Source organism: Manis pentadactyla, chromosome 3, assembly GCF_030020395.1.
Source record: "Manis pentadactyla isolate mManPen7 chromosome 3, mManPen7.hap1, whole genome shotgun sequence".
NCBI lineage: Eukaryota > Metazoa > Chordata > Mammalia > Pholidota > Manidae > Manis > Manis pentadactyla.
Window position 1 is genome coordinate 17,616,098 of NC_080021.1, and position 288,358 is coordinate 17,904,455.

Here is a 288,358-nt window from a genome sequence, read left to right on the forward strand (position 1 = left end):
GGTGGAGGTGACGGATAGGAATGCCCCTTAAGTCTTCTCTCTGGGCGGTGATAGATCATCTTTACTGGTTTCCTAAAGCTAAATGGTGAATGGACCCGTCATGTAGGTAAGAAGCATCTAGTGGATGCATCCAGAAGGAAGATGGGGAGGAGGCTCACAGAATCCGCGTTACAGCCACACAAAGGAAGTGGTAAAATCCCTAAGCACTTGTTTGGAAATGTCACATCTTTTTGCCCATGGATGTGCCTCCTAGTGGAGATACCTGGTAATACAAATACACTGGGAAAGCCTTTCTAAAACGTCCTAGGCTTTTAAACAGCACCTCAAACCCAAAGAGCTCTAAACTATGTATCTATGCATTTTATTTATAAATTTTAGAAAAGAGTTACAGTACTAATATGTACTTCACTATGTAAATGCAGATAAGGAAATTAAAGATGAGATACAAAAATATGAATTGAAAGAAGGAAAATTTAATATTTCCCCTTCTTAACCGTTGGGACCATCTTGCATGCTCATAGGGTGTGCTGCATTATTTTGGAGATCTCTGAAAGCCAATCTTGTCAAATTGAGCTTGAGGTACTGGTTAAGAATGTAGACTTTGGGGTCGGCTGGTCTGGATGTGAACTCTGTCTCTACCACTTCCTAGCTGGGTGACAACCTTAACATCCTTGACTTCAGAACCCAAATAATAATAGTACATACCTCACAGATTTCTTAGAAAAGTTAATTATATAAAACATTGAAATCAGTGCCTAGTACATGGTATGTACTTGATAAATGTTAATTATTTTCCTCAGTGCCACTATTAAAAATAATTTAAAATCTTTTTCTTTACACTGTCCAAAACAAACAAAAAGTCCAGATGGAAGGAAAAGGAAAGAAGCCTGGAAGGACTTCCTGCAAAAGACAGTCCCTAGTCTGAATTCGAATTTTCAAAAATATGTAAGAGTCTGCTGGGCAAAGGCAAGAGTCACCTCAGCCCTTTTGTACCTAAAATATATTACTAAATCTTTTTCATAGATGCTGTTCTTTGCTGTTCAGTCTCCTCTTTCTTTCATCTAAACATATCTCTAGAGTCTCTTTGTTCCAAGGCCTTTTTTTGCCATGTCACTTAATGGCTGATATTTGCTCATCCTCATGTGTCCTCAATTATCCACATAATCAGAAAGTAAAACCAACCCACTTCCCAGTCTCCCAGCCTCAGGGGTGGCCATGGGACCCCCTTCTATCCCAGAGGGTAGATGGAAGTCATGACTGGGCACTTTGTATTTCACTTTGCCCTATTCTTCCTGCCTGAATTTGCTCACAGAGCCTAGAAGTGTAGGGCCATCTTGCACATTCCAGGATGAAAGGGTCTTGTGAAGGCTGAGAAGGAGCCTGGTTACCGAGGCTTTCCCTGAACAGCTACACCAACCCTAGTCTTTTTGTTAAAAAATATATACCTCCCCACAAATTGTTGAGCTGCTGTTTGTTGGAGTTTTTACCATTTGCTACCAAACACACTCACGCATCTGGATTAACCATTGCAGTAAGGGATGTCTAATAGAGATGAATGAAGAAGGGCCCAAGAAGAATGGTAGGGCCTGTGAGGAGCCCTGGACATCTAAACCATCCAAGAAACCCAAGAACTTCCCTAAAAGGCTTCACCTGGTTTGGTGCTGATTATTGCTGCCATCTAGTGGCAATGCTTTGGAATAACTTGGAATGACTGGTAAAACTGGCTCCATGAACCGTTTTTCCTACAGGTTTTTCTTCTTTTCCTCTGTCATTCATTCATTGATCGTGCGTTCATTCTATAAATATCTTATGAGGATGTACTATGCGTTGCCTTGGTACTCATAAATAGGGAAATATAATAATGAGGTGGGGGGAATCCAGCTCCTTGCCCCTTGGAACCTACATACTTGAGGGAAGATAGCCATTAGTCAAATCAAAAAATGAAAAAGTATGCCTTGGAAAAGGCTGTAAGAACATGGTCCTATGGATATCACTGACAGGGATTTGACTTATTGGGGAGATAGGTAGGAGGCCAGAAAAGGTTTTCCTGAAGATGTTCTGAGTGGCCTGAGAACTCCAGAATAGCCAGGTGAGTGGGGCATGTTCTGGGCAGTGAGAGCATTCATGAGAGTGAGCTGCCACAAAGGGAGGGAGTGTGTTGAGTGCATGAAACATTCTCCAGGATAGACCACATGCTAGGTCATAAAACAAACCTCCATAAACTTAAAAAGATTAAAAACATACAAAGCATGTTCTCTGACCACAGTGGGATGAAATTAGAAATCAATAATGAGGAAATCTGGGAAATTCCAAGTACACAGAAAATAAACAGCACACTCCTAAATGACCAATGGGTCAAATAAGAAATGTTATAGATGGCCTGAGTCTTCAGGCCTGAGCAGAAGAAGGACTGCCCCAGTGGCAATAGGGCAAAATAAAGATGCTTTCTGGTTACAACTTATGAGTTTTGAGTATTTGTTTTACTGTTTACATTTTAAAACACTACAAGTCAATAAGTAAAAAGACAAACATCACCATATAAAAATAACTCATACTGGGATTTTATTGTAAAATGTTAAATTTCAGTAAAACTGATGAATTAGAGAACTTTTCATGTATTTTACTAAAACTTGCTATTTTTAAGTTTTTGTAAATTTAAATATTACAAAGTCTCAAGCTCTCAGTATAATATGAATTATTCAAAGCCAATGTACAATAACAGAATTTTTAATTATTGAATTATGCTTACTAATGTGACAATGTAGCTTTTTATATAACAATACTAATAAGGACAATTCTTTACCATCTTGGTTTTTACTTCAAATACACTGACATAAAATACAGAGAGCAAAATAACAGTATGCTATCAGTGAAAAACACAGAGGTGGGAAGTCCACTTGGGAAGCTTAGAGACAAGGTCCTGGGCACTGTCACTGGGATGGAGAGAAGGGGATTCTCTGGGAAACTATGCAACAGGTAGAGTCCATTAAAAATTCAGATGGATTTGTCGTGAGCACCGAGGGCAAGGGAGAGGCATGAGTAAAATAAAAGTCCCAGGTTTCTGACATGAGAGAGTAGGAGACTGGCAGGGACATTTCCCAAGCTAAAGAGGAGTGTGGAGAACACAATCTGAGTTCAATTTTGGAAGTGCTGAGTTTGAGGTGCCTGGGAAAAATCAAATGGGGGAAATGGTAGACAGGTATACCCATCAGAAGCAGCATCCAGTGAGGTAGGATGAAGAGCAACAAAATGTGCTCTTCAGAATGGAAGAGAGGGATGCCTTGATCTCTTCTCCATGCTCAAAAAGCATCTGGAATTGCAACTCCAATAGCACTTAACTAATGGCATTAAAGTTATTTGTGAGCATAACTACAACTCAAATTAGGTTCCACGAAGGCAAGAACTGCATCTTATTTAATTCTCTATGCCTTCATGAGCTTAGTACTGGGGAAGTTAGCAAATAGTGGTGTTCAAAAAGTGCAGTAGCGATGCTAAAATGAATGAACAAATGAAGAGGCACCCAGTGGAAGAAAAAGGCATTCCAAGTGCAGCAAGCAGAGTGAAGAAAGGGAGGAAGAGAAAAATAAGAAAGCAAAAACAATTATTCCCCTTCATTTCCAGGCTCCAGGTTCTTTCAAGCCATGGAGGAAAGCTCTTGTGTATGCAGCCAGCCCACCACAGTTCAGAACCTTCCTACATGAAAGCTGACAGATTACAGGAGAGAAAAGAACTTAACAGAACTGAATATAGCCTCTCTTGTGAGGGGCTGGTGGATGGTCCCTTAGTCTTCAGTGTGCTGGCATCTCAGCGGGAAGAGGTGGTAACAGGAACTCATCTGTAGCTGGGGTTTCCCTGACTGAGATTCACATGAAATGAAATTCTGGCCATTTTAGGAGAGCCAATTTGGGAAAAAGGTTGCCCAACCTCCTCCTTCCTCCCAGTTAATTTTTCCTAATCTACTTCTCCTTTACTGACTAATTATCCTCTTCTGCAATTGAACTCATAGTTGCCCACAAGGTTGTTTATTGTTGTCATTGCTGGCTGCTTTTGCTTTGTTGTGATTTTAATGAGTTTAAGGGATGGAAATGGTGGGAAAAGTGAGATATGTGCTTGAGTGATGGTGGATCAAGATGGCCATCTACAAGTGAGGCTCATCTGTAAATCTACATTTTTTAAAAGGACCATTTTCAACTCTTAAACTAAGTTAGCTTTCAAATTGTATCCTCTAATATTTTATTTATCCCATATTAAAAATAAGATGTGTCTGGGTCAAAGTCCATACTACATTATTTTCATTACTGTTGCAAGGTGTCAGACTGACTTTGGAACAGAAGTAAACTTAGAGGAAAAACACTCTGTAAGATATGACATCTCTCATCTCCCACTACAAATAAAACTAAAAGGAGTTTCCATTTGTATGGGACCCAGAAAACAATTTATTTACTGTATCATAGATTTTCTAAAGATTTTTCTAAGATATAAATATAACATTTGTTCATCATATATACTTTGTAACTAGAGAAAAATGTACAAAAGAAAATTGAATCACCTATAATTGCATCACCGCTGTTCACATTTTAGAGCTTGCCCTAATAAACTTGTTTAAATGTGTTACGAATGTTATGTAGAAAGACAGACATGAGCAGCCAGAGAAAGGGAAGGTAAAGCTCAAAGAAGAAGCCACACAGATAAGGGTCAAAGAAAAAGCCAGGCAAACTCTTCCCAGGTAGAGGGTCCCCTTGTGGAGACAATAAAGGCTTTGCAGGGAGATAACTTCCTCCCCAACCACATCACAATTGAATGGAACTAAGAACTGCACAGACCACATCTCAGCATGGGGAAAGGACATGCTCACTAAGACAGATGACTATATAGAAAGACCTGCAAATCAAAGAAACTCCACCTTGTCAGTCAAAGAGCTGCCTCCCAACCAGAATGCAAAATATACACTTCCCGCCTAACAGATTAACGCCTTGGTCTACCTTGACCCTGGGCCACTCTTCCCTTGGAGTGTATTCAAATAAAACTTTCCCTCTTCTTCACTATTGTGTCTCTGCCTTTCAATTCTTTGTTGCAGTGGGGACAAGGACTGAGGAGAATGAACTCAATCCATAACAAATGCATAAAAAATAAGCCACCGTCTAAGGCATAATTGTATATTTTTCAGCTTAACACTGCATAAGGAATAACATCCCATGTCACTAAAGTTTCTCTGGTCATCATAATAATTATAATATTTCCATATAAAGGATGTACCATAATTCATTTGACCCTTCATCACATAACGTTAAGTATATTTAGAACTCTTAGTTTATCAGTCTTTGAATTTCTGACCATTTCCACATTCATGAATGGACTACTGTTTGAATGTGAATGAAAAGATTCAAGTTTCTTGTGCTAAAAAAAATCATTTTCTTAATAACTACGGTATTTGCCAAGCAATGACTCATGACTAGGTGTTACACAAGATGCTGGGGATATAGCAGTAAACAGCAAAGGAGCATTTTTGTTTTATGAGATTATTTGCTGCTATGAGAAAGACATTTAAGAGTAAACAAACAAATAGCAAACAAGGGCTAAATACAAAATTAACAGTGTTAAATAGATGTAACAGTGGAGGTAACAGAGTGACACTTCAGAGAGTACTGAATGAAGGCCCACAAAAAGATGACATTCAGACAAATTCCCAGCCATTGCATCATCTAAGGGAAGGGCATTTCAGAAAGGGGTCACAGCAAATACAAATATAGTCAAAGGGGACCCCCACCATCCACAGGGGGGTTTCTGGGTATCTCCCCACCATCTCTACGGGCAACCCACCCAAGCATTGCACCCATGAAGACAGATTTTGGTTTCAGAGCTCCTGCTGACTATGTCAGCTGTAACTCCAGGAGGAACACATGTTCCCAGACCAGTGCCAATAACCACAAATCACTGAAACAGAAATCAGTTGAGAGAAAAACTAGATGGGGAGAAGGCCTTTCACTGATTACAAGAATCCTGGCTCTGTCTGTCTACTCCCGCTTACCCCTTTCTCCAGCTGCGGCTCTTGCTCCTTTTGTTTCTCAGAAGTTTCAGCTGGGGAGGCCCCAAAACCCTCTGCTGTCTTGATACATGCTTGCCTCTCCCACCACCCCTTGTAAATACCTAGTGATAGGGAAATAGACTAAGGAGAGAGTAACTTCTCTGCACCACTTGTAAACATTTATTGATATGAAGATAGACTAAGGCCAGGTGAGAGATTCTGGAAATATTGCAATTTTACCCACACTGGCCTGCCTTGGACACAGGCTTAGTCAATTATGGTAAGCAGAGAAAGTCATCAGGCAAAGACTACTAAAATCTTTCAGTTAGAGGCCACTGGGTTGACATATACAGGAATGGTGAGTCCCAAAGGTATATGGGGCCCCAAGCAGATCTTCTACTCTGTCCTGATTGATGTCTTCTTCATGGAATCTTAATCTGTGTTAAACATAGAGATGAGACTGAAAACAACTACTCTGATACTGAATAAGTGTCAAGAAACAAAGTGTTTTAGACATAGCCTTCAGCCTTCCACACAGGCCTGAACTGGGGTCTTCAATTAATGTTAATCTCTCTGGGTCTCAATACCATCATCTGTAGAATGGTGGAAGGTAAAGATACAGGATAGGGCTTCTTTACAATTCTTATTTTTAATTATTTATCTGTAGGGGAATTACCCTTTGTCCTTATTAGATTTATCAAAGCAATTCAACAGGCATTTAATATTTGCCATCTAGCCAATTCATCTTGTTACATTATGTATTTGATATCTATTCTTTACTAGTTACCATTAAAAACATTTTACATATTTCTAATCACTATAGCAGTCATCTGAGGAAGTTAATGGAAGTCCCATTTTTCAGGTGAAAAAGATTCTGGTTCTGAGCGGTGATAAAATTTACCTGAATTCAGACCCTTTTAACTTTCAAACACTTGTTTTTTATATTGCAGAACAGCAAGACGGTGCTGACTATCTTTGCAAGGGAATCGACTTCACTCAGAAAATAGTGTCTGCTCATGCTGACCTGAGAGCAACATGAGACAATGGAAGCCTCTCTCCAAATTCTCCAGTTGCAGGCTGATTTGCTCCAGTTTCACTTCTCTCTTTGGATTTGTAAGCAGCATTGAAGAGAGTACATGAGGGGTCTGGAGGATACCTATAACCTTTTCTACTAATTTCCGGTTAGGCTTAGGCAAGGAAGGGTAGACCACAATAAAGATGGCAGTAGCGGCTTCGCCATGGCAAACAGGACGCCTTCCGTCAACAAGCGCAGCAATATTATCCAAGTTCCGGCCCGTCCGTTTACCGTCACTTCTGTCCCTGGCGCAGCGGTGTACGGCGCCTCTCTCCCCACTTCCGCCGCGGACATCCAGAGGTTGGAAGTGGATTCAGGAAAGCGAGTCTCAGGAAATCCGATAAACTGTGGGGCCAGCGGCATGAAAAGGGAAGATGGGAAGCCCGCGGCTGTAGTCGCAGTTGTGACTGAGCCTCGGTTTACCCAGCGTTACAGGGAATATCTCGAGAAGCAGAAACTCTTGGATAGACAGCACCGTGTGGAAAAGTTGCCGGATGGCACCGTGGCATTACCTGTGCTGCGAGAGGCCGTCCCTGAGCTGCACCTGCAGGAGCTGAGGAATCGTGTGGCTCCAGGCAGCACCTGTATGCTAACGCAGCTCCAGAGTGCTGTGCCTTCAAAGAGGGCCCAGGGCTGCTCACCTGCCCAAAGGCTGTGTCTTGAGGTGAGGCGCTGGGTAGAGGCCCGAGGAGTGCCGTGGTCAGCTCAGTTGGAGGCTGATTTGCCCCGGTCTTGGCAACGACATGGCAACCTCTTGTTGCTGAGTGAGGATTGTTTCCAAGCCAAGCAGTGGAAAGGCCTGGAACCAGCACTCTGGGAGACTGTGGCCTCAGCACTTAGCGTCCAGCGTTTGGCCAAACGAGGGCGGGTCTCACCGGATGGCACTCGAACTCCAGCAGTGACTCTCCTGCTGGGTGACCATGGCTGGGTAGAGCATGTGGATAATGGGATCCGATATAAGTTTGACGTTACCCAGTGCATGTTCTCCTTTGGAAACATCACTGAGAAGCTTCGGGTGGCATCGCTGCCCTGTGCTGGGGAAGTGCTGGTGGATCTCTATGCAGGGATTGGTTATTTCACATTGCCCTTCCTAGTTCATGCTGGTGCTGCCTTCGTCCATGCCTGTGAGTGGAACTCCCATGCTGTAGCTGCTCTGAGAAGTAACCTTGAGATAAATGGGGTAGCAGATCGGTGCCAAATACACTTTGGGGATAACAGAAAACTGAAGCTCTCAAATATTGCAGACAGGGTGAACCTGGGGTTGATTCCCAGCTCTGAAGAAGGCTGGCCCATTGCCTGCCAAGTGCTTCGACAGGATGCTGGGGGCATTTTGCATATCCACCAAAATGTGGAATCTTCCCCAGGGAAGAATCTTCAGCCTCCTGGAAGTGGTGAAATGGAAAAGGAGCATTCACCTTATTCTCAGCAAATTATCACCAACCAATGGAAGAATAGAGCTACCAGGGATTCTAGGAGAAAAATGCTGTCAGCAGCCACTAAGCGAGAGTGGCAACAGTGGGCGGAATCTGCAGAAACTCGTATTGCCACTCTTCTTCAGCAGGTGCATGGGAAACCGTGGAAGACACAAATCCTGCACATCCAACCAGTGAAATCCTATGCTCCCCATGTGGACCACATAGTCCTGGATCTGGAATGCCATCCCTGTCCTCTAGTTGGCTAGTGAAGGTGGATCCTGAGACATGAGAATCTATGTGTGAGTGGCCTTTAAATGCATCAGCTCAGGCTGGGTTCTCACCTACTTGTCTCCTGGTTATCTAATATCTTGTAGCCCTGAAAGCAGGCTCTAGACTAATCCAGATCACTGCATTTGTATCCAATAACACACTGAGAATGAGCTATATATGTGGGAGAAGCAGTGTGGCTCTTTGAAATGAGGCCCATCTGTGCACTCATGAATTCTGGATTCTGATTTCAGTTCTGTCTAACCCTGGGTACATGGCTCCAATATTCTTTTGGCCTTGAATATACTCATTTCACAAACTGAGGGTTTCTTTGCATGATCTCATGTGGCTGTTATGTGAGGGCATTGGTTATTTTAGAGTGAAAGACACAGTGCTGTTTCCAGAATCACTCCAGCTACAATATGGAAAATTGATAGGAGTGGGGCCAGGATGGAAGCAGGGAGACTAGTGAGGAAGTTTCTGTGGTTGTTCAGGCATGAGGTGATGGTGGTTTGGACTAGGGTGGTAGCAGTGGGAGGTGGATGGATGAATTTGAGAAATAAAATTGATGGGACTAAGCAATGGAGTACAAATGAAGGCTTTAAGTGATGCAGCTTTGTTATTATGATTGACTAAATTAGGGAGGGAAAAAGAGAAAAATTACTCTGGTGTATTAACTACATTGCCCTAGATTATCATTCCTAAATGAGTTGGGGTGGGTGGGGGAATGTTTTTATATTAGGTTTATTGTGGTAGAAGAAAGGTTAAGAATGACTGCTTTAAATCATAGAGAAAACTAGATTTCCAGCCTTAAGCTTGTGCAATAGTGCCAGTTGCTAGCTGTCTCAAAAGTTCGAATTAAAATCTTGGGTTTTTACAGGCCTCAGACTCCCTTTTCATCTTGCTTCCCTGGCCAGCAACATCAGGGCCAACATCAGCTATAGAGAATGTGAGCTATTCTGCAGTTTTTTTCAAGCCTCACCTTATTCTGTGCCTGTCTGCCATGACTTGTTTACTGTTGGAATGACAAGTTATAGAGAATCACTCTGTTTACTTTGGTGTTGATTAATTGCTGAGAATCACTTTTCAGGGCTTTTTATAGTGTACTTTGAAGCCATCTGGGCTTGTTTGCCTGATGAAAAAAGGATGGAAAAGTATGGCTTTATCAGGATTATGACTGTACCTGGCATTTGGCTGGCTGGGGATGGGCTGAACTGCTTGTCTTTATCATGCAGCAGTGGCAGTAAGGACAGGATTGGTGCTGTTTGTGTTATTCTGCAACTAAGTGCCTACTGTATATATGAGCCTCAGGAAATAAAAAAATACAGTCCCCCTCTCCAAGGAGCTCACAACCTAGCAGCAGAAATACAACCTAGCAGATAAAAATACTCTTAAGAATTGGAATACAACAAGCTGCCAGATGAGTGATAGCCTACTGTAGGAGTGCAGAGGTGGGGGAGAGAAGTTCTGAGAATTGATTGGGGAGTCTTCAGAAAGGCGGTGTTTGAATTAGCTCTTAAAAACTGGGAAAGATTTTGATAAGTGGAGTCAGGGTAGCAACATGCTAGTTGAAGAAAATTTTACAGGTGCAAAAGCTTGCTCAAAAAATGTATGGAGAAATTGTCAGGATTCTTTTTTTTTAATTGCAGCCAAAAGTTACTCTACCTGATATTCTGAATAGTAAATTAACCAGATCAATGACATTATATAATAGAGTTGAATAAAGAAAAACCAGGGGCAGAATGGGAATGTTCACAGACCTTTCACCACCCAAAATGGCATTTTAAAATCAAAGTTCTTTTTCAGAGGCATCAACTTTCATTAATGCTGCCAGTTCATGGAGGTGCTGTGGGAATAAAAACTCAGCCTTGAACTACATTATCCTTGACTCAGTATACCTTTATTCTTTCTGTCCTTTTTACCCTCCCCATCTTTCCTCTCTTACTTTCACAAATGTATTTGAGCCTCTGCTGTTCTGTGCCAGACATAATGGTAGCCATTAGAAATGAAACAACAAGACCAGACCTGATCTCAGACCCCATGGGCCTTATTCTCTAATGAGGGGGGTAGGCATTAAGTAATCACACACTGCATATAACACTTCATGTAACAACTCACATTCTAGTAAATGTCAGAAGGAGTGGTTCTTGGTGTAGGAGGAATTTGTAATAGGGCTCACCTTGTCAAGAAGATTGGGGTAGGCCTCCCCAGGAATGTGATGACTGAGCTGAAAGCTGAAAGGCAAGTAAGAATTCATGAGTGACCAGCACAGGGGAGTGCTTTCCAGGCCATAAGGACAGTGTGTGCAAGTGCCCTGTGGAGTTGTTTGAGGGGATAAAACCAAACCAGGATGGATGGAGTGGAAAGCCTAAGAAGTGAAGGAGTGTTAATGTTGACGCAGAGGTAAGTGGAAATCAGATCATGCAGGGGGCAGTGCAGGCTATATTAAGAACATTATCCCAACAGCAGTGGGACATCACGGAAGGGTCTTCAGCAAAGATGTGATGTGATTAAATATGGGGGGTTTTATAAATGCATATTTTATCAGAATCCTCGTGTTTTGGTATCATTTTAAAGTATACTCTCAACACATACACAGAAACCCCTAATATTCCTTTCTCCTAATCTGTCCACCCTCATTTCTAGCAATCATGGTGACATGAAACTATACAAGGAGTTAGTCTTGTACATACAGTTCATAGTCAAACATTTTTGCATCTATCTTCATGGGAAAAAATTCTGGCCTCATAGAATGATTTGACCCAGTTGGGACATATTCCCAATTGTGTAGAATTGTTACTACTTCTTCCTTGGTGTGGTAGAGTCGCTGAGTGAAGCCATCTGGGCTTGGAGTTGTCTTTGTGGGAAAATACATAAATACAAATTCAGTGTCTTTAAAAAGATAGGGTTTTCTGGAGTACCTTTCTTCTTGAATGAGCTTTGGTAGTTTGTGTCTTTCAAGGAATTTATCCATTTCATCTAATTTGCCAAATACATTGATTTACAGATCTCTGATTTACAATGGGGTTACTACCTGATAAGTCCATCATAAGAGGAAAATATCAAGTCAAAAATGCTTTTAATATACCTAACCTACCAAACATTATAGCTTAGCCTAGCCTACCTTAAACATCCTCAGAATACTTACATTAGCCTACAGTTGGGCAAAATCATCCAACAAAAAGCATATTTTATAATAAAATGTTGAATATCTCATGCAGTTTATTTGATACTATCCTATAAGTGAAAAGCAGGTTGCTTGTAAGTCTGTTGGTTGTCCCCCCTTGTGATTCTGTGACTGGCTGAGAACTGCAGTTCACTGCTACTGTCCAGAGTGCCATACTGCATACTGCTAGCCCCAGAAAAGATCAAAATTCACAATTTGAAAGTATGAGTTCAACCAATGCTATTGCTTTTGCACCATCACGTCAAAAAATCTTATGTTGAACCATTAAGTTGGAGACTGTATTTCCTTTCTGTACTTTTAATAACTGTAGGATCTGTAGTGTTATTACCATTCTTATTGCTTATATTGATAATTTGTATCTTTGTTTTTTTCTGATTATTCTGGCTGGAGGTATATCAAACTTAGTGACCTCTAAAAACTATCTTTTGGTTTCATTGATTTCTTCTATATCTATTTTTTCTTCTAATCTTGGTACTCATATTTATTTTTCTGCTTGCTTTGGAATTTTACTTTTTTCCCCCTTGTTTTGTAAGGGAAAAGCTAAAGTGATTGATTTTAAGTCCTTACGGTAGGTATTTATTGTGATAAATTTCTCTGAAAATACTATTTGGAGTCCTTCATGGGCTCTATTTACACACACACTTGAAGTTGAACACACTATGATGCTGTGTTCATTTTGGTTGTTATGGGGGAATTGTTTTTTCCTGAGGCTGGTAGAGGAGTGTGTCTTCTTTCTCTTTGTCCTTTTGGGGAGTTTCTATTGCTATGTTTTCAAGTTCACTAATCTTTTTTTCTGCAATGTCTAATCTGCCATTAAACCCATCCAATCTGCAATTTATCTCAGAAAGTAGATCTATGTATGAAATATATTTCATTTCTAGAAGTTTGAGTCTTTTTAAATCTTAGGTCTCTACTTAACATGTTCCACCTTTTCTCTGCTATCTTGAACATATGGAATACAATTATGACAACTGTTTTTATGTTCTTGTCTACTAATCCTATCATTTGTAATTTCTGGGTCAGTTTTTATCAAATGTTTTACATTTCTCTTTGTAGGTTGGATTTTTTCTGTTTGTTTTTGTGGGCGTTTTTTCATATACAATAATAGTATATTATACTGCAGTAATAGTACTGTAACTCCTTTCAGGTTCCCAGATCTGATTCCCACCACCAAACAATTCTCAAACACCAGCAGGCTATCCAAGAACTCAAATCTGATACTATTTGCATGGAGACAGCACCAGATTCCCCAGATTAAGGGTTCAGTCCTACAAAACCACCCTCCACCCTCCACTCCAGATGCCGGTCACAAGCCCCAGGCAGTTACTTGTGCTTCTGGCCTACCAGCTACAGATTGGAGGTTCCTATGACCTCCCCCTTAGGTTAAGTTAATTTGCTAGAACAGCTCACAGAACTCAGGAAAACACTTATGTTTACCAGTTGAATAAAGGATATCATAAAGGATACACACTATGAGGCAGATGAAGAGATACCTAGGGCAAGGTCCCAAATAAAGTTGCTTTTATCCTCATGGAACTTAGGGCATTCTGGTTCCCCAAGCACAGAAGCTCTCTTCCACAGAGAAGCAGGATCCAAGAGAGTGATAAGCAATTAGGGGTTTTTGTGCAGGCCTCAGTACATAGTCATGATTGACTAAATTATTGGTCATTGGCTGATTCAATGTCCAGCCCCTGCCCTTGACTGGGGGTTCAGGTCTCTCATTAACAGGACAAGACACCCATTTCACCTTTAAGACTGCAATGTTTTCAGGAACTGGATGAAGACCAGATATACTTGGGAAATATGTATTTGGTCATTTCAAACTGCAATTTCCACGCCGGGTTATTTTTTATTTGATGCCAGTCATTGTGAATTTTACCTTATAGCATAGGCTATTTTCATATTCATTGAAAAATGTACTTGAGAGGATGGAAAATAATACTAAAGTCCAGCAACCTGTTAACATTTGGTAAAATTTTTAGGGTCCACTGGTCTACCTAAATGTCATGATATCTCAGAGTGAAGAACAAAGTTTGTATCTCACCCACTTATTTTATCAATATTATTGTGCCACCAAGGAAGCACACCACACTCTGCAGGCCTGAGGAAATTCAGAACTTGGGAATACTGTGCTGACTCATATACTGGGTGACACAGAAGTCTGCCAGTTCTAAGTGGGATCTGGAGCATGTAAAGGCTCTGTGGTAGGTACAGACTGCAGTGTAATTAGCTTTATTACATGGCCATTTAATCCAGGAGAGTATGATACAAGAGTGTCTTTGATAAGCAAAGCAGCCCTGAGAATTTATGAAAAGCTCCAATAGAAGAATCACAAGGTAGCAGAGAACCACATAGCATCCAAAAATGGCTCCTTCCATCCTTACAGGCCTTAATGGAAACTGAACATATTATGGGACATCAAGTGACCCTATAGCCAGAGTTGCCCACCATGAGCTGGGTTTTGTCAGACCCACCAAGTCAATCTGTCATAAGTTGGAAGTGCTACATCCAGGATTGATGACAAGCAGGGCCAGAGGAAACAAACAGGTGCACAGGCAGGTGGCCCAGACTCCTGTGTCATATTTATAACTGATGTCCCTCTCCCTCCCTCAGTTCACAATTATGGCCATTTGAGAGGCTCTTAAGTCATACTAATGGAGGACAAAAAAGCTCAAGGTAAATTCATTGATGAGTTTTATTGGAATTTAAGTTCAAAACAAAAATAGACTGCTGCTGCCTTACAGCCAGAGGTTTTAAAAGACAGCTGTGAGAGGAATCCTCCCAAAAGACAGAATTTGGGGCAGTAATCCTCGTCAGCTTCTTTATGTGGAAAGAAGTGACCTGAAATAAGAACATACCTTCATGGCCAGTGGCAAATAGGTTGGCTAACTGATCAGGGGCCTGGAACAGGAATAATCGGAGGATCAGGGACAAGGAAGCCTGGAGAAGCAGTGGAGAAATCTTTGGGATTGGACACATGAGTAAAGATCTTTGTGTTGCATACCAATGCCTACTAGAAACATCCACCATAGAAGAAGCACTAAACAGCCAAGTAAAAAAAACACTTGGCCAGTTAACTTCAGCAGCTGCAGTCATCAGCTACACCAGTACTGGCACAATGGGCTTATCAACAAAGTGGTCATGTTGTAGGGATGCAAGTTAGCGAGAAGCCAACAGCATGGCTTTTGCTCACCAAGTAGCCATTCCCTAATGTTCAACACTGAGCCCTTAAAACAACTCATCCCCCAAGGGAAAGAGCAGCTTTGTGACAGCAAGCTGATGTCATTGGACTTCTATCCTGGCAGGGCATGGATTCACCTTGACAGAAATCTTTCCATTTCCCTGTATGAGTTTGCCTTACCTGCCATGACATGTTGGCCAGCACTACTATCCAAAGGTTTACTTAATATGTGTGCTGCATAATACTGTCTTTGACCTAGGGACCGACTTTACAGTAAAAGAGGTGTTTCGTGGACACATGATCATGGGATTCACTGATCCTATTACATACTATACAACTTAGAAAATGCTGATCTAATGAAGTGGTGGAAAAACTGTTGAAACTGAAGGAAAAGTTTGGAGATAATGCCCAATGAAGATGGGATGCCATCCACCAGGATACAGTATATACTGTAAATCAACACCTATTATATATTGCCATGTGCCATGTAGATGGAAAACGCGTGTTTGGGAATGAAAGGGTAGAAATAGAATTTATGCTGTGGCTAAGTATGTCCATGTCCTAGTACCTGGAACCTGTTATTTACATGGTAAAAGGGACTTTGCAAATATGATTAAAGGCCTCAAGATGGGGAGAATATCCTGGATTATCCAGGTGAGCCCAATATAATCTCATAGGTTCTTGTAAGAGGGAGGCAGGAGCAAGTAGTAGGAGATATGAGAATTGAAGCAGGAGGATGGGTCAAGTGAGGAAGGAGCCAAAGCCAAAGAATGCAGGCAGCCAGGCAGCCTCTAAACCTGAAAAAGACAAGGGAATGGATTCGACCCTGAAGCCTTTGGGAGGAACACAGCCTTGCTGACATCTTGATTTTAGGCTTCTGTCCTCCAGAACCGTATGAGAATAAATTTGTGTTGCTTTAAACCACTAAGTTTGTGGTAATTTGTTGTAGTAGCAATAGGAAATTAATATATCACACTTACCATCTGCATTTACCGTGTGGGGAATTTGTGTTTTCCATTTGCACAACTTTGTGAGTCTAGAGGGCTGGTTCCTAACAAGGAACTCTCTTATCAGGAGATACAATAATAGAGCCTTTAGACTTTAACCTACTGACTTTTCACAATTGTTTTAGGCTTCTTGTGCAAGGAAGGATCACTCTCCTGGCTGGGGTATTCAAATCTGGTCATCAGGGAGAAGTAGGTCTATTGTCACACAACGAGGGCAGGAAGGAATATATTTCACAGTCACTTCATCCACTAGGGCATCATTTAATACTTTCCTACCCAATATCAGAAGTAAAGTAGATGACTTACAAAATGTTAGAATATGGACCTCTGAAAACGGGCACCTCCATAAAAGCAATGAGAACACAGGCAAAAATTGTCAAAATCAGCTTTTTCAGAACTCTAGAATGTAACTAATGCTTGCAACAGTCCAAGGATTGCTACAATCCAATCATCTATTCAAGAATAACAGCTGAGTCTTGGTTAGAAAGGGAAGCATCTAGCATTCCATCTTGCCCTATTCCCACCCTCTACCTCTTAAACAAAGTTAAATTGTTCCTAAGTGTAAAGAGAATGCTTCCAGTGTGTTTCACCATTAAGTCCTTTGGTTCATTTGCTGTCCTTTGTTAGGTGGTATCTATAGACTCATATTCTATTGCATTTTTAAAAATCATCCTTTTCCCACTGTACCCACTCTATCTGGGGCTGTTTCTAGACTTTCTCTTTTGTCCCATGAGTCGCTTTTTCTATCCATGTACCAATACCATCTTGTCTAAATTATTATAGCTTTAAATTAGGTCCTGATATACTGTAAAATCCTCCAACTTTGTTAAGATTGCCTTAGTTATTTTTATCTTTCACATTTTTTAATGAATTTAAAATCAGCTTGTCAATTTTTGGGAAAAAGAACCTGCTGAGATTTTTATTTACTGTGATTATATTGAGCCTATAGGGTAAAACTGACGTCTTTACAATAATGAATCTAACGTCTGGAAGCTTTTATTCTGTTCAGTTGTGTGCAGTTCTGAAATGAGAAGCGATTATCAGAAGCCTGGATTCCATGTAGGGTAAAGGGTCCTGTCCTTCCCATTTCTCAGTGGGGTCCTATATCCATATCTGGGCTCCCTGCCTTAACAGATGGTTTTAATTTCATATTACTTGTACTCTTCCTCACAGCAGTATTTTAGCCCTCAAATTATTCTTGACCATCACCCTAGATGGTTAACATCTTTGAACTTATTTATTTATATTCTAATATAAGTACTATGAATGATTATCACATATAACAAACTAAAGTATCTTCACAGTATTCCTGAGCCATAAGTGAAGCCATTGCAGTGTTGTTATATAGTATCATAAGGATCTAATGAGTATTTCTAAAATTTGTTTACACCATACTAAGTACTTAAAATATATTGTTTTAAGTTGTGTAGCAAGCATAAGAAATTACTTGCAGAGGTTCGAGTCTTAGGCTCCGGAGTCAGAAAAACATGAGTTAGAAACCTGTTTCTGCCACTTGTGTCTTTGGACAAGTTTGTTGAGGATTAAAGTGGATAATGCATGTTATGTATTTCATATCTTACCTGGGAATATTAGCCTTTTTTCCTAAATGAGGAGACTGAAGATTAGGTTCTAGAGACAGAACTAGTAAGAGGCAGAAGTGAGCAAGCATACAGAAAGTTATTTGGTTGTCTGTTGAATGAATGAATGAACCAAATCAGTCAGTATATACTCAACACTGACTTCCAATGCCACTATATTCTCTGTTTGTTAACTAAACAACAGACACCTATTCATTTGGCATTTGCAAAACCAGCAAATTCAAATAAGTGAGTTTTGATGGGCATATCTGAAGTTTACTTTAATGAGAATAGAAAAACTATAAACTAATTGAGGATCAGAAATTATTTTTTAAGTAATTCCCAAGATCTGAGATAGTTATAGTATGTATATATCCCTTCTTGGGCTATCAGTCCCTACCCTTCCTGCCAGTATCCCTATCTTTCATTTGAAGGAAATACGTAATACATTGGTGGCCAGGAGTGGGGTGGGTAATTCTAAGTGCTTGTTTCCTATTGTTTTGTCCCACTAAGGAAGCGCTTGTACCTGCACTCTGTACAGCTAGAGCATAGATACATGGTCCAGTAAGTCCAACCAATTAAATGGTCACTCTTAAAATCTTGGAACTTGAAACTTTGAAGAATAATGAAAGTTACCCTCTAATAAATTCCCTTTTTGCCTAAGAGCCCAGAATCAGTTTCTGTTGCTTGTAACAAAGACTTGGCTGATGGAAAAGTCAACAGGAAATTCAAACTAGTTTTTACACATCCAAATCTAAAGGCTTTTTAGAGCTGCTAGAAGGCTTTTCAACCATTAAAACCAAATGAACAGATTGTTATTTTTGAATGTGAGTAATTTGTAAAGTTCGTGTGTTTGTATAAACATACACATACACATCCCCCACACTGTTCTGGGTGAACTCTATAAAGGTATATCTGAGTTGTGCGCATTCAAATCAATGTAGAAACTAAGCGAAGATTAGAATCAATGAGTGGCAGCTGTTTCTTTGAAAAGTTTTCTTTTTAAAATGTGATGGGGTCTATGGATGTATTATATTAGGAATTTAGTTTTTCTTGGGAAGATGACTAATACAGATACTTCCTGAATGAAACTGAAAAAAACTTATGACAAAGCTAAGTAAACATAGCCAGTAAGTTCCTTTTGTAAAGAAACTATTCTGAGATTTTCTCCATTGTTCATCTGTTCTAACCATAGCATCTAGTCAGTGGTGTGGAAGTCATTAACTTTTTGGTAGTAAAGGATATGTTTTTTTAGTGGTAGAGGAAGGGCATCACTTCATCTTTATTTGCAGGTGATTAGTTCTCCTAACTTAATTAGACCCATGGAATGTACGTAGGCAACTGGAGAAGCTCAGACACTATGAAACTGAATTTAGAATACAGACTTGAGAGACGCTAGGGCTTTAGAAGCAGACAGTGCATTCCTAACATGGCGAAAAAATTTTTGAAAGCTTACCTTTTTTCTGAAAAATCCCTAAGTATTCTAAAAACTACTTCATTAATACAATTTAGTTTGAGGTGGTATTTTTAAGTACTTGCTGAGATCTTATTGAAACCTTTATTTTAGAAATGGGGAAAATGAGACCTAGAGACTTCTTTGAAGTCATATGTAAGAGGAAAATAACTATGGTGCCACTCCTGGAAGTTCTTGGCCCAAGATAGAATTTAGTGTGAATTAGCAATTATTATAGTAATAAAATCTGTGCATCACATTAAGATTAGAAGCTGTTGAAACATTTCTAAAAACATAAACATTTGTAAAAAAGAGCTGAGGCATTTTAAAAAGCTTTTTAATATTTACTATATTTAATTTTTTAAATAAAAATTAGAGGAAAGCCCATGAACTATTTTATTCTCCATTTTGCCTGATCACAATACATTGATACTCACCTCTTGTCTTTTCTGCCACACTCGTTTTAGATTAGTCTTTGTGGACCTTTTTCTCCACAACAGCTTCTTTTTGCTTTAAATTGCAAATGGGGCAGAATAACAGATGGGTTGAGTAGCTTACATCTCTGAGGTTCTCTACATAAATCTTCATAGTCCTCTCATCTTACCAAGTTTGCTTTCCTTTGGGAATTTTGTCAAAACCACAAGGTTATTCCCCAGAGGTTCAGTTTACAAAAATTAATGTGGCAGAAATAAACAGACTGGGTTAGAAAAAGTGGCAGTCATAATGAGGATATTGCAAAAAATCAGGCAAGCTACAATAGAATCTTGCATTAGCCTACTACTGCCTGTGACAGTAGAAAGGAGACCGGTACAAGAACATGTGAATTAAAAAATGGATATGATTTGATTATGGCTGGCTGTAGGTAAAAAGAGGAAGGAATTAGAGATGCCTAAAATTCTAAGCTTCAGGTAGCCCTGGGTTCAAATCCTAGGATTGACTTACTGTGGCCATGCTAGCCACTTACTATTTGCATACTTACTTTGTGATCTTGATAATTTACCTAAGCCTCAGTTTCCTCCTCTCTAAAACAGGTAAGAATACCTACCAAGATAAGGCTGAGGCAAAAAGATTTGTAAAATGTAAAACCATTAGCACAATGCCTAGTACACAGTAAGCACTAGATAGATGGCAGTCATTTGTGGGGGTGTTGCTGGGCAGCTGCATCTGGGAGGTCTCTCCCTGTGCACCACGTGAAACCTCAACTTGGACAGGGGAGAGTTTCTGACTTTGAATAAGAAAAAGTTCTTGAGTAGGTTGGGCGAGTGTAAGTATGGAAGGAATTCATTAAAGTGAGAATAGTAAGAAATGACAGCTGCCTGCAATGAGAGCAGTAAGTGCAGAGGGAGGGAGTGGAAAGCTCTCTGAACTCCTACTAGGCATAGGGAAGTCTCCCTCCCCAACTCCTAAAGCCAGAGTCACCTTGGCATCTGTGTCCTCTTGGATCTGCATGGCGTGGGACTAGCAACTACCACCCCAGGATTCAGGGGAACCATGGAGCACGGATTTATGTTCTGAGAACTTCCCAAAGAAAGATTTTCAGGCAGGCTACTAAAAGAGATCATGTAGCTGCAGTTCTGTCAGGGTCATCCAGGTGACAGGAACTTGCAGACCCAAATCAGAGCTCTCAGCAGCCCCTCCTTACTTAATAGGAGTAACGTGGAAAAAGAGTTACGATTTGGAAATAGAATGAAATAGCAAAGAGACAAAGATGCTTACCACTGGAAGATCACAAAGACAAAACACAGTAAGTTGAACAGTGAGAAAGCTTTATTTAAAAGTATTCACTTAAAGGGGAGTGCGGGCAACCTAGAGAGAAGGCGCACTAAAAGGCTGGGGATTCTGTCTTAAGGATTTTCAGGAATATGATAAAGGGACAGGGGTATAGACTTGTAAAGTGGTCTCAAGATGCTTATCTCTGGTGAGAGAAATTATGTTTCCTCTCCTCTATTATCCCTCCTCCAGGTAATTCTGCAAATGAACACAAGAAATTGATTAGTTCCTCTCTAGGATACCTGGTTCCCTCTGGGAAGGTATCAGTCAAAACTGTTGGCCTTGCTTTTAAGGTGGGCTGAGTTACTGTCTTTTTACCAAAGAATATGTTAGGAATCTTATCTCCTAACTTCCTGGTTTTTAAAATGGAATATTAGCCTTAAAATGGAATCCCTCCTGTTCTTACTGTACTGTTTATATCTTGGCTTTTTTCATCATAGGCAGGAAAAGTTAATATGATGCCTGTCCCAGGTCCCTGCCCTACACCAGGGGATAACAATAGAAGGTTAAAAACATGAGACTGGAGTAAGGAGTTTGGGTGTGAGTTCAATCACCCTATCACACATACCTCCACCCAGAGAATGGGGTCTTGGAGGAGTTCTATAATCCTCCGGAGAGTTGATTGATAGAGGATAATCGCCCATATAGAGTCCTGAAATAGGACTGCAGAGTGCAGTTTCGGCTAGAAGCCCAAGTGAGCCAGGCTTCCTATTTTATTTCCCTTGACCTAAAATGGCTGGTTCTACAATGCAGACTCTAACCTATTTAATTTGCTGGTGAAAGAAGGAGGATGAGGATGTCCAGATTCTATTAATTACATGGATAGGTAGAAAAGTGTAGGGGAGGTAAAAAACCTTTTCCTTCACTGTCCTATGTCCTGTGGTTGGGGCTCTACAAACTAAACCGACAAGATCTTGAGATTAACAGGAGAAAAAGTTTATTAACTCTTGAGGTGCACATACAAGTGGGAGAAGCTCAGTGATGAATGACCCAAAGGGGAGTCTACACTTGGGGCTTGTATAGCATCTTAACAAAAGAGCAGTAAGTCTGTAGAGAATCAACACGGAGGTCAGGCTGTCAGAGGTGGCAAACTCCGGGGAGATAGGGATAGTATAATAAGGTTTGTGGGTGAGTAGATGTCCTCATCTTTGCAAGGGAAAAAGAGACACCTTTACAAATGGAAATTTGTGCCCTGCTTTTTAGGCAAACATCACGGGGGACGGGGCAGAGAACTTTTTTTTTTTGCTTCTTCTGTTTACTAATTTTCTTCAGCTCAAAATAATCCCTACGTAAAAGAGAGATGTTTTGGAGTGGCATATCCTGATCCCCTACAAAAACGTAAGTATGGCCTCCGCCCTGAAGAGGAAAGAAGGGTGTGCTTACCTCAGAGACGAAAGAGAGGCTTCGGTTCTTGCCCTTAAATCACAGTGGCCCTTGACTTTGTAAAATGTGGCCTATGAGTGTCCCCAGTTCTGTCCAGTTAGGTGGGAGGTAGGAAGAGGGACGTGCAGAGATGCGAGGGTCGCTGTTTTCGCCAGCGCCTCCAGCAGGCCAAGGCCACGCAGGGCGGCCGCTGCCTGAAACGCACGCTGCGCCGCCTCCAGCAGGACCCCTGGACGGTCGGCCTTCTCGGACCCGGCCTCCAGGTGGGGTGGAGTCAGTCGGCCGGCGGCAGCCTTTGGCTTTCCTCCTCCCAAGCACCTCTGAACCATGTTTATGGGACGTTTCGTGGGAGCTAGTAAGTAGCTATTAAATTTCCGCCGGCGGAGCACGGAGTTCCTCAAAGAGCAGACGCCGAGGCGGAGCAGGAGACCTCTCGGGGTCGGGTGGCCACGGCTATCGAAGAGCGTCTGCGCCACAGGGTGGTGCCAAAGCCGCGAAGGTGGCCCGGGCCGCAACCATGGTAACGTTTTGAGTCCTTCGCTACGCCGTGCGTGATGACGCTATGGCACGCGTCCCTGGCCCTGGCTCATGACGGAAACAGGCGCGGACGCAGCCTCCTGACCTCGAAACAGCGGCAACTGCTGAGGCGGGCAGACGAGGTCAAGATGGTGGTTCCGCGGGTGGCGAAGGCGGGGGAGGGAGGAGTCAGGCCGTAGCCTGCCGGAAACACCGACACCCAGAGGCCTCCCGGGAGCCGCCGCCGCCTGCTCCAGCTCGAGACGCGAGCGGGCGGCGGGGCGGGTCTTGAGAGACTGGAGAGGAGGGAGGGCTGGGGCGGAGCCGCCCGCCTAAACCCCCGCCCCCGGCCGCGGTCCCGGGCCCTGCCCCGCGCGGCCCTGCCCGGCTCGCCCAGCCCTGGTGTGGCGGCGGCTCATGGCGGCGGTGGGGCCTCCGCAGCAGCAGGTGCGGATGGCCCAGCAGCAAGTCTGGGCGGCGCTCGAAGTAGCGCTCCGGGTGCCTTGCCTCTACATCATCGACGCCATCTTCAACTCCTATTACGATTCCAGCCAAAGCCGGCTCTGCATCGGGCTCCAGATCTTACTCCGGCTCCTTGGTAAGGGCGACAAGGCAGCCCGCGGGCCGAGACGTGCTGCAGGGAGCGGGCAGCCGCGCGTAGGCAGTGGGTCATGTGTGTGCGTGTTTGGGAACCAGTTTCCTCCCCCACAGGGACGACTTTGCAGGCTGGGAGGGAAGAGATGACACTTGTCTCCATAGTTGACAGCGGAGCGTTCCCTTGCAACGAGTCAGCCCCTTGTTCATTTTTGCACCTGCGTGAGGGCGGGGAGAAAGCATGGATGTGTGAGCATGCGGCTCTTTGCCCGCTGTTTCTCTTGGGGACTGAGTGCTGGTGCGTCCTATGCGACAGTATTGGAAAAAGCTACTCTGCCCGGATCTCTACCGTGTGTGTGACCTTGGACTTACCGTGCCAAGCTCTGGGCCTCAGTTTCCTCCCTTTCCAAGATGGAGAGTGTTCGTATTACATTGTGACTTCTGTATCCACGGGGTACACATGATTTTGAAGTGTCTGCGGTAAATGACATCCAAACGAAAGAGACAGGGTCTCGAATGTCAGACCTTGAAACCATTACCAAAAATCTTCATGAAGAAGGCGCTACTTATGAGTCCTAAAATTTTCCGTGAGTAGAGAAGAAGGTATTGAAAATGGTTATGAAAACGTGGCTAGAAAGTGATGGGACTTTTCCAAGAGACTTCTGAAAATCAGTGTCTTTGTTGAATATGAATGTAGTGTTAAGAACATCTTATATTTCACCCTCTGTCTTCACTTGCATCAGCAGAGTGAGAAGCATTTATGTGTAAAATAATTTTTTTTTAGTAATCGAAACTTGGCAAATTTTGTTGATGAGGTAATTCTTGTTACAAATTTTTAGTAGGCTTCTGTTTTTGAACAGTTGCTGAGGGAGGGTGATGGTGAGATCCTTACCAGGCTTTTCTGTATTAGCCATCTGTTGCTGCTTTATTCCTACCAAAAGAGAGTGGTAATGTTGAGGTTGTTATTTTCAGTAAATGACATTTTACATTTGTTTGGTACTTCACTTCTGCAAAACATTTTTACCAGTATTATCTAACCTAACCTTCAGCATCCCTCAGAGGTGGTTGGTGGTATTCTCATTTTACAATGAGGAAATTGAGGGTCTTAGAAGTTAAGTGTTTTGCTTTGAAAACAAGTGAGTGGTTGCCAGACCCTAGGCTTAAAAATCTTCTGACATCAAGGGTGATTCACTTCAGTACAGCTGCGATCCAGATACAGAATGGTGTAGTAATGATCATAGCTGGATCTTAAAAACTAACAGATGTGAACATGATGTTCATTAGCGTAAGGCTGCTCTGTATAACCCACCAGCTTCTTAATCCCAGTAGTTCCTACTTAGAATGCCCTCATTATCTGTGATAAAAATGTGTGATTTCAAAATGTATACAAATAGTAATGTGTACAAATACTGAATTTTTACGTTGTACACAAACTAATATAGTGTTATATCAGTTACACCTTAATTTTTTAAAATATTAGCTAGTTTTAGTGTTTCATTCTTCCATATTTGTTTAATTCTGATAGTCTTCTGAGGTTAGTTAATATTAAACAAATTATTAACAATGGGGACTTATTGGGAGGGCATTTCTTTTTCCTGCCAGTTAGAAGTCATTCATCATGTTATATATTAACAGGTGGTTATTTGTCTCATTATAGAAAGGTGGCCCCAGCTGAGCGTTATACACTGCCAGCCCTCTGCCCTACAATCCTAACCCACATTGGTTGATGACACACATTCAGACAAGATCTGTGCCGATTCCTAGGTTAGAGAGACTGAGAAATGAAGAAAACTGATCATTTCTATTCCTCAACCTTACAGGGTAAGAGAGACCTTTCTAGACAAAGAGCAAAAGTAGAAGACTTTGAGGGAACTCTTATCAAATTTGGGATAACCAAGTGCTGCTTTGGAAACTAAACAACCAACTGTAACATGGAATTGAGGGTGGGAGGGGCAGCTTTCCCCACTTCTGCTTTGAGAAGAGGCCATGTTGGAAGAGCACAAAAAACAAAAAACACTGAGATGTGTTTGAGAAGATTACTGTATTCATTCCCCAAATAGTGTACCTGCTGCAGTGATGTTACTGTGGCATGTAGCTGCAGAATCCTCTTGGGACCAGATGCTTTAATGCAGTGTTCTCAGAGTTGAGTGTTAGGCTAGGGAGCTTTAAGGAAAAGGAACATTTTCTTTTATTAAATAATTTGTAATTTAAGAACATTGAACAAAGTAAGGTGGTATTTCCTTATATTCTATCCATGCTTATTTTTGTAGTAAATCACAGAAGTTTTTATTTGACAAGTTAAAGAAGAATTTGATCTCAGGCGAGTTACTAAACAGCTCTGGGCCTCTCTTCTCTTATTTTTATCTTTTTAAAGGTGGACGATAATGGTATCTCTCTCATAGGGTGCTGGGGACAATAAACAAGTTAGGATGTTAAGCTCTTAGAACAGGACCTTGGACCTAGTAAGGGCTTTTTAGGTGTTAGTTATTAATAAGTTTGATAGGTTTTTCAAAAAATATTTTAATATTTCAGTTAAGACCACACTGTTACAGATATTTCGGTCTTTTGAAGGCATCAGCAAAACATTGGTGCTGTTTATTTGAAAATTTTGATCTCAGAATATTTTCTGGGTCAGACTTTATGAGAAATCAAAATATTTTCCACATCTATCAACTGATTGTTCCTTACATTATGCCAGTGTAGTTATGTTAATCTTTCACATCTGTAAAATGAAGTAATTTTAAAAATTTGTTTTGGTGCTAAAAAGTTCACCCTGAAAAAAACAAATATCTTAAATATTTGAGGCCTATTCAGTTTGTTTTTTTTTCCCAAAACAGCTTTTTAAAATGTTTTTATTTCAAGAACTTTGTTTACTGGTATTTCAAAAAAAGGGTCAAAATACAAAAAAAAAAGGTCAGTTGAATAATAGCATAGGTTTAGAAATCACAGCAGCAGAAGCAATGTACAGATGCACAGACGAAGCAATCCAACAAATACAGTTCTGCTCGGGTCTATTCAATGAGGCATCTTAGGTTGTTATTGAAAGTGACAGGTTTGTGTGTAAAAGATATCCAGAAGATAGTTGAAATTAATTGCTCTGCCTGGTTAGTTTATAATTGTAGATCTCTCAGTACTATTGTATATAAATCTCAAAACTTGTCAATCTCATCTTTTTGTTTAAAATGGAATTATAAATAGAAATCTATTCCCTAAGTAAAAAGCCTATCAATTTCATATGTAGTCTCTGAAGAATTTACTGTCCTCCCTCTACAAAAAAGTATTGTAACTGTACTTTAATTTGGTATCAAACTAAGGATATAAAAGCATATCATTTTGGAAATTCAAATAAAATCATATCACAACATATAGAATATTTAAGAAGATTAAGCTGTTCATATGGGGTGTTAAATGCTAAATGAAATGCAACCCAGTGCAGCATAATGCTGAATTAGCAAGTCTAAATCCAAGGCAGAAAATGCAAGCAAAGGAGTTTAATAGTACTACTCATATAATGATAATTTATTAAATGGAAAGGCCTTTCTAAACATAAAAGAAAACCCAGAAATCACAAGGGAAAATTTGATAAATTTGAGTACATAAAAATGGAAAACTTTATGACAAAACTCATTTTTTAAAAATCCTTAAAAATGAAAGACTGAGGGGAAAATATTTGCATCATATGATTCATTCTAGTAAAAGTTTTACTCAGTTAATAAGAAAAACTTAAGCTCCCAGAGAAAAATGAGCCCAGGATATGGAGTTCACAATAAATGAAATGCATATAGTTGATAAGCAAAAGAAAAACTACTTAGCCTTATAATTAAAGAAATGCAATCAAAACAAAATTTCACTAATCAGATTGGTGAAGAGTTCAAAGATTGAATAAAAGATAGTTTTGCAAAGTTATCGGGAAATAGGTAAAGTTATACAATTTTGGTAGACTGTCACTTCTATGTAAAGTCATTTGGTGTTAACAACTGAAATTCATCATACACCTTTTGGCTCACACTTCCAGTTCTAAGAATTTGGCCCAAAGATACAGTTGTGTAGAGACTGTGGACAAGAATATTCATTGTGGCATTGTTACTAACAACAGAACAACAAATTGTTAATCTAAATGCCTATGAAAAGGCAATCTGTTAATTGTATTAGGTTTGGCCTTACAATAAAGTTGTTGAAAAGAATGAAATAGTTATTTTTGGTGCTGTAGAAAACTCAGAAAACCTGTGAAGTGAAAAAAACGAAGTAAAGCAGTAGTAATTGTGACTGCATTAAATTAAGGATTGTCAACAGCAGCACGATTGACACTTTGGACTGGCTAGTTCTGTCGGGTGGGGGTGGGGTTGCTGTTGTGTGAATTGTAGGATTTTTAGCAGCATCCCGGTCTCCATTAGATACCAGTAGCACCCTCCTTCCCCTCAAGTTCTGACTGCCAAAAATGTCTCTAGATTTTGTCAAATGACCTGGGGGGTTGGGGGCAGGGGGTAATGGCAAAATTCTATCCTGGTTGAGAACCTCTGAGATGGACACATAGACCACTAGCACAGAATAGAAAGCCCAGAAACAGACCACTTGTATACGGAAAGAAGGAAAGAAAAAACCACCCATATATAGAAAAAGTATATAAAGAAACTCAATGTGTTTCAGGGGTAGAATTGAAGTACACTGAGGTAAATATAGACAAGTCTTTTAGTTATTCATATGGAAAAAATTACATTGGATCCTTACCACACGTCAAGATATAAACAGTCCAAGTGGATTAATAAAAACAGTCCAAGGTGGAAAGTAGAACTTAAGAATTTTTAGAAGAAAATATAGGATAATACATTTTTTTAACCTTAGAGGGAAAAGTTCTTTAAAAATCTATTTAAAAATATTATGAAATATTGATAAAATTCAGTGATATTAAAGTTAAAAACCTGTTAATCAAAAGGCAGCATTAAAAAAGTGAAAAGACCAGCCACACACCTGGAGAGGATACTTGATTATAACTAACTGACAAAGAATTTGTCAGAATATTTTTTAAATGTCTACAATTCAATAAGGAAAACAACTCTATAGACAAATAGGCAAAAGGTAAACTGGCAATTAACAGAGGAAGAAACATGAATGGTCAATAGATTGGAAGATCCCTCCTTGATAAGTAACAAACACAATTTTTTTTTAAAAGGTAGCAAAAAATCCATTATTATAATTGAGATCCCCTTTGGGTAAGCAAAAAAGAGTGTATTTATGCATAAATGTGTTTAATTATGCAAAATTGCTTTTCATTTGGGTTTGACTTTACAAGCAAAATTTTGGTTTTTATCTTATTGAAAATGGTAGAATACCCTTTTTAAACCTAAAATAAGAGTACAGTAGAAAAAATTTTGTGCTATATTTAATAAGTACACCAACAGGTTAACATTTCTAGATACTTTGTCCTATTTTTTTATTTGCCTTGGGCTCCTTTGGGAGTAAGGGAGTCATAATATTTCTTTGCTGTTGCATCTTTATTCTGTCAGGCCTCAAATGTTTTTCCACAGCTTCAGATTATGTTTGAAAGGTATTTAAGGTACCTGGATAGATGTGGGTGTTGTGTCTTATTTCCTTCTACTTTTTAGTCATAAATTTGTACAAAGGTTGAGTATATGAATGGACTTTACACGTAAAAGAGTTAAATGCTTTGTTGTGTAATGTGTATTCCTGATATTGGGTTATTCATACCATCCCCATGAGCAGCTCTATCCCTAGGCTTAATTTTCTTCCGTGTGCATGGTAAATACCAAGAATATTATGGCTCAGGTTGGGAAGACGCAAGGAAACTGGTATTATTGACAGCACTCCTTAAAGGCCAAAAGAGGGATGTTACTTTAAAGACTTGTTAGTTAGGAAGTTGACTTTTTCTGTGAAATGAGAGTTGATTCTTCTTACATTCCATACATAGGAACATGAGTACAGAAGAAAAATTTAAGAATCCCACGTACAGGCAGACTACAAGTAGGAATTAAAAGTTTTACACTATTTTTGATATGTTTGGTCATTATTACATCTTGGCGGGTATAATTTTAATGAAAAGTAGGATCAGTTGTTACTTGCTGGGATGCATCCAAACTTTTGAGGTTGTAGTCTCACTACATTATTTGTCATATCTTACTTCCCTGTTTTTCCTTCGGTTCATTTGCCTAAAGCAAAATGGCACTTTTTCTCCAGAAGTATTTTTAAAACCCAAATCATTCCTTCACTACTGTGTAAAAAAAGCTTCAAGGAAAAAAGCTGTTGGAGTAAAAAGGACTGGTATAAATTACAGCAAAATACATGAATATTTGCAGTTAAAGATTACTACTTTGTGCGTAGCAAGTTGACAAAAAAAATTTACAGTCCCTGCTTGACTCTCCCTTTTAAGTGGCATATAAAACAGAACTGCAAAGTAGTGATTCTATAGCATCTTACTATACTGATGGACAGTGACTAATGGGGTATGTGTTGGGGACTTGATGATGGGGGGAGTGCAGTAACCATAATGTTGCTCATGTAATTGTAGATTAATGATACAAAAAAAACCAAAACAGAACTGCAGTTATTTTGGTTTTGTTTTGACTTGGTTTAGATTCGCTTAAGTGACTCAGGAAAAATACTTTCATTTTTCTATATAGAGGAAGTAAGATTACATATGGCATAGAGTGGTTGAGTTAATTCCATTTCCTATTACCTTCCATGGAAAAGGTTTCTAATCCTACTCAAAAAGTCCATTTTCTATTAAAAAGCCCAACTGTTAACTCTTTGGGAGGTTATTAGTGGTTGATCAGAGAATCAGGTGGTTCTTATGCAGGGGTTTATGTATCTTCCAGGTGATGGTGTCCTTCTGTCCTTTTCACAATGACCTGATGTGTTGGCACAGCGTTAAGTTTCAAGTCCATGGGCAAAGTCACCATTTAGAGGAACTAACACTTGCTTTTAAATGCAGTGGATTGTGTAATGCCTCCATTGTTATATGCAGCGTCTTCCTTGATTGCATGCTGAAAGAAGGTGGCTAGGTGGGTGTTGCATTTGGAGTTCGTCACTTTTTCTGTACTCCAGGCTCTGGTTTCTCAGCTGTCTTACCTTTTATAGGTTTCATTTTCCAAGTGGGCTTGGAATTTTGTGGTTGCCTTTAAAAATAAAATCCAGAATTCAACAGAAACATTTCCCCACTGAATACTAATTGTATTTATTTTCTACAGAACATTTTGGCGTCCACAGATTTATGTGGTAGGATCCTTGCTTGATATCAAGGGCACATTATATAACAGGTACTGTGACACCTAACTTAGATAACTAGAAACTACATTATCAAGTAGCATATGCTAATTAGACATTTCACCAGGCTCTGTAGGTATGCTGAAGGAACAGTCATTAATCAGAGAAAGTGGGTCCATTAGATGGGTAGGATTTGAACAGTCAGGGATCTTGGAAGTTAGTGGGGCAGTGGTGCCAAGCAAAGACAATAAATGTAAACAGCTGCAATTACAGCAGAGAAGGGCTATATGTTAGGGAAAAGCTGTCTGGTGTATTGGTGTGTGTGTTGGGAGGACTATTACTCTAGAGCAAATTGGACCCTTGAATGTTTGGACAAGGGATGTAGGTTTTAGCTGATAGTAATTTCAGAGCCACTGCAGTATTTTGAGCAAAGAATTGAAGAAAGGCAATTTGGTGATAGCTTGTAGGTGAATTTGGAAAAATTAGTTTTTAGAAACTAATATGTTGGTGTCACTGAGAAAAGGGACATAATAGGTTTTAGTAGAATTGACACCTTAAGTTTGAAGGTACAAGGCTAGAGGTACCTTTAAGAGAGTAATGGTACCTTTTAACTGAAATTGGAAATAGCAAGGAAGAGCTGTTTGAGGTGAGTTAAATTTTAGAAATTTTAGGTGTTGGAGTTGTAATGTAGAAGTGGAACTAGGTGAATATTTGGATGTTGTTTACATAGTTGAAACCTTGGATAATAAATGTCTCTTGTAATCTCACTTGAATCGTTTGTCAGAGCACAAATAAAGATAGTGCTGAATATATACCAGACTATACATTGGTTACATGTGGAGTGTGGAAGGGCTTATTATCATCTTTTAAACATATTTTGTTTTTCTGAATGTTACTTTTGTAATTTAAAGAATAAAAAGGGTTGACTGAGGAAAAAGATTCAGTGAAGTACAGGAAAAAGGGAACTTTGAGGACATTTCTGAAATCCACAGAAAGGTATGTAGAGAAAAAAATAACAACTGCATTTTGTGCCCTTGAGAGAATGGTCAAATTTAAGGAGCAGGAAATAAAAGAGCCAGCTGTTCACAAAATTGAGGCAGGGAAGTATAAAACTTAACATGATTTTATAAAGAACACTTTTAAGAAAAGTCTAAGATTTAACAGGAACAAATTTCCATTTTGGTTATTTTAAATTAACTTTTTGAAAAGGGATTACTTAAAACATTTTTAATGATTATGACATTATAAAGGACATGTTCTTTCAAGATTTTAAAACTTGTTAAAATGTATGTATCACTACAAATTCATCTGGAAGATAATTTTGTGATTTGGTGTTCGGACATACATAGTGCTATCTGGATTACTTTGGAAATTAGAAGACAAGGAATAAGATTTTTTAAAATAATGTTTGGTCTGTCCTGTGGAACTGTGTGCTTTACAAAATCTCTACTGGCCTTTAAGCCTGAATTGTCTCTAGGCTTAATGTTCATAACTTTGCAAATATTTGTATTTTCTCATTAAGGGAAAACTATTGTAACTGTTAGCAGAAGAATATTCTTTAAAATGTTTCATTCAAATGACCTTCCTTTCTTTTTTCTAGGTATATTTGTATCCAGTGTTGTTCTGATCTTGTCACAGCGATCACTTTTCAAGTTTTACATGTACAGCTCAGCCTTTCTGTTAGCTGCAACTTCAGTGTTGGTAAATTATTATGCTGCTTTGCACATTGACTTCTATGGTGCCTACAACACATCAGCTTTTGGGATTGAGCTGCTTCCTCGAAAAGGACCCTCGCTTTGGATGGCACTCATCGTTCTTCAGCTAACGCTAGGAATTGGATACATTACACTACTCCAAATTCATTCCATCTATTCACAATTGATTATTTTGGATCTCTTGGTTCCTATAATAGGCTTAATCACAGAGCTGCCATTACACATCCGAGAAACTTTAGTTTTCACTTCTTCCTTGATTCTTACATTAAATACAGTGCTTGTCTTGGCAGTGAAACTTAAGTGGTTTTATTATTCTACGCGATATGTTTATCTTTTAGTGAGGCACATGTATCGAATTTATGGATTGCAGTTATTAATGGAGGACACATGGAAGAGGATTCGTTTCCCAGATATACTGAGAGTCTTTTGGCTAACGAGGATTACAGCTCAGGCTACAGTATTAATATACATTTTAAGGATGGCAGATGAAACTGATTCTTTCTTCATTTCTTGGGATGATTTCTGGGACCTCACTTGCAATCTTATAATTAGTGGATGTGACTCTACACTAACTGTCCTGGGCATGAGTGCTGTCATTTCCTCAGTAGCCCATTATTTGGGCCTTGGAATATTGGCCTTTATCGGATCAACTGAAGAAGATGACAGAAGGCTTGGCTTTGTAGCACCTGTTTTATTTTTTATTTTGGCTCTTCAGACTGGTTTAAGTGGATTAAGACCAGAAGAGAGACTTATTCGCTTAAGTAGAAACATGTGCCTTTTGTTAACTGCAGTCCTGCATTTCATCCATGGAATGACAGACCCTGTATTAATGTCTCTCAGTGCCTCTCATGTGTCATCTTTTCGTAGACATTTTCCTGTGCTCTTTGTTTCTGCTTGCCTGTTTATTCTTCCTGTTGTACTTAGTTATGTTCTTTGGCATCACTATGCACTAAATACATGGTTGTTTGCAGTTACAGCCTTTTGTGTGGAACTCTGCTTAAAAGTAATTGTTTCTCTCACTGTTTATACATTATTCATGATTGATGGTTACTATAATGTCCTCTGGGAAAAGCTTGATGATTATGTCTACTATGTTCGTTCAACAGGCAATATTATTGAATTTATATTTGGAGTAGTAATGTTTGGAAATGGGGCTTATACTATGATGTTTGAGTCAGGGAGTAAAATTCGGGCTTGTATGATGTGTCTACATGCATACTTTAACATCTACTTACAAGCAAAAAATGGCTGGAAGACATTCATGAATCGTAGGACGGCTGTTAAGAAAATTAATTCACTTCCTGAAATAAAAGGGAGCCGTTTACGAGAAATAGATGATGTGTGTGCAATCTGCTATCATGAGTTTACAACATCAGCTCGTATCACACCATGTAATCATTATTTCCATGCACTTTGCCTTCGGAAATGGTTGTACATTCAAGATACTTGTCCGATGTGCCATCAAAAAGTATACATTGAAGATGAGATCAAGGATAATTCAAATATATCTAATAACAATGGATTCATCGCACCCAATAGAAATCCAGAGGAAGCTGTAAGAGAAGCTGCTGCTGAATCTGACAGGGAAGTGAACGAAGATGACAGTACAGATTGTGATGATGATGCTCAAAGAGAAAGAAATGGAATGATTCAGCACACAGATGCTGCAGCTGAAGAATTTATTAATGATGATACTGAGACTGATTAAAATCGCATTTACTAATTATTGAGGTATTTGTTTAAAATTCAGTTCATCCAAAATGGAGTAATATGTTTCACTCCAATGTGTAACTAAGCACAAAAACAGTATGAATGTTGAATCTGTGAATGGTTTTCCGTTTACTGTCATGTGCTACTGTAAATATACCCCTTTAATTACTTCTGGTCTCTTTGGTGACCTATTTAAATTTGTGTACATTATTGTACATAGAATAAAATGTTTTCATGTTTTTTTGACAAAATTTGAACAAATAGCTTTTTAATAGACGTAATAATACGGTGCGTCAGCTGTGCCAAAGATTCCTCAATGAAAACATAACACACCTAGCTCTGGACCCTAGTTTTTCTTTAAAATGGGTGGGAGAATGCAAGTGCAAGTCAGAGGAAACCACAATCAAGGAAATGATTTGGACTCTAGGATAAAGGCTGTATGTAGAGTATTTTAAAATTAAGGGGAAAATAGGCTACTAGAAGTGACTGAGACACTTTTTTGAAATTTGAGTAGCATTAGGTAGGGTTGAGCTGGGTTCGAAAACCATGATTCAGAGATTGTGTAAGAGGAAATAGGCTTAAATCAACTAAACTTTGATAAAGACCAGATGTGCTGTTTGATTTTGATGTAAAAATAAGTATATTTGTTAGCCGTTGTGTGTCTGCAGCACTGACAAAATTGTCCTTTCAGGCTTTTGAAGAGATTACAAAAGGAAATACTTGGTCTTCATTGTTTTAAACAAAGACATTAGTGACATAAAAGTGAAAATCCTGACTTAATGGATTAAAAATGAGGGGGATGATGTACAGTGATATATAATACCTCTTTAGACAATTTCCAGAGAATCCCTTTATTGAAACTTTAAGTTTTGCCATGAAATTTTACATACATGATGGAAAATGGAGGATGCACACCAATTACATGTTAGGAAAAAATAATTTAATGGTGTTGTTATATAGCGTATTGGCTAATTCCAGTGGATCCTCCTCTCTTACTGCTGACATTATCTCCAGTATTTGACTAAAACAAAACAAAAATGGATAGTTAAATTTCCAAGTACATGCTCTGTTTTAAAGGCATTTAATTGTATTTTTTCCATGTAAAGGAAGATATTATTGTCTTTAACATAGTAAATAAGTTTAACAGGCCAGTATTATGGTTTTCAGCAATATCAACAGCAAAGTTTAACTGTTAGGATATTTAAAATGGAGTAATCGGAGATGCATTTCTGGGGCAGTCTTGCATATAACTAGAGCCAAGAACCAAGTTCAAATAAATTACAAAAGCAGCCCATATTACGTGTACCACAATTTTGCAATTAAAACTCAGTGGACATAAAGAGTTCTTATAAACTGTAGGTCATTATATATTCATTAGTGGGTCAGGATATGTTTTACAAAATTGAAAGTACAGTGCACTTGGAAAGTACTGTTTCATTTTTGTTTCCATTTTATTTATGTATGTATGTGTGTACTAAGTCACAGTGTAGGTCTTAACTATGGGGACAGCAGTTTGAAAAACACTGCTTAGAGAACTAACTAGTCCTAAAAGTCAGCAAGAAATTGCTGCATGATCACTAGCACAATGACAGCAAAAAGAAGTTATCTACTTGGAACAACGTATGGTTATTGGGGAGAGTGGGGGGGCACTTTCTCTTCCTGTGCTTTGTCTGCCTAGAATAATCATCATCAATAGTACTGTCTAGCAATATTAAATACAGAATATTTTAAAAACATTAATTAGAAAGTTCTAAAGTCAAAATTAAATATCTAAATACTACTTGTCGTAAGCTTTTTGTTTTCTTTATAGGTTTTAAACATGAACACTTACGGGAAAATTAGGGAGATTAGAAATTAAGTGGAACTTTTCTATAATGATAGTAACACAAAACCTTGCTTAATGATTATACTAAATGACTAAATTTGTGTTCTCTGACCATCACAACATGCTAAAAGCAAATCTATTAACATTTAAGTTGACACTAAAAACCCAGTTTTCTTAGTGAACTACAGAATTCTTCCTGTTTACTACTCGGAATCGGAAGTTACATGCATAATACTTGTGAAATCAATATGATGATTCCTGTCACCTATCTCCTTTCCAGTCCCTTCTCCACACTGATGCTGGTTAACACCTTTTAAGAACTGCCACTTTTCTGCTTAAAATCCTTTGGGTCCTAATAAAATCTAAACTTCTAAAGTTGGCATACAAAAGTACTCACAGTCTGGCCTCACTGTACCTTCAGACTTAACACTTACAATGCAGCCTACTTTATGTCTCACTAAACTCGTTGTTCCCCTTGCATCCTACTTTCTGTGACACTAAACTCAACGCCAAGTCCTTCTGCAGTCTGCCTTTGCTCAAGGTATTGTTTTGGTCTGGCATAACTCCTGGTTATACTTAGTAAACAGGTGAAATACCAGCTTAGGTAAGCTTTCTCCCCTCAAGGCAGGCAGTTGCCATGTTTTATGGTCCTAGTCATATGTTCATACCTCTATAACTGCATTAGCATTTTGGATTATACTTTTTATCTGCTTATTCCAGGAGGGCAGGGGTCCTTGTCTGACTTGTTTAATCCTTTATCTGAAGTGTCTGGTACAATGTACCTACTCCTCTGGTAAAGGGATGAGGGCAGGGCCTGACTTGATTCTTCTGTATAGCTTTGGTAACTCGTACCTTTCCTGACATATGGCAAGAGCTCCAAAATGTGTTTCATACAATTTATAGTCTAAAAGAAAGGAAAGATCTGTATACAAATAATTAAAATGTAAAACTGACCAGATGGAGTAAAAATGATTTGTAAGTAGGAATTAACTAGTTAATTAGTAATTATCATTAGACGAAAGGTATAGTTTGCCAATAATTATTTTCCCAAGCTTTACTCTACTCAGAACTTGTATTTCTTCTTGGTTCTTAATAGTTTGCATTCAGAAACAGCTTAAAATTTTGTCTTGCAAATGTGTAGCTATAACTTCATAAGAATATGGCAGTTATAGAAAACCGATTTGGATACTTTCTCTAAGCTGGCTGCTGGAAAAATACCAGTTTTTTGTCTGGAGTGCCCTTTCATGTCTCCTAAGAATTAATCCGAAATATTGTCTCCTTTATTTCATAAAAATTACAAGTGGTTCTTTACTAACCAGAACTTAAGTATATTCCACACCCTATGGGTTTTAAAACATTGAGTTTTAAAGTCTTTGCCAACACCAGCACTTGCATAAAGCGAAATCTTCTCAATATATTTTTACAGAAAAATTCTTTACTTTTTTGTCTGCTGATTTTAGATGTGGCTTACCTAATACTTTACTTGTTAAAAACTAGTTTTAAAAAAACATGGTGCATGTGGAAGGAATTATTATAATCTAAAAGTAGCAGTTCAATATTAATTTTTATGAATGTGTTATAAATATGTCCAGTTGCCTGAACTGGTAAAACATACTAGATTGATAGTCTAGATTTAAATTACCTGCTTGTGCAAACCAAAGAAATTGGATGATATGCCTATTAAAATGATGTAACAAAGTTTTCCTATAAGTTACAGTATGTTCTACACCTACTTGACAGTTAGATGGGTAACAGCTCTTCTTTTCAAAATGTGATTACATGTTACAATCAAAAAATGATTCTGAATTAATTTTTTAATTCTGTAAAGTTTGCCTTTTTTTTTTTTTGGTTGGAAAAAGTAAATCCTCTATAAAATTTCTCCTTTGCTGCAGAAGCTTAAAGAAACATGTTATTTCTTATATTTATTCTGGTTGTCAAATCATTTAAAATACAATACCAATAAAAAGGTCTCCTACTGGGTAAGACTGCATTTTTATTGCTAGTCATCAGGGAAGCTGTATGAGACTAAAATTTAAACCTGGTAAGGTAATTCTACCTATCTATAGCTTTAACATCTTTTCCCTCTCAAAATTATGAGCAAAATCACATGAAGTTCCCACTGATGTAATAAGACCACTTTCCATTGAAAGAAATGAAAAGATAAGCTGATATACAGCAATTCAGGTGCAAATTTCTCCAAATGACTGTATTAAAATGGTGGTCTTTGAACTGAACTTCATTTGGATTTCACCCAACTTTAATTCTGTCCCTTGAGTTCATTTTATAAATGGCATTTGGTGGCTGACTTCAATGTTTTGAAGACTATGAAAACAAAATACTTACATTATATGGCAGGGTTCATTTCTGTCTTTCAAACAGTGCCCTTTTTCCCACTTTTTTTTGGTAGGAAATGAAGTTTTTATATATTTTGATCCAGCATGTGTACTTTTGACTCCACACCAAGGTGCATCTAGAGTTAAGAGAAGTCTCTAATGAGGTTTACCTTAAAAATATTTTTTTGATGAACATTATCAAATATAGAATGTCAAATATAAGCCAAGATTCAGCTTAAAAAAATGGTAAAAAGCAGCAACAAAACAGTTCTAAGAAAAACAAGGTAAAATCTTGAATTGTACAAATTTCTTTTAATGCTTTTTAAGACTAATCTCCTTTCCCCCCACTAACATTACTGTGTATGACATGCTTTAAAAAAGAGCCTTAGACTAAAAGAAATACAATTGTAACATGAAAACATTCAAATTTAAACAAACTTCTATATGCCTCTACTGAATGTGAAAAAGGGGCTTGGAATACTGGGATTATTCACTTACCTATTTCTTTATAAAGAATTAAAATAGCTTACACATTTTACAAGCATTGTACTTTTAATAAAACCATTTCATTCATTTTCATGACTCCCCAAGGAAATACACGTAATTTCAGAATGGCTCAGTTTGACTTTACTAAAAAACTACATCAGTATAAGGAGAACCTTGAGTTCAGAGTTTAGGTAAAATTTTTAGCTTCCAAACTTGTTTTAAAAGGCAACAGACTGACTTCTAAATTCTTTGACTAAACCTATTTAAATTTTTGCACTTTTTAAATTAAAAAGTGTTGTAGAATTAAGCCATTTCCAAAGAGGATATTGTGTAAAAAACCATTCAGTGTAGTTTTTGAAACCCTGAGTTGAAATGCTTAGGTAAGACCCCTTATATAATAGAATATTCATACCTACAAACTCATTAGTTACATTTGACATCCCCTTTTTAAGTGCTTTAGTCAAACTTCTAAAATTAAAATGGCTTGCATAAATAGTTCTATCAATTGATACCCCAAAGGTTTTCTGAAGAGTTTAATTGCTGAGGTTGAGCATGCTGTTTTAAAATACTTATTCCCTTTTCTCTTTTTTTTGGGTAATGGTTTAATATAAAATAAAAGTTCTAAAAACTTACCAGTCTCAATCATTATCTTTTCACTAGGTATTGACTTCAAAACTTCCAAATTAGCCTCAGTTTTCAGTGAGCTTAAAAAAAAATGATATATAACGTAAGTGCATTTAATGAGTAAATTTTTTCTTATTATAAACTTGTCTAAAAAGAGTAAAAAACGACCCCAAGTCCTGAAGCAAAACTGGTTGGCTATAATGGCACAATACTTTAGGAAGTATTGGCACATTCCTCTCCTTACAAAATCCAGATTAAGATATATTCCAACCAGATCCTGCCTTTACGGGAATGCAATTTTTTTCTATCAGTTGACTAATAACTTTCTGTATCAGTCTAAGTGAAAGAACTTTTTGAAAATATTCTTTGCTTCTCTGGGTAATTTGCAAAATTCAGAGGGGCTCATAGTGCTGAATTTCTGTGCTTATTTTGAAGGTATGGCCAAAAATACAGGGATTCATTGGTATGAAGTAATTAGTATCAGATACTCAAAGTTCATGTTTGACCAATCAGAAATATAAACCACAAAGGATAAAAATCACAATAACTGTTAAGACTATTTAACAAAGTATGAAACTGAAAAGCAGGTTAAGAGATGCCAGTTTGATTCTCATTCCCCTGCATCTGGAAACTTAAGATCATCCATTGCTCCTGACATTCTGAAACTGGATGTTTTCTGTGAAAAATACTACTGGTACTCTGCTAAGGATTACACTAAATCTGTAGACTGCTTCAGGTACTATGGACATTTAAAAAATATTCTTTCAATCCATGAGCATTGTATACCTTTCCATTTATTTGTGTTGCCTTCAATTTCTTTCACTGCTGTCTTAACAGTTTTCAGAGTACAGGTCTTTCACCTTGGTTAAATTTATTCCTAGGTATTTTTACACTTGGTGCAACTGTAAATGCAATTGTTTTAATTTCTTTTCCTAGTTCATTTTTAATATATAGAGTGGACTTCTGTATATTGATTCTGTATCCTACAACTTTAATGAACTCATTTATTCTAATAGGTTTTTGTTGAGTCTATGGTTTTCTATATATAGAATCAAGGCACACCAAAGTGACAATGTGACTACTTCCTTACCAGTTTGGATGCCTTTTGTTTCCCTTTTCTGACTGCTGCAGCTGACATCCAGTACTATGTTAAATAATAGTGAGAGGGCATCCTTACCTAATCCTTGATTTCAGAGGGAAAGATTCCAGCTTTTGCCACTGAGTATGATGTTAGCTGTGGGTCTGTCGTATATGGCTGCTATTATGTTGATCTGTACCCATATTGTTAAAAAAGTTTTTACAATGAATAGATGGTGAATTTTGTCAAATGCTTTTTCTCCATCTATCGAGGTAATCATATGGTTTTTATTATTGCTAATACAGTGTATTACACTGATTTGCAGGTGTCGAACCATGCTTGCATCCCTGGAATAAATTCCACCTGATCACAGTGAATGTTCCTTTTAATGTATTTTTAAATTTGGTTTGCTAATATTTTGTTGAGGATTTTTGCATCTATGTTTATCAGGGATATTGGTCTGTGATTTTTTTTTTTCTTTTGGTAGTGTCTGCATGATTTTGGTTTTAGGTTTGGATAATGCTGACCTCATAGAAAGAGTTTGGAAAACAGTCCCTCTTCTATTTTTTTGAATAGTTTTGAGGAGAGTTATTAGCTTCCTTTAAATGTTTGGTAGAATTCACCTGTGAAGCCTTCTGGTCTCGGACAAAATTTCGTTTTGGGGAGTAGTTTTTTGATTACTGCTTCAATTTCCTTACTAGTAATAAGTTGGTGCATATTTTCTATTTCTTCTGATTCAGTTGTGGAAGACTGTATGTTTCTAAAAATTTACCCAGTTCTAAGTTGTCCAATTTGACATAATTTTTGGTAGAATTTTCTTATAAGTTTTTGAATGTCTATGGTGCCCCTTATTATTAAAAATAGTAAGTTTTAACTTCTTTTCTGATTTTGAATTTTTTCCTTGATGAGTCTAGCTAAAAGGCTTATCAATTTTGTTTATCTTTTTAAAGAACCAGCTCTTAGTTTGTTTTGTTTACTTAGTCTCTATTTCTGCTCTGATCTGTATTATTATGTCTCTCCTGCTAACTTTGGGCTTGATTTGTTCTTTTTCTGGGTCCTTTAGTTCTAAAGTTAGATTATTAGAGATTATTCTTCTTGAGGCCCCTATTGCTATAAAATTCGCTTTTAGAAATGCTTTTGTTGTGTCCCAGATTTTGATACACTGTGTTTTCATTTGTCTCTATTTATTTTCTGATTTGTTCTTTTGTTCATTGGTCCATTGGTTGTTTAGTAGCATGTTGTTTAGCCTCCATGCATTTGGTTCCTTTCCAATTTTTTCTTGTGATTTCTAGTTTTATACCATTGTCAGAAAAGATGCATGGTAGGGTTTTAATCATCTTAAATTTTTTTTTGTATTAGCATTACCTGTGCTTTTTTATTTATTGGAAAAAATGTAAAATGGGAAGTATTCTGCCTCAAGTAATAATTCAAAGAATAGGGGTAGAGTCCATCTCCCTAGATGCCCTTTATGATTCAGAGAATACAGACTTCAAGAATAATTTCTGGTCATATGGCCCTTTTTAGATGAGGACTTTCCTCTTTGTCCTGTTCTTTTAGTTGGTGTATCAATATACAATCTTATACTGGCTTCAAATATACAACACAGTGGTTCAGCAGTTACCCAAATTATTAAATCCTCACCAACTAGTGCAGTTACTATCTACCAACATAGGAAGATGTTACAGAATAATTGGCTATATTTTCCTGCTGTATTGATATCTCTCTGACCCACTTATGACTGAGACTTTTTTGTGCCCCTTTATCCCCCTCCTCCTCCCCTCCCCCATGGTAACCACCAGTCACTTCTCAGGGTCTTATTAGTCTACTGCTGTTTTGTTCATTTGTTTTCTTTTTATATTCCACAAATAAGTGAAATTATATGGTATTTTTCTCTATTTGGCTTATTTCACTGAGTATAATACCCTCTAGAAGAACCCATGTTGTTGCAAATGGCAGAATTTCCTTTTTATGGCTGAATAATATTCCATTGCATCTTGTACCACATCTTCTTCATCTATTGATGGACACTTAGGTTGCTTATATATTTTGACTGTTGTAAATAATGCAGTGATAAACATAGGAGTGCATGTATCTTTTCAAATCAGGGATTTTGTTTTCTTTGGGCAAATTTCTGTAAGTGGAATTATTGGGTTGAATGGTATTTCTATTTTTAGTTTTTTGAGAAACCTCCATACTGATTTCTACAGTGGCTGCACAAATTTACATTCCAACCAGCTGTGCAGGAGGGTTCCCATTTCCCCATATCCTTGCCAACACTTGTTCTCGTCTTTTAGATGGGGCCATTCTGACTAGTGTGAGGTTATATCTCATTGTGTTTTTGATTTGCATTTCCCTGATGATTAATGATATGAAGCATCTTTTCATGTGCCTATTGGCCATTTGTGTTTCTTCTTTGGAGAAATGTCTGCTCAGGTCCTCCACCCATTTTTTAATTGGGTTACTTGGTTTTCTGGTGTTGAGACATATGAGTTCTTTATATATTTGGGATGTTAACCCCTTATTGGATAACTTGTTTACAAATATATTCTTCCATACTGTAGGTTACCTTTTGTTCTGCTGATGGTGTTCTTTGCTGTACAGAAGATTTTGGTTTGACGTAGTCCCAGTTGTTCATTTTTCATCTTATTTCCCTTGCCTGGAGAGATGTGTCAAGGAAAAAATTGTTCATGCTTATGTTCAAGAAATTTTGCCTATGTTTTCTTCTAAGAGTTTTAATGGTTTCATGTCTTACAGTCAGGTCTTTGATCAATTTTGAATTTAGTTTTGTGCATGGAGTTAGACAGTAATTCTCTTGCATGTAGCTATCCAGACTGAATAGACTTTTTTTCCATTGTATATTCATAGCTACTTTATCATATATTAATTAACTATAGCTGTATGGGTTTATATCTGGACTCTCTATCTGTTCCATTGATCTATGGGTTTGTTCTTGTGCCACTACCAAATTGTTTTGATTTTTGTGGCTTTGTAGTAGAGCTTGAAGTCAGGGAGCATAATCTCCCTGGCTTTGTTGTTCTTTCTCAGGATTGCTTTGGCTATTCAGGGTCCTTTGTGGTTCCATATGATTTTAGAACTGTTCATTGAAAAATGCTGTTGGTATTTTGATAGGGATTGCACTGAATCTGTAGATTGCTTTAGAAAGGATGACCATTTTGACAATATTGATTCTTCCTATCCATGAGCATGGGATAGATTACCATTTATTTGTGTCTTTCTCTCAGGAATGTCTTACGAAGTTTTTAGGGTACAGGTGTTTCATCTCCTTGGTTAGGTTTATTCCTAGGTATTTTACTCTTTTTGATGCAGTTGTAAATGGAATTGTTTTCCTGATTTCTCTTTCTGCTAGTTCATTGTTAGTATATAGGGATGCAACAGATTTCTCCATGTTAATTTTGTATCCTACAAATTTGTTGAATCCAGTTATTCTAATAGTTTCTCTGGTAGCTTCTTTAGGGTTTTCTATGTATATCTTATCATCTACAAATAGTGACTTTAACTTCTTTACCAATTTGGATGCCTTTTATCTCTGTCTTGTCTGTTTTCCATCACTAGGTCCTCCAGTAAAAGTGGCGAGAGTGGACATCTTTGTCTTGCTCCTAATCTTAGAAAAAAAGCTTTCAGCTTTTCACCATTCAGTATGATGTTAGTTGTGGGTTTGCCACATATGGCCTGCTATATTGAGGTACATACTATCTATAACCATTTTGTTGAGTTTTTATCATGAATGGATGTGAATTTTGTCAAATGCTTTTTCAACATCTATTGAGATGGTCATATGGTTTTTATCCTTTTTGTTAATGTGGTGTGTGATACTGATTTATGAATATTATACTGTCCTTGCATCCTTGGAATAAATCCCAGTTGGTCATGATGGATAATCCTTTTGATGTACTTTTGAATTTGGTTTGCTAATATTTTGTTGAGGATTTTTGAATCTATGTTCATCAGGGATATTGGTCTACAATTTTCTTTTTTTGTAGTGTCTTTGTCTGGTTTTGGTATCAGAGTGAGACTGGCCTCATAGAATGTGTTTGGAAGTATTCCCTCCCCTTCTATGTTTTAGAATACTTCATCAATCTTAAATTTATTGAGACTTCTTTTGTGGCCTGATGTGATCTATTCTGAAGAATGTCCCATGTGCACTTGCTCTGTATATATCTGTTAAGTTCATCAGGTGTAATGTGTTGTCCAGTGCTACTATTTCCTTATTGATTCTCTGTCTGATCTGTCTGTTCATGTAAGTGGAGTATTTAAGTCCTCTGTTATTATTGCATTACTGTCAATATTTCCCTTTACGTCTGTTAATATTTGCTTTCTGTATCAAGTGCTTCTACATTGGTTGCATAGATGTTTACAATTGTTATGTTCTCTTGATGGACTGATCCCTTTATCATTATATAATGGCCATAGCCATGTCTCTCATTACATTCTTTGTTTGAAATCTATTTTGTTTGATATATAAGTATTGCTACTCCAGTTTTGTTTTGTTTTTTTTTTTTGCATTTGCATGGAATATCTTTTCACATCCCTCAGTTTGTCTGTCTGTGTCTTTAGGTCTTAAGTGAGTCTTTTGTAGGCAACATATAGATGGTCTTGTTTATTTTAAATCTATTTAGTTACCCTATGCCTTGATTAAAGCATTTAGTCCATTTACCTTTAAAATAATTATTGATTGGTATGTATTTATTTCCATTTTGTTAAATGTTTTCTGGTTGTCTTCTTCTTTGATGCTTTCTTCTTTTCTTGCTCTCTTCCCTTGTGATTTCATCACTTTCTTTAGCGTTATGCTTAGATTCCTTTCTCTCTATTTGTTAGCTATTACAGGTTTTTGGTTTGTGGTTACCATTAAGTTCATATACAGTATCCTATATATATAGTGGTCTGTAGTAGTGATTGATCTGTTAATATTATTTTTACCAGTGAAATTTTTTTTCCTTTCCTAATTTTCTTACTCCCAGTTATGACATTTTCTTTTACGCTTAAATAAGTCCCTTTAACATTTCTTGTAAGGCCAGTTTAGTGGTGATAAACTCCTTTAACTTTTGTTTATATGGGAAACTATCTCTCCTTCAATTCTGAATGATAATCTTCTTTGGTAGACTATTCTTGACTTGAAGTTTTTTCCTTTCAGCATATTGAATGTATCATCCCACTCTCTTCTGGACTATAAAGTTTCTGCTGAAAAATCAGCTGATAAGTCTTATGGGATTTCCCTCGTATGTAACTTCACTTTTCTCTTGCTGCTTTTAAGATTCTCTTTATGCTTAAACTTTGCCATTTTAATTAGTATTATCTTGGTGTAGATCTCCTTGGGTTCATCTTGTTTGTGGCTTTTTGTGTTCCCGGACCTGGATGGCTATTTCCTTCTCCAGGTTAGGAAGGCTTTTCAGCTATTATTTCTTAAGATACGTTTTCTGCCCCTTTTTCTGTCCTTCTCCTTCTGATACTCCTATACTGAGAATGCTGTATGCTTGATATTATCCCAAAGGTCTCAATCTATCCTCATTTTTAAAACATTTGTTTTTCTTTTCCAGCTTGGATGATTTTCCACTACATTTTCCTCCAGCTCACTGATCCATCTTGTTGAGTCCCTTTAGTTTTTTACTACAGTTATTGTATTGTTAGGTCTGACTGGTTTTTTTTTTTTTCCTGGATAATTATTTTTTATTGAGGGGTAGTTGACACACAGTATTACATTAGTTTCAGGTGTACAACACAGTGATTCAACATTTATATACATGATAATTCTAGGTACCAGCTATCACCATACCAAGTTGTTACAATATTTTGACTATATTCCTTATGCTATACATTACATCCCGGTTACTTATTTATTTTATAATTGGAAGTGTGTTTATATATACATATATATATATATGTATATATATATATATTTGTGTGTGTGTGTGTGAGGGCATCTCTCATATTTATTGATCAAATGGTTGTTAACAACAATAAAATTCTGTATAGGGGGGGTCAATGCTCAATGCACAATCATTAATCCACCCCAAGCCTAATTTTCGTCAGTCTCCAATCTTCTGATGCATAACGAACAAGTTCTTACATGGAGTACAAATTCTTACATAGCGAATAAGTTACATGGTGAACATTACAAGGGCAGTCATCACAGAAGCTTTCGGTTTTGTTCATGCATTATGAACTATAAACAGTCAGTTCAAATATGAATATTCATTTGATTTTTATACTTGATTTATATGTGGATACCACATTTCTCTCTTTATTATTATTTTTAATAAAATGCTGAAGTGGTAGGTAGATACGAGGTAAAGGTAGAAAACATAGTTTAGTGTTGTAAGAGAGCAAATGTAGATGATCAGGTGTGTGCCTGTAGACTATGTGTTAATCCAAGCTAGACCAGGGCAATAAAACATCCACGTATACAGAAGATTTCTCTCAGAACAGGAGGGGGGAGGTTCTAAGCCTCACCTCTGTTGATCCCCATTTTCTCACCTGATGGCCCCCCTGCGACTGTGCCTGTCTTAGGTTGTTCCTCCCTTGAGGAATCTTACCCGTCTCTGGCTAACCAGTCATCTTCCGGGGCCATACAGGGAAATGTTAAGTTGGTAAGTGAGAGAGAAGCCTTACTGTTTGAAAAGGTTATTAGCTTTTTACTTCTTTGCATATTTATGCCCTGTGGCTTCTATGCCCAGCATTTGTCTTGAGGTGTCTTTACCACTTGGAAGAATTATGATACTCGGTAAATTCGATATGTGGCACGAATTCTATTTAAGGGTTGTAATTAGGTAGGAAGAAGAAAAGCTATAGAAGTAGCAGGCGGAAGAAAACCTGGGAAGATTGATTATTTCTTTGACATATCTTCTTGTAGAGTAACTTCAGCATGGATAGGTTTTAAACTACTAATTAAATTGTGCACACACATTAACATAATAGGAGTACAGTTATGTAACCAAAGCATACCTGTAATTACCAGTCATCTCCAGTGAAACCAAGAAAACCAGTTAGGCACCTTAGGCATTTGTGAAAACTTATCTATGATATGGTGGATATTGTCCAACTGAACTTGAACAGTCTGAGAGAATTCAGATAAATTAAAACAACCCATTCCTGGGGACTGTTCACATCCCATATGTTCTTTTAACAGTAAATAGTCTGTGGTTGTAAGATTTTGGAGTGCTACAATTTGCACTTCTCCTAATTCTTGGTTGAGTTCCAACAGTATAGATCCAGTCCAATTTGTTGTTTTACTGTATGCACAGGCCAGCTTAGATATCTCCTTCATCATTCCCATGGCAAGTCCAGGAATTGGTGGGATGAGTGCATCTACACCTGTGGCAGTGTGTGGATCTTTGTTGGGGTTTTTTTTGCTGATCATCTTCTGGCATGAGTCTTCCCGAGAGTGCTGATGTTGGAAGTTCTTTTTCATATCGTATCTTAGTTCATTTTCGGGGTAGCCAAATCAGGCTTTGATCCTCTGTATAAACACAAACAGTAGGTCTGACTGGTTTTTATATTTTCTCTTTCTTGAAGTCCTTCCTGAGTTCATCCACTCTTCTCTCCAGTCCAGTAAGCCCCCTATGACCATACTTTGAATTCTCTATCAGGTAGATTGCTATCTGTTTGGTTTTCTTTTTTTCCTGAGGTTTTATTTCATTCATTCATTTGGAACACATTCCTCTGTCTCCACTTTTTGTCTGACTGTGTTTGTTTCTATGTACTAAGTAGGTTAGCTGTGTTTCCTGGCTTTGCTAGTAGCTTTTTCTAGAAGGCATCCTGTGGGGCCCAGCAGTGCTATCCCTACTGGCCACCAGATCCAGGCGCTCCAGAAGTAACCCTCCTGTTGTGGTGGCCCATAATTGCTGTGGGCTTGCTGATGCTCAGGGCTATCCGCCAGCCTGGCTGGCTGCAATGACCAGCCATGACTGCTGTGGGTGCACTGGTGGGCAGAGGTGGCCCTGGCACAGTTGGCCCTGCAACTGTTAATGAGCAAGGCTTGGCCCTCCCCTCCCTGGGGCTGTCTGCTGGGTGTGGCAGGTCAGATGTGGTGGGTCCACAGGGGATCTCTGGGGCAGTGTGTGTGGTGCTTTCAAGGCACTGGGTGTCAGAAGTGGCCTCCATCAGCATCACACCAGTAAGGCTGAAGAAGAAAAACAGCACCTGCCAGCATTTGTTCCAGGAGAAAGTTCCTATGAATCCCTGCCCTGCAGCACATGCCCTAATACTAGTTAACAAACCTCTTTAACATATTATAATCCAGGCACTTTTCAAACTGCTGTCTATGTTACTGGGTCTCCAAGTGAGTGATACAATGTACTGGCCCTTTAAGAGTGTCAACTCAGTTTCCTATAGCTCTCTGGCTCTCCTGGGGTTAAGCCCTGATGATGGTCAGAGCCAGACGATACAGGAACTAGTCTCCCAGATGCAGATCCCCAAGGCAGGGGATACCTAATGCAGGGCTTGAGCCTTCGCCAAACCGACCTAAAATCACTAATCGCTTATTCTTCTGTGAGCCATATAGCACTTGCAATTGCCGCAATTCTAATTCAAACTCCATGAAGTTATATAGGAGCCACAGCTCTTATAATTGCTCACGGTCTCTCCTTGGTCCTCAGGGAGGACCTCTGCACCTGTCACACCCCTCCTGCTTATGGGTTGCAGCACCAAGGTTTGGTTCCCAACTATGTATCTGCCCTTCGTACCCTTCTTGACATGGCTTTTTCTTTGTATCTTTAGCTGTAGAAGAGCTGTCTTGCTAGTCTTCAGTGTTTTCAGAGTGAGTTGCAATATATTTAGTTGCAGACTTGATGTGTAAGAAGGAGGTGAGCTAGGGATCCCCCTACTTCACACCATCTTTCCTGGTCATCTCAACATTAAGTCTGTCCTCTGTTATCTTTTATAGGCTTATTTGGTTTATTTTTGTGATATAAGGCAGCCACGGATACCCATGCCTAGACCAATTAGTTCACCACAAGTTAACAAAATGTTGATATAATTCTAGCAGCCCTTTGTTAGCTAGAATATGTGTATAAAGAGAAAATTCCTCTGTCTACTAATATGTCCCAGTGGGAGTCTGTAGAGGGAAAGAATATGCATCTTTCTGTTGAATGTGTTGATTCCCCAGCTTCCTCCAATGGTGGTTTTAATACATTCATTTTTAATCTTTATGGAACTCTTATTCTTTTATGTTCTTTCTCTCATAGCATTCTGCTCATATTGTATGGATGTAACATCTGAACTCTATGTCAGGTGACTTTTACAGTCCTTTTACCTATATTAAGTGTTTACTCTGGTGTTAATATTTCTTTGTATCTTGATCTTTTTCTTGCTGCTGGTTTACCTCATTTCTCTGGTGGTCCTTGGTAATCAATTTATATTTAAGGAAGCTTGGGTTGCCAGTGTTGTGTCTCTGCTTTTGTGTTAACACGATTGTTTTACTCCCAGTTCTCTGAGTGGGGATTCTTCCTGGAATCTCCTTGTGGGACAGGCCAAGACTGGGCATACTGATTTCCAACTTCATCTAAGGGTAAGAAGCTAATTGTTAGGCTGTTGGTTCTTTAAATATTTCCCTCTGGAATCATCATAAGCATCCCAAGTCTTGGCCAGTCCCCACTCCCACACCCCCTCCACGCCCCTGGCAGAAATGCTTACTGCTTTTGTACTCTATGCATGGGAGTGGATATGGGGAGTAATATCTTTCTCTATACAGGCTCTCAATCACCTTATTTTGGTTCTATTTCTCACTAATTCTAAGCCTAAAGCCACTCTGAGACTGTCTGCTAAATTTGCTCCCATCTCCTGAGGCCCTTTAGTGGCATAATTTTAAGATTTTTCCTCCAGTTTCACCTGTCTTCCAGAAATATATTGTCTCCATTAGCAAAACTCTGGCCTAGTTTTTATTTTTTTGCTTTTATAGGTTTTCTGCTTTGAATATCTACAATTTTAATTTTAGTAGGCTTTTAGGAAGAGTGGGAGAGAAATGTAATCTAGATTGCCGTAAGAACCAACCTTTTCATTAGTGTTCATTAGAAAAAGCAAAATTCTTGTTTCAGCCAGCTTAATACTTGATCAATATGAATTATTTTCTTAAGAATATTGATGGATATGCTTGATATGGGTACCAAATTTAAAACTTCAAATTATGAAACTGTTTGCTTATTTTTAATCTCATGAAGTCTTTTCCTAACGTGTATTTCATGCTTGTAAAAACTTATCTAAATACAGAAATATAGTACCAGAAGAAATTAAATCAAAACCAATATCTCTATTTAATATAATTTTCCATTTAAGGATGAGCAACTATCATGATTCTACAGTCAAATTTGAAACTTTTCCACTTTCTTGGCAAAAGAGTTCTAATTTAACCTTTAGAAACTAAACATTTTGTATCATAAATAACATGTTAAATTACCATACCTCAGAAATTTAGATTAAGACTACAATAAATTGAATTTCAAAACAAGAATAGAGATACTGACTTTGATTAAACAACTAATATTAATTCTGAGTTAATATATAAGAAAAACTCATCTTAAAACTGTCTTTATAAACTCAAGATAATTTAGAAACCTCTAAGACAGACTAATGGTTCAAGAAGGTAAAATAAAGGCCTTCTACATCCTTCTCTTGAAAATTATCCCAAAATAAGAAAAAAATAGCATTTTTTTATCAAACTAGGAGCTACTTCTAGCCACTAATAAATCACAAACTTTTAAAAACTTTTATATTTTAAGAAAGCATAAAGTATATTGAGAAATGATAAATTACCTATGTTTATGTGCTGAGTGACTTAAGTGCTGTGGCCTGCAGAGATACTGAAGATAAGTAAGCCAATTCACCCAAGAAATTTCTAAGAACTGGAAGAACTAGGTACCTAGAAAGGCTGGGATAGGCAGGGGATTGAAGCAAGGATTGTTTGAAATGTGGAGGTAAAGAGAAGATGGGGCTCTCAGATTACTTTCCAGTGAACTGGTGCAGAGATGACTATTTCTGCTCCACACCCCTGGCGCAGGCAAGGGAGTGAGAGTGATATGTGTGTACAGTCTCTGCAGAACTTAAATCAGAGACTGGACTGGAAGACAGGCACAGACGAGTATAGGCGGAGACCTGGGACTGAAAATGAAGACTGACTGTGTACTGACCAGTGAAACCGTCTCCAGCCCCACCCTGCTCCCCAACACAGGGCCATTTATGAATCCCTGGTGAGAAAGTCAATTGGCTGTCTGTGGGCCTGCCAGAGGATGGGCTATCTCCCCACAGAGCTTCCACAGTTTTTTTTTTTAACTTTAAAAATATACAGTAAAGAACTGCTTAACATTTGAAGAAAGCCTCTATCATGACAGAGACCAAAACAAAGAGGAAAAAGTAACAGAGGAAATAAAGCACACATATGGCAAACAGAAAATAACTTTAAAAAACTAATTCATATCTCTAGAGAGATGAGAAGGTACAGCATCTGCCAAACAAGTTTATGGTAGAAAAAAGAGACAGCTTTCAGAGACTGAAAACAAAAGCTGAAGTTTGTTTGTTTGTTTGTTTTTTTAAAGCTCCAAACATGAGGCACCTTTTTGAGAGTAGGAAAAAGATAAAAATGGTAGAATTAAAAAAAAAAATGAGATCAGAGTGTCAGCCTGAGAGGTCCAAAGAGAGAATTGGGGCGGGGGGGAATCAAGAAAATTTCCTAGGACTGACAAAGATGTACTTCTGTACTAGATGGAAGGTGCTAGCAGAGAGCACACAAATTCTGAATGACAAAAAAGCACATTAAACATCTTTGAGAAATTTGGTAATACCAGAAATAAAGAACTAAAATATTCCTCAGAGAAAAATATAGGTCACAGAGAAAGGACTGGGAATCAGAATAACAACTGATTTATCAACATTGGAATCCAGCAAGGGAACACTGTAAATTCTCAGTGAAAATTAATTCTAATCCAAAATTTTATGCCTAGATAAAAATAATCAAGTGCAAGTGTTTTTGCTTTTCTTTCATTAAGTATCCAAGTGAACTTTCAAGAAGAAGAATACATTTCCAAATGTGTCCCATCAAAACAAAACAAAACAGAATACACGGGATCTAAAAGTAGGAGTTTTATCACAGAAAGACACACTAGTCCAAACTGAAACACAAAGGTGGAACGGTCAGGAACTAATGGAATTATCTAGATTATTTAAGCAGGTTTCCTCACGTGAAAAAGTAAATAAAAGGCATTCTACAGAGCTATCATAAAGTGTGAAAAGGCTTTAAATTTAAAGGAGGCCAAGTAAATAAAAATATGAGGAAAGTTACTCCAGGAAATGTAAAAAGTAGTATACTATATGGTTCAGCAATCAACAATATTTGCATAGACATAATAGTAACAACACTGAATATTCATATAACCAAAAATGCTGAAATAACTACATTGATTGGATTATGGAGGAAATAACAGAGGTGGAAAGGTCAGTATTGAACGAAGAAAATGCTAGTAAACCTTAATGTAAACAAAGGAAGTGAATTAACAGAGAACAACATATGCATAATATTTAGATATAGGGAGATAAAGAGCAAAGTGGTTGTATCTTAAAAAGTTGACTTAGAAGTAGAGGGCATGAAGTTTTTAAATACTACTTCACCTTTCACTCCATTATGAATGTATTCTTTTCCATAGTGATTTATAAATTAATTTGGAATACGGAAAAAGCATCTAAGATGTTTAAGTAAGTCTGAATTCTGTAGCAAATCATTTTATGATCCTAGTTTTCTAAGTAGATTTTAGTATAAAACAATATAATCAGAAAAGTGCTAATTTGAAGGGAATGAAACACTGAAGAGGGAAAGCAAGTCTTACTATCTACAGTTCATTTAATGAGCTAAAATGACACTGGCAGAAGCTCATCAAATGATTTGGAAGAAAATGAGCCCAGGGACCCAGATGTGTTAGCTGACGGTACTGGGTGTATGAGGTTTAGTGGGGTGTAACAGTAGGTCACCAAGGGAGGAGCCAGGGGACACTGGGTCTTGCGCTTTGAGTTACTTTTTTTTTTCTTAATTTCTCAAAGTTTCAGTTTCTTGGCTTACAGAGACATACACAATGATGATGTCACAGTGTGACCTTTTCCCCATGGTCAGATATCACTTGTGTTTCAATATACAATGCTGTGAACATGTATGTTTTAAAGGAATAAAATGACCTGGTAACAAACTACATTGCTAGAGAAAGCTAGTTGCTGAGCTTAACACAAAATTGTTTTCTATTATTGGAACACAGGGCAGTAGTTTATAACTTCAACATTTAATTTGTAATAGCAGTGTACTGCTTAATCTCTTACATAATTGCTGAAATGTGCAGGCCAATAACAATGCAAAATGCACGCTAACTTTAATAAAAATAAATTTAAGTTTAAATCTTTATCGGCAATTCACTGTAAAACACTTTAAGGCATCTGCTTAATATAAAAGTTAAAGAACAAACAAACAAACGACTTAAGAACGTACCAACCATTAAATCCTAGGTACAGATCCAAATCAATCAAAGCAGCTGCTGCTTCCTTGGTACCATCAAATGAATGTACCTAAGGATACATAGGTATAATTTTATTACTACAATGATTATTTTCTTTAAAATTCTAAGTAACATTAATAAGACCTTCTAAGCAAAAATACAGCTGCATTAGGACTTTCTGGACCACAGGGTTTCAAATGTCATGGCCCGTAGAATTTTTATTTTCAAATCAAACTCACAAGTATAACCTATCTTCATCTCCAAAGGCATGAGGCAAGAAGGGGCTGCCTAGGATTTCTCTCTGTGGCTGTGTGGATGTCTCTGCACCAGCATTACTGCTGTACCTCCAGGAAAGGGGCCTGGAGTCAGGAGCCACATTCGTGGGCAAACACATGAGAAAAAGTGAGAAATGTTATAAACCTATTTAAAAAATATTTTTAAATGTTTAATTTTTCCATTAAAGGAGACTTTCCATATGAGAAATGATCTGGGACCTGTTTTAAGAGGCTCTATGAAAGATAACATCATGAAAATAGGTAAATAATTATATAGTCAATAATATCAGCTCAGCATGCAAACAAGAATGAAGTGGTGTTTTTCCCCTTCAAAGAAAGATATAGGGGTTAAAGCAGTCTGTCACACTTTGGATGTATTTATGTAATCTAAAAAGTAAGTAACAACACTCCTTTAAACACACCTAACAAGTGATGTCACCTTAATACAGTACCCAGAGTCTGATTACACACTATGAATACCCTGTTTCTCAAAAATAAAGAAAACTGTGTTACAGTTACCCAAAAGGAGTTTATTCTTCCTCTCAGCATTTGTAGCTGACTAAAAAGCACAGACTTCATTAATATCAAAATAATTTAAAATATGACTCTTCACAATCATCTCAGAAAATTATTTGGCAATCCTTTTTTTTTAAATAAAAGTCAAACATTTAGGTTGGATTTGTTGCTGCCATTAATTTTTAAGAACGATTATAAAATCATCCAAGTAAATTCTTATTTAGAAATGAACTGAGAGGTAGAGGCTAAAGGTCTTAAGTGCCACCAGTAATCTCAGGGCATTAAGGAAACGTTCTCTTGATTCCCAAGTACAGTCCCTAAAAGTATAGATCACAGGGATAAATATGTACACAGTAATATGAACATCATGCAGAAGGCATACATATAACTAGTAGTAGGAAACATGAAGCACGGGCTAAAAACTTGATGGAAAACCTATGAAACTATCAAAGCCACCATACAATGTGAATATACAATAAGGGCTCTGCCATTTCCTTTTTCCTTAGTTAGCTTAGTATAAATGTCATTTTACATACCTGGGTAACTTTTTTGCTAGAGACCAGTGAGTAACTCCTAAAATTATGTGAAAATGTATACATCTGAGATTTTTTCTGAGACAGACTTTCAAAGGCATCCATGATTCAAAAAAGATTAAAAATCACTGCTATGAATACCTAAGCTAAGTGGTGGGCAGACAGTATTTATGAGAATTGTCTCAAGACTAATAGTGAGTGAAATGACCACATAATCATGTTTAGAGTAGAGGCAAATTATAGGAGAATGAGACTCTAATCAGAGTGATAATAGTAAATGAACACAACTGACAAGAAATTAAGATGGCAAACCTGAAATTAATGTTAAAATATTTAAAAATATTAAGATATTATTTTGCATAAAATTGAAGTTGAAGAACATTAAAGAATAGCTGATGGAAGAGGCAGAGAAAAAGGATGTTACCCACACTGTTAAAAAGTGTAGAAGTAAATTCACGGGGTTTTCTTATGAACAGAATTCTGTACTCATTCTTGCACTTTAAACAAAGTAACAGTAATTAAATCAGTATGATTTGTTTGTGCCGCACCTAGCCTACAGATTCAACAGTAAATCTGTATGTCCTTCAAATAAGAGAAAAGAACCTTAATAACTTTATTGCTGATATCTGGATTACTTCCGACGCCAACCTTAACAACCAAGACACTTTTGAGCATCTAGTATCAAAAACAACTCTTTTTATACTTACTACTCCACCTACACACCGATCTCTGTTTCTTTTCATTATGTCTGTGAAAATCAGAAACAACTTTCAGCAAATAGCTTATCTGATTTCTGTAAAATTCTTAAAGTCTAAATGAGATTTTAGCTTTAACTCACCCAAAAATGCATCATGCGAGTTCCGACAGTGAAGAAACATTGGTAATTTTGTTTGTTCTGACAGTTCAAACTGTTTTTCAAAATATCTGCATAATGCAAAATTTCCTTGTTGAAAATTTTATTTTAGCATGAGAAAAATAGTTATGTCATATTTTTTCTTTTTTTTTAGCTAAGGGACTTTTATTCTCTAGAAATTATAGATCAGAAACTGAAGTTAGACATTTAAAACACGTTAGGCTTAGTGAAAAACTTTTATAACACACAACTTCCTGAAAAGAGGTATTTCATTTTCTAGAGTTACAAAATTATTTTCAGAAATGTTTGCCAGTATTTGCATTATACCTGCCAGGTTAATTAGCACTTTACTATTGATTGCTGGAAGCAAAGAGCTATAATGTTTAAGTTTACAGTGACGGGGCTAGGCTGTTCCACCAAACAAGCATTTCGGCCAAATCCCAGTAAATGAAGTAGACACCCCCCCCATCACCTGTGGGTTCCCTTCCCTGCATCATGTGTTGGCGGTGGAAAATATACCACCTACCCTGAGCCCCCAGAGCTGGCTGAGTAGCATCAGTGGGAATCAAATCACTCCTGTGAGAAGCCAGGAAATGTTTCATACTCGGTGTTCTATGTGCTATTATACAAGAAAGTACTGCCACTGAACAAAAAATGAAGATTCCCTTTAAAACAACCTGTAAGGATTTGTTAAATAGCACAAAAACTAAAATACTCTGTTTTTCAGAAAAACAAAATTACAGGATAAAATGGCAGCCCTGAATATTTTAGACTACTTTACAAAAAGGTTTTTCAAGTGCCACAAACCAGTTTTATTTGATCCTCAAAACAACCCGAGGATAGGAGTAGTGTCAGAGTGGGGCAGGACTTTTTCCAAGAGGACAACACAATGTGGCAAAGTTGGACCAGAACTTCAGCAGTTCTAATTCTGAGTCTCAGCCAAAACAATAAAAAGTTGTGGCATTTCGAAGAAGCCTCTCCTTTCTTCCAGAGTACAATGACAGTATCCAGATATAATGGGGGGTGGGGGGCAGCAGGGGCATTCTGTATGTTTGCCATTTCAGCCCAGTGCTCCCTCTTGTTCTTGTCCTAATGGCCATGTAGTTTAAGTAAAACCAGGAATTACAGCCAATAGGCTTCTTATTTTCCTAAAAGGTTTACCTCTTCTAGGCCCCTTAATTTTGGGGGACAATTTCTCTATGTTTAACTTGTCTCCTTGAAGTGCAGGACAACTGTTTTCCTGGAAGACCCCTTGTACTCTTGAAAATGCTAAATTTTAAAATTAGATATAGAAATGTACTTCCTAAGGAAACAGTCTTCTTAAAGTTAGTAGTCTATGTCTTCATTACCCAATGTTAAGATTTTTAAATCAACCTTTTCAGATTCTGCTTGGCTAGAACAAGCAGAAATATTTTTAGTTAACAAAGTGCTGAAATTTCAGTGTAGGAAATACAAACAAAGCCTTGGAAGAAAATAAGACGTTAATAATTACTTCTAACCACTGTTTCCATTAACCTATAAAGTAATTTAATGTCAACAATTAAGTGTGCTCTGGTAGTTAGCAAACGATCTACACTGATCATTTTTCTCATACACAAGTCTATGTACAAAGCCGTACAACCAAACCACAGATTTACGGAACCTAATAATCAGCCTGGAAATAAGCCTTTCTATCACAGAGCAGACAAAGTACAATTTCTGAAAATAACGGATGCCTGCCTAAGCAATGTGCCTACAGAATTTTGCATAATTTGAGAAAAGAAAAAGATCCATGTGGTCAAGCTAGCTACGTATCCATAAGGAAGAAACCATGTGGGAAAAGTATTCCTGATGATATAAATTGAGGATAACTGGTACTTAACATCAAGTGACAATATACTGTCTTTAAAGAAAAAACAAAATAAACCCCCCACGGTAATTAATAATAAGAATATAAGTTAAAGGGCAGGAACTGGCATCTCTTAACAGACTACTCTGCTTCCTTATGATTTTATTTTTAGTTCACAAATGAAAATCATTCTTTACTTGAGTTAGATTTGCTCATTTTAGTGAAACTACAATTTGCTTCTGATTGCATTTCTGCTTCTTACATTTTAGGGTCAACAATAACTAAGGACAAGGCTGGAGAAGTTCAACTTATTAACTATATCAGAGGCAAACCAAAACAGCCAATGCATACACCAGCATACTTTGGCCCATGGTGGTAATCCTCTTCTAAACTGGCTGAGGGCAAGGATAGCCTCAATCTCTCATTTCTGAGGTCACCTAGGTCCCAAAATGATTATTTTGACATCTTGTCTGATGTCTGATTTTTTTTAAGACCTGTACAGTATTAACATTATAAACTCCCAAGAAAAATGCCCAAAGGAAATTTCCTACTCAAGTGAACAGAACTCTAACTTGCAACAGGGAAAGGAGTATGTACAGGGCAGAGAAACTGAAAATACAAGGACCTTTCCATCTTACTTTGATTTTCTTTTGGCTCTTTAAAATCAACTTTTCAAAAACCCCAAACAGAAACCATGGCTAATATTTTCCTTTAGGATGGCAATATTTCTAGTAATAATAATACAATAGTCACAATTTATTGAGCACAGAACTCTGAGCACAGCACTCTGGGCTTCACATACCAAATGTTAAGGAAGGTAGGCAGTTCCATCCCCGTTTTAAAGATGAGGGATTTCAAAGGAATATACAGCCACCACACAGCAGTTACAATTCAAATACAGAACTGTTGACCTCAAAGATCTTACTTTTACCACTGTTATATACTGCCTTACTTACCATTATTTTCCAGACACTATGTCTACAGCACATTAATTTTTTTTGTCCGGCCTCCTAGTCCATTACACTAATTTGCTTTCTATTTTTCTCTTCTCGTACACCTTTCTCCTGACCTTTTTTTACTTAAAAAAAAAGAAAGAAACAAAAACAGTAGATCATACATTGATTGTTTCTGATGGTATAAAAGCATAAGCGAAAATCTAAATTCTTCCAAGAACAGACCCAATGGGAAAAGCTGAATTACAAGCTCTTTATCTATGGTGCTCTACAGGAATCAACAAGATCCTTAACTCCTTATTAAAAATTCAACATTTACTGAGTACCTACCATGTGCTAAGAGTACTGTGGCTGCTGCTATGGGACTATGAAACAAGTAAGGTATGGTATGTGCCTTTGAAGAACTCAGACATGCTAGTTTGTTGTGGGAGGGGGAAGGGGTAACAAACATACTTTCAGAACATGTGAGAAAGGCTGAAACAAGTAAAGTGCTGTGCTGAGAGAACAAGGACTGCATGCTGTGAGGACATGCTGGGGAAGGGGAGGGAGCCAACGTATAAGGCACGAGTGTGCACTTCTTTAACAACAATCCAAATGTAATTACTACTGGTGTGTCATTTTCTAAGTCATTTGATGTTTTATACTTTTTAAAAATCTCAAACTGAACTGCCCACCTTTTTAGAATTTCTACCTTCAGTTTGTTCTTAGTTTCACCTCTCTGGAAGAGGCCCAGCACAGCCTTCCCTAACTCCCCAAAAAGTCAGTCCTTCCCTGCGCTGTCCACACACATTTTTGATAGCATTTTCCAAACCATTTTAATTATTTATGCCCTCTTTTGTCTATAAAAGTCATGAGAAACGTTTTATTCTTCTTTGCATCATACTGAGAAGGGGGTTGGTAACCAATTACTGAATGAATGGAGTTCAAACTCTCTAGTACAGATTAACACCTGGACATTTGGCATGTGTGTTAAACCATAAACCATACCTGCTATGCTTATTGTTTAATGTTCTGATTTTAAAACAATAGTGAAGTATCCCCAGAGCAGTAAAACAGAACTGATACTATCAATTTCATTTAACACCAAAAAATCGAATTTGAAGTATTCAGGTTACATTTTAGATTAAGTTTTAACTCATTCTCAATGAAGAGTCATATGGACAAGAAGCCTTGGGGGCTTCTGCCTTTGCCCTTGACTGTCACACCACAGTCTGTTGGCTTCAGAAGGTTCATCTTGAATGAAAACAGACACTAAAGTGGAGGAATTATGATCTGTAGCCTTAACCTAAGAAACTATTACAGACAACTGCTTTTCTATTTCAATATGAATACGTGAACTTTAAAGGTTAAATGACCTGACCTATATGACATTCAAGAGAGGTGCAGAGATTTAGTAATCCTGCCAATGTTGCTGAAAACTACAGCATAATATGCCACTAACTGAACAGTTCTGAAAGATTATGTAAATGAGAGGCCTGAAAGAAAGAGTCCATAGAACATTACTCTAGTCCGCCCTGTATCACTTGGTTATGGACCTTCACACTCTAGGAATTCTGGAGCTTGAGGTCTAGGGTGTGGCAGACTCATTATAATGTCAATCTGCTCCTCACTTCTAAGCATTTTCAACTGGACTGGACATACTTGGATTTCATGTGTGGTAGAGCAGGGGAAGGATGTGGAGGAAGTACACTTATGCCATGAATAATCTGAAAAACCCCTTAGGCCATCAAGGGCTTAATCAAGATCATATGCAAAAATATAATTATTAAATATTTTGACAGAGCTAGACAGTTTCTTAAGAGAATTTGACTCAGACTCCTCCTTCATGTATAAGAAACTAAGCAGGATGGAGGGCTGTTGATTCTTAAATGGCTCCACAGACAGATATTATACCTTATTCATGTTTTTGTATACTAAGCTCCTAGCAGTTTCTGGAACATATTACTGTATAAATACTTGCTGAATGGATGAATAACTAAATTAATCTCCTTTAGAAGTTTATTCTAATGTTTTATCTTCTTGACAATACATTGTTTTTGACATACAAGTAAATGCTCATGTCTTAAACTAAACCTATGACCTAATTTTTCTTTCCAGACTATTAACACAACCCACTGGTATAATGCCAGAAGCTCCAACGACATGGACAATGAGTTGTAGGAAGTTTCCAAGGCTTGTGAGCTATGGAGTTTTCTCAGAAGCCACTACTCTCAACATGGCTTCCAAGAAACGATTTTCTCTTTTCACACTGACGATATCCAAGGCTCAGCAAAAGTAAAATATGCTTTTCTAGCTCTAGTGATTGATCCTATATTCTCCTTTCAATATAACTTGTTCTTAAATCACAACCCCCAGAACTGAATTTAATTCATTTAATTGGAATGGTCCATGTATAAATGCATTTATGAAATAAAACTTATCCCTTATTTCTACTGTTAAAATCAAATTAGATGGTTACTCAATTAAGGAACTATATGCTTCCATCCTTATGAATTCCATGCAAGTATGCATGGAATTTCTTTTACTTAACTTTTGGTATATAAAAGGAAAAATGAAAAACCCTGACACTTAATCCAACTACATTCTGAACTGATAAAAAGCTATTAAAAATCATTCTTTAAGATTTTACAATAATTTCTAATGTCAACAAATTTCCTTACTTGAGCTGAGTATCTCTTGAACAAAACTGTAGTCGATCAAAGTCTTTAAAGATAAAAAAGAATCAATCAGTCCTCATGACTTACACAGAACAAATTATTTTCAAACAAAGGCACTCTAACAGGGCTAGGTTGGCACTTACCGAGTCCACATTCCCCTATTGCTACAACTTTCCCTTTATTGTTTTCAGCAAGATTTAGCAACTCTGCTAAGTAGTGATCAGGGCTATTCTTTTCAAATTCATTGCATCTTGTGGGATGGCATCCAACTGTACTGAAAAACATAGCTAGCACAAAGTAATGTCATAGGATTATTTTCAAAATATCTTCTTTATACTTAATATGCAAAGATAGTGTATCAAAGAATTTCAACTGATTAACTTTTAACAATAGCCATAAACTATTCAAACTATCAAAATTACATCAGGTTAATCATATGAGAATTTTTGGAATACCTCAAAGTAGGGAATGAAAATTGCCTTAATCTATTAGTAAAAAAAAAATTAATTAAGCTCCTTCCAAAGCTTTGTATTTACTAAGCCTTGCAGAATGGAAAACAAATCAGTTTCTTGCAGAATGAAACAAAACCTAATTTTATCTTTTATACTCATGATTCATGTGACAGTTGTGTTTTCATCTATTTAATGTAACAATTAAAATGCATTCCTTTCCCTTAAAAGGGGTGACGTAAATAGGTGGAAAGGAGATCTGTTTTTCTAAAAAAAATTAAGCTCACTTATTTGGAGGCCATACTTTGATAGTTTTAATTGTACGGAACACAAATGTGAAGTCAAAAGGAGCTTCTGAGTGGCGTAAGGTACCTGCTTAAGTGGAATCTCCCTCATGCATATGTTTATATATAAAAAGAAGCCGAACTTATATAGCAGTGAGGACACAGGTACATGGAGAAGAGCGGAGGAGAGATGAAAATGGAGATCTGAGAATGGTTTAAAGCCTATCTGGAGATAAAAAGTATGGGAGAAAACATTCTTATTTCAAAAGCTTCTGTGAAAACGATTTTATTTTTATGACCTTAATCACTAAGAAAAGGTGTCAGTGGGTTCTGAAGTATGCATTTTAAAAGATTTCCAAAAAAAACAGTTTTTAACAAGTATTTACTTTAAAAAATGGTGGGATACCTAATTCTTCAGTATCTAGTACATGAAACATGCCCCCCCAAACCCCAGAACATAAAGTAAATAAATGCCAGATAAAGGGGGTGTTTTATGTAACCAGGATTCTTTTAGGAACCAATCCCAAAACTTTACAGGTATTAAATGAATGCAAAATATATGAACATAAAGTAAGGACATGAGGGATTATACATTATTACTTGCATTCCTTCAGCCTTGCCCAGTGGTCTGCATGATAATAAATGATCTTTCACAGCTTAAGTTTAAAAAGTACAAATAAAAAGCAACTCATATCTTAAACATATTCCAACATACAAACAAAATTTCTACATCAGGAATAGTTGAGGTTAAATTATATACCTAGTCAACTTAATTCTCATTAAGTGGAATCTTAATAATCCTCACTTAAAACCCAGTAAAATGAGGATTTATCAAGCATCTGATATACCAATGGGCACTTTGAATTTCTTCATCTTGATCATGTCCCACTGCAATCAGTCTATTTTCCTGTCTTTTCTACAGTCATGATCCATTGGATTGTACCTGAGGTAGTTCTCAGAAAGACTTCTTCAAAATAATTTAATTCATATATTTTTTTGTAAAAGTAATATAGGGATACCATTTGTTTGTGCCAAATGCAGTGCTTCTTTACTGTCTTGTAGATTTCCACCTGTAATTATAAACTGAAACAGAAAGAAATAAATAAGCCCTATTTAGCAGGAGTATCAACAACAGTTTCCTAAACATGCCTTTCTGTTTTTTCCAGAATGCTTCTCTGACTGTTCCCTAGCTACCCTTCCATTAAAATTCAGCTGAAAGATTACCTCCTATGAAGAGTGGTCTTTGACTACCCCCACTCTCCACACCCATATATACATGCACACATACAAAACACACAGAACTCATCACTCCTTCCTATTAAAATGTACTCACGTTTGTCTTTCCTACTAGGCCATGTGTTCTTTGAGGACAGAGATCATGTTATAAAACACTGAATAACTAAAGACCTCTGGATTTAGAATTCTGTTCATCTAAATTAGAGATTCAATAGCACTGATTAATTCAACAGTTCTCCAAGTGTGGTCTGGGAACCACCAGGGGATATGTAAGGTCAAAACTATTTTCAAAATACCACTAAGATGCTATTTGCCTTTTTCACTTTCACTCTGTCAGGAACATATGATGAGGTATTCCAGAGGCTACAGGATATATGACAGACTGCTGAAATAGATATGAAAATTCAACTGTCATCTATTAAGCCAGACATAAGAGATGTAAAACAATATAGAACAAGTGGATCAGATTAAAGATGGTGGAATAGGAAGGCAAGAAAGAAGAAAATACAGCAAATGCAACTAGACCTGAAAACGACCTGAAGACTGCAGAACAGACCCCTACACCTGAGGAAAAAGAGAGGACCACACAGAAAAGGGTGAAGCAGCAAAGCTGAGATCGAGCAGGACCCAAGCCCTCCCCCCACACCAGCCTACAGGTGGGAGAAAGAGGAATGGAGCAGGGAGTAGGTAGGAGCCCAGAAGAGCTGCACACCTCGCCCTGGAGATCTGCTCAGTACGAGCCCACATTACATTGGGTCCTGGTGATTGTTGGGGCTGGACACCAGGGGCAGGCGGAACACTCTGGGAGACTGAGACTCCAGCCAGTGTGGAGGGAAGGCATGCTCCACCAGTCCTGAGACCCAAAGCAGAGGCGGCAGTTTGAAAGACTTACCAGTGGGAGGGGTACCAGAGATGACAAGAGGTGGACGGAACTCTCTCCTCAGGAGAAAGGGAAGGTGGAGGATACCTCCCCAGTCCTTCCTTGGCCCAACAGATTGGGAACTCTCAGGAGCTCCAGATGCTCCATCCCTCTTGCTGGCAACGCAGCCCCAAGGCACCTCCCTGCATGTCGCCAGGAACCACCCCACTCGGCCCAGCAGCAGCATCGACTTTGCTGCCTGACACGCAGAGGGAGACTTTCCCAGCTTGCTTGGCTCCATTTCAGCCCAACCAGGGAGATGCCTGCAGGAGCCAGCCCCTAAAGCTTCCTTCCTCCCTGCTGCTGTCCAAACCTGGTGCTGTGCGTCCAGCTGGGCCACATCAGTCCACTGTTGTTATATAGGAATGCTGATAACTAGAGTAATCAGCAATTTAAGATAGACTATTATATAGTAAAGAAGTCATCCTTGAACCTTTGGTAACCACAAAACTAAAGCCTACAATAAATACATGCACAAAAAAATAATAATAAATTTTAAAGAGAGAAATCCAATTATAACACTAAAGAAAACCATCAATAATGAGAAGAATGTAAGAGGAAGAAGAAGAAAGAAACAAAGAGGAGATACAAAAAATAGCAGAAAACAATTACTAAAATGGCAATAAGTACATATCTATCAATAATTACCTGAAATGTAAATGGACTGAATGCACCAATCAAAAGACACAGAGTAGCAGAATGGATAAGGAAAAAAAACCCTATATGCTGCCTACAAGAGACTCATTTCAGACCCAAAGACATACACAGACTAAAAGTGAAGGGATGTAAAAAGATATTACATGCAAATAATAGGGAGAAAAAAGCAGGAGTAGCAGTACTTATATCAGACAAAACTGATTTCAAAACAAAGAAAGTAACAAGAGACAAAGAAGGACGTTACATAATGATAAAGGGGTCAGTCCAACAAGAGGATATAACCATTATAAATACCTATACACTCAGCATAGGAGCACCTAAATATGTAAAACAAATACTAACAGAATTAAAGGAGGAAATAGATTGCAACACATTCATTTTAGGAGACTTTAACATACCACTCACATCAATAGATAAGTCAACCAGACAGAAAATAAGGAAACAGAGGCACTGAACAATACATAAGATCAAACGGACTTAACAGATATCTGCAGAACACTCCAGCCAAAAGCAGCAGGATACACATTTTTCTCAAGTGTACATGAAATATTCTCCAGAACAGATCACATACTAGGCCATAAGAAGAGCCTCAATAAATTTAAAAAGATTGAAATTGTATCAAGTCCACAATGGTATGAAACTAGAAATAAAGCACACAAAGAAAACAAAAAGAACAAACTCATGGAAGCTAAACAACATGCTTTTAAACAATCAATGGATCAATGAACAAATTAAAACAAATCAAGCAATACAGGGAGACAAATGAAATTAAAAACACAACAGCCTCAAATCTGTGGAAGCAACAAAGGCAGTTCTAGGAGTAAAGTACATAGCAATACAGGCTTACCACAAGAAACAAGAACAATCCCAAATAAACAGTCTAAAATCACAATTAAAGAGACTAGAAAAAGAAGAACAAATGAAACCCAAAGTTGGTAGAAGGAGGGACATAATAAAGATCAGAGCAGAAATAAATAAAATAGAGAAGAATAAAACAATAGAAAAAAAATGAATGAAACCAAGAGCTGGTTCCTTGAGAAAATAAACAAAATAGATAAATCCTTAGCCAGGCTTATCAAGAAAAAAAGAGTATGTTATGTACACACATAAACAGAATCAGAAACAAAGAAGAAATAATCACAATGGATACCATAGAAATTAAAAAATTACAAGAGAATATTATGAAAAATTATATGTCAATAAATTGGACACCTTAGAAGACATGGACAACTTCCTAGAAAAATACAACCTTCCAAGACTGACCCAAGGAAGAAAGAGAAAATCTGACCAAGGAAGAAAGAGAAAATCTGAACAGACCAATTACAAACAATGAAATCAAATTGGTAATTAAAAAAAACCCAAAAACAAAACTCCACATCCAGATAGCTTCACAGCCAAATTTTACCAAACATTTAAAGAAGAGCAAGTACCCACCCTTCTTAAAGCACTCCAAAAAGTAGAAGAGGATAGAATACTTCCAAACTCATTCTATGAGACCAGCATCACTCTGATACCAAACCAGACAAAAACACCACAAAAAATGAAAATTACAGACCAATATCCCTGATGAACATAGATGCAAAAATCCTCAACAAAATATTACCAAACCAAATTTAAAAAACACATCAAAAAGATCATCATGACCAAGTGGGATTTATTTCAGGGATGCAAGGACTTACAATATTCAATAATCCATCAATATCATACACCACATCAACAAAAAGGACAAAAACCACATGATCATCTCCATAGATGCTGAAAAAGCATTTGACAAAATTCAACATCCATTCATGATAAAAACTCCCAACAAAATGAGCATAGAGAGCAAGTACCTCAACATAATAAAGGCTATATACCACAAACCCATAGCTAACATCATACTTAACAGCAAAAAGCTGAAAGCTTTTCTTCTAAGATCAGGAACAAGACAAGGATTAAGGATGCTCACTCTCACCACTTTATTCAACATAGTACTGGAGCTCCTAGCCACAACAATCAGACAACACAAATAAATAATAGGAATCCAAATTGGTAAGGAAGAAGTTAAACTCTATTTACAGATGACATGATATTATACATAGAAACTCTAAAGAATCCACCAAAAAACTACTAGAACTAATATCTGAATTCAGCAAAATTGCCGGTTACAAAATCTGTTGCATTCCTATATACTAACAATGAACCAGCAGAAAGAAAAATCAGGAAAACAACTCCATTTACAATTTCATCAGAAAGAATAAAATACCTAGGAATAAATCTAATCAGGGAGATGAAAGACCCATACTCTGAAAACTACAAGACACTCCTGAGAGAAATTAAAGATACTAATAAATGGGAAATCTATCCTATGCTCACGGATAGAAGAATTAATATTGATAAAATGGCCATCCTGCCCAATGTAATCCCTATCAAAATACCAACAGCATTCTTCAATGAACTAGAACAAATAGTCCTAAAATTCATACAGAACCACGAAAGACCCTGAATAGCCAAAGCAATACTGAGAAAGAAGAACAAAGCTGAGGGGATTATGCTCCCTGACTTCAAGCTCTACTACAAAGCCACAATAATCAAAACAATTTGGTACTGGCACAAGAACAGACCCATAGATCAATGGAATAGAATAGAGCACTCAGATATAAATCCATGCATCTATGGTCAATTAATATATATGAAAAAGGAGCCATGAATATACAATGGAGAAAAGACAGTGTGGGTAAAACTGCAACATTTCCAAAATCTCTTGCCTGGCTTTAGTCCATCAAACCATAAAGCTTCTGTACAGCAAAGGACACCATTAGCAGAAAAAAAAGGCATCCTACCATATGGGAGAATATATTCATAAATGACTCATCTGATAAGGGGTTAACATCCAAAATATATAAAGAACTCATATGCCTCAACACCCAAAAAAACAACCTGATAAAAAAAAGGGCAGAAGACCTGAATAGACATTTCTCCAAAGAAGAAATACAAATAGCCAACAGGCACATGAGAAGATGCTCCACATCACTAATCATCAGGGAAATGCAAATTAAAACCACAACAAGATACCAGTCAGAATGGCTACTATTCAAAAGACAAGAAATAATAGGTGCTGGCTAGGGTGCAGAAAAACAGGAACCCTTCTACACTGCTGGTGGGACTACAAATTGGTGCAACCTCTGTGGAAAACAATATGGAGGTTCCTCAAAAAATCAAAAATAGAAATACCATTTGACCCAGTAATTCCACTCCTAGGAATTTACTAGAAGAAAACAAAATCCCTGTAAAGACATATGCACCCCTATGTTTATTGCTACACTGTTTGCAGTAGCCAAGATATGGAAGCAACCTAAGTGTCCATCAATAGATGACTGGATAAAGAAGATGTGGTACATATACACAACGGAATATTATTCAGCCACAAAAAGAAAAGAAATCCTATTTGCAACAAAGTGGATGGATCTAGAGGGTATTATGCTCAGTGAAATAAGCCAAGTGGAGAAAGATAAATACCATATGGTTTCACTTATTTGTGGAATATAAAAACAAAGCAAAACAGAAGGAATGAAACAGCATTAGACTCAAGACACTGAGAAGTGACTAGTGGTTACCAATGGGAAGGGGAGTGGGCAGGGGTGGGGGGATGGACTGTTGGAACCACTGTGATGTACATTTGATTAAAAAAACAAACAATTCCACTCATGTCACTAGTTTCTTTGTTTGGAAAATACATATTTTTCATAAAAATATGCTATTTATGTTATATATGGCTTACTATTAATAAATTATTTAAAAAATATTCTCAGCTTCAATTTCTAATACAGTATATACCAATAGCTAAAACCCCCTAATACATAAAAGCTCTTTGTAGTCCTCAATATTGTTGTAGAATGTGAAGGGAAGGGGTTTTGACACCAAAAGTTTGAGAATCACTGGGTTAATGTATTCCCTGCAAGGAAATTCATGGCTATTGGCAAAGCAGAATACTTCTTCCGAGACAGCCAGAGTCCACTAGCAGTTAGAAAAATGATAATGACGAGGTTGGGTTGGCAGCTTCCACCATAAGCACGATACAATAAAAGTTTACTTTATGCCAGGTACAATACCCAAGGCTTTACATTCCATATTTTATTTTAACTCTCACAGCAACTCTACTAATTAGGTGCTATTACCATTCTCATTTTACACATGAGAAAACTAAAGTCTACAGAGATGAAGCACCCAAGGTTACAAACATCTAAAGAATGAAGCTGGGGCTGGAACCCAGGTTTGTGATGCCAAAACTGTGCTTTTAATCCCTACTCTGTAACTGCAAGGTACTGAATTAAATTTCAATTTGGAATTATGTCTGAGAAAATTTCATTTCAGTTCCGTCATTCCTAAATTCATGCCTGCACATGTGTATTTACAAATGTTAGGATTACACTACTCATGGCTGACAGACATTTAGGAGCTTGGAATTTCAGAATTTGCAGAAAAGCAACTTCATGAAGTAGATTACCAAGCATAGAATGACCATGTAATAAGAAAATATTCCTGTAGCTTTAATTATTCACAAATTATAAGGATAACATAAAATTTTAGAGTTGGCAACTGCAGACCTTGCTTTGTCAGCAGTGTCACTTTTTAGAAGTGAGGTTATTCAACCTAGAAGCAGTAGCTACCAAGTGTCCTGACACTGTGTGCATGTGTAGGCTAGCTTATTATTTTAAAAAACATTAATTAAAAACAAATATCTATTCAAAGAATTTGACATTGAGCTTATACTTATTAGTTTAGAACTCTCTAAAAAGTAGTAGGACTTTTCCTGACAATTAAACTATTACTGTAAAAATTAAAGTGCCCTTAAACTTGGTGGCAGATACATGTCTTTTTAGTAATTGCTTAATTCTAACAAATGCTAAATTAATATTATAAAATTTTTAAAAAGTGGCCTCTTCAGAAGCCTTGGTAATTTAGATAGGTTTAAAAAACTTTTTTTAAAGAGACTGCTACTTGCTGTATTTCTGATCACATGGAAAAACTACCCATGAGGTTTATGTCAGTTAAATTACTGTGAACAGAATATTTTAATATTTTATTTCAGTAACTTGCTAATATTACATGTTGACAATACATGTCACAAATGCCAAATGTGGTATTAGCTCTGTTCTGCAGTGTGTTAGCCAACATTTGGTTTTAAAAAAAAATCTCAAAAGTAACAAAAACAAAATGTTACCTTTTTAACACCAATCTGGATAGCTCTCTCTATTACATCCTGTAAATCATCTGTAAAAAATGAAGCACACATTAAGAAAACCTGGTTAAAAAAATTCAATGAGCTATAATTTAATTATCTCAGTAATTTTTTAAAAAAGAGGGACACAGAAAGAAGCATGCTTACTAAATCAGTCAAATCAATACCTTTGATGAGTATACTTATAAAAACACAAATAGTGATAACCTTAAAAAAAAAAGAGACCCATATAAGGCAACCTAGATGAAGAGTTACCCATTTAATTGTATTTTTATTTTGTTGATCAAGAACTATTTTACTGACAAAAATCGGGAGGTTCAAACTGAAGATGAATTTGCTCACTACAATTTAGGCACTTGCCTTCAATTTGAAACTTTGTTATTATATTTTTAAAAAATAAAACTAGGGCTTTTGAAGTACATTTGCAATGTCTCACAAAACATGATATAACAGCTCTTTGTAAATTTCAGTTAATGCTATATATTTATAATTACCATCCCCATTAAGGAGGGTTAATTTTTTATTTCCCCTGACAGTTGTTTTTTGCTTTTTCCCAAAATTCACTGTTAAGTAACAAACATTTCTGAGGAGATAAATAGTAATTACTAAGCTTGAGAGGCCTCAGTATTTACCTTTTTTAAAAAAATGGACATCAAAATTAAACAAGTGTATCCTAAAAATGCATTTAGTAATATCATATTTAAGTATCACAGTAAATATGATTAGAATTCAATTACTTTTACTTATAGAGTAGCAATAAAATTACTTTCAGACAATATCAACTTAGTGAAATTATAATTAGTAGGGCAACCAGTTTTGCTAAATATTATAACCTATAGTAATTCTAAAATTGATCAGAGTAAAACTTCATAAGGACACATATACAACCATATATGCAGTCACAAAGCATGAAACCTATGAAGTGTTACAAAAGCAACAGAAGCAGAATGTAACTTAATCAATAGTCTATAATACTTAAGTAATATTTCTTAAGCATAAAACATAAAAACTTCATCTAAACTTCTAATGAAGTAGAAAAGGTAAGGTTTGAGGTAAGGTTTATGAAAGCTAACATTTACCTTTCTTGGATATCAAGTGACATCTAACAGTCCCTATATTTAGAGAAGCTTTTGCATAGTATCACCTAGAAGCATAATAAGATTAGCTTCTGATTTAGATTGTCGAAATGTGCAACTCCACAACATCCAAAACTAAACTTTCCTGTTGTCATTTACATAACAAGTAGTTAATTTTATGAGGCAATATTTTATGAGGCAATAATATACAAGATTAGAGAAATTCTGCTTTCAAAAACTTGTCACCATCATTTCCTGTTTAGTCATCTCAGCTGACAAAATATGCCTTTTAAGTGAACTTGGTGAGATAAATATAAGCCATTTTGCTTTTAGCTAAGCTTTGCGTCAGTCTTTGAGGTTCCATTCCCACATCCATTGTAGGACTTTAAGATACAGTAGGACTTAGATGCAAAGGGGGAAAGGCAAGACACCAAAGATGGCCAGCAGTGCACCTCCTCCTCAATCTCATTACCACTCTATCACACAGCTGAAAATGTTTCCGAAAAACTAGCTATTACACTGATGTTCAACTGTGATTTTTGAATCATGTGCCCTACTGTTCAACTATTTAAAAGACTAACTAAACAATCGACTATTGTTTGACTTTTATGCATATGGTTATTTAATCTATATTCAAAACTTCACATAAGGGCTTGATAAGTTTGTTATAACAGGTACTTTATAAATGCTTAAGATCATTGCTTACCAGTATAGTTGATACGTGCTTCACTTTGTTTATGGTTATACCCAAGAAGCATAAAGGCCATTAATATTTCAATTATAAATGTGAATTATGATTTTCATGATCTCCTTGAGGCAGAAATTTGTCTTCACAGAGAAACTATTTACTTTTATTTAATAAAAGAAACATTTTTACCTTGATGCTTTTGAACCCCTCTATAAACTCCTCTGAACATAGGATCTGTCAAGTTGATACCAATATCTATGGAAAGCAAAAGTAAAATAAATGATCGGTAAGACCTTGTGGGTAAAATTGCAGTATTTCTAGAATCTCTCGCCTGGCTTTAGTATATCTCCATATCAATAGGTGTTTCCAAGGGGTGGAGAGAAGTAGTTATCTACGTATCAATAGGTAATTACAAGGGCCAGCAAGGGACTGGAGAGATAAGATGGAGTTTTTTAACTCTGCTGGAGAAGCCCAGTCGAGAGGGATGAGGGACAACTGCTTCTAAGGAATAAACGGGTTTCTTAAACTTTATTTCTCCCTTTGACTGATTTCGGTGTATTTTGCTCCAGGATTTCCCCTCCCTGGAGTTACATCTGGCAGTAGTCAGCAAGACCTCTGAACCGGAAATCTGTCTACATGTGTGCAAGCCTTGGGTGGGCTGCCCCAGAGATCGTGGGAAGATGCACGGAACCCCCTGTGGATAGTGGGGAGTTCCCAGGGCTGCAGCAGTAGAGGATGCAGCTTTACGCAGGAAGCCCCTACCTCTGCGGCTTCCAATTGAGGAGCCTTAGTGGGAAATTGGTCTGGATAAACTACCTCCTAGAGGGGTGGGGCCTTCCCCACAATTGGGGAAGGGTGGAGACACAGGAAGCTGTGGAATTAGCCCTCCGTGAGGCAGAAGACTGCTTAGAGGCCCTGAGTGGCCATGTAGCAGCTGGCATTGTAGGGTATTTCTTCGTCAAGACAGTGGAAAGGATCATCAAGGAGACAGATAGACGCTGGCATAGCTTGGTGCCTTCGGCCCCAGGGATGGAAGAGGATGGTGGGGGAGGTGGCGGGGCGGGGGGGCGGTGAGGATGCGGGGCCAGGGGCCAATCTGCTGCTGAGGCCACTACCTGAGGTACCAGCCCCACCTGGCAGTAATTAAAAAAATAAAAACAAAACCGCAGGCTCCTCAGGAGAGGAGCCGCCTCCTCCCCAGGTTGTGGAGCACTCCATGCTCCATCCCTGTACTCAGGATGAGCTGGTGGACATGAGCATCCGTATAGGCAGAAGCCACTGGAATCTCCGCCTACACGGCTTTACGTCTTTGGGATATGGGGGTGGAAAACATTGTTATTGTTATGTTGGATCCTGAAATGAGTAGATTGGCTTCCCTGAGGACTCACCCTTCCCTCTAGCAGTGGTTGCAAAGTGCCCATCATGCCTCAGGGAATCAGACTCTTTTGGATTGGCTGACAGCTGCCATCAGGGGAGTTTGGCCTAATCAGGGTGATATACCATACTTACCCACCAGCTAGAAAATGTATGTAGAGCTCCAACATGTGTTGTGGGAATTGGATATGAAAAATATCATCTATAACACAGACCCCCAGGGCCCTGATGAGTTGTTCATGGTAGGAATGAGAAATCTGGTGCTGCATACAGCTCCCCCATCCCTCTTTGGGTCCCTAGTGACCGCTCTTGCCTCCCACATAGGGCAACCCATAAGTGGGGCTACTCGTACTTTAGCAGATCTGGGGGAGGTTGAAACAATAAGGGCACGGAAGGAAGTATGGGCTATGACTGAAAGGAGAGGTGCAAAAGGCCCTGTGAAGGTCTTGAGAACCCAGATGTGGATTTGATAAAGGCTAGGGTAGTGAAAGAAAAACTTGATGGGCAGTCCAACAGGATCTTGTTAGAACTGTGGCACCAATTAAAGCCAGAGCAGCAGTTCCAGCCGCTCAGGTCCAGGACACTGAAGCTAGAGTCAAAGCCTCATGTCTGGCCTGTGTCCCTGCAAAACTTCCTCGGGAACAGTACTCAGGATTTGCCTGGGCCCTCACCCCCACCAGAGGGCAACTGGGCATCGTGGTTCAACTGGGGGTGGGAGGGTCAAGGTCCCCACCTTGGGGGACCATGGTGGGGACTGGAGGCTACATGTAGAATTAGCAATTCATTGGTCCTCTGTAAATGCACGTGTCCTGGCGCTGGTGGACACAGGAGCTGAGTGTTCTCTGATTTATGGCAACACTGAGTGTTTTCCTGGGACCCCTGCTGTGATAGATGGCTATGGGGGTAAGGCAATTAAGAGTGAGGAAAGCCCAAATTCCATTGGGAACAGGGCGTTTACCTACAAAGGAGTATACTGTGTACATTTCTCCCATCCCTGAATACATTTTCTGGGTAGATATCCTGCAGGGTCTGTGGTTACAGACCACTGCAGGTGAGTTCAAACTGAGGGTACATGTGGTTAAAGGCAGTTCTGAGGGGACATGCTAAGCACCCACCTGTAGCTCTCCCTGTACCTCAGCGGGTGACAAATACTAAGCAGTATAAATTGTCGGGGGGTGGGGGAGGAACACAGGAGATTGGAGAAACTCTATAGGAGTTGGAGAAGGTGGGCATCATAAAGCCCACTCATAGTCCTTTTAATTCCTCAGTGTGGCCAATGAAAAAGCCAGACGGCTCCTGGTGTATGACCACAGACTACAGGAAATTGAATAAAGTCACACTCCCTTTGCATGCTGCTGTCCCTTCTATAGCAGCCCATATGGTCACACTCAGTCATGAACTGGGGACGTATCATTATGTTGTAGACCTTGCTAATGCTTTCTTTTCTATTGACATAGCACAGGAAAGTCACGAACAGTTTGCCTTCACGTGGGAAGGCCAGCAGTAGACATTCACTGTCCTTCCCACAGGGATACCTCCACCATTTGTCACGGACTTGTAGCCCAGGACTTAGCCACATGGAAGAAACCACAAACGGTGTGGCTGTATCACTACATTGATGATATTATGCTCATGTCTGATTCTCTTTGAGAGTTAGAAGGGGCAGTTCTTAGACTGCTGCAACATCTACAGGAGAAAGGATGGGCTGTGAACAGCACCATAGTTCAGGGAACTGGTTTGTCTGTAAAATTCTTGGAGATTGTCTGGTCAGGTAAAACTAAAGTTATTCCTGAAGCAGTCATAGACAAGGTCCAGGCTTTCCCTATCCCAACCACTGTGGCAGTATTACAAGAATTTTTGGGTCTTTTGGGCTACTGGAGAGTGTTTATTCTGCACTTGGCACAAATTCTGAAGTTGGTACAAAAGGGCAGCAGGTGGGACTGGGATGAAATATCTGCAGCTGCTTTTATTGCTGCTAAGAGAGCAGCCAAGGCTGTACAGACCTGAGTGTAATGGGCTCATCAAGGCCCTGTGAGCTGGATGTTCATGTAACCGAAGATGGTTATGGATGAGTTCCTTGGCAGTGGCTTGAACAGACACTCCAACCTATTGGATTCTGGCCACAACTATGGAAAGGAGCAGAGGTCTGGTACAACCTGATAGAGAAGCAACTGGCTGCTGTGTATCCTGCCTTGGTGGCTACGGAGCCCATCACCGGAAAAGCTCCAACCAACGCAATAACCACCTATCCCATTGTAGGGTGGGTGAGAGACTGAACCCAAAGGCCACAGAGTGGGGTGGCACAGATGCCTACATTGGCCAAATCGGGTGCATATTTACAGCAGTGCAGTACTCTCTCTACTAGCCCCTTAAATGGAGAACTCCAATGCTTATTGGGGCCAGTGACATATTTAGGTGGAAAGCAGGAAGAACTTGCTTTTGAGCCATTGGTAGCGGAGAGTCCTTATCAGGAGGGAAAAGCCCCTATACCTGAAGATGCTTGGTATACAGACAGCTCCAGTTGTGGGCAGCTCCCAAAGTGGAGTGCTGTGGCTTTCCATCCTAAGACTGAGACAATATGGATGGAGGAGGGAGAGGGGAAGAGCAGCCAATGGGCTGAGTTGAGGGTAGTATGGCCCATGATCACCCAGGAGCCTTCCCCCATAGTTGTCTGCACTGACAGCTGGACTGTCTATCGGGGCTTGACCTTGTGGCTACCGACATGGTACCATGCCAGCTGGATGGTTGGTCACCTGCACCTTTGGGAGCAAGAGCTGTGGCAAGACCTATGGGCCTCTGGTCAGACTGAGACTGTTACTGTATATCATGTGACTGGCCATTTGCTTTTGGCATCCCCAGAGAATGATGAAGCAGACAGAATGGCCCAGATGTACTGGTTAGAAGGAAAGTCTGCCTCTGATGTAGCACAACGGTTACATCAGCATTTGTTGCATGTGGGGCAAGACAATGTGGGCTGTAGCCCATCAGTGGGGCTTGCCATTGACCACTGAAGAATTCAGCAGAGCCTGGAAGGAGTGCCTTGTGTGCTCTAAGAGGGACTAAACACTGAGTCCTGCAGCAACATGGGACAATAGTAAAGGAGCCAATACCCCTTGTCAGGTGGCAGATAGACTATATTGGGCCTCTGCCTTTATCAGAAGGATATCAGTATGCTATGACTTGTGTGGACACAGCTACTGGATTATTGGTTGCTTTTCCTGCACATTGTACAGATCAGCAAACCACCAAGAGGGGCCTAGAGCATCTCTCTGCAGCCTATGGCCGGCCGCAGGTGATTGAAAGTGATCAAGGCACCCACTTTACTGGACATGCGTTACAAGGATGGGTACAGCAATTAGGAATAAAGTGGAAGTTTCATGTACCATATAACCCTACCAAGGCAGGCATGAAAGAGAGGTACAACAGTTTGTTGAAATCTGGCCTTAAGTCGGACACCAGTAGTCTATGAGGCTGGTCAGTTCACTTATGGACAGTGCTACGGCATTTGAATGAGAAGCCCCAAAAAGGAGACTTTAGCCCTATAGATGTGCTGACACACGTTGCTGCCTCTCCTATATAACTGTACATGCAAAGCAAAGATGAGTTACTGAAGCCAGGATATGCCCAGCAGAGCAACATCCTGCTGCCAGCCCCTCCTGAATTAAAACCCTGGAGACACTGTTGAACGGACGTGGCCCTGGACATTTCGATTCATGGAACAGCAATGGCTGCCCCTTCTGGCACCTTGGGGAAAAGGCCTGGAAGCGGGCCTCCTGCGTATTCCTGGAGTAACAGCAGAGTGGCCCCCAAAGACCACAGTAGTGTACCCAAAACATCCAGGAGTTAAGAGCATCTTACAGGGAAGCTTTGTTTTATCTTTACGGCCAGTGCATGAACCTCCCGTAGCCCTACATATTGACCCATCTGTAAGTCCCAAAAGGAGCAGGATGAAAGTCTGGTATATTAGACCAGGACGAGATCCCATTCCTGCCACTGTCCTATCACAGGACCACTCTCTCGAATGTGCCGTACCTGATGGACAAGATTTGCCTATGCTGGTGTCATTAAAACATGTATCTTATCACCCTTAAGGATGTTTTCTTCTACAGTCCTTGTGGCCTGGATGCACCCCCTGGCTGCAGCTGCCATGGGATGATTGCTCTGAACTCTCTACCTCTTCAGCTACTGCCTGCTGGAATAGGCAAGCTATGGATTTAATCTGCATAGGATTTTGAACCTGGCTGAATCCTCTGGTTTAAGGATTATCATGATTTTATTCCTGTTGTTATTCTATGTCATTAGTCTGGTCACAATGCTCCAAGTTTTCTCACCCAGGGACCATTGTGGAAGAGGGGGAATGAGTAGATTGTAAAGTGAGATTTCTGGAGGGGTGGCCTGTGGGTAAAACTGTAATATTTTCAGAATCTCTTGCCTGGCTTTAGTTCATCTCCATATCAACAGGTGTTCCTAAGAGGTGGAGAGAAGTAGTTCATCTCCATATCAATGGGTAATTACCTGGGCAACTGGGGGCTTATCTGAACCTGAGTTTTGGGGGAGGTTTCATTTGCTTCTGCTGGAGCAGGAGACAGCTGGCCCCCAGACCACAGTTTGTAAGTGATAAATGGGTTTTAAACTTTACCTCTTCCTTTGACTGATTTCGGTTTTAGATGTATTTTGCCCTGGGATTTCCCCTCCCCGGAGTTACAGGGTCTTATGTACAGGGACTCTAGGAGCGGTTGGTTGGATAAGGTTGTGCTCTGCCATTGTGGACAGGAGGGAATTGATAATGACTACACGAGTGCCAGGGGAGAGGGGAAAAGGACTGTGTGCTTTGCTAGGAAGGATCATTCTTGTGCGACAGGAACTCCAGGGAACAAAACCTTGGTCAGTGAAGTGTGCCTCCCAATAAGATGTTTCCTGGTTTTGGCCAGCCCTGGGCTGTCAACATAGCACATACTTAGCATACTGCTGGGAGGAAGCCATGTGAACACACAGTTATTCTGAAACAAAAGGTTACACAACAGCAGCGTTTGTCCCTAGAAGAGTACGTGGGAAGAAGGGGAATAACAAGATGTGAAGTCTGATGGTGATGGCTATGGGCAATAAAACGTCTTCCTTATTGAAAATGTACACCCTTTAGCTTTAACATGAGGAGAATCTCCAAACTCGTGGTGATGGGTGGCCACTGCCTTCCAATAGACCCCTACATTGTTTCTGCTGAGTTTCAGCTTCTTCTTAGTATATTCTCTGATTTCTGTCTAGCTTGCTCTCAGTGAGCTGTGCTGCTTCAACAATCAGAAAAGCCTTGAAAGATAAATGGGAGTTTGGATAATTCAAGAGATGGTAGGGAGAGTACTCCAGGCATTTGAAAATGCAGAAGAAAGGCACAATGCAGAAAATTTAAGACATTTGGGCAACAGCATATATATCAATATCAAGTGGGAGATGAATTTACACTTGGTACCTTTTAAAGGACTACTAACAAACAAACATCATACTGTTAAGTAAAATACAGGGGTTAGGTGGAATGGCTCCTGGTCACAAGAAATCAACATCTACTTTCTTTTCAAGTAAGGGAAGGAAATTAGCGAAGAGGACAGGCTGAGAAAGGAAACCCAGGGAAAAGGAGAAAGACCTTGATGCCTAGAACAATCATTCAAAGGAGTCAGTGTACAGTCACACCCATATGCTTATGATTACATCATCTGTGCTATGGAGAGTCATAGATAATCATCAGCACAGAAACAGCCTGTATCTCTTCTAGGTCATTTCTTCTCTGTGCAGATTAGAATTTTTCCAAAGCAACCTCTCACTAGAAAACAAAGTGAAAAACAAAATGAAACTGAAAAGCAATCATATATACTAAGTAAACTTTATGACACTAATTTGAAAAGTGAATTGAACATCAGTTTATAGGCTCAGTTTATGAAGCCTCTCCTCACCTAACTGATAAATTGTTCTTCAATGCTTATCCTGAAGCAAACATTCACTGAGGCCAATTCCAAGGTGAAACCACTTCCTTTTGGAACCTACATCTTCCTGATGTGGGCCAGTCCTTCTTTCCGGTGCAAAGTTACAAGGTACTTCAAAGATCTATATTCAGTCTTAGGCTTTGGGATATCCTGCACTGACTCTGCCACTGATTTCATCTCCTTTTGCAAGAATCTCCTGTGACTCACAGACCTTAGCCCTTTTCCTTCCAAAGTATGGTTTGAATCAATTGTATTCCTCAGCCAGTTACTAGAGCTGCTTTCTATATCCTTTGATAGACTGTTTCACCTTAAGACTTGGTGAAGAGGCTCATAACATGCCACCTCAAAATGACACTTTGGCATATTGGTTATTTTGAGCTGAAAGCACTTGAGAAACAGTAGATGCAGCAAAGGCTCTCTGATCTCCCCCTCTCTACCTAAAAGCAGGTCATAAAGCCTCCCACGAGAAAGGTACCCTCCCAGTACCAGGAAGAGAAGAACATGCTTATGAGACTGGGGGTCAAAGTCAAAATGGATCTGCACAAACAAACCCAAAGTAACCTTTATCTTCCACTAGTTTCCCTATGTATTTTCTCTCCTTAAGTGAACTTCGGTGGGTGAGTTTTAGACTGCTGATGAGCCAGCTTTGAAAAGGGGAGGTTCCACTGCATCCCAAGTCCCATTACTTTGCAACTATTAAGTATAGATTCTTACTGCTATTCAGATTGATATAAACACCTGGGTTATGATCATCAGATAAAGTCATAGAAATTAGTTTCAAGTATAACCTAGGACACAATGTTGAAGTATCCTCCAGGAGGGTGTAGTGTTTCCCATGAAACACAAATAGTTCTGCTTCCTGCTTCTTTCCCCATTAGAATCACTGGGTGTAGTTTTAAGGGACAGCCACTTATTCTGCAGTTAGTGAAGAGGGGAATGCAGGAGAATCACAACCTGGTGATAGTCACTTGTCCTCAATCAAAATCTAAGGCTGCTTTTATAACACTGATTTAATTTTTCATGCAATTTATTCCATGTAAAGCTTGTTCACATATCAATCTTTCCATGGGACTAACATGGTGTTTTCCAAAGTATTGTTCACAACTCATTGCAGGCAGAGAAATCATTGTAGTGGGTCGGTAATAGGCAGAATTTTTTACATGACAGAGAATAAAACATTATCAGAGGAAGTCACATTTGTGTTATTTAAAAAATCTGATGTTTGTTTTTATGATTTGGTATTAAACTAAAAGATAGGGAAGGATATACTTCAAACTTTTAATAATGGTTACCTCAGAAGAGTGGAAAGGAAGGTGATCACACACAAAAAAATTTATTCCAATTAAACCAAACTTCTTCAAAAAGTCTTTTCTAGCTTATCTAATTTGGATTCCTTTATCAATTTTCTTACCACCTTAGTACTAAAACTACACATTTTTATACCCACCCATTCATACTTCCATTAAACAGCCACTGAGCTGTGCCCCTGGGGAACAAACATAATCACTATGGATTATCTGCCTTAAGAGTGTGGTCTAGTGGGAAAGGCAGATAAATATCTTTTTTGAGTGTTTCATGGCTTTTATTCCATCTCCCCTATCAATTATATCATAGATTGGAGGGGAATGGTTGAGAGACACAACTAGAAAGAGTCTACAATCTTTGAGGACTTATCCCCTAACCCCACCCCAGGCTCTCCCTAGAATTTTTTAAATGGCTTTTGTGGCAATTAACACATTCTCTCCTGCATTTGCTTTGACTGTACATAAGCCTGATTGTACATATCTATCCAGTCTGAAAACTAACTGTACTACCAGATTTTTTTTTCATAGTTCTACATATGTAGATGTCTCTGGGGAAGGAAAGCTCTTAAAATAACTCAGAACTAAGTTTATAATACTAACCTCTCTCTCCTGAGAGTCAGACTACAATTCCAATTGCTCAGCAAATGTCTCCACCTGGATGACCTTTAAGAATCTCAAACTTAACCGAATTCACATGCATCTTGCTACCTCTCTCACTCACTACTCAAGTAATCTCGCTTCCGTTTCACATTTAGGTTTTCATGCCAACCCTGAGTCATATTTACTCTCCCTTACCTGTCATTAATACGGCACCAAGAGCTGCACATGTACGTTTCTTCTATTTGGCTTTCCCTTTTCTACTGCCCTAGCTCAAGCTCTAAAATGCTTCCCTGCTTCGCCCTCTACCCCCACCAACCTACACAATAGCTCTCAGGATCACTTCAGTAAAGCAAAGATGTGATCACTGTCATTTCCCACCTTTAAGAAGCTGGCAACTCCACGAGGGCAAGGATCATGCCCAGCTTTACCCACTGTTTACCATAGCCCAAGGTTCTTGGTGTATAACTGGCACTCGGTGGCATTCGTCAGTAGCCTCTGTGAAGTTCCACGCTACACAAAACTAAACTCGGCAAGACATTCGAGTGCCAAGTTACCCTTCCAATCCCAGCTCTCACAATGCCCTCCAGGGTTTCCTAAGTGCCTGGCAGTAAATATTCTTACCCTTGGTTCCTGTCGCATTCCCGTTCTTTTGTTCTACATATGCTGAGTGGATTATTTTATTTGCCGAATAACGGAACTTGTTCTTTCCACTATTTGTGTACTCTAGTTTCTCCACCCGATTACGATGCCAGCAGAGCAGGGAACGGGTCTTTGGGCCCTGTCCTCTAGGCTAGTGCCTAGCCCTACCCGCACTCGGTAACTGAAGTGGATGCACGAATTGGCGAGTGCACGGGTCTCTCGAAGCCGTCATCGTCTCTGCCACGGAGAGAGAGAACGGGCAGGAGATGCACATGGGACTGAAGAGAACATAGTGACTGGCTGCTAAGACGAGTCTTTGTAGTTTTGCTTTTTTATTTTTATCGAATACAACGCTGTTGAAAACAGCATAAATCACAACTGAACCGCTCGTGAATTTCATAAACAAGCATCCGTGCAACTAGCACCTAGACCGACAACTGGAACACTACCCGCACCCAGAGGCCTCCCCGCACCGTCTTCCACTGAGTGCCCTTTCCACGTTCAAAAGGCCGAAGAGTCCAAGCGCTGAGCCCTCAGGCCACGATGAGCGACGCCCGGGGGTAGTCAGAGGGCCCCAGAACCGAGATAAAACTCACCCACAAACTTGAAACGACTCATGACCGTACGGCAGGATCCAGCGCGGCGGAAGCGGAAGTGGCCGCTGCGCGTCCCGCCCTTCCGGCAGCTCCGTTCCACCCCCGAACCACCGGCCGCGGATTTCCCGGGAGCCCCCGCGGCCGCTGGAGGTGAGCGGGCCGCAATGGCGTTTTCCGCTTCGGCCGCCTACTTGACCCACCAGCAGAAGGTGTTGCGGCTTTATAAGCGGGCGCTGCGCCACCTGGAGTCGTGGTGCATCCACAGGTGGGAGAGGGGGACCCAGGGCGTGGGGAGGTGACCCCAGGGGCCGCCATGGAGGCTGCGAGGCCCCGGGGACCGAGCGCGGCTCAAGGACTTCGGGGACAGATTGGGGAGGCGGCCCATAGACCGGGTTCGATCGCAGCCTTCGTCGTCCATAGCTACGGGATCTTGGAGATCCCGTTTATCTGACCCAGGCCTCAGGTTTCTTTTCTGGAAAACGGACTTAGGACCCGGCGCACAGGGTTGCATAACGATTACATGAAATAAAGGAAAGTGACTACAACTCTGATTATAATGCGTTCAGCGCTACTGAATAATAGCTTTCTTCATGAACTTCTCGATCCTAATATTAGCAGTAATTAATATGGGCGTTGTTTAGTCCTCACAACTCTAGTTGTTCGTGATCATTTCGCCTTATTTTATAGAGGAGGAAATAGAGGCATAGAGAGGGACTTGACAAGGCCCTACAGCTGGTCAGGATTTTAAAAAAAACCTCAGGTGTCTAACTCGGAAGCATCGTCATTCTCCAGCCCCTCCCATCAGCGTTCCTTTTGTTAGTGTCATGCAGTCCTTTTCACTACCTTCGCATCCTACATAATTGTTTACCTCATACACAACCCTCTTCTTTCCTCTCTAACCATCAGAGACTAGTCTTAGAACTTAGTCTTAAAACATAGATTTTCATGACCTAGATGCAGTGCATGGTGAGTGGCAAACCAAGACGTGTGACCTCTACTCCCTTTTCAGAATCCTAAAACCTAGTTCTAGGAGAAGGGCTTCTGGAAGAATCTCTAAATGATGGGATACTGAGCAGGTTTGGAAGAGTTGTGGAGGGTATGCTTGAAGCCCAGGTTACATATCTGTGGTTATTGTAAAGTCATAGGTACTTCTCGGCTAAGCGGGAGGATGGCCTGGCTTGGTGGTGTAGGATTGTTAGTTTCTTCCCTGCTTTTTCCTTATTAATTAATCCGACAGAATTTGCAGTTCAGGTTTTATGTTGGATGCTGAGTAAATAAAAGAACTTGGCAACTCGGATAAACGGGGAAGATGGTCATGTAAACAAGTAGATACCTCAGAAAATTACCAATCTTTTTAAAGATGAAGTCAAGCCATCAAGAATTCAGGTAATGCTGAACTACAGCTGGAAATAGTAAAGCCATAGTCGTGGAGGAAAGAAGTATCTACTATAATAACATTGACTCCGCATTTTAAAAGATCTCACTGACCTCCTTTCTCATACTTGCTTTATTTTTCTCCCTCCATTTGCCCTCCTAGTGCTATTTGTTCCCCATGGTTCCATCCTTGGCTGTCTGTTACTATTGTATATACTTGGGGCAGCCTCATCTAATGCTTGGACTTGAATTGTCTTATGCCTATGCTCATTTGTCCCTAGAGCTGTATTTCCAACTATTTGATAGATCAGCTAGTTCTCTGAAACTCAACTTGTCTAAATTCTTTAAAACCAAACTCATTTTTTCACTATCCCATTCTGATTGTCTTCCCAGGTTCCCTGCCTCAGTTAGTGGCATTACTAGTAATTCATTTACTCAGTCTTAGAATTGTTCTCAAGTACTTCATTTACCCCTCTGCCAGTGATATACATACTTATATGCCGTGTATAATTGGGCACTGATTTTTGTAAATTCTCTCCCCAGTGTAATATTTATCACTGATATTGAGCATTAAGGAGGTAGGTACCAGGCCCTGTTTGAAGCATGTTTATGTTTTTTAGCTCTTTGAATCTTTAGGATAACCTTAAAATATAGATACTGTTATTAATACTTTTATAGAGGAGGAACCCATGGCTTAAAGACATTAGAAACTTAACCCATAAACACAATTTTATAGTCTAAATGTTTCTCTACTGTCTCCTGTCTGTTCCCATCACTGTTGCCTACTTCAGGCCCTTCTCATCTGTGGCGTGGATTATTGTCAATGCCTCCTAATGATCTCTGCCCAGTTTCTTCTAAAACCTGACCTAAGATCGTGCAGCTGGCATCAGAGTCAGGATTCAAATCCAGGTCTGTGATTGAAACAATATTTCAATCACATGGTTTTCACCATGTAACACCTCCCTTACTCATCTTTGTATCTCCAGAATTTAACACAGGGTCTAGTACAGGGTAGGAGAAAATTCGGTAAGTTGGCACTCAGTGAATGTTGAATCATCTACAGAGGCTACAGCTAGTTTTTCTCTTTTGCTAATTAGCTTTTTCCTTTTTTGTTTAAGTCATCAGTCCTTTGTTGGAGGAGAGAGGTGGGAAGTGGCTAGGCTGTATTTGACATTTTTTTGTTGCTGGTGTTGGGGGGCTGCTGTGAAAGCCGTCATAGTGATGTGGCTGTTCCATCAGCAGGGTCTGGGGAGGTGCCAGGAAATTACACTGCTCATCCAGAAGGCGTTGGTGGAAGTACAGCCTCTTGTCAGACAGTAATCCTGCCCAGTTGAGTAGATAACATTTGTGATACCAAAAACCATTTTGGTTTAAGGGACAAATACCGGTACTTCGCTTGTTTGCTGAGAGCCCGGTTTGAAGAACATAGGAATGAAAAGGATATGGTGAAAGCCACTCAGCTGCTTAGGGAGGCGGAGGAAGAATTCTGGCACAGTCAGCATCCGCAGCCGTACATCTTCCCTGACTCTCCCGGGGGCACCTCCTATGAGAGATACGAGTGTTACAAGGTAGGTGAGGACTGCCTCCTGAGAGGCGATTTTGTTTCTCTAATCCCAAGAAACCTCAGCCTTAGAAACTACTTGCCCTTTTCAGGGTAACTAGGAGATTACTTCCCTGACAGTTGTAGATACTTTTCTTCAGGTGTCAGTATTCTCCCAGATGACATTAAGACTTTTCTTTCTAAATTAGGCTTCACGGTCTTGTAGTATCTCTTTGGCAAATCAGAGTGCTAACATCCTTGGTAAATAACTCATTTTTGGACCTTAAAGTTAACCTGTTTGGGCTGGGGCTTAGTATTTTTGAGAAAATCTAGGTGATAACTTCCGGATAACAAGCCCGCTCTGGAGGTGTAGAGAATGCAGATGGGGAGGAAGTATACCAGCCCTTTCAACTGCCCTTGCCATTTTTCAGCCCTTGGCTATTTCATCTAAGGCATTCTCTTATGTTGGTTCCTGCTTTCCCCTGCTGTTCACTGTTTAGTGTCGGCAATAGTCTGGCACTTGTAATGCTTATGAAAATTCACCATGTCTCCTGAGCAGGTCCTGTCAGTGGCAATATAAATGCCTCCTGTGGAGTGATGCCATGATTTCCTCTCCTGACAGGTTCCTGAGTGGTGCTTAGATGACTGGCACCCTTCTGAGAAGGCAATGTACCCTGATTACTTTGCCAAGAGAGAGCAGTGGAAGAAACTGCGGAGGGAAAGCTGGGAGCGAGAGGTGAGTCTTCCCTACATTTTACCGGAAAGCTTGGCTCATGTGGTCACCTGAAAGGTGCTCTGGTTTTGCTCCCCCCGTGCAGAGATCGGTTCCAGCCAGGACAGTCGCTCTGGCCCCTTGCTTCTCAGCTAGACATACTTTCCTTTCTAAGGGTGTGAAATGCACCACATACAACCGTCTTACAAATAGGTTGCAATGTGTTTGCCAGTCTTTTGGGTTTTCTGTTCTCTAATTTCGCTTCTCCCCTCCTCAGTCCTTCGCCATACCCTGCTGTCCCTTATCTTTCCCCTCCACAGTGCTTTGGACATTGTTTACTCACCTTACGATGTCTTGTCTGATACACATTTTTAAAGGCTCAGTCTTGCTGTAGTTGTGAAGAATATATTGGAAAGGGCAAGGGGAGAAGAGAGACGAATATGGGGTCATTGTAGTTCAGTCAGAAGGTTATAGCAATCAGCGCTCAGGTGGATGCAGTGGATATGGAAGGGCACAGATTCAGGGTAACATTTGGAGGGGTATGGGGATTGACTGGGTGTGGGGGATGCCCAGGGGACATGGAGGAATCAAGAATGGCTTCCAGGGCTTAAGCTTTAACTTAAAATATGGAGTTTGGTGATGGTCTTTATTGAGACAGGGAAGATGGGGAAAACAGGTGTCAGAGGGATGATGAAGTGTTCAGTTTTAAGTTTGTTAAATTTAAGAATGTTAAATTTGAGAATACTGTGAGACATCAAGTGCAGGTGTCAGAAGACAACTTTGGATGTAGTAATCTGGAACTCAAAGGAGAAAACAGAAATTTGTGAGTTATCAGTTGTCATTAAAAGCCGTGAAAATATTTGAGATCCTTGAGAGAGAGGAGTCATAGGAGCTCCTACCTACAAAGGTCGGGAAAAGGAGACCAAGGCGCATCCAGCAAGGGAGGGGGCCATCGGGGGTGTGACAGGAGAATCAAGAGGGTGTCACGGATGTGGCCAGGGCAGGGTCACCTTCGCTGATAGTTGCTAAAAGGTGGAATCGAGTGAGGATTGGAAATTATGTCCAGAGATTTCGGCTACAGGAAAGGCAGTAATGGCCTTTTCTGGAGGGTGGAATCACATTGATGAAAGTGAGCTGAAGGCGAGGAAGAGAAGGCATCAGGAGAAGTAATTCTCAAAGTTTTGCTGAGTACAGTGACTGGAGGGCAAGGATTGTTTTAAGATAAGAAATAAGGATGCATATTGCTGATTAGATTTGGAGCAAGGAAGAAATTGGTGACATTGAACAGAAATGAATAGGTAGAGGAGGAAAGTTTTTGAGAAGTAGGACCCCAAGCATGTATGGAGGCCTTTAAGAGAAAAGGGGTTCTTCCTCCATTATAATTGTGCAGAAGATGTAAATACACCTGGCTTAGAAGTTTTGATGATAGAAAAATGATGGACTTTGATGTGATGGCTTCTGTAGCGGGCACAGCATGTTGGGGAATGAGGGAAAGATGTATCATGGGGAAATTATGAGCTTGCTGGGGAATAGTTGTAAGATGGCCGTGTGGGGGTGAAGCTGGGAATGATTAGTGTATTGTAACATGAATTTGTTTCAGTATTTGCTTCTCTTTAGCATTATATACTAAATGGGTGCAGGCTTGAAGGTAGATGGTGCGGTTTGTCACTGTTGAGAGTGACAAGGGACTTGAGGTTATTTCAAGGGGACCTGATTACATGATGGAATCTCATCTAGCTGGATACAGAAGGGAAGTAAAGATGGAAGGTGATGCAGGAGAGAGGGGCAGTCTGGCTGGCTGGATCTGTGAACTGGCTATGTTGTGAGTTCTGAGAATTATTTTCAAGGAGCATTTTAGCACATGAGCTGAAAAGGGACACTAGTTGGATAGTGGAATATTTGAATTGATGATTTTGAAAGGTTCTGGTGATAAGGTCTAGGATGCTGACTGTTGGAAGTCCTTGGCCAAGGTAGAGAATAAAGCCTTTATGATGGAGGAGGGCAGTTTTCTAAGACATGTCTCATTGAAAACAAGGTGCATTTATTCCTGGAGACCAGCAGGTCCTTCTGCAGTTGCTCACTGTGACAGTCTCCTTCTCTCCACAAACACATTCCTCCTTTACCTGTTTGTCTCATCAACATCATTAAACAGCACGTGTGCCTAAGGCTCAGGTTAACCACAATCTAGAACTGATTTTTCCGCAAGAAATTTTAGAAAAACATTGCTCTAGAGTTAGGTCTCCTCTGTTAAGACAGTGGTTTTGGAGGTTGCCAGAACTGGGTACTTGGGCAATAGCAGGCAAAACTGAGCACATTTTTATCTGCGATTTCATATTATTTCTTGTCCTGTTTGCTACTTGGGGGGCTTTAAAGTTAACATCCCTAATATATATGAATTGAGTTTTCTCAATGGTGTTTTTAGAGAGCACGTAGCTGGAACACAAAAAAATGTTTTTCTGGAGGGGGAACAGGTGGGAGACTTTGAAGTGGAACTGGAATAGTAATTGTAATAGTTTTGCTTAATGAGTAAGGGGTGGGGTAGGAAATTGTTCTCAGCTTCGCTGTTTTAAGAATGGAAATACTTTATAGAAAGGAGAAAAGGTTTTGAGTTAAAGTGTGGGCATAAGAATATCGGTACATACAAAAAAACACTTCCCAGCGGCGAGGATCAGGAAGCATGTAATGTGACACACAGTAAAAACAAAGCTGACACTTCACTGCAGCCGACTTTACAGTTGTCAGTTTGACTCCTTTTCTAATTGTTCCTTACTCCTTCTAGATTAAGCAGCTGCAGGAGGAAACCCCGCTTGGTGGTCCTAAAACAGAAGCTTTGCCTCCAGCCCGAAAGGAAGGTGATTTACCCCCACTGTGGTGGCATATTGTGACCAGGCCCCGGGAGCGGCCCATGTAGAGAAGACGACACCTCACCAATCATGCTTGCAAGTGAAAGAAGTTATAGAATACACACACACTTGCCTTAATAAAAATAGCATGCTATGTCTGATGTGTTCTGGGGGTTAACATGCCAGCTGATTGTGCCACTGTTGTTTTCTTACCACTTGTGCATATAAAGAAAAGTACGTGCAATGTAGTCAAATGTCTTTTCTCCCCCATGAAGCCATATTGATAGCACATGTTAGCAGTAAGGGAAAACTGCAGAACCAGACAGAAAACGTACACTGAAGATTGACTTGAACAAACTATAGTTGAAGGTTTAATTAGCTATAGTGACTGGAAGCAATATGAAACCAAAAAGAGAAGTGCTAATATTGAGAACTTAAGATAACTTTTTAGTTTTCTTAAAGATTTCACTAATGTAATTTTAGTTTTGATTAAAAGGACAAACAGCTCTCCCTAAGCACACACTCCACAAATAAGCATGGAGTTTATGGGGTTCTCTCAGGACTGGAGGTTTGGAGGTTGGGATTAATGGATCCAGTGTGGGTTGAACCTTTTTTTGTGACGAGGCAGTTTTCCAGCTTCGCTTTCTCTACTGTAGCTTGGATTAGCTGCAGGCTCAAAGGTAAGAGCATAGAACTCTTTAAATATTTGAAGAAGGTACTTTAAAAGGTAAAGCCATTTCTAAGACTGTCACACACTCCTGATTTTAGTTCTTGATAGCTCACTGGAACTGTGTTGAAATTACTAGTTCAGGCACCTGGTGTTCTTAGGGCTCGAACGATCACAAAAATTGTTTTCCTAAAGCTCAATCTGAGTCTCAGTCCATCTTCTAACATTTGACCAAGCCTTCCAACTGAAATTTTAATAAGTCTTGAAATACAGGATTTTTTTTCTAGTGGTTCTTTATTTATAATGTAGGCTGAAGCAATTGTTACAGGGTAGAAAGGAGACAAGTTACACAACTGTTGTATTTTTTACAAGTTTAGAACAAAAAACTGCACAGGGAGAGGTCAACTCTTAGTACAAACTAGCAACTAAATCACAATAATTTACCTTTAGAAACTATTTTTCGCTGTGACACTGCTTTTACAATATGCAAAAACACAAACAGAACTACCCAAGGTGTTTGTCACATTCTTTCTACATTGAATTTGGCAACATTTTATATTATATTTATTCAGATTATTCTAACGTTTAAAAACTAAACAAGTGAAAAGCTGTACCAAGGTACAGTTACATCCATTTATTTCAAAGGTTTAAAATACCACTTTTATCTATTGTACTTACTTTGCAGTGATTTCTGCTTTTGCAAAAACCATCTCAAGCATCATATGCACAATGCATCAGCTACTCTTAGTCATAAAGATTGGTGGGCTAAACCACAGGCACTACTGTTGCTTATATTCTGTAAAAGGAGCTTGTTTTTCAAAGAAGAAAAGCTTAGTTTCTAATAATCATGCCTTTGCTTTAAAGCCATAACATAAGAAGCCCTTGAGCAATCAATCAATCACAGCAGTGTTAAATGTTAATATATAGAAGAATGGCTATACAGGTATGTTACATCCAATGCAGTTATGTATTAAAGCATAAGATTATGTAATTGAAGATTACAGCCAACAGAAATCTGCAGGGTCTGTGGGACCCACCAAGCTCCTACTCAAGAGGTTCCATCACAAAGGAGTCCTTTAAACTAACCCGAATAGTGAGGGGCTTGCTTGCTTGCTCTTTCAGACACTCTTCTCCATACATGATCCCATTAAATCTACAAGTCTCTGTTGGCTTTAGGGGACAGGCATTAGAACAAATTGAACAGAAAAAAACATAAATCCATTCCAAAAAACATTACCTAGAGAACAAAAAAAGGAACAGTATAGTGGTGGAACAGATTCCCAGTGACAACAAATCTCTCTTCAATGTTTAGTATGAAGCCAATTAACTGCCATTGATTTAAAAAGAAGGTAAGAAAAACAAGCCCCCAGATTGGTAAACACATTGGCAAGTTGCTAGACTCCAAAGTTGGTTACCCTTGTTAAATTTGCTCAAGTTTTTTCAAAATATTTGGGCTTTTCAATGTGCCCAGCCTGCTGGGCAGTTAAGTAAAAGGCATTTGCTGTATCTAAGAAGTCCCTGCTATTACTTAAAATGTCCTCACATTTTTAAAACTGCCTTACCCTTTTGGATGTATTTGGATTAGATGAAAGTGGGTTCAACAGACGAGTAACTGAAGTGGGGGATTCTATGTCTACCTGGTGGCAGCAGCATGCTGGGATTGGAGGGGTGGTGTGTGCAGTCAAGAGGAATTGTGGGAGAAAGGAATTCCTTAAACACCCTACAGAAACAAACACTGCAGTCCAGTATGGCTTATTCAGATGCATTTACCATGAAGCTACTAGAAATTCAACCTACAAGGCTACTCTTAAATGTAACAGGATTGGCTATGTTGACAATGTGCCCCTCCCACGGCCCTCCCCCCAATCCCAACAGTCTACCATTTCCAGACTTACTTCACTCTGAATATTGCTCAATTGTTACTCCTGCTTTTCTCATACAGAACATAGTATATTTAAATGAAGATTTTACACCCCTTATACATTGTACATTAAAATAACTTGAATTTGCTTCTAAGCCAGACTACTACAATACATCTACAAAAGTTGCAGAATAATAGAGAAAAGAAAAAGCTAAATACATAAACTTTTTTCTGAAATTAACTACTTCGTGGTTCCCCTGCCCCTACCACTCCCACCCCCCACCCCACTTAGGCATTTAAAATTTTACAAAGACTTGTAAAAAAGTTAAATGGGATTTGGCACCTTGAGAAAAAATCAAAAGGGAACTAAGATTAAAATGTGAAGAAAGAAAATTGTCAGTATTTACAAATTAAAAGATCAAGGTATGTCACTTACATGTTGCTTTTAATTCTTATCTAAAGGTGTTGAGTACTTTGAAAAGAGCTGTATTCTGAGTTGCCTACAAAATCTTTTGTTTGATTACAGATTGGAATGGATCAAGACAAATTAGGTTTTATTAATTAACCAGTTCATTCCCCACTGGCAGCACTTCTTGTGGGCCTAAGAGCTTAAGAGAAGCGAGGGGCTGAGCGGTCATTTGTCATGGTCTTCTTCAGTTTCACACCCCTGCGGATGGCGTTCAGCATGTCTTCTCCTTGCACAGGATCTCTTGGGCTCAGGTCTGCAGGGTCGCTCTCTGGAATCTGGCTTGGGGAGGCAGTGGCACTTGAGGGATCCCTTTCCTGGTCTTCAGCCTCACTTTCTGGAATCGCCTGTCTGTGCTCCTCAGGGATACTTGGCTTTGGGCCTGGAAGAGGAGGGTTGACGGAGGCTTGGCCACTCCACATTGAGGAGGGCATGCTGGTGACACCCTGGGGGCCCTCACCCACAGAGGGTGACTCGGGGCTGTTCTCAGCCCGGTCCTCTGGCCCATCTGGAGGGGTTGGCAATACCCCAGGGAGGTCTGGGACAGTTGGGGTCTTGACAGGGACCACAGGCGTCTTGATGGGGATGGGACCACCTCCGATGGTCCCCCGGCGGACAGAAGGCTTGGTGGAAGGGGTCCGTCGAATGGTTGCAACCCCTGGGGTGACCATAGCAGGACCAAGGGTAGTAGGGAGGCCAGCCGTTGAGGCCGGGCGCTTGGCTTGGAACATCCGTCGGTAGGACTGGCTGATGTCACTGTTTCTTGGAATGGTGGAGGATTTGTCAAATTCCTGCTGATCTGCCTCCTGGTCGCCGCTTACAGAGAAATAATCATAATCTGAAACTGATTATAGGACTTGATTAGACATCTCCAAGGCAGCAACTTTGCTTTTTGATTCTCTAGTGTTGGGGGGAACAGAAGGTGCAAGAGGCAGGTACTTCCTCAGCCACAGTCTTATCCCAGTCCCCCCACCCCACTGACCCCCACAGCGCCGCCCGGGTCTGTGCCATCCTTAAAAGCCCTCATTGCTTAACTCCCTGGAAGAGGTCTTCGCTTTGTTATGATGTAACCCTGAGCACCCAGGACCATGCTGGACATAGTAGGAACCCACCCGGGTGAGGCTGAGCAGTGAAGAACGAAATGGCCAGGCTGCAGCAAAGCTGCCTCTGGGCATTTCTGAGAGGAATAAGTTGGGGGAAAGAGGATATAAATTCTACGAATCCTCCAGGCCAGAATTCAACATGAGAAGCAAACTTCCAAAGGACCATCACAGACCTTAGTATCTCCCTCATTTAATGTCATTAGATTAGAGCTAGGAAAAGAATGAAGCTACTGGCAATAAGCCCAAGGACGGGTAGATTCCGTTTGTGAGGCAGGCACACTTCCTCTCTAAGACTGGGGTCACACGGGACAGGAAGGCTCACAATTTCAACGTCTTAGAGCAGGTTTCTGACCAATGACATTTTGGGCCAGATAAATCCTTTCTCGTAGTAGGGCGGGGAGCTATGCTGTGTATTAAAGGATGCAGAGCAGCATCCCTGGCCACCTACTAGACGCCAGTACACCCCCCTCCAGCTGTGACGACCCAAAACGTTCCCAGACATTGCCAAGTGTCCTCTGGCAGCAGAATGGCCCCCCATCGACTCCTACTTAATCGTAGAGGCTTTGGCTAAAGCACCACAAATAGGTGGGATCAACCACTGTGGATCTGTTCTAGCTGGACTGCCATCTTGCTGGCTTGTGTGCACGGTGGGGGAGGCAGGCAGGGTTGGCAGGGGATTTGGATAGACTAAGTGAAGAGCTTGGGCTTCAGACTCTAAAAGACCTCATGTTCAAATGCCAGCCCTGCTTATTAGTTCAATCAGTTTGAGCAAATTACTGAGCCTCAGTTTCCACATAGGTAAAATGGGGATAAAAAAATACTACACAAGTGGTTGTAAAGACTGAATAGGAAAACAGTGTTTAGCACAAAGTGCTGAAACACAAATGATGTTATCATTCACAGCATCTGTTTGAGATAGGGAACAATCCTGTATCCCGATGGTGAGACACAAGAGAAGGTGCAACAGTCCAGCCGCTTCCTTATATGGCGGTGCCCTGACAGTTACAGATCAGCTCTCCAAAGCACTCCGAGATGATGACAATGCCTCTGAAGCTGGGCGGCTTGCCAGGACTTCCGCTGTGGTTAACAGGACTCTCTGCTTGCTCTCTGCCTCCCCCAGCTGGAGAACCACCCCTTCTCCTCACCTGGCACTGTGCAGGCAGCCCAGCCAGAACCCCAGGCACCATGTACCTTGGGAGGGGATGGTGTCCTCGGAGCAGCACGGGGTGGTAGTCTGCGTGCTGTAGCCGCTAGAGCACTGAAGTGAGTCCCGGCTGCTCCTCTGGGTGTCAAGCTGGAGGCCCCGGGACAGGGCCAGTGCCAGTTCCTCACAAGCCTCCATCTCTTCACCAGGCTGAAGGTTAGAAGAGAAAAATACACAAATAAGCCACGAATCCCATCTGATGTCCCAGAGCCTTTGCACACACCTCTTCAAGTGGGGGCCTCACTATTACTCCTATTCTGCTCCCATGAATACCATCTGTCTGTGGGCCCTGGGCTATTGGCTTGCTTGGGTCCTACCGAGACTAGAAGTTCTGTGCATCTGATTCCCATAAGAGGCTTTCCCTGGGAGCCTTCTAAATGCTACCGAGCAGGGAGCTGGGGATAGAGGCCTTGGGTGCCCCCAGCTGCAAGGCTGACCAGGCCCCCAGCTGCTGGCTAGCATATGGCCACCAACCAGGTCCAGAAGTGCCCAACCAACTGAAGAACAAGAGCATCACCCTGGCGGGAGCTGACACAGTCATGCTCCGTGGTCTCTGAGCTTCCTCGCCAGTGGCAGGTGCACCGCCCGCAGCAGCGGGTCCTCCTCCGCTGGGGTCCGGCTCCCGCTTCTCCTTGCGGCGCTGCAGGGTGTTCACCAGAGGCTGATCGTAAGGTCCTGGCTTGGCCCAGTCCTAAGTAGAACAAGTGTGGTCAGGCACCTGGGCCTCTGCCTCCATTTGAAGGACTGCAGAACCCTCCAGACAACTGCCCACAGAAAGCAGCTGATCCCCAGAGGGAGAGCTCAGGCGGGAGAGACCAGCAGGCCCTTTATATGCCCTTGCCCGGCTCTAAAAGAAGGGAGTGGAAAATCCTTTGGGGGCCTCCTGGGTACCTCCCCTTTCTCATATCTGCCCGAAGATTAAAAACCCTCAAGAACCAGGCAGGTAGGGAGACTCTTAGTTAACAGCCACCTAGCACCTGACTGTCTGTCTAAGGTGTCTGCAGGCACCAGCCGGTCGTGCACATCCCCAGGGACCAGGCCTCCCTTCTGATGTCTGAAGGAACCCTCTCTCTTCTGGCAGCTTAATGACGTCACTTGAGTGGAGTGGCCACAAGGGGGCACTAAAGGAACTCCAGCACCCTCCCCGAGGCCAAGCCGGCGCTTCAGAACGCGCCCCGAGGTCCTCACAGAGGAAGGGAAGTCAGTAGGAAGACTTTGAGGCGCCTGAAGGGCCCACAAGGAGAGGGGTGAAGTCAAGACCTGCTCAAAATGCTGGCAGCCTAGGAGCCCACTATTCAACTGGGGGAAACCCCTCTCAGAACAGAGTAGAATTCCCTCCTGCCATCAACTGGATGTGCTACGAAGTAATTCTACAACTTTGTTTTATATTAAGGCTAACATGTTTTAATATAAAACAACTGAGACTAAAAATAAAGTCTGCGTGTACTTTTAAGATAAAACATGTCAAGCCAAAACCTATTTTGGGTTATGGTTCTGTTACCATGGCCCAAAAGGGACTCAGCTGGAAAGTTGGGGTGACCTGGTGGAGGGCGGCCCCTCCCAGCCCCTGAAACAGGCGCCCTCAGGTGGCCCCCCGGAGGGCAGAACTGGGGCTTCCGCTCCGGAACTGGCACCCCTGCAAGGCCACATCTGAGGCTGCGCTCTAACGGGCTAACTGCCAAGTCCTCAAGGGAGCCTCTCGCAGCTCAGCAACGTGTGGACACTTGTGCCTGGGAGCTGCCTGCTGCTCTCGGGTTCTCCCGGGGTAGTACTCAGGGAGGGAGAGGTGTTACGGGGAAGAGGGCAGAGTGTGGAGGGGAGGGGGTGAAGGGGAACCAGGGTGGGGGTCACGGGACAGAGGAGGAGTGAGCACAGAGGTGGGAGAGGGGAGGAGAGACACAAACCTTCCAGCTAGGGATCTGAGATGACGGGAACATGCCGGGCCCAATGGTGTAATAATGAGCGTAGTCTGGAAGGTGGACAGAGGTGACCCGAGGGAGCAGGCGGGAGGCAGGCAGGCAATGAGGGGAAAGGCTTGCCCCCACGGGCCCCACACGGGACTCACTTGATAAACTATAGTGAGAAAACCCGTTAGACAACTGGAAACAAAACAAACAAACAAAGAGGGGAAAAGGAAAAAAAAATTAATATAACAGGATGAGTGTGGAGATACAAGATGGCACTGACTTTCGGGAAGTGGGGGAGACTTGTATATTTATAAATAAAGCACCAGGGCTCTGCTGCTCATGAACGATCCATGAAGCGAGAGAAAAGAGCCGAGGTGTAGAGAACACGCATTTACCCGACACCACGTAAGTATTCAGTCAAGGATGTATTTCATCCACATTTGTGAACAGTTTGGACACTGATCAGTGTCCTTAATTGTGTCGTGGTTTTTGATGGTTTTTTGATTATTTTACGAAGTCTAATTTCTTGGTGATAGTGATTTGCTCATCTTATTATGCAAATTTAAACCTCCTAAAGCATCAATTGAATCTGTTCATTCTTGATTTCTGAAATCATCACTGTTCAGGAGCAGATTCCAAAATGGGGTGAAGGGATGGGGGTTTGCAAACTAAAAGGCAGAAAAGCACACAGCCTTTGACGAAGTGAAATGTCACATCCAATGGTATGGTGACAAGGAGGCCACGGTAGGTGGGGTGCTTGGGAGGGGAGGGGGGACACTGATGAGCATACAACACTGTCCTGGGAAGAGACCTTCACACCTCCAGGTTCCCCACACCCCTTCCTTGGCCCTGGGATGACTGCTTCGGAGCCAGGCACCCTCTCAGAGTAAAAGCCCTTGCCTCGTCCCTCCCTCTGTCCCCAACAGGGGCCACTCTTGGCATAGCGTTTGTTTCCAGGTTCCTGGAGAGCAGCAGGCAGGGGAGGGGAGGGGGAAGGCGAGTCACCTTCTCTGCGGAAGCCCAGGCGCCCATGGTGGAGCCTGAGCTGACCGAGGTGGGTGAGCTGCACTCGCTCACTGACTGGCAGGTTTCGGAGGCTTCAGAAGAGGCCGAGCTGGATGAGTTCTGCAGCGGGGGTGGGGTGGGGGGTGCCACATGAGGGGACCGACAGAAACCGGATCACACGCCACCAAAAGGACAGTAATAAAAAATAAAAGCAGGGCAGGGGAAGGGCACGCACAGAAAGGGAGACAGACATATACACAGGAGAGAGAAGGATGAGAGAAGCAGAGGGTTAGGGTTATTTCTCCCCCATAGCTGCACCCACACAGAGGCTTTCAAGCCCTTGAAAAGCAGCATGAGACCCTGCGAGGCTCAGACCTGCCAGACTATATGCCCCAGGACTGCAATCTGTCAGGCACGGCTGTGCGCCTGGCCCAGGAGAGTGTGGGCAGGGCACTGCGACTCCCTGTGTTCTCTCCAGTGACTCTTCCTGGGCCCCAAGCCCGCTCCCGCGGAGGCCCCGCCTCTTACATCACAGGCATTAATTCTTTACTGCATGAGGACTGACCCCCAGCTTGGGCTTTGCACCACGTCTGCCCAGAATGGCCCCAATTCCTGGCCTTTCCCTTTGTCACATGCAGCTTCTGCATCCCCGAGGGTGTTTGCAGCCACGAAGCTGCATCTTTACATCACACGTTTTTAGGTTTCTCTGCCTGGGGAGTGACAGAGGTTTGGGGCAGTGATGGCACATGGTCAGCGCGATGTTTCTGCTGGCCAGCCCGGAGGGAGGAGCCTCTGCTGAGATCTGGGACCTTAAGAAAAGGGGTCTAACTTAGGAAAACATCTCCTTGCGCCCATCTTTAGTAAAGCACCAGTCTCAGCCAGCTTCCCGGGCAGCAGGGCATGTGCTCCCGGCTCAGCCTCCTGGCACTTGACTAAGGCAGGGACTGTGCCAGTTAGCTCACCATTACACCTCAGCTTCCCAGTCCTGTCCTGGCACATGGCAGGTGCTCAAAATTACTGAACGGATGAGTGACTTTGACCATCTCTTCCATGTAAACTGGGACACCTGGAGTAGTATACTTTGGGCCCACCCAGGTATTTAATCTTTCTCATTACTAATGGCAATCTCTGGCTCACCCGTTTGTTTAAGAAACCCAGTCCTTTGGGATCTAGTAATATGTTCCTGTATGAACCGTCAAGGAGGCCAGATTCATGTTTCTGTCCACCCCTTGTACCCGCCAAAGACAGAAAGGTTCCTGCCAAGAGACAGAGCTTAGCTTTCCCATCATGCAAGGGCAAGGATCCCAGAAGACACTCGGCCATGCGTGGGGCTCCCCGGAGCCTAAGCCAGGAGAGGCTACACAGTGGACGCCCTGGCTGCTTCCCAGGCACAGTGGTTGGTTAGCAACCCAGGATCTGAAGTTTGAAGGTGTGGATTTAAGTTACGTTTCTGCCACTTTTAGGTTGAGGAGCTGTGGGCTTAAATCTCTGAAACTCAATCATCTTTAGAACAGGGATCAAAAAGATCTAAACACATGAAGACAAAATGAGACTTTCTATGTATGTGCATGTCTATGTCTGCAGTGCTTAATAAAGTGTAAATAAAACTCAGTTTCCCCACAATTCATCAGGACTGTTTATTTTGGTTCCTCTAACGCAAGCACAACTGGAAAAGAGAACCATCAAACCACCCCAGGACTAGAGCTTTGTATTTCTTTTGACTTTAGCTCATGTTTTCTAAAGAACCTCTTGCCTTGACGGAATGAGCTGTTCTAAGATGAGACCCTCACTGTTAACACGGTCCCACTCCTGGGCATATGTGGGCTAAGGCACAATTTAGAAAGACCAGAGTGGAGGAAAATGGGAGAATGACAGAATATGTCACTTGGTATTCACTGTATACATGTAACTGAGGGAGAAATAAATGAGGGGATCTTGCCCCTTATAGATGTGTGTTCTCTTCCTTTTACCCTGAAGAAAGGTAATATTACTGCCTTTAAGAGATCGCTTCTTCCGCCCTAAGTGGCTTATGCAATTTCCTTAGATTTCCCGTCTACCTTATAATTATATGCAGCTGTAATGCCTTTATGTATAAATAGATTCTGCAACATCCCCAAGCTTATTAAAACTACCCTAGATTTGCCAGCCAAGCATATCTTGGGCATTGGCTTTCAGATTTAAGTAAATCCCAACACATCACCTTCTGCTTCCCTCAACACTATTGGAGACAAAAACACATGTTTCAGCCTGATCCACACATGCAGTCTTTGACAGGAAGGCTGGAGCACGCTGTCTGTTTTTTTTTTTTTAGAAAGGAGCGTCAGTACACAATACTATGTTAATCTGTCAGTTGATTAAAAACACACACAGAATTATGCTGCGCCTTTGAGGAGTTGCAAATTCCTGCTTTCCTTTCAACCATTCATATTCTGCTTACAAGACACACAGATGTAGTTTAGTGCTACAAACAGCAGGGGACACATGGAGATAGGCGGGTGACACTTTAGAAGACCATGCCAAAGCACCCAAGCTGGGACAAGCACATTAGAACTTAAAGCCTCGACTACTGGCTGAGTGTCTCCATTTGAAATTGAATCTCTATCCCAGGAAGACAGGCCACAGCCTCCAGGTGCAGCTGAAAAATGCCAAAGGGAGAACTACCCTGAGAGTAACCTTCATGACATACCACCCCCTCTCCCCCAAACACTCTCCCAGGGGGTCCTTATGGCTGAGGTGGAGCAGAAAGGGTTCTGGACCCACTGCCAAGAGCCCTTGTTCCAGGTCCCTGGTCCAAAGGTCACATAATTGTGCAACTTGGACGAGTAACATCTGAGACACCATTTCCACAACAAAATAGTGGTAACTGCTGTATGTAGCAGCTGGAGGGACTAAACAGATAACATATACAGGAGGTACTAGGACGAGGCCCAGGAGATATTCAGTGACTGCTGGATAAATTGGGTACCTAGATAAATAAGACAAGCACGTGACCCTGGAGGTCCCAAGGATCTTGGAACAAAGTCTTGGTCAGCCTCAAAATGTACACATGGGCTTGAAGCCACCAAGCTCCCCAGCAGGAGGTAATGTGGGGCACCTAGGATGTTCTTGTTTCCTGGTGCCTGCATGTTATGCCTCTTACTTAAAAAGTGAAAGGCCAGTCCCCTGGCACAGCGGCAGAGAGGACAGAGGGGGGAGCAGGTGCAGGGGTCCCCATGCCCTGCCCAGCTCCTGCCTTTTGCTCCAGCCAGAAGCACTGAGCTGGGCTGGGTCAAGCGCCACCTAACCCAGTTGTGGAAAGAGATGCAACACCTCCCCTGCTCTTAGTAGCAAAATGATGACAGAGCTCCCAGCACAGGCTCTGATGATTCATGCCCATTCTGGACAGAGACTCATAAAAGGAACCTGAGAGTGTCAAGGAAGGGTTCCAAGGTGCTGTTCAATGTCAGGCTCTCCATCGTTCAGAGACCAGAAATAGGGCTGGAGGTGTGACATCAAGCAATGCCCATTAATCACAGCATTGTGCTAAGCCAGCCACAGAAAGGGACGCCAGAGAGTGGCAAGCCTCTTTGAGTCCATCTACTTACATGTGAGGGCTCCCCAGATCAATGTGGTGACTCACCATCACCACCAGGGAGACAGGCTTCAAACCCAATTTCCCAAGTTCTCTCCTGTTTGCAGAGCAACACATCTGATGATGAGAAATTGAACCAGGGGTTTCTTGACAGTGGCCTGTCCAAGCCAACGTCTCTCTGCGGCCCCAGCCATCGATGGCAGCTGGCACCAAGTATGATAGCTGCTCTTTGAGCCAAGGGCACCCTTACCTGGCTGGGAGCCTCTGGCGGCATGGGGGACGGTGACTTGGACTGGAAGGCGTCCTGGGATATGAATCCCGAGTCATGGGAGGACACGCTGGACAGCCGCACGGGTGCCTGCTGGGTCAGGTTGGAGCTGCGGCAGCGGTAATGTGAGCTGGGAGAATGAGAGTGGGAGCCGCTGGACCGTGAGTCGCTGCTGTTGACGCTGTTCAGGCTGCTGTGGGGGGAAAGCAAGGGGGAGGTGGGCATGGCGATGAGGAAGGAGAGGTAAAGGGAAGGAGGGGAACAGAAAACAAGGGGGCAGAGGAGGGAGGAGAACGTAATCAGTTCTCCTCCCAGAGAGAAGCAGTGTGAATGGTAAGACATGCTTTCAATACACCAGATCACGAAGCTAGCAAACAAGAGGTTTTTCCATGTGGGCAAAGGGGCAAAAACTCGCCGCCAGGATGCACCTCTCCAATGGTGCAATGAAGCGTCCTGAGCATGGAGGCCTGTGACGCTACCAAGTCGAGCACTACACAACTCTGCCATGTCACCTGCCACCAAAGGTAGGGAATCTAATGCCTGGGCATGAAGAGATGAGGCTAACTTCCTCTGCTCATCTCCTTGAGGAAATCAGGACACTGTAGCAGAAAGCACTAAGGCTTCTATGGGCCCTGGTTAGAATATGCCAAGTGTCTATCTCAGACAGACTATCCAGGTCCAGGAGACTGAGGCCAACCCAGCCAACCAGGGCTTCCAGAGCGCAGGTGCCAATGGACTTCTCAAGGTGCTTGCACCCTACATGAGTCTGCTTCAAAACCGCCATAAAGAACAGCAGCAAATCAACTCAGTGCATTTCTGTCAAGGTGTTTTACCATTTACCACTAAAGTTAGTACTTTGATGAGTGGCTTTACTCTGATTACAGATGTTTCTCTGTTACAGTATCCATGAGCCTGGTGTTAACAGCACACCTGGCAAGAGGCAGGCAGCTTTCAGTGATGATGGGCAATCAACGCTAAACTGTTTGTTTCTGAGATGGAACAGTATACAGGATGTTGGAAAATGACACACACTCTCAGGGGGTTCTGTCTGCATTCTACATTCTGTACAGTAATTCAGATTATGAAAACCAGAGAATGGAACAAAGCCCTCTCTGGTCCAAATGAGCAGAGCTGATGTATAAAGGGCAGCTGCAGAAGCATGGAAAGGGATGAAAAAAACAACCTGGTCTGGGATTAGAAAGTCTGTGGTCACTGCTCCTAATCTGTCAAACGGGAAGCCAATAAGACAGTCAAGGGTCATGTTCTACATGACAATTACTTGATGCAAATGTTCCGAGAGACACTGGGGAGTGTGCTGGAGGAAATCACTGCTGCTGGGCATGATCATTATGCCTTCTGCTCTCCCAGACATCAGTCAGCCAAAAGAGGGCACCTGGGACTGACAGGGAGCTCAGCGCAGCTCCACCCCAGGAGCTCACAGCTGATGCTGTCAGGGCAACATCATCTTCCACAGAAACTAAAGGATACTCATGCAGCTTTGTTTTATGTTGAGATAAAGTTTTTAGTTATCAAAAAACAACAGATTTGTCATACATGCACAGCCCACAAAAGATCACAGGAAACCAACCAACTCTTTCAGGATGCAGAATGTCAGGATGTAGCATCTTACGTCTGAACTTGCTGCTCAAGAGTATATGTACAAGCTCAAATATGCAATGAAACACACACAACTTTGTACACAGAAATAACCATACACAGATTCAGCAGATCCATCCAGCTGTTTACTTTCAATCCTATTTCATGGGAAGTGGAAATTCATTTGGCTTTGAGAAGTCAAAGAAAGAGATATGCTGGTCCAGTGTACCAAGAAAGAGAAATGATGTATGATAAAGTTTCTATCCTTCAACAAGAGAATAAACTTTGCAGTCAGCAAGCCAAGAATGGCCTTCTAACAGAAAACTGTTAGCAAACAGTTTTGCAGCTGAATGAATTATTCCAATCGACTCTGTGTCGGTAGGTAACAGTAGTGGTTAACAGCACGATGGTGATGATGATAGTGGTGGTGGTAAATACAGCAAGAATTCCATTTACTTTATGAAACCCTGAGACAAAAATCTGGGAGGAACTAAGGGCATAAGCCATTGTTATTTCCTTCATTATTCTGGTGATGACAAGATTGGTCTGTGTAAGAAAAGGAAAATCAAAAGTGAATTCATAAAATGGGACAAATCCCAACAATGTGCAAATGAGAGAGAAAGCTATGCCCACCAGTCTAAGGTAACTGGGGGCTTTCCTTCTGATCCAAAACTAACCCAGAGACGAAAAAGTAAGACCAAAATCATTAGGGAATTCTTTCAGTTCGTCATATCACCATTTCCTGCTTAAAACAGACCATTCTAAGAAGTAAAGACTGGCTCTCTTATGTACATTAGAATGAAGAACATACCGTGTCCCGAAAGCTGTAGCAGAGCCTGACTTCACTTACCTGCAGACACTTGACTTTCGGGACATGGTGGTACTGGGGGAAGAGGGTGGTGTCTGGTACGACCAACTGTAATCAGAACCTTTCAAGTCCAAAATCACCTAAGGGGACAGAGCCGGTGAAGAAGAGAGGTGCTGAGAAGGGAAACATTATCTGTCAAATCTTAAAACCTGTAACATCAAATTTCTACCTTCACTGAGGGGTGAGCACTAAAGCAGAAAATGTTTTGAACTATACTACCAATTCATTAATGTCAAAATCCTTTTGTTAAGAAAAAATATGACTAATCTGGGGGTCAAAGGGGACCCATGAAATATCAGTCAAAAAAAAAAAGATTTATAGTGACAGATTAACAATTTATAAGACCCAAGTTTGGAATTTACAGGATTTTCATCTTGTAGTATCTCAAAGATTATAATGGTTTCAGGATTTGTTGATCTTTTATTGTTAGCCACTTAATATTCAATGGTCACTTGTACCCTATCTGACCAGGACTTGGTATTTTACAACTTGACAGAATCAAAAAAACAAAAGCAATTCTTTCTCAGTTATTTCTATTTGTCTCTCTTGCTTGACAAAGAACAACTTGAGTGTGGCGTCAACCTCCCATTTGTATAGTAGATGCTCAGTAAATGTCTATTTATTGACTGAATGCATGCATGCTATGGTCTAATAAAAGCAACTGATAGAATAGGAAAGTATAAGTTCGCAGAGTTTATCTTCTGAGTTGGCTCTCCAAGGAGGTGGTAAGGATTTTATACAAAGGGAAAAAGCCAGCATGTGATTCATCAGCTCCTCCCCCAAGTCTCTTCCCACTTAATATAGTGTTAATATCACATGAACCAAATGAATGAGCATAAAAAGTCATCTTTTTCATAGGCAAGATCTTCATGCATTACTTAGTTAGAATAGGAGGAATTCATTGAGAACAGTTCACAAATGAAGACCAGACACCACCGTCACGTTCCTATGAGAATTTATGTCTAGAGGGTAGTTGAACATGGTGGTTAAGACCACCAGCTCTAGGCTGCTTGGTGCAAAGCCCAGTTCTTCCATTAACTAACTAGGTGAACCTGGTTAAGTAACTTTATCTCCCAGTGCCTCAGCACCTATAGAATGGGGATAACAGGATTAGCTGAGGACATCTATGCAAAGAGCTTAGAACAGTATTTTAATTTGAAACAGGGATGTGATTTTAAATGGGACAATGCCGAGAGGAACCTTCAGGACCTCAGACCTTTATCTCTTTGGTGTGCTCTCCTGGGTGCTTAACTTACTACTCCTACCTGTTCACTTGAAGAGGGCAGTTTGTGAGGGTCCATGGTCAGGCTCTTCAGATCCTCTGATATGGTCTGAAGGTGAGTTATTTCCCCTAGCATTGAGATTTCTTCTTCCTGAAGGAAAGTAATTCATAACATGTTATCATCATGAGTGAGTTATTTCATTGTCGTGATCCAACTGTTCTCCTTAGAGTCACTGCTTAATCCTTCCAACTTTTCAGAAGAGGCACCCCAAGACTAGTACACCTTTACTACTAGCGTTTTCTTTTGGGAAAAAGAAGTCTACCATAATCATGAAGTGACCTGTGCACCCTATACAGTGGGAGCAAGTCCAGGTGACCATGTGGGCCTCCCTTGCAGGGTCTGGGGCTAGAAGGCTTGCTCAGATGGTCTGCTCAGGATTCTCAGGGGTTCCTGCAGCACAGCCACCTCCACAGGCTGAGGCCCTTCTCAGAAGTCACTCAGCTTCAACAGATGACATGATTTGGATTTTTGGTCCAGACTGGACAGCAAATCTTTCTGACAGCATGTGTATGCTCAAAAGAACTTAACTGCCCTCCTCCCTTCCTGTTTTTATCCACCACCTTAATAAATGGCAAGACAGACAGGAACAAGGGAATATGGAAGAAACAGTCATTCACTTTACCAAAGTACCAGGCTGGGACTGTGGGCCTAAGCAAGAATGACCATGGGGAAATTCTATGTTCAGAGGAACAACTCACATTTGGGCACTTTGCTAGGGCTGAGGGAAGTGAGCTGGTGTCTTCTTGGCTTCAACAGAAGTTCTCAGAGTTCTCAATTATGGCATGCAAGTGGTTAACTCACAATGTAAGCCTGAACTGAGTCACTGAGGCTTCTTCCTACTGACCCTACGATCCCTGGTCAGTAGTCAGGTTGGCCAGTGGGTCTGAAAATCACCTCAAGGTTGGGTGAGGTCCTCAGTCCCTGAGTTTTGGCTTTAGTAGATCTGGGTTGGGCTCAAGAACCTGCATTTCTAACCAGTCCCCAAGAGATGCTGCTGGCCTGTGAACCATACTTTGAGAACCACTCTACTAGGCTTTCTTGACTTAAGGAAAGTCAGTGGAACAGCCAGTGCTAAGAACTGTGAACAGGAGTGGGCCATGCAGCCATCAGCAGCTGGCAAAGAATCACTGGTTTACAGAGGGATTCCCCATCATGATTCCTGACACACGGCAGACTGCCAATGACTCAATGATAGATAAATAAAGAAGGAGTGTCCCCTCCAAACTGGCAATTTAAGCTTCCAAACTCTCCACTAGCTTACAATCACGGGTCGCAGCATAGAGATGAAGGTGCAGAAGCGGCCCCGTTCTTCAATCAAAGCCTTCCGGACTGCCTGCTTTTCTGTTTCTTCCAACAGGAGATACTTATCGTTGACATCTTGGAGGGCGCTGTCCAGCTGAGGCTGGATATCACCTCTCCCTGTAAAGAAAACGAAGCCCCAGGTGTGGCTTGCTGAGACACCAACTTGTGGAACAAATGCCCCTCCTCCCTTGCATCCTCGCTGGAGTAGAAACCACAATTTTCTAGGACATAAGAAAATTATTCATACTCAGAAAAGATGTAAGGCCAGGTTTTTCTAGCCATTTCCAATTTTCAATGCCCAAAGGGCACATTTATCTTGGCTTACTCAGGACAAAGAAAATTTCCTGGGGTGACCCCTCCTGACTTGTCCTCTTGCCTTGTGCAAGTCCACAGAACCTGCGACCGACAAAACCCTAGGACATGGCAGCCAACCTGGATTCTTTCCTTTCAGAACATTCTGAGGAGCCTAAGGGATGGTGAGGGCCTGTGGATGCTTCCAAAAATGGGCACAAGCTGGCTTTGTTGGGTCAACCTCAATCAAAGAGCCTCTGTTGGACAGAAGTTTCTGTCCCTGATGACAAAGATGGCAAGCATCAGCTCTGCCAGTTCTGGGGGGCCCCTGGGAATCCTTGGCAGTCAGTTTAACTTCCCAGAGGAGAGTCCTGAATGCTCTTCTTGTAAAACAAACCCAGTAACAAAAAGACCTACAGTCAGGTCTCTGCGGGTGAAAAATTGAAGGTGGAGTTGGTGCTGAGCCTGGTAGTCAGTGAAGGAAACCGTTTCTAGGGCTTAAGACAGGATGTTCACCTTTTAAACAACTCTAGAATTCAGACAGCAAACTATCTTTTATAAATAAAGTTTTATTAGAACACAGCCAGGCCCACTTCTTTACATACTGTTCACACCTGCTCTCACTACAGCTGCAGAGCATGCTAGAAGGTAAATACGGGCAGACAGACACTGTGTCAGAGGGAGGGACTGTGCGTATCTGATCTGCAGGTGGGGACAAGAGGGAGACCACCCAGGAGACCAGCTTGCAAGCTTCCACACGAGGCTCCTCAAGCAGAAGCTTCACCTGTCACCAAGCCAGAGAAACAATGTCCAAACTCCTTCAGGGCAGGAATGTGGACTCTCCCAGCCCAGCCCCCAGTATGCTGCCATGTGTGTATATGGCAACTGCTCAATAAATGTTTAACCATTTTAAACACAGAATGTTAGCGACGGAGGGGGCCACAGGGATTACCCGACCTGCTTGTGTTTCAGTGGAGGCCAAAGCCCAGAAGAGGGAAAGAACTCATGCAGGGTCTTTCAGGGAAAGGTGGGACCAGGACAGAGCCCACCCAGCCCGACCCCTCTCCAGTGGAGGCATTCTTCCCTGCCCTACTGCCTCAAGCCGAATGAATGAATCCCACCTGCCTCCTGTGCAAGAGGCCTACCCAGTCACCATTTACCCTTCTGCTTAAGAGTGATGTAGAGAAAATGCCAATGCGTTATTTGATTTGAAAAAGGGCCACGGAAAACTGCCTTGAATGTAGGAACGTATTCTATATTTCCTCTCCTAAACAGATGAGAAAGCTTAATCTGAAGCAAGAGGTGGTCGGGCTTCAAGAATATCCCAACAGAAAAGATTGTTGAATTTTAATAAGGAAAGTCTTTTCTTAGGCAGGAATTAAATTCTAAGTTGGCATATAAAAGGAAAATCGTATGCAGTCAACGGTCACCTTTGAAAACATGTTAGATGGCGAGGAAAGTACAGTGAACACTGGGTACATGTAAGTCGTGTTAGTCAAATGAGTGCAGATGCATGAGAGGCACAATATTATGTAAGAATCTACTGTCTGTGAAGTTTCAGCATATTTTCAAGGTTTATCCACTCTCCCATTCCTCCATTTAGTCAGCATCTACTGCTCAGGATAATTCTATTAGTTCCTCTTCCACCAGGCTGCCGGGTGAGTGGTCCCACACCTTAACCTGGCCATTGGAGCTTAGGTTTCACACATTCCCAGCGGACAGGAAACCTGTAAAAGCTTTCTCCCATTCTCTCTGGAAAGTGTGGGGGGAGGGTACGGGTACCTCCCGTCCTTGGACACAGCGCCAGGAGGGAAGACTGGGGCATCACCGGCCCTGAGAACACTGTGGGCTTTCCCTTCCTCTACTTTGGAATCTGGCGTGTGCAGGTGAATCCACTTCCCCCGAGTGTACACACGATACAGCCCTCTGGTAGTGAAGCTCCAGAATGCTGTCAATGCTGTTTCTCTGCAACCTGCAAACAGCGTGGACAGTCTCTGGCCCCACTGGGGGAGGCGGGGTGGTTTCGGGCCTAGAGGCCTGCTTCAAATCTCGCCATCTCCATGATTTTCTAGTCAAATATGGAGGGCTGTCAAGATGTTCTTAACTTCAGTGGAGGAGGGTGAAGGGGGGCTGGGAGAGCTACATTAAAACGTGCACTGCTTGAACAAACCCACTGGGATGTGCCTTCATTATGGCAGCGATTTCTTTCAATATCAGTCTGTAATTAAAAGAAATTGGAAAAATGTATCTCTTCCTTTCAAAAGTTATAAGGCCACATGACTACTTACAATTAATAACACTGACTTTTTAAAATATACCTACATAGAAAAGCAAAATGACTAGAACCAAGTGTTATCTAATCTGGTAAATATAAATTTAAATTATTCTGTAATTATGGCAAAGTTACTTTAAATATGTATTATGTTATAATTAAAGGACTTTCAAATTGTAGCATTCTAAAATAAGTATAATCTGTAAAGATTGCTATAATTATAGTCATAGGGAGTACATTTCCATTCAGGATACATCATAACCTAAAAAACACAATATTTAGTCCCTAAAGTCACTAACACAACATATCATTATATTTAAACAAAAACAACTCTGTAAGAAATCATTCCATGTCCCAGTTTGATGCACTGGCTTTAAGATACAGTAATCTTTTTAGGTCCACAAATTCAGTTATATTAGCACTGATTTAATATACAAAAGCCAGTTCATTTCCCTCCCATTAGGAACAGGAGGACAGCCATCCCTGACTCCGTCAGCAAGGTCCTGGCTACTCCAGCTCCCACATGGACTTGACTGCACCCTCATGGGGCTACCTTGATCTTTCATTGGGAAAGCTTCAACAGCCCCTAATAGGTCACCCCCATCGCATTTGGACCAGCTTACCAAGAGCAGCCCCAAATTACTTTCAAAATGTAAATATCATTGCTTATTTTTAAGAGCACCCATTGCTGTCAAGAAAAGCCCAATGTCCTTAACATGGCCTGCCCTGCAAGGCAAGCGTGGGTCAGCCCACCCAGCTGCACCCTCATGCTTCTTAGACCTCTACCTCCCTCTCCTCTCCTCTCCACTCCACTCCAGAGGTCCTTCCCTGGGGTCTGGCTCCCCCCTCACCACTGCCTAGTGCCTGTTCATCCTGCAGATGCGATCCTTCAGGAAAGCCCTTGGTGAAGTCTCACCAGATTAGGGTTCTCTTACTTGATCTTAGAAGTTCCTTACATGTGTCCTTCATGACACTCCTCCCAGTTCTAATTTCATCTTTATTTCTCCAGTTCTTCCACTGATGTCAGTCTCCCCTACTGATCTGGAAGTCCCTTGAATGTTTCTGCTCAGCACTGTATCTTCCCACTCAGCATAGAAGACAGGTACTCAAAGGTCTACAAATACATTAGGCGCTGACATAACATGACCTGAGTGGATCCACTGGCCTCAACTGTCGTGCCTTCAGACAGCCTGACACTGTAACACTAGCAAATTCCAGGACCACCAGGCAGCCGAAAGAAGGGAGGGGTGCCTTAAATGGGCTTTCTAGGCAAAATTCCCCAGCAAAGAAAATGCTTGTGACTTTTTATGTGAAATCTAAGTCACCTCCATCTTGAGAATTTTCTTTCACCACCAGTTTCCAGGTCTTGGTTCTATTCATGCTGAATAATTTTAAGAAGTAAAGCAAGGAGACTTTTCTCCCCCAGGAGAAATATAATCATTCTCTTTGCAGAAAATGTTCTGGGGGCAAAGCACTATGAATGTGCATCATATCACAGCCACACCCCTAAAGAGAAAAGATTTGATTCTTTTTAATCAGGGAGAGTTTACCAGGCTTTCTGGAAAGAAATGAAGATCTATCTTCCAAACATTTACATTTATTTTCTTTAGTCTTTACATAAACGTTCAAGGCAGGAATTAATATCTCCTTTTGACAGAGGAGGAAACTGAGACTAAGGGAGGCCAATGGCTTGCACAGGGCCACTACGCTAGGAATGGGTCCAGCCAGACTCCATCAGGTTGTTCTTGTTCAGAAGCCCACATTCTCTGTACCTCATGCTCACAGCAAACCTACACCCTGAGAACAAGCTGCCCAGAGTTAAACATTCTACGTCTGTGACAGCCCAACTAAACAGCCAGTCAAGCGTGAATAGCACTATCTGGAACCTCTCAGCCTCTCCATCCACACACAAGGCAACCCAACCTGAGCCTCGTGGCTGAACCCAGCCAGGTGCCATTCACAGGCAAAGGACTTTCCCACCAGGAAGAGCAAACGCACAACACCCTGGAAATCACCCAAAGTCATCTCTTTTTCCTGAGACAGACACATGGGGAAGCCACTGGAATCCTGCAAAGTGACTTTCACATGCTCCGATGCACATAAATACCAAATTTCATTCTAAGATGCCTGTTTTTTTTCACATTTTTATACACAGCGAATCAGGGGATGTCTAATAATCAATGGTGTGTGTCCTAGTGTAAATAGATGTTTTTTTTTCTTTTTTTGTGGTCCAGAAAACAAGTGCATCTTACAATAGATGGCATCCTAGAACCAATGAAATATGGGCTTTAAATACTGAAGTATGGGATATAAACACAGAAATGGACATGCAAGGAGAGACAGGAAATTAGAATTTGGAATAAAAAATTTCCTTCTCCCACCAAACAGCAGCTGCCCTTGTTATCCCTGTGTAAGTCCTCTACCCTAACAACTTGCAGCAGCTTTTGACTGACTCCTAGAAGTGAATGCCACCAGAAATTAAAAGATAAATAGATTTTATGAGGTAAGAAAGATTAGAGGCTTTTGGACTTAAGATTCTTCAAACAAACTCAGTTTCTGTTAATTCTTTCAATGAGCTATGCCGGTTTCCACTCATCTGTGACATTCAGCAACAGCACCAAGCTCACAAGGCTGTGTGAGACCCAGTGAATTCATTCACATGAAGCACTGAGAGCACCATGCCTGGCCCGTTGTGGGCACTTGGTTAAGTGTATGCACTATTAGTATCCACACGGCACCTCTGAAGCTGTCCTTCTAACAATGGACACCTCAGCAGGGGACAGTAAGCAGGGCAGTGGGTTTTTTTTTAATAATAAGCTTTCCGTTCAAGGCCCTCTTTGATGAACAGAAATACAGAACCCCATAATCCTTTCCCCAAAGGTAGGAGTCTCATCAGGATTCACTGGTCCCTGAGCAATCAGCTTGCTTAACAAAGCAAACAGTAAGAAGAGACAGCTCAGAGAACAACCAGGAACCTTCCATGCCAACCTGTGGCTCAGAGAACCCTCATGTCACCAGGATGGGGGGTGGGTGCCTTTCAAAAACCACAGAATGAAGGGTTCAATTTTCAGCCCCAACTCCTACCTCCAAGGAGGGAAAGGGGCTGGGGTTTGAGTTCTATCAACAGTGGCCAACAATTTGATCAATCATGCCTGCATAGTGAAGCCTGGGTAAAAATTCTTGAACAGCAAGCTTCAGGAAGCTTCCTGGTTGGTGAGTACACTGAGGCGATGGCAGGGCAGTACGCCCTGGGGAGGACATGGAAGCTCTGCACCCACCCCAGCCCACCTTGCCGCTCTATGTAGCTCTTCACCTGGGTGTTCATTTGTATAATAAACTGGTGATTCTAAGTATAGTGCTTTCCTCAATTCTGTGAGTCGTCCTAAGAAATTATCAAACCTGAGAGGAATTCACAGGAAGCCCTGAATCTGAGGCTGGCCAGGCAGAAGTGTGGGTAGCTCAGGACCCCACTGCGGCTAGCGACTGCAGCAGGCAGGGGCAGTGCTATGGCACTGAGTCCTTAGCCTGTGGGGGTGACGCTAACTCTGGGTAGTAGTGTCAGAACTGGATTGAACGGTAGGACACCCAGCTGGCGTGAGAATGGGCCTTAGAACACAAATGCCTCTGCCATCCTGGGGACAACTGGAGGGCAGAGGCCTACTTTTGCTTCCAACAGTGTCTAGCACAGGAGAGGCACTTCATCCGTGCTTCCTGAATGAAGAAGACATGCTCTCTGGGAACAGCCAGGGCTCATGGGCAGAAGTCATGGAGAATGTGAATGAAATGTGAAGCAATGAGCCCTCTGAAAACTGTCAAGGGCTTGAAACTTGAGAGGCAGGATGACCACCCCAGTCTGCCAGCCAGTCACATGCTGAAGCATCCATTTAGTGCTCCTAGGTAGGCAGAAACCATACTATGCAAGGAATCTGTATTTCAAACAACTTGTCCTTTAAATACTCTGCCTTTTGGTATGTGGTCAAAACTAACACTGAGAAAAGTCCTGGGGTGCTTCCCCTCCCCATCCACCTGTTACTGTAAATACCTCTCCCGGGGCTTCCAAATGCAGCTACAGGAAGCCCGGCCTCCACACCTTGACGACAGTCTCACTGTGCACAGGGACATTTCAGGGCATTTGTTTTCGGTCCTGCACTCAGCTCTTTGCAACCAGAGTTGCGAGCAGGGTGCACACTGGGCTGTGCCGAGGTGAGGACTTCCCGGGCACCAGCTCTGCCAAGGAAGGGGCTGGGTCTCTGGTGCATCTGTTTGGCCTGTTTTTACCTAGGACTCTCAGTTGTATGGTCAATGGACCCCCCAGCCTCCAAGGACTACATACTTTCCTCTCAAAGGGAGCAGCCCTTTTTTGCAGGAGCTTCCTGGGTTAAATTCCATGAATCTACTGATTTCCACCAGGAACAGCTTTCTGAATCCTTTTTAGACACAAGGTCTAAAAAGTAAAATCCTGCCACTCCTGCTCTCACCAAGGCAGAAAGAGTAGGGCTGCCTCCTCATGGTGCGTCTCCCCTCGTCCTGCCAGCACGGGGTGGCGCTGCAGGGCTGGCTGGCTGGCACCGGGCTGCCCGGTTCCTCCCCCCTTGCTCGGCAGATGGCTCTATCTGGTGTTTCCTGGGTCACGACATGTCAGGTTGCGGTTCTCTCATGCTGACTCATCATTAAAACGTCCTTCCTTGACCATTTCACAGGTTTTCCCAGTAAGCAGGATTTGCACCCCATTCAGTTATTTCCTGCATAATTAAATGTGTGTGCTCCCACGATGCCTTTCCCATGCCTGGAATGAAGCAGTGACTCAACAGTCTTCTCTGCTGTGTCACAGCTGTATCTAAACACCCAGAAAGATCACAAGACTGCAAGTGACCCAGCAACCTCTCAAGCCTGAAGCCATTGCCTATCCGCATTTAGAGCCTCCCCCGGACTTCAGAACGACCAGTTACAGCTCTAGTTTCAACAGAGAACAATCCGCCCTTTAGGCCCAACGTGCACTTCTACCACTCGCACTGGTGTGGCAGTCAGTCCCCTGCAGGGACCCCCACAGGAGTGGGCACAGCATGGCGATGAAGCAGCCTGGAGGCACTGGCCGGCTCTCCTGCCACCTCACGGCAGTATTTAGGAAAGAACATTACTTTAGTATTTGCTTTGCAAACAGCAAACGCACCAGTGGGGAGGTGACTGTGGAAAGTATTCAGAGATTTCTAGGAGCTGCCACCTTCCTTCCAAGGCCTGGTCTTGAAACCTGGATCACCAGAAGCAATACAGGGAGGGCCACTCTCAGCTCCGTCCTGACTCCAGTGGCCCAAGAAGTCCTAAGGGGATGGCAAGTTCTGATACCTTCCCGGAGGTGCACCCATGGCAGGAGCTGGTCTCCCTGCACTGGCCACACAGGCATCTGAGCAGTCTGTCTGTCTCTTCCAGCCTCTCCTACTCACAGCAGGAACAAAGTGAAGAAGCCTCTGCCTCGTGCCAGGCAAGAAAGCCAGGCAGCCCTGTAGCAGATGACTGACTTTAGAATTTTCAGATAGGAAGTCCCTCTGGGAAAGTGGTTGGAGGGGACTCAGACGCACTCAGTCCTGACCACCGAGATCAGGGAGAATCAGCCACCTACTGAACTCAGGTTTTGGGGGCATTCTGAGAGTAGGCCAGTTTTGTAAGCAGAGAAGCAGCGCATGCAGAAATGTGAGCACACATGTGATGTGACCAGAGAACACATAAACCAACTAGAAAGAATTCCCCACTGCACACGCGTTTCCTTTATGGACACGTAAGGAAAGAAGGGTGATGGGGGAGTTTAGTCCAATTTGAGATCTGAGCATTAATGAGGCCCAGAGATAGAACCATCTGCAGACAGGTTAGGGCTGCCAGGGAGCTGAGGCTAAATAGTGGGGGTCCCTGAGGTTTTCATATGGCACAGTCCCCCTGTAGTGGACTGGTAGCTCCCCAAAGGGCTGACTCAGGGTGTCATACACACTTGCCTTCAGGGCACTGCTCTGAGACACAGTCACCCTTTATGACGGGTTCTGGTGCTCCCGTTTGGTGACAGCCATATCTTGGTGCACACTGTCCCCTCTACCTTGAGCATCTCTCCCACAGCTGGCCCTTGCTGATCTCCCTCATATCTACTCCCACCCCAGGCTTAGCCAGGCTCCTTTCTCTTTGCCCCACTGCTGTAACTTCCGCTAATACTCATTACAGCACTGAGCACACCAGACTAAACCAGTTCATTTGCTTCCACTGAGCCTCAGTTCCTCAAGGGAGTGGTACATCCCTGGCTGAATACATTCTGAGTTGTAAATTCCTTCCCTCGTGGAGGCCCCCAGCCAATAATACTAATGCAGAGACACAGGGTTCAAGGTAAAAACTTCTAACTAGACCAAAGGAGAATCCCATATATGTACATGTGTACATACACACGTTTTTTCTTATTATACCAGAACATTTTAACTACAAGGAAACTTCGTTAAAATATCGATGTCCAGGTTCAAATATGATTTAAAACTTGCAAAGAAAAATTTATGAGGGTTTTAAGCTATATGGCTTTCTCACACCTTTATGCCCAAGTTTACCACTGTGATTATATGTCATCACGGCTTAGCCCTGCAAACAGGCCCCTGCGAGACAGGGCTTGAGGGAGCTGTGGAGACTTTTCCTCAGATGAGCATAATCTAAGTTATGCAGCCAAAAGGCTGTGCAGTTTCTTTACTCATCCTAACCATGATGCCCATTATTTAAAACAAATAAAATGCCCAGTTTATGCCACAGGCCGACTCACGCCAGCCTCTCAGCAAAGGTTCCAGTAAAACTCTGTCCTCAAAAGGCCACATATTATATAATTCCCTTTATATGCAATGTCTAGAATAGGCACACCATGGAGAGGAAGCAAAGCAGTGCCTGTCAGGGGGTTGGGGGAGGGATAATGGGCAGTGACTGCTCCAAAGGCATCCAGTGTGTTTTGGGGGTGATGTGTTTTAGGGTGATGGTCACCCAACACTGTGAATACTAAAATCCACTGAAATGTTCAATTTAAAACAGTGGGTTTTATGTTCTATGAATTTTATCAGTAAGTAGAAACGTGGCTGTCTTACCTTCCTTCCAAAGGTGCACTAAAACCTGTTCAAGCTTGTTTCATAATCACAACACTGAGGAAGGGAAAAGATCATTTTTCCAGCTGGGGAACCATCAGCCCACTGTCACCATGAGGGGAGTTGAGGCAGAACTGTGCTCCCCCGACAGCAGGCCGTCCTGGCCCTGCCTGCCACAGAGACCTGCGTGGTTTGGGTTGGTCACAGATGACAGAGTCCAATTCCAAAACCTCCTTGAAGCTGTTAGTAAAAACGTTCTCAGAGAACACTCAGGCACAGTCAGGCAGGATAAACCACATGGACACCTCACAGACAGACCTTTCCGAAACAGAGGGACAGTCACAGACTCCAAAAGCGACTTGAAGTTTTAGTAGCAAAATCACCCACAGAATGAGGTTCAACAATAAGTCAAGAAGATCATTTTGATTATTGAATCTGAAGATCTGATACCTTTGAAATGAGACATTTCACAAACTCTGCTGAAATAAGAAATACTTCTATTTTGATTTTTTTTTTTTCTTAAATGAATTACAGTTTTAGAAAGAACTATATGGCCCTGGGGCGACAAAGTTAAAGATATTTTGCAAGCTTACTACAAGCAAATCTGATTTGGGAATCATTTTGAGTTATTTAATGCACCTCTACATGTTTTGTGATATAAATACACACATACATATATACTTAGATAGATATGTATGTTTAAGTGTATTTATTTTCTGTAGAAAAGAGGGCCAAAGTCATTTGGTATTTCTTTTTTCCATGAGTCTAGTAATGAATTGCAACGATGCAAAGGCTTTAGAATGTTGTGTTAACCCATTAAAGGGCCAAACATTGAAGAAAGAAAATGATTGAGACATACACACACACACAATTTTCTTAGAGTTATGGAAAATTAAGTAGGCACAATTGATTGTTCTGAGCTGGTTGGAAAACTCGGGCAGTTAGCATAGTCTGGACAACCATGGAAAGCCCACAGCAAGGACCACACCGTGACCAGCCACCAGAGATTTCGGATGGTAGACTTACCGAGAGCGTCCACTGGCAGGGGGGGCGCACGGTGAGAAAGTGCAGGATACACAATTGACACAAAAAGGAAAATAATAAAGTCAAACTGGTATTCGAGCAGCAATCTTCCCATTGTTGTGTGTTAAACAGTCCACGGCTTGCCACTGAATATTATATTAGGATGATTAAACCCACGTCCAAAAGCTGCACATCCAAGTTGCCTTCCCTGACTTGCTAATATCCCTTCCTTTTCATCTGAACAGAAATCTTCTTAGTTAGAAACCATCACCCCTGGAGAATACAGCAAGGTTTTTAAAACAAGATGAAGAATTTAATTCCATAAGGAGCCAATATGATGCTTTACCAAGAGAGCCTTTCAAGTGTGACCTATCATAACTTGAGAAGTAGCTACAGAAACCTAGGAAATGAAGTTTAAACGGGGGTGAGAACTTTTTAAAAACTAAAGAACTAAAAATGTTAGTGCGATAACAAAAAAGATGCCAAGTGTGTGAGTCTCTTTACTAGGTGTATCATGTTAGCCTTGCAGCCTCTGGTGAAAAGCAATAGACTGAACTATTTGAATGTCAGACTCAAGGGTTATTACATTAAAATGTTCCTGTTCTCTCATAGACGGTTCCTGATAAACTTGTAGTAGAAATTGAAACAGAAAGCTTCACCATAGCTTTTACATTTAAATTAATAGTAATATGGAAGTTAATTAAACGAGAAGCTCCTGACTTTGTACAGTAAGGAGGTCAAAGAAGGAAATAACAAAAACTGCTTGCCACATCTAATCCTTACTTCCCAGCTGGGGTATGGCTAAGCCCAGGACCCCAGAGGCCATGAGCTGGCATCAAGGGCTTGATGAAGACTCAAGACGTGCCATTCGGAGCTTAGGGCTTTTGAATCAGCCCCACACCGCTGCCCCATGTTCCTCTGCTGTCTTTGTCTTGCTCTCCTCTCCTGTCAACAGGCTGGCTCGGCCTCGTGCCCCTGACCCCAGGCACTAGCCTGGGACTTCTCAGAAGACAGGCACCACCTCTGCAGCTCCCTCATCGGCCTAGTGTTTAACTCCTAGTAGGTCTTCAATAAGCCTGCCTTTCACAAAAATGGATGCATTTACTCTCTGCTGGATCATATGCCAAGTTGTTTTAAAATGGTTCTGAGATAAAATCTAACCAATCCCCCAAAAAACCATCATGAGCTTTCTTGATGATAATATTTCAATACCTTTAGATTACAAATTACCACTCTCTATATTATAGCAAAAGAGTTAAATAAAGAACATGACAAAGGCCTATATCTACGGAATGAAAATATAGGTAAATTAGCCAAACTCACACAAATTGCACCCCATATGTGCCTTCCTGAGTCAAGGGCAATGCTAAAACCACGTTTAAATGTCATGTCAAAGGTATCTGAAATTTTGGAAAGTGAAGTCAGAAGAATTTTAGATCAAAGATCATGGTTTTTGAAAAAGGCATAGCAGAAAGCTGCTTGGTAATGTCCCGGAGGCACATTAGAAAGGAAGGGACTTGTTTGGCTCTAAAGACCAGATTGAGTTCTAGCAGGACAAAGAAAAATACCCAACACATTCATCCGTCCCGACACATCATGTAAATCTCAGAAGAAACAACACTTTTTAAGCCAAGAGCCTAGAAAGTCTCCACTTCAAGGACATGAAGCAGATGTTTTAGCAGAAAGGGAAAAAAACTTCAGCTCACCAGACCCAAAAATAACTGGAAGATTCAAATGACCAGATTTCTTCTGGCCCTTGTCTATTTCTAGTCCCTTCTTGGGCTTATGCATCTTCTAAGAGAGCACTGCTTAACAAACATGCAGTCAGAATGTCTGCATGACTCTGGTACTGCCTAGAAGGTTCCAGCCACTCTAGAAATATACATATGTGAGCACTTGGTCAAAAAAAAAAATTACTCATTTATATATTTTAGTAAAAAAAATTATAAAGGAAAGAAAGAAAAACTGTTTTCTGGTTGTAACCTGGAATAACTAGAAAAACATATGGCCTTCCAAGCCACTCCTCTGACTTGGCTTGTAGACATAATAAATACACGATTGTGGCCAACCTGTCTGGAAAGATATGGTGCCTGAGACCACCATATGGTGGGGCCAAAGAGACAAGATGTTTCAGAAACCCCTGCTCACAGCCTCCATTCTCTCAGCCTTCAGGCCCCAGTGGCCCCAAGGAACCTCAAAACCAAATGCCAAGTTATTCCTGAATCCCAAGATGAGAAGCATCTCTTCATGTTATGTAGTCCAACCCTTGTGCATTCTCTCTCCACCTGGCACCTTGGTGGGAAACTCATTTTCCACTACAGGCAGCCTGAGCCAGGACTGGCCAAGTCTAATTGCCACAAACTCCCTTTTGACTGTGCTGCAATCAAACCATGGGCTTCTCCCTGGGTCTGAATTCTGCTAACTGGACAATACCAGTGACTTTGAGTGGCAGACAGGGATTGTTTCAGCCTCTATGCACAATTAAGATAAAAGGATTTTCACTGTAGCCAAGACCGTAAGAACTCTAAAAAGAGAACTCTGAAACAGCTAAGGGCAAATTGCTACTTTTCCTTACCTTGTCCTCACACCAAATTCCCAAGCCTTTTCCAAGCTATATGCCGGAAGTGCCCTCCAAATCTCTCCTACCTTAAAGCTGCCAAGTTGCCAGTTTACATGGAGGTCACTTCCAAATTTTCACCAGCCTGTTCTTCCACAGCACCAGAGAGTCTATGCAATATGGTGGCAGTTTTATTTATAAACATTTACCTCTAAACTTGCTAAAATGTTACTGACCAAAAACCCTGTTCCTTGTTAAACGTTAACTTCCAGGTGACCTAGTTAGATAGAACATAAACTGGAGAAACACTAAGAGCAGGAACTCACATCTAAAACAAACAAAGGAGGCCAATACTAACAGAAAATCTGATCATGGGTGAAATTTCTGCTGCCTTTATCTTGAAATGGCCTCATGGTTTTTAAAAGAACCGGGGGACATTTTTAAGAAATGTTCAAATGTAAAAACTTTGTCTTGTCCTCACTGCACTTCCAACCAAATCATCCCATCTCCCCAAATGTATTTTCTTTTAATTCCAAATGAAAAGTGCTTGTTTAGGTAAGAGGAAACTCAGTTTTGGAGGTTTCTATCTAAATGGTCATTGTCCCAAACAAACACCAAACACAGGGCAAGCTAATGGGGGAGAAAAGCCCATTTTATCAGTTGGGATGCAACAAATTAAAAATACTCGGTATCAAGAAAAGACTGGAAGGAATGTCACCTTCTCAAGTTTGAGTCCCTACATTTTAGTAAAATGTTACAAATGCTTGCAAAGTGGATGTAGCTAGATTTTTCTCTTTAAACTCCTAGTCCATGCTGGCAGAGGAGAGCTGGGTCCCGGATCTGACAGTGACCACCTGGCTTGTGAAGGACGGTAAGCGGGGAGAGGTGGAGGCCCAGCGCACCAGTCTGCTTTTCCTCATGGAGCTCCTGCCCCCATGCATGTCATGAAAAAGCCCCTACACAGTAGTGACTCCCAGCCCCACTGCAGTCATTTCTAACATTCTCACGAGACTTAATAAAGGGTTGGGGAGATTATAGGCTGTGAAAGATGGAGGAGAAAAATGACATAATTTCTGTAATAACTACCATAGAACATTTGCATGAAGGCTTTTCTGTACTATTCCAAGGCTTCCAAGAAATTTATATGTTTCATTATAATGCACAATAGGCATGGAAACTGTCAGATTTTGGAGACAAAGGTGGAGGGAGGGAACAAGTCAAGGACAACTCCACAAGGGTCAAATGAATAGATATTTTGCACTTGAGAACTTTAATTCAGGTAGATTCTATTTGCTCCTGTTCTCCAGGGCTGTCACAGGTAAGGAAATCTGAACTGAACAGTTTCTGCTTCAAAGACAAATCAAGCACACGCTTGTTTTCCCAAAGTAATATTATTAAAAAGAAGAATTTGTAGAGTTACCTTTTTTTGCTTTCTTCTGCAGTTTTAGTGTATCTGAGGACTTCTTTTTTATCTCTTGGCGAGCTTTTTTATACTCTAAGAGAAAAACGAGAATATTGAGTAATTTTACCACTTTGCAAGACAGAAAATATTTTAGCAACAGCCATTACTTTCACCACGGAAAGCTTAAACTATGACATGCAATAAACTGTTATCAGCATATAGTATGATAAAAATCTCATGAAGACATTTTATAGCAAAGGGGCTATTAACATGAAAACAACAGAATGCACTCTAATCTTTCCCTTATAATATTGACTCACACCAGCTTTGAGGAAAGACGTCACTTGGAAATATGTTACTCAAAATGAAAAATTCACAATTTCTCAACTCAAGTACGCAAGTATCAGGAAATAGTTTCAGTATTATCTTTTCCAAATCCATAGGGTTTCACTCAAAAAAGAACCCAGGTGGCAAGATGCTGGCCAGATGTTGTAATTCAGGAAAGATCACCTCTAATGACAGCAGGAGAAACCAGACCATTTTAGGAAAAAATTTGGTAAGGCCCAGCTGCATGACTTTCATATTAATACTGAGGCCGGACACAGTGGACACCACAGAGCGGCAGCCCACACATACACACATTCCCCAGGAACCACCTCCTCTCTCCTCCCCAGTCAACACCCATTCCTGGATCTTCCATTCCTGTTGCTGCCTCTTCATCACCCTGACTTGGACATTTGAGATGACAGTCACCTCTGATATCTCTCTCCTTTGCTGCCCTCGTATTCAATTAATTGCCGATTCAACCAGTTCACTGGCAGCCATCCCCGATGTTTCCCTCCCACCAGCCCAAAGCCAGTCAGAGCTTTGTTTCATATGAAAAACAACAGTGCTCAGTCCTGCAATGGAATCACTTTTGACACTTTATCTGCCATTTCTGAATAGCCTACAGAAGTGGGGACAGAGTGGGCCCTTAGAGTGACACAATACATCCAGCAGAGGCACCAGGCAGCGGCCAGCAATGCCCAGCACTCATCTCAGAGCAGTAGCGCATGCTGACAGCTGGCCCGTACCTTTTGCGTGGTCTTTATCCAGCTGGTTCGCTACTTTCTTCCATTCTTCCATCTGTTCTTGCAGTGGGTTTATCAGACAGTCAATCAGAGCACTTTTATCAAAGGAGAAAAGGAGAAATTCAACAGATACATTCTGTTGTCAACATTTGCACTTGTCAAAATGTACCTAGATCACAATTACTTGAGGCAAGTCAAGGCAGCATACTAAGGCTAAGTTCACATCGAAATCCCCCTATTTTGTAACAGCCTTGTTCTCCAAATGCTTTCCGATGACTGTTTAGCTGTAAACATGACTGGATGGAATGACCCCTCTTTTCATTTCCCATTTATATTCCAACTCTCGTTTTAACAAGCAAGGCTGGAGACCGGTGGGGTCACCCTTTGGTTACACAGCAGAAGCACCTGGAGAGCTTTAAAAAGGGAAAGACACCAGGGCCTCACCCCACACCTAATATCTGATAGAAGCTTTGAGGGTGGGATCCCGGCATTACTGTCTTTTAAAAAGACCCACATGATTCTGATATGCATAGGATTATAAGACATGAACACAGACTAGCAGTGATCAGCCTAGAGAAAGAGAAGCTGACTGCCAGCTTCCCCATCAGAGGGGCAAAGGTACATCCCTTTGGTTTAGCCTCCGGATCAGACCACATGTGGACATATGGAAGCGTGCTCCCCACACAGAGGAACTGTACAAGTCACGGAACCCAAGAGTTTCTGTGCAAATGAAGAAAAATGGGCCCATTCCTACATCGCAGAGATATTGTAGAAAAATCAGAAAATGCCCATAAATTGCATGAATTGCTTTTTGATTCTGGGCCTCCTGAAAATCTCCAGGTTCTTGGTACAAGTCCCCTCTTTTGCTTTCAGGGTCTACTTACAGCTCCCTCACCCACACACACTTCCTGCAGCCATCAACACAGCCCACTCCCTTACTTTGTCCGGGTCTCTGTTCAGATCTTTCTTCTGAATGAGTCAGTCCCTCACCACCCAGTGTCAGACAGCAGCCACCTGTCCCCTATCCCATGTATTTTACCTTGCGGCATTTCTCACAATTAGGTTTATTTAGTGTCTAGAGCAAGCATGCCCTGAGAACAGGACACAGGCTATCCATTGCTCTATCCCATTCCCCTAAGACAGTGCCTGGTACATTGTAGGCACTCAGTAAACAGGAGCTATTGAATTGGTGTCTCTTTGTCCCTAAGACAGGGTGAGGTGCCACAGGGCTGGCCAGGAATAAAACAAGGCAGCAGGTGTGTGAGAGGGGGCACTGTGTGACCTGGGGAGCATGACCCAGGAGCCAGGAGGAGGGATGGAAGCTGGATTTCATCACCTGCTACACCGGGTGCTTTCTGCTGTGAACGTATGGACAGTTCATTCATTTTCACAAGAACCCTTTACAGATTATCATCCCCATTTTACACAGGCTAAGATCCTAGCCAAGATTACAGCATATAAACAGCCAGGCCTGGCTGTCTCTAAGACAAGGTGCTTGCCCTATGTTCTGCAGCCTTCTGCACTGGCCCGGCCAAGAGAGGCATTTCACTTTGGCAACCACTTACACAACTTGCGAGCCATAAAACAGAACAGCGTGAAACTGCTGAGCTGTGCTGATCTGCTTGGAAGAAGGTCCCTGCTCATCTGAACACCAGGGACTCCAAATCCCCATGGCAGCCAATGCTGGTTCCACCCATTCTGGATGCTGGGTAGACAAGCAAGAGCGTGGAGAGCTCTGGAACTACTGCTGCCCCCGTGCAGGCCTGGAGGGAGCACTCGGGGAGCAGGACAGCAGTGTGCACCTTGCTCTCCAGTACCATGGCTCCTCTCCCCGAGGCTCCTGCGGGTTTGTCGGGCTCAGCAGGAGGCCCCGCTCCTCACACTGAGGGGGATGAGGGAGGCACACAGGAGCAGAGAAGGTCCCACAGGGGCGGGTGCAGCCTTCATGAGGGCGGGTGCCCAGGCAGGCTGGTTGTCTGCCATACCACTGGCATCCAGGCTAGTGCCTGGCACTTCGCAGACACCCAACACACACTCGGCTCAGGGAGTGAGCAGAGTGATGGGCTGTGGGAATTTAAATGCTCTGGGGAAACCAGGGCTGCGTAAGGCAGGTTACACTATGTGTCACCGCTTCCTTAACCCGAAATCAGCAAGGAGGCTGGAGAGCTGCATGAACCATTCTCCTCACCTCGAAAACTGCCGCAGCTTGGTTTCTATGCTTCTATGCCTCATGCACATCCGGGTCAGGGCAGAGCCAATCTCTCTGGTACCACCTAAAAAAGCAACAGAGGCAAAGTTGAAGATGGGAGACAAGTCAGAGTCACCAAGCTCTTTTAAAAGAGTACAAAACAAGCCAGCTCTCACCATGTTGTAAAACCTAAGCCACTGCCTCTCAGACTTCTCATGCACATGTGTGTAGGCATGCACATGTAAGTATTCTGGTGACATACTTTCATATAATCACCAAAACAAAACTGACCTTTGCTATATGTCCGATACCCTTTAATAGCTTCTATTTTTTCTGATTTTTAAAAAATGCTGATTGTGACCCAGAAATTGATTTTACAACCCTCTAACAGGTCTTGACCTAAGGTCTGAAAAATACTTCCCAAGGAGGATGATCAAAATAGTACCTGATGTTTATGGAAAAGTTGTTGTTTTGTGGGCTTTTCCCCCCACTTCCGGCAAAAATAATCCTCTTGGCATTATTTAGAGCAGCTAATGAGGCTGCTCTAGTTAATTGTTTCAAGACACGTATTCTAGAATACAGGTAATTCAGAGAAGAGCAAGGCTAAAGCAAGATGAAATGATGGAGTATCTTCTAATAAGTTTGGGTAACAGCAGTGAAAGGCTGGCCATCCAACTCAGCCAACCTCAAAGTTAGCCACAAAAAGGTTAGATCTTCCCAGAATTCTTGTCATACTTTTCCCTTCATGCACACCCTTTCCTAAGATTAGTTTTGAAGTTCCCCTTCCTCCCTGTCTTGGAAACAATGCCTGAATCAGCATTTACTTGGCTGAGGAGGAGGGGAGGGAGGAACAAATTCTAACTGTAGATGGTAATTCTGTACAGGGCACTGGAAAGCACAATTATAAATATTATAAAAACGCCGGGGCTCATAAAATCAGGGGGTAAGTGTCAAATAAAACACTATTTTTAACAGACAAGGCCTTCAAGGAAAAGCCACAGGAATCTACAGCAGGCTTAACCAAGTCAAGGCAGCAGAAAAACTTCCCTCCTTTATTAGTACTCGTGACATTATTTTCCCCCGTCTGACTTCTCTTCTGGAAATGCCAATGTGCTGTTTCAGTTCCACCTATTTTCCATGTTATCTGCAAAACGAACAGGTTTACAAAACCAAAAAAAATCAATAGTAGTGATACATATATATATATATAATATTTTTGTATTTGTTTTATTCTGTAAAGAGAAGCCTTCTAGAGCAATACTTCCATTCTTTTAAAACAGGGTTTCTCAACCTTCACACTATTGACTTGTGGGCTGGGTGATTGTCCGGGAGGCTGTCCTGTGTACCGTAGGATGGTTTTCAGCATCCTTGGCCTCGACCCACCTGAAGTCAGTAGCAGCCCCCCAGTTTGCGACAACCAAAAATGTCTCCAGGCAGTACCAAGCCTTCCCTGGAGAGCAAAACCTCCTCCAAGTTCAGAAGCACTGATGTAAGAGGACCTGAGCAAGAAGTAACAGTCACCTGAGGCCAGAAGTCTTTGTAAAATGCTGCCCTTTGGCTCCTGGCACCTGCAGCTGCTCCCAGGAGTTAGTGATCACCTGGGCAGGCCAACTACCGCAACTCACACGGCTCCACCACGGGAACCCAGTAGAGGGCGCTGTTTTCACACGAGCCACTCCCATTCTGGGCTCTTTACAGGTTCTCTGAAGCTTTTGTTGCTTATAAGCAAGGACGAGGAACACTTTATCCCCAGGGAAATATCTCCTATTTTTCCTGGGCCTTCATTTGATTAAAAGTTAATAACCTGGCCATGCAAGGAAACTGGAGCACTCATTCACTGCTGGGAGGAGTTATAAACTAGTACTTTTCTGGAGGAAAACTGAGCAACCTCTATAAAGAAAAGCCTTGAAAAAACAAGTTCCTTCTTTGACCCAGCAATTCTACTTCTGGAAATTTAACTGGAGCACACAATTAAGGATGAGAACAAATCCTTACCTATGAAGAACATCATGGAAATGTTGACTACAACCAAAGAAACTAGAAACAAAATCCCATTTTAGGGAATAGGTTAAATAAACCATAGAACAGCCACACAATGGAATAGCACGTAGTTATCTCAAGTGCTGGACAGTAACTTTAAGGTCACAGAAACTGTGTCATTGGTATAGAGCTTAGGATGCGCTGAGCTCTGGGATAAATGCTTCGCACACATGAGCTCCTTGGAAATCCTCTCAACAGTCCCATTTTATAGACAGGAAAGATGTCTTTTACAGTATGTCTAAGATCACACTGCTGGTTAAGTGGATTCCAACCCAGGCTGAATCTCCAGAGCCTATGCACTTAACCGGCACATGGCCCTCATTACAGACAAAGAGGCAGAGCAGAGGGCCTAGGGCATTCCTAAATTCACACCATTGTGGCTGTTAGGGATTTACAGCCCAGCTCTCAAATTTTGGTTCCTGAGCTGAGAACTGTTGGAGTGTTACTAGAGGATTGAGCTCCAATTCCTGCTAGGCTCTGGCAGCAAGAGAAGTGGTGGAGAACTGCTTCACTGACAACCCATGCCCTTTGTCTCCTCCAGACGGAAGTCTCTGGCTATAAAAGATCACCTGAAAGGTCGGTTCCCTCACCCCATGTCTCTGTTGTACTATTTGTTACCTTCCCAGATATTTCTCCATAGAAGGCCACTGGCCATGTACTGTCCCCAGGACAAGGCTTCTCATCAAGAGCTGAGCTATGGTCCTATAACAAGCAGTTTCTGAGCACGCTACATGGGTGCCACCCCCAGGCTTCTGCAGCACAGGAAATGCTGAGGGGGGAGGAAAGAAAGAACCGTAAGAAAAACTTCCAAAGAGCAGTGTCTCTGTCCAGCTGGCATGTGGGCAGGAGACAGGCGGATGACATCCTCCACGAACCCAGGGACCCTCCGTTAGAGTGACTGCTGATCTCAGCAACATGGGCACCCTAAAAATAGTTCTATCTGTGGATGTACTTAACAATGTCTTATGCTCTTCCTGACCCTTGGTAAAATTGAAAAAAAAGAAAATCAGCAGGTTTGAAAAAGCTACAGAGGAAACTGGCTTTAGCTACAAAGACAGAACAGACATCTGGAAGAGCTCCGGTTTGACAGTGAGAATATTTATGGAATCAGATGGCTGGCTCAGACACACCAGCAGCCTGTCAGCAAGGACAAGATCTCACTTGTTTCTGTTTTCCCTGCACCCAACCCTGTATTGAATGAAGGAAGCAACATTTACCAGTTTGAGAGTAAACCATAAGGGTGCCTATACCTGGAAGCAGGACCATGAATGGGGTTTGCCTTTTGTTTAATCCTGAAATATTTCTCTATCTCCTATGTGAACACTACAGAAGATTTAAAACAAATCCCAGATTATTATTGTCTTAGAAATGGTCTCTGTTGACTCAAGGTCAGCCTACAGAAACAATGGTGGATTCATTTTCTACTGCTTTCGTAATACATTACTACAACCTTACTGGCTTGGAGCAACAGACATACAGTATCTCACACTTCTGGAAGTCAGAAGTCCAAAATCAGCCTCACTGAGCTAAAACCATGGTGTCCCTCCTGAGAGTTGCGTTCCTTGTGGAGGCTCTAGGAGAGAATCTGCTTCCCTGCCTTTTCCAGCTTCAAGAGGCCCCCTGCATTCCTTGGCTTGTGGCCCCTTCCCCCATCTTCAAAGCCAGCAGTCCAGCATCTTTTCTCTGGCTCCTATCCTCCCACCATCTTCTTGCAAGAGCCCTTATGAGTGTATCAGGCCCATCTTGATAGACCAGGACCATCTCATCTCAAGGTCCTTAACTGAACTACATCTGCAAAGGCCCTTTTGCCAGGCACGATGGTAACATGTTCACGGGTCTGGGGATGAGGATGTGGACATCTTTGGGGGCCATCATTCTGCCTACCAAAGAAGCATAAGAGTTGCTAATTTGGAGAGTGTGGAGAGGCACTGTGGTTGTCTCTCCAGAGTCCATTCCTCCTCAGCTGGCGAGACCCGGCCAACGACCTAATCCCACCTCCTTTGGCAGCGACCCACAGGGGACGGGACAAAGACGGAGAGAAGGCTGTCAGAGAGGCCTCTGAGGAAAACCTCCCTGATTGTAAGGCCAACACACGCAGAACATGAACAGGAAGCAGGCTGCCCAGTTCCGCAGCCAGCTGTCTTTCAGGCCATGGGCCACCTGCTGTAGCATGAGGCCTGTCCTGTGGATAGAAGAGAGGAGGACCCTGAGTCCCCAGTGACCTCCCTGAGCCACCAAATTAACATACTTCGGGCCTGTTTTCCCTCCAGATCCGTGGTTCCTGCAAGAGCACACATTTCCATGTTTTAAAAGCCACTTTCATTTGATTGTGTTTCTTCCCAGCTGAGGACAAGAAGGAAGAGATCAGTGGCCTCCCGCGCTTCCCCCCAGCACTGGGAATCAACCCTCATGCCCAAAGAAATTGCTAGGAGATACGTAAGTCTGCCACTCGCTGCTGAGGGATGCAAATGTACTTTACAGCAAAAATTTTAATTCTTTTCAATGTAGCGTACATGTAAGAACTTTCTCCCGTAACAAGCAAAGGTAAACTAGATGACGTGCAGGGAGACAGTGGCAAGAAGGCAGCACAAAGTCCAGAGGCCAGACCATTGGAGTGCGAATGCTGGGGCCGAATGGCGGGAGTGCTGCACACAAAGACGCTTACAGGTTCCACAAACGTACACTGAGCACTGGATCAGTCTCCTAGGGCTGCGGTAAAGCAAGGTACCCTGAACCAGCTGGCTTAAAACAACCACAGTTTATTGTTCCATGGTTTGGGAGGTCAGAAGTCTGAGATCAAGGTGTCAGCAGGGCCACGTTCCCTCCAGACCTGCAGGAAAGAATCCTTCCCTGCCTCTCCCCAGCTTCTGCTGGTTACCAGCAATCCTTGGTTTGTAGAGGCATCCGCCTCCCTCTTCAAGTGGCCATCTCCAGGTGTGTACCCATCTTCCCAGGACACCTATGTGAAGGCATTCTTCTCTCTGCACATGTCTTGTCCAAATTTCTCCTTCTTATAAAGGCACCTGTCTTACTGGGCTAGGGCCCACCCTAACAACCTCACCTGAACTTGGTGACACCTACAGAGACCTCATGTCCAAATTAGGTCACATTCACAGGTACATTCACAGAGTTAGGATGTCAACACAGGATGTGTCTTTAGGGGGCCATGATGTACCCCATAGTAAATATCTACCGTGCAGCACGGATTAAAGTGATTCCAAGTATGATGACAACAAGGGCCTGGAAGACTGCTTGGAGGCTCCCTGTGACATGATGCAGAGAAGGCAGTCTTTGCAGCAGCCCTGTGAGGGAGGTGTTTCCATCCCCGTTTTATAAATGGTGTGGGTTAACTGCTTGCTGAGCACCACAGGACTGCTAAGTGGGAGGGCTAAGGTCCTGCTTTTACTGACACCAAAAGGCTCCTTTCCATTATGACAAGCTGGAGATGTTCCCTAGTGCGGACAAAGAGGCACATTAAAGTCACAAACAGAATACAAACTGTTTAATGCCTGTTTGGGGGAAGATGAGGGGGAAATGAGCCACGAAGCCAATGACCCCCCCAGCCCTGCCCCGCCAAGTCCAACATGGCTACACCCTTCTGGCTGCCACTTGCCACAGTAGCTCTGCAGGAAGGCGGGACAATGGCATCCGTCAAGTGGCACTGTCCCATCCCTCCATGCAGCCTCATTTGCAGGTGGCTTCTGTCTCCCCACACAGCAGGGGGCTAACGGGCAAGCCGTGGCAGGGTCTACAGTGTGCAGGTGGTGAGCAAGGACTGAAAGGCCGCTCTGTCAGGCTCACTTCTGTGGCGGAAGGGGGAACAGCTGGAGGAAGCACGGCTTAAGAAGTGCCTGGGTGGAAGCGCATGGCTAGTCAGTCACTGTGCGACTCGGCACCCATCTGAGCTTCTGATACTGTCAGAAGGCTAATTAGGAAGCAGAATATCTGGACAGGAAAATAAGCTCTGCAACCTCTGTAGGAGAGTTCAAAGGGAAGACACAGGACGGTTTCCCCACGGCACGGTCTCTCCACTTTGGCCCTGCTGACAGCTTGCACCGCACCATTCTTGCCATGGGGGCTGTCCTACGCACCAGAGGGTCTGAGGCAGCATCCCTGGCCTCTACCACCTGGATGCCAGTAGCACACACCAAGCCGTGGTGTCCAAGACTGTCACCAGACATTGCCAACTGTCCCTTGGGGGCAAAACCAGCTTGGAGGAACATGTGTCCTTCCACAAAAGGGGGTCACCGGGCCTCAGGAAACCACAACTGACAGACTGAGCTGGAAGAGCAGCAGGCCCCCAAACACCATCACAGGCACTAAGAGAAGCAATTAAGCTCACTGCCTGCCCCCCACTCCGAGCTTCATAAGCACAGAGGTGATGGGTGACTCCTGTTGTGTAATGAAGAAAATATCCCACTTGCCATTAAAGAAACATTAAGTTCAAAACACACAACTGGCATTCCCTACAAAGTCAACAAGCACTAACGCCCTCCCCCACAGCCTCAGGGACACAGCTAACCAGAAGCAGTTTATGTTCAAGTCTAAAACATCTGAAATACCCAAACAGCTATGAAACGGAGCTCGAGAGGCCTACACTAGGCAGGATCCTAGGCACAGAAGAGCCACCGTCTGTGTAGTTCAAAAAACCTCCTTTGAGAGACCAGCCTAGAGCTTAGAGAAAAAGGGGCAGTGGAAGAAAAAAGCCAGCTCTGGACACCGGCCAGTAATACACTGTCAGCCCCAAAGTGTCTGAAGACTTGTGATGCAGGACATAAAACAGACACATGCAAGCCTTACCCTGGCAGGCTCTGTCCCCACTGCAGGCAGATGTGTGGAGCTGCTTACTGTACCCACGTGGTTGCAGTTTAAAAGATCTAGGAGAGGTGGCATGTGTGGTTCCCAGGCATGTAACTATCACACATACCAAATATACCAAACATATCAAATATGACTGTAGGGTGCCCTATGATACAGTTTTTATCAGGAATCTTCTAAAACATCGGCTTTATCCATACCAAATCTTTCCTGTTCAGGTAAGTGACTCCCTTTGCTTCCCACTGACCTCCAAGAGTCCAGGGGGGTCCTCAGCAGCTATATCCCATACTCTCTCTCATGGCCACATACTCAGGTGATAAGCAGACCCAAGCAGCTTGCAAGCCACAAGTTTCCATGGCAGCAGTATTCCCCCCATGGTGAATCAGGAGTCCTGGCACAAAGTTCCTTGCCATCTCCTGAATAGTATAAGGATTAGAAGGAAAAGCAGTACAGCCAAAGGGCTAAGAGCTCAGCTCTGAAGTCACATAACACTGATTCAAAGCCCAGCACCGCCATTCACCAGCTGTATGACCTCAGAAGGGTCCGACTTGCTTAGACTCAAACATTAATGGTTGTGCTCTAAAAAAATGGTTATTCTGACTAGTGTTTTGTGTAGTATTTGCTGCATTTATCACATCCTCAACACATCATCATCTATGATTTGCAGTTTGGACTTCTTGTGAAACAATCCAGACAGCCTTTTTTTTTTTTATAATTGTTGTCCCCAATTGTGCACAATTGTCTCATCCACACTTAATTTGATGGCTATACTTCTTAAAGGCAATTTGCTTCTATCTTACCTTCCCACACATCCCACTTATTTTGTAGAAATAACCAATCTTTATTTTCACACTCATACTCCAAAGATTTGTATACCTTATAATTCAACGACTTAATGATGGCCCTTACAACTGGAATATGCAGGTTGGGGCATACACACAACTTAACTCCTGGTTGAGCCCACAACACAGGTGGAAGAGTATGTGGATACACAGAGAATAAACCTACTAGCCATGAGCTTACGGAAGGCAGGGGTTGGTACCCTTTAGTGAGAAAATAAGCAGTGGTTACACCTGTGGGCCAATTAAGTAGGGCTTTGACGTAGCAATAATTAGCCAAGTCCTACAGGAAGGCAGAGACCAGAGCAATTAACTTTGGCCTGGCTGCCGCATCTGCCCACATCAATGTGTTAGCCACCGTATAACAGCCCTCACTCTACCACAGCTAATATCACCTTCTCCAAGGAGCTGGCTAATGAGTACATGGAAAGCAAGTTAACAGAGTGGCTTCTGAGAAAGCCAGAATTATCCCTTCTTCCCAAACACCTCAGAAGACCACAGGCCAAGGAGTGGTCCTACGGCTCTGCCCGTGAAGGTTCTGCTCATATTTAGCAACTTATGTATCAACAAAGTGGTCATTTGATGCAACTCAAAGCTGCAGCACAGAGATTCATGGTTAACTGACTGCGGGGAGCCTGGATCTCTCGGTGCCCATGCCTTCAACACAGGCAGCTGCTCTGGGCTAACCAGATTTTAAAGGTGGCCCCAGCCCTAGGTCTCTCGCCATTTTTTTTTTTTTTATATCACAAAGCTCAAGACAGTTGAGTCACCAGCTCCTTCCAGGATATGGGGAGGAAAGCTCCTATGGAATCCATCGCCTGGTACCATCATAAGCCACTCAGGGCCACTTGTGCAATGGCTTGTGGCAGGTTGTAATACTGCAGGCCCAATACACAAGGAAGGGGTGTCTCTCCTCAAAAGTCCCGCTCAGCACAGAAATCCCGTGGTGTCAGGTGTCTGTCTGCCTCGATGGCCGGCGGGAGGACTGCCGGAGCATAGCTGCACAGAAGCTGCCTCAGCAGGCATCAGCTGCCACACCATCTGCCGCCCCGGGGACACCTGGAGGTGGCACCCGTCACAGCCAACACGGCTCCACACACATGTGTCACACTTGAGGACGAAGCTGGCATGTACTTCTGCAATCTCGCTGGTGTGTTTCAGGATTCCGTGTAACAACTTTAAGTGATAGTCCATGGACATCAAAAGGGAGACAAAAAATGTCTCCAAATGGCACCTGAGTGTGTGCCTGAATTCTAATAAGAAAGGACAGAGCTCAATATGCCTGGAAAAGCACAACCATAAAGCCTTAGCTAACAAAAACCATGCTGCACCCAAATATTCAGTCCAAGAGGCCAAGTTCAAAAGGCTGTTATGTGGACCTCTGCAACCAGACCAACATAATGCACCAGCAGGAAGCCCTGGGTATGCCAGGAACGGGACCAGCTGGACATCAGCTGGAGGTGGGCACACCTGCTTGAGGCTCTATAAAGGGGATCTTCCAAGTGACCGCCAGGCTGGATCTCTTCCCCTTTAAGAGAAATCTAATGGCAGCCAGGATGCTGGAGAAGGGCTGCATTTCTATATTTAAAAAATACTGAGGAAATGCTACTGTGGCCCCATTACCGTGCTATGAATGGAGGAGACCACCCTTGCCCTTGTGGACCATACATTTCATCCCAACTTGTAAGCTATGGACTTTAGGGAACTTGGAGCTGGAGGGTGCCTTAGAAAACGCACAAGGCAACAAGCCAGTGTTTCCTTGTTACTCCACCTTGCACGTGCTGGCCTTCAACTAGCAGGGGAGCTCCGTTTCTTACTGTCGTTTCTCTTGGTCAGAGAATCGCAACTGCATTCTCCCCTGTGCATGTGTGAGGCAGCTGGTTTCCATCAGGGGTACCACGATTTTCACTAAAGGTCAAAGAACATGCTCAGGATATTTAGAACATCAACAAACTATGTTTCTTCTGGTTTCATCAGCATTTTATTTTTATTCTTGGGCACAGAGAGATGGACAACTGGGAGAAGGTGCAATCATTTGATGCCCTACATTTGTTTAACTACAGGGAGGGGAGGAAAAGAGGAGAGAAAGGGGAACAACCAACTACTGGTATTCTGAGTTACCCTACAGACCATTTACATCAGCTCTGTAAACACACTCCACACAGTGGATACACTAGTCATACTTAAATCACTGGCAACGTCCAGATACCGTACGTTAGCACTGAAGAGGGTGTCACAACTACCCAGACGTTTTGTATGTGCCAGTGAGATCACCTACATGTTCTTGCAACAAATACACAATTTGACTTCAAGGAAACTAATGGATGAGAAACACTGAGTTGTATTTTAAGCAGTGGGAAGATCTGTCCCTTCATCCTCATGGGTTCCTTAGGACAATGCAAAGCAACTTAAAAAAGATTTTCAAAAATAAACCTTTAGGCTCCCCAGCAAAGGAAGCGTTAACTTCCCTTTTGCTACAATGCAAATCCTAACAACCCACTTGATCTTCAAGGAAGAGGAGAACATGTGGCATTTCCTGTTCAAAAACTGTATTATTCAGCTACTGTATGTGGCTGAGATGTAATGGACAACCCAGCTGGTGTTTACAGGACAGCTAATATCACTCTGTGCAGAGAGAATGCTGTAGAGGGTCAGTGACACATTTCGGAAAGACACCCTTGTGCCCACACTTGGGGTGGGAGACACTGCAACTGTTATGAGCTCAATCTTCCAGCCAATCTCACACTCCCCAGCCTCTCCCACTTCACGACTTTTCAAAAAGCAGAGGAAACAAAACCACACACAGTCCTATTACCATCTGGCAGCTTCGGCAAGCGTGAGGTTCTGGCATGCATGGTACTGGCAGCCACAAAGACCAATATTCCTCTTTCTTTGTTGCCATTTTAAAAGCAAAGCGAGAATGGCAATATGGAAACACAAAAACACGGACACGCTCACACTCCGGGAAAACCACAGTAGCAGCAAAAGCATTCCGACAGGGATTCCTCCCTGCCTTCATCGCCTATGGCATGGCACCTGGTTCAAAAGCACTGCAGGAGTGTCACCTGGGAAATGCTACCAGCTCCCTGACATCTGCCACCCGGAACTGCCAGGGTCTGCCACACGGGTGCAAAGTGATGCTCCCACTGGAGCCATGCACGTGACTTGAGGACGCCAATTCAGCCAGCAAAGCAGATGTGGCTGATACACAAAGCCACACGATGTTTTCTCAGCTCATGAAATTGAACTGTTGGATAGATAAGATGCTCACAGCAGCTGATCTGGGCATTAGGTCTCAAGCAGCCTTCACAGGAAGGCCAGATAATTAAGAAGGTGGCCTGATGAAGAATGTGAAGCAGAACAGAGCAACTGTTTTAGGGATCAAAGAAAGAACCTAATGCATCCATCTCCCCCAAAAGGGTGAACCCCCGAGAGTGAGATCTTAATGCTGCCTCTTCAGCTGCTTCTGCTGGTGACCAGACCTCCTTGTGACAAACTGCTTATCCTTAAAACCTCTAGCATCTAGACCATTCATTTAGGGGCTCTGTACATCCCTAACTATGCCAGAATACGTTGACTATCATCTCTCAGGAAGCAGTCATGCTTTCCAAATTACCAAGAATAGCTACCATTTACTGAGTGCTTGCGATTCTAATAGGCACTTGCACATTGTGTTCAGTTTAAAAAAAATCTTAATATGTTCCTCATAGCTGTATCGTTATAAGATAAGTGGTATTATCCACATTTTACAGATAAGGACAAGGAGGCCCAGAGAAGTTAAATAATTTGCCCAAGGTCACACAGTAGAATTCCAGTTTTGCAACCAGGGCTTAGTCTAGTTAGAACTTTAACCATTTGTCGGGGCTGCTCACTGTCACCATTATATACCATAATATTTGGTGGATGAGAAATTAGGTTTCTGTCTCCCATCCCATCGTATAATTGAAGGAAAATAAAAGCCCCCCACCCAAACATCTGTTAGCAACTAGCCTTAAACCACACTGTTGCCACTTCCTGTGGGACTGTACGGGCTGGCTGGTCTGCATGTGAGGCCCTGGGATCCCAGTAGGCAAGCACTGTCTCAGCATGCAGCACCTCCTGCCAGGTTCCTCTGGCATCGAGTGCTGTTCACTCATGCAGAGGACCCTTCTCTACTTGCTAGAAAAATCTCCCAAAATTGCCCTTTCAGCTCCTGACCCATCCCAGAAAGGACGACTGCGGTAGTTTCCTAGGAATGGCCATTTGTGCTTAGTCAAACTGAGGATCTCTTTGTTTTCTAGAAACACTGACATTTCATAAAACAGCACGAAATGGGATGTGTGCCCATCTTTGGACATGGTAGGTTCTCAACAAACCTGAATTAAGTAAGTGGGACCTGGTGGACACGCCAAGCTTTGCATTCTACTCTTGTAACACTCGCTCTTCCCAATTCTCTCAGTACCTTACTCCCCAACCCCCCAGTTTTCTCCATCCCTACTGCAAACACTACCTACCACTGCAATAAGGAACTAATGAAGAGAAGCTGAGATTTAAGATTCTATAGGAAAAGTGGATGCAAATTAGGCCAAGACTCCATCAATAGCCCTTGGGAAATGCAGTCAGGGCGTTCCATTTTGTACCTAATTTCCTAGCCAAATTCACCTCAGATCATTTAAGTGAACTCATCTACTATCTTCTTCTCTTCTCTTCAATTTCTATCTCAAGTCACACCTTTCCTAAATGGCTTCTGAAGGAACATTTGGATGGTTTCTGATTTAAAAGTAATTGAAATTTTAACCCTGGAACAGCAAATAGAAGGCTAGCTCTTATAACCAAAGAAAGAAGGTGTAAGGCTCAGGCAAGTAGAAAACAACTCCATGACCCAACCAACATGCCCTTAGAACGAGGCCAGCCCATCCTCCATCTGTTTAATGCAACAGCATACATGGGTTTTACTTTCCAGCTCTCCACCTGAGTCTCAAAGTCAAGCAGTAGTAACGCAGATGCAAAAACTATCAGAAGTCTCTTTACTGCTCAGGCTAACTCAGCCACCCACAGTCCTTTGCTTTCTCCTGGGATTGTATTAAATCAGGGAAAATGATCTCAGACTCACATTTCTCTAAAGAAAGGGGGAGGGGCCTAAACATTACTTTAAAATGTTGTTTGTTCAGTACGTAAGATCTTATAAGCTTGAGGTAGGTCCACAGGTGTCAGAAAAATGCAAGGGGTCCTCAGTGGTTCAAAGCTACTGGGAGTAGAAGATAAATGTGCACACCAAAACATTTTCCTAGTCCTACCCAATTTCCACAAAACAGGACATAATTCTACTATCTTGATGACCTTTCGAGGTTAAAGTAAACTGGCCCCATGAGATGCCCCTGAGAGCTGGTCACAGGATATGATGTGAACTTTTTACAATATGATCAGGGCTACCCTTGTTCCTCTCCCTGCTCTCATTTCTCCCACATCCTTCTCCTTCCTGTTCTTTTAACAGAACACAAACACTTTCCTAAGGAAAACCACCACCCATGAGTGATTTAAACCTGCTGTTCAGCCATCAGACAGAAGTGGCCACAGAAAGTTGCAAGAAAGCACTGGGACCTGGGGGACGCAGGGCTGGCCCCATGTCCTTCGATGGAGTAAAGGAATCAGGGTAACAGAGTTGCTTTCTCTGCTCTGACAAGCTCACTGCGCCTGACCCCAGAGGAACAGTTCGTCTGACTTATTGCCACTGCACTGTGTATGTTCCAGCTGCCAACAGCTGTTCATTCAGTGGGTCCTTGTGTTTCCTCTCTGTCCTGGGAAATGGTTAGGGGCATAATTCTCAAATCTTAAACTAAGGTCTAGGCAAAAAGCTATTTCCTTGTTAAGATGAGGTCTTCACAAAGGCAGTGATGGCAAATGGGTTTTCTCTCCTGGGCTAATTCTGATTGGGTGACAATGGATGCTTGGACCATTGTGTTGAGGATTCTGAGACTAGATTTGGACTTGATGGAGAACAGATTGCCTGGATCAGCTAGCAACGTCTGCCACGAATGCAGGAGGAGCAGAGGGATGCATGCCTTTTATGTGCTACCCTGAAGTCTCAAGAACTACAGCAGCATCTTATCAAACTTTAACGTGTATAGCGATCACCTAGGGATTATGCTAAAATGCAGATTCTGGAGCAGCCTGAGACTCAGCACTTCTAATAAGCTCCTAGGTGATGCTGACTAGCTGCTAGACTACCAACCACACTTTGAGTTGAAGTGGCTAGAGTATTTCGTCACCAACACACCTTCCCCAGTTCACTGAGATATTCACCACCACAGAGACCTGCCAGACGAAATCTAGGTGGACCACATGTCTTAGACTTGGGGGAGAGCCATGGGGAAGGTGACTGCTCACCACTGGGTCTGCTGCTGGGGAAGCTTCCCACTCCTCACTGGAAGTTCCCCTGCCAACAAGTGAAGCTGCAACTCTGGATCCAGAGAAAAAGAGTAAGCTGGGGAGCAGCACACAATGTCTGGGGGCAAAGTGGCCTGGCACAGACCCAGTGTGGGTCACAAAGCGGCCCGTGGTTCCGATGACCTCTGTCTTTCCCCATGCCTGGGACGTCAAGTGGGCTTCAGAGTGACTCAGTATAAAAAGGTGAACATGCAGCAAGCTTTCTCTCTTGCCTTGTGGAGGGTTAGCAGCTCACAGGCCTCCAGCACTTCCAATTAAGGATGGAATAATGGAAGAAGGGAGTGAAGGAGAGATTAAGGGGACCAGACGGTGGCTAGCTCACCCCCTTCCCATACATGCAGTGCTACACTTGTAATGCTGTCCAGGGCTTACTACTGCCCTGGGCCTGTGTCCTCCATTAACCAGCAACCTCTTTGTGGACAGTGACAAAATTCAAGCATCCCTGAATTCCCAGTGTCTGGCAAGATGGGTGACCCAGAATAAAGGCTGAAGGGTATTTTCAGACGAAGGAAACCAAAACTGAAAAAGAAATGTTTTAATCTGACCACAGCCCATTCCGCAGAGCAGGTAACTCCTCGCATGTGGCAGGTGGGTTAAATGTGAGCTCCCAAGAGAGGGTGATGTGAAGTTCTTTATCAGTATTAGCTCACTCATGATTCTTCTCTGCTCCACTGTGTGAATACAAAAGACACGGGAGTTCTGGACCTAGAGCTGAGAGCTCCGGGAGGCCTGCCCGGTTTGAGGTTCAAGATCATCTAGGAAGATAGCCTACCTAAATGCTAATCTAATAAAGAATGTTGAGATCAATCTTAACTGTTTTGCCTGCCTTTCAAATAAAATTATCTGTGAACCTACTATGGGCAAGGCATTATGTAGCAACAGAATTATTTTCTTCCACAGAAGAATGTGCACAAAAGGAAAAAAATGAAGGAAGTCTTTTTGTTTTAAGATACGGGACTGATACAGAACTAAAAAGTCCCCATCAGGATGGAGCAAGGCCCATTAAAATGTTCACAATATTCAGAACATAATTTTTTTTTAGAAGATAATTATTAACATTCTCAGGAAGCTTCGGATCCCCTTGCATGCTATTAGAAAAGCCTTTGCAGGAGCAGCTCTGTTGCCATGACAACCATCACTCGACTGAGTTATAAAGAAGGACAAGGGAACAACCAAATGATATTCTCAACAGTAAGCCCTGAGATTTCTTAAAGCACTTTCTAAGGAACCTTCGGCACCTAGGAGTTATAGAATGGACAAGACGAAGGAGACCTAGGGTAACCTAGGTTCAGCATGTTGCCACAGCTTTTTCTTTCTCATCTTTGCCAAATGGTCACCCAGATGCAAGTGAAAGACGTCCAGGGCCAGAGAACTTAGACTGCTCCACTCTGGGAAGAAGAGGGCAGGGAGCTTTCCTCTGTGATCCCTGGAGTGAGGTGAGCACAGGTTTAGGTTTAGGAAGAGCAGGAGTTCTTATGTGAAGAACCTTTCCCTTTCCCTTTCCGAGCGCTGGTTTGAGTGTGGCATGCTGGCCTCTCTGGCAACACCCGCCATTAGCTCAAGGAGGCTGAACAAACAAAAACAGCCACAGAAACTGACTTCTCCTAAGTCTTAAGTACAGAGCTGGTTGCTCATTCCAGCCATTAAACCCCACTTGGAATTCGTGACTGTCACTTTTTCACTGTTACCCTAAAGAGAAACAGCACCAAGGACCCTGGCGGTATTCAGTGGGCCACTTGGGAAACTGTCCATGGCGAAACTGTAACTGCATGCCTCTCACCCACGTGCTGTCCAAACAGGTCACTCATGTACATGCACAATGGCACAAACCCACCACAGAAACCCATCAGGACGTGCCTCTTAAGTCACCTTTATGGAGCATCACCCAGGACATCTTTGAGAGGAATGCATGCGGATTCTTAGGTAAGTCCCAGGGGAACACATTTCTGTAAATGTGTTCATTTACAGAACTGTAATTGATTGGAAGAAGGATGAGCTGCGGGCACTGCTGGGTATAATCTGCATCACAAAGTGGGTGCAAGCCTTGCTGAAGGGGAACCCCACACTCGCCCACATCTGGAGCGGCACGGCCGTGGTGGAGCCTTTCCATCCCGCCCAACTCAACAGCTGACTCCAATGGTCTCCTGACCCAATCCCATCACAGTGAGGTTCCAAGACAACAGGTGCCCAGGTTGCTCTCCTGGGTGCCTGTTTCCATCCTGCCGTGGATGGAGTGGCCCAGAACCCTTGGCTCCCTCACTTTACCGTGTCCCTTAACTCACCATTTTCCAGACACCATCGGCATCTTTCAGTTGATATGCATGGCCCAGGTGCTCTTACTGGTATCAGGCACTGAAGTGGGCTTATGTTCACAGAAACAGATTTGCTATGAAGGCAGCACCAGTGAGCAGGATGTCCTGCAACACTGCGGTGCGGCCCCCCGGCTTTCCCACTAGTGTTCCCAGTCAGGAACCCAGCACTCACGGGGAGAAACCCAGCAGACCACCTTACCAGTACTTAGCAAACTTACTCAAGTTTGAGGCAGAGACTCGCTCCTGCCAGAATTAGTACCAACCTGGTGAGACTCCTACAGAGATGACAGGACATCCCTTTCAATAAACAGTGACAACTGGGGGGACACAGGTGCCCAGAGGCAGAGGACAGTGGGTGGAGGGACTGGCAGATGCGGGCACGCTCCCATGATGGAAGCAGCAGCTGGCCCTCCCCCACCCTGGGGCAGGAAGCTAGGCTGCCAGGTGACTGCACGTTCCACAGGTGCCACAGGAAATGGCACAGGCAGGCAGCCGTTAGGTGAGAATGGCTCTGCATCCAGATGCCTATGAAGACAAGCTTATAGCCCTTGAGATGCTGGTTTACTTTAGGAGACAATTACCCAGTTATCACAAAGCTGAAACCGACCTTTCGGGTAGAAACCATGGCATCGGGGTTCATCTTGTCCCAAGCAAGAAAACAGGAAAAGCAACGATGCTAAGTGACTTCAGTAGTGCGTGCGTTTGTGTGTACGTGTGAGACAGACAGACAGACGCAAGTGAGCCCAAGGGCAGGGACAGACTGACCAGCAAAACTGGGCCACTAGGTTAACAGTGACTTGTATTCAGCCCACAGACAAGCATTCAAAAGCAGATTAACAACCGCTGGAAGATGAGACTAAGTAAACCAAATTTTCTAATTTTCTAAATTCAAAAGACTGAGGTGCCCACCAAGTGGATTAAGTAAACCCATGACAACCATCCAGCCATGAATGCCCCACCACAGAAGCAAACAAATCCATATACAGCCTATTTCCCCCACTCACATTCATTCCTCAGAAAGCAGGGCTTGGTGCTAGTATGAGAGGAGAGTCCTAGAGAGTGTTTCTTGGGTCCTGGAAGAACGGCCTGATTCCTGAGTGCCCAAGATGGCCACGACATGCCCAAGTCCTGCTGGTTATGCGTCTACACGCAGGCCCTTGGCTACGCCACTTCTCCGTCAACTCTGGCAACCCAGCTGAGCAGCTATGCTCCATGAGGTGCAGATTCGGGTTCTGGAGTTTCATCCCTAGTCCCTGTTGCAGCTCTCCCTCCAACCAACAGTGTAACCTTGGGCAGTATCCACTCTGAAACTCAGTCTCCTCCCCCGACAGCACCTCTCCCACAGAACCATCAAGGACTGAGATAATCCAAACAGGAGCACTAGGCTCTGCACAGACCGATTAAGTACTCAATAGATACTTGCATTATCACGCTATTAACATTCAAAACCACAGCTGTCTCACTCCAGACCTCTTCGCTGCCTTTATGTGAACAGCTTCACACAACAACAGTCTAGCAACTTAATCTGGTTTTAGATTTACATCCCACCTCATTCCTAAATGCATTTGAGTTTTCTCTTCAATACATCAACTGCAGCAGGAATGTATGGAGGAGGAGGAGGTCACTGCCTTCAAAGAGAGCCCCAGACAGGCCTTTCAAGCCTCTTGGGGTTGCTGTATACCGCTGCACAGGTTGTGCACTGCACAACCCTAGGGGACACTGTCTGGCCAATGGGTTCAGCCCCAGGCAGGTTTGCTATGGATTCAGTGTAACCAAAGAAAATGACAGTAAAATGTTCTCGGGGTGAAAGGGTTATACCCAACTTTATTCTCACAGGTGGCAGGTCAGTCACTAAAATCCCATTCACTCAGAGCGAGTCTGCATGCAGCAAGCCAGTCTCTGCCTCTGGGCCTCTCAGCCCACACAGCTGTCCTCTGGGCCTCTCTGCACAGTCATCCCACACAGCCGTCCTCTGGGCCTCTGTCCTCTGCTTTGCTCTCCTGCAGCCTTGCAGCCCTGCCACCATGTCGCACCCAGAGCACTGGGCAGAGCTCTTTTTATAAAGTCAACAGCCATGTATTGCCCACAGGTGTGCAGTGAGCTAGTCAACCACAGCCAGGTGAGAATCCTGGCCACAGGAACTCTCATTTTATCCACAGACACCCATAGACAATGAGTTGTAGGCATCCTGAAGTATGTTTTCAACCCCATTCAGAACAGGAATGAAGTCTGAGTGGCATTTGAGCCATGGTACTGCCAGCTCTGCTGCCCCCCACCCTCTTCATTCCTTTCATTTTGTCTGTTGGCAAACTTTAGGATAGTTCCCTCTCAGTAAAGACACAGCTTCTAGCCCAGACAGACAGACGAAAGAACAGGATGATTATCTGCTACTGACACCTTGTTTAAATGGAGGCCAGGTGCTAATACAGAAGGCCCACCACATTTGTAAGAAATCATACATTAAATTCTCAGGAATTACTCAACTAAGAATGAGGTTGAAACACCATTTTCCTCCCCTTTCTGGGTGGACGGGTAGATTTCTTTTTCTGATACAGGAAGGACCACTCAACCTTTGTCCTCACTGAGGAGATGGAAAATCATCTCTGATTTCCAAACCACTGGCAGTCACCAGCAGACCTCAACACACCGAAGAGGTGCATGTTCCAGAACTTTACACTTCAGCTGCTTTGAAAAAGAACATTCCCCCCTCCCAAAGAAACAAGGCCATGAATGGTAGGTAAGTTCTCAAGCTAGCCCACAAACTTTACCCACTATATGCCTGAACCAAGGTACAACATACTACTGAACCTGACCATGTCCTACCTCAGTGTTTCCATGGAAAAAAAAGCAGTCAATTCCAACTTGAGACTTGGATTTCAGTGACAAAGAGAAAGGACGACACTTTTCATGTGTTTAATAAACGTTCCATACCACTAACATGTACAGATATTACAGTTAATCAATAAAATAGTCTTTCCTCTAAAATAAAGCTCATGGGCCTATGGTACAAAATGACAAGTAAATAGGAATGGATGACATAAGGTGATACTTTTCCAGTTTGGGGGAGGTCAGGAAGAGCTTGTCCAAGCTGAGATGGAAAGATCCAGAAGGTGGGGATGAAAGAGCATTCCAGATGGAGACGAGCACATGCACAAGCAGAGCAGTGAGAGGGAACAGAGCACGTCTTTGTTCTACTCCTCTAGGAGTGCAAAGTGGCCAGAGCATCATAGATGTGGGGGTGGCAAGATGCAAGATGAGAAATTTCTGGAGATTGGTTACACAGCAATGTAAACATACTTAATACTACTGAACTGTACACTTAAAAATGATTAAGATGGTAAATATTAAGTGTATTTTACCACCAGTAAAAATTGAAAATTTTTAAATTCAGAGGATCTCAATGATCTCATTTCACCTTTGGGTTTTGCTCTGGGACTGGTTTTGGAGGAGGAACAAATGCAAGAAAGTGACTCCTTCCCCAATCAGATCAGCTTGGTGGCCTTAGAATGAGTCCTTTGGAATCAGAGGACAGACTGCTGAGCTCCCACCCTTCTCTGGTCAGCTTCTTAGATGTTATGGCAGCCTAGGCCCCAGGGCCCTTGCCCTGGGGTACTCCCATCCCTCCCCAACATCACTTTCCTCTTTGCCACTGTGAGAGGTGACAGCACCTCAGGTCATCACAGCTCTGGGCCACAGCTGCCCCTAAACCAGGAATGTAATTTCATGTCTCCCAATGCAGGGCACAGACGAAGCTGGCCAAATAGGAAGGCACTCCACAGGAATATGCGAACAGTGCGGGCCTCAGGAGGCTCTACCCTAACCCAGGCTTGAGTATGCAACAGATAAGATACCACTGCAAAGAACTGCAAAGCAGAGCCTGCGTGCCTTTGTGTGCGGGTTGCCTGGGAGGCCGAGCACAGGCTCTAGCACCTTCTCTGGATGGATGTTGGTGTTGCCACCCCTGCAAGTGTGTCTGCTTCAGGCAGTGAAGCTCCCCACGGGCAGCGCTTTGTTACGTGAGCTCCAACACCCTGCCTGTAGCTAGAAGACTGACTCAACCCCCACGTGCCAGCATTGAGTACGGGGTATACAACAAAGCCCACCATCCCTGCTGTCAAAAGTCTGTGGTCCTATGGAAGAGTTAGATATGTGAGCAAATGGGCACCCTGCATGTCACAGGTATTAGGAGAGAGTGGGGGACACAAAAAGGATGAAGGGGGAAAAAGGTCCTGGGGGCCCCCAAAATCCTCTAACAAATTCCTTTTCTGAGTCTGAAGTGGTTTCTGCTGCTACAGTGCAGACCCTTGACTGATACATCTGGAGAGAATTAAACCTTCTCATTCACCCCTTTAGCAATGAGGCACTTAGCTGCTGAAATCTTGATTGCTTTTTCATTCCAAATTTTGAGCTCCTTTCGTAAAATAGGGCTTGTTTAGCAAACAATCAGATTAGCAGAAATCCACACCTACAGACTAGCATTTCATCTGCCCTCCAGCCTGAAACAAATCCTAATGTTTTTCCAATCATGATTATGTAAGCAGGAGCCCACAGCTGGAAATGCCCTCTGCTCTGGGAATGAGGGCAGGGTGTCTGCCTCTAGCACACAGAGTGGGTTGGACTAAAAAGTCCGTACCTAATGTTCTTTCCAGGATTCATTCCCAGAACACCGGTGGCAAGATGATTTTCAGGCAGGCTAGGCATCCAGTGAGGGCTGCCGCCCAGCTGGGAGGAGGGTGATATGACTACCAGGCAGCCCAGAGTCATCAAGAAACCAGCAGCTGCTTCTCTCTTCCATTTCCAGGAGAACAAGTAGCCCCCAAAGGGCCATGAGGGTGGCAGAGGGTTCCCCTTTGAATTGGGAGCAGACTTTCTCACCCCAAAGGCTATTAACTCCTTTAATCCATTTACCCGAATTTTCCTGGCCCATCAAGCATAAAAGACCAAAAATTTCGTTCTTTTACTTCTTATGAAAGTGGAACTGGGACGGTCCTTGAAAAATCATCTGGTACCTCACAATTTTTTAAGCAGCAAAACCCTATTTTGATTGAAGATGTCTCACAGAGAAAAGAGGTCCAGCTCTGGCCAGAGGTGGGTGGTGGAGAGGAGTGCAGGGGCTCTTCAGACTCCTCTCCACCCCAAGCCCCTGGGCACCCCCCAGAGCTCCCCCATCAGACAATGCCACTTAAAGTCAGAGCATACCCTATTTTAGGACCTCAGATCCAAGAAAGTCAGTTGGAAAAACTTACACCACATTTTACACTCCTCTCTGGAGGCAGCAACCCTGTGCTAGGCAACGCATATACTTTATTTCTAATATTGACAGCTTTGCATTACTATTCCCACTATGGATGAGGAAAATGAGGCTCAGATATTAGTAATTCCAAGTGGCCTGGCATTTTAGCCCTCACCTGCCCCAACTCTATTTTTGTAAGGGGGATTCTTTATGCATGTCTTCTCAGTCTTAGGTAAAGTATTATGTAGAAGTACTCCTTCCAGACTACCAGCTGAACATTTCTTTTAACAGTATTTTCAAGCTACCTGTGAACAGAGAGGGTAAGTAAGCTGTCATAGGTCACACAGCCAACATGCAAGGAAGCTGGGCTTTCAACCAGGTTGTATGCTTCCAAAGTCCATATACCTTCCCCCAGGCTCCACTGCTTCTCTAACCTAAATCCCTCGGCTGCCTAGGCCTCAGAGGAAGCGGTGGAGAACAGGCCAGCACCCTCCATGCACCGAATGTCTCACAAGCAAATGGACAATCCCCCAGACACACTGCACTCTTCCACTTCACATCATCTCTGGCCTCCATTCATGTAAAGAGGTAGCAGCTGTTGTATCGTTGCACATTTCCACCAGACAGATCTCCAAAGATGATGTCAGGGTGCAGTGTGTGGGGAAGTTGGGGTTCCTGTGGCCAGGATCCTCACTGAACTTAAACCACTTGATGATGTAACTGGCCTGTTACTAGGCTACCACTTCCACACCCGTAGGCAAGAAGCTATTATTGAACTATATAGAGAGCTTGGCCCAGTGCTCTGGACAAAGGCAGAGATGCTAGTGCTCCACCTACTGCCAGGAGAACAAGCAGGGTAATAAACCCTTTCACCCCAAGAACCTTCTACTGTCATTTCTTTGGTCACACTGAATCCATAGTGAACTTGCCCAGGGCTGAAACCCACTGGCAAGACAAGTCTGTGTGCAAAGGTTTTGTTTTTGACCTGCAGTTGGCAAAACAAATGCTTGGACAGCAGGCGAAGCAGACTTGATGGCCCTGCTACTAAAACCACACTTGCTTTTTAATGCATTGTGACAAGGTTGCAGAACAGGAGTCGGTGACCACTCCTTTCATTCCAGTGGGACACCAAGTACCCAGTCTCCTGCACATGCCTCCTCCAAAGCAGCCGAGATGACTGGCACCCAGCAGCTGCCACAACACAGGGGCCTGCTGATCTGCCTCACCACAGCCCTGGGGCAAGAAGAGGAGCCTTCCGCAGACACAGAAGAATAAAGCGGCAACAGCAGTGACTAGCAAACACGCTGAGCTACCGTTCTAACAAACAAAGGGGAACAAACGTGACAGTCTCAGACTTAATGACTTGCATGCCCTCAAAATCATTCCACGGTAAGATTTGTAACACTTTGAGGTGTGATGGCTAGGAAATATAAGGATAAAGTGCTTTGCTCTGAATGATTTGGACAAATGCTTGCTAAGGTTGTTTACCTCAAATTTTCTTCTTAACGGGCAGTAATTAGTATTCATAGGATAAGTATTTTACCTGAATTTCACAGCATTGACATCTACTAAAGTTAACAGACAAAAAGGCAGGGCTGTGAATGTTCTTTTAAACTGGCACCTGAGAATTTTCGTGGAAAACAAAATCAGCACAAATTGCCGACACATGCACTCCAGGAACAGGCGTCCTGGCAGCTCCCAAATGCCCTGTCCTCCCTTCCATTTGTCTCTCAGCTTCTGTACATGCTGTTCCCTCTGCCGGGACGTTGCCCTTCTTGCTGGCTTCTGTGCACTCTCATGACCCTGCCTGGGTGTCACCCAGACTAAGCAGCACTCCTGGGGCTCTGCCTCTACAGGGCCTTCTCCACTTCATCTCTGCACCCATCAGAGCCTGTCACACTGACCTACCACTGTTTTTTTACTGTCTCTTGCACCAAGACTCTTGCAGGTGTGATTCCTGTCCATTGCACAGTTCCTGGCATGGGCGGCACTCAAAAAGTACTTGCTGAATGATGGAAAATGGGTAAGAAGAGATCATTGGGAAAGATGGGGGGATGACATTAAAGCCAATGGGAATGCAAGCAAATTCACACAAAATAGATCTAGTTTATCTTTTCAGACTTGTTAACAACATCAAAAGCTTTTTGGAAATCTCTAGCTGGCTAAATATAAATATCACAGAATTGAGACTCAAAGAAGTGGAAGGGATCCTGGGTCACATGGCCCAATATCTGTATAATGCAGGAAACATGTGTCTGCTTTGCACCAAGTAAAATACATTGCTGATGCTCTGTTATCCTGGAAGACATTTCTCCCTGAAGAGCCATAAGCTGCAGTCCTGTTTTCCTGCTGTAGAAGAACAGTACACAAATAACCACATTTTTTCTTTATACTGTTTCAACTTTCTCCTATTCATCATCTCCAAGAGATGCAAGGAAACTTAGAGGACTTAAGGCTTCGTACCCAAAGTTGGGCATCTTTGTCCCTGGGAAAATGGAACGTAGCAGTCTTCTAAAATGGGTAGCGTTTCCTCCTCCTTCCTAGATAAGGCATTCATGGAGGGCACTGGACTCCGTAACTCCCAAGGGTCTACATACAGCAGATACTCAAAATTCTCCACAGTTGTCTTTTACCAACATAAACCCAAAGTTAGCTACATGCCTTCATTTTTGAGGCCCTCCATTCCTTCCCCCTGAAATTCCTGTCGGATGAAACAGGGCAAATCGCTTCTGGGGAGTTCCCTAAAAAGCTAATAATTAAGTCAATTTTATTACTAGAGCAATAAAGCAAGGATCCAGCCATTGTGTGAGGACAGCCCCTGCAGAGGCAAGAATGGCTACCCTGTGCATTTAGTAATACCACTCTGAGGAAGGAGAAAAGACCCAAGGGAATTTCCAAACATCTTTTCTTCATCCTGCATGAAAAATTATATTAAAGAGGAGAAAAATGGAATTTTGGTGCCTCACCAAGCTCTGATAGTGCAAATGAAACCCTATCTTGAATGACTGGACAAGGAGCATGCCTTCTCCCATTGAGCACAGTTGTCTAGTTGTTCAAAGGCTGTCCGCACCCACATTCCAGCCCCTTCCCGGCATCCCTCTGGAGAATCAAGGGAAGGCCAAGAAATGGGACTACCCTTATCACCTGGAATCTCTTCACCCATAAAGGCAACTTCTAACAGACTATCCCCTCCCCACACACCCCCTTCCTTCCCTTTCCCCACCCAAACCCACGAGGAAGGAGCAATTACGCCGCTGTGATCAGCACCACTCTGACCTTTAAATGTTTAACCAGGATCTATTTTTTTAAGGGACAGATAAAAAGGCAGGTGATTAGTTTTCAACATGAGTCACAATATCCCTACAGTGAAATAACTCAATTAAATATTTAATGCCCTTAGGTCTTGTTGAAGGCCCTGTTTACAGCCGGGCCCTGGCAGCCCTGGCCATGCTCTCCTGGGTGAGGAAGGCGTCGGCTCCCTGGGGAGGGAGAGGCGCTCAGGGCAGGCAGCCCTTGGCCAGGGCTGGAGAGCCAGGGCTGGGGCAGCAGGCGGGCGGGGTGTCTGCCTTCCGGCATGGTGGCACTGTCTTTCACATCACCAGAAGCAGAGGCCGTGACCTCTCACAGACTCCCCCCATCATCCCTCCCGGAGAAACCCTTCTGAGCCCTTGGCAAGTCGCAGAGATTCTCATGTGAGCTCTTGGCACTGAACTGTAGGTTCCAGATTCTGGTGAGGATTTGCTTCTCTCAGGCGATATGCTACCATGTGCTGGCTTTCCTCTCTGTTCAGAAGCCCCTCTTCGAGTAACATCACAAGAAAATAAGGGGAGGGGGTCAAGGGCAAGGTCAGAGTGCCAATGACCCCACCTCTGTACATGAGTGAGAACAATTCAACCTATTTGCCTCAACCAGTCGTTCCAGGAGCTCAGGTCACAGGGCCACACTGAAGTATTCAGGTGCCATCTAACCCTTAGGACCGTTCCATCTGCAAGAGTCCAGTGACAGGAGATTCCCACACACTACTCGGTTTAGCTGTTTCAGGATACGATTAACCTACTGCAAATGTCTAGCTTTACTTGTGGTCATCTGAACTCACATAAATGTTTACCCTTCTTACAGAGATCAAGGGGAACTAACTGCATGCATTCGTGTTCACACGTATGAACAAGACTTGTCTTAGTTCCCCGGTACTGCCCACTAAGGGACCGATCAGTCATTCTGTGGGTGGCAACACTGCAAAGGCGTGAGCCATTGCAAAGGGTGGCAACGAGGCTCCATTCTGTGAACACATTTTCCTTTTACCAAACATAAATAAATCCGGCACCCAAATAGTTTGGTGTCTGACCCTCTCCCAAAACAACTCTTTTGCAAAATGAACTCTTGTCGTATTAACAAATTGACCCAAAAGAGAGAAATTTATAAAATTAACCATCTGGTTTAAGCATGTGGCTTAAAAAAAACACAAAAAAAAACAGAGCACCTAAAACATGGAAGCACCTTCTGAAATACATTGCCATCCTGCTCTTCCCTGGAGAGAGAGGAAAACTGCCTCCTTTCTCGTCAGCTCATCAAAGCTATTGACCATTGCTTCCCCTGGGGGAACTGCTAAAATGCTGGTTAAACCAGCTTCAAACAAAGGAGGGGGGGTTTACTTGCGATCTCTGAGAAGGCTTGCCACTACAGAGACCTGTACAGAGGCGTAAGACATGTTCTCCAGGGCAGGACCAGAGCAGGCGAGAAACACACATGAGCTATGAAAGTGCTCCAAACCAACAGCACTGTGCGCAGACAGCAAGGGAATGCCATCTTTTTGAGCAGGGCAGAACCATTACTAGAAGATGCTCTGCCAGGCTGTCAAAGGAAAATGGTGGGAGGCATACGCGGAAGTTCAAAAAGGAGGTGACCAAAAACATTTCAGCTTCAGGCAGTGGTGTGATGGAGGAAAATAAAAGGAAGGGATGGGTAGAGGAGAGCTGCAGGGAGCAGTTACCTATTCAAGTACTGAACAAGGGAGGACTAGGAATCATAGGTAAGTCTGATACTTGAGGCCCTTGGAGCACAACGGGTCCCATGAACAAACATGGAAATCAAGAGAAGGCAGCTGTGTTTGGCCGAGTCTCAGGTGCCACTGGGAGGACCAAATATCCCTGTACTGTGCCAGGTATGTGATGGCACAGAAATACACATCTGTCCAGATGAATGGAGACCATTCAGCAGATGGCTGGAGGGGACTGAAGCTGACCCACAGAGGTGGATTTGCCCAGAGTAGGGAGGTGTGGGCAAGGGAATGAATGAGGCTTATACACAGAGCTGTTTGCCGCCCTCCACGTTACAAATGGCAGATGTCTGGAAAGTGCCTGGAGATTTCCTGATGCTCAGCTCATTGTACTTGCTTCATAGATCAATGCTATAAACAACATGCCCACATTTCCCCAGCTACAGACCTCGGCGGCTCTAACAGCACGTGGCTCCAAATCTGTCAGGGCCTGGGTGTGTGGATTTTGATCCAAATATGCAAATCATCCCTTTTCAGGGAAATGGTTCTCTGGGCAGGGCTTTGGGCTTGGGAGCCAGAAAGGAGAGCAAATGAGAAGGCACTGTGTAAATGGCTGATATCCTTGTTGGGCAGTACCAGACTCACGTCCCGACTCTGCCTGGCATTGACAGATTCTAGTTAAGGAATATTTGAGATAAATCACAGGAGAATACACTACAAAATGTAAAGCCCTCCATAAGAGCAAGGGTTCCTTGGCAAGCAGCAGAATCCTGTTAATCTGCACACTGAAGATATCACAGTGATTCTGACTTGTTCTTTCAGGCAGAATTCCGGTCCAGAGAAATGCATGCACAGTTGAGAACTTAAGCAAAACAAAAGCTGAAACTTTAGACAGGCAGCACTTTCGGACACAGACCTTCAGTTCTCCAACACAGGCAGCTTTCATGGCCACGTTCAGCTGGTACAGACCATCTGCTTGGGAGGCAACTCTACCCCCAGAGGCAGCCGAGTCCTGGCTCTGAGAGAGAAGGCCAGTTAAGGCACCCCACACACAGAAACTGCAGCTTTGAGAAGTGATGTGGAAGGGGCTTCAATGCTCCAGCTGCAAGTGCAGCTACACACATCCAGCTCCTTCTATTTCTTGGTGAGCAGGCTCCCAGGAAGCCTACACATCCACTTTCATGTTCAAAGCCTCCTCACTGCAAGGTTTCCATCCAAGAAATCCAGAAGACAGGATCACATCCCTGCGATGTCCCCATTGCCTCCCTGCACCTCCCAGTTGGCTTACAGGATCAGTTTTCCACAGTCTGTGCCTTCAGTTTAAGCAAAACAAGCACTTACTCTGTGCAGAGCCTGATGACAACAGGAAGGGAGAGGCTGACAGTCAAGCCTAAGTATGGCTGGGGCTAGTCTAAGGATGAGCAGCACAGAGCCAGGCTGACAAGGAGGAGGAGGAGGAGGAGGAGCATGAATGGACCCAACAAAAGCAGGACCACAGCAAATGCGAAGGGTGTGGGAGAGGAGGCTGTGGGTATGTGGGGCTTCCAAGGGTAGAATTACTTCTCACCACACAGAGCCATTCTAATGTTCCATGTTCTTTGGGGGAACATTCTACATGCACACTGCTGGGCTCATCAGCCCACTGACAGGTTTTCAGCTGCCTTTACTGCCAGGATGTGTTAGCTAAAATTATTCCATAATCAAGGTAGACCCAGTAAAAAGGACCTTAAGAAGCATTATGTCCAGAAATTAGCAATCTCGGCCACAGAGCGGCGGTGGGTGGGGGCTGCAATTTCCATCTGAGAAATCTGGTTGCAGTTTCTTCCTCTGGGTATGACCCCAGCCTCTCCTCCAGTAGATAGGAGAGAAAGGAAGCAAGGATCGCGTCTCTACGGTGATCGTTGAGGGTCTAATGCACGCGGCCCTGGTGCTAAGAAGGTCTCCTGAAGTATCTCCAGGTCACTGTGGCTGATAAGCCGGCAGTTTGCCCCCCCCCCGCCCCTGCCCAGCCTGTGCAAACAGTTGGAAGTGAGCCTGTCACAGATACTGCTTTGTGGCTGGTGCCCTTTGCACATTCCCATTTACCGAGAAGCAGCTGTGCAGCCCAGGTCAAAGCTGCAGAGAAAACCTTCCAGGGACTCAAGAGGCTGCCACCCAGTTCTCAAAAGAGAAAGTGAGGCTCTGCTTACACTCTCCAGTTCCCTGCACCTCCCCCTCTGATCTTGTGTCTTCATGCTGCCTTGGAGCTGTCTGAAGACCTATAGTGATCTATACCTAAAACTGGTTCACTTAAGTTACTCAGTTGACACTTGAAGGATGAGGGCTGGCTATTGGAGAGAAACTGGGGCATAATCACACTAGCTAATACTGAGTGCCACTGCATACATTAGGCACTTGACACTTCTCTTCTTCACAACCCTTCAAGCAGGCACCTCTACTTTATAAAGGAGGAGACTGAGGCTCAGAGGTTAAGTCACTTGTCCAAGGTCACAGAATGAGCATGTGTGGAGGCCAGGATTCAAACCAGGACTATTAGGCTCCAAATCCCCCTTAACCCCTTCTCCAAAACACAGAGCCACAGCCAAGGAGGAGAGGTGACATGGGAGCAGGAAAACAGGAGGAGGCCAGGAAGAAGTCACAGAGAGGGCAGGATGGGATCCAAGTCCAGCAGCGCTGTGTGCTTCTCAGGCACTGCCAAGGGGGTCGGCTGGGAAGGTGAAAGGCCCCAGGTGCCAGCCTGAGGTGCCTGAACTTCCACAAGCAATCGGGAGCCAGGGAAAGAAGCAGAGAGAAGACATGGCTGTTTCCTCTGGACAGAACACTAGCTACGATGCAAAGCACAGAACAGGTCACTCAAGGGAGCTAGAAGCCTGGCAGCAGTAGGAGGGGTGCTCCTGTCAGCCAACAAGTCTGAGTCTGTCAGTCTAGCTGCTCCTGGTCTCGCTCTCCAATATTTCCCAACACACAGCACCAATTATCTCTTCCAATTAAACCACCGCCACAGGATACTAAGTCCAGTGACACAAACCAGCAGTAGGACGCTCAGCCAGCCCCGGGCTGGTATTTATGACCCTGATTAGTGGGAAGGCTCCGTCTCCTGCTCCCCACAGCTTGCCTGAGGAATCTGGCACTGCAGGTGAGCCTAGCAGGACCCTCTCTCCGTCCTCCACAGGCCCCCACAGCAGGGGCTCTGGAAAAGGACAAGATGACACAGATGGCAGAACCCAGAGAAGCCAGGGCTCGCTCACCTCCAAGTCCACTGTCCTGGATAGTGAGGCTTTTAGGATGCCAAGGCCAGTGGCATCGACCCCAAAGGGGGTTCTCTCCCCACTGATGAGAGAAATTCACACAACACCCACGTTACAGGCTCTCTGTTAGCTGACTAATAGATTCCTATAATTGGGTGCCTACAATGGGCCAGAAACTGTGAGAAGCACTTGACATAATTTCATTTAATCTTCATGGCAACCCTCTGAGGCAAGTGCTATATTACCCACCGCCATTTTAAAGATGGGGAAACAGGCTAAGAGAAAGTTGCCATAAGTGGGAAAACCTAGGCGTCAAAACCAGATGGTAGCAAGTTCCAAAGTCTGAACTCAAGTCCCTTTACAGCATCGCACATGCTAAAAACAACATGCTTTAAGCTTATGTAATCCTAGACTCTCTGCAGTTAAATTTAATTCACCACAAGGGCCCATGGGGCAAAGGAGGGCAATGAGCTAGTAATGAAAGTGTACTGAGCACTCATGAGCCACACCCAGACCTAAACCCTGGACACACATCAGTTCATTTTAATTTTTTCAACATATTATTATGATCCCCATTTTATAGATGAGGAAACTGAGACTTGGGGAGATTGAGTCACTTAAAGGTACAAAACTAAGAAATGCCAGAGCTGAGTACTTAGCTCTACGGGTGCATGACTCTGACCACTGAACTACATACAGTTAGACTGTGCGTAAGCCCCTCCCTAAATCGCACCAAGCACAAGTTCCTACATTCCCAGGCACTGAGACAGCCAAGTGCCTCCAACGTAAGTGGAGGTGACAATGTAGTTGGAGCAGGAGCTGAGGGAAGTAGCTAGAAGAGGAGGAGGAAAGAGGATGAGAAAGGCCACTGGTGTTTTTCCTAATTCTTACTCCCAAAGATATCCCATTTATGGTCGGATTTGTCATAGCAATACTAAGGAAGAAGGAACAAACGGTAATTGACCTCCTTGGTTCGCAAATATTACAAGTGAGATTCAAAGAAATCAAGCCATAGGCCAGGCGGTGTAGACTCTTGTTCACCGTGGGACCACAGAGCAGCAGCAAGGCCTGGGAACCCCCGCTCCAGACCTCCTACCTCACAGCCTGCATTTCAACAAGATCCCAGGCGATTCACAGGCACTTCAAAGCTTGAGAAGTGCTGGTACTAGGCTTTGGGGTCAGGAAAATCTAGGTTCCAGTTCCAGCAACACTACTTCCTTGCTATGTGACCTGGAGTATGCTATGTAGCCCAACAGGCCTGTCCTCTCTCATCTGCACAGCAGTACTTACTTCCACACAGTAGTTGAAAGAAAGAAACAAAATAATACATGTAAAGCACTTAGCACAAAATCTGCTACAAAAAAACAATTCAGCACTTGGCTCTGCTATCAACACTCACAGACAGAACCCAAGCCACCAGACCTCCCCTCTCATTACTTTCATCATTCAGGCACTCCAGACCCCGCCCCATATGTTGCAAGGTTCTGCCACCCACCAGTGTGTTCTTAAATACACAATTTAACACAGCATCATCACTGAGATAAAACTGCCAACCACACCTGGAGCCAAAGATACACTTGTATAAGACAAGGAAAATAATGACTAATGGTGGAACTTAAACATTTTGTCAGCCAGCACCCCAAGGCTTCCCCCTTGAAATAAAGCACCTCCTGTACACCAGGCGCTGAAGTCCGAAGCAAGGGAGCCTGGAGATGGGGACAGGCTGGCTCTTCTGGACTCTGGTTCCAGGCAAGTTGCCACAGCTGGGGGCCTTGAGGACAGTGCAGACCAGAGCTCATTACCTTGACCCAAGAATCTCCCCAATGATACAAAATGTCCTTTACTTCCAGAGCCAGCAAACACAACACAGTGATTTCCTAACAGGTGAGCACTTCCACTGAGGCACATACACGTACAAAGTAAAGGCAGGATCTACATGACAGCATCCTTAACACCTCTGCACAGGTCAGATCCTGTCCTGGCCTCCTGTCTCACCTCGTACCTGGCCTCAAGTCCTCGTCAGCTCTTGCCTGTCCTTTGCTCACCCCAAGGCTCGCCATCTCTGTCCTAAGATGTCTCTGGCCTCATACTGTCCACTTCACTCCCAAAGCCACCTTTTGGGTTCTGATCATTTACACCCTCAGTCTGCTGGCTTCTGTCTCTCCAAGGCACAAACCATAGGCAGCCTGAAACCTTAGTCGACCTCCTACAGCAGATCCAACCCCACTGTGCCCTTGGCTGACACATGTCCTCCAGGGTGGGGGGTGGGCAGCAAGCTAAGTCTTCTGTGGCGGTCCCCTGAGTAACCGAGAGCTGGAGTTTGCTGTTAACTGCTGTTGTCTGTCTAGTTTGGTTTTAACAGAAAGCAAACAGAACACAGAGAAAGATAAGGAACATGACCCTCCACGCTGCCTTTTATTAGCATATGCACATCACAAACCAAAGGCAGTACAAATAAGATGGACCTTGCTACAAACTGGAAAATTTTCCACCCAAACGGCTGTCGTCTTAGGAGCCAACGCTTTAATAAACCCATTGTTGCTAGAAACCTTTTGGGAGCTCATATTTAAGAACGGCATTCAGAATTAGGTTTATAAGTAACTGAAGAAAAATATTCCTCCTACTCAAATGTTTTTTCTGAAAATAAATAGTACTAACAGCTTTGTCACCCACCCTGGCCCAAGACTTGGCTCTGACTCCTACTTCTAAAAGGAAAAATGAGGTCCAAAAATTTTCTATAATAAATGGTTTTTAAAATAATATTTGTCGATTCTGATTTGATATTATGTAAAGTTCTGATAGTGGTTCTAAAAGAGGTTCCCCAAAAGATCTGAGCAACAGCCACACTGATGGAAGGGGAATTAGCTTCCCAAAGTAATTAACTAAGTACTCCTCTCATACTTTAAGCTGTGAACCAGATCTCAAGTTATGTATGAAAGCACAAATCAGTCAAAATGACAAAAGAACAATGACCTTCTCTAAGTAACTAGTTCCCTTGGAGACCAGTAAGAGGGTAATATATAGACCAGTCCCTGTTTAAGAGGAGAGAGATAAAAAGTTCTAATTCCCACTGTTTCTTCATGCTTTTCTTCTTCATCCTCTCAAACCACACTGTATAAATATTTACAAATATTAAGAGATCTCACTCTGTCACTAAGGACCTACCCCTCAACAAAGGAGTTACCACAAATGGAAAATGAAGGTCACCAGCCTGATTTTTGTGATCAACTGACTAGAGCAACAAATTTCCTTTATCTACACCCCTCTTCTCCTGTTGCCAAAACAGCCACTAGCAGATAGACGGCCCACACCCTTGGTATGGATCTGCACCATCAACATCAGCCAGGAGCTTGACAGAAATGCATTTCCAGCCCCACCCCACACTTGCTGAATCAGACGCTGAATTTTACCAGATCCCAGAGGATTCCTCTGCACACTGCCGTTTGGGAACAGCTATTCACTGCAATAACCTTAAAACACAGCAAATGGGTTTTTTTAAGTCCTAATGAACTTGTTTTTACAAAATAATGAATTCTCCTCTGACTCTTATTTCCTCATTTACTAAAAGAGAACACTGTAAATGCTGAATGCCCAGCTTGGAGCCTAGAACACAGGATGCTCAAATCTCCACTTACTACCCACCAGAAGTCACTTCCCTCCTTTCTCCTTCTTCCCATATTGGGGCTAAAAAAAAAAGGTAAGAGGAAGAAGAAAGAGACAAAGGCAGAGAACAAGTCACAGGACACAGCCACTCGAGGGCACCTCAGGAAATAAACCCGTAAGGGGAAAGGATGCACAGAGAAGCTGCTGGGCGTGGTCTCCAGTCCTATGAGCATGGCTGCGGTCCCCGAAGTTTTAGGAACCTTGGGACTTACTTGCTGCGAAGCTCAGCTGTAAATGCACATGTAATCAGAGAAATTTGTAATGCCTGACAGGTCCCAGCCAAATGCCCCCAAACCTCTGTCCTACCCCATGGCCACCCCTGCACCCGCATCCAGAGCACATGAAAATCCTCATCACAGTCCTATCACCCTCGGCCACTCTAACTATCCGCTTTCAGGTTATCTCCCATCTGCCCCGCTAAGTTGCTCAAGGATAAGGAGAGTGGCTTATTCACGTTTACACCTTCCATAGCACCGCAAGATCTGCTAGAGGGTGGGTGCTCAATCACTGCTATTGCATGGGTATGTTGAGCTGTTACACTATCTTTGAACTGCTCTGTTTCTAGGTGGAATCAATTTATGGCTCCCTGATTTCTATTTCATGAGACTGCTATGTTTTCCATCTGGTTGCTAACAAAACAATGACAAAGGTTATGACTTTGTCTCAATATTCACACCTAGGCCAAATGAAACACCCCGTCACATACACTGAGTATCTGAATGAGTCTCTGAGGAAGTTCTCGAACACGCAGCTCTCTAAGGTGAAAAGGCACATGGAGAGAAGCTCTGTTTGCCAGGGTCCTGGGCTACGAGCACAGCCAAAGCAGCCTCGGCAGAGGGTCCTGGCTTCAATCGCAGCTACTGTCAGGTTTCTTTCTCTCTTCTTTATTAAATATGTTTTGAGACTCCAAATATGAGGCAGATGTAACAAAGGTTATTAACTAGGGAGCTTACCTCCAAACAGTTTTCCGAAGGGCAGCCAATGTGACCCGATCATTCTGACAGCTGTGACAAATGGGCTTTATTTGCCTGAGGGCCCGCCCTGCTCATTCAGCCGCGATCTCTCGCTGAGGAAACGCACCCAGCTGTCCCCTCAGCCTCCTGGTCTCCGGACATTCCTGTGCAGCTGACTGCACACACTGTCACCACCGCAGAGGCCCCCTTGAAAGGGGGCTGCATCACACCTGGCACACAGGGCTCTTTGCCCCACTGTGACCTTGCCCCACGGCCTCCCCAGGGTAACCAGCGGTGGGCTCTACGACTTCACAGTCTTTCAGAGCTTAAGTTTTATTATTTAAAATTAAAAGGTATACAACTCCAAACTAGCATGAGACTTTCCTCTGGTGTCCATGGAGATGGTGAAGGAAGGGATTATGCTTTAATCTGCTGCTGTGTTCCTCTGTACTTTCCATGGTCCCCCAAACACATATCACAATAACCCAGCAACTTAGACTGGTACCCTTCAGAAGGAGCAGAGATCGCAGCCCTGAGGCCACAGAAGCACCCCAGCCCCAGGAATGTCTACTCCAAAGCAAGGGTGCCTCTCTCTGCTTTTCTAAAGCATAGTTCTGCTTCCCCCAAAGAGTCTGCACTAAGATGGCTAGACTTTAAAATAAAATAAATTATTAAACCAATCCCTCCCAAGGATATATTCTGTGAAAGGTAGCAAAAGAATGGGGGTGGTAACTAGGAAGGGAAACAGAATTATGGGTGGTTTTGGAGAGAGCCTCAGACAATCCCAAGTGAGAGATGTATGGGGTGAGTGCCTGAGTAGGTTGGGGTGGGGGATGCAACTCCCAGGAGGCCCTTCTCCCCAGGAAGGGGGAAGCAGAGCATAAGGTGGGCTTGGTATGGGAAGAAGAGTGCTAAACACTTGCAAAAATGCAGAAGGGAGGGGTTTGATCCTTTGCAAACCCTTGGCCTTGGCCCAGCTGCTGTTTCATGCTGGGGCCTGCAGGAAACAGGTGGTCATCTCCATTCACATCCTGGCAACAATGGAATTTGTGTCACTTTTGGGTCAGAATCTTCACCCAAAACAGCATTCTTCTGATGGGTCTTTAAGTGAAGGGTAGATCTGCCCCTAAAAGTGAAAGGGCTGGTTTTCATAGCCACATTCTGGACGTTATGCACTTGCTCATTTGTTCATTTTATGGCAACGTTTACTGAACCCAGGTGTGAAGCTTGCTATGGAAACATGAAAACAAATCAGGCTGAACTTTCCCTCAAAGAAAATCCACTGTCAGAGAAGACTTACACACAGGTGAGATAAATGAGGGAGGTAGATTAACTGCAGATGGGAGCAGGCCGGTACATCCCAACTCCGCTGTGCATGGTAAGAATCACCTGAGCAACTTTCCCTATAGGGGCTCTTCCTTTTCATAAAATTCTAAGATCCCTGAATCTTTTCATGGCAGAAGATACTGGCTTCCTTTATGGCATTATCTTTTAAGTAGGAGAATGTAGCCTTCGACAATAATAAAGATGTTAATTGTAATTCTTTCTCCTCATCACAAAGATCCAAGGAAATTTCTAAATGTCAAGACTATAAGAGGTTTAAAATTTGAACACTGCTATCCAACTTTAAGGGTCTTTCTCATCCCTCAATGAAGAAGATACTGTTAAGAACATATACACAAGTGTTTGTGATCAAATCTACTGCCCCAAACCGGCCCCCACCCCAGAATTTAATAAAGCTGCTGAGTAGAGCTTCAAAGGGAGCCCAAATCATCCCCAAATACACTTGGAATGAGAAAAGTCCCATCTGAAACAGGAAAAGGGATGATCACACTTGGACATTCCATTTTCAAAGTTCCTTCCCTGGCGGAGATCCGTGCCCTTTGGAAGACTGTCAGGAAACTTTAGGTTCCACAACGGAATTGGCGGACACCTGCTCTCCTCACATCCTTAGAGCGCTTCTGGTGTCCTGAGCTCAGGAGAATTAGAAAGGGCCACAGAGCTAATTACCACCACTCAAGCATGAAGCAGAAATATCCCTTTTAATAACCTAGGAGTCTTCAGATTAACCCCCATCGCAGATGTATTTCCTGCCGCTTTGGTCAGGACACAAGAGACTGACAAGGACCCTGAAGCCACGAAAGAATGGGTAACAGGAAGATGCTTTTCTTCACTAGTAACTATGGCTAAATGTTACAAGCAAACAAATGATAAATATCATTTTGGAAATACAGAAAGCCCCCACACGAGGTAAAGAATTTTAATTACCTGGGGAGGCCAATCTGAACTGACAAGTATTAACTACACATTTTAACAGCAAAGAAAGGACTTCTATTTTTCAAATGCACATACTGCAATGAGCTAGGTTAAAAAGGTGTTGGCAAGCAGAAGTCCTAGAAGGCCTGCTTTGATGAAGATGTAAAATTCTCTCAAAAGCATGTAAACAAGCTCCCCTAAAGTGCTAGAACAGCATATACCAATATACAATCTTTCTGGTAGTATTACCTTGCTTAGAGTTCTCTTCACATAGGCTTAAGACCATTACTGTATAAATGTTTTGTAAACTTGGGATCTGGGAAATCTAATCAAATAACATTTCTGCTAAACTTCTCACCCCAGTAACTAACAATCATAATAATGAATAAGACAAACAGTATACAAACCAGTATAATGAGCCTATCACATTCAGATAATATTTAATGGGCACCTACTGTGTGAAAGATGCTTTCATATATACTTAGTTGGATGCTCCAACTGCAGTGCAGGACAGGAGCCATCAATTCCATTTTACAGATGAGGAAACTGAGTGGCTCCCCTTCAGTCTCATGACTGGTAGGTGGGTTCAGCTGGGATAAGAACCCAACTCTCGACTCCCAGCCCATTCACTGTTCTTTTACCTCCTCGCCTATTTCCCACCAAGCAACAGGAAGTGATGCTAAGAAATGCAGTCGATCCGATTCAGCAGAAAGACTATCCCTGTCTCATGTGATGTTTGATTATTTTAAGAAGTCAGAACAGGAAAGGGCTCAAAACTGAAATACACACACACCTTAAACAATTTACTTTAACTCAAAACATGCATTCCTCAATCTTGTGGTGAAGGGCCAAGGCCTTCTGAGTATGGATCTGCTAACTGGAGTTCCGTGGTCTTTCTAACAAAAACCACTCCCTTGCAATGTCCAATTTCAGGCTCTCTCAAGTTTCACTGCTTGCAATGAGAGACTCCTTCTAGATTTTAACCACCACTGCCACTCATCTTTATTTAAACTGATGCATCTCAACCACACCTAAAAGGACAAGAATTTTAGTATGCTGTTTTTCAAGTCTTTCCAAAACATACAACATAGTTTTCAGAAAAACAACTTCTCTCTTCAATCAGTCTATATAATGTTTCATTCAATTACGTAATTACAAAAAGCAAGCACAAGTGGCAAAAACAAGTTGGGGCTGGGGACAACTGACTGTAAGCACAGCACTCATCTGGGGACAGATGTGGTAGGGGACAGGTGGCAGTGCCATCCCCACCTTGAGGATAGAGAACAGCAGTCACTGGCCAGCAGGCCTACTGGAGGCCAGTTGAGAGAACTTCTGTCCACACAGCTGTAAGCACCTCGGGGAAAACAGTGTTTCCATCAGAAAGCAGAGCAGTGCTAGAGTTGCAGAAAAGGGGAGACCCAACAAACATGGACTCAAATAACCATGACCTTTGGCAAGTTCCAGGATCTCTCTGAGCCTCATTTCCTGTAATGTATCGTTAAAACAGTGTCTCTCATGCAGCTGCTGCAAAAATTAAGATTATATAGAAAGCACTCAGCCTTTGGAACACAGAACTGCTCAGTAAATGTGAGTTCCTTCTCAGCCTTGTGTACCTTCTCCCACAATGCCTAGCAACATGCTTCAATGTAAAAAGTTCTGAAGATGGATGGACAGATGGACCGACAAACAGATAAAGTCCTGGTGGCAGGACTTTAAAAACCCTTCAGTTTAGTAACTTGCTTGGCTCCAATGGCCCAGATAAATGAATCAAGAAGCTGTCTCCTGAATCAGAGCGTTCCCCACCCAAAGATGAATGAATTCTAATTTTACCAACAAGCATGGAAATAACAGAGTAGGGATAAAAGAGAGAGAAGCAGAAGAGATTATGGAAGTATCAGTCCCGGATGTTAAACAAAAGAACTGATTCACTGGTAGATAAATCTTTTTCTCTCTTCCTTCCAATTGTCATTACTGAGAATGAGGATACATTAGCATGAGTATGAATTTTTTTTAAGGCACAAAGAAATGTATAGACATCTAGTTCCAGCAAAAAGGTTAATTATTAACCTTTGGTTTTCAAAAAATAGCAAATCTCCAAAGTTGGAAGGCAAACAGTTCCAGAAGGACAATCATTTGTGTAGCTTCAAGTATTTCATAAAATGCAGTTAACTGGAAAGATGTTTAAACTCTGAAATGAAGGTGTTTCATACACGCTTTTAATGGTGGAAGAGATATGAATGGAAAGCAGGAAGAAATGGAAAGCTCTAAGCTCAGCACATCTTAAGACTTATTTTTTATAAATGAACCAGTCACGGTAGATAAAGCTTTCACTCACCTTCTAGATTTTTTGTTTACAAATGCTCAAAGCGCTTAAGACGACACACCCAAAACCTTGTTCCGGGTGTTATACTCCAGAAAGAAGAACATCTCAATTTTAAATAGCAGCCCAAAGTCAACTTACCCTTCTCAGTTTCAGCTAGCTCTCATTTTCCTTCCAACAACCCATCTTCAGGGGGCCCAACTAAGCTTTAAAACTACTAGGTCTCCAGGCATCTCCTCAGCTAGGAACATAAGCAGTAACTCCCCTGATTTGGAAATATGAGTCTTTTAAGACCACCTCACTTTTCTCATGTGTTCTTTAAAGACAATCTGAGAACAACCAATGGCCTCTGTGTCTCTAAACCTGTTTTCTCATCTATGAAATGGGATAGAGTGGAACCCCTTTCAGTCAGCTCTTGTGAGAACCAAAGACACACAATAGGATGCACTAAGGCCCTAACAGACAGCACATCCTGTACAGCAGCTCCTCAATCCCAGGGAACTGCTGTCATTCTTCCATCCTATATGATTAACAAAAACTGCAACCAAATGTAAGCATCTATGATCATCAGTAAGACTGACAGAGTGGGAAAAAAAATGGTAACATCTAGTGTTAATGAGACACCTCACCACCTGGTTGGAGGTTAACTGGCCAAATCTCTCCAAAATAAGCACAGGGCAATATACAGCCAAAGCTTTAAAAATGCTAGTGCCCTTGACTCACTGACTCCACCTTGGCACTCTAGGAAAATAAGATATGCAAAAAGATGCATGGGAGTGTTTGCTGCAGCATCATTTATAATACTGGAGCAAAGGTATAACCAATAGTGAGTTAGTTTCTGCAGCCATGAAAAATAAAAATTAAAAATTAAAATCTGTACCCAAACCTTGGAGACTTTATATGAACACGTTTAAAATACTGTGCATTCACACAGTTTAATTATATACCTAAAGGTACATGTGGGTGTTTTCTAATACATGTATTTACAGATATATGGAAAAATATTAAAAGTACAAACTATTATGTTAGGTATTTCCAGTTGGTGAAATTACAGGTAATTTTTATACATTACAACAGGATAGCTGTTCTGCTTTGAAAATTTTGCACTAAGAATTTGGTTATTTTAAAAATCAGGAAAATAAGTTATGAAAAGTTTGGGGGGGGGGTGACAGAGAGGAAATACACTGAAGAGGTGATCCACAGCCGACGTCCACAAAAACCAATTGGAAGTAGACCATTAACAGCTGATGCTTGAACACACAGAAAGAAGAGACAGAATATGAATATGATCACCTTATGCCCACAGTTTGAGCTACATTAAGCCTGAGGTCATTCCTTTAAGTTCTAGGCACATGGGCATTGCTCATTTCCATGAACTATCATTTGGGGGTTGGGCTAGGGGGACTCCCAAACTTCAAACCACATTTAAATGCATGGACGGCACATGATTGTGCAGCATTCCGGTGGTTTCCCTGGCAACCTTATCTCTGTCTTCTTTGATCTCAGCTACAGATGAAATGGTCTTGGTCCTCCAAAGTCCCTACCAGCTCAAGAGTAGCAGACTGTGGCAGAAACGCTCATTTGCTAAGAAAGAAGTCCTAATTAATGAATTTGTTCACGCCAATTTCATACCACAACAGATTCTGAAGAACAGAATCTTGGTACGTTCACCATTTGAGTTCCAAACCAACTGATTTTCACATTATCAAAATTTAATTTAAGCATCATATAAACACAATTAATCTTTTTCACTAAGTGCAAAGAAAAAGGAAATTGTGTTTAGGTCCCAACTTTGCTAAACAGTACTGATGTCTAAATATTTACCTGAAATTTCCATCTTGGGTCTCTTGAGCAAGTTGGGGACAGGGGATGGTTCCAGACCTAATTCTAACAGGTGAGCATCAAACTGGGAAAAAAACCCTCCTGCAGCTGTGAGCAAAACTTCAGCCATCTGAACACTGTAGGGAGAATATCATGAAGAAATCAGTAGATAAGTTTCCTCCTGCCACTTTGGAATTAAGTCATCTATCTATGATTCAGTAATTATAAGAGGACTTAAAACATTTTACAGAAATTGTGTCTGCCCATTAAGTCATTTTTCTAAGAAAATGTCTGGCTGGGTAAAGTGGATAAAGTTAGGTCTGCCACGCACAGACTCATTCAACCATACAGACTTACCGGGGCCCACTGTTAACTTGGCATTGTGACAGGTTTCAGGCATGCAAAGGTAAAATGGGACTCGGGATCCAGAGACCCTCTCAGGTGAGGGGGTGAAAAGGCATATTTCAGTGCACAGAATGCAACAGGGAAGCTCCCACATGCACTAGGGAGTTAGTGGAACAGTTATTCCCCACAAGAACCGAAATGATACCCATCTGAGTGCAACTACAATGCTGTGTGCACACCGTGAGTTCAGGGGCCCAAAGCTCACCAGTTTAGCAGATTGGGGTTTCCCCCCAGGGGTCTCATTTTCTCCATTAAAGCTCAGCATGATTTCCCATTTTAAACCCAAATCTTCAACTTAAACTCTTTAACATGAGTGCACAGAAATAAAAATGACCATGTGCATCTTACTGCGTTGAGCACTCGAAGCTTTCAATGAAAGCCTTTGCCCAGCCTCCTCCTCCGCCCTCAGCCCAAGTGGTGACACAAGGACCTTTGCTCCTTCATGGTAGAAAGGTCACTGGCTCTCAGCCTAATTCAGAGAATGTGGTATTATCAGGAGCTGCTAATGCAAACAAGTTTCACAGCTCCTGCTGTATTTCTCCCCTTGGTTCCACTGTAAACCTATCTATTTAGGAAAAAAAAAATGATGAAGTATTTAAAATACTTTTAATGGATAGTGAGGTTTAAAAAAAAATTGTATATAACTCCTTTCTTAAAAGCAATCCTGGGCCATGTTAAAATCTCAACTTGTTTAGGTTCCTCCAGGAAACCAGGATTCAATTTCCTTTCATTTTTTTCCCTTCCTCTCAGTAATACTGTCAAGGCTCAGCTCACAAGCTTTAGTCCGTTACCTCAACTGGCTGGACCATCTCATCTTAAGTCAATTTCATATTAAACAGTTTATGATCTGGAAACTGTGTCAATAATGAATATAGCTGACAGCTAACCAGCACTTCTTGGTAAATAAATGCAATAAATGACCAGATTCTAGGAAACCATTCCACTGTTAAGTCCATACTTCCATAATTTAGACAACCTCCAATCCAATGGCAAGATCCCTCAAAACTTAAGCTATTACTGAGAAAACAGTATGTGATCTTTGGATGTAAAGAAAACAAGGCTTCTTGAGTGCTTCAAAAAGACTAAATGCCCCTGAATTTTAAGCCTTCCATACAGAATAGAGCTGTTAGAAAGCTATCATCCAGTACCCTGAAGGAAAATTTGAATCCCCTATTTTCACTAAATAAACATGTTGTATAACTGGCTGGATCACCACTAAATGGTATCTTTCACATGGTAAAAAAAAAAAAAAAAAAGGAAAAAAATCTGCACCATCACATATGCCTTCTTTAAGGAGAAGGAATTTATCTACATTTTCAAGAACTACCTCGAACTACAATTTCTTACTATTTATGTTTTGCATGTATGTTACACAATTCACATCTGGATATACCCAGAATTAGGCTCTTTTGTATACCAATTTTTTGGGGGGGCTTTCATTACATATCAAAGTTTCTGGGTTTAAGAGTTTTTATCCTCAACAAAGTAGGTTCTAATAGATCAAAACAAGGTGGGTATGTGGGTTGAAGAGTTACTATTCCTCCTGTCCCCATTATTATGTTTTTGCTAATATCAAAAATACTAAGATACATAGTTCCTTTCTTCTTCATACTGTTAAAGCTGATATTATTATAGCAACCCACACCCTCATCTCAGGCTTAGGGTACAGGAAGCAAAAACGACTCTTACCTCAAAGAGCAGCCACTCCTGGCTCCTGACAAGGGGACAGTTGGTGGAACACAATGTACGAGAGATAAAGACTCCAAGGCTACAGGGGCTGCAGTTAAATGGACATCAGACACAGCTATGGGTTTGCCATGATCTATCCAACATCCTTGGGGTCCATGTGTTCATTCACCAAGTACCAACAGGGTACACACAAGCCTCACCTCAAGGAGCTTCTACAATATCCAGCTCTCTAAGCAAGAATGAATCATGACTTAATCTTCTCCAACAAATAAATTACCCTTTCTATTTTTGGTGAGATACCTTCCATCGCTCTTCAACAAGTTTCAGAAAATAAGAGTAATCATATTCTCCATTCAGACTAAACCCTAAATCAGGAGTTGACAAACTATGGCCAGCAGGCCAACTTGGGCCCACTGCCCATTTTTAAAACAAAGTTTTATTAAAACATAGCCAGGCCCATCCATTTACCTATTTTCTATGGTTGCTTCACTCTACAATGGCAGAGTTGAGTAGTTGCAATAAAGATGCTATATCTCTCAAAGTATAAAACATTTATTCTATGGCCTTGACAGAAAAAGGATTGTCCTAAATGGTACAAAGCCCATTGTATGGGTTAAAACCTGCAAGAAGCACATAACACTATAGACAGGAAGAAACCCTTACTGAAACAATGCCCTGATGTGGTGCAGTGGACAGAGGGGGCAGGGGCTCTGAGGCAGGGGCTGTGTGCTTCTTACCAGCTTTCATGACAACCACATGACACTGGCAGGCCTCAGAGCCTATGGCTACACAATTAGGGCCTCAATACTCACTTCACAAGGTTGTCATGAGGATCAGACATGATGGCATCAATAAAAAGCCCTAAGCACCAGGCTGGGTATTCCTCAAGATGCTCCATTAATGCCAGTGACCCACCACCCACCCTTCACAAACCATGGTTACCCCAGTAAGAATGCAATACTAAGTGTGAATCACTGAGATACTCATCTTCAGGCATTAAGGCCCTCATCACTGTGATGTTGAAAGCAGCACGGACTCGGAGCACTACAATCCAAAGGAAGGATGCAAGGCTCTCTCCATTGAGTCATAGAAAGTTAAAGGCTCAGGATTTCATACGGTTGGGGGAAAACTCTATGGACCATTTCAGGATGGCATCTTTCAATATCGAATCTAAAGCTACCTCTGGGTTATGGACAAGACCCAGAGCTTACCCACCCAGAATCTGTCTTTGAACACTGTGTGCCTGTTAACCTTACTGACAGATGGCAGGTGGAATGGGATATCCGCCAACAGCGAGCCAGCCACATCACAGACCAGCCAGAGCTGTGAAGACAGAGTGTTTTAAAGGGCCATGAATTCATGCCCCTGTTGCTTCATGCTGACAGGAGGTGTGACTCCAGCCAGAGCACACAGCAAGGACAAGGAACCAATCACCAAAGTAGGGTGCACGGAGGGCACCCAGCATGACCAAACCATGACCATGCCCAAGGCCAGGGGCAGCCCGGTCTCCTCGCCCCTTTCTCCCATCCTCCTGTCTCTAGCTCTCTGCCCTAACGTTAGCAAACCAAAGCCACGCACAGCCTTCAGTCCCCCGTGGCATCCGCATACATCCACACTGCATTTCCCTACCTCAGGGCAACGGACCTCAGTTTGGCAGTTGGGGAAACTGAGGCTCAGAATGGAGGTGTGGCCTGGCAGCAAGGTCAAACTGTCTGACTTATCCACCACTCCGCATCCATCCCCAGGGCCCATCAAGTCCTTGGTAGTGAAGCAGGTGCCCCAGTTGACAACTGTTTAGGGTCTAGATTCAAATGCCAGCTCTTCCATCTACTAGCTGTTAACCTTCACTCATTTGTACAATGGAAAAATAGTAACCGACCACACTGGGTTGTTATGAGGCCAAAATGACTTAATACATGTGAAGCGCTTACAACAGCACATGACACAACATGAGCCCCCATTACATGCTGGCTACTGTTAATTGCTGAAGCAAATCAACCTAATAAAACTCAAATCTTTGGCTCATTTTTTGCCTTCTTATTCACACCATCACTCCCCAAACATGCATATAGCAATTTTTAAAAATTATAACCCTAGAAGGCCACCTCCTAGGATGTCAGTAGTAAAGAATCAGGCAACAAGAGCCTTTTTTCAAAAGGACATCTGGCTTAAAGTGATAACATGACTCAAAGTAAGCCAACAGCACCAGCTGGTCACGTGCAGAAGTCTAAAATGAGAACTTGATCACAGCATACCCATTCAAAGAGCATGTCTTTAGCACACTCACATAAATCACCCGGACCTGCGCTACCTGCTGCTCGCTACCGCGCATGGTCCCCAGAGCCATCTTCTGCCACACCCGACTACAGCTGAGAACATGTTACATTATAAAAACACATTTTTTTAGAGCTCTGCCCTCTAAATAAAGGCTGCTGATGCTTCCTGTCTGCAGAAGGGCTCTCCCCTGAAACCACAGACCAGATACAGAACAATGTGAAAGTCTTCACAAGAAAAGCAGTTATTTCAGCTGTTGTGGGACGTGGGTCTCCACCAGGTCACACAGTCCCAACCAACACCCAGCAGGAAAAAACCCCACTCAGGAAGAACCTGCCAAGTCACCCCAGGGGCTCAGTGACAGGAAAGTGCACTGAGCCTGGGTCACCCTGATCCCCGAATTCGGGGGCCCAGTGACTTCCTGTTTGCTGGCTTCACCCTTTCCTATCTCGGAGCTGCCACACACTCTGCCCTGGAGGGAGAGCTGCCTCTGTGGCTCTCCCAAAGCCCTCCTCCTCAGGGGGAGGGGTGGCCATTCCCTGCTTGTCAGAGAGCCTGATTCTGCCCATTTTAGTTTCCTTAAAGGATCTTAACTCCCCGAACTTCAAAACATGGTTCAGAGGCCACCTCCCCTGCGCCCTTCCCAGGCTAGTTTCAGCCACTTCAAGCACCCAGGGTCCCTCCCTTCCCCTCATCCTCCCTCCCCAACCCTGCAGAGCCACAAACTCTAGTAACTGGAGGGACCCAGACAACATCTGTGCCAACTTCCTACCCAGTACAGGAATTTCTTCTGCACGTTACCACTGTCCAAGAGAAATATAATGTAAGCCACGTAATTTTAAAATTCCTAGGGGCCACATGAAAAGGAATAGAAATTAATTTTGATATTTTATTTAACCCAATATATCTACAATATTGTCATTTTAACATGAAGCCCCCGTACAAATCACTGAGATACTTTAATTTTTTTTCAGTCTACATTTTTAGAATCCAGTGTGTATTTCCTGCTGGAAAATATATCTTAATCTAGACCAGTAATATTTCAGGTGTTCAATTGCTATATGTGGCCGGTAGCTACAGCATGGGGTGGTTCTATGCCACTGCCTGTTGGAATTCTTGCAGTGCAACAACTGTGTTCCTTCAAACAATATACAGGAAAAACACAGTTCCTTCCTACAAAGACAGTACATTGGTTTATCAGTTAGCAAAGGCTACCGCCACTGAGAAACACAAGGAGTATGCAGGAGACGTACTATTAATTCACTAGAGTGGGAAGGGACTTTAGAGATTTCATGGTCCAACTTAACAGATCAGGAGCTAAGACACAGAAAGCTTTAAGGCCTTTGAGACATATCCACCCCATCCTTCCATCTCCAGTAGACAATTTAAGAGACTGAACCTTTGTACATTACAAAAATGGAGAGTAACCTGTAATACCTGCCATCAAAAGGACTTCTCAAGAGTAATCACATTGAGTTTGCTTTACTGACTATCCACCTAAATCTCTGAAGTTTGTACCCAACACCTGTAGTAGGTTAACTATCATCTCTGCAATCTTATCACCCTGACCTGACTATAGAAAATTCTCTGCTTTACCTTGACCACCTGTATTCTGAATTATCTAGCCATGTGGGGACACCTGTCAAAAGCAATCAACTGACTTAAACTCAAGACACATTCGGTTCTGTGCCCGGACACACGGGGCTGGCCTATATCTGGAATGCCCAGATGGGGCACAGGCACTAGGCAGATGGGAGAGAGCTGGAGCGGGAGTGCAGGAAGGTGGATCTGACAGGGAAACCCCGATCAATTACTGTGCCAACACGAGGGTAACCACAGCAGTCCTCCGCGGGCTGGAGGTTGCTCGGAGCCATACAGAAAGGCATCAGCTCAAATTATGCCTAAGGGCCATGTGAGGCTTGGCAAAATCTTTAAACAAAATGGTTGGCCAGTAACTTTCCATATAACATTAAAAACACACCCATTTTCCTTCTAGGAGATGCAACATGTATGACTTCTGTGAAGATGCTGTGGAAGGTCTACAGTCAACAGACCCACTAGAAGTAACTCACACTCAGAGAATGCTGAAAACTGAAATCTTAATTCGCAGATCCCCCGAGTGTCGGTCAGCAGGCAGTTGCATGCCCTGGGTGCAGGAAAAGGCTTCTCTCCCGAACAGACTCCCAGGCTGGTTATCATAACATGTCTCGGGTTATTTACATTCCAGAGCTCCTACTGCTGGGTGGATGCTTCTCGAAACATCTTACTGATACCCCACACGAGGGTAATGAGGTGTGTGATCGCCACTGACCTGCCAGCTCACAGAGGAGCCTCTACTCTGAAGAGAGGAAGGACAGGCCTGAGGCATTCTTGAGGACAGTTGCCAGTGAAAATCCTGCAGATGAGAATTTTTGCCAGTTGAATTATTAACCTGTTTTCAAATGTTTGACCCTCTTCTTCCATCCAGTTTAACTTAAAGAAATGCATGATTAGCAAAGAAAAATTCACCGTTCTGCGAAGCATAACAGAAGCAAATGTTCCCGTCTACTCTCTCACAGTGTTTGCCACTTTTCATGATAGTAACAGTGCCTGTAAACATAAGGCACATTAAAGAATTATAAAGCAGAAAAGTCCTTCCCTCCCCATAGATCAGAAGAATGACAAATCAAAATTCTGGAGAATTCTAAGACAGGAGTTTCATAAAGTATGAACATTCAAAGGTTCACACTAAACAACACAAAATATATTCTTACGCCAAGTACAACAGGAATTAAGAACCTACTAACAAGGTGATCTTAGTCAACTGGGTACCCTGCTGCATCTCAATTATCTTCCTAACAAAGGGAAGGCAGAATTCCTACTGTTCTGTACTAAGCATAATGTGACTTATCTATTGGCAAACCATGATAACCAATGTGAACAGTCCTTTACAGTTTATTTGCAGTTCTCATCAACCTTAGGACATATCTTCTGCCCATTTTAGACAAGAACAAGTTGAAGCTCAAATAGCTTTAACAACTTGCTCAAGGCCACAAAATTAGAAAGTAACAGAACAAGGTGTTGGACTTCAGTTGGCAGATGTCAAAACTTCTAACAGTCTAATAACAATGCTTAAAGATCAATTTATGAACCCTTTTCCAAGTGTCACACTTCTCCACCCTCTCCTCTGCGGCCTAGCAGAAATGTGGGCCAGAGATGATGTGATCGTGTGTTGTGATAACCACAGCTTCCCTGCAGCTCTAACTGCCACAGGCTCAGCCCAGGCTTAGCCACCTGCCAGGGGGCCTGTGCGGCCCTGCCTGTGTACAAACCAAGTCCGCTGACCCTTTCCAGTGAAGCAAAACCAAGTTCACAGCCCCCTTCTAGAGAAGCACGTATTCCCAAAGCCACTGCCAATGGTTCCAAGAGGCAACATGTTAGGCCAGCTCTGCTGCAACAACCAGCTGGACAAAGAGAATGACCCTCCTAGGTGTCCTGGGCTTTTGACTGCCCCCAGCTGGACCCAGAAGCCCATGGGATTCCCCAGGATACAGTCATCTCAGCAGAACAGGGAGAAGTCTCCACAGTGGCCTAACCTAGGGCTCCAAATGGAGTCCGTGGAACTCCACAAATATTCATCTTACACCACGTTCCAGAGCATGGACTTGCTTTGTGTAAGTCAAAGATGAACACTAATGCTTTCTGCCTTCAAAGAATTTACCAGTGAACTGAGAGAGAAAGAAAGAAACAGAGAGAGAGAGACAGAGACAGAGAAACAGAGAGAAAGTCCTACAACCATCCATAATACAATTTGGAAAGGGGTATGAGCTATGATAGTGGCACAAATAAAGCTTTAGAGGACCAGTGAAACCCAATCCATACACTACTAACCAGGGAAGGGAGGGACAGGAGGACCCTGGAGAAAGGTTAGCATCTCAGCTGGGCCTTGAAGCATGGGAAAGAAATCAGAGGGAACAGCATTTAAAGAGAGAAACATGGGAAGAACAATACTGAAATGAGTAGTGACTTTGGGGGACAGTGCTTAGAATCAAGGTGCACACGCAGAAGCTGGAAAGGTGTGTCTGTGATAAATGTTGAGAAGTTCAGAAAAACCCATTTAGGACGATGAATGTCATTCTGTAGGCAGAAGAGAATCAAATCTTTACAGTGGAAATAATGGGGTCAAATGAAAAAATGAACGTGTCTTGGGTACTGAATGTGGCTGTGTTAATAAGCCCTTTTCCTACATTATCTAATTGCCTCATCTCAGTTACCTTAAGAAACAAATTCTGATTTTCTAGGAGAGAAAACTAGAACTAAGAGAGGCAGACTAACTTGCCCAAAGTTACACAACGTAAGTGACAGAACTGTGATTTGAACCCAAAACCGACTCTTTCCTTTAGAAGAGAAAAACAGCTATGGGATAAAGTCTGGACTGGCAAGGAGGAGAAGCTCAAAGCTAGGGCGATTAGCTTGCAAAATACATCTAAGTGATCTAAATGAGTTTTAATTCATTCATAGGAAGAGAACACGTATATGCAAGTGTCAAGGCATTTGAGTAAATATATGAATCCTAAAGAAGCTGCTCTGAATCTCTCTGAATTGCTACCCAAAGTCAAAGAACAACAAGTCCGGGGTTTTTTGCGATGAAATGCAACTGCTAATTCAGAACCAGGCCTGAAGACTTCTAAAGGCAGGAAGGCAACATGGGGAAAGAGGGACTTGTTATATGTCACCATCAGGATACATCCAGCCAAATCCAGAACACACAAAATTCTACAGGACAACTGATCGCGTTTTTCAATAGCAAATGGCATTTCAAGAAAGAAGAAGGGGCTGTTATATATAGACTAGATTACATTATAAGAGATTTAAGCACAAAGCAACCAAGTATAAAATACTTTGTATTTTGATTCAAACCAAAGTAAAAGACATTGAGTCAGTTGGGGAAAATGAATATGGCCTAATGACATTAAGAAATGACTGTTAATTTTGTTAGAAGTGATAAGAGTTTTGTGGTTATGGGTTGTTGTTCCTTAAACCCTGTTAGCTATTCCTGTATAAAGTGTACATGGGTAAAATGATAGAATGCCTGCATTTTGTTTGAAGATACAGCAGCACGCGAAAAAGGAGGGGTGTGCATGCCGGGAAGGTATAGGAGAGACTGATGGTTGTTGGCCTGGGTAATGGGTAAACGGGAGCTCATCAGAACATTGTCTCCTTTTGCGTGTGTGTTTAAAATTTCCACACTAAAAAGGTTTAAAACATGAAGCCACAAAAGTTGCAACAGAAAGATGTTTTTCATTCCTCTTGACACATGTGTCATTAAAGGCAGAGTCAGCTTTAAAAAAAGAGAGGAAGGACACTTAGTCACAGATGGACTGGGTGTGAACAGAGGGGCAGTTCCCTCTGTGCTGAGCAAAAACAGAGCTCTAAGACACAAGGGCTCAGCAGTAGCTCTGCACCAAAGAGGTGCGAGGTCAGCTCCAAGCAACTACACACACACTGCAGACGAAACAGGTAAAACACAGCCCTGTCCCCAGTCCAAATTTAACCAGGAGATAAGGGCCTTCTGATGACGCATAGGACCCCCAGGTGCCAACCTCTCTACAAGAAGCACAAGACCCTCAGCTCACCCACCTATCCCACAGGGGAGTTTTAAACCACCTGGTAATATCACTATTGACCTATTTCAAGTTGTCAAATCACAATAAGCATCATGAAACGAAGGCCCTCTCCATATTATGGACTGAATGTTTGTGTCCCCCACCCCCACTCCAAATTCATATATTCAAGCCCTAATCCCCAGGTGTGATGGTATTTGGAGGTATGACCTTTGGGAGGTAATTATTTGGTCATAAGGGTGGAGCCCTCACAAATGGAATTAGTGCCCTTATAAGAAGAAACACAAGCAATATGGTCTTTCTCTGCCATGTGAGGACACAGCAAGAAGGCTCGATCTGCAGATCAGGAAGGGAGCCCTCACAACGAACCAAATTGGCTGGTATCTTGGTCTTGGACTTCCAACTTCCAGAAGTATGAGAAATAAGTTTCTGTTGTTTAACCCACCCACTCTGTGATATTTTTGTTATAGCAGCTCAAACTAAGATGCCACCTTTGCATTATTTCAAATGAATCAAAACAAACCCCGGCAATTCTGAACTTTGTCATATATGCTAACACGCTACCAACTTAACTCTGATAATTCCTTTACAAGAACACTAGTTAAGAAACTGATATAACTGGAATTGCGGACAGAGATGACATAGACAATTTGCTGAAATTATTTTTCTGCCCTGTTGAGAACAGTGATTTTTAACATCAGAGTAACTTTAATACTAGCCAACGGTATGAACTACCACACTGATTTAAGAGCTCCAAGCTTATTACCAAAAAGCTACCTAAAAATCACATGCAGATGCTCAACTCATTTCTCAGGAAATTAAAGGCTAAGAATTATGATTTGATTCCAGAAGCAAACAGCCAACATGCTTTAAACAATTTGTTCCCACTGGTTAAATGATAAAGTTCAAAGAAATTCTTGGAAGGAAACAGACAAGGTGCAATTGTCATGGAATCGAAGGGGACCATGTGAAAGTACCTGGTCAGCTTCTGGATTCTCTCCCTAGGCACACTGATGGGGCAACAGTCAGGCCACTCCACCCCCACGCAGGTACCCTCCTTCCCTCTTACAGATGCCTCTCCCAAACCCTCGATCACCCTTTTCCCTGGGACTCATTTCCCAAGGCTACGTCCACTGAGCCCAAGGCCTTGAAGGAAAGGACTAGGAGTCACATTTCCAAACCAGCAGCACCTAGCACATAGCTGGCACTCAAATGCCTGGTCAGCAAACAGAAGGCAGATGGATGGATGAGTGGAGAACCCATAGTCCTGAGGAATGAATGAAATATACAGGAGAAACAGAATATACTAAAGCGCCGTGAAGGTGAAGGAAGGGATATTTATGTGAGGAACAATTATTACACCAACTTCAGGCAGTGAGAGCTGTCTTGAATATGGAATTAAGTGAGAGTCCAAATAAAATAACTAAATAGAAATAAAGAAAGAAAAACACGGACATATCATTGTAAGGAATAATCCCTTCCCTGTCTGTCTCTTACTATTAAAACCAGACCTTGTGATCCATTTCCCATGGAACTTGAAGAAAAGCCGCAGACCATTAGAAAGAGTCTCTATTTTCACAGGCTCAAAAGTACCATCCTCAAAAAATGTGGCAGGCGGGATGGGCATTCTAACCAGGTAGTTCTCAAAACCACACAACTGTCCCAATGACATCCTTGGACTTCAAGACAGTCTACATACGTATACTGCAGAAAAGAACTTTAAAAAGCCCTGCTCTGGTTCTGGCTGCAACTGTGGGAGAGGGAAAGGCACCCAGCAGCCTAGAGTTAGGTTTCAAAAATGCACGATCATTTGAATGATTTGGACTAGGCTGTGCCACAGAAACCCGAGCCCTAGAACGAAGCAGCATTTTAACCAAAAGAAAGTCAACAGGGAAAGGAGGGGGCTGGGAACCAATGACAGTTTATAATTAGAAGGTATATTTTAGTATTTAGAAAGAAGTAGATGCACACACAAACGGGAGAGGGGAGACAAGATCAAGGCAATAAATCAGCCACGCCTCCCCCACAGCAGCACAGATGGCCACCCAACTCCTCCTGCAGAAAAGGAACTTCCTGGGTTATGGCTTAACTCCCTCCCACTCGCCTGAGCTCAGATGCCTCCCACTGTACGCCAAAAATGAGGCTCTAACTTAGTCAGGGAATCCACACAGCCCCAATATCTCTATGAGGCATGTTCCAAGTGCACATGGTTATGAGTGATTCTGAAATTCTGAATGTGGTGCCTTCCGCTAGCTCCATACGGGGAGCCCCCAAACTCCTGCATTCCTCTCCCCGCCCCCGGGCCCTCCCACACCCCCATGATATGCTGGCTCTCCCCACTGTGAAGGGGCTTGTTCTAGCATCCTCCCCACCAGGGCAAAAGGGAGAGGGCGTGAAGGATGTCCCAAAAAGCAGTCAGAACTCACACACATGCATACACATTCACAGTTAATTTGATCATATTCTCTCCTCCGAAAGTAGTCACCTCTGAGCCCTGAGGGGGTTTTCAATCTACAGAGACAAAAGGGGACAGGAGGCAACAATCAGTGAACAGTAAAAAACAGAAGCAGCTACGTGGCACAGCAAGATGCCGGAGGCAGGGGATGAGTTTGGTCATTAGGAAGTTTATCACTTAGAACCTTCATCCTTTTAGCAAAGAGTTTCAGTAAGGAAAACTCACTAACACATCAATGTTTTAAAAAATAAAGTTGACGGGGTTTGATCCAAAATGAAAGTTATACTAAAAGGTAAAAAGCCTGGCAAAATGTCACCCACAAAACCCATCACCCAGAAACAACTCCAAAATTATATATGTCAGTTATGTCCTTCTGGGCTTTTTTTTTTTTCCTGTCCTGTGAACAGATGGATATTTGCAAACAGTGCATGCCTGCACAAGCCAGTTATTACAGCGTCTAAACAAAGAGCACGCTGCATGACCCATGGTTCCCCAGGCCCCAAAGCACTCACTCTCAGACACAGAAGCTACGACCATCCCAGGCTCGTTCAAAGGGGACCCTGCAGTTGGGAATCTACAGGGTCACCCACGAAAATGGGACAGGCCAAATGGTCAGGCAGTGGGATCACAGCAAAGCCACAGGTAGGAACACTGCTGGGAGGGAGCACAAACAGGAGCCCTCTAGCCTGGGTCAGGGCGGCCAGGCCTCCTTCCTGGGCCGGCCTCTCCCTACAAATGCCACCCTGCAAAGATGGTGCTGGGGAGGAACACGGGCAATCAGATCTGCCTCATAAAGGGTTTCTCTATTCCCCCAAACCAGCTGCTGTTCACAGTTTACTCAACACACATTCAGAACCTGCTATACTTTTTTGCATAAATGTGTTTGAGTATCAGTCTCCCCGCTTAGACGAATCCTTAGGGTTTAGGCCGTGCTTCATTCATTCATCTCCGTGTCCTCTATGGCTAGCTAGTAGGTGCTCAAGGAATGTTTGCTGAGTGGATGGGCCAGCCCACCTGAGCGAGGAGTGAATGTAAGCAGCAAGGCTCTGCAGTGGAAGAGGTGGCCAACTTGCACTTCTTTTTGTATTAGAGAGAAAAAAAGGGAAAAGACCCACCCCAGTCCTGTCTGCAGGATCTGCTCTCCAGTCTCAAAGTTCCCAGGAAGGGCAGGGGTGGCTTTTTAGATCTATTTACCCCATTTGCTAACACCAACAATACGGTAGGGATCCATTTGTGGCGAGCCGGGTTCACCGTAGGAAGGAGGGTAACATCAGTGCTGTTGACACTAGGTACCTCCTCAGAGGCACTGCGAGGACTCAGAAAAAGAATCCAGTGCTGCCTGAGAGAGAGGAGGGGCCAGTCTCCACATTTTCTTACCATTAAACACAAACAGTGGCTCTGAGGGTACCAATGAGAGTGAGGCTCACCGCTGTGCCCCAGGGCCTGGCCCATAGCAGGGGTTTGGGTAAGGAGCACTGCATGCCAGGTACAGCAGGGGACACCAACATATACAGGACTTAGTCTCTGACACTAAGAAGCTTTTCCATCTAATGCAAGAGGCTCTTGATTAGGGCGCCCACAGCAATCACCTGGAGAGGGGGTGCCTTTCCAGCTGGTCAGGAGCCACGCCGCGCCCCAGACCTCCCAGTCAGCTCGGAAGAGAGTCTCACACATGCACTTTGCAAACAGCTACCCAAGTGATTCCGACATACACAGTTGAGAACCTTTGCTCCAGAGAGTAAAGCTACTGTTCTATTTATAAATATGCGGGGTAGACAAGGGGAGAGGAGTGAAGCAGGTAATTTTTTTATTTGTAAACATCAACATTTCCCTCAGTTTTCCTAAACCTGACAGTACTCTGCAGTAAGACAAAGCAGACAGAAATCAAGGGCAACTCCCTAAGGGTCCAAGTGACTGAGGGATGTGGCCGAGCCATTTCTGATTTAAAGGCAAGCCGCTGTCCTTTAGCCACATGATACACTGGGTGTCAGGGCTCCATCCCTACCAGATACCCCGACTCAGGGCTCGTGTCAGGAGCTGCCTGGATGGTCTCAGCACAGAAGCATGCAGCCTATGCCGACCTGCACCCTGCAGCCTGCAAGCAGGTCTCTTCAGAAGAGAGGGCGCATATGCAGCCCACCCAGAAGCTCCCATTACACACTGTGCTTGTAAGTTTCTCCTTGGCCATTTGCTAAACCTCATACCAAATGAACACACACATCTATTGAGAAAGTTGTAGCCCCATGGAGGCCCCAAGAGCCTCTTGCCATTGCTGGTAAGAGGCCTTGGCAAAGAGCTACAAGTGAAGCTAAGAACACTTACCCCCTGGAGGGTAGGAAAATCCCCAGAGTTCTGTGCTTACTGGCACATCCATAGTCCCCCAGTCCCCTAAGTCTCCGATAGGAGGGCTGTGGTACCTGGGAGGCTTATAGGAAACCAGGCTCACATGCACACAGTTAGCCCCAACCCATACTCTGTCAAGGTTAAGAGCAGGACTGTCTGCACCTCCTCTGTCCCCCAGTCTTTAATGCAATGGATTTTGTGAATTCTTTTCCCATTCTTGACTACCCTGCCTATGCGACCCATTATCATCTGCACACAAAGGCTGCCCTCCTGTTCCTCCTCCTCAAAGGATCCTCAGAATATCACCTTTGCTATTTTGGCTTCGTTTGATCCAGTACCCTTCTGTAAAAGTCCTACTATGTGTAAAGCACAGTAGATTCAAAGATAAATACGATGCAGCCCATTCTTCCAGGAGAGCAAAAACACATAGAACAGAAAATTATGATAGAAAACGCAGTGCAAGAGGCAAGCCAGGGGACAAGTACAGACCACACAAGACTTCTCAGGGCACAGTGCCCAGCTTGGGTCTAGAAACCAAGGATGAGTGGGTGTAAGCCAAGTGGTGTTTGAAGACAAAGGAGAGACCACTAGCACAGTATAGAGGAAACCTTGTGCCCAGGATGGTAGGAAGAAACTATAGAAAGGTGAGTGTGGCAAGCAGATGGGCCATGGCAGGGGAGCACCCAGACTGGTGGGCAGAGGCCAGCGCCTAGGGATCACCCCCCTGAGTCCTCGGGGTGCCACCCACAGTTTTGCTAGGTTTTTCCCAGAAGTGGTTTCATGACTCAGAACCAACCACAGGCCTCAGTTCAGCCTGTCATCATAGGGCAACCAAGTCACCGGCCCTAATTAAAGTGGCCTGAGATGCAGGCGTGGCCATCTCCTTCCGGCAAGGCCTGTCTCCAGATAAAGGCTTCTCTACCACAAGCACCGAGGCCAGTTCTCCAAGCAGATTCCCACTGGCCTTTAATTTGGTAGCACCCAGGCATTCTAACCTGAACCTGATCATTTAAGGTTACAAAATGCCTCTCTAATGGTTGGGAATGTGTACATCAGAGTTTAGATTAGAAGCCACACTCTGAAATTGAGCGGTCTGTTTCCCCTCACATTTGGAAAAGGCAGATGACCACTGGGCTCTTTGTACCTAAAGGCATACATACTCCCAACCTTTAACAATGTGACATTATAGGCAGAAGGGCTCTCGCCTGTCAGGAGACCGAGCTAGCCTAGCATCTGCAAAACCTGCCATGAGGGCACTTTCCCAACGGCTTGGCTGCCATCAAGTCATTAGTCACTTCAGCCTCCAGGCCTGCTTCTGCCTCTGTGTAAACACCGTGGCCACCATGCATTGGCACCTCATGACTAATTATGTGTCCAGCGCTGTCCACATAACTCCATGAAGCAAGCTACCATATTTCATGGATTCTAGGACTAATCTTAGACTCAATTTCTAACATCAGTCTTTTTCTCCCCACAGTTTAACATCTCTGAAAAGCCTGTCATAGTTTAAGTGACGGGATTTTTTTCTTAGTGGTATCACAATAAAGGTGCAGCTTAATGTACAGTATCTGGAGCTTGAGGAAGTATCTATTTTTAGGCTGCTCTTAACTGATACCTACACTGAACATGGTGAGGGCGAATAACTCGCCCTCATGCAAATGTTCGTATGAGGTCATCTGTTGAGTGCCTTTCAGTGCTTAAATTATTTGAACGTGTATAGATCCAAAGCAGCACTGCCTTCCAACACTGAAAACAGAAATTAGTCCTGCAGGGTCTACAACATTTCTCTCTCTGGAGTTCTTTAAAGATTCCCTTGCTTAATTCAACATTCCACTCAGCAGCCAATTCTATTATTCCTATCAATGTGTTCAATAAACATTGCCTTCCTCACTTTTCCTATCTCGACAGCCCTCAGTTCATAAAATTGCATACGAAGTTCATTGACTCACTCTGGGCCTTTGCTCACTTTGCGTCACCCCCATTCTGCACCCTCCTCCAGGAAGCCTTCAGTATTTCCCTCCTGGCTCCTCTCTCTCCTCTCCTCTCTCCTATCGTTCCTGGGCTGGCCAGGCTGATCTTTGAGAGCCCAACAATAAAACATCTGGCCCTGGGACATAAGACTGCAGAGCTGAAGTCCTATTTTTACCACTGGCGAGCCTCATGATTTGAAGTAACTTACTTAACCTATCTATTCCTCTGTTAGGTAAAAACATTTTACAGATAAACTATCTCACAGAGCTGTTGTGAGAATTCAGAGATGGCACATACAGTGTGCTCATCAGCATGTAGTATATAGTAAGTGCTCAATGAGCATTAACTATTATTACTACAGTCCCACTGCATTGTATCAACCTATCTAGCTGTAGATGTTCTCCATTAAGCTGACCTCACTGGGGTGGGCAGTGTATCATCTTCCCTAGCACATCCTCAGGGCCCAGCACTGTGGTTAGCTTGGAAGAGCTCAAAAAACGTGTTGAATACACGAATGCAAGTCTGTGTGCGCAACACACGCAAGGCAGCCCTCAAACCATCAACTCTGATACAACTGCTAAATCTGTGTTCTAGTAAGGTGCTATGCACGTAAACTAGAAGGAAACTTAATTCTGGCAGGAAGGTACACCAAAGAAAAATACTGTGGAAACAGGAGGAACAAAGACGTGTGGCTCTAAGGAAACGGCAGGAGCAGAAGCAACAAGGCCGGACGTGCGGTCTTCCTGAGGTTCTCCAGCACGGGCATCGGGCAGAGTTCCTACCCAGGATCCACAGGCCCCTTGACGCTGAAAGGGAAGTTGGGGGAACACACACCTTTGCAGGGAGGAGGTACACAGCTTTCATTACTGCCTTCAAGGGGAGATGAAGGGCCCCTGTGACAGTGTGTCTGGTTGGGGACAGGGAGGGCAGAGAAGGAAGGGGGTCACACAGTTCAGAATGAGCTCAGCTGGCAGAAGGTGAGAACGCCATGAGGCAGCTTGAGCTTTATGAAAGAGTCACGGAGGGTTTTCAAATAAGGAAGTGGGGTGATCAGGTTGGAATTGTAGGGGAAAAAGTCCCAGCAGCAGTGTGGAGGCTGACCAGGAGAGCAGGAAGGGGAAGACCCACTGGGAGGTGGCCGCTGGAACGTAGTAGGGAGAGAAAGGGGGTGGAAATAGGAACACAAGTAAAGGTTCCCGTTTAAGAAGGAAAAGTTCAAATGTACCCAGACAGAAGTCTAGCCTCTACAGAAAGAAAAGAACAACAAACTGGGGAGCAGGCTGGGATTCAGGTGCAGGGAGGAACAAAGCCTCCACTTCCTCTTTTAGAATTTGACTTCAGACTGTGGGTTTGTGGGATGGGCAGGATGTCCAGGGAGCACTCTCCCTCAGGGACCTGGAACTTAGTCACCATCTGGCAAGAACTTCAACAGAATCCAAGGGCAAGCCTCATTATTCATACTGTTAATTCACCCGCAGTGGTAGGTCAGGGATAGGGTCCCTGATGGAGAGTGACTGAGAATGTGTATTTTTGTAGATAGTACCAGTGAGCACAACAGATGCTTAGGAGATGTCAAACACTGAAGACAGCGAATGCTCTTGAGTTGTGATATGGTAGAGAGAACAACACTAGACATACAGAGCCTAAAATCCTTGTTCAAATCTCAGGTCTTTTAAGGTGGAATGTGGAGTCTTGTTTAATAGGTAGAGTTTCAGTTTGGACATATAGAAAGTTCTAGAGATGGATGACAGTAACGGTTGTACAACAAAGTGAATGTACTAAATGCCACTGAACTGTACACTTAAAAGTTGTTAAAATGGTGAATTTTATGCTGTGTGTATTTTACCACAATAAAAAAAATAACCCTGAAAGGTAGGTGGTACTATCATCTCAGGCAAGGGAGGAGACTGAGGCTTTAGAAGGTTCCATAATTAGTACAAAGTCGCACAGCTGCTTGGCTGCAGAACTAAGATTCAAAGGCTCCAGGCTTTCACCCCCGCGGGGTAACTGCAACCAAGATGGCTGCGGGACAGGACGGCGTCTAAGGCAGCCAGGGTAAGCCGCGGAATATCCCTATCTGTGGGAATCTGTTCCCACAAAGCTACGGATTGGGGCTGGAGGAGGGTAGTATTTCTGCTCTCTTTATTTTCGTTTTTCTTACAGGCACTGTCTTGTTAGGCTGTTTAATTCTGGCCTTAAACCTACAAATGTCTTTATGGGGAAGGACACTGTAAATGAGGAACCACCAGATGTGCTTGAGTCCAAAAGACACAAAGTCTGGTTGCTACGCCTCAGTTCACAGCCACAGCAGGACATCGCCCTGTCTCTGCTCCCTGCCCAACCCTGCCTTTCTCTGTCCTACGCCTGGTGGGGCTGCAAAGAGGCGCCTCACTCCGTGTGATCGGGGTCAGCTGAACGCTCCCCATCAGCCATCCTGAAGCCGGGCGGCCAACAGAACTACAAGGTCGACTTGACATACATCCCAACACTTTTCAACCATGTGCCAGACTCGGTTGTAAGGCGGGGGAAACCAATGCCTCTGAATGTGCCCAGAAAACAAAAATGTAAAGATGCCTAAAGCAGTTAAGTTGAAATCAAGATCTCAATGTGTTTGGTCACCAGTCAGAACTGACTCCCATTTTGAATCTAACACGATACCCAGAACCCAAACTCCACTCTTAGCTGTAGCTATAGGATCTCACCAGATACAAGCTCTGATCCAGAAAATTCTACAGAGTTTATCAAGGTCTGACTTGCTTTGTTCCTGTGATGTAAAAGAGATACCTTTTGGTACAATGGCCCTTTCCAAACAGCTATGGACCTTCAATGATGTCCTGAGTGTATCAGGTTGTGAATCAAACCTGTGTAATGAACAGAAGCCTCATGGTTTGGGCAGACATTTTGACTGTTTATGGCTTTCAAGCCCTTTTCTCAAGGCGGGTTTACCACCACAGGACTTCACTTTGCTCAACATGTTGAGCAAAAAAATGAATCTCTCAGTAAACACCAGCAAAACGTAAGACCCCCTACCACCTACACACTCCAGAAGTGCAATCCTTAGGAGAGCACGATAACACAGTGCAATTACAGAAGGTTTCATCCCCACAGTTTCAGATTCTATTTCCTCTATAAATACTTACTCATTTTCTAATTAAGCAAACAATTAGCAGAAAGCACAGCCTGAGAAACTGCGTAGGTGTCACCATCTTACTATGCTGAGATATTGTGATAAATAATGCCAGCCATGGGGTAAATAAAATGTGTTTGGCTCCTAATGTTTGTACAAGCTGAGATGACCACATAGCCGTGCTTTTACAATACAGCTTGCTCCAAACTTGAACTATACGCTTTGAATGACAGACATCCTAGGTAAAACAATGCCTTTAGCTAAAGCCCAGATTTCTTGGACTGGGAGGGAGGGGGAGGGGGCTAGGGAACACATTCAAGGCAGCTCTGTAGGTTGCTACAGTGCTGCCAAAGTCCCCAGTCAGAAATGAGTCAGAGACAGAGAGCCACATATTTTTGGTTTGTTTTTACTAATGTTCAGCATCTCTGTCTGAACACACTCAGGGATATAAGGTGAAGTGATAACCTTTTCAGCTCACGTGCTAAAATCTGCTGGTTCTACTTGACAAAGCAAAGTTGGTATTTGCTCTTCTCAGTTTAGTACTGGTAAAAGAAAATGGATGCTTTTAACACTAGCACCTCGCTACACGACATAAAGGCAGATGGTACAAGCATCTCGTTCCTGCTCTTACTAATAGTATCCAAATATCATCACCACAGAAGGATGTGCCTGCAAGCAAAGCTATTTTTACATTAATTCAATTAAAATTCTCATTCATTCATTCAATAAATTTTTACTGAGTGGCAGGTATTGTGGATACAAGATACATAAAGCTCCACCCTTGTGGAGTTTACAAGCTAGTGGAAAGAAAATGCATTAAAAAGTTATGCAAACAAATATGAATTTCATTTAATTCCAAGTGCCACAACACAGGGCAATGGGAGGGAGAGTGAAAAGGGGATGCAGAGAAAGGGGGATAAGTGTACCTACCGCAGGGCAGGTGGTCAGAGAAGGCCTTCTAAGGTTATACTGGAGCTGAAATCATACAAAAGTCTGGGGAAGAACATTCCAGGCAGAGAGAGCCACAAGCACAGTGATCCTGAGATGGAAAGGAAGTTGGCCACTACCACTGAGCACAACAAACTTGGGGGACAAGTAGTGATGGAGGGGGTACCCCATGCAGCCTTGGCAGGCCATCACTAGGAACTTTTGATTGTGTTCTACCTGCAAAGGAGTGTCAGAAATCAAAAGGAGCGCCTATAACCAATGTACAGATGAGCTCAGTAAACCTAACATGCTCAGAATTGATCGTTTGAGAGGATAAAAATAAGGAAGTGGGCTTATGATAAACACCATCTGGACAGCACCCTAGGGCCTACCAACGGCATTCACCACATCATCTCATTTGGATGGTTATATCAAGGCACAGCATCAGAGGTTCAGGCAAAGCAATAAAAAGGACTCCTAGCTCTTAATTACTAAGAAACTAAGCCATCCCCTTTCTAAAGTGGTTAGAGAAGAAAACTCCAGAGTCTGTAGATGAAAGAAGGTCTTAGGGCTCTTCTCCCTCTGAACATTTCAAATCACCTCTTTAACATGGCCTGGGATATGAACCCATTAGTGCTGAAGGCCTGCTCCCCCAAAGAAAACACTGAGCTGCCACAGTAAGTGCAAGGCCCAGGCATCCTTCCCCTCCCACTGTGATCGGTCCAGGTGACCTTCTGGGACACTTGCCTTTTCAGTGCTTTTGTTTGTTTGCTGAAGTGCCTCAGCATCCCTACTTTTGATAAGTTTATCAGGGCTGAACTGCTCCAACCATGTCTTTCTAAACTAGTCTCCCTTCCAGGCCAGTCCTTCAATGCTTCTCTTCCTACTGCACTTCTGAACTCAAAACCCTCCGTGAGCCCTCCTTCAGAATCAAATCCTCATCTTACCTCTCTGACTCGCACCCACCTCTTTTCTCTCCACCTATTCTCCCCTCCAGAGATGAGCCTGCACACACCCTTCATCAGTGCCATGCCGGACTGCCCCCAGACAAGGGGTTCTTCCTGCACGGCTGTCCTCCCTCCCCGTACCCACACCTACTCAGCTCCCCAGGACCAGGAGAGTCACACTGCTGTCATGAATTCTCCTTCACTATTCTTGCCCTGCCTTTTTCTACAACTCAACAGCACAGGTAACAGGGACACCCAGAGGCTCCAGAAAGGAAAGGTAATGTTTCAGAGTATGATCAAAGTGGAAACAGAGTATTCTGAGGCATTTCCATTCCCATTGGGTGGCTCACACTTTGCAGGATTCCTGACCATAACAAATAAGTTCAAGATGTACAAGTTTGAGATTTTGTGGCTGTGGACACCTGATTTCATCTAGACAGCAGCTTTTGGAGGACAAACCTCAGATATCACTTATATAACCACCACCTTAATTAAGAACAGCATCCTGTCCCAAGAAATACCTGCCGTGATCAACATCCATTTCCTCTGTAAACATTAACTCAGGCAGAGCTGGAGATCCTCCATTCATGAACACATCATGATCAATACTATTTGTATAGAACAAGACAGACAAAAGCTCAGTTTTTGCTGTGTTTAGTGACGTAATAGGAAAATTCCTAACCCTGCAACACACTAAGAGTCCATGTTTCCACACAGAGTAAAGACTATTCTGTATAAGTTTTAAGGAAATCAGGTAGCTACATTCATGCTAAATTTTTAGGGCTGTCAACTGGAATACATGCCTCATAATTATCTCAAGGAATGCTAATTAAGGATGTAGTTTTTTCAGAATGTGTGAAACAACATAAGATGCACCCAGACTCTAAGCAGTATGAAGACAGTATTAAACCATCAATAACTTTTTCATCTACTTAAAAATATGGAGAAGGAAGAGGGAACCATGGAGAAATGTAGCCATTCGCTTATTTTCCAGGAAAGAAAATCAAGCTGACTTCTTTCCTCTTGAGTTAAACCTCAAGAACCAGATCCATGTACTTGTCTCTGGGCTAAACAGCCAGAGGTTCCTGAGGGTCTCCCCAGCTAGAAAATGAAGTTACTATACACATTCCACACTGGACTGGTGTGTTACGTTAGTAAGGGGAGCTGTGTTTTAAAGTGGTACTGAAATTCCTAATGACAGCGCAGTAGCAATGACGAGGGAAAGCCACATGAAATCAGAGAGGACCACACACATTTTCACAGTGTAGGTGCCCCTCGAAGGAAATCACCCTTACAAGTGCTGTATGTGAAGTAAGGTTGGTCACGAGCACTCGAGACCCAGATATGGACATGCCACCTGAACCCCACACAAGGCTGAGATCCTGAAATCCCACGTGAACAGCCCCAAGGGAGATCAGGGAAAGCGGGCTGCCCTCAGTCACTCCACCCTGAGCTGTTCTCAGCGCTATGTTAGTTCTGAAGCAGCACAGATGGGCTGCATCGATTCACGTTATTACAGGAAGGCAGGGAGACCCAGCTCTGAGGCAGCATGTTTCCCTGCCTCCTGTTAGGGCACCATGGAGCTGGGACTGTGTGACGTGTTAAGTAGCTGAAGGCACTGTTTCTTTATTTTTTAAGCCTAAGAGCAGTTCACAAACCCTGCCACATTTCACGGAACCAAACACCAGATCTGTCAGAAAAATGGCACAAGGTGAACTACCGTAAAGCAGCTAAACCTTTTGGACTGAGCAAGGGCAGTCCAAGCCCCTCTAGACACAGGCAGGCTCATCCTCATCCGAGAGCAGAAGGGAGACACCAGCCATGCAAAGCTGGACCGTGGGTCATGGTAAACTGGGGTGCCAACACCCCTCATTACACAAATACACCCCAGAAGGCACTAGGCTTTTCCTTGAACCTTTCCAAGAAACTTAACAAGCCAGATTGTATACGGGGCAGGTATATATATTACATTTATTAAACCTCTCCCAAGCACTGAGCATCTTATTTAAAAACTCTTAATAATCCTCATATAAATAATTCTTGTTACTATTTTAAAAGAAAACCAGCTCAAAGAGGTGAGGAAATAACCAGACCAAAAATACAGCTAGTGAGAATAAAGGAGAAGACTAACCGTTCTGTGGCGGGTACTGTCAAGAAACTGTCTTTGAGAAAGACCTGAAGTTTCTAGAGGAGCATTGATCCCCCACTAGTCTATACAATCTGTCAGCTTCTCCTGTCACCAACAACACAGGGACATAATGAAGATGTGTAGGAAAACCCTACACTGACACTTCCTAGGGACCTGACCTTGAGCAAACTCCTCACTCCTGAGCCTCAGGCTGCACAGGTGTAACGGTGTGTTCGAGGTCTCCCTCTGCTACAGGATGGAGACCAAGCACATCAAGGACAGTGAGTTCCTGGCAATCGGGCAGGCATACCATATACAGTGGCACTGACACAGGGATGTGTGTGTGTGTGTGTGTGTGTGTGTGTGTGCGCGCATACACAGTAGTCCCCCCTCTTTCACAGTTTCACTTTGTATTTTCAATTACCTGAGGTCAACTGAGGCCTGGAAACAGATGACCCTCCTTCTAACCTATCATCATCAGGTCAACAGTGCCCAATGCTACATTGCAATACCTGTGTCACTCACCTCACTTGGTCTCATCACGCAAGTTTATCATCTCACATCATCACAAGAAGGTGAGTGCAGGACAGTAAGATATTCTGAGAGTGAGGGAGAGAGACCACATTCACGTAACTTCTACAGTATGTAGAATGTTAGAGTTATTCTGTTATAAGTTATTATTAGCTTCTTACTGTGTCTAATTCATAGATTAAAATTTTTTCTAGGTATGTACATACAAGAAAAAAGACAGTATACATAGGGTATGGTACTATCCAAGTTTTCAGGCATCCACTGGGGGTCAAAGAGTGTATCCTCCACAGGTAAGGAGGATGGTGGTTTTCTTTCTTAAACTGAAATGAAACTGACATAACGTAAAATTGACCGTTTCAAAGTGAACAATTCAGTGGCATTTAGTACATGCACAGTGTTGTGCAATGACCACTTCTATCTAGTTCCAAAATACTTTCATCATCCCCAAATAAACTCCCCTGCATGGCACAGTCCCTCCCATTCCCACTGCCACACCCAGCAATCACACAACTGCTTCTGTCTGTCAAGTTACCTACTCTAGACATTTCACATAAATGGAATCATATGAGATCTTTTTTGCCTGACTTTCACAAAGCATAATGTTTCCATGGTTCATCCAAGTTGTAGCAAACACTTCATTCCTTTTTATGGCTGAATAGTTAACTATGTGTGATATACACACCATTTGTTCACCCATTCATCCCCCTGATGGACAGCTGGACTGTTTCTGCCTTTGGCTAGGGTGAACAGTGCTGCTATGAACATTCATGTAGCAAGTAATCTCTTAAAACACTTTGACACTTAATTCTGACAAGTTTGTGAGATAGACCCTGGTCATCTGAGTGGTATTTGGGGGGTGCACTACCTTCTCCATTAATCCAACACATCCAAATCCTCCCCTATTTTTTAAAATCAAGAACAATGGCAAAGGACTTCCAAGTCAGGCATATGAATACTTTGTGAAAAAAGGAATGAAAAGGTGTTTATTAATGATCTGATTTTTAAAAATTACTCATAGTGAGAATGTGTAATAAGACTCACAAAACGGGACAGTTTTCATAACATGAGTGGAAAACATGAAGGTCTATCCTCATTCGCTTTATCTAATCTTTAATAAAGATTAAAGTCTTTAAAAAGTAAAGATCCTGCAAGAATGTGGAGAGAGAAATGAGATAAGGAAGGAACAAAAGCATAGCTCCTCAGTCCTCCTTCGCTAATTCAGTGACTTCAGACACTCAGACCTTCTAGCGCCCAGAACTATTCTCATCAAGTCGACGCTTTCTGTCCAGAGACTTTCAGTTCAAAACCTTAAGCAAGGTGGGCAACCAGTGGGCAACGGTGGGTGTGTGGGAACCTCCCGGGATTCACTGCCCATGTACAGGGCTGGTCAAATGCAAGAATGACAAGCTCACATCTAAACTTCGGAAACAGAGAGGCTAAAATTGTCCTCATAAACACTGTCACCGTTTGGCTTCCAGGACCCCTCCTCATCAGGACAAAGAGACCCAACTCCTTGTAGGTGTTAACAGTGTTAAATTGCCAAAAAAGCCTTAGTTCCCTTGAGTTCTTTTTTAATCTAAGGTTTTGGGCTCTAGACGTAGTATCAAGGGAACCTGATCACAATAGGCTTCTTGAAAGGGCAAAATGCGCTCTCCCCTTAGGAAGGAGGCCCACGGCTGCAGTCCTGGGGCTGCAGTCCTGGCCAAGCAGCCACCCACAGGCGCAGCAGGCAGGACGGTTAAAACGACTTGGCTCCCCTCAGGACGTCACTGTATACATAACACGGTCAGTCAGATGAACATTCGCATGCTGAGTGCCCTAGGTGATGCAAGGAAATACCCTACTATTCAAATTTGTAAAGGTATGGGGATGGGGCATAGCAGGGAGTGAGAACCTTAGGAATTCTCCTGCTGAACAGGATCAAAGCCTTCCCCTCTCACTGCCTCCACCGCCACCAATTTTTTTTTCCTTTTGTCTTCCAAAATCAAGACCCTTAGTTCAGGGATCTACAAATCAGGAAGCAGAAAAAAAACTGAAAGATTCACTTTGAACATTTAAATTTTACCAAAGGCAGGGGAAAAGGTAAGGGAAAACCTATATTCCCCTTTTCCCTCCATCCCCACTCTCTCCTCCCAAGCTACTTGGCTTTAAAGCAGGGGTCAACAAACTTTCTGTGAAGAGTCATTTATTAAATATCCCAGGCTTTGTGGGGCATTCTGTCTGTTAGACCTGCTCTACTCTGCCACTGTGCATGAACCAGCCGTAGACCCAACGTCAACAGTAATGAGCTGGCTGTGTTCCAATAAAACTTTATAGATGGACTCTTAAGTTTGAATTTCACATTAACTTTTACATGTTACAAAACAGTACTTTTTTTTTCAACTATTTAAAAAACCATTCTTAGCACATGGGCCAACACTGGGTAGATTCAGCACATAGCTTACAGTTCACCTAACCCTGCTTTAAATTATTGATGCTAGGGATACAGCATACGTAGGTTTGGTGTTTTTTTTTTTTTCTTTCTCAGCGGGGTGGAGGTTTTTTAAAGGTTTGCATAAACCAGACCAGAACCAGGCATGGGCAATGTTACAACAGTCTATTTCAGAAAGAAAGCACCCACCTCTGTTACATGAGCCCCAAGGAAGTTAGAAAGCTTCTTTAATCACCTCTTGGCAGAGGACTACATATTTTCAAATGTGCCTGCTTACTTCTAAAAGTTAAATGTTTTACTCCCTCTTCTTCAAAAGGGAATGTAAAAATAGTCATGTATTTTCTGAATCCGGTTGGTAGGTACTGACTAGATGCCTCTTGTATGTTCAGCATTGGTCACGCTGCTGGATATAAAAGATATCAAAACAGATCTTTTCACCTATAGGTCTTTTGATCCCTAAGAGCTGTCAGCTGTATATCCTCAGTATAGAGGTGACAGACTGGGGCTGATTCTTCCCAAATCATTATCCCAGTTGATCCCCATTTGATCCACTGCATGCATTTTTTGGATGATTTTAGCTAGGGGTATGATATGCTGTACATATTTATGGCAATGACGTTAGCATGGTTTCAGAGGAATAATTCCAGATATTAAAATACTGATTCTTCCACTTAGCTCTGAGACCCTGGGAAAACAGACTAACCTCTCCAATCCTCTATCCTATAAGAAGGGACATAAAAACACCTTTCTCAAATAATCCCAACATTTTAGTGTAGGGCCTGGTAGGCAGCAATTCATCCTTTCATTCAACAAAGGTTTAAAGAGTCCCTACAACAAATGGGACCCCAGGAGCCCAATGAACAAGGGAGACCCAGTCTCCACAACTGTGGAACTTACAGACCAATGGCAACCTGTTGGTTTGTTTTTTCCTCACTAAAGACACACATGCATGTCTAAAAGACTTCTTAAACTATAAAAGGCCTATCCTCATTTGCTTTCTCTATTTTTAATTCCACTTCAACCTGTAGTCTGGGAGGGGCACCAGTTCTGGAATCTTACAGACCCATATCAACACACAAAGCCTATCATGGATCTGCCATTTTTGCTCTAAGGCGTGATTTCAGGAGACCCTTGGCATTCAAGATTTAAACACTCTGACTGAGAGCATTCTTAAGAAATTCTAGAGTCTATGGGCAAGTGCTAATTTGTGGCCTTGCCAAGGCAAGCTCTGAAGCCCATATGCAGTGCAGGGGATCAGGAATGCTGACCCCAAATATGCCACTTGGACATAAGAAATATTGTAAACTGAAGGAAATCTGAGAAGCTGCAGGTGCAGGAAGGATGACCTTGAATGGACTCTGAAAGGAATCTGAATGAACATGCCATGCTATGCTTACTCCATAACCACCCTAATAGGTTTAAGGTACATTCTGGACAGTTAGCCCTCCTGGGCCAAAATCCTGGCCTGACCTGCTTCAGAAGCTGGCCCAGCTCTCTAGCTATGGCATGTGCTCAGAGTATGTTGGCTTAATCAAGAACCAAGTGCCATTTGGTCACAAAAGAAAACCCAGATGCACTGTAGAAACTCCATAGAAAATCAACTCCTAACACCTCCATATCCAGGCTCAAAATGAACTTCAGAGAATGCCAACAGAAGATTTATAGGCTGTGAGAACCTCAATTTCCTACACGTCTACAACAAGGTCTAGGAGAACGAACTTGGAAAGTTGCCTAATTCTTCGATGGGAGAAAATTCATATAACGCTTCATACAGGATTTAACCAGGACTAACTCCAACAGCCACCCTCAAAAGGGCAATTAATCTCACATACCCACTAGTTCGGGATTTAATTAAAATCTCCTCGAACAAATGCCAAGACATTCTTTAAACTTAGTCTTCCTTATCCTCTTCCTTATCTTTTTTATTCCCCCAGCATCTAGGGTTAGCAAAACAGTATGTCAGGTCTCCTGATCATTATTTATGTATTAAGCCCTGGGAAACATAAAGGGAAAATGAAGAGTCATACAGGAATTTCAGTCCTCAGTATATAAAATATGAAAGATAGACTGGCCCTGGGAAGAGATTTTTTAAATGGCAATTTTTCTACCATTCTATCAGACCGCCACATTTAGGGCTTCTCCCAAGCAAAATAACTCGATCTCTCGCTTAGGAATTGGGTATTGAGACAGAGTTTCAGGCAAGGGTCAAGAGCCAGGCAGCGCAGGCAGTGAGGGGAGTGAGTCGCCTGAAGAAAGCCTTCATTCCTCCAGACAGCAAACAGCCACTGCCAGCCAACTGCTGCCTCCTTTTGCAGCTAAAAATAGTTAAGAAGGAAAATAGTTAAGAAGGAAGTCCCTGGAAGTGGGGCCACAGGGAGAGCACGCTGGGAGGGGAAACTACTCCAAGGCAAAAGGTGGGAAGGACGACTGTAAGAAAGAAAGAGGTGATTTAAAAGCTTCAACTAGGGCACTTAACTTAGGGGCCCAATATAACATTGCATTAATAGCACATATCTATTACACCAATAGTGTATTATTACAATACTCCTATCCATCTCTTTGAAAGAACACCCAGGACCTGACCACCAATATATTTTTAATAGAGGAACTAACCACCTGCTACATGTGTCAGAGACCATTCACTGGTGCCAGCACAGTGTTTCTACTGTGCATGAATGAGGTGAGGGAGCCAGGAGCCCAGCACACTGGCCCACGTTGCCCGCAGACCATTCACCCACCTAGGGCTGGGAGGTGGGGGGTGATGTATTCTTTCCCAGACTTCACTCCGAGGGGAGGAAGGCTACGCCAGGCCACAAAGTCCCTCATGGCCAAGGTGGTGGTTTCTTAATACAACAGAAAAGGACTCCTTAATCACATTTAAGCAAGCTAATAATCTACTCAAGGCCCCCCTGGGAATTAAGTAGCAGGATGCAGAGTAGAAAGAAAGGTTTCCTCTGCATGGAGTAGACCCCAACATTCAGCATTAGAAACAAAAAGAAGGATTATTGTGCTCAGCTTCCTCCCAAGTGAAAAGCTGGACTTTGGAAACCTTACACAAACATGTCTATTGAGTCCAAAAAACATAGGGAAGCTATGGCAGCCTTTAAACAACAAAAAAAAGATAAACCTAGTAACTAATCTTCCACCCAGCAGGGAGAAATGCCAACCCCAGAACTCCTACACATTTTACCAGGAGCTATTTCAAGCATGAGAGGTGCTTTTATACCAGGCCCAATATGGGGATGTGCATGTGGGGTAAGTTTTTTGAATGTCCACAATGAAAACGTAATCATCCTAAATATATCTTAAATTGTTTTAATGACAGAGGGAACCTGATAGAGCCACACTACCTCTCTCAGAACTACTTTGTTTGAAGATTGAGTAATATAATCTACACCAAGCACACAGCATACATAATACCTTGCACATTAGTATGTACTAATAGCTTACCTTATTCATAATAACTAACATTTGAAGGCTACTATGGACCAGCCATTGAACTACGCCCTTGACACACATTCTAAAAGATTCGTCTCTGTAATGCTTCATAGGTTTTATTATTGTGTCCAACTTACAGACAAGAAAACTGAGGTACACAGGGGTCAAAGCAACCTGCCAATGGTCACACTGCAAAAAAATTGCAGGCTTGTATTCAAATCAAAGGCTCTTAAGGCAATGTGATTTCTTAACAAGAGGGCAGCACTTGCACCACAAAAATTAACTCTCTTTAAAATTTCACACTGAAATGATTTTTGTGGTCCTTTTTATGTGGCGTAAGAGCAGGGTGGGGCAGCTGCTTATCAACATGTGTGCCCACCTACCTCTTCAGCAGCTTCGCGCATGCTGGGTTCATTCCTATTTGCTGACCTGCAGCTCCCTGGGGGCGACATAGCCATCAGTGCAAAGCAGCTGGAATCCAAAGCTAACTAACAGCTACCTTTCAACGCTGTCTCCTCACTCAGGACAAATAATCCCTCAGCATGCAAGGCTGCAGGCAAGAGGAGCAGCACCGAGGCAGGGGAGAGAGGCTCTATTCCAGAATAAATGCTTAGAGAATATGCCACAGTCTGAAGTCCTGCAGAGTCAGAACACAGCAAGGAGACCGGAGGGGCCAGTCAGGCCCTTGGAAGGCAGGAGGAAGCCTGCATCTGGAGCAGGGAGGCCAGGTAGTTGCATAGGGTGCAAAGGGTGAAGGCTGGCTGCCTCGCTCAGTGGCTAACTGCAAGGTCAGCTCTGGGCACCGCCTGCAAGAGCAGTCCCTGCTTCAGAGGAACAGAACAAGTGGGGAGAGGCAATGATGATGTAGACATTTTCCTTACGGCACATGCATGCATGCACACAGCGCAGGGGACCGGACGCAATAATGTGAAACTGGTTTTTTAATTGAAGTATTGTTGATATACAATCTTATATTGGTTTCAAGTATACAACACAGTGGCTCAACAGTTACCCATATAATTAAATCCTCACCCCCTCTAGTCAGCATAGAAAGATGTAACCGAACAACTGACTATATTCTCCATGCTGTACTACCATTCCCGCGACCAACTTATATTAGGATTGAGAATTTCTGTGCCCCTTTTCCCCATTCACCTCCCCCATCCACCTGCCCCTCCCCCATGGTAACCACCAATCCCTTTTCAGTGTCCCGAGTTTACTGCTGTTTTTGCTCATTCTTTTTTGCTTGGTTTTTTATATTCCACAAATAAGTGAAATCATATGGTGTGAAATTGCATTTTAAGTCAAATTTATACTAAACACAATCAAAGAAAAATAAGAGTTTTTGAGGCCAAATCACATCTCTGTGTTCTTGAAGAAAACACAACTGGATGGGCTCTGAAATACAGATAACTGCTTTGTCTTGCTTTTTTAATGCTGACAGTCACCCGCCCTTCCTCATCTATTGGCCTTACTAAATTCTCTTGGCTCCTCCCCTGATGTTTTCTAAAATAGTGAATCAACAGGACATTGAACTGTCCAGCCCCATCTAATTCCCAAGTGACTTAAGCCTGATTTGCTCATGTTCAATGTTACAGATCTTCCCTTTAAGGTAAACAAAAAAAAAAAGAGAGAGTTCATTACACGCAAGTGCCTTTGGTTAACAAGGAAGTGGTCTAAAAATTAAAAAAATTTCAAATTAAAAAATGGAAGGGGAATAGTGACACCAAACATCCACACTCAAGCAATTGTGAGCAGAAACATATCTTTCAAAAGCTTGTGGTGTATGAGCAAATATTAGTGCATGTATACACACACACACCCTGGGTTCTAAACTTAGTAGGAACTCCCAAGGGTGCTGGTTTCTCTGACACCTTGCAAAGGAATGCAACAACACAGGTCCATCTCCAGACTAGAAAACTCAGCTGGGGGCCAGAGGAGGGAAAAACCTTTTCCCAGGGTTCGAGCTCAAAGGAACCAACTGCCATAACTGCGGTCACCTTCTCTGGCTGCAAAAAGCAGGATGCAGGGCAAGTGAGAACATCAGAAACCATCTCCCTAACATAGTGAACCAACGGGTGAGCCGACACGACCGAGGCAGCAGCATACAGTGGTTAAAGGCTTCAAGGCTTGGGAACCAGATCCCAGTTCAGCTCCCCCACTGGCAGTAACACAGGTTACCCGGGGAATGCGGCGAGGCCACAACGCAACAGCAGCACAAGTGAGGACTCAGTGCTCGTGGCTACGGATACCACTCCCATCTCCATCACCAAGGCAACGGTGAGGGCAAAAAGATGACCTAAGCCTGGGAATCTCAAGCACTGGTCATCTAAGATGACGTTTTGTATCTGTCAACAGCAGAACACCTCAGAGGGGAGAAACAATCCTTCAGTTTGTGGTTGCAGCCAAATCTTTGCAATCACAAAGGCACCACAAGAGTAGAAATGGCCGCATAGCAAAACCAAAAATGTGCATTGTTTTCTAGACAAATGAGCTGTAAGCCACTTTGCATTCTTTAGCATCCTAATTTTTTTTTTTTTTTTTAGTATCTGATACCACAGCCATTAAAAACAATCTCTAAGAAGTCTTTGTTGAGCATTAGAATGAGACAGCTGGGATACTGGCATGAGGAAATGTTCAATCTTGTCATTTTGCAAAAAGAATTCATACTCATAATTAATGATGCTTTTGTCCATGCCAGAAAGAAAATCTAAAGGCTCAACTAGGCTTAAATAAACTCTCTCCAAGCCAACTGCAATATGATTTTATAAATTACAGAGCAATAGGGAAGAACAAGATTATGTGAACTGTCAGTGTCAAGAAAAGGACTAATAAGGCGATATTTCATGGAAGAAATCAGGTTAAAAATGGTAAATTCTGAAAGGATGGCTACATTTTTTTCTACTGCATTAAAGAAACAATAATCAAAAATTTTAACATCTCAAGGTATATATTTGAAAGATTCCTGAGGGTGCCAGACTGATACCACCAGATACAGAACCAGGACTATACCACTATCTACCCAGAATGTCGAACATAACCAAGATGGGCAGATAAACTACAAAATTAGCTTTGGCTTAGAGGTATTTCTATGCAGGTATCAGTCAAGAGGTGGAAAAACCTTAAATACATACTAGTGACATATTGCAAAGAAATTTCCTTCAGATGACTTTTCTCATTACATAGCTGTTGAAGAGAGACGAGTCAGTGTTAAAGTAAAAGCTCATTTCATTCACTGGATAGTTTTATTCAGTAACACCTATATTAGAGGCTAAAGGTATAATGATGAATATATATAGGGTCTGCTGGTGAGGAAGGAAAAGGAACATTCCATGCCAAGGCGGGGAAGGTGACAGATTCCACACACCTGAGGCACGGGAGAGACAACTAAAAAATCAGGTGAAGGGACTATCAACTAATGGGACTGTGGCGATCATTTCACAAGGCAGAAGTATATGAAGTCATCATGTCATACACCTTTAAAGAAAAAAAAATCACATGGTAAAACCTAAACATATATAATTTGCGTGTGTCACTCACACTTCAATAAAGCTGGAAAAAACAAACATTATAAAATAAAAATGTATTCAAGTTACTATTACAATACCCCAAATCTAATAAGCAATTATTTTAATTATACATAATATATATTTATAATATATAAATATCTGTTTATACACAAACAAACTGTAATAGTAATAACCAAGATAATAATAAAGTCAACACAATCAAAGGGAATGTTAAAATGTCAGAAGTCTTTGGGGGGAAAACGGTGACCAATGGGCCTAGAACATGGGCAGAAGTTGAGACAGCAGTGGGAGGAGACAAGGCAGGCAAACATGGAATCAGAGAGGAACAGTAGGGTCTCGGGGTCACCGAGGAGCGACAAGGTCTGATGTGACCAAGGACGCCAGGGGCACGGGATCTTGGGTCACAGCTGTTCGGGGCTTTCACAGCCACAAGCTCATCCGAGCTCCACAATCCCCCGGACAAGCAGACCTGGCAGACCTATGTCATCTCACAGATGGCGAGGCTGAGGTGTGTCTGATCAGGTGGCCCCGGCAAGGCCGCACATCTGTGAGGGACGGCATGGGCCCGGGACGAGCCTCCTGAGGCAGAACCTTCCTCCATGAAGGAGGCCAGCTCAGGGGGAATGAAAACTCCATCACTGTGCTTATTTGGCTCAATCTTTAAAAACTGTATATATTTTCACTCTGGAAAATAACCAGCTAAAAAGAAGCAAACTTTTTCAGTAAGATGTGGACTCCTCACAACGTTTTCTCTACAACTTAGCCCAGTGGATGTTTCGCAGATGGAACAATGCATGGACTGTCAAATTTCTAAAATCATAACATAGTTATAAATCATTCAAAACCTAGCTGAAGTATACCACGCTGTCCACAAGTGCCTCGAGAAAAGGTCCAGCCACAGCTATTAAACTGCCATATAAAAACACCAGAGAAGTCCAGCTCAGTGGTTCTCAATGGGGGCAGTTTTACACCCGAGGGAATTTGGTCACAGTGGTGGCAGGGGAGCAGACTCCCCGATCTGCTGAACATCCAAACATACCCAGGACAGCCCCTCACGACAAGGGATTATCCAGCCCAAAATGTCAATAGTGCCGAGACTGACACCCTGGTCTAAATTCCTAAGTGGTTCTATATACGCAACTCATCTCTGATGCGGAAAGTGTGTGGGACTGAAGGGTCCCACAGAGTGGGTACACACTCCTGGCTCTGCTACTTTGAAGCCATGTGATATTTTAACCAAGCCACAGCCAGTCACCATGCCAGGTTCCCTTGTCTGCAAAATGGGGTTGCTTCCACCCCCTCAAGGAGGTAAAGCAGCTGAAGGGCTGAGTGTTTCAACAGGTAGAGGCCCTCCCATCAATCCTCAAGGCCAGGCTGGACTAAGATCCCGACCATCTATGACTGGCAAAGGCTCTCCAGAATATCACATTGTTTCGAAATAATCCAGGCTCCTAGCGTTTGCTTTATACAAACACATTCAGAAAAACAAACACCAGAACACCAGGTGTCCATCTAAACAAGGTTGGGGGCAATTTTACCATCCTTTGCTCTCAAGAAACACAAGTCTGCGTACAGGCAGTGGGAACCTCCCACAGAGAGGTGCTGTAAACCCACCTGTGGCCAGGGCCCAAAAGGACCACCTACACCAGGCATGCATTTACACGGCTGATTTCCTACAGTTCCAGTAGCAGCAATACATCCGGCACTTGGCTTTAAGTCGTATTATCCAAGTGAAGTCTTGCTCTCATGATCGGCACCCGCCTCTCAACAAGCGCAGATGGCAATCACGTGCTTAAGTGCAAATCCGGCAAGCTCTCAGATCTGGTTCTTGGTTCTTGGATGGGTTCTGAGAGAGAAAGGTCAGGATACACAGGACAGCGTGCCCATGAGGAGAGCTGAAGGGCTTTTGTCTGTCGCCAAGCCCTCCTGGCAAACCAAACGGGCTCCACCAGAGTCAATGGGATAGAGCCCGTGTCAGCCCTGCAAACCCATCATTCCCAAAGAGCAGCCTACAGATCACCAGCAGAGGAAGGAGGTTCCATTTTCACCACCTCCTCCACGATTCTTTTGTATTTTATCGGATACTTGAACCCCTTTGGGTAACTGTATTGCCCTACTACTGACAATCACATTAAAGGGTGCATATTAAGGCCTCTTTCTGACATTCACAGAAACAGTATTTTTTAAAATTTGTAATCACTTGGCTTTCCCCGCCCTCTCCTTATTTTAAAGGGGGTTAGAAGCAGCATTGTATTCAACTGTGAAATGCACTCGGATGCAGCTCTAAAGACAAGTACCACCCAGTGGCTGGATATTAGTTTCCATGGTAACCAGGGTCCCTGGGCCCTGGTACGCACAGCAGGAAAAGCTGCAGATTTCCATCGTAGCATCTTTTACTAGAAATAAGAGTCCCATGGCAATTTTAAGCATTCGGGAATCAAAAAACATACTGTGTGTGTGTTCATATGCATGCACACAAAAGCGTGTAGAAATGTATTTGCAAAACTAAGACAAATGTAGACGAGAAGTCCAGTTATTCTTACAGGTAAATATGCATGTGTCAAATACAACAATATAAATTTGGCAAAACAAAATAAGCAAAACAGCACCCCACCACCACCACCACCACCACCACACAGAGCTAAAATAAAACAAAACATCTTCCCTAGAAAAAGGAAGAACTAGAATGGAAATAGAAAACTGCTTTGGGAAACCAGATGACAAAGAATTCCATATAAACAAGCAAACAAAAATCTTTACAAGCAATAATTGACCGAGAGCACAGAACAGAGATTATTTTCATAGCATGTGTTATTTTCCTGCTTGAATACCCTGAGCATTAAACCAGGAGGCAAAGCGAACAGTCGGTCCACCATGCAGTTTCAGGGGAAACCGTGGCACACAATGCCCTGCACAAGAATGAGAATCTCCCTTGTGCCCCTGATTAGCTGAGTGGCTCTGGACAAGTGATTTCACCTCATGGAGACTCAATCTGCCCTGTAAAAATGAAAAGGTTACACTACACACATGATCAGTAAGAAAAACCCTGTACCTTCTTAAAAATAAAAGACCAAACGGTTATGTTAAAAACACAAGAAAAACAAAACAACCTCCAGGTATTTCTCACTTTAGGCCACAGATGTGTTTCATAAAAGTAGTATATAAACATCAAATTTCTTCGAAATACATCAGAAGAATTCCCTGCCAGATTCTTGGTGATGGAAGACCTTTTGAATAGTCTTCATCATACTCTGACATATTTTCCACTATCACATTTTTCCCTACAGCACAGCATACAGGCATAGTTAAAACGTTAGTTGAGAGTAGTTTTCATATTTTGTGCATGTTTTCAGCTTTATCAGAGGGAGCAGAGAGGAGGCAGCTATGCAATCAGAAAAGTAGACTCATCCTAGAAAAAGAGTAGTTTGACAACTTCAAGTGTCTTCAAGCTCACATTCACATTCCAAACAGTTATTTATACCCGAAGTGGGCAAAAGCAAACCAAGTTTATGACTCTATGGCAAATCATCTTTCACAGGAAGTCATTGTTTAAAAAAAAAAAACGCCTCATTTATATGAACTAAAATAATTGCATTCTTTCATGAATGCTAATCAATATTTTACCAAAAGTGGCTACAACACATTTGTGAGTGTGGCAGTGGGATGGGATAGAAGCTTATCAGTTATTAAGTCAAAACAAAAAAGCAAAGGGAAAGAAATAGGATGGAAAGGAGGGAGGGAGGAAGAGAGTCCTCACTGCTTGTGTGACAAAAGCCGACAGCCCCACAAACTGGAGGGAGGGAACTGCTGAGTAAACCACTTCATTATGAAAACTGCCTAACGACATAAATAATCGTGCTACACACAGATCAACGCAGTCACCCATAAAACACACATCCTCTCCACGCCTGGACATGGACCCGCCGCTGCCACTACCACCAGGACGGTGTAATTCAGCATTTATTAAGGCTGCCGAGGTTTCACAGAAAACAGCACACATCGTAACTCAAGCATCATCTTGGGAAACACACTAGGGTAAAACGAGGTACCATCCCTGAACTGAACATGAGCAAATGCTTCTCTCAGCGAGTGGTCGGACAAGCCTTAACAGGGCTTGGGTGTGAATTCTGGTATCTCTGGCTCTCCCTGTGAGAAGAATTTAGGATTCAGATGACATATTGCTGTGGACACCCAAAATATGCTTACATTAAAGTGGGACTCAGGTTAGCGCCTTTCAGGCTAAGGCACAATAACTGTGCTTTCAAGAGTCATTTCAGGGAAGACACGGTGAAAAACCAAACACCCCACAGGCAGGCAGGACACTGGCTAACCACGATGGAACAGCTTGTCTCTAGCAACTGTTGCTACCCAACCAAAGATCAATAAGAAAAGGCCACTTGTAGAGCACGGAACCGTGCTGCTGCCAGGCATCAGTTTTAACATCAAGAAAAGAAGATCAATGGGATCAGGAGAGATTTCATTGTCTCACCAGTAAGGCTCCATTCCAAATGCATGATTTGAAATGAGGTCATGATTCCAAATCAAATGCATGATTCCAGATCTCCTGGAATATACAAATTTGCCTGAGAAAATAACTGACTATAAAGTACCCATCTCCTAACTCCTTCAAATGCAAGAAGGGGGAAAAGAAGACTTGCTTTTAAAAATTGAGAAAATAAAAATACTCAATAAACATGAATTCCTTTATTTCTAGTCCTTATCTATAGTGTGATTTGTAAAAAATGTTTAAAATACACATGCCACACTACTGTCCTGGACTCAATACCAAGTCTGAGTTTCATATAAAGCAAACCAAAAAAATAACTGCTTTAAAAAAAAGTGTAAAATGTTGGGAAAAACTTCACATTCATTGGGCCATTTTTAAAGAGTTGTTTTATCCTAAGCAGAATGTATAGGATTAAATATATTGTGCTAATGAGCTGAAACAATTCAAGATCTAACAGAGTAGAAAACTACCAAAACAGTGAAACCCACAAGCAGGCTGTGCATTTATGAACCCATTTACAAAGGCCTATTTTTTAATGTCACCCCTTACTAGCTAGGTCAACATCAGCTCCAAAATCGCTGCATAGGAGATGGAGAATTTATATTGTGAAGCTGTGTTTCCATAAAAGCATAGTTTTTAGGTAGATTCCATATTAGAAATACTAACAACTTATAGAGTTTTTATTTATATTTAAGATTGAGACTATATGTATTCAATATGAAGATATATACATACTCATACACATGTCATGTTTAAGTAGGAGTGGCTTGAGAGGTTGATGAAGTTAATGAGGCCACACTGAAGCTGTCCCAGGTTGTGCTAGCACCACAGCCTTCAACAAAGTTGCAAGCATATTGAAGATAAGCTCTGCATAGAAACCAGTCATCCTCGATTCAGCTTCTCATATTAATATATCATTAAAATGAATTAAAAATATAAAAATTAGAAATCCACATCTTCAGTTACACTAGCCACACTTCAAGTGCTCAGTAACCTCATGCAGCTAGTGTCTACCACATAGGATGGCAGAAATGTAGAACATTTCTGTCGTTACAGAAAATTCTATCACCCAGAATGGCCCTGATCCAGACTAAAAGCTCCACAAGGCCAGGACTCCATGTCACATGCTTAAAAGGAAAACAAAAAGAAATATGGGCTCTCCAGAAAGGTAACTGGTTTGCCCAATTTCCCACTTGCACCAGCTACAGATGTTATTTTTCATAGCTTTGTTCTTACTTCCCACAGCCAACATTACAGCAGTGGGATTTTTCAAAATGGAACTGCCAGCAGGGCAAAATCTGCTTGGAGCTTCCTCAGCATAATTCATGTGAATCAAAAATTAAGAAGTTCAAAACCCCATTAAGGAAAGGCAATAGTTTCTGGAGCATCTTATAGTGTGCCTAATTCATGTTTTAAGAATACTACAGGAGATTGGATTAAAGATGGCGGCGTGAGAGGAGAGACAGAGGCTTCCTCCTAAAACTGGATACAATTAGAAAATTTAATTGGCGCAACTAATCCTGAGAGAGCAACAGGAAAGAGGACGGCGCCAGACTGCACACACCTGGAGGAAAGAGCAGCCCTCACGAACGGGGTAATGTACCAGAGCTGTGGCTCCCGGGACCCGAGCCCCTCCCCCACCCCAGCTCACCGGCGGGAGGAAGAGAAACTGATCAGGGAGGGAGTGGAAGGCTTGGGACTGCTGAATACCTGGCTCCGGAGTCCTGCGCTGGGAGCACAAACCTACATTTCATGGTGCTAACTACCAGATTGGAAAGTTAATACAGGCAGAGTTCCTGAGGAGACTGGGATTCCGGCCACTTGTGGAAAGCAGGGATCCATATTCTGCTGCTCTGGGACAAAAACTTGTACCTCTGTGCCCGGCCCACTGGCTCAGGCAGCGGAGACAGGCACAGCAGCCGGGAGGCGGGGAACAGATCTTTCCTACCCCCAGGCACCAGTACCGCTCCCCTCCGACCCCTGACATTGCATCAGGGGATGAGCAGCTCCAGAGACTACAGCTTCTGGACACTAGAGGGCGCCATATACAAACATGAAACGCCAAAAGAACCTTGTCCAGAGTAAAATTATTAATACAACTCCCAAGAAAGATTGAAATGATATGGACCTCGTGACTCTTCCTGAAAGGGAGTTCAAAATAAAAATCATCAACATTCTAATGGAGGTACGGAAAGACATCCAAGAACTCAAGAATGAATTGAGGTCGGAGATCCAATCGTTGAAGAGCATGATGGAGGGTATTGAAAGCAGAGTGGATACGGTGGAGGAGACAATAAATGAAATAGAAACTGGAGAAGAGGAATACAGAGAAGCTGAGGCACAGAGATAAAAAAGGATCTCTAAAAATAAAAGAATATTGAGAGAACTGTGTGACCATTCCAAGTGGAAGAATATTTGCATCATAGGGATACCAGAAGAAGAAGAGAGAGAGAAAGGGATAGAACGTGTCTTTGAGGAGGTAGTTGCTGAAAACTTCCCCAATTTGGGGAAGGACATAGCCTCTCAGGCCATGGAGATCCACAGATCTCCCAACACAAGGGAACCAAGGAAGACAACACCATGACACATAGTAATAAAACTGGCAAAGATCAAGGATAAGGACAGACTATTAAAAGCAGACAGAGAGAGAAATAAGATCCCATACAAAGGAAAGCCCATCAGGCTAACATCAGACTTCTCAGCAGAAACCTTACAGGCCAGAAGGGAGTGGCATGATGTATTTAATGCCATGAAGCAGAAGGACCTGGAACCAAGATTACTTTATGCAGCAAGATTATCATTTAAATTTGAAGGAGGGATTAAACAATTTCCAGATAAGCAAAAACTGAGAGAATTTACCTCCCACAAACCACCATCTCTACAGTCTATTTTGGAGGGACTGCTATAGATGGAAGTGTTCCTAAGGTTGAATAGCTGTCACCAGAGGTAATAAAACCACAGTGAAGAAAGTAGAACAGCTAATTACGAAGCAAATGCAAAATTAAATTAACTATCCTCAGAGTCAATCAAGGGATAGACAAAAAGTACAGAATTTGATACCTAATATATAAAGAATAAAGGAGGAAGAAAAAGGAGGAGAAATAGAAAAGAACCTTTAGATTGTGTTTGTAATAGCATACGAAGTGAGTTAAGTTAGACTCTTAGATAGTAAGGAAAGTAACCTGGAACCTTCGGTAACCATGAATCTAAAGCCTGAAATGGCAATAATTACATACCTATCGATAATCACCCTAAATATAAATGTACAGAATGCACCAATCAAAAGACACAGAGTCACTGAATGGATAAAAAAACAAGACCCATCTATATGCTGCTTACAAGAGACTCACCTCAAACCCAAAGACATGCACAGACTAAAAGTCAAGGGATGGAAAAAGATATTTCATACAAACAATAGGGAGAAAAAAGCAGGTGTTGCAGTACTAGTATCAGACAAAATAGACTTCAAAACAAAGAAAGTCACAAGAGATAAAGAAGGACATTACATAATGATAAAGGGCTCAGTCCAACAAGAGGATATAACCATTATAAATATATATGCACCCAATACAGGAGCACCAGCATATGTGAAACAACTACTAACAGAACTAAAGGAGGAAATAGAATGCAATGCATTCATCTTAGGAGACTTCAACACACCATTCACTCCAAAGGACAGATCCACCAGACAGAAAATAAGTAGGGACACAGAGGCACTGAACAACACACTAGAACAGATGGACCTAATAGACATCTATAGAACTCTACACCCAAAAGCAACAGGATACACATTCTTCTCAAGTGCACATGGAACATTCTCCAGAATAGACCACATACTAGGCCACAAAAAGAGCCTCAGTAAATTCAAAAAGACTGAAATCCTACCAACCAACTTTTCAGACCACAAAGGTATAAAACTAGAAATAAATTCTACCAAGAAAGCAAAAAGGCTCACAAACACATGGAGGCTTAACTATACGCTCCTAAATAGTCAATAGATCAACAACCGAATTAAAATGGAGATCCAGCAATATATGGAAATAAATGATGACAACAACACAAAGCGCCAACTTCTGTGGGATGCAGCGAAAGCCGTCTTAAGAGGAAAGTATATAGCAATCCAGGCATATTTAAGGAAGGAAGAACAAACCCAAATGAATAGTCTAACATGATAACTATCAAAATTGGAAAAAGAAGAACAAATGAAGCCTAAAGTCAGCAGAAGGAGGGACATAATAAAGATCAGAGAAGAAATAAACAAAATTGAGAAGAATAAAACAATAGCAAAAATCAATGAAACCAAGAGCTTGTTCTTTGAGAAAATAAACAAAATAGATAAGACTCTAGCCAGACTTAAGAGAAAAAGAGAATCAACACACATCAACAGAATCAGAAATGAGAAAGGAAACATCACAACGGACCCCACGGAAATACAAAGAATTATTAGACACTACTATGAAAAGCTATATGCTAAGAAGCTGGAAAACCTAGAAGAAATGGACAACTTCCTAGAAAAATACAACCTTTCAAGACTGACCCAGAAAGAAACACAAAATCTAAACAAACCAATTACCAGCAAAGAAATTGAAGTGGTAATCAAAAAACTACCCAAGAACAAAACTCCCGGGCCAGATGGATTTACCTCAGAATTTTATCAGACATACAGAGAAGACATAATACCCATTCTCCTTAAAGTTTTCCAAAAAATAGAAGAGGAGGGAATACTCCCAAACTCATTCTATGAAGCCAACATCACCCTAATACCAAAACCAGGCAAAGACCCCACCAAAAAAGAAAATTACAGACCAATATCCCTGATGAACGTAGATCCAAAAATACTCAACAAAATATTAGCACACTGAATTCAAAAATACATCAAAAGGATCATACACCATGACCAAGGGGGACTCATCCCAGGGATGCAAGGATGGTACAACATTCGAAATTCCATCAACATCATCCACCACATAAACAAACAGAAAGACACAAACCGCATGATCATCTCCACAGATGCTGAAAAAGCATTCGAAAAAATTCAACATCCATTCATGATAAAAACTCTCAACAAAATGGGTATAGAGGACAGGTACCTCAACATGATAAAGGCAATATATGATAAACGCACAGCCAACATCATACTGAACAATGAAAAGCTGAAAGCTTTTCCTGAGAGCAGGAACAAAACAGGGATGCCCACTCTCCCCACTGTTATTCAACGTAGTACCGGAGGTCCTAGCCACGGCAATTAGACAAAACAAAGAAATACAAGGAATCCAAATTGGTAAAGAAGAAGTCAAACTGTCATTATTTGCAGATGACATGATACTGTACGTAAAAAACCCTAAAGACTCCACACCAAAACTACTAGAACTGATATCAGAATACAGCAAAGTTGCAGGATACAAAATTAACACACAGAAATCTGTGGCTTTCCTCTACACTAACAATGAACTAATAGAGAAATCAGGAAAACAATTCCATTCACAATTGCATCGAAAAGAATAAAATACTTAGGAATAAGCCTTACCAAGGAAGTGAAAGACCTTTACCCTGAAAACTATAAGACACTCTTAAGAGAAATTAAAGAGGACACTGACAAATGGAAACTCATCCCATGCTCTTGGCTAGGAAGAATTAATATTGTCAAAATGGCCATCCTGCCCAAAGCAATATACAGATTTGATGCAATCCCTATCAAATTAACAACAGCATGCTTCAATGAACTGGAACAAATAGTTCAAAAATTCATATGGAAACACCAAAGACGCCGAGAAGCCAAAACAATCCTAAGAAGGAAGAATAAAATTGGGGGGAATCTCACTCCCCAACTTCAAGCTCTACTACAAAGCCATAGTAATCAAGACAGTTTGGTACTGGCACAAGAACAGAGCCACAGACCAGTGGAACAGAATAGAGACTCCAGATATTAACCCAAACATATATGGTCAATTAATATATGATAAAGGAGCCATGGACATAAAATGGGGAAATGACAGTCTCTTCAACAGATGGTGCTGGCAAAACTGGACAGCTACATGTAAGAGAATGAAACTGGAGCACTGTCTAACCCCATACACAAAAGTAAATTTGAAATGGATCAAAGACTTGAACGTAAGTCATGAAACCATAAAACTCTTAGAAAAAAACATAGGCAAAAATCTCTTGGACATAAACATGAGCAACTTCTTCATGAACATATCTCCCCGGGCAAAGGAAACAAAAGCAAAAATGAACAAGTGGGACTGCATCAAGCTGAAAAGCTTCTGTACAGCAAAGGACACCATCAATAGAACAAAAAGTATGGGAGAATATATTCATAAATGACAGATCTGATAAAGGGTTGACATCCAAAATATATAAAGAGCTCATGCACCTCAACAAACAAAAAGCAAATAATCCAATTAAAAAATGGGCAGAGGAGCTGAACAGACAGTTCTCCAAAGAAGAAATTCAGATGGCCAACAGACACATGAAAAGATGCTCCACATCGCTTGTCATCAGAGAAATACAAATTAAAACCACAATGAGATATCACCTAACACAACTAAGGATCGCCACCATCCAAAAGACAAACAACAACAAATGTTGGCGAGGTTGCGGTTGCAGAGAAAGGGGAACCCTCCTACACTGCTGGTGGGAATTCAAATTAGTTCGGCCATTGTGGAAACAGTATGGAGGTTCCTCAAAAAGCTCAAAATAGAAATACCATTTGACCCAGGAATTCCACTTCTAGGAATTTACCCTAAGAATGCAGCACTCCAGTTTGAAAAAAACAGGTGCAACCCTATGTTTATCGCAGCACTATTTACAATAGCCAAGAAACGGAAGCAACCTAAATGTCCATCAGTAGATGAATGGATAAAGAAGATGTGGTACATATACACAATGGAATATTACTCAGCCATAAGAAAAAAACAGATCCTACCATTTGCAACAACATGGATGGAGCTAGAGGGTATTATGCTCAGTGAAATAAGCCAGGCAGAGAAAGACAAGTACCAAATGATTTCACTCATATGTGGAGTATAAGAACAAAGGAAAACTGAAGGAACAAAACAGCAGCAGAATCACAGAACCCAAGAATGGACTAATAGTTACCAAAGGGAAAGGTACTGGGGAGGATGGGTGGGAAGGGAGGGATAAGGGCGGGGAAAAAGAAAGAGGGCATTACAATTAGCATGTATAGTGCGTGGGGGCATGGGGAGGGCTGTGCAACACAGAGAAGACAAGTAGTGAGTCTACAGCATCTTACTACACTGATGGACAGTGATTGTAATGGGGTTTGTGGGGGGAGACTTGGTGAAGGGGGAGTCTAGTAACCATAATGTTCTTCATGTAATTTTAGATTAATGATAAAGTAAATTTTTAAAAAAAGAATACTACAGAAGATAGCTGCTGGTCCATCCACTCTGCCAGTGAGCTATGAAATGCTTCACTTCATAAATTTCATAAACATCAGCAACTGTTTCCTGGACATCTAAGATGTGCCAGGCTCCAGGAAATCTGAGCTAAGGTACCCTTATGACAACTATATACAGGCTGTAAGTAAAATTAAGCCCAGACAGTTTTCCATAAAACTTCTCCAGGCTCCAGGAAATGCTTTATGATAGATTCCTTTTCCTACTATTATCTGTAAAGCCCCAGCTGGAATAAGATTGTCAGAAAAGCTAATATACTATACTTGAATTTTTCAAAACAATAAGCTCAGATCTTAAGAGAAAAATCACAACTGAGCTTCAAACACTCTTACGTTCTCTTTCCCTGCAAGAATCTTTAGGACAACAACCAAAAATACCTCAGAAAGCAGAACTGGCCTATAAAAATACAAAACCAGTTCATGATCATAGCCACATGTATAGTTCAGCAGACTACCATATTAGGCTTTTTCATTTTTAATCAAATGAATGAATTTGTCCACATTCCTTTAAGGGTCATATTCAAAGAATATTTGATTCCAGAGCTGCAAGATGAGGCTTTTTTTTTTTAATGACTTTTAAAGATAAATTTCCCCCAGTTTGTAGCAAAGTAGCTTCCTAGGTAGAAATCATAGGCTCTAAGTAGTTGAAAGAGAGCTCAACTTGAATTCCAAAGTCAAATCAGAAGGTAAGGACCAGTGAAATCTCAAACAACCTTGTTAAAATAAAACTCGGGTACAAACAAAACCACTCTGGTCACCAACTGCTTCCTGGCCCCTCCTCCCCCATGACTCCAGCCAAAGCAGAGGAGCTGCCTTGGACCCACCTGACCCCTTCCTGGGACATCGTGGAAAAAGGAGGCCTTCTTCAGCTAGACTGAAATATGAGGTCCCATGTTCCATGAAATTCAACCTCAGTTAGGGGTCACCAAAATTTGAATTCTGAACTCCCAAGTGGAATCTAGCCAAGCCCCCATCCCACCAACCTCCTGCTCCCAGAGGTGACAGCCTTTCCCACCCAGATTCACTTAGGTCCATGTGGAGGTGGCAGCTGCTGTGCACGTTCAGTCATTCATTCATCAAACGCTGTCTGAGCCCTCCCAAATACTTAGCATTGGGTGTCTGGGCTCCTTAGAGAGAAGAATGCAGGCCCTGCCCTAGGGGTGTTTGCAGTCTAATGGGGGAAACGGTGACACAGTGAGATGAACTTTCTAGCAGAAGCATGTGCCCTGAGGTCTGAGACCCCCTTTACCTTGGGGTGGGAAGGGGACATACTTTTCACAGGTGATATGACACAAACTGGCTCTTGGAAGACAAGCAGAAGATCCTCAAGTATCTAAAGGAGGCAGAGTCAGGTGGATTGGGAAGGGCAATCCAGGTCTCGAATGCGTATGTCCAAGAAGACAGGGATCAAAGGTTTTAAGGGCTTTAAGGAGTCATGAGCATTTCTTTGTGCATGGAACGGCTGTCCTGAATAGAGATGTTATTGGGTGGGTAGGTGATGGGGAGAGGTCATGTGTGACAGCACAAACCTCACCCAGGAGCAAAATCTCCTGGGAAACACTGAAAAATCAATTCCCAGCTCCCACCCAGTTATTCTGATTCCATAGGTATAAGGCAGGGAACTGAAATCTGTACTTTAAAACAAACTTCTTGAGTGGTTGTAATCTGGAGACCATGGCATTGAAAAAAATTTATATTAAAAACAAGTAATCTACACTAAAAACATGTAATATATTTTTAAGAACCATAACAGTTCTACCCAGTGAGGCCACAGATATTTTCTTCACCCAGTACAGAACGCTGGCAATGCAGGCTCACTGGTTACACACCTCTGATCATGTGGTTGTCTACGGCTGTCTTAAGACATCTAGCTCCCACCAGCTCTCCTCCTGCACTTACTGCAAGTCTGAGAAGGGGCGTTATTTTAATAATTCAAATCAATCAAAATGCCCAACTACAGTCTCTACATTTCTAACCTTCTCCAGGTAACTGGTTTGCCAGCCAATTTCCCACTTGCACCAGCTACAAATGTTATTTTTCATAGCTTCGTTCTTACTTCCCAAAGCCCACATTACAGCAGTGAGACTTTGAATCCACATGGGCAGAGAGCTGAAGGGCTTTTGTCTGCCGCCAAGCCCTCCTAGCAAACCAAATGGGCTCCCCAGAGTCTGTGGGATAGAGCCCGTGTCAGTCTTGCAAACCCGTCATTCCCAAAGAGCAGCCTACAGATCACCAGCACAGGAAGGAGGTTCCATTTTCACCACCTCCTCCACTATTCTTTGGTATTTTAATGTACAGTCCCATCATCCCCTGCTTCACTTTGCTTCCTCCTCTCCCTCTGTCTTCAGCACAAACTGGAAACTCTAAAGATAACGGAAAATTTGGACCACCCAACTTCATTCATATTTTATGAGTTCAATAGGGCCAGAACAAGACTTAAAATCATAGAATATTGGAGCTGAAACAGTTACTTGTGATCATCGAGGACGCTCTGTTCTGGGAAAGCCCCTTTGACAGCAGGGGAAATTAAAGCCCAGAGCAGTGAAATACACAGTAGTCTCCCCTTATCCGAGGTTTCCCTTTTGGCAGTTTCACTTAGCCAAGGTCAACCACAGTCCAGAAGATGATCCTTCTGACACACTGTCAGAAAGTCAATAGCAGCCTAATGCTAAGTCACAATGCCTACGTGAGTCACTGTCATTCACCTCATTTCATCTCATCACGTAGGCATTTATCGTATCACATGATCACAAGAAGGGTAAGTGCAGGACAATATTTTGAGAGAGAGAAACCACATTCACCTAACTTATATTACAGTATATTGTTCTAATTGTTCTATGTGATATTAGTTATTGTGGTTATTCTCTTATTATACCTAATTTATAGGTAACTTTCTCTTAGGTATGCATATATTGGAAAAAAATAATAGATACAGGGTTCAGTACTAACTGTGGTTTCAGGCATCTAATGGGGGGCTTGGAATGAACCCCCATGGATAAGGGGGGACCACTATAATTTACTCAGGATCACATAACTGGCAAAGCCTATAATCTCAGGCAACCCAGTTTCTAATCTAGTTACTATTCCAAGAAGCTATTTTTTTCATGCATTCAGGATCAAGTAACTCTAAAAGCAAATATAGGTTTATATTAAATCCAGGAGTTCCTTACATAAGGACTCAATTTAATGATTGAAGTCAGGCTCTGGGCCAGACTCATGTCACCACTAGTCATGTGACCTTGATTTAGGTAAGCGCTCTTTGTCCCAATATCATCTAAAATGGAGATCATGAACACCTGCCTCATAGGTTTGTTGTAAGAATAAAGACTCAATATATGTGATGCACTCAGAACAGAACTCAGCCCATATTACTTATTCAATATAAGTTGTGGTGATTTTCAATATTAAAACTGTACCCATTTTTATAAGTGATTTATAAAGGTTTTGGGACATTAAAGATGATGTCGTCGGCTGGGGATCCATTTCCTTCCATCTCAGAATCTTGAACGCCTCACTCTGGGTTTGGCGTATCATCTAAGCATCCCTAAGATGGCCTCTCAAAGCTCTGAGGTAATTACAGAGGCACAGAAGCAGGCAGAAAGGGAAGTCACAGAGCACCAGGCTCTTCACAGGCCCCTGCCGACACAGCGGACGACGCAGGGGCCACAGACAGCCCGTGCTACGATGGAGCGTTCATCAGCCCAGTGCTCCCCCGGTGAGAGGGAGAGCCAAGGCCCGGGGCAGGAGGGCGCGGGAATTACAGGGGCTGTTCCCCAATGCCGCTACCTCTGCTGAAGAGGGGTGGGAAGCCTTCCCCTTGCCTTTGTTGATTTTCTTCTTTCTTTTTTTTTTAAAGTAGCCGATACAACTGGAAACCAGTCATTTCAACCATTTCTCCACTCCTGTCACAGAACATGTACTGGTCCATTACGGACATGAAGAAAATGGAGATCCTGGGTCGCAAATTATGGCATTCTACGTCTACTGAATGCTCGACACTGAATCTTGTGGCCAATACAGAAAAAGGTATATTTTCATATTGAACACAAGTTGTATATTCCTTCTAGAGTACAAAATCAAAAGGATATAGAACTATACTATGTATTATGGTGCTAATCAAATCTTAAATTCCATTATAGCTTAGTTATTAACCTAGATATTAGCTTGACAACCTAAATAAACATAACAATCATGACTTATACTCTTCCCTTTAAAAAAAATTCTAACTTACTTCCACATTCTACTTAATAATTATATAATGATTAGATTGATGTTGCTCTTTTAGTAACTAGTTGTAAAAGCCTTTCCTAAATAAATTGTATTAATGGCTAGTGTAAAACATTTGCTAAAAAGGACAAAGAACTTTCAGAGCAGGTTCCTTTGGGAAACAATTTGGAATGCTAATATTTTGGAAACCAGGGACCTGCTAGCTTGAGATTCTGGATGCCTGTCCCAAAGGGGTACACTTTAGAATAACCGCTCTTCCTTTCTATCACTTTCTACAAGGACTCAAAGCTACATCGAAAGCTCTAAGCAAGAGACAGGGCTCTGTAGAGGGCAGATGTCAAACTGCAAATTCTATTAGTTACAGCATTTCGTGACTTTAAGCCCAAATGTATCTTCTGCCAACCAAAACAGCCTGGAGCATTTTCTACAGATTGTTTACTTGGATGTGTATATACCATTACGAGAGTACACACACACATCTCCAAAAATGGATGTGTACATGGGCATTAATTGCAGTGTACTTTATAACAGCAAATAAGTGGAGATAATCTAAATATCCATCAATAGAATGATTAAATTGTGTGACATCCAGACACTGGAAATCCATTTGGCTGTTAGTAAGAATGAGGTAGATTTCTAGGTACCTAGAAAGACAGCTAGAATATACAGTGGAGTAAAGCATGGGAACAATGTTTCCTTGGGGCTACCTTTTGAAAAAGATCATATAGATGTACTTTATTATTCCACTTATCATTCTACATATTATTCTCCCAGATACATTTGTTTATATATGCAGGTAAGTCTATAAAAGACACTAAACCCAATTCCTGCAAAGGGGTGCTGGGATATTTTACTTTATATACTTTGTTACATATGTTTTTTAAAAGAATAGATTCTACATTTTTCAAGTTTCAAGTAAAAATTAATTTTAAAAAATCACTCTGATACTTACTGAATATACAAGAAGGTCATTCAAGTTTCTCTCTTATCTCCATAAAATATACCTTCTTCATATCAACCATACACTTTTAAGGTCCTGTGAGAGTTCTCACACTCTCACACTCAACAGAAAGTTATTTTCCTCCAGGGTATAAGGACCTCAGACATTGCAACATTTAAAGTATTCAGGCATCACTAAAAATGTCCTGAAATCAAGTGGTTAAAAAATATGTCAAAGCTGGAATCTGTCCACTGGGACGTTGTCTTCTGTCAAATGCATCACCTCCAAGCTCCTACTCTACCTCTGTCCCCGCCAGAGAGAGGCTATTCTTACTTCTTTTCCCACAGATAATAGCTCTGTTTTCCCTCCCTTCAACCAGAGAACTTGCAGATCCTCCAGTTTCCCACCAAGAACCACTCTGGGAAAACAGCCTCTGCCAAAACCCAGCTTTCCACTCACGAAATTATGGGAAAAAATCAGGAGATGCCTCTCTAGTCCATCCTTTAGTGTTCAATCAGTAATTAAACAAAATATAGAAACACATTAAGAATCAAAGAATCTCAGAAATGAAAAGCTGGATACATAAGTCTTTAAAACAGGACAGCAGCTCTTTTAAGAAAGACATGTTCTGATGACTATTCTAGAAAGACATCTATATGATAAGTCCAGTTCCAGATACTGATGAAAAAATCTTTTGTAATACACCTTTTCTACATAGAAGAAAATATTTAAAACAGAACCAATAACACGAACAGTGGTGAACACTGGCTTAAATGATATATTCTTCATCATAGTTGTATATTCTAGAGATTCTATGGTAGACATATATAAACTATGTATCAATTTTTTTAAAGGACTTAAAAAAAAAGATACTGGTTAAAACCTATATCAAGCCAACAAACTGGATGAAGAAACCACTGCTCTGACGTCTCCATCAAGTTCTCCCAGGGAACCTATTGAAACACCGTTGGCATCTTGGAAATGAGAAATATTACCTCCCCTAGGAGGACTTCCTTGACTCCCTGAGCTAAGTGCTCACTTTTTCATATTCCCCTAGCACTCTCTACCACTATTACCATACCAAGCATATTATTTCTACACTGAAATTATTTGTCTCATTTCCCCCTACTCAACTGCGAGCTCCTCCAGGACAAGGAGAATCATGTACTGATTTCTGTGGTCCCATGATAGTACCTGAAATACTAGCAGTTTGAGTTTCCTGAGTGAAGGCAAGTGTCCTTGCTGCAAATTCATCTGAATATTTAATTAAACACCTGTGGTCAGTGGGTACCTACTGAAACCCACTGGAGGGATTTATCACACACTTCAGAGAAGCTAAATGCTCATGTGACTGGAAGCAACCCCTCCTGTGTGCCCTCAAATCCCTATTTTCCCATGTCACCATGGCAATGAAGAGACCAGGCATGTCGCTGCCGGCGCACGAGCAGACCCAGGAGACAGGCAGGAGAGCTTCTCTGCTTGGGGATGAACAGGAAACCACCCCCCTGTGAACAGGGAGTCTCCACCTTGTGGCTAATGTTACAGTTCTAACAATGGGTGGATATAGGGGAATTTGTTTTCTTCTTTATACCTTTCGTATATTATTTTTTTATTCAGTAGTCACTGAAACCATTAAAAATTTTCAAAAGATTCCCCTTAGTTCATTGGCTTAATGAACATACTTTAAACACCTACTCTGTTCTAGGCACTATGTTTTGAGGAGTTCACATATGAATAAATCATAGTTTCCGGCTCAAGGGGTTTGCGGTCCAATGTGGGAGACACAAACAACACAACAGGACAACACCTACAAAAGGGATCCTCACAGAAAAATGGTCTATCCATCATTCCCTGCTCCCCGTTCCCACGCAGGAGTAAGGAAAGCCTTGGGACAACCCGCACGAGAAGGGAAAACCAAACCACAGCCGAGCACACAGCTCTACACCTAGAACGTTATTAAAAGTGGTCAAATAGCACATCAAGCCACCTTTCTGTTATTTCCCATTCGTCTTCTCACGTGCTTATTATCTGGGGAACTATGTGTAACTTCTGGTATGTGGAATCCTACAGAGTTTTTTAAAAAATTAAAAATATGAGTCAGCTAAGCTCTGATAACTTCCCCAGTGTCTTTGCGTAAAGCCACCCACGGGCAAGGGCCCACGCGCCGAGCTCAGGGAATGCTGGAGTCACCCTCCGTCTGCTCACCACGCGTGCTGGTGGCCATGTCAGCCACTTTCTGAAAGGCATCCAAGAAGGCAGCTGCCGCCACCACTGTCGTCCTAAAAGGCAAACAGATAACAAAAAGCATGAGGAATGTCTCACAGTAGCAAATTCAGCACAGCTAAAGGGCTAAAGCTTCCACTGAGAACTGCCTCTAACCTTCAAGGAGACACACGTCAACTGGACGTGGACGCCCATTGGCTTTGCAGACCCACTTTTTTCTCAGGAAGCATTTCTCCTCCTATTAGCACTGGGCCCCAATAACTGCCCAGCTCTTCTGGTGACACCCACAAGTGCTAGCACTTCTTCCCATTTCGCCTAACAGTGAAATTACTACCAGGCAAAATTTCATGAAGAAGCAAAAGACAGACGTTTCTACCTAAAAGAAAAACATCATTAAAAATATAAACGTTACAGGTGAAATTAATTTTAGTGTAGGAAAAGGAATGGATTGGAAGGAGGAAACTTGGAGAGAGCGTCTAGTTCAAACAATTCATTTGAGTGATGGGAAAACTGAGACCACAACTAGAAAGTGACCTTCGAAGACGGCTGGTTCCTCTCAGAGCTGGGACTAGCAGCCCAGCATGGCTCACAGTCCCTTGTTCCTCCTGGTAAGACAAGATCTGAGCTATGAGACTTCCCCCACAAGTTATAATTATAATGAAACCAAGATACTGTTTTTTCAGCCCTAGAATGCTATCTCAACTGTATCTCCCCAATTCCTAAAAGTAGAGAGTGGGGTGAAGTTAACTATACTCAATTGCTATCCTAAAAATTCTTTTGAATTCTTCACATCCCCTGTGCACGGTAAGATGCCTTGAGCTCCCTGCAGTCTGCTGATCCGCAGAGTCATGATCTAAGATGTCACTCAATGGAGAGTAAGCACCGCTGCCTGCCGGGCTGTGGACCCGTGCCACAAGCCAGCCAGCCCCAGGACTTACAAAAGGACCTTATGGTTAAGCTTACAGCCTGATGCTAATTTCCAAGTATTTCGCTTGAGAATCCAGTCTTTACTGAGCATTCCTAGGAAAGCAAAGTTGCAGAAGATGAGAATAAGGACTATAAAGGGAGGACATCAAAATGGAACTAAACAAAATGGACTTTAAACATAAGCAACAGTAGTTATGAAACAAAAGTCTCCTGGGAGGTTCTGGGGTGGTCCTGAGAAAACCTGGGCAACAGTCCCTTACAGCCAAACCTCAAAATGAGGCCTGATATTTTCAAGTAGAGCAAGAGAACATTCTGCTCAGATTAAACAAGACAAGACATATATACAGAACAACAAAAAAACCTTCAAAGCTTTTTTTCTTTTTTTTTTTTTTTGAGAGAGTTGACAGCAAATGCAAACCCTAGAAAAAGGAGCTTTAGCAAACATTCTGGGATTTATAAATAGCTCATTCTGATTTGCAATTAATATCTAATACAACAGCTGGATTTATTCTCATTCAAGTCAATGCCAATCATCCAAATTTAATGAGCCAGCTGCAGGGGTGCCTTGTATACTAGTCACCTGGGTCCACTGAAAATGAGGATGGTGATCAAGTGTGAGGAATAAACACTGCCCTTCAACTTCATTGTCTGCTCTTGTCACAAGACATCTTAGTTCTCTCTGATGGGACAGAACAAACGTAAAGCCCACTCATGGCTCTGGAAGTCCTAGGTCCATGGGATGGAAATCCCAAGCCCCATGAAGCAGAAGGAATGGAGGAGAAAGACCCACCTCTCCTGAGCTCCCTCCTGATCTACACGCAGCCATGGACCACCCAGCCCAACAGCTAAAACCCTGGGCAGTAACCCTGGCGTCTGGGGGCAAAGGCCTAAGTCTCATGTCATCCCTCCCTCCTCTGTCATCCAGTTGGCTTACTGTCCTAGGAAAAACCTACCTGCTTTGTCCTCCAGAAAACCATCCCCATACATGCAAACCAGCAAACATCATCACCCATACGCCACGAACAGGGGTCATGGAAACGATCGCTTTGTTGTGCCTGTCCTTCACAGAGCACACACTACATGCGATCGCACCCCATTCCCAGTGATTTAAAAGCATATAACCTTAACAGGAAGAAGGTGACATTTTCTATCTCATATCAAACGATACAGGTACAAGCACAAGACAAGGCAGCAATAGCCCTTTAGAGTAGATCAGCACTAGATCTTGGTCTCTAAGCACCTTTATTGAGACATAGTTTGTATATCATGAAATTCACCCTTTTTAAGTGAAAGACTCAATGATTTTTTAGTAAATTTAGAGTTATGCAACCACCACCATAATTCAATTTTAGAACATTTCCATGATCCCAAAAAATCCCTGGTGCCCACTTGGGGCCAATCTCCTTTTCCACCTCTAGCCCCAGGCAACCAATAATCTGTATCTGTCTTTACAGACTTGCATTTTCTAGATATTTCATGTAAATCGAATTATACAATAGTCAAAGCTGAATTTTGAACTCTTTTATAAGGATAGGCAGTAAGAAGAATGGACTCTGGGGCTAAACTAAGTCCAAATCCCTACTCTGCCACTTACTAGCTGTGTGACTCGCCATGTTATTTGGCTTATCTGTGTCTCAGTCCCCTCATCAGTAAAATGGGGACAATAAACTGTACTTACCTCAGGGTTGTGAAATTTAATTAACATATGCCCAGCCCATACTGAGCACTACATGAATGCTGCCATTATCTTACATATAATACCTCATGTGACCCCCAAAATTCCCGTGGAAGGAGGCAGAACAGATATGAGTTCAATTTTACATGTGGGAATCGGGAGCCAGAAATATGGCTAATAAGTGGCAATGCTCAAATTAAAACCCAATACATGAGGCCATATCTGTAACACTTCCAAAGTTAACCTCAATCTGTATCTTGGGTCCAACCTATTCCATTGTTTGTCCAAGGATGCTGCCGTTATCCTGGAGATGACACACTCCCTACTTACCGAAGCTGGGACTGTAGCTTTCCTGCTTTGTTTATGAAATCTTCCCAAACTGGATAGCTCCCCTACAACAAAACAAAGTCATCAATCAGTAAGTCACGCTGTGCTAGAAACCTGATTAAGACAATAAGAGAACACCCAATTCCAATTATATGGGGAACAATCGGTGTGCACACTCTTCCTTTTCAGTCTATGGTATGCTGCCCAGATTATACAGAAATGTATTGAATCAGGAATGTGTTTAGAATGCACTCAGTCCCTGTAATCTTGTAAATACTACAGACTCTGACTAGAACAAGTTTGACAGAATCTAACATGCACTGTCACACCACTTTTTGTATCAACAGATGGTGGGTCCAAATTCTAGATGTGCACAACATTTAAGGCTCTACCCTGAACCACCTGATCATGGCCATGGCTGTTCTTACCCTTACCCCAAAGGGCAGAGTGTTTGGGACTGCTCCCTAGGACAGATGGCTATCAGGAAGCATTATTCGACTTAGCAGAATCTCAAGGTTGGGAAGTTACCTAAATAAAGACACTCAGCTGACAGCTTGAATGCAGCATCTACAAACAACATGACAATAGATGGTTCCCTAGCACACTTCAGCGAACAGGAAACGTATCACCCTCCCATGGCAGGCTACATCTATCACCCTGTCCTTTATATCCATGCAGCCATAGAAATCTTTTCAAGAAACCGAGGATTACTAGCATGTTCATCCACAGCTTTCCTTCTTTCAGCTCCCCAGATCCAACCCATTTCTACCCGGGATCCTGTTTCACAACCCCACTGTGTCCCCCGGACACTCCACCATGTCTCTCTACTCTTCTCCTAAAGACACAAACTTAAAACTGCAGGTGCACTTCGGACTGGGGCAAACCACAGTGCGTCTGACACCCCCACACATGCACATCAAGTTTACACTTAGGTCAAGCAGCCAAGCAACCAAATGGCAATGTAAAACAAACCCAGAAAGGGGGAAACCATGGCTACAGAACTGCTGTTTGGCACAGAGCATGTAAATACAGAACTAAGACTAAACACCCGGGGGGCGATGGTTGCAGGACTGTAAGTGGTATGCTGCTGACATGGTAAAAATAACTCATGCCACCTCCAGATCTTTCTGTTGAGGAAGGAGAAACGATAGTGAAGTGAGCCATCTCATCTTTCATTATAGAAGCCCAAGCAAAATGGTCTAAAACTGCACCTGACTTAAAATATGATTTCATCTTCCTAATGGTTTTAAGGTGGGTTTTTTTTGTTTTTTTTTTTTATTTTCTTACCCTTCTCAACCTTGCCACTCTGGACATTTTGGGCTAGATCATTCTTTGTGAGGGGCTGTCCTGCATACTGTAGGATGATCAGCCAACCTGTATTCACTAGAAGCCAGTAACATTCAGAGGTGCCACTGTTGTGACAGCCACAAACGTCCCCACCCCCAGGTGAAGATCACTGTTTTGGAGGCCTTTGGAGACACTGTTTTAAGATCTTTTCGGTAAAGAAACAATTATCTGAACTTCAACAATTTCTTCAGTACTACTTCACCTTCAATTGTATTAAATGAAAAGTAAAAATTAAATACATTTTATTTTGTAAATATGTTATCAAAGGGCCTATTTCTTCATTTCTCTAGCTATCAAGTCTGTGTGAAAATATGCATAGCAGTATCTGGAAAACTGTCTACTGAATATTAAAATGCGCTACTGGAGCTAAGACTTGGACCAATGTGTTGCTTTGTTGTTTGTACTTTCCTCTATGGCCATAGTTTTGTGAGTGTGTGCTGTGGGTTGTTTTTGTTTTTGTTTTTAAAATAAAGGCCATGAATCATTTTTATGAAAACAATAAAGTCACTGCATAAAAAAAATTAAGATCAAATTAGAGGTTCTGCAATAACAGGACCATGAATTTACAATCCATCCAAACACTAAAGTCTGTTCCACACACACGGCTAGACCACACCCATCCATTCTGCATTTGAGACCTGCTTGGCCCAACTGCAGCCTAGAGACTGATTCCCCGTAGCAGCACTTTGCTCCCACAAGACACTAAGCTGCACCCAGTGAGGGATCCTTTCTGATGGCTCCTGGCAGACATCTTTTGACAGCTACACCTTAGCTACTGACACTTATGTACAGGTCTTGTCACCATACTGCTAAGTCACATGGCCTCCATCCCATCTTTGTGCCCTGGGGGATTTCTTCAACCCAAGAGCATAACCTTAGGTTGCATGAAACCTTGCCAACAGCTCAGGCCACCCTTCTAGGCTCATCAAGACATTGTAGGGAATCCCAATCACAAGACCTACAGTATCTACCATTTTCTTATCAAGGCCAAGCATGAGCACCCCCTTCCACTTCTCCATCCAAATACTTAAAGAGGTAAAGGGGCTGAGAACAGAGTCCTCCAGCTGGCCACAAGACATCTCTGCCTAGACAGACATTGGTTGGCATCCTTAGGAGTACAAGAGCTCAACCAACTTCTCTTTCTGATCTGCAAAACAGTATGAGAAGCTTTTTGAAAAGCCTGAGGACGTTCAGACACACTGACCACCAACTTGCAGCATCTCATCTGCACAGAAAAGGATAGGAGAGCTTGGTCCTCCCTCCCACCCAGGGAGCCCCTGGAGCAGGACACTAAGATGATCTATGGTATTTCTTAAGAAAAAGGTAGCACATTCATTGAGAACATGCCAGAATGGTGGCAGTACTGCCAGTACTATTGAAGGAAGTCACTTTACCTCTCAGGGCCTACTGCTTATAATGATCAGTAATAAAAACAGATAATCCCATCACCATTGCTGAACACTGACATCACTGAACATTGGAGGAACGTAAAGGAGGATTAAGGAACAAAAGCAGGAGTCCAGGGCCCTGGCTGAATCTTAGCTCTCCTGTTTGCAATGTGACATTGGACGAATCATTTGACCTCTGCATGGGGATAGGTCACTACCTCATAGGGTCGGTGTGAGGATTAAACAAGGTCAGACATAATGTGCTGAGTGCAGGGCCTCACTAAGTGTCCAATAAACATTTGATAGGATTGATCCAAGTGTGTGCAGCTCCCAGTAATCTCACCCATGAAGTTGGCAGAGAGGTTACCATCCACCCAGGCTGGAATCTCTCATTCTTAGTCTTGAGTACAGAACCAACTGTGTACAGATGCACTGTGCATCTCGCTATTAGTTAGCCAGAGTTAAAGCCGCAACAGACCCAGACAGCTGGGTGTGCAGCGTCACACGCAGCCCCCGACGCTCCCAAGTAAATGGCAGGCAGAGCACTCCAACCCCAGACAAATGCGCCCGGAAACAACCACGGCTCAAGCCACTCTACAAAAACTACTTATCCGCCTCCCCACTTGGAACCTCATTTCAGTCTTTACCAAATTAACAAAAGGAGGGTCCCCTCTCCAGTCAAGGGGTACAGCACACAGCTCCCCACTTATGCACAGCCACTCAGCCGGAAGGAGCCTGCCAAAAGCAGCCCTCTCCAGATTAATGGTATTTGACAGTTTATCAAAGGAGTGTCAGGCCTACCTGTTTTAGGCAATATATAATTTAATGGATTCTTTTAAAAAATGAACTTCTAAGAACAGAAGATGAAAACCTCCTTGCTGAAATTTTTTAAGTGAGTAAATGTCATTAAAATTTAAAGACAAGGTAATGTTGGGTTGTTCCAGATTTTTTTCCTAGTTTCTTTCAACGAAAAAAGTTTCTACCCACCTGAAAAGTCACTTTACTACAGAAACTCAAAAGCTTGGAGGAAGAGGGAAAGGAGGGAGAAGGCACTTGTGGAAAGATTAAAAGGTAACAGAAAAACCCCTGGGTTTTCCTGACTGTAAGACTTAGCAAGGAGAGCATGCTCAAATTTCAAAGGAAACTGCCAATCAAGATGCCACCTTATGCTCTGAAAACCCTTTCAGAAAACAATTCCAATAGAGTCCTTAATTTTTTAATCTCACCACCCCCCAAGAAGTCCCAGAAAGGTCTCTTCTGAGGCTCCCTGTCTGGATGGGCTCTGTTCACCTTTGAGAAAATCCCTAAGAATGCAGCCCAGAGCTCTGAAACAGGCCCAACGCAGACCCCACTGTGGACTTCACCAGAGAACACACGACGGTTTTACAACTTTCCAGACAGACCAAAACCAAAGAAAATAAGATTCCCGCCGAGCACCCAAGTCCACCCCTCACCTGCCACCCACCATGGCTGTTCTAACTTGCAGGCAGATTCAACAATCTTGAGAACTCGTACTCAGCTATCGCCACCCAGCTCAAATGTCACTTCTTCCAGAGCATTCTCTGATGCTCTCAAATCAACTGCTACCCTCACCTCATGCAATTCACTATGAACCCAAGTCTCCCCTACTAAACGGTGGGTTCCAGGACAGAAGAAAGGGAGACAGGCAGGAAGATCGTTTCCAGTAACAGGAACAAAGACAGGGAGGTAGAGTGCACACGAGTGGGCTCTCTGCAAGGAATGCTGGCGGGTGCAGTTACGCTGGGGAGATGCAGGAGACCGGCCGGCGGGCAAGGTGACCGTGAGCAGCCTTCAAAGGCAAGGTCCAGAGTCCAACCACAAAAGGGACAACAGAGGAAGACGGGGGCAGCCTTCATTCAGATGGACAGTGACTTAAGTCCCAAACCAGTCAGGTGACAAGAGAACCTGGCTAACAAGTCACATACCACATAGCAGCCTGGTCCCTTGGGGAGGGGGGAGGAGAACGAAGTCATTTTCCTACTTCTGAGAAAAAAAAGACTCTTCTAATCTCCATCAATTCCCCAAAAGCCCAGTAGCCACATAGACAAATATGTGAGTTAGCTTTCCCTCCGCACCCTCAAGGCTGAGCTCTGGGACCAGGCCTGGGTCCCTCTCCTCCTTCCTCCACTTTCTCTGCAGCCACGAGGCGGACAGGCCACTTGCCAAGGGCAGGCGGCAGGACTCAGCCCCTGGCCTATCTTGCTCAGGGTTCTGTTTTGCTTTATTTTGTTCTGTGTTACACAGAGGTCCAGGATGGCATCCCACACAGGGAGAAAAACTGTAACCCATCAGCACAGCTGGATAACGGTGCCCCATAAATAATGCAGCAACTGCCTCTCCCAGCCCAGCCCCCTGGGACAGCGGAACCTCAGGGACAGCGGAGGGAATCAGACACACACACTGCCACACAGGGAACCCGGATTGCAGGGAGCTGTGGTCAGAGAAGGGGCAATTTGAGAGGAGCCAAAGAACTAAAGACGACTCTCATGAGGAAGAGGAACTTGGCCTAGCTGAGAATAAAATAGCGGTCAGTGGAGGACAGGCCTCAGGGAGCTGGGTTCTAGCTCAAAGGCCCCTATCCTGCCCAAAGGGACCAGACAGCGGCCGGCTCACCAGTGGTGAGGACTGATGAGAACCCAGGTCTTGGCTGAGCGGCTGGACGGGTAAGGTCCCGAGCCCCTTTCACCTTGGCCATCATCACTGTCACCATCATCATCACTGAGCATCTTTTTCTAAACAGTTGGCTCAGTGCCAAGTACATGTATCGGCATTTCTCTACTTTATGTATCCATCCCCTGGGGATCTTGCAAAAATGCAGGTCTGACTCCTTTGGTTGGAGGTGGAGCCTGGATGCCACACACCTAATTTGAGTGATGCTGAGGCTGCTGGTCCACAGAACACTCTGAGGGGCGCAGCTTGACGCAACTTTTCCTGCATGCTCTCAGCAACCTGATGAGGCAGATGCTATCATCTCACAGCTGAGGCAGCGGAGGACCACAGGGGTTGCACGATGCTGCATCAGTAGTGGTGTAGGCTGAAATTTGATCCCAGACCAGCCAGGCTTTGTGGCCCAAGGGCTACCCTGATTCTGGGAAGTACAAGCAGCAAGATGAACAGACCCAGCCGCCTGGCCCAGCGTCAGGGCTGCAGAAAGCCCTTCAGAGGGCAGACTGGGTCCTGCTTTATACTTGGGTCCCGTTGGAGCCCAAGTAGAGTGGAGTGCAAGGGCCCTCCCCCACCCCACCCCGCAGCATACAACCCTCATTACAAATGCTAAATGCCCCAGGGTTGCTGTAATGTCAACCTAGAAATGGTCAGGATCCTCAACCACGTGGAAAAGAAAACATGAAACACAATAGAAAAGCCCTTTGTGCAGAAAAGGTCTGATAGAAATGTACTAGATATGTTCACAGTTGCTGTCATTAGTAGTTATGATTATGGGTAATTTTATCACATCTTCAGGTTTACTGTGGACACTAGAACTGATCTGCTTCTGCCAGGACATTGGAGAGCCTGTCTGGAGCATCTCTACAGTCGGTTGCTCCCACCACGTCCCTCCCAAAGCTGTAGGAACCTCATCAGGGTAAGCAGGAGGAGAAGAGCCCATACCCCTAGGTGAGCCCAGACATCAGAGAAATGAAAAGCAGAGCTTCAAGGGGAAGCTACTGACCTACACAGGAATGGGTCTGGACTGCTTGCTCCTTCAAGCATCAAGCAGGAATCTGAGGATTCTAGAAGACATGTGCAGGATGAAGGACAGAGCCTGTGAATTGTCTGTCACAGCTCCGTCCCAAAAACCACCCTTCCTCATCCCATACTGCAAGATGAAGCGCTCCCAAGATCCTTAGATGAAAGGCACAGTGTAAGCCCATCCATCATAAAAACCATTCCTGAGCTTTTATTCCCTGATTGGGGCTTGCCTAATCCACTAATTATCCCTGCCCATCAACTGCATGACAGCCTTAGGGATAATCAATGGTTGCTTCCATGCACGCCCACCCTCACCCACTTGCCCAAGCTCACCAGCAATGAATATGCTCATCAAAAGGAAGATTTCACCACAAAAGATGCTCCGTTTCCTCTCCCCCTCCCTCTATCCTCGTCCAGCAAACTGCTCCATCTGTAACACCCTCGTTAAGACAAGGACATCAAGCCGCTTCTTCCTCCTGTGTTACCAGGGTCCCTGCCCAGGAAGTCTGTCTTTTTGACATATGGGTAGGTCCCACTTGAAATAAAAAAAGAACCAAACAAATATGTCAACTATATCTTCAAATTAGTATTGTTTTTGTTTTTTAAGTTTTCTACCAAGAATAATTCCTTTGTCTATACTGAGCCTCTGGCTACATGGACTTATACAGATTTAAATTAATTGCAATGAAATGAAATTAAAAATTCATTTCCTCACTTAAGTGCTCAGTAGCCACACCTGGCCAGTGGCTACAGTAATGGACAGAGAGAGAATATCTCCAACATCGCAGAAGGGTCAAAGGGACAGCGTCATCCATCATGTGACAAAGTCACTCCAGGCCTCCTTGGGACGTTCTACAACTGCAACTAGATGTCTCGTTCTAGTTTTTCACTTTTACAAAATTGGTGTGTTTACCCTGTCCTACATTGTTTGGAAAATGAAATCCCTCTCCTCTTCCATTCCCCAAATTGATCTGCCACCCCCCATTTTTATAGCCCTATTTCCTTTATTATTTCAGAGAGTGATCGAGGAGTCCAAATCTATTTCCCAATCACTATTAAGAACACCCTCCCACACTGACATAGTACCTAAGAGAGTATAACAGGCTTTGACACCAACTCCAGGAGGGCAGTTGGCAGAACCGGCATTTAACACTTTCCTTTTTCCACAGGAAAGCAGGGCAGAGAAAGGTTAAGGAATTTGCCTCCAGTCAGGGAAGAGTTTGACCTCACACCCAGTTTATTTCATCAACTGCTCCTAAATTTGTCCAGTTTTTTTTTTTTATTTAATTGTTCCACGTGTTTACCTAAAACTTACTGCTTCTCCACAACTGGAAACTTGGGAACTCAGTATCTCAACACCTAACTCAGGGGCGGGCTGCTCTTACCCAAGTGCCAGTAAGAAATGTTTGTGTACATTTAAGCCTCCCCTGAAAAGTAAATATGTACCTACCCCCTCTAGCCTTTGTCCCACTATATAGAGTCTAAGGCTTCGGTCCCATATGTTTATTCCTGAATAGAAATGTCCACATGAGATAATGAACCTAAGCAAAATACTTGGTACCCTGCATACCCTGTGAGAGTGTTAATGAAGTACTGTTACCCTTACTTCACGTCTGCACACCCACACCCACCTACTTCTCTCCCGCAAGTGCCCTCTCGGACTTGCCTGCACCCAACTCCAAGACTGCTTCTGCATTTTAGGAGTCAGTTCCCCTTAGGGGTACACTCTCCAACATCCTCAACAGAAGCACTCGCACCCATGACCCTAACAGGGACCATGTGTGGGCCCGGGCTTGTGCTCTCCTAAATGAGCACCCCTGCATTCATCCTGGACTCACTTTTACATTGTAAACTCGCCCAGACAGGGACAGTGTGATCAACCTGCCAGACCCACCCTGGCGAGCAATGGCCTCACCACACTGCACACTTCATGCTCTGCCACCTTCCGCCAACAGTGCCTCCTCCACGACACCCCAATCCTACCCCAGGCTGGTAGGAGACACACAGGCAGGCATCACCAAAAAGGGAGATAACTGAGCTTGTCATTCCTATAGTCACTGCTCTTTTTTTAGTGTCTTTCCACTGAGTGTCCTTCTTGCCTAGAGTGGGGACCCCGACAGGCCACCATATTCCAGAGTGTGAAAAGACCAGTGTGGTCTAGTGGTTAAGAGCATGGCTCTCGAGTCAGAACAGCCCAACTTCAGATCTACCCACCATGTGAGCTAAGTTAGTCACCCAGTCTTCATCTGTAAATGATGCCGTGGTAGTTCCCACCTCAAAGGAGGGTGAGAAGAGTTAAGTGAAGTAATACAAGTGCTTAGAAGGATGACTAGCACTTAGAAGTCAATAAAAGCCAGCAACTGCTGTTTTAAAGAGTTAACGTACAATGCCAGCCACCCTCAGACATTTAATGAGCACCTACTATGCACTGGCACCCCACAGGCATAGGCCACACAGAGATGAGGAGCCCCAGTGTTGGACTCTGGCTAGCAAGAACACTAATGTGTAAGCCACCAATCCCAAAGCCTTTGAAGGGAACCACACTTCAAACATAAAGTACTAGGAAGTGGGGTTGATGCAAGTTTCCAGAGGAGCGTGATGCCTCACCTCTGTCCTAAAGGATAAATGAGAATTTTCCTGGCAATAAGAAAGGAAAGAAGGAACAGAGGAAGCACTCCCCACAAACAAAACAGAATTAGCAAAGGAAAGGAAGTATAGAAGATCATGCTGCATTTAGGTACAGGAGTCATTCTGTTCTCCTGGAACACATTCATTGCAGGAGTAATCTACAATGGGGGTGGGGGGAGCAGGGAGATCCTACTCACTTCATGATCTGCAGAGGAGGGGCCTGATGGCTCAGGGTGGCCCCAGAGCCACTCCCACTTCTACCAACTCATGGTATAGCCCCTGCACCACCTAGCAGAGACCCACCAGGAAATGTCTGCTCACATTACACATGCCTGAGCCCCACCCCAGATCTACACAAGCAAATCTCTGGGGATGGGGTGAGACATCTGCATTTAACACACTCCCAGGGGACACTCAATCTCTGCTTGGTAAAATCACACACAGCAAGATTTGAGGATCACCACACTAGACCAATGCCCTGTCCCTCTGACACTGTGGACGCTGTGGCCTGATGTTCAAGTGTAGCTCCTTTAGAAGTAATCTCTGGTGATGAGCGCTCACATGCTGGCATGTGAACTGATACATGCTTTCTGAAAGGCAGTGGGTTTCAAATGCCCTAAGTATGTATCTTTCACTCAGGATAAATCCGTCAGGGGAAACCATCAGTGTAAATCATTGTCTAGCTACAAGGATATATTCGTTGCAGTGTTGCTTATAATTAGTGAAAACTGGACACAGCCTAAACACGAATCATTATGGAACTAGCTCCCCACCTCAGGGCCTTTGCACATGCTCTTCCCTTGCCTGGAACAATCTTCCTCTGAAATCCACACACTTCATAAGCTGTTGCTAAAATGTCACCTTTCTGTGAGGCCTTCCCTAAATGCCCTATTTAAAAACAGCAGTACTGCCCCTGATTTTTCCCGTTTGCACATGAACCTTCTCATATACAAGAGACTGACGTACTAGTTTGGCCCCACCCCATTAGAATGTAAGTTCCAGGAGGGCAGAGATTTGTGTCCATTTAATTTACTGCTGTATCCCAAGCACTTAAAATGGAGCCTGGCATACAGATCCTCAAATATTTGTCAACTAAATGAATGACCCATAGATGCACAGAACAAAGGAACACCACACAACCATTAAAACTGACCTGGCTTATAATTACACGCACAGAAAGGCAGCATGAGTGAAATGCTAAGTGAAAAGAAACTTCTGGTACAGCATAGATGACATGAACCTTTGTCTAAAATGTATGTACACAACCCACTGTGTAATCAAGGGGTTATGGGCGACTTATCTTTTATTTCACCCAGGTTTCTTAGTTTTCCTTCCATTAACTTTGTATTACTTGCATAATCTTTAAGAATCCCTTGTGAGATGCTCTGAAAACATTTGCTCATTTTTTTTTTTTTTAGTAAAAAGCTTAGTCCTCAGCAACTTAATTAGGGTGCCCCTAATTAAGATCAGCACAACATCAAAGAGGCCAGGTTCCAAGGGACTCCTCTCCAGGTCTACTTCCAGCTGCAAGGCCGTCTCAGTCCCTCCAGCACCAGCTTGCGGCGCCTGGAGCCTCCAAGTGCTCAGAAGCCAAAGACTTGGCCATCGGCTAGCTACTCCTGGCTCTGCTCCCCTCTACTTGCTTCCTATTGGGGTGCCTCATCCAATTATCCAGGCCCGAGATCACATCCTGCTGGAGAGCTGGCTTTGAAGGTTCAGTAAACAATCACTTCAAAACAAAGAGTGACCATTAAACCAAACTCAAAGACTTCCTTAATGGCTGCGTGCTCAGCTGCAGGAGACAAGACCTGCTCAAGCAAGCCAGGCCTCCAATATGAAATTGAGGTCTCCCTGGAAACTAATCTCAAAGCATTTCCAGCCTCTTACTACTCCCCCTCCTTCCTGTTTTGCATTAGTCATGTGGAGTGCAGAGCCATTTACTGGGGAACCCTGACAGAGGGGGTTTCTCCAGAAAAACAAAGTATCTTGTGGTTGTCACCCTGGACAGCTGAGTCAGAGCCTTAGGTCTTACACCCTGCCTGCTCTCCACACAGACTTCCCTCTGCTAACAAATTAGAAGCACCCACCAGGTGAGTCAAGTGTCTGATAATTTCATGTGGTTGGCTGAGTCAAATTCCTCTTCAAACAGGCCCCTGAGTTTCTTGAAACAGCTCAAAGAGCCTAGATTTTTATGCTTTATCTGGTTCACTGTCCTTAAGGTATAGACAGAACAATCAAAGAAATCAGTGAAGTGCACGCACTGCAGAATCTTAAAAAGAAAATCCTAAAATGCCACATTAAGAGATAGTCCACGATGGTGGATGAGAGCACAGACTGGAGCTGTATTGCCGGGGTTCAAGTCCCAGCTGTACCTCTCAATAGTTGTATGACATGGGCAACTGGCTTAATCTCCCTGCACCTTAGTCTCCCCCTTCGTAAAATGGGAGTTATAACACTAACTACCTCACTCACTGGCTTGTTGGGAGGATTAAGAGACTATTTGTATAGCATTAGAATAGTGCCTGGTTTTGCCATATAAATGCTTGTTAAATAGGAGTTAGGTGCCCAGCTTGGGTGCCACCTGTACCAAAAGTCCCCCTTGACTCTGTCCTGGCTCCAAATGAGAATCAGATCCCCCCAACCCTAAGACCCCCTCAAAACCTTGGGCAACAGCTATCGTGGCACTGATAACAGTGATTTCTAATTATTTGTCTGTTTCTCTTCTAGATGAAACAACGTCAGGGCAAGGGCTGAGTCTGTCTTGTTCATGGGAATGCCTCCATCACCCAGCAAGGCCTGACACATGGCAGGCACTCCATCTTCTTTGGCGAGTATGTGTACCATGCTCTATTTATATGCTGAAAGTCGGAACGCATTTCACTCGTTTCCACTGCATCATCAAAGTATGGGTTTCTAAGATTTTCTGAAACATCTAAATGCTACTCTCAGAAGGGTACTCTGCTAGAAATTACCAGGGGAGCTCAGATACACAGCATTTTATTTGGCATTTATATCATGCTAAGACCTTTGCATGTACTTTCTCATTTAATCCTCAATGACTTAAAAGGGAAGTATTATTCCTCCCATTTATATTTTAAAGCCCAAGTGTAACCACTTAAGGTAGAATATAATAAATACTAAGTAGAATGGACACAGTGTGAAATATGCCTAAGGGCAACTGGCTTGGTGGAAAGAGGGGAACCAGATGTGAGGTAACTTTGTGATGGGGCCTTGAAAAATAAGATTTCAAGAGGCAACAATGGCAGAGGGGATCCTCCAAGCAGGACAAGCAGCAAGAATAAGGAACACAGGATGTCTTCAAAGCTGGGGAATCCAGGTTGGAGCACTTGGCCAAGTCATAAGGGTCCTTGAAGGCCAAGGCAGGTGGGCCACATTCAGCAGGTGGGCAGAACCCAAACATGGCCAAGTCTTAGGAAAGGATGGGAGCTCAATATGAAGCTGTTGCTACGGGGCAGGCTACACGCAAACAAGGCCACTTTTCTTGGTGGCCACTCTAGAAAAAGGGAGACTCAGTGTAGGAAAGGATGGCCCTTGCAAAGCAATTCCGCTACACTTACCCTGGTGTAAACATCTCTCAAGGACTTTAAGCATTCAATTAAATGACCTGAGAACCTCAGCCAGGCACCCTGTCCTGCCTTCCCCATATATACTGGGGGTTTGCAAACAGAGAATGCAAATAAGCCCAGTAGAGACAGATGAGGTTATAATGAACTCAGGAGTAATTTACTTGGCAAGGAAAAAAAAAAAAAGAACTCCTCCATGTCCTGCAACTTCACTGCGAACTCTAAATACAACTTGGTAAAGGGTGGGTAGTATTTCCCCTAAGATGTGGAAGAGATCATTACTACACTGATTTGAAGACTTTGGGATACCTCAGTCCCAAATCTACAAAACAGAATAATAGCACCTGATTTGAGTGTGTGTATGCCACACAGTGTGTGATGCCCTTCAAGAGCATTCTCTCCTCTCAGAATGCTCACAGAAATCCAAAGGCTGGGTACTTCATTAGACCTATTCTGCAGAAGAGGAAAATGAGGCTCAGAGATTAAGTAACTTGCCCACAGGATTTAAAACCAGATCTCTTTGACTCCAAGGTCAGCAGTAGCCCCAGAATTTCTACAGGAGGGATTTAGGAGCGATGACCCAACATTAAATTTACCATCTTGACCATTTAAAGTGTATGGCTCAAATATACTCACACTGTTGTGCAACCATCTAAAGAGGCTTTTACTCAGACTTAGGTAAGGTTGAGAAAACACTTTTGAGGGTGCTGAAATTGTGTATAGCTCAGTGGTTCTCATACTTGGCTACATATTAGAGTTTCCTGGGGGTGCTTTTAAAAACTCTAAAACCCAAGATCTACCCCAGAAGCACTGAATCAGAACCTCTGGGCAACAGGGTCCCTGCATCAGTCTTACAGCTCCCTGGGAATCAATACATCGTTCCTATGACCATGCCTGTTCCACCAAAAGGGGGCACACCTGCCCAGAACCTTCTCCTTTGGCCAGACCCACACCCCGAGTCCCCTAGAGTCCCCTGTCATGTGGGAGGTGACAGGGAAGGGAGTCCCAGGCAAAACCTGTTGTCCCCCCTCCAGGACTCAGGAGACCCCTAATGCTCAGCAAGCTAATACTTTTACTGCTGTCCACATTCTTCGAGGAAAAGAATGCAAATAAAAAGACACAGAGCTCAAAAGGCACTCAACTGATTTTCCTTTTTCACCCACTTAAAACTAGACAGGAAAAGAAAAACCACTCAGAAAGCATGGCCAAGTATCAGCACAGGAAGGAGTTTTTCCGGCAATCCCATCAGCTTCTCCAAACACACATTTGTAATGGCTCTACTGACTCAACCCAAACTGGAGGGCTATGGAGACATAATTAAACACAGAAAGCTCTTTTCCAAGAGAGTTCCAGAGCTGGACACAAAAATGAGTTCAAGGTAGGGAGTTCTCTTTGAGGAGTCACTGAACTTCAGGTGAACTTGATTCACATAATTAGGGGTGGTGCTGTCAGGATGGCAGTTGCCCAGCCTGAGGGACCCATGGGCTCCCCGGACTTAGACATGAGGATGAGCCAAGGCCAAGGGTGACCAGAGAGGCCTGGTCCAAAGGCTTCTTTCTCTTCTGCACAACCAGGCAAAAGAGAGGAAAGGAGAATGCCAGACTGTGTGTTAAAGATTGGTTGAGTGGGAGGAGGAGGGGAAGAAGCCATGATGTGATGATACAGCATAAATTAAACGACTTCTACGAAAGTGACAGCAAGACGGAAGCTGCCCATCCCACAGCAATCCTCAGAGCAGCTCAGCTCAAGTTCACGCCTCCAGGCTGGCTCTGGGCTACAGGCACCAACATAAGCCCCGGATTCCTTCCCTGAGCCTCCTCTAAGACTCAGGCAAGTGAAAAAATGCCATCTTCTAGAAATAAATACACAGCTCCCCGTCTAAAGAGCTCCAGCGCTAGATCAAATTGGCCAAGTTCTGAATGCCAGTCTTCCTCGCTATGGCCTTAGAGACAAGTTATTGACTCCCTCCAAGCCTCAGTTTTCTCATCTGTGAAGGGGTTGATGTGAGGATGACATGAAACCACGCACACCAAGCACTCAGCACAATGCCCGGCACAGAGCAGGTTCTCACCAAGTCCCCTCCTGCCCCCTGTACACCACACGCAATGAACACCTACTATGTACCAGGTGGCACACCAAAGCATCTTCAATTGAGAAGGAGCAGAGACAACACAGCCCCGTGCTAAGGCCATCCCTGGGCTAAGAGGTGAGAAACGCTGACAACGGATGGGCTGCTCTGGAATCTATGATGAGTGGGTTTTAGGTTTGCTTTTGGGGGTTGTGTGTGTGCACACATGTAGCATATTCGCAGATGAAACCTTCCACACTCTCCAATTCAAGGGAGAACCTCAGCCATCAAATACAATACGCTTCCTCAATGCTGCACCAATTCATTTACCCCGTTTGTCTCTCTGGTTTGCCATTTAATAAGGCCATATCAGCAGTACGATCTGCAAATCTGAGTTAACCTGCTGAAGGCATCAGTCAGTTCCCTTTAAGGAGCCCCAGATACTTCTTGTCTGATGTCCTAGATGGTTAAATCTGTCCTTTGGCTTTTTTTTGGTTCAGGGAGAGGTATTTGTTTTGTAGAGGTGTGGGTTTAGGGGAAAGTGTCCTGAAGGCAGTTCCGAGAAGTAATGGCAAACTCGAACTGATCTCATTTTTTCCATACCCAATTTGAACATCTCAGTGGTCTTGACTACAGAAGGACTTTTGCCAGCTCTGATCCATCCCTGGGAAGATGGAAAAAGCCTAGATGAAAATCACAGATAAAGCATGTAACAGATCAATAGTTTCAACCTTTTCACCCTCCAAGCATCTTAAGCTTGAAGGAGCTAGCCAAATTGGTAGATGCCATTTTAGCTTTTTCCTATTCCCTACCCCCAAGATGCAAAAGAAGAGTTCAAAGGCCAAGAGGTCAGCAGCTGAGAAGAGAGAGTATGCATGGGACATACTTACACCAAAAAACTGTCCACCGTTGATCTGACATTCAGATTTAACTGGGAATTCTGCATCTTTACTTGCTAAAATAGCATCAAGCTCGCTATTTGCAATGTTGCTAATGCTCAATAAATACTACAGAATTACAAGTACATGCTACTTTCATACCTAAGACTTGATGACAGTTGAGCCAGGAAAAATTCAAACTCAGCTCATCCCCCTCAGCAAACTGTGACCTTCTCCCTCCCTTTGGGACATTACTAACTGCAGAATTTCAAAACATAAAGGTTCACAGCATCAAGTTCCAAACAATTTGGTTAAATATGATGTATAAGGGATTTCCCACAGAAACACTCATGCCAAGACCAAAAAAACTATTCATTTTTGCCTTTGTCAATCCTAGACAAGATTGGCACCTTAAAAAAACAACCCCAAAAAGACTGATCTCCATAGAAGAGGCCCCAAATTGCTGAACACTCATTCCGGGCAGTTCCCCGCTGCCAACCTGGTGACATCTTCACCTCCTCCTCCCACAGGCCCAAACTGAGGAAGCTGTAATCGTTGGGCAAACACAGCCATTTGCTAGGAGAAAAGCTAACGTGGGGCCCTGTTTGTACTTCACAAGGGCTCTGCTTGTCCAGCCTTTGTGAGTAACCATTACAGAGGGGCCTGCCTCCCTCAGAGCACCTGGCCACTGGCAGAGGCCTCGGCTGCCTTTTCACTATCTTCCAAGAGAAAACATTCTTTTGAAGAGGCAAAGGAAGTCCTGCAGCGACTGACGCCCTTTCCCAGGCAGGACAACAGCCCTTCTTCTGGGGCCACCACAGGGCATTTACTGTTACCTCCTTATGGCCCCAGAACCAGCAGCTCTCTGAGGGCAGACCCTGTGGATGTCTGGCTCCTCGCAGCCCAGCAAGGCCCACATAGCAGGCTCTCGATAAACACCAAGGAAATAACCCTTCGTCCGATAGGAACTCCAGAGCCAAAGCAGCAGGGGTAAAAAAACAACCCTGAAATTATCCAGCACTGGACCCACTACCCATATTCTTGATCTTATGATAAGTGAGGGAAAATATGACGTGCCTTCAAACCACAAAAAGATTTCCATGAAATTCAAGAAGTCCCTTCAGCCATTCTAATTTTAGGCACAACTTGAGAGATTACTAGTGGCAACAGAGGTGGGGGGCAGTGGAGAGAAACCAAACAAGGCCCCTATTCTGGCCAGCACAGGTGCCAGTAACAGGACACCCCTGTCTAAAGTGAGATGTGGGGTGGAGAATTCAAGGTGTGGTTAGGTGCTTCTCACCCCCGCCCCCCCAAGTCACATTGTGTAACCCTGGACACACTCTCAACCTAGTCCAAAGTTCTCTCTGCATGGAGCCCAATTCAGCTCCTGACATGCTGATTTTTGAGTAACAAGGCTGAGGAAAATATCTGATTTTCACATCCAATGTTTTTTTTTAAACTAATTATTAAAAGAAGACAGACATCCAGAGTGAGCTCTGCCCTCAAGTGTGGCCAGAGTTTCCTGTTCTTAAAACTCCCCAAACATCACTAAATTCTATGCTGGTTCAATTACTTATATAATGACTTAAAAAAATAAACATCAAATCATTGTGGAACACCTGAAACTGATAGTTATGTCAATCGTCTCTCAATTATTAAAAAAGGGATGGCACAAATCTGCAGTATGTAGCCCATCTTTCCCAGAACTTGGATAGAAACTCCAAGAAGATTCCAGAACCGCCACAATGTGGTCAACACTGCCTGAACATCAGAAGTCAGTCAACTGGCCTTCCACACAGTAACTTCCAAGCTTACTGTTTCCCTAGACAAACTGGCCATGGGGCCTGTGCCTCCAGCCTCATGAATCTCATCTCTCCTCTCCTTTGGGGCCAGCTCACACCAGACGACTTGATTTATGTGGATGGGCAGAAAGGCAGCCGCTAAGCGATTTTGCACACCACCATTCATTAGTGACCACCACCACAGTAAGGTGGAAGAAAGGGGAAAAACACAAGGTTTCCTCCCCTCAAGGAATCAATAAGCTATTGAACAGCTGCTGTTGGACTCCAGTAGAAGAAAAGTGAGGGTTTCTTCCACACCCTTCCCCCTGAAAAGGACAAAACGCACACCCTGACAGCCAGGGACTTAGCCGGATGAAGGATCACTAGAAGAAAGCGGAAAGAATCCTCTCAAACTTCTCAATGTCTCCAGGTTCTCTAATTTTAGAAGATGGATGATGCTAGCCTTGGAATTACTCCATTTTTTGTTGTTTCCTTTTTTTTTTCCCTCCAAAGAGGAAATTGACTCCCTTCCTGTGCTGCTGTGCATTTTGGAGAATCAAATGCTCCCCAAAAAAAGTTTTCCTTAACCTTTCCTCACCCCACTCCAACAACTTCTGAGAAAATAATCTAAAAATGTTCTCAAGATGGCATTCCAAATGGGTTTCCAACTTTTACACTTGTCCTTCAAAGCAAACAGAAAGGAGACCAAAGGCACCATAAACCCATCATGGGAGTTCAAAGACAAGAGAAAAGAGAATAAACAGGTCCTTAGAAAGTCAGCTACTTTCAGAGAGTAAAAACTGACTTTTATTGCTGGCAACTTCATGCATATGCGTACTATATACTGCTTATCCTACATGGCCAAATTTTGAAATACCTTCTTAAAATGTCACTGCCATCTAACCCACGAAGAACTCTTTTAAGAAGAAAGTTCTAAGAAAATATTCAGCGACCGTCTTATGCATAAATCATCTTGGAAATCAGACACACACACCCTCTTTCCCTCTCTCTCCTCTCCAAAAGTCTTAAGTTCTGCAAACCCCAAGGCCTGTTGTAATCTTGCCCTCTGCCTTGCTTTTAAAATCTTCAGCTACCAAAACAAAATCACCAACCTTTAATATAAATGCCTTTCCACAGGATGAATAAACCCTACCAAATTGAACTCAGAGAACCACAAACTATAGATCCAGCATTGACAGGGCACTAAGTAAGTCTTTTGGGGGTGAAAGCATGCCACCTTAGCACCCACAAAACCCCAGGCCACCGAGTGCTACGGGGCAGCCCCAGGACTGCAGGTGGAAAGCAGGAGGGGACCACCATGTGGTGGGTTACCTTCTGAAGGGCTTTGGCTTCGAACCCATAAATAGGAAGAACCCAGCCCGGATGTTAAATTAAGGAACAAAAACTCTAGATGTGAACACTGGGACTGCAGTGGCTAGAACTCCTAGTTCACGGGGTCCTTGTTACTTCTGAGGGACTGGAAACATCCATTTCTGTCCTCCCAAAAACACAAACAGCTTTACCAATCCATTTCAAATTCTTCCCCTGATGATCAGAAAACACATGTGCCTCAAACCAAATCTTATTTGATTATGAAGCACGTCAAATTAACAACAAACACCCAGAGGCCAAAGAGGGGACACCAATCTTTGTCTCAAAAGAGCACTTCAGTAATTCAATGCGGATTGGGGGCAAAGGAATGAGAGGGGCTGTCTTTGAGCAGGGAATAATCCATCTAATTCCAAGTGGCTGGATTAGAGGCATTCCTGGGCAATCAGGGTCTCGCAGAAAATAATGCTTACACGAATGTCAATTTCTGACAAAAGGCACAGGGTCTGTAGGAGGATTTCAAAATGGACAACACCCGGACGGAGTCACCTTGGAAAAGTTCACCCTGGGGAGGTGGTAGTTGGTTCTAAAAAGGGGCAAGCAGCCCGTAACAGCTGAGCATTCCTTCCCAAAGTCCATCTCCGCGGCCTAACCCTTTCAAGACCCTACACTTCAGACAAAAGCTCCTTCAGGCGCCCAGGCAGCGGCTGAAGAGGGGCTGTCCACACCCACTGGCTGCACAGCTTTCCAAACCTGCCCACTCGTTTTGGAAGCTGAGCATTTAATTAAACACCACCTCCCCGGATCTGTTGAGGCAAACTGGAGCTGGGCTGGAGCCAAAGAGAAGCTCCCTAAATACACATGAAACCACCCCCCCCCGCCCCCAATTCCCACCTCCAGCCAGCTCGCGCGGCTGGTTATAGTTCCTTTGGATGAATAACACAGAACCCTGGTCTACTTCTATGCACCAGAAAAATCCACATCCAAGAATCAGGTTATCCCCAGGCCCACCCTTTACCGGGAAAAGCCAGGGTGTCGTTCCCCACCCCACCCCCCACACGCCCCCGCGCGCACACACCCTCAACACAATCTCCACAGTCCTTCCCAGAGAAAACCTGGAGTCTGTGTGTGTTGGGTGGGTAGGTTGGGGATACAGTAGCTGAGGGGACCCCAATCTTGTCTTCAGGCTGAGGCTCAGCCAGGGGAAGGAGAGGCCTCTGCAAGGCTGCTCTGGGAACTTCTGCTTCGTGTCCCCCGAGGAGGGCTGAGGAAAGGCATGCACACCCTCTCCGGCTTTGGAACAGCCTAATTAATACTTAATTTGCTCAGATCCCCTCCCCCAGGTGGACCTGAAAGTCCAGGAGAGAGGGAAGCCTTTCCCAGTCTCCCAAGCCAGGGCGGGGGTGATCCTTCCTGCCGCAGGGCAGAGTCCCCAAATCCCTCCCCACCGTCAGGCCAGGCGCACCCACCCTATACCCGGGGGAATCAGGTGTCCGCCCAGGCATCCAGCCTCCACAGGTCGCAGACACTCCGTTCAACGACAGACAATGGAAAACTTGGAGCTGGGGCCCTGAGACCCCAGTAAAACGAGACGGTGCCGCCCCCTGGGACAATGAGTGGGGAGAGGGCAGGGGGCATCAGACACTCCCAGAGAAACCGCCCGTCGGGTGACCCTGCAAAGCTCGGAACGGTACCCTAGGTGAGCAGGTGACACCCGGCCCGAAGCGCTCCCGCAGGTGGCCGGCAGCCACCGCGCAGGCAAGGGCCGGGAGGTTGGCCCGGGGCAGAGGAGAAGCACCGCGGCGAGGTCAGTGCGCGGCGTCTACCGCCGCAGCCGCACCCCCAGCGTCCTACCTTCATGTCGCTGATGATGGTCTGGAAGAGGCCTCCAAGCGCGCTGCATTCCTTCTCAATCACAGCCTCCATTTTCCCGGCGTCGGCAAGGAGCGGACACACACTGGGGGCCGCCTGGGCTGTGAACGGGACTGGGCTCACTCACCCCGGGAGGAAATTCAACCCCGGGCGACCCACCTCCTAGAGACTCGCAGCCTCTTCCGCCAAGAAGACAAAATTACAAGATTGACTCTTCTCTGCCCAAAATAATAATTATTATTTTAAAAGCCTCACTGCTCTGTAGGGTGATTCGCCTACATGCAGCGCTCGACTCCTGGCCTTAAAAATACCCGGAGAAAACTGACAATCAAGCCACCGCTGGTGCTCACGACGGAAAAGGCAAAGCCCATCTTGAAGCAGAGAAAACCGCCCGCTGACCCTGGGCCAGCGCCATTAAAAAATGTAGGATTTTCTAAATCAGTAATTTTTTTGGAAATTAAAAAAAATCGCCGACAGCAGAACGCGTCTGCTCGCGGCGCCCGAATCTGCTGCTCGCAGCCGCGGCCGCCGCCTCCTTTTCACTCCTGCGCGCCCGGGCCCGGCGCTCGCTCTGGCTCGGCTCCCGGGGACGTTCGGAGGGGCGCACGCGCGCTCGTAGCGGAGCGTGCGCCTCGGGGGCGCGGGGAGGGCGCGCGCTCGCGGCCGGGAGAACGCTGCACGCGGACGGGGCGGGGAGCGCGTGCCCGGGAGGCACGGGGCGCGGGCGGCAGAGAGCAGCCTGCGGGCGGTGCGGCAAGGATCCCGCCCCCGCGGGAACCTCCTCCTCCCCGGAGCACGCACTGGGCGCTCCCTGCTTCCCGGCCGCACGTTGCGGAGCAGAGAGGGCGTGTCAGCACGCGGCCAGGAGAGCGCCAACCCCACAATGGCTGCGCGCCTCGGAGAGGAGACCCTGCCGCTCCCCGGGGACTTGCGCAGGACCCAGCATATAGTGAGCGCTCACAAGGACAGCAAACCACTGTTGGCACCGCAGCCTTCTGGAAGGAGGCCCGTTCAAATGAGGATTGCAGAGCCAGTCACGATTGCAAACAGCCAAATATGTAATTAACGAGAGTTAGGGGGCGTATCCCGAAGCGGAATGCTGAGTTCAATAAAGTTGCAGGATGCTGGGAAAGTGGATTGATTTGCCATCGCAAAATAAATAGCATTAGAACTTGTGTATACTGTTTTTCAGTTTGTGGACATTGCCCATGACACGGACGATATTTTTCAGGCCCACCGATGGCACTGGGTGTTGGTATAACTGCAAAGAGCTCTGTTGGGAGGGTTCACCTGGAAGGAGAGCGAGTGTGCCCAAGTTGATATGAGGGCTGATGGTTCATTTTCACAGCTGCACCACATAACTGCAGTCAGGATCCCTTATTTAGATTAGACTCAAATAGACAAGGACGAGGGGAATCAAATAAGCGTCTTTTAAAAGACCTTGGAACATAAGTACCTAGCTCTGGGCTGTTCTCGGTGACCTTGAGTTGACCATTTGAAGCACAAAACACAACAGGGGAAAAACACTGGTGGGGAGTGGTGGGGAGTGGTGGGGGACACCAAAGAAACCATATGCAAATGCTGTAGACTTGTGTCAGACTCAGTATAGGAAAAGTTATGGCTTTGAAAATCATGAATCGGAGCTGCATAACACAGCTGTAGAAGATAATTTTCCCTGGGCCACTCTAATCAACTCTTAATCACAACCCGGCTTCTCCATCCGTCTCCCCAAAATCATGAGGAGTGTTACTCCTGAAATTAACTGATTTCTTGGGCAAGCCTGCTGGGTCCTGTCCCCAGGGTCATTTGGATGCCTAGGTCTCATCCTCACCTTGCCAATAACAGTGCTTGACACACAGTTTGCCCGCAATCATTATCTTCATTATGATTTTTAATACTACCCATATTATAGTGATTAAGATCACTGCTTGTAGAGCCTGATTGCCTGGGTTCAAACTCCAATTTTTAACCTACTAACTATATGGCCTTGGACTGGACTCACTGGGCCTTGGTTTCCTCATCTATAAATGAGGAAAGACTTCATAGGAGTGTCTGACTTTCATCTGCACTAATATATGTAAAGCACTTAAAAGTACTAAAGCATATAGTAAATAACCACTCAATAAAACTTATCAACAGAAGTAGATTCATTGCAGCACTGTTCATAGTAGCCAAGATGTGGGAACAACCTAAATGTCCATGAAAGATGAATGGGTAATGAAAATGTGGAACATACAATAGGATATTATTCTGCCTTAAAAATGAAGGAAATCCTGCAATATGCACCATATGGATAAACCTTGAGGTCATTATGCTAAATAAAATAAGCCAGTCACAGGACAAATACTGCATGATTCCACTTACATGAAACACTATCTAAAATAGTCAAACTCATAGAATTAAAGAGTAGAGTGGTGATTGCTGGGAGCAGGGGAGTTGCTAATGGATGGGCAGGAAGCCTCAATTATATAAGATGAGTAAGTGCTAGAGATCTGCTGTACTTTTGTGCTTATAATTAACAATGTTGTATTGGGTTCAAACTTTAAAATTTGTTAAGAGGGTAGATATCATGTGAAATGTCTTGCCACAATGAAATAACATTTTAAAAAGTAGAGACTAGGTCAAGATTCATTCTAGCCATGGTTCCACAGTAAACGCTGCAAGCCTATAATGCTGGCATGCTGTCCCACTGACACTGCTGAGGGCCTACTGTGTACAACCTAGGCATTTTACATGTACTGTATCTACTTACCACAGCCTTGAGAAGGGGGTTGCCAAGCTAAACCTCATTTTAATGTGGAAAGTGGCAGAAGAACTCCAACTCTGGTTTTGACTCCCATGCCTGAGGTCTCCCTTCTAACACCCTCAGGCCCTCCTAGGAGAAGGAACCCCGTGCCTTAGCCCAAAGGATAGTTTGTTCAGCTTTCCTGCGACACACCTGAACGTAAATGCCCCAAGCCTCCGGCTTTAGCAGTGTTTGCAAAAGCACACTTCTTGCCTCCTTAGCCTTTGGGTCTAAATTGACCTCAGGACTGAGAAGCAGGCCCTTCCAAACCACCCAGAGAGGGAATCTGGGAAAGTGTTCCAAGAGGCAGGAAAGGCCCAAATGTGGGATGACGTGGCATTTTTAATAAGACCTGGAGTGAGTCCTGGGATTGGAGGGATTTTGAGAAGGAAAATGACAAGATCTGGTTTATACCCCCAACATTTTATTTTTCACCCTTTTAGAGCATCCTTCTTTATCCTCCCTTCAAACACCCAGCATTCACTGGGCAGACATCAAGATATGATTAATATGCAACTCCTCCCAGCAGTATTTGCTTTTTTTATTTATTTTTTAATAGCTCCTAGGAGGAGGAACTCAAGGACTGAATCTCTACTAGAGGGATTTCAACCCCTATGATGTGGGAAAGGAGAGACTGGGAGGCAATGAAGCTTTCCCAGAACAGCTTCCAACACCCTCCTTCTCCAGGGGGAAGGTGAGTCACATTGCCCACCACCATCTCGGAGTTCTGTGACTTCTGGCAGGCTCTTTGATGTCTGGTCCAGCGTCTGTTTCTTTTGGGGTTCCTAACTCACGGCCTGTTCCCATGACTGAAATTCACACCTACGTCTCCTTCCCTCCCAGAAGTGATTCTCAGCCCTGGCTGCACAGAAGGCCCTGCCTGGTCCTTACACTTGGCAAATGAAATCCCCTGGGGGAATTTTAAAACAGCCACACCTGGGATTTACTACCAGGGAACCTAATTTAATTGGTCTGAACTCTGGTCTGGGCATCAGGACTTTTTAAAGCTTTCCAGATGAGTCTAACGTGCACCAAATTTAAGATCCCTGATCTAAGGAACTTTAAAAGAAGGCACCCTGTGGATAAACTGAGAGTTCCTGTGGCCAGAATTCTCACTTGGCCCTCATTGACTAGCTCACTGCACACCTGTGGGCAATACATGGCTGTTGACTCTATATAAAGAACTCCACCCAGTGCTCTGCGCGCGACATGGTGGCAGGGTTGCAAGGCTGCAGCAGAGCAGAGGCTGGAGTGGTAGCAGTGCCAAAGACAGGCCCAGAGGCAGAGACCGGCTTGCTGCACGCAGACTCGCTCTGAGTGAATGGGATTCTGGTGACTGACCTGCCACCTGGAAATAAAGTTGGGTATAACCCTTTCACCCCAAAGAGCGTTCTGCTGTCAATTTTCTTTGGTCACATTGAATCCATAGCAAACTTGCCCGGGGCTGAACCCATTGGCAAGACACACCCATTCCCAGGCCCAGTTAAAATAGAATCTCTGGGAACTGAGCTCCAATATTTTTTAATGTATCCTACTTATTTTATTCCATCTTCCTATAAGGACATAGGTACACGTGTATATATTCATTTGTCATCATTTGCTTTATACAGATGGGATCATATCACACACACTTTTCTGATCTGTTGTTAATACTTTGTGTTAACACTTCTTGCTATCAACAATTCCTGTAGAAATCACTCCAGGTCAACTAAAATTCTTCTAATGCATTTTTTCTTTTGATATTTCTATTTTGATATAATTTCAGACATACAGAAACACTGCAAGAGTAATGCAGAGATTTCCCACTTACCCTTCATTAAATTCCCCAAATGTTAACCATTACAGTATTTTCCCCATGCCTGGGTATGCTTTAAATGTCCCTCAGGTGATTTTTGTGTGTGATCAGGTTGCTATATGAGGCCTCTGGGTTGGTGTGAGACTTCAGGCAATGATTGTGAAATTCGTGACACTCACAAGGGGATTTCTGTGTAGAGGCAGGTAAGGTGGTTAAGAGGGTGGATTGTCTAGGTTTGAATTCTGGTTCCTTTGCTTCCAAGCTTTCTGTGCCTCAGTTTCATCATTTGTGAAATGGGTATTAGAAGTACAAATTCCTAAGGCTGTGTGAGGCCTGAATAGGATTACTTAGTCTAGCATTTGGCACAGTAAGTACTCAATAAAGGCTAGCTGTGAATAGTTATTGATCATTACCATGGCTCATCTATGAAATAAAATGGGTTTCAGCTTACCTCATGACTTCTTAACAGAATGCTTTATGGGCCTGGAGCCTCTAAATCCCTTATAAAAATTGGGGAGTTGTCAGTATATAAAAGTGTCCCTAATTTAGCAAAAGAAGCCCCTTTGGAACATGAAACTAGCAAGAATCAACAAGTCGTATCTGTTGCAATAACTCGCCTTAAACGTGTTTTGTATGTGTTTGCAGATGGTGTTCTGGGAAAAACCCAAGTATAACTTCCATGCACAGAATGTGTCACAGGACAGGAAACTAGTGAAAGAAGTTACAACCTTCAGGAACTGATTGATAGCCAGCCCCATGGAATGCTGGAACTCCAGGACCACAAGCCCATGCCTACGGAGGTCAGGCCGCATACCTGTGTGAAGCAGGCCAGGTGTAAGTTCACAATGGTGGAGGGGACTGTTGAAACCTTGGAGAGCAAGTTCTGCCTCCAAGGTCTAGCTGTTCCCCGGTGGGAGTGTGGGCCCTTAACTGCCACATATTCCAATCCTTCCAGAGGGCCTAAAACTTTGGATCTTGATGTAAAGTTTCCCAAAACTGAAATATTTGTAAATGCCCCAATTTTTTAAAAAACCCTCTGTGGGCCAGTTTGCAGTTTCTGATTATGGGAATTGGGTATAGTTCACGGTGAAGATGTGAAAGGGGGGGGAAAGATGTAAGAATTTGTTTCTCTGGGGACTGTTCAGGGAAGAGAGGCCCTATCTGGTTCCAACTCACCAGGAAAGTGTGTCTGCCCTGCACTGGGGTAAGGGTGGTTCAATCTGTTCCTGAGATGTTTCTTGAGCATCTATTCTGTGCCAAGCCACACTTGTTCTCCAAGGATTTCCTTTTCCTTGTTTATATTTTTGCAAGCTGCCTGATGACTGTTTGGTTTCTGAATTGCCTTGATAGTGAGAATGAGGCTCTCAGGCAAGCAGATATCCCCAATGTAATTTACAGAACAAGATTATCCAGAATCTAATCTATTCCACTTCTGGAGCTTAGCTCTTTCTGTTCCATATATGCACGATGAGAAAAAGGTTGTAGGAAAGATATGCATTCTGGTGAGAGTAGCAATAAAGGCAGGAAGAGCATATTATTTTGAAACACCTTACCTTTACCATGCCATGTGAAGCAACTGAAAAACATCTATTTCTAATCAATCGGAGGCATCTGAGTTTACCTAAAAATGGAAATATTGTACATTATGCAAAACCCAACATTTCATGATGTAAATACAATGAAAGGGGGGCTTTCAGTTTTCACAAAGAGGCAGATTCTATAACTTGAACCCCACTCCTGCTAAGCCATGTCGACACACCAAGTAAAATGTAATCAGACTCCTTTTAAATAAATGGCAGAGCTAGCAAGAAAGAAGGGAAATCCTCTGAGACCAGAAACAAAGAAGCTGAAAACAAGAAAATGCATGAAACTGATGCCTCGATTACCCTGGGAAAAGCCTTTGGTTTCAGTAAAGCAGGGGTGTTCATCCCCAAGAAGCACCAGGAAAAGAGGCCTTGGGCTCACTTACATAAGCAGCAAAGTGCCCCTGAGAACCCCTTGCAGAGTTTGTGCTCCATGACTCCGCAGCTTTAAGGACCAGTAGACCAGGAAGCAATATGCCCACAGGACACATAGCTGACACAGAAGCATGATAGTCTGGGTCTGGACTCTGTGCTCTGGGTCAGGGCTAAAAGCATCCACTGAGAATGTATACCTTGAAGTCTACACCACAGCTGCCTTTGGAGTTTAAATTTGCCTTACCTTGGATGGATCCCAAATGCCCAAATGAGAAATGGCTCTGAGAGGACCCACCCCCAGTCAAGCCCTTATAGGATTCCCACAGGTAAAAGCCCTTGAAATGAGCTCACAATTCAAAACTGTGTATTATACAAGGGAACAGTTTTACTCATCATGTTCAATAGTCAGCAGGCACAACTAACGATAGGATTTAACCCACAGAGCTGAAGATAACAGTCTGCTAGAAGTAAATATATTCAGAATGATTAAAATATAAAAGTTGGAAATGAAAACACAAGACACTATGCAAAGAGGAAAAGCACTAAAAAAAGAATTAGACTGCCTAGCAATGAAAAATATAGTCCCTGAAATTACCATATATATTTGCACAGGTTAGAAAGCTGAATAGACACAGAGCTGAAAAGAGAATTTTTTATCAGGAAGATCAGAAGAAAGCACACAGAAATAAAGAAGCAGAAAATAGAAAAAACAGGGTAAGAGACACGAAAGACATAATGAGAATAAAACATATTGTTAGAGAATGGAGTGGGGGAAGCAGATATTCCAAGAGATTGGCTGAGAATTTTCCAGAGCTTATGAAATACATAAAGCCTCAGATTCAGGTAGCAGGGCAAATTCTCAACAAGAAAAACACAATTAATATATTTTCTCATACTGAAAATTGTAATTCGCACTATCCACTCATTTCCTTCAAACTGGCAAAAAAAAAAACAACCCTAAAACAATTTTTAAAACTTAAATTTGTATTTACTAGAACATCCTTTGTTATTGGGGGTGGGAGTGGATCATAAAAATCACTTATTCTCAGGATTAACAGATATCTACAGAAACTGAAGACGGGCCAGCACACAGCTCTTTAGAAGAAATCTAGTGATGTCACTGAGCTGACCACATTTTTCTTTGCAAATGTGTCTTTCAGGCCATTTATCTGGAGTTTTGTGTCAGGCTACTGGCAGGAAACAGATGGCCCACTGCAACAGAAAATGTAGGAAGTTTAAGAAAGAGACATGGGCAGGGTTTAAGCAAACCAATGGGACCATGTCATGCCAGGGGCCAGAGCAGGATACCGTCTCCACCCCTGAGACTGAAGGGCAAAGAGAGGCGAAGGAGTCTGGAACCCAGAGTGGCAGCTGCATGGAGAGGACTGCCTGGCAGGAGCTGTAGCCCTTGGTAGTTCAAATCTTCATGTTTCCATATTTCAGCTATGTTCAGGAACCAATTATTTACCTGCCCTTGCCATCACTGGTAAATGTAAAATGTAACAACCACTTCTAAATGTTGAGGATAAGAGATAATGGGGTTTCCAAGCCTAACCTGTAATGGGCACAGAGAAGGGGGGTCAGGGAGCGTTCTTCCTAACCAGACACTACTGGCATTCCCTCTTTAGATTTTCAATAAGGGAGGTTTTGTTTGGGGTAACAGGGCTGAATTTAGGCCTCTGAGCCAGGAGACATTTCATCAATTGTTTCAGAGCAGTTCTGCCTTGTTTACTTTTAATAATGGGTTTGTTTGCTTTTAATAAGAAGAACCAGACCCAGCCCTTCTATTTTCTGAAGCTTGTGAGCAAATGGATACCGGTGAGCTGGAGCTCAGTGTCAATCTTTGCAGCCACAAGCGGCCAGTGGCTGCAGGCAACAAGTGAAAACAGGTTGTGTGCAGGGGAACATTTCATTTGCAGAGGGTAATAATATTTACTTGTGATCCTATCCAGCAGCTTCCAAACTGATGGCAAGCATCACCCCACTGATGAGCACAGCACCATGGCTCCCTGTCTCCAAGGCAGGGCTACTTGCAATCTCCCCACAATGCCCTTCAGGAGACAGGGAGAAGGAAGGACTTTCCGCCCTGGGCTTATCTGGCTGTGCCATCTCAGGGGAGTCACAGAGTCTTTCTGGGTCTCACTTTGCTCATTTGTAAAATGAGAGGGTTTGTCCCTTCCAGGTGATGTTAAAGGTGTCTTCCTGTGACTATGGCTGACCTCTTGGCCCGATTGAAGGCTCTCTCTGGGTTCTTCGTCTACTTTATGGCATATATGCCTGTCTATGCATGTAAATGTGTGTTTATATTTTGGAAATAGCTGAAAAAAGAGATTAAGGAAGGGATGGTTGCTGTTTGCTCCAGGCAGTGACTTGAGGAGGCATTCCCAGTGAAAACAGAAAGTCATTCTCTCAGATGATGGCTTAATGTTTTCCCCCAACCTACTACCTCAGTGCACATGTAAATACAGACATCTGGAGTCCCCCATCACTAGATGCAGCACGGTAAGCACTACCAATTAGCTCACTCCAAGTGCAACTGGGGCACTTCCTTTCCCTTCAAATTTGTTGTTTATATTTATTTTACCCTAAACATACTGAAAATAGGAGAGGCCTGCCCATCTCACGTCTCTTGTAGACATGGATTTTCTAGAATGAATTCAAACCCAATCATCAAATGAAAACAGATTTCCACAAAGTTGCTCCCCATAATTTGCATTTTTTTTTTCTGACAGGGAGCTTAATACTTCAAATGCAACCCATTCCCTTGTAGGTCATAACTATTTATTGGAAATGTTTTCTTTATCCTGAGTTGAAATTTTTTCCCTTGTTGAAGTACATTTTTTGAAGGAACTAAAATCAAGTCACTACCTTTGTTTCAATGTTATTCCCTCAGAGGAGAAATGCAAATAACCACGTAATTCACATACTTTTTTAGCCACTGGGTCTCTAAAACTATTATAATTACAGAAATTATAATATGTTCCATATATTCTATGGAATGTTATATTCTCTATATTTTTTATAGTCTATTCTATAATTTCTGCTTATAGTTTAATATGTATTATAATACATAATAATAATTTGAAAAACAGATGATAAAAATTCAAATTTAGAAAAAGCAGTTCTATCAGGGGACTCATTCATGAAAATGGAAAGCTCTTTTATCAAGTAACTCCCCCCAGGGGGCCCTTAAATAGCCATCTCCCCATTTGATTCAATCTGGAGCAATCCCATTTAGCTGCATTACTGGACCACCTCATTGCGTAAAGGAAGGTAAACTGTGTGTTGGTAACCATTTGGCTCTCTCTTTTTTCCCAACTTGCTACTAATTCATTTGACCATTAATCGGGCTTTTCCCCCAGGGCCATTTGATCTGTTTGCAGGATGAACAGGGAGTTAGGGCCGCTCCTCCAGCTGAGAGGGCTTCCCAGAAGCAGACAATCCAGAGGGACATTGTAGTTATGCCAGAAATGATTAATTGAATCATTGGTGTGCTGGATTAAAGACCTAATAGCAGACCGATTAAGACTCCACATAGCAACCTGGCTGAGAACAATGCCAGGGTAAAAAATTTTTTTTCAAAAAAATCCCATTGATGGATTCTTTAAAATTCTGGAAGCATGATTCCAGGCAATAACTTTTCTGTAATCCTGATAATACCCACTTAACATTTGCATAACTCTACACAGTTTATGAAACATTTTCACAAATAGTGTTGCAGCTCTCACATGCATCCGGGTGGTGGGGGGGCGCGGCTGTGAAAGCACCAAGCTGGACTTGTATCCCAGAAGCAGAAGCAGGCCTGGAGCTGGTGGCTTCCCAGAGGTGCCTGGCTAGGATGGGGCAGAGGTGGCATCAGACCCCAGGGGACTTCCAATGCGAAATCCCTTTGAACAGCAGCCCACAGCATCTCCCGAGCATCACAGCTGCCTTCAGCAGCTGAACTTCTCTTACCCAGGAGAGAAGGGCAAACAACTGAATATTCTGTTCCTTGCCTGGAAAGCATGTGGCCTTTGCAGGGAGTCTGAGCAAGATTACTACCCACAAAAGGCATCCATCCCAGGATATATGCCAGCATTATTTTCCAATAATTTTTTAAGTAATGGATTCCTTTCTGTGGGCTGTGAAGAAAGGGGCCTTCGTGAAATCATTTGCAAGGGGTTCATACATGCTTATGAACCATTAAGCCTTGTGCATTGAAAGACTGAATATGCAAACAATGGCCAGATCATATTGACTTTGAGCCCCAAGCTGCCCGGAAGACCAGCCCTTTATCTACAATAAACAGCCCAGGAAGCCAGGCTGCTATGTCTAGTGACAATCAAGGAAGCGAAACAATAATTCTGTAAAACTTGGCCCCAAATGTCTAGAACTTGACTAATACCCGGTGGCACCTCTAATTTTTGTCCCTGCTTCTGACTTAGGACCAACCAGAGAGAATAACACACACACCCCTAACCAATAAGATGCCCTGCCTCTCTCAAGTGTCCCCGTGCCAACAGCCTCCAATCAGGGCACACAAGAAGCCCTCCATTCCTTCCGTTATAAAGCTCTCCCAGTCCTCTGCCTACCTTTGCATCTCAGAAAATGCAGGTGACCATGGCTGACTCCCTTGCTATTGTAAGCTCTGTATAATTAGCCTTCGCTTTTCCCATTTGGTTGGTCTTCATTTATTTCTAGAGTCTAAGTCAAAGATTGAATATGGCTCATTCATGCACATGCCACTCCCTTCAAATATGTGTTGCTGCTGATGTGATCTGCAAAACACAAATACCTTTAGAATGCACAATGCCTATTGTGCATCTCTGAAATTTTGTTCCATTAAAAAAATGAAGTGCCTCTATAATACTAGCTTGAAAACATACTAAGTGTAAAAAGCAAGTTGCAGAACGGTATGTATATTATGATCCCAATTTGCAGACATAATAATAAAGACCTCAATATTTAAGAAATGGCCACAGTAAATTGGGCGTGAGGTTAAACAACAGTAGCTGGATCAGAGGCTGTCAGTTTTTGAACATCCGCTCTCACAGTCAGTCAGTCACCCTACAGTATGGGTTCTCTCATTAACCTCACTCAAAACGGAAAGGAACCAAGGTTCAGAGAGGTCAAGTCATGTGTTCAAGTTCACAAAACTAGTACATGGTGGAGTTAGGGTGTAAACCCTGGTCTGCTGGACTCCAGAGCTTGACTTTTAATCTGGCTGCCATTTGCCTCTGTAAAACCTTATTCTGCTTGGCCATGCTATAGGTGAAGTTAATGTTTGTGTTACAATAGTGTGCTGGCTTTTCTATCTTAGTCTGAGGACCAGAGTTCCATTGCAGTTGTGTTTTAACTAGGTTTTCATCAGGCTGAGGAAGCTAGATGAGAACCCAGGAGCCTGGGCCCTGGACCAGACCCTGCCTCCAACTGCACGTCTACTGTTGGACTGGTTCCTCTTGTTAAGTGCAGCCTCTGCCTCCTCCTTCCGACGTCTCAGTGCATTTGTCATTCCTTGCTCAAGGCTGGCCTTCTCGGTCCCCCTGGCCTGCAGCAGTATCAGCAGCTGCCACCACACCCGAAACACTCTGAATTCCTCTTGTGCATTCTCTCATTTAAGCCTCACCCTGACCCCATGAAGTAGATACTAGTAGCATCCCCCTTTGGCAGATGGGGAAACTGAGGTATGGCAGGGTTAAGTAATTTGTTCAAGATCACACAGCTGGTGTGATGGAACTAGGACTCTGCACAGGCCATTCCACTCCAGAGCTGGACCGCTCACTGCCACAAGTCCAGCCCTGCGATGGCAGCTGCACATGGGCAGAGACCATGGCTGCCTGGTCCACTGAGTTCTCAATACCTCAGTGCTTGGTACATAGTATTTATGGAATGAATGAACGAATGGCTTCTATCTAATCTGTACGGGTTCTAACAAACCATCCATACACATTGGAAGTTAATGCTATTCATGCTGCTGACAGAGTTTATTCAGTTTTCCCTTAGTTATTGTTAATGACCCAAAAGAAAGGCTTTACTACACACAAGTAGTAGTTTGTTTACCCTGCCCCCACCAGATTTTTGTTCATATTTAGCTGATGTCCCATCATGTCTTTTGTTATATTTGGATGCCCTCTTGGATGAAAAGGACTATTTGTTCAAACAGGTGCTAGAGAAAGATCATTTGTTTCTTTTCCACCCAGATCTACATCCATAATTTGCTCCTCTTTCCCCTTGGTTGTATTGTGTTTATTCCCCATAAGTGGCTCTGCCATGAATACCCTTGAAGAGCAATCACCTGTGGGTCGCCTCCACTTACCCTCTCTCTGGAATTTACCTCCTTCTCCTTGACACCCTTTATGGGAGGGGGTGATAAATTCACAGCCTCATGAACAGCAGCTCCATGGACCCAATTCGTGCACGCTGAATGCCACGGGATCCTGTTCACTGCTGGCAGCTTTTTTGGGTTGTTCATTTCCCCTGCATGGCACAAATAGCTTTTACAGACATCTCTGGGGATGTGGACTATTTTGCATTTGTGAGCCACCTTTATGGAAAGGCCCTCCAGGTGTAAAGCGTCCTGTGAACAGTCAGTTGGAGGTGTGGTGGAGCCTCATTCATTGGAAAGTAGAAACGGGTGGCCAGTAAGTGTAACACTGTGAATGTCCTTGAGACACAGGTGTTCATGCAGGACTCCAGGGTGGCTAAAATAATTTGAGAAAAAAATGGAATTATTCTGACTCGAAGGGTTGTTCCGCTTTGGCTTTATAGGGGAATAAAAAGGAAAAAAGGAAGTGCAATTGCATGCAGCTGGCTAAGAGAAGAGGCAAGGAAGGGAGTGTTCAGTCTGAAGACTGGAGAGCTTTGCCCTTCCTGAGCAGGGGCAGGGAGTTCACCCAGATCCCATCACCAGCTGCCGTGCCTCAAGCCTGATCGATGGGGAAGCAAGCTGAGAGAAGTTTCTCAACTATAATTTGTGCCCCTTTTCTGTGCCAGGCACACTTTACCATTTAATTCTTACAAGATTGCTCTGAGAAACTTACTGTGGACTTGTTTTGTAGTTGGGGAAACTGACGCTCAGGGAAATTACATGACCTGCCCAAAGTCACACTGCCAGGTGACTGAGTCACTGTTCATATTGACGGTGACCAGATGCCAACGCCAGGCTTCCCTGAAACAATGTGCTGACCATGAAAGGCAAACAAATCAGGGAGCATTACATAAGGACCTGTTACATTTCCTTGGTCTATTAAATGTCACTTTTTTAATTATTCCAAGGATTCTCCTGGCTGAGTCCTCATGGTGTCTAATGGTAAAACCCCTTTCAAACAAGGAATGGTGCATTCTCTTATAGGAAACTGAATTCTCCATGACAGACACTCCTGCAGAGGTAGGATGCCCCAGAAGATAGTTGACAGTGGACACTGTACAACAGAACTTCCCTCTGGGGAGGAAGAAAGGCAGCAGGAGGAACTGGCCTGGCACTTGGGTCACCCTGGGAGCTCAACCACAGAAAATCCTGAGGAGGCCCTGGTGTTTGTTTCCACCACTCCCCACCCACCCGGCAGAATTAGTTTCCCCCACAGGCTCCCTTATGCTCTGGACATTCCTTTCACTAGCCAAATATTTGTTGAGTGTTTCCACATGCTGGCACATAGCTAGGATTAGGTTCTAGTGCATATAATACAAACATGTGGTGGCTTAAAAAAGACAGAAGTTAATTTTTCTCTCATGTAAAAGTCTACATGTTGGCCACGCAATCCAAGTCTGGTGGCTGCCTGGTGTCCTCAGGGACTCAGGCTCCTGTCTTCCTGCTCTTCCTTCCCAGCTTTTAAGTTCTTCCTCAACGTCCAAGATGGTGGCTGGAGCCCTCCAAAGGATGGAGGAAGGAGGGAAAGCAGGACAGAAAGGGGTCCCCTTCCCAAATGAATCAGCTACTTTAAACAGCCTTCCAAGAAATCCCAAGTAGTGCTTCCCCCAGCTGCCCATTTGCTGGAATTTACTTTCATAGTCACATTTGGCTACAGGAGTGGCCGAAAAGTACAGTTGTATTTGGGGAATTGTTGGGCAGAAAGACACACAGTTGAAAATGAGGATTTCCTAATGGGAGAATGTATATTGTAATAGATGGGGAGTCAGTATACTGTGGCCTACAGGCCAAGTCTGGCCCACTGCCTGGTTTTATACATAAAGTTTTATTGGAACACAGAACACTCATTTGTTTACATATTTTCTATGACTATTTTTGCGCTACAGCGGCAGAGTTAAATAGTTGTGATGAGATATGGCCTGCAAAGCCTACATATATACTATCTGACACTTTACAGAAAAAGTTTGCTGACTCCTGGAATAGACAAACAGCAGATAGTAACGTGTGTGGACAAGAGGCCACAGCCAGGCACTGGGCTCTGCACAAGGGTGCAGAGATGCGTGTTCTGTCCTCAGGCAGCTCCAGTCCAGTGGATGAAACAGTCAAGAAAACTGCTAACCACAGCACCGTGTGACGGGTGGCACGGCGGCATTCTCTCCCAGGTCCTAGAGGACAGAGGCAGACCATCTAAAACGGACTGTGAGGTGGAGGTCAGGCAGGCTTTCTAAATGAGCTTAGAGGATGATAAGCTAGAAAAGAGATAAGGGAACAAGAGCAAAGCATGTGCAAAGATCGGGAGACTGAAGTGCCTGTTGTCAAGCAATCTTCCCCCTGTATGTCATGGTTCCCCATGACTCTTGTTTCCCCCAGAGATGGTGCATCTTTGTTTCCCGATGCCCAGCTCTGGGTGAGGCATCAGTGTACACCGTGCCTGCAACCTGCAGGGGCCTCCAAATGCTCATCAGTTAACTGCTTACATTAGCATCACCTGTGATCCTATTACACCAATTCCTGGGGGCCTTGGCCCACTGAGCCAGAATTTTGAGTGAATGAGGGTGGGGTGGAGGAACACCAAGTTCCAGTTTCAAGTTTGGCAATCAGTAGATAAAAGTAAGATCTTTGGACTTAAATCCCAACCCCATCACTCCCCTCCTACCTTGCATAAGCCTACTTTGCATACGTTTTTGTCCATAACAACAGGGATGGCATTAACAGCTAGTGCAGGGTTTCTCAGTCTTGGTGCTCTTGACATTTTGTACTGGACAGTTCTTTGCTGTGGGAAACTGTCCTATGCATTGCAGGGAGTTTAGCCACACCTATGACCTCTACCTACTAGATGCCAGTAGCAGCCCTCCAGGTTGTGACAACCAAAACTGTCTCCAGACGTTGCCACATGTCCCCTAGAGGGGACCAAATCACCCCTGTTTGAGAATGAGTTGTATGTATATCACGTGTAAGCCCTTGGTAAGTGTGATAGCTATTGTCATTACCAGCATTAGGGTTTAGAAAATATTAGTTGAAAGAACAAACACATGTCGTGGAAGAACAACAAAAATCTCATGGGGTCTATTTCTGGTGTTAGGCTGGCAAACACAGGAAAGGACTTCTTAGCCATCGTGAACAAAGTTTTCTGGTAAATGCACCTGTTGTGAAGTGCATTATGTTAGGAATGTCAGCTGAGAGGCATTTTCAAGTGAACTGTCAGTGACATCTGTTGTTTTGTGGCCTATTTCTATGTTGCTTGATTTAGTTTTGAGCGAAATGCCCACCTCCATTTTCAGCAATGTGCTTTCCATGAGGCAGACCTCTATGCCCATTCCAGAGGTAAATCATGGGAGGAAGGCCTGAGTCAACTGGGGAAGTCCATTCTCCTGGGCATAGTGCTTATTTAGTCCAGGAGGAGGAACAGAACTCAAGCCAAGGCCCAATCAGAAAACCCTGGAGGTTTGCTTGGGCAACTCTGAAGATGAGGTTCCCCTCTCCAAGGGGATCTCCTTGGTTTGGAGCCAGGGGTTGATGCTAGACTTGGGGGTTGAATCAGTGCCACCCAGAGCTCAGAACTGCTACCTGGTGGGGAGGGGACATGGCTGCCAGGAGGCAAGCTCCCTGCTCACTTTAAAACAAGAAAACGATATTAAATATCAACTAAAAGGGCCCCTTGTAGCAACACCTGTCAGTGTCTTCCACTGGATATCAGCGTTCCTTCTTCTGGATTTCAGGGTTTGTTTGTTGATATCTGAGCAACTGTATCACTGCTGTTAGAGTTGCTTCTCTAACATCTATTTTCCTTACTAGACAATTTGGGTAGAGACCAAACCCAGCATCTTTTCTTTTCCTCAATACAGCCTCATATACTCAGTGGAGGTCACTCTCCAGTTTTTTGTTTTTTGTCATATATTTTGGCCTTATTTTACTTCAGAGTTCCGTGAAGAATATGTCAGTAGGCACTAAGGGGCTCTCTTCTTAATCAGAGACATGGCTGATGGTTAGGTCAGTAATGAAAGCCTCTCATTTGTAAGAAAAATTGCTTGATTAGCAACACAGCTAGCCTATGTGCAATAATCTGCTCATGAACTTCAGTTCAGATATGCTAAGTCAGGACTTGACATGAGGGAGAAGTGTATTAACTAAGTATACTGATCGCTTTCACTAAACAGAAGTATTTTATTTTGTTGTTTCTATTGTTTTTAATCTGATTAAATTTGTTCCCCACAAAGCAGGGACAAAGAGTTTCCAGCCCAGCTTTCCCAAAGAGTCTAGAATCTCTGAATGGTAGTCCATGACTGAAATTCAAATCTCTCCTTCAAACTTACTGGCTGTGTGACCCTGGACAGGTTACTTAACCTGTCTAAACCTCAGGTGCCTCATCTGCAGCCTGGGGATAACAGTATTGCCCACCTTATAGAGTTACTTTGAAAAATAATGAAATGACATGTATAATAGTTCTTAGCATTGACCTAACTCCTGGGCAATTTTCAGTAACCAGCTGTTAACGTGACATTTCCTTTTATCACTGGGTGTCTAAGTTTGGGCAATTCAGACAAATCTTTCAAGGCACCAGTTTCTTCATTTGTGAAACCAGGACAAGTGTCCCTCCTTTACCAGGCTGCTGTGAAGAGCACACAGTAGGTGAAGACTAAATGGTAGTTTCGATCTGTTTCCATCCAAGGCCATCCTAACTCAGAATAGGAGGGATAGTGGCCTTTATTCCTCCCAACCCTCCCATCATTTGAGGCATTTTAGAATCTAAAGGTTTGTTTTGCAAGTAGGAATCTAGGGCAGATAAACCCTGCCTAGGCTTAGAGCGCCATTCCTGTTGAGATCTGATAGGCACAGACCAAGCAAACCAGCCTTTGTGGTTCCCATTTCAACCACTGTTGACCACACGGGCCTTTCAGACAAACCTGCTGACAGTTAGGTGGAACCTACAGTTAGACAAAAGGAGGGCATGTGTGGGGACAGCTGCAAAATGTCCTGACTTACGTCTGTGAAACACAATGCCAGCCAAGGCAGGGAAACCCCGCTACATTTTATAAGTTACTGAGTTTTCCCCTTTGGGTGCTTCCAGTTACCTTAGAGGGTTTGTTTGTCATAGGTCACAGGCCACCTTTTAGGATAGCAGTTGGCATATCTGGAAGCTACCAGCCTGAAAAAGATTTCCAGCCTGAAATACCCCTTGGTTTCCAGATCATGGTTTATGTGTTAGGGTGTGTTTGGGAGATGAGAAGGGACTTCTTCTCTGTCTCGTATCCCAAGCCCCTAGCCCAGTGCCAGGCACAGAGCCCTGGCACGGTGGTCTGATGAGGGAGGCAGGGAGGAGGAAGTCACTAACTGATAGGTCCAGGCACAAACAGCAAATTCTGACCAGTGGTGTTTGTAGCCTATTGATAACTGAGAAATTTTCAGGCTGGCCAGAGGCTTGTTTTGACAATGACTTGTACTTAACAGCAAGACCAAGGGGCAACATGTTAGGGCCAGTTGGTCCTAACTTTCAGTTAGCAGAATGAGTGATGTCAGCACTGGCCGACTGACCCTATCCCTGTGAGTCTGTGTGTGGTTGGTGAGTGTCCAGAGCCAGCCAGTTCAGGGACAGGAGCACAAAGCCACTCCTGCTGAGCCTCTCTGTAAGATCATTGCATTCAGGATGGTGATTGTGACATTAGTCTCTGGCCTCCTGTCACCTCTTACAGAACTGTCTGCTGCAGCACTGTAGAACACAGGGTCAAAGAAGTTTCAATCTGGAAGGAGCCAGTGTTTATCCACTGGTCCTGCTGACCATGAGCATCAGAATTAGTTGGGATACTGATTCATTTTACACATGAGGAAAAATGAAGCCCAGAGAAGTTGAGTGACTCCTCAAAGCCACACAGCTGGTTTGCAACAGAAAATGATTAAGTACACTGTGGTAACATTTGAGCTGTATTCTGTCTATTATGTTGTCCTAAAGTGTTTTAATATCTATTGTCCCATTTGGTCTTCTCAACCACTCTTCACATGAGAAAAGTATTTATTTTCATGTTAGAAGGAAATCCTCTTTACATTTCTGTGTCAATAGCCAGACAGAACCTTCTCAAGAAAGGTACCATTAGCCTATATCGCACCTTTGTGCAAATTAGTAGAAGACACCCTTTCTTGCAGGTGGATGTGGGCCTGACCTTCAGCCTGGACTTCAGCCCCTACTCTGGCTCTTGGTTGAATGGCCTTGGGCAGTTTTCAACCTGCACAACTGTGCATGGCAGCCCTGCTCTCAAGAATGAGGGACCTGTCTTGCACTTTGGTTTGTACTCCCCAGTATCTAGATAGGCTTTTAAGTGTTAAAGAAAGGTGGCTGAACTGCTCAAGGCTACCTGGCTGATCAGCAGCAGGACCTCTGATTCTAGGCATGGCCTCAGGCTGCTTCGCGCAGGAGAGAGCAAACTTTAGCCTAGAATGCTGTCCATATTCTATCTGTTGGGGGGTTGGCCAGTGTATTTTAGTTCTCCAGAAATAAAACACCTAGGGGTAACTTCTGAAAACCAATTTTCAAAGTGAAGGTTAGATTTGAAGTCTCCTGCCTTACACCACTCCTGCCTCCACCTCTTTGACAGGTATAAACACCTGAAGAGGGGCCTGGGCAGCATGCCTGGTCCATAAGCATGGTGGTGACGCTTGGCCTAGTAATAAATGTGCAATTCTCAGCCTTTTTATTACACTGCTCAATGTTATCACACAGAGGCGGCCTGTTTCTTTTCAGGCTGTCCCTGAAGGGAATCTTTCCCTTGCCTGGGGATGGAACATTCTCCACTTTGCTGAATCCAACAGCAGCAGCCAGCTTTTACTGTGCTGTTCTCAGGCTCAGGGCTTTACTGGGTCATCTTATTTCATCCCTCGTCACCCTGCGAAGTAGGCGTTCTTATCCCCATTTTTCAGATGAGGAAACTGAGAGAGGAGTTAAGTAAAGTGCTCAAGGTCACACGGCTGGCTAATAAGTGGTGGAGCAGGAATCAAACTCCTGCCCCAGGGTGTCTGACCACCAAGCCTGTTTGCTGATTCTCGGGCTACACTGCTTATAGCTTGACTAAGTGCTGGACACAGAGGCCTGGGGATGACCCTGTCTTCTTTGGGCAAGTATTTGCTTGGCTGCCTTTACTGAGTGCTTGCTGTGTGCCCAAGGCCATGCTAAGCAGCTCTCTTGGCATTACCTGACTTTTCTTTTAATCCTCAATGCAAACCTATGAGTTTTCTTCTCTTGTGAGAAGGTTGAATCACTCACTCAAGGAGAAAGTGGGATTCCAACTTCAGGCCTACATGACTCTAAAGATTGTCATCACCCAGAAGGCCAGTATTTCTTGGACCGTGGTCCATGCGCCGCCCTCTCCTAAATCTGGTGGTAGGTGTAGACGTGCAGATTCCTGGGCACACGCTAGAGCTATTGAATCTGAATCTCTGGCAGGGGGACTGGGAACTCTGCTTAACTGCCAAGTATCACAGGTGTTTCTTGTGAACAGTAACATTTTAAACTCATTTCCATGCCTAGGTGCTGGTAACAAGGGCATGTTCACTTTTGGAAATTCATGGAGTTGTATATTTCTGGTTTACCATTTTTCTCTGTGTTACAGCTTAATAAAAAGTTTACTTAAGAAATCCCCTCCCATTTAGGACACAGTCTCTTCACCATGAGTCCTGGGCTTCCTGTGCTAGTCTCTCTCACATAAATTTCCAGTATTAATTCACCCAGGCCCCACTGGGAGCTGGGCCTGAAAAATCAGGCTATGAGAATGTCCTGGAATCACCTCTTTTCTGCCTAAGGCTATCACGCAAAGGTTACCAGCAGTTCTCATTTTCTTTTCTCCAGATAATTCCTTTAAAATAGATCACCCAAGTGTCTCAGTCTGGAAACTTCCATCATGTTCTGTCAACCCTGAAACCCAAATCAGTACAGAACGGTCCCCTGGGGCCTCCTGATGGCTAATCATCCAGGTTTGCACCACTAGGTCATGGCGGTGGTCCCGGAGACTTCCCTTTCTGGGCTGATTCTGTCTGTGAATCACTCTCCGACTAACACTGTCATCTGTTCTTTCCCCCTTAGCACTCGGTGAGGGTACTTCTCTTCTGCCTTCCTTTTCTTCTTCTAGAACCTCAGTAGAGCCCACATGAGAAATATTCCTACTCTTCAAGCTCCATTAATTGATGCATTTAGTCTTTCCTTACTCAACTATGTACAGACATTTATTAAGCACTCATACATACCAGGAACTCTGCCAGGGATAAGAATTTAGAAAATAAATAGGATGTAAGTGCAAAGTGTTTTTTCAAGTCACTTTTGGCAAATGCTCCTAGAGCTGTTTGTTTTAATAATAATAATAATGCTGTGGTTGAGGAGGACACTGAGGGGGGGGGGAGGGTGGCATTTTTTAAGCCCTTTCTCCATGGCAGCCCTGTGACAATTATCTTAGGTATATTACTTAATTCCCTCAACCACCCCAGGAGGCAGGCATTATTATTATCTTCCTTTTGCAGATGAGGAAATATAGGCCCAGAGAGGCTGAGTAACTTTCTCAAGGTCACAAAGTTGATAAAGGCTGAATCCTAGAGCTGATCTGAAGTCTAACCCCAGAGACAGGCCTCTTCAATATTCTCCTTGTCCTCAAAACCATCAGAGGAGAAGTAAGAGAAGTAGACAAAAACGGACTGGGAGAGAGAAGAGGAAAGAGAGGTGGGGAACAAGAGCCTGGCGAGAACACAGTTGTACTTTGGTTGGCTCCAGACTGAATCCCAAGTGTCCTTTAGCTGTAGAAGTGTGGTGTGGGCCTCGCTGTGCTGTCTCCTAAAGGGGAGAATTTTTCCCAAAACACAGAACCGTAAAATCTCGGGGTTGGGAGAGATGATGTTGTGGTGTAATGCACACCTCACTAGATGCTGAATCCCTTTACAGTCTCGTCACTAATTTCTCATCCAGTCTGCTGGGAATGCCTCCTAGGACGGGGGCCTCACTACCTTACGAGGTAGCTTATTCCATTTATTACAAACCGATCTAATGGGTACCCTGGTTTTGGCTGCCCAGCATCCTTTCCTCCTTGTTCTGGTGACAGCATCCTGGTTGCCTTTGGGCAACTACCTACCCCATTTCAAGGGATTCTTCTAGGGGCTTCAGTCAGTGAGGGAGGGTGTATATGACCCCAAATAAGGCAATTAGACCATCTCTCACAGGAATCTGACTGTGGCACCAAAGAATGCAAGGACAAAAAGCTGATAGAACCAAGTCACAGCAAAGCGGGATCATCCGTGAGAGCCCCAAGCAGCTTTGGGACTACTGACCTTCCTTGGCCTTCCCACAATTCTGTGAGCGAGTATATCTTTCCATTAAATCCTTTTCTGCTCATTCTGCTTATTAGTTGGAGTTGGATTTTGAATCCACTTTTGTTTTCTTTCTGTTGTATTGCAGTATCAAATTCGTTTTGTCATAAACGTAATTCATGCCCATGGTTTAAAAACTTTTTCAATAGTACACAAGGGTAGTTTCAAATCACATGTCTCCTGATCCCAATCCCTGGAGGTAACCTCTGTTGCAGTTTATAATGTTCCCTCCAGAAAACCTCTATTTCTATTTAATAACAGCTCTGTTTGACAATTCTTCCTTAAACTGAGTTGAAATTTGTCAACTTGTGGCTTCCATTCATTTGCACAAGGTCTGAGTTTTGAGAGCCTTCCAGGTAGTTAACAATTCTCATTCCACATGCCCTAAGTCTCCTCTTCTAGAACCAGACACTCAAGTTTCTTTAGTCATTACCCAGGGGGCACAGTCAGGAGGCCCCTCACCATTCTGACTCCTTTCCTCTGAATACATGCTGGTTTCCTGAATCTTTCCAGAATTGGGGCTCCCAGAATTGAATGCAGTCTTCCTCAGCGATCTAGTTGAGCAGAGCAGAACTCCTACAGCTGCCCTCAGCCTGCTTGCTTTCCTGTAAAATGCAGCCTGAGATTCCCTGAGTAAGTCCTGCTGGCAGCTTATTACCCCATCGACCTTACTGTACACCAAAACACATATATACAGGCTAAATCATATCTCTTGGTTCTGAATTTCTACTGTTTGTTTTTTGAACCCAAGTACTGAACCAACACATATCATGTTAAATTCTCTCTAGTGTGTAGATGCATGCTCAAATTTTAGGCCCTTACTCAACTGAGTATTACTGATAAGGTCCGTGTCCCCGGGAGAGTCTATCCTCAGTGCACCATCCTGCTTTGGGTAAGCTGAACCTCTGTGCACTGAAAGACAGCGCCAGCATCAATATGAGTATCAAAAACCTTAGGTTTTTGTGTACCATATGGTACCAATTCTACTTTTAGGATGTTCCCTGAAACATTGTTCAAAAAGTAACCCCAAACTGCAAAGAGCCTAAATACCCCACAAATAGGAACTTGGTTAAATAAATGAAAGAACAATCATGTGATGGTTATTAAAGATCATGCAGAGAGGAATAATTAATAACCTGAGAAGCCATTATGCTATATTGTTAGGTTTAAAGAAAGATTATAAAACACCTGGGGTAATACAATCCCACTCTTCTCTGTATCTGAATGCATAGAACAAAGACTGGAAGGATGTACACAAAATTAACTGAGGTTATCTCTGGGTAAGGGGATTCTGACTGATTTTTATTTTCTACTTTTTGTCCTATACGTATTTTCAGGTATGTTTCTATTACAAACACTACTTCTGTCAAAAATTATTTTTAAAATTAAAGAAGAAACATGGCATTGACATGTAGCAGAATTTTCTAGAGTATAAAACTAAAAAAAAAACGTTAAGGTTAAAAAATCACTGTGTTATCTGGAAGTTCTAATGTTCTTTGATTTGTATGTCCATACCTGAGTCAAATCCATTTAGGTATCAGATAAATCACAAAATATGACATGTCCTGGACCTCTTGGGTCCTTCAGAAATAGCAGAGGGGGTAGGTACTCATTCCATAAGCCAAGGGCTGTCTACTTTACAGCTCCCAAACCCAAGTGCCTTCAGAGTCATTCAAGTTCCATTAAGTGAGTGAAGTAGGCAGAGGGTAAGAACTGTGGTGAATTAGACAGCACGTGCTACTCAGCCTCTGCCAATATTGCCAGGGGGGAATGCAGACCCCATCTTGCCAGGTCTTCCAATTTTTCTAAAACAGCCAAAAACCAAGATTTTTTTTAAAATGTGAAGTTTTCTGATTTTTAAATGTTGGGAACCAATTCAATTTTTAAGAGTTTAGTGGAGGCCAAACACCTACAGTATGTGGTGGGCCGTATTGCATTCTTAGTTGGCCACTTGTGACCTCTGGTCCATGGCTGGTGTGAAGCCTTGAAGAGAGGCGGTAGGAGAAGAGACAGAGCTGAGAAACGCCGTTGAGGTGGTGAGCAAGAAGCAGAATCTGGACTGACAATTAGGGGACCGTCCTGGAAGAAGGAAAGCTGCAGGAGGGAGTTGCAAGAAATCCTTGAGTTACACAGAACTGTTAAACGGAGTTGTTCCGAGTTGCTCTGAATTGTGTTGTAAGTTCCCAGAAGTAGAAGGAGGCCACCACCAGGAAAGGCTTCAGATTTCCCCTTTTTGATGGCTCTGACAACACAGTGCCTTCGTTGAATATGTATATTCAAGTTTTAATCATTAAATCATTCTAAAGCACTGTACAAGGTAGTTTTTTTTGAAAAATGACTCACACAGCAATTATTTTCTTTGTATACCGCACCGCACGTTTAACTTTGATCTAACCTATAGTCTTGTTGTATATGCAATTGTCAATATGCATTTCATGATACTGTATAGAAAGGCGGGAGTCAGTTGTCAGTGGGCATAGGTTCTGTCCTCAGTTCTTTCAAGCTGTGTGACCTTGCAAAGGCAGTTCATCTTCATGGACCTACCGTAGTATCTCTCATTTGTAAAATGAGAGCATCCTGAAGATTCTCTCAGGAATGAGCAGAGGAAGATCTCCTCAAGCCCAAGGCTTCGTTACTCTCAGGGCTCCAGATAAGCCTGTGCTGTGCCCAGGGGGACAGCTGCGGCTGTCATCATTTAAGGCCCCTGCAGTAGTGAATGTTCTGGATCGGGTAATGGCTTTCACAAGCTCTGACAAAGGAGAACACAGGGCAAAGGTGGTTTTTCCCCCACAGCTTAGTTTTCTTTACAGGGATTAGAGATGAGACTTGTCAAATGTTCCACAGAAACAGCCCCCTCAAATACTGTCTCTTCATTTCTATTGCCTCAGCCTGTGCCTTTTGCTGGTCTCCTGCCCTTTAGTTCTTCATCTTTCAGCAGAGTTGCCGTCCTAAAAAACATTGCACATCCCATCTTCTGATGAAAAGCCAGTGCACTGACCAGTGCCCTCAGGATCAAGTCAAATTCCTTGGCCTGACGTTCACACAAGGTGGCCTCATTGTCTATTTTCTCCCTTCAGCTTCTTGACCCCCATAGACCCTGTGCTCCAGCCAAAGGGAACTTCTCATCACTGCGTAGGCAAACCGCAGCCTTTCATGACAACATGCATTTTCAAATGCTGCTGCCTTTGTGGGGTTGTTGACGCTCATCTGGGTAATGCCCTACTCATCTTTCTAAGTACTGGGGATTAACCATACACAAAAGAGAGAAATTCTTGTCTGCACATAGTCTGCATTGGGCCTGACATAACATAGTAGAAGATACTCAATAAATGTTATTTTGATGGATGAATGAATGGATAATAGGTGGATGAGTCCTTGAAGAAGTGAATGAACCAAAGAGTGAATGAATGAATGGATCCGTACATAGATGGTTGGAATGATGGGTGAAAGAGCTGATGGATGGATAAAGAAGTGATGGATGAATAAATGAATAGATATACAAATGTAAGCGATTATCTCATAGAGTTTTAACAAGGCCAGATTCAGTGGTCAGAAAAGAAAACAAATGAAAAATGAGAGACAAATTAAAACCAAAGTCTTCTAGCTGCCACTCCCTTTTACTTCTTTGCAGCCACTAAGCAAGGGCTGGTATTGTCCCCTATTCTTTATGGTGCCAACCTCAACTTCCCTTTTACTCTTGGTGCCTTTGCCCTTGGCAGTCCTGAGGAGGGGCCAACCCTTTGCCTGGGTACATTCTGCTCTCGCTCCAGCAGGTTTCAGGATAGGCATGGGAATGCTTGCCCACTACGATTTTGGGGAGCAAGCAAGGAGGAAGGTGCTAAGAAGATGAGCTTTGGGGTCTTACATGGACTGAAAGAAGTTGGGCAATGGGTTTTCTTTCCTGTTTATAATTTGAAAATCTTCTAGCAGCCCCAAGGAAGCTAAGGAAGCTTGAGATGTCATCCCACTTGGGATGTCTTTTTGGGGTTTCTTCTATGAGGGCCTAGTCTCCACTGCAGGGGCTCCAGGCCTACATGCATTTCCACACCTCCCTGTGTTTGCAGCTTAAACCCATCCTCATTCTCTACTGGGCAGTCACAATACTAACTGCTATTTATTGAGTACTTAGCATTTCCCATATATTGTCTCATTTAATCTTTACAACTTATGCAGTAGAGACTCTCATCCTCATTATATAGATATAGAAATTATGGTTCAAAGAGATTAAAGGAGCAGCCCAAGAAGACCTCTATACAGTGACCTGTATGTAGTAGTACAGCTGAGATTCAAATACACTTTTATTTGGCTCCAAAGTCCATATTCTTAAGCAGGATATTATACAGCTATTAAGATATCTTCCGGGGTGTATCCTAGGATCCCAGCAGGAAACAGATGGCACAATCTAAAAGAATTATTGAGGTGAGTCTAATGAGGGACCCGTTCAAAGGTATAGGCAGAGTTAAGGGAACCAAGGAAAGTGAGTGAGGCCCTGGGGGCCAGCAATTTCAGGGAGCAGCTGCCACCCTTAGGTCTCAAGGGCTCAGGGGAAGGAGAGTTTCTTGAAGTGGATAGGCATCACCTGATGGGAATTGTGCCCTTTGGTAGAGGAATCCAGACTATGCCAACACAAGGCCTGGCAGGATGGGGGCTGGGGAATGAATACCCCATCCTCTCTGTCCTCTCCCTCCTGCCACCTCCTGCCAAAGCTGCCCATTGTCCAAATTCAACCTAAATCCAAGGGCACAGGAACATATTGATGGAATCCATAAAGGCCAGCCTCCTGGGCACAGGACAGACTGGAGAGGAGCAGAGAGCAGGTTTAGAGGGGGAAATGACTAATGCCTAGCAAAGTGGTGAGCACCAATTCCTTTCTATGGGAAGTCTGACCTTACCCAAGTCAGAATAAAACATTTGAACTCCCAGAATCATGTCCCTTGTGCCTCTGGTTGTTAGCAATTTCCTTGTTTTCTCTTTGCCCTGGATGTTTGTACATGTGCTTGTGTATCTAGCTACCTACTATAACTGTAGTACTTTGAAGGCGTATTTGCTGTCATGTCATCCTCAGGCCATTCTTTTCCTGCCATGCTTAACACAGAGCTTGGCAGCTAGTTGACCTTCAGAATTATCAGCTGAATTTGTTGAGTGCTAGTATCATATGGAGGATTTTCTCTGGACAAGGGAGATTTGTTCAGGTGGTAATTATTGTGTGATGTTAATAAGTTTGCATTGCATGCTTTTTGCTTTTGTAAATTTTTACAGCATTGCAAGCCAAAGCTCATAGTTCTAAGTACTTAAGGGAGTTAAATACTCAGCTTCTTTTAGAATGCTATGGGGCTTCATCTCTAACAGCTTCCATACTCTGTTTGCTTACTAACGTCAGAGTTTGCACTGCTTTTACACTTGGTACCTTGATTCTTCTTTAGTGAAACTAGAAATACCAGGGAATGGGTTGTGCATGAAGTGATGCAATGGTTGGAACACTGGACCAGGTGTCAGAACCCTCCTCTTCTGCTGCCTGTTTGGTCACTTGCCTAAGTTTTCTCATCTGCAAAATGGATGCAATATAGTAATAGTTAAATAAGAACAGATACATGAGGGCTCTAAAGCTAATACACGTAAAAGGGATTGTGATTATTAACAATGGAGAAAGGTGGTAGATTTACATGACCCTTGAATAATTCTTCTGTTGTGATTTTTGGAGATACCACAAGTAAAATGCTATAAAGAAAGGCAGAGGTTTGGAGCTAGGAGATCACTTAGCAAGTGTAGATTGCAATTTTCATTGAGCGAACATCTGAGCAATCCCCACTATTTTTTGTTTTAAGTAAATTTATCCAATGCTAAACAAATGGGAAATAAAAATATTAATAGCAACAAGTTGGCATAAGGTATCTGAAAAATAAAAGCTAGGCTGGGATTTGGGAAGTAAAATTCAATCATTATGTTGTATATCAGTGCTGGGCAAACCTTTTTCATAAAGGGATGGATAGTGAATACTTTAGGTTTTATGGACCATAGAGTTTCTACTCTGTTACAGAATGAAACTAACCACAAACAATCCAATAAAACTGTTCCAATGAAACTTTATTTCCCCAAACAGGTGTCAGTCTGGATTTGGCCTGTGGCTACAGTTTACCAACCCCTGTTCTAGATTTCTAATGTCAGTATGAGCTAGAGAAATTGCCCTCTGTCTCCAATATTGTCATGTTAGATTGTAAGAGAAGGGGATGGTAGTTATTGAGTACTTCCTAGATACCACGCACTATAGTAAGCATATCACACAGATGATCTCACTTAACCCTATGAAGCAAGTACTAGCATTACCTCCATTTTACATTTGAGGTAATGTAGGTGATTGAGCTGGGGTCCAAATATAGGCCTGGCTCACTCCAAAATTCTTCCGTCTACCTCATATTGCAGGGAAGTTGAGTCTTTTAGCTTTGGGTTTAGTCCATTAATATTTAATGTAATTATTGATACGTTTGGAGTTAATTCTACTATTTTAATATTTGTTTTCTGTTTTTCCCCTGTTTTTTTGTTCCTGTGTTCTGAACTGGGACAACAGAGCTGTGGGATTCCTCTGTCCATTCCCAACCAATTCCATCACTTTTAGTTGGGAAAGTATGGTTGTTTTTTTGGTCCCCACTGCCCCTTCAGTCAAATTCACTTTGTTCTGGCATCAAAGTTGCTGGTTTCCTTAGGTCGCTCCAAGGTGATAAAGCAGGATTTCTCTTCTACTGAGCTAGAGGTGTGCTAGATGTGAGTAGCCAGAGGCAGGAAAGCCATATACTTTTGCCATTCTCTTCTGAAGCTCTAGTAGTTTTTCAAGAGCAAAACCTTCTCAATTTTTCTGCCTTTGGTCAATTTCCTGTGGCCTGAGATGGTTGTTTTTGATAATTTATCCTGTTTTATAATTGCTTATTTTTGTAGAGGGTGATTTCATTCTTCACTCTTCCACTATTGGAAGTCTTTCCCTCTTTATCCTTAATGACACTTTTGGATCTAAAGTCTCCTTTACACAGCACCAAATTTCTTTTGGTTAGGCTTCATGTGGTGTATCTTCTCCAGTCCATTTCCTTTTAACATTCCTGAATGTTTCCACATTGTGTTAACTTTTTCTTCTCAAACTTTAAATACTTTTACTGATAAGGATTACAGTTATAAATGTTTTCTAAATGACTGTCAGAAAACTCAACTTATGATTTTCCTGGGGGATAAAAGGGAAACAAAACAATGCATCCCACCAAATAGCTTCTAAGTGCCCATGTTCCTTCCCCTCTCAGCCCATGTTTCATGCCACAGCTTGAAGGGTATAAATGACTACATGAGTCTGAGATCTCTTGCAGCAACATAAAACTTGATTGTGTTTTCCTTTTTGTCCAATCTGACAATTTTTTAGTTTTAATTGTAATATTCAATCCATTTTCACTTAATAGAGTTACTGATGAATTCACATTTAAATCGGCCATGCTATATTGTTTTCTATTTGTCATATCTGCTTTCAATTTTTTCTTCTTTTGTTTGTTATTACCTCATCTTCCATCTCTATTAGCTTGTTAGCTGTGTATGCTTTTGCCATTCCTTTAATGGTTACCCTAGGTATCTCAATATGTATCCTCTACTTGTTACTGTTAATATAAAGTACACCCTCATATGGATAACTTTAATAATTCCCAGGAAATACAAGGGCCTTAGAGCACTTGCACCATTTTCCTTCCTGCCTTCGTATTCATGACACATTATTCCATTAAAAAATTATGTCTATGTATAAAATCTAGAGGGGGCATATACCAAAATATTAAGGTGTTACTTCTGGGTGGGAGTTTGGGGTGGTATTTTTTTTGTCTGTACATTTTGGTTTTTCAACAATAAGCATGTGTTTTATAAAAAAAATTTTTTAGGAAGACAAAAGGAAAAATAATATTTGCCATGCAGGCCCATTACACCAGAGCACTTCCTCCCTGCTCAGCTACTCGGCACAGACTCCTGTCTCCCCGCTGGCCAACAGGGTGAAGCAGAATGTAGGCTGGGCTGTGAGTGGGTGGGAGGCCCCTCAGGCCTGTGAGGATTACACAGGGTTGCACAGTGTGGGCAGGATGAGGAGCTGATGCAGCCCAGTTGAGGCTTGCTTACTAGCTTGTCTGTTCCAAGTGCTCATCACCATGGGTCACTCTATCCAGGATGATCAGCAATATCAGGCTGTGGACGTGACAGGACATTGTGCAATGACTGGGCAAATCTAGAGCCTTCCTTTCTCAGAGTGAGTGGATGCTGCCAGCAGAGCGAGGCCCGTGTGAAACAGGGAATTAGGCACAAATCCCCAGCAGCTCTTCTCCACATGGCCTTCTCAGCCCTGGCTTTGCTCCAAGTCACGGGGCAGGCCACGCTCAGTGCTCCAGATCTTCCCTTCCCACCTCTGACACCCTGAGGCCAGTCTCATCAAAACCTGTTGGGGTTTTCATTTATGCGAACTCTACTGTAAGCTCGGTGGTCAGGAATTGCACAAGTGAGACATCACTTTGTATTCCTCTAATGCTTTTCAAGTCTTGCCATCCAGATTATCTTTTTTTGATTCCCATAACAAGAAGCTATAGAAACTACCAGAAGTGAACACTCTGAGTGTCCTACCATCAAACTTACAAGAAGACCTGCATCTGTACCAATTTTCTATTTCCCTTCTGTTATTACATAGGCAGGATCCCTTCCCCTGTAAGAGTCAACTTCTTTTACATGAGCTGTGGATTCTCTCCTGGCTACCTTCTCAAGGACCTAATACATTAACACTCATTGTCCTCTCCTACCTGTCCTTCTGCAGGGTTCTTCTTCTCACCATTCAGATAGACTGTAATATCTCCAGTGTTTTAAAAAACAAGCCCCAACAATCCAGTCAAAAGGCAGAGATGATCAGTTTGGACTGAAAACAAAAAGCAACAAACAAACAAACAAACAAACAAGTAACCCAAGATCCAACTCTATGCTGTCTACGTGAGACAAACTACAGGTTCAAAAATACAAATAGGTTGAAACCAAAAGGATGGAAAAAGATATATCATGCGAACAACCATAAAAGGGCTGGAGTGGCTACATTACCAGACAAAAAAAACCTCTTTAAAACAAAACATGTCACTAGAAATAAATACCCTTCATAATTATAAAAGGGCTGGGGCTCAGTCACTATTTATTGAGTAAATAACTAAAGAAGACAAAACAAGAATTCATAGTGCTTCATTCACAGGTGACAAAACGGAGGCCCAGAGAAGCTTGGCAGATGTTGAGGCTTGAATGGATAGTTCTTTGATGATTTGTGTCTTGGACTTGGGTTTTCTACCTTTTTCCTCTCTACTAGGCTTCCTCCCTAGCAACAATGACAATGGCAGCCATTTCTGTGTACAAAGCATTATGTGCTTTTTATATGTTAACCTCATGGTTCATACATTTAATCCTTATATTTCCCATAAATATATGGGGAAGGTACTATTATCCCCACTTGATGTATGAGGAAACTAAGACACAGAGGATTGAATAACTTGCCCGGTATCTCCCAGCTAGGAAGAGGTACAACCCAGATTTGAACTCAGGCAATCTGTCTAGAGTGTATAGATTAACCCACCATGTAATATTGCCTCAATCGATTAACCCTGTTACTAGGTTAGCTAAATAATATGCAGTTTTCTCCCAGAGAATGTTGGTTAACTCAACTCAAGATCATAACTGTCAAGGGGAGTCTTCCCAGAGAAAGTAACGTTTAAGCTAAGGCCTGATAATCAGTAGGAATTAGCCAGCCAAAGAGAGATTTGTCTGTATAAAGACTTGGAGAGACACAGAAAGAGACATTTGAGGAACCAAAAGAAGAACAGGACTTGAAAACATTGCGATCAAGTGGTGAGATACGGCAGAACAATGAGGCACCATGTATGTAAGCCTCAAAGCATATACACCTGTTAGAAATCTTTTGGCTGCTCCCACTTGCAAAACCTAGAGTCAACCTGACTTAAAGAATATAAAAATTTCTGATCTAGCATTACAAGAGGTTCAAAGGTGGGTGGATTCAGAGTTGGTTGATTCAGTGGGGCAGAGTCTTCTGCTCTGGAATTCTTAGCCTGGTTTCCTTCACGGTCACAAGGTGGTTGCCAGCAAGTGACTGGAGCAGCAGACTTCTTTGCTAAAAAATGGCCAATGATAATTTCCAGAGATTGCTGTGCACTGTTCACATTCTCTCTGAAACTGGGGGTGAAGTATTTATATAAACAAATGGAAGTGTAGTTGGGAAGGGGAGATGAATATTATGCAGGCAACCCACTCTGTCCACTACATCACATTGAGAGTTTGGGATGATTCCTAATGTCAGTGGAAAGCCATTGAAGGATTTGGGCAGATACCTGCTTATTGATGAGGTGGTGCAAGCGAAGCTGTCTTCCTAATTTGCTTCCTTACAGGGACAGGACTAATGTTTCTCTTTTTCTCCTTCCTCCCTCCCTTCCCCTCTTCCTCCCTTCCTAGCCAGGCTCACCCCCACCCTTTTTCCTTCTTTCTTCTTTCTTTCCTTCCTTTCTTTAAATGAATGTTTAAGTACTGTGCACTATCCTCTTTCTTTCAAAATTAAGAGCCAGATTTCCCTCTTGACTTATTTAGTACCTGGGAACTGGCAAAACTGAGAAATATTCCATTAATTTCACATTTGGAAGCACTATAAATCTGAACATCTCAAGACTATTGTTTTACAGTTTTAGCACAAAGAGGAGTAGCTGATTTGAAACCTTTTTTATTTATTGCCCTTGTGTTCTGTGTATGCTTTATTAAATGCCTGGCACATAGTATAAGCACAACATGTGAATGATGACAATGAAATCGTGCCACGGTCTTGCCATCTTAGCTGCAAAACACATACTTTCTATAAAATTTAAGATGGTAGCATTATGGCACTCTCATCAATTCTGTACAATTTGTACTTACTAAACCATTTTGCTTCTTCTTTATAAAATATTTCCCTTCTAAAAATCATTAAACCAGCACATTTTAAACAAATACTATAAAGAGTTTTCTTAGGGACTTAAAAAAATATGAACTCATAAGATATGTATCTCAATTTCTCCTTTATGACTTTTATTCTCACAATACTTTCTGTCTTTGCCTTCTTCTACACCCATAAAATGAGAATTTGTTTTACGTATGTGCTTACTGTGTGCCTGGTGCTGTCCACTCTGTGTATGACCTCATGTTCTCTTCCCCAGGAGCTCTGTGTGATAGGTTCTATTAACTTCTTCCATCACAGACACGAGAACTATGGCTTTTGCATGAAGTAAATGGTTTTCCCAGAGTCTTACAGCCAGAGAGTGGAAGATCCAGTCTTGGAGCTCAAGTTCATGCTCAGGAATTTCTCTTTACTTCTTGGTTAGTTTATTACAGAAACTCTGTACGTTTCTTTCACTTACCTATTCAATTTTGGCCAGGAGCAAATTGTCAGTGATTTGCCTTTAATCTTACACAAATTCAACACATATTTATTGAATACCTACTGGGTGCCAGACGTTGTGCTAGAATGTTATCTTACAGAGAGACTGCAGAAGTTCAAGAATTGGGGCCCTTTCTGCAAGAACTCTGTACTCCAGAATGGGACTAGGGATGGTATGAGAACTATATTCATCACTCTATGTGAACAAAATTAACTAAGATAGAGGCTAACATTCATTGAACATACTATTATGTGCCGGGAACTGTGGCTACTTTATTTACAGGATCTCTTTTAATTTTCTGGTTTTATGGAGAAGGAACCAGAGACTCAGTTTCCTTAATGATTTGCCCAAGACACACATGGGAAGTGGGAGGATGCAACAAACCAAGGTTGGAATCTTGCTGTAACTCGTGCCTCGGGAACAAATAGCAGTTTAAAGGAATGAAAAGTTGATTTAATTTTTGTGGATGAGCAAAAGCATGATTGAAGAAAAGATGGTCTTTGAAAAGAAAGACGGAAGAAAGAAGGAAGGTTGATGAGGGATCGAGTAGAAAGGGTGCTGCAGTAGAGGGAATAGCAACACGAGCAAAGGCAGGAGCCAGGATGCAGCTGTGTGTCCGAAGAACAGCAAGTAGGCCATTGAATGGCGAATTGGGTATGTGCAGAAGTTTAGGGAAACATGCTTGAAAAGGTGGGTTGAGATCTCCTGAAGGAGAACTTTTTCTTGACATGTGATGGGCAGATGAAGGTGTGGGCAGGACAGTGATGTAATCAGAGCTGCTGTTGAAGAAGATTAAGTTTATGAGCTTCAGGCTGACTCATAGCTGATGTCACTCCTGCTGTTCTGGCCCCCAAGCTGCTTTTTCTCCACATCTCCTTCTCTCAAGCAGTGAAAGGAAGAAACCTCCATGGATGAAGACAAACCCTGTACAATGTGTATCCCCACTGCTCCCTCCTTTAAGAGTTTCTGTCTTTCTTCTTCCCTTTTAGTCAATGAAGAAACATCCTTCCTCAGGTGAAATGGCTAATGAATATATATAAAAATCTGGACCCACCAGTAATAGAGAAGTACTAATTAAAATGAAATGAGTCAGTATTAAATTAGTACTGATTTAAAAAAATGAACACTCAGCACTTGTAAGGATGTGATGAGATGGACACTAATACTCTCAGAGGAGTGTAAATTGATGAATGCTGTTCAAGAATTTCACTTGTAGGAATTCATGCAAAGGAAACCATCTAAAATTAAGACACAGACTTGTACCCAGAGAAGTTTACAATGAAAGTACTAAGAAAAGCTAAAATTTGCAACAATTTTGATGTTGCATATTAGGAGAAAGTCTAAGTAAAATAAGGTGCATTCATATGCTATATGAACAAGATAATAATGCCTATAATAAAATTTAACTCAAAAATAATTTTGATCATACACATAGTACATGAAAACTAGAATCTCCCTCTCTTTAAATTGGGCATTGCAGATAAAGCTAATCTCCCCTATTTTCCTGCATTGGTCTCTTTCTTTTCCCTTTATCTCCCCAGAGGTAACCACTCTTTTGAGTTTGAAACGCGTCCATTCAGAGCTTTACAAAAATACTTTCCACACATGCATAGAAAATACACATTGTTATTTTGGATTTTGTTTTTCCTGGCATCAGGCTATATGTATTATTCTGCAACTCGCTTTCCTTTCTTATAATGTGTTTTTTAATTATGTGGGAAAACTTGTGGCATACTAAGTGCGAAAGGAAGCAATGGTATTATACAAACAGCATGACTCAAATACGTACCACTGATCTCATGCTTGGAAAAGAGACTGAAAGAGAATATGCCAAAAGTACTGGTAGTCTCTTGTCTTGGGGGTGAGGGGTGTGTAAAGAGATTGCTCTTTTTTTCTTAAAATGTTTTTTTTTGGTTCTGATTTCGTACACATTAATTTTATAATCAGAATAAAGTTATGAAAATTTTTATAATGCATAAAAAATGTCCCTATACCTGTGAAACAGCAGCCTTCTCCTCTCCTACATTCTCATAGAAATATTTTTTTACTTTATTCTCAAGAAGATGAGGGACCCTCTCTCCCCCCGCCCTTTCTCTCCATGTATCTCAGAGGCAGTGAGAGATATTTGTCAGCCTTTTCTCTAGAACAGCTGTAACATCTTTACCACAGAATTTCAAATAACCATGTTCTTCCACACGGAATAGAACATCCTGAACCAGAAATAACCACACTTGATGCTATTATATAAACAGCGCTTAGCGTTTAACCTGCCTCCTCAGTAGTTTCATAAAACATAGTTTTCTGGTCCCAAGTCAAGGCGACAGGGCTTCTGTTATGAGGAAGTACATCTGCCCCTGTCCACATGTCTCCAACCTTTCTGACATTCCTCCATTAGCCACTTCATCCGGATCCTCTACCTGAGCTGTGTGTATTCCTGGTGTCTAGGACAGTGGGCAGCCCTCACTGGGCACACAGTGAATGTTTGTACACAAGGTGAAAAGAAAAGACAGTGAGGAACGCTCGGAGAAGAAAAGACCTAGAAGTCATTACCATCCCCGAGAGGACCCTAGGAAGGGGTGTGTCTGAAATTTACTATGCCATTTGTAAGATGAGCAAATGCAAGACTTTGAGGACAGAACCCAGGCCTTCAAAAGGAGCAGGGATTCATTCATTCATTCATTACTCAGTAAATAGTGACAGTGTGCCTAGTACGTGCCCCTCGCTGTGTCAGGGCTGGGGTAGAGCTGTGAGCAAGGAGCAGGTTCCTCTGCATTAGTACAGATTAGCTGAGGGAAAGGGACAGGGCTGGGGAGACAGAGAAGCAAGCAAACAGAGCATAGTAGGTGGTGAGAGACAGGGAGGAGAACAAAAAAACAGGTGTGATAATGTGATAATGCCTGGGAGCAGGGAGCCAGGAGGCTGGGAAAGACTGGATGGCCAGACACTCGACCTGGTCTCAGAACAAATCACTGAATGCCAATATCCTGTTCTGTTTCCATCAGCCTCAATTGTACCTTCTCAACTCCTCCCATTCATTCATTCCAGCATTTATTGGACTCTGCCTATCACCAGACACCATGCTTGGTGCTGAGGCTGCAAGGATGAAACAACACAGCCTCTGCTCCGCTGAGCTCACAGAGACCAGGTGACACCTGATGGCAAAGCAATGTGCTCAGCACCACGAAGAGCCCAGGCAGAGTGCTATGGGGGTGGAGAGCTGGGGGCGGGGAAGCCTGCAGTGATGGTTCGCATGGAAGGAGAGGTGGGCCTTAAAGCATAAGAAGTCACAGTAAGAGAAAGAGTGTCCAGGGCTGGCATTCCTTCTCAAAGGAACTAGAAAGAGGTTCAATGGCCCAGAGAAGGGGTGGCCTCCTTTTCATGACTCCCCGCCTGGCTCAGGGAGGTTGCCCCTGGGAGCTGCTGCAGCGCATGGTTCTTCCATGATCCCAGGCAAGGATCACACCAAAGTGAGTGGCCACTCAGGGCCACAGCTGGGCCTCAGGCCGAGGGGTCGCTGCTCATCAAGCAGGGCTCCTTCAGGAGGGGGCGGAAAGGGTCCCAGGCAGTTGCTCTTGGCAAAAGGCAGGGGTCCCTCCTATTGGCGGCATATCAAGAATTAACTAAAATAGTTATGCAGACATGAGCATTCACAGCCCCTCGGTAACAAGTTATTCTTTCTTCCAGCTCTGTTTGGTTCCCAGAGCTGTGAAGCGTGTGTGTGTGTGTGTGTGTGTCTGAGATGGGCAGGGAACTGGAGGGCGATAAGTGTCCCTCCTTGCTGGCCTGGTTTCTGTAGAAATCCAGGGGTGGGTCGGGGAGCAGGGCACATCCTGCAGCTAGTTTGGGTGCATTCTCGTCTGCCCATGGCCTGGGGCACACTCCAGTGCCCAGGCTGGTCCTTCGGCTCATACACAGTCTCTGCTGTGTGCCCTGCTGCACCTTAACAACGGGGGAGAGCACCGCTATGCTGTGGCTTCCGGGGCCAGCCTCTGTTTTGGAGGTTCCAGACTCTGTTCCCTTGGCATGTGACAAAGTCATCAAATGAAAAGTGTTCTCAGGGTCCAAGGCATTTTGGCTCCCAGGGGGATTTGCAACAGCCTGCTGTCTTTTGGTTGGTTTTCTTTTTAAAAATAATGTAAAAATGATCTTAGCATATTTATTATTGTAAAGAAGTACATGTGTTTTAAAATAGAAGATACAGATAACTGAGAAGAAAATGAAACACTTGTACACACTCAGATCTTGGTTTCTAAATGCCATTATCCACTAAAAATAAGGAGCCCCCATGGAGAAATGGCTGATTCCCAGGCTGGAGCAAGACTGTTCAAGATAAACTGGCAACATCTTGCTGTGCCAGAAAGAAAGGCCAGGGGAAATGCTCAAGGAAAAAAAGGATTATGGAGCATGTCAAAAAGTCACAAGAACCAGCTTGAATGGATTCCTACTGGCTAAAGCTAGGATGATTTTTCAGCATCACGATAAAAAGAGACAGTAATGGATTATAACTCATTGAATTAAATAAGCTGTATAGTCTATTTTGATAACAGTAAACAAGTAAGGGAGAGGCTCTTATAATAATACATGTAGAAAGAAATATTACAGTAGAAAAATCACCATTTTGCAACTGTATAGTAAAAATTGATTCAAGCAAGATTCACCAATGGATTCTTTTATAGACTGCCCTTCCAATGGGAGGTGGGCAATAAGTCTGATAAGGAATAGGACATTTACATAGTCTCAAAGTATCTTCCACAAATTGTTTATTAGTTGCAAAAGGAGAAATAGGAACCAGAAACAAAATCCATACTGTGGAAAAGGCACAAGTGATAACTAAATGATAAAAGTTAGTGTCACCACGAAGGGATAAACAGCTGTCATGAGCCTCTAAGGTTCAAGACCTTGAGAAGTACATGATGTCATTTGTATACTATTCCAGCCCAAAATGCACAACCTGAATCAAATCATGTGGAAACATCAGACATCCTAAATGGAGGGGCGGTCTATAACATAATAGGCCTATATTCTTGAAAGCTATCAATGCTATGAAAGACAAAGAAAAGTTGATGAACTGTTCCAGGCGAAGAAGACAAAAGATGTGACAATTAAATGCAATGTACTGTCCTGAATGGGATTCTGAACAAGGAAAAAATAAGTTCCTATTACGGAAATAAGAGGGACAATCGATTAAGCTGGACTACAGACAGTAGATTAGAGAAAAGTATTTTATCAATATTTTATTTCTGGAAATTGCTAATGGCTTTGTGGCTATGTAAGAGAATATCCTTGTTCTTAAGAAATGCATATTGAGATACTAAGGAGAAAAGGGGCATGATATATGTAACCTACTCTTCAAGTTTCATAAAAAATAATTTTGTGAGCACAAATATAGGCAGATGAAGAGCAAGAGCAATAGAGAGAGAAAGAGAAATACACAAGAAGGGTATACAAAAGTTCTATGTACTAGTCTTACAACTTCTCTGTAAGTTAGAAATTATTTCAAAATACTTTGAAAAAGAACAAAAAATCCAAACCACTGGAATTAGCTATTTTTTAAGAGTAATTAACACTCAGCTGTGGGAAAAGAGCCCCTGTGATTTTACTAACATCAGGTGATATTTGTGGCTGTGAAAGCCACAACCATGGGGGCTTCAATCCAGAACTGTCTCAAAACAAAAAAATGGCATCAGATTGAAGCCAAGTTAGTAGAGCAAAATGTCACAAATGGTTTTTGTCCATACATGGACATCACATAATTTATAATTAATCTTGATTATTAACAGTTTCATCATTATTTTGTATTATTCAATTGCATAAAAGTGCCTTCATTTATGTAACCAATAGCTGCTAAATGTAGGTTACTAACATTTTTTCCAATTATGACTAATAAGGTATTTCATAAATCAAAGGACACATTGCTTGTCATACCCATCACCATTATTTTACGTACCATTAAGGAAAGAAAAATGCATCCCAATTTCTGAGATGTTGAAAAGTGTGCATTTAGAATCTTTTGAAGTAAGTATTTTTTTCTTAAATGCCTAGGAGAACTGTGGTCTGACAGCTCAGATTCAGGTCAGAAAATGAGGCTGCCTGGGGCCCTAAGTGATTGGGCAAATTGCTCATCCTTCCGGGATGATTTGAAAAGTTCTTTGGGATTTTCAGAACCTGAGTCATTATTAGAATGAAGATAATAATACATTTCCTGACCAACTTGTTTTTCATTTTTCCTAATGTTTACTAAACACTAACATTCTGTGTCATGCACAGTGTGTGCACAGGAGGAGTTTGCAGGTTAATGGGAGACCATCAAATAATTATTCTGCCTGGGGAAATCAGGTATGGCTAGGGTAGAGAGTGGGGAAGTTGGGGGGACACAGCGAGGGGGAGAGGCAAAAGGGGAGAGGGGAGAAACTTGATCTGGTGGGATTTATTCATTGAGAAAATACATATTCATCTTCTGCTGTGCCTGAAACCATGCTAGGTGCTGGGTTGCATAGATATTTTTGAGTATTTGGCAAAGGAGCATCCCAGGCAGACAGAACAGCAGGAATGGTGATGTAAAGGGACGGAAGCACGAATGTTGGTGTATTTGGGAAGCAGGGAGTGGTCCATAGAATGTGGGGAGCTGCAGAGGATGACACAAAAACAGGATATTATTAACCTCATTTGGCTGATGACACTGAGGCTCAGAGAGGGTATACAATGTTCTAGGGTCCCACAGCCGAAGAGTGCTGCATTGTGCTGGATTATCTGCTTGAGTATCTGGCTCTTCATGCTCTTCCCCCATGATGAGCTCTTTAAGAGGAAGAGGCACATCTTTCATCCTGAGCGCCTGGCACAGTGAGGTCCCGTCACAGATACTCACTATGTATTTGTTGAATGAATGGAGTGAACCACACGGAAGTGGGATGACAAGTCCCTTCCTGCAGCTCCCAGGGCTCCCAGAACTGTTATGTCATTTTTGTCTGGAACTGGTGTTTCCTAGAGGCTTAAGCTCACGGCCCCGCCTTCTTGATTGTACAACGGGGCCTCACCGGTCCAACCACTCTCAGTTGGAACACCTGCCAGGCTTCTGAGAAGAAAACCTGAGTCAAAGGGTCAGGCTTTTCCTTCTGGGACCTCAGGGTAAGCACAGGCAGGCCCTTCCTGGAACCGCCCCCTTCCTGCCCAGATTTCCCGGGAGCTGTGACTCTGGGAGCTGGTGTAGGAAAATCTTGTTTCTGAGGCAATCTGCTTAATGAGAAGGATGAGTAAAGGCTTTATGAACTGCAAAAGGCTGCAAAAACAGGAGGGATTACCATTTGGTATTGCAACTAATCTTGTGGAAAGAGAGATTCTGATAGGACCTTAGTAATTGTGCCATCTGTCCCCTGCCTCCATGTCATAGATGAGAACAAGCGAAACCCATAGAGGGGAGTGGACTTGGCTAAAGTCACCCAGCATGCAAGGAGATGCAGGAGAGGTTGCACACTGGTAAAAAGGCTGGGTCCCAGGGTAGCCAAGCTGGGCCAGTCTCAGGTCCCCAGTTAGTAGCTGGGGGATCACGGGCGAGTGAACTAACTTCGCTAAGCATCAGATTCTTCATCTGTAAGATGGGGATAAGGATCATTATTTTAAGGGTTGTTGTAAGGACTGAGTAAGGTAACAAATAACTGGAAAGAGCTTTGCATGTACCTGAAATGTAGAAGGCAATGAATAAATGTGAGCTATTATGTCATCATCATCTTGTCATCATTATCACCATCAGATATTGGCAGAACTGAGACTAGGATATAAGACTTCCCGACTCCCATTTTATTTTCTATAGTTTCAAGACTCCTTGAGATCAGCAAGATACCAGACCATCCAAGCTTATCCTGGTTTCAATCATTCATCACATATTGGACACTTTTATGTGTTAAGCAAAAGCTAGTGGCAGTGTGTGTGTGTGTGTGTGTGTGTGTGTGTGTGTGTGTGTGTGTGTATAGGAAGTGGACAGGTGATAAGCCATGGGTATAAAAATGAAGGAAACATAGTGTCGGCTGTCACGGTGAGCATGGCCTTGGTGGTAGAGGTGGGAGTAAAGAATGAAGAGGAGGCGCCATCCCTGTGAACAAGAAGCAAACCCTTAGAAGGTGGAGTTCATTCTGGAGGTCATTTTTGGAGATCAAGGAGCCATTTGGGAACCTGGGTAGATCTGAGTCAGTCTAGGATCTCCTGGGAGTGTCACAAAACCCCAGACAAGGATAAAACCTTCACACACACATACACATACATACATACACACATACGCTCACACACCCAGCTCTGATGGCGGGACACCTCGGCCAGCCTGCTTCATCCTTCATCCAGGGGCCTGTCTGAGTCCACGGAACCCAGGACCATCCTTTTCCTGGACTCAGCTCCGCTCTGCCACCAGCTCTCCTTGTCCAAACAACAGTGGACTTTGTTGTGCAGAGAAATGGGCATCCATGGAAGAATCAAATGGAGACAACAAGTTATTTCCATCCTTTCAAGAAGGAAGAAAATGTTTGTGTAAGTTCCTGTGGCACGTGTCCAGCAGCTGCCAGTGTCAAAATTGGGCAGCATCAAAGTCAGGGAGGTCTTCAAAAATGAACATCAGTGGGTTTTCTAAAAACAGCAATGAAAAATGACTCAAAATCAAGAGAGATGGAAGGAAAAGACTTGAGCACTTTCATAGGCTCATCTAATTTAGCCTTTACCACAATCACACTGTACAGATGAAGACACCTAAACTCAGAAAGGGTAAGAAACCTGCCCCAGACAGCTGGTGATGGAACCAAAACATTAACCAATATCCAGAAATCAACACATGCGAGAAAAGAGAAACAAGTGTTTGGGCTGATTTTTATGACCCAACAAACCAGAATAATGAGAAGCAAAAAATCAACTGTCTACTTGCACCCGATTTATATTTCAAAGTCCAGCTTAACTGGGGCTTCTACTCAATCTCAATGTCTCCCTATTCTGAACTTCTAACCAAGCATTTTTTTCAATGTTGTTTTGCTTGTGGTCCCTACATCCCGATGAACTGCATGCCTTGTTAGCAGGCATTGTCAGGCAGGACAGGGGCTGCTCAGAAGTGGATGTGGTTCATAAAGGAAAGGAGAAGGGTGGTGGGCCATGGTGGGAAAAGCATGGGACCTCAATTCAGAAAAAATCCGGGTTCAAATCCCAGCTCCACCACCTGCTGGCTGTATGACATTGTGCTCCTAACTCCTCTCCATTTCCTCATCTTAGAGTGGAGACGTTACTATCCTTCTGCCAGGTATGTTCAGAATAGAGGTAAAATATTTAAAGCTCCTAGCATGATGCCTCCTATGTAGAACATCCTTTCCTCTTGCTTTGTGTTCTTGTGGAGGGACGTCAATGTGGGTAAGACCCTGGCGTCTTTCTGGGCCCCGAGAGAAGGGGGAGTGGATCACCTAGTTAGTAAATGTGGACTAAGAAGTGGGCATGCATACTCCTGCTCCATCCACGTTTTCTTTGAGATCCAGCTGACAGGATGTACACATGCTGCCTTGATCACCACACCTTAAATTTTTTGGGACCACTGCAGGTAGAAGCCAGTGCTTTTCCACCACTGTCTGGTATCAGGTATTAAGCCCGCTTGATTCTCATTGGCAGTAAAAGGAGGCCCATTGTTGCCATAAACCTAAGCCGAGCTCTCCAGTGCTCACTCTGTCATTTTGATCTCCAGCTGTCAGACTTCTCTGTCATCTTGAATGATTCAGACCAAGGTGGGGAGTCGATGAGGGTGGTGGGGGTATCATTAAGAAACCTGCTTTCATCTCAACATGTCCTGCATCCAGTGTTCAGTAAGTGGGAGCTGTTAATGTGCACTGAAAACACACTTCTCACACTTCTGGTGCTGACTCTGCCCCTTCTGAGTCCTCTCCAAGGCCGCTCCCATTCACCCCAAGACTTTTTTTTAGTGATATTGGCCTGAACTCAGCCCTCCAGTTTCCCTGTCTTGCTGAGGCACTTCCTGAAGCCCTGCCAGATGCATGAACTTCCTTTTCCAAGAGGCAAGATATATGTGCTTTGCTGGAGGCCCTTAGTAGGTTCTCAGTTCCTTGTTCTTTATTGCAGGATCTCTGATGGACGCGTCAGGTGCTCTGGTTGTTGTCCTGCAAATGTAAGAACGTGGAGGGATAGAAGGGTTAGTTATCAGAAACCAAAGGGGCTTTGCTGCTGGTCCCCACTGCCCACGGTGTAAAGGAGTGAGATCCAGCCAAGGCAGTCATCCTAATGGTCAATTAGCCTGTAGAACCATGAACAGTGGGATTTACACACAGTGGCCACCTGCACACCTCTCAACCCCGCTCCACACGACCTTTTGCATAAAAGAAGACAGGGAGGAGACCCATTCCAACATTAATGTAGGTGAAGGGATTCTGGGTGATTTTTTTCCTTCTTAAAAAGACATTTTACATATTTTTAAACATTTTCTACAATGAGCAAGCTTACATTTTAAAATGAAAAGGAGATTAAATGTAAGACTCCCCTGAAAAAAAAATATGATTTTACAAAAAAATTCCTAGATCCTTTAATAATACTTATTGGGTACATACTATATACGAGGCACCCGGCCATTTGCTGTGACAAGTGCAGAGCATATAAAGCATCATCCTGGTCCTGACAGGGCACCTGCGTTTGTTAAGTTACCGGGCTTGAGCTGGGGAGATCTGTAAGGACACAGAGGTGACTAAAAGACAGCTTGTTCAGCCCAATAAGCTTTTTCCGAGGGTCTGTGTGCTGGATCCTGTTCCAGATGCTAGAGATACCAAGTCAAATAAGAAGCTGTTTGCCCTCCTGTTGCTCAGTTGGAGGCAAGTGGGCAGTAATTTATATACAATGCACAAAGTGCAAAGATAAAAGTAGAAAAGGAAAATCTGAGTGCACAGAAGGCAGTGAATTCTGAGAAGGCTTCCTGGAGGAGGTGGTACCTGAACAGAATCTCCCAGGATGAGCAGTTTGCCAGATGGGAAGGGTGAAAAGGGTAGTTCATGCAAAGGCCTGGAAGTGAGAAGTCCATGGGCTTAGCTGAGAATGATTATAGCACTTTGATATTCCAAAGTCTTAAGAATGGTGTGGGCATCAATTGGGAGGTAGGCAAGTCCTGAAGAACTTTGTGCACACAGTCAAAATACTTGGACTTGGCTTGAAGGGAATTTCAAGGAGTGCGACATGATCACATTAACATTCTAGGAGCTGTGTTCAGGGATGGAATTGAGGGGGATAAGACTGGAGACAAGGAGACCATTGACGTGGAGTCTGTCTCATTAGTGTAAGTTAGAGATGATGGTGAAGGCCCCAACTAGGGCAGGGGAAGCATGGAGAGAAAGAATCGGACTGGAGAATTACGTGGAAGATAAAAGCTGCAGGATTTGATGATAGACTAGAGCAGAGGTCTCCAAATTTTGGCTGTGAATGGCACAGACTTCCCGCCCATAGAAAAGGTAAAAACTGCCAAATACCCGCGTGACCAGTCTCCTTTGCAGCTAGGTCCTGGATCAGTGATCCTGGCCAATGGACCCGAGAGTGTTTGGAAATGTTCCTCCCCTCCTGGCTGCTGCCATGCCCACAATGTGATGCCCAGAAGCCATCTCACAAAAATGGCCCGGGGGGTGGGAGGGGTGAGTGTTGGAACCTAAGGATCAGTCAGTATTCTGCAGATGACAGAACCAAAAAATGGAAATTACCTGCTTGGCCCTTTGAGCCACTCAATTAACCAACTCTGTAAATGTTTTTCTCTGGGTTTCTGGATTTCTGGATATGTGATTAAATACATTCCTCTGGTTAAACCCTTTTAGTAATGCATTCTCTCCATGATGCCAATAAGATACAGTGACTACATAAGCAGGCTATTTGAGCGGCTGGTGGTGTTCAGGTATAGACATATTAGAGGTCTTGGCTGCCTGGCAGAGAGCTTGGAGTTCATTTTGTGAAGTGCGTGGAGGATGGAAGCCCTTCCCACAGTGGCACACCTTCCTGCAGAGCAAGAAGGGCCCTGGAGTGAAGGCGCCTGCGGACCATCAGGTGAGGCGCCCTGTACGTCTGCTGGGCCTGTGTCCTTGCATCCCTGTATCCCTCCCTGGTGATGCCTCCCTGGTGTCTGCCATAGGCAGGGGGAGCCTTCCTGGAGAAGGCCAACAGAGGTCGCCTGGTGACCAGAGAAGAGACCGCGACAGGCCAGTTCTGAGCAGGTATGGGCCTTGGTTTCCTCATCTGTACACGGGGAGCGCCTCCCGGCTCAAGGTGATTCTGATGGCAGAGGTGCTGGGAAGCCTTGGCCAGCCCGGCGCCGCTTGCGTTCAGTGCCCTCTCCACACTGCAGAGCCTGCCCTCCGCTCTGCAGCCCCTCGCCTGCTCCAGGCCCCTCTCTGGCTCCTGCTCCCTGCTCCCTCTGTCCTCAGCGACAATGCCGACCTGCCCGCCCTCTCGCCCACTCCCTCACAGCCCTCAATGGAGGGACCGGCCAAGACTGTTGGTCTAAGGAAAGCTTCATTGCCTCTCCTAGGTTCCATGTTGAGGGTTTACTGGAGTCTTTCTGGACACGTGGCTGAAGGCCACGGGGTGACTCTCCGGGCAGGAATGCTGGAGAAGAACTAGGCAGGGCAGGCTGACCTCTGATGTGCCCCCATCTGCTTCTGTGTGCCGGCGTAAAGGTATAAAGGCTGACCCAGAAACAGGTGGGGACTTTCATTTTTATAGAACTTCGGAGGCTCTCCAAGGTCGTATCATCTAACGTGGTGCTCCCGACGGCTCTGGAAGGTAGGCCTGGCAGGTCTGAGCAGGGAGGGGCAGGCAGTGTGGCTTCGCAGGGCAGAAGGTCAGCACCGAAGATGGACAGCCAGGCTGAATGCTGGCCTTGCCCGCCACTCTCTACTGATGTTGGGCAAGTTTCTCAAGCTCTCTTTGCCTCAGTGATCACATCTGTAAAACAAGAGTGAGGATTATCATAGGAGCATGTACCTCTATTTTATTAAAACAGTTATTTTATTTAATGAGTCAGCATATGTGAGGTACATTCTAAGATGAATGTTACTGCTACTAACCTGAATGAGCGCGGAAGTGGCCCTACTGGCCCGGTACCTGGTGAGAAGGCTGTGGAC

At 43.2% G+C, this 288,358-nt stretch overlaps 5 protein-coding genes and 2 long non-coding RNA genes across 25 annotated transcripts; 3 read left to right on the top strand and 4 right to left on the bottom strand.

Annotated features, from left to right (window-relative positions):
- The first annotated feature begins 7,207 nt into the window (after positions 1-7,207).
- TRMT12 (tRNA methyltransferase 12 homolog) lies at positions 7,208-32,398 on the top strand. Its single transcript, XM_036883055.2, has 2 exons — positions 7,208-8,814; positions 32,269-32,398. The coding sequence occupies exon 1, from the start codon at positions 7,264-7,266 to the stop codon at positions 8,779-8,781; it is 1,518 nt and encodes a 505-aa protein (XP_036738950.2). The 5' UTR covers positions 7,208-7,263; the 3' UTR covers positions 8,782-8,814; positions 32,269-32,398.
- LOC118911245 (uncharacterized) lies at positions 20,937-22,730 on the bottom strand. The gene is made up of 2 exons (XR_005024375.2): positions 22,341-22,730; positions 20,937-21,155 (listed from the first exon to the last, which is right to left on the bottom strand). It is a non-coding gene; the product is annotated as an uncharacterized LOC118911245 (long non-coding RNA).
- Positions 22,760-34,344, top strand: RNF139 (ring finger protein 139). The gene is made up of 2 exons (XM_036883054.2): positions 22,760-23,454; positions 32,269-34,344. The coding sequence occupies exons 1-2, from the start codon at positions 23,274-23,276 to the stop codon at positions 34,089-34,091; spliced, it is 2,004 nt and encodes a 667-aa protein (XP_036738949.1). The 5' UTR covers positions 22,760-23,273; the 3' UTR covers positions 34,092-34,344.
- On the bottom strand, positions 23,489-82,614 carry TATDN1 (TatD DNase domain containing 1). 8 transcript variants are annotated; one of them, XR_008996174.1, is made up of 14 exons: positions 82,551-82,614; positions 72,255-72,320; positions 70,284-70,333; positions 63,288-63,351; positions 61,679-61,822; positions 61,539-61,581; positions 56,083-56,168; positions 55,952-55,992; positions 53,914-53,990; positions 39,371-39,441; positions 38,262-38,388; positions 25,516-25,613; positions 23,823-24,381; positions 23,492-23,668 (listed from the first exon to the last, which is right to left on the bottom strand). XR_008996174.1 is itself a non-coding variant. In XM_057497762.1 (12 exons), exons 1-12 carry the CDS (start codon positions 82,570-82,572, stop codon positions 25,601-25,603), a joined length of 804 nt encoding a protein of 267 aa, XP_057353745.1. In that variant the 5' UTR covers positions 82,573-82,614; the 3' UTR covers positions 25,515-25,600. The 8 variants fall into 8 exon arrangements, 6 of the variants coding, with proteins under 6 accessions (XP_057353745.1, XP_057353743.1, XP_036738951.1 ...); XR_005024372.2 differs by having other exon boundaries at positions 23,489-24,381; XM_057497762.1 differs by lacking the exons at positions 23,492-23,668; positions 23,823-24,381 and having other exon boundaries at positions 25,515-25,613.
- Positions 82,615-82,631: 17 nt separating this feature from the next.
- NDUFB9 (NADH:ubiquinone oxidoreductase subunit B9) lies at positions 82,632-89,175 on the top strand. Of its 2 annotated transcripts, XM_036883060.2 has the most exons (5): positions 82,652-82,815; positions 83,788-83,936; positions 85,300-85,492; positions 86,087-86,200; positions 88,956-89,175. In XM_036883060.2, exons 2-5 carry the CDS (start codon positions 83,911-83,913, stop codon positions 89,085-89,087), a joined length of 465 nt encoding a protein of 154 aa, XP_036738955.1. In that variant the 5' UTR covers positions 82,652-82,815; positions 83,788-83,910; the 3' UTR covers positions 89,088-89,175. The 2 variants fall into 2 exon arrangements, with proteins under 2 accessions (XP_036738954.1, XP_036738955.1); XM_036883059.2 differs by lacking the exon at positions 83,788-83,936 and having other exon boundaries at positions 82,632-82,815.
- Positions 89,176-89,961: 786 nt separating this feature from the next.
- Positions 89,962-241,745, bottom strand: MTSS1 (MTSS I-BAR domain containing 1). Of its 11 annotated transcripts, XM_057497756.1 has the most exons (17): positions 241,550-241,745; positions 220,985-221,046; positions 218,035-218,108; positions 124,015-124,099; positions 121,830-121,921; positions 120,775-120,849; positions 116,801-116,812; positions 106,080-106,237; positions 104,801-104,908; positions 103,518-103,615; positions 101,054-101,264; positions 97,233-97,352; positions 96,386-96,419; positions 96,225-96,289; positions 94,838-95,011; positions 94,308-94,470; positions 89,962-92,857 (listed from the first exon to the last, which is right to left on the bottom strand). In XM_057497756.1, the coding sequence occupies exons 1-17, from the start codon at positions 241,619-241,621 to the stop codon at positions 92,157-92,159; spliced, it is 2,304 nt and encodes a 767-aa protein (XP_057353739.1). In that variant the 5' UTR covers positions 241,622-241,745; the 3' UTR covers positions 89,962-92,156. The 11 variants fall into 11 exon arrangements, with proteins under 11 accessions (XP_057353739.1, XP_057353741.1, XP_036738931.2 ...); XM_057497758.1 differs by lacking the exon at positions 97,233-97,352; XM_036883036.2 differs by having other exon boundaries at positions 96,225-96,419.
- Positions 241,746-245,703: 3,958 nt separating this feature from the next.
- Positions 245,704-253,672, bottom strand: LOC130682818 (uncharacterized). The gene is made up of 3 exons (XR_008996175.1): positions 249,574-253,672; positions 247,701-247,768; positions 245,704-246,961 (listed from the first exon to the last, which is right to left on the bottom strand). It is a non-coding gene; the product is annotated as an uncharacterized LOC130682818 (long non-coding RNA).
- Between the last annotated feature and the right edge of the window lie 34,686 nt (positions 253,673-288,358).

What these genes read in the sequence shown, in the direction of transcription:
- TRMT12 (XM_036883055.2), top strand. Translation starts at nt 7,264, where the DNA reads ATGGCAAACAGGACGCCTTCCGTCAACAAGCGCAGCAATATTATCCAA.
- RNF139 (XM_036883054.2), top strand. Translation starts at nt 23,274, where the DNA reads ATGGCGGCGGTGGGGCCTCCGCAGCAGCAGGTGCGGATGGCCCAGCAG. An exon ending in GATCTTACTCCGGCTCCTTG is followed by an intron (nt 23,455 to 32,268) that starts GTAAGGGCGACA and finishes TCTTTTTTCTAG; the next exon opens with GTATATTTGTATCCAGTGTT.
- TATDN1 (XM_036883056.2), bottom strand. Translation starts at nt 82,572, where the DNA reads ATGAGTCGTTTCAAGTTTGTGG. An exon ending in ATCGGTGTGTAGGTGGAGTA is followed by an intron (nt 53,991 to 55,951) that starts GTAAGTATAAAA and finishes ATGTATCCTTAG; the next exon opens with GTACATTCATTTGATGGTAC. An exon ending in AATGAACCCTGCCATATAAT is followed by an intron (nt 35,115 to 38,261) that starts GTAAGTATTTTG and finishes GTTTTGTTTTAG; the next exon opens with TCAAATACTGGAGATAATGT.
- NDUFB9 (XM_036883059.2), top strand. Translation starts at nt 82,715, where the DNA reads ATGGCGTTTTCCGCTTCGGCCGCCTACTTGACCCACCAGCAGAAGGTG. An exon ending in AGAGATACGAGTGTTACAAG is followed by an intron (nt 85,493 to 86,086) that starts GTAGGTGAGGAC and finishes CTCTCCTGACAG; the next exon opens with GTTCCTGAGTGGTGCTTAGA. An exon ending in GGGAAAGCTGGGAGCGAGAG is followed by an intron (nt 86,201 to 88,955) that starts GTGAGTCTTCCC and finishes TACTCCTTCTAG; the next exon opens with ATTAAGCAGCTGCAGGAGGA.
- MTSS1 (XM_036883036.2), bottom strand. Translation starts at nt 241,621, where the DNA reads ATGGAGGCTGTGATTGAGAAGGAATGCAGCGCGCTTGGAGGCCTCTTC. An exon ending in CCATCATCAGCGACATGAAG is followed by an intron (nt 221,047 to 241,549) that starts GTAGGACGCTGG and finishes GTTTTGTTGTAG; the next exon opens with GGGAGCTATCCAGTTTGGGA. An exon ending in CTCAGATCCCTAGCTGGAAG is followed by an intron (nt 95,012 to 96,224) that starts GTTTGTGTCTCT and finishes TGTTCTACTTAG; the next exon opens with GACTGGGCCAAGCCAGGACC.